The sequence below is a fragment of the Nymphaea colorata genome, chromosome 11, assembly GCF_008831285.2.
Source record: "Nymphaea colorata isolate Beijing-Zhang1983 chromosome 11, ASM883128v2, whole genome shotgun sequence".
Classification (NCBI taxonomy): domain Eukaryota; kingdom Viridiplantae; phylum Streptophyta; class Magnoliopsida; order Nymphaeales; family Nymphaeaceae; genus Nymphaea; species Nymphaea colorata.
The window spans coordinates 18,059,275-18,338,697 of record NC_045148.1 but is presented as its reverse complement, the minus strand read 5'-3'; the positions used below and the strand labels follow the sequence as shown (position 1 = coordinate 18,338,697).

The 279,423-nt window shown below is 38.4% G+C and overlaps 30 protein-coding genes across 43 annotated transcripts in view; 19 read left to right on the top strand and 11 right to left on the bottom strand.

The window, feature by feature from the left end:
* The window catches only part of LOC116263878 (transcription elongation factor 1 homolog), a 2,656-nt gene extending 1,083 nt beyond the window's left edge, over positions 1–1,573 (top strand). For both annotated transcript variants that reach the window (XM_031643690.2, XM_031643691.2), the window contains exons 2-4: positions 288–409; positions 783–853; positions 1,214–1,573. In XM_031643690.2, coding sequence (XP_031499550.1) covers positions 297–409; positions 783–853; positions 1,214–1,296 — 267 coding nt within the window. In that variant the 5' untranslated portion in view covers positions 288–296 and the 3' untranslated portion in view covers positions 1,297–1,573. The remainder of the gene's footprint in view (positions 1–287; positions 410–782; positions 854–1,213) is intronic.
* A 1,673-nt stretch (positions 1,574–3,246) lies between these two features.
* On the bottom strand, positions 3,247–6,696 carry LOC116265002 (GTPase activating protein 1-like). Its single transcript, XM_031645502.2, has 3 exons — positions 6,380–6,696; positions 4,388–4,483; positions 3,247–3,619 (listed from the first exon to the last, which is right to left on the bottom strand). The coding sequence occupies exons 1-3, from the start codon at positions 6,488–6,490 to the stop codon at positions 3,338–3,340; spliced, it is 489 nt and encodes a 162-aa protein (XP_031501362.1). The 5' UTR covers positions 6,491–6,696; the 3' UTR covers positions 3,247–3,337.
* A 33,606-nt stretch (positions 6,697–40,302) lies between these two features.
* LOC116263624 (transcription factor HHO2-like) lies at positions 40,303–53,222 on the top strand. The gene is made up of 10 exons (XM_031643359.2): positions 40,303–40,411; positions 40,589–40,842; positions 41,679–41,937; positions 42,033–42,106; positions 42,841–43,087; positions 49,565–49,678; positions 49,927–50,180; positions 51,131–51,371; positions 51,491–51,567; positions 52,627–53,222. The coding sequence occupies exons 1-10, from the start codon at positions 40,303–40,305 to the stop codon at positions 52,999–53,001; spliced, it is 2,004 nt and encodes a 667-aa protein (XP_031499219.2). The 3' UTR covers positions 53,002–53,222.
* Positions 53,223–57,405: 4,183 nt separating this feature from the next.
* Positions 57,406–62,717, top strand: LOC116264830 (senescence-associated protein AAF, chlorolplastic). 2 transcript variants are annotated; one of them, XM_031645243.2, is made up of 13 exons: positions 57,406–57,648; positions 58,150–58,433; positions 58,533–58,712; positions 59,162–59,235; positions 59,367–59,443; positions 59,566–59,637; positions 60,599–60,667; positions 61,023–61,069; positions 61,149–61,278; positions 61,378–61,446; positions 61,542–61,645; positions 61,784–61,859; positions 62,008–62,717. In XM_031645243.2, exons 1-13 carry the CDS (start codon positions 57,442–57,444, stop codon positions 62,185–62,187), a joined length of 1,569 nt encoding a protein of 522 aa, XP_031501103.1. In that variant the 5' UTR covers positions 57,406–57,441; the 3' UTR covers positions 62,188–62,717. The 2 variants fall into 2 exon arrangements, with proteins under 2 accessions (XP_031501103.1, XP_031501104.1); XM_031645244.2 differs by having other exon boundaries at positions 57,507–57,648; positions 58,147–58,433.
* Positions 62,718–65,360: 2,643 nt separating this feature from the next.
* Positions 65,361–71,930, top strand: LOC116263835 (uncharacterized). The gene is made up of 10 exons (XM_031643629.2): positions 65,361–65,897; positions 66,049–66,186; positions 67,767–67,958; positions 69,675–69,812; positions 69,917–70,035; positions 70,111–70,243; positions 70,325–70,454; positions 70,855–70,934; positions 71,029–71,163; positions 71,250–71,930. The coding sequence occupies exons 1-10, from the start codon at positions 65,451–65,453 to the stop codon at positions 71,484–71,486; spliced, it is 1,749 nt and encodes a 582-aa protein (XP_031499489.1). The 5' UTR covers positions 65,361–65,450; the 3' UTR covers positions 71,487–71,930.
* Positions 71,931–73,919: 1,989 nt separating this feature from the next.
* On the top strand, positions 73,920–74,054 carry LOC116264925 (small polypeptide DEVIL 4-like). Its single transcript, XM_031645386.1, has one exon. It carries the CDS (start codon positions 73,920–73,922, stop codon positions 74,052–74,054), a length of 135 nt encoding a protein of 44 aa, XP_031501246.1.
* A 3,012-nt stretch (positions 74,055–77,066) lies between these two features.
* On the top strand, positions 77,067–77,195 carry LOC116263623 (small polypeptide DEVIL 4-like). Its single transcript, XM_031643358.1, has one exon. It carries the CDS (start codon positions 77,067–77,069, stop codon positions 77,193–77,195), a length of 129 nt encoding a protein of 42 aa, XP_031499218.1.
* Positions 77,196–84,027: 6,832 nt separating this feature from the next.
* Positions 84,028–86,866, top strand: LOC116264895 (small polypeptide DEVIL 4-like). Of its 2 annotated transcripts, XM_031645348.1 has the most exons (2): positions 84,028–84,049; positions 86,748–86,866. In XM_031645348.1, the coding sequence occupies exons 1-2, from the start codon at positions 84,028–84,030 to the stop codon at positions 86,864–86,866; spliced, it is 141 nt and encodes a 46-aa protein (XP_031501208.1). The 2 variants fall into 2 exon arrangements, with proteins under 2 accessions (XP_031501208.1, XP_031501209.1); XM_031645349.1 differs by lacking the exon at positions 84,028–84,049 and having other exon boundaries at positions 86,732–86,866.
* A 4,490-nt stretch (positions 86,867–91,356) lies between these two features.
* LOC116264953 (small polypeptide DEVIL 4-like) lies at positions 91,357–91,491 on the top strand. The gene has a single exon (XM_031645426.1). The coding sequence runs from the start codon at positions 91,357–91,359 to the stop codon at positions 91,489–91,491; it is 135 nt and encodes a 44-aa protein (XP_031501286.1).
* A 2,853-nt stretch (positions 91,492–94,344) lies between these two features.
* LOC116264857 (small polypeptide DEVIL 4-like) lies at positions 94,345–95,005 on the top strand. The gene has a single exon (XM_031645287.2). The coding sequence runs from the start codon at positions 94,435–94,437 to the stop codon at positions 94,567–94,569; it is 135 nt and encodes a 44-aa protein (XP_031501147.1). The 5' UTR covers positions 94,345–94,434; the 3' UTR covers positions 94,570–95,005.
* Positions 95,006–96,967: 1,962 nt separating this feature from the next.
* Positions 96,968–102,170, top strand: LOC116265051 (putative pentatricopeptide repeat-containing protein At3g01580). Its single transcript, XM_050080693.1, has 2 exons — positions 96,968–100,821; positions 102,044–102,170. Exon 1 carries the CDS (start codon positions 97,917–97,919, stop codon positions 100,275–100,277), a length of 2,361 nt encoding a protein of 786 aa, XP_049936650.1. The 5' UTR covers positions 96,968–97,916; the 3' UTR covers positions 100,278–100,821; positions 102,044–102,170.
* Positions 102,171–103,816: 1,646 nt separating this feature from the next.
* On the top strand, positions 103,817–118,671 carry LOC116264043 (DExH-box ATP-dependent RNA helicase DExH3-like). The gene is made up of 19 exons (XM_031643953.2): positions 103,817–104,383; positions 105,042–105,199; positions 105,275–105,362; positions 105,457–105,705; positions 107,310–107,405; positions 108,576–108,764; positions 108,839–108,998; positions 109,079–109,209; positions 109,922–110,089; positions 110,193–110,465; positions 110,950–111,144; positions 112,412–112,615; positions 113,810–113,879; positions 113,998–114,146; positions 116,106–116,414; positions 116,793–116,852; positions 116,955–117,107; positions 117,194–117,304; positions 117,400–118,671. Exons 1-19 carry the CDS (start codon positions 104,012–104,014, stop codon positions 117,841–117,843), a joined length of 3,579 nt encoding a protein of 1,192 aa, XP_031499813.1. The 5' UTR covers positions 103,817–104,011; the 3' UTR covers positions 117,844–118,671.
* An 8,718-nt stretch (positions 118,672–127,389) lies between these two features.
* LOC116264166 (CDP-diacylglycerol--serine O-phosphatidyltransferase 1-like) lies at positions 127,390–137,070 on the top strand. Its single transcript, XM_031644231.2, has 13 exons — positions 127,390–127,596; positions 129,562–129,741; positions 130,412–130,477; positions 131,292–131,351; positions 132,545–132,635; positions 133,937–133,991; positions 134,127–134,206; positions 134,345–134,461; positions 134,564–134,648; positions 135,602–135,693; positions 136,201–136,454; positions 136,538–136,626; positions 136,734–137,070. Exons 2-13 carry the CDS (start codon positions 129,584–129,586, stop codon positions 136,859–136,861), a joined length of 1,275 nt encoding a protein of 424 aa, XP_031500091.1. The 5' UTR covers positions 127,390–127,596; positions 129,562–129,583; the 3' UTR covers positions 136,862–137,070.
* A 4,455-nt stretch (positions 137,071–141,525) lies between these two features.
* LOC116264423 (peptidyl-prolyl cis-trans isomerase CYP21-4) lies at positions 141,526–152,174 on the top strand. 2 transcript variants are annotated; one of them, XR_004174839.2, is made up of 9 exons: positions 141,526–141,834; positions 143,486–143,669; positions 143,796–143,835; positions 144,789–144,839; positions 147,343–147,428; positions 148,735–148,872; positions 148,992–149,142; positions 151,688–151,834; positions 152,054–152,174. XR_004174839.2 is itself a non-coding variant. In XM_031644626.2 (8 exons), exons 2-8 carry the CDS (start codon positions 143,518–143,520, stop codon positions 151,772–151,774), a joined length of 705 nt encoding a protein of 234 aa, XP_031500486.1. In that variant the 5' UTR covers positions 141,529–141,834; positions 143,486–143,517; the 3' UTR covers positions 151,775–152,174. The 2 variants fall into 2 exon arrangements, 1 of the variants encoding a protein (XP_031500486.1); XM_031644626.2 differs by having other exon boundaries at positions 141,529–141,834; positions 151,688–152,174.
* Positions 152,175–153,334: 1,160 nt separating this feature from the next.
* LOC116264748 (putative 4-hydroxy-4-methyl-2-oxoglutarate aldolase 2) lies at positions 153,335–155,385 on the top strand. 2 transcript variants are annotated; one of them, XM_031645124.2, is made up of 4 exons: positions 153,340–153,446; positions 153,544–153,594; positions 153,890–153,931; positions 154,738–155,385. In XM_031645124.2, the coding sequence occupies exon 4, from the start codon at positions 154,758–154,760 to the stop codon at positions 155,256–155,258; it is 501 nt and encodes a 166-aa protein (XP_031500984.1). In that variant the 5' UTR covers positions 153,340–153,446; positions 153,544–153,594; positions 153,890–153,931; positions 154,738–154,757; the 3' UTR covers positions 155,259–155,385. The 2 variants fall into 2 exon arrangements, with proteins under 2 accessions (XP_031500985.1, XP_031500984.1); XM_031645125.2 differs by lacking the exon at positions 153,544–153,594 and having other exon boundaries at positions 153,335–153,446.
* Positions 155,386–155,530: 145 nt separating this feature from the next.
* LOC116264747 (protein DETOXIFICATION 12-like) lies at positions 155,531–159,805 on the bottom strand. The gene is made up of 7 exons (XM_031645123.2): positions 158,864–159,805; positions 157,636–158,180; positions 157,424–157,510; positions 156,860–156,916; positions 156,547–156,785; positions 155,885–156,090; positions 155,531–155,711 (listed from the first exon to the last, which is right to left on the bottom strand). Exons 1-7 carry the CDS (start codon positions 159,101–159,103, stop codon positions 155,670–155,672), a joined length of 1,416 nt encoding a protein of 471 aa, XP_031500983.1. The 5' UTR covers positions 159,104–159,805; the 3' UTR covers positions 155,531–155,669.
* Positions 159,806–160,443: 638 nt separating this feature from the next.
* LOC116263758 (uncharacterized) lies at positions 160,444–163,154 on the bottom strand. Its single transcript, XM_031643532.2, has 4 exons — positions 162,998–163,154; positions 162,810–162,903; positions 161,759–161,968; positions 160,444–161,278 (listed from the first exon to the last, which is right to left on the bottom strand). Exons 1-4 carry the CDS (start codon positions 163,079–163,081, stop codon positions 160,548–160,550), a joined length of 1,119 nt encoding a protein of 372 aa, XP_031499392.1. The 5' UTR covers positions 163,082–163,154; the 3' UTR covers positions 160,444–160,547.
* Positions 163,155–165,187: 2,033 nt separating this feature from the next.
* Positions 165,188–169,247, bottom strand: LOC116263871 (protein DETOXIFICATION 10-like). The gene is made up of 7 exons (XM_031643677.1): positions 168,811–169,247; positions 167,266–167,810; positions 167,063–167,149; positions 166,291–166,347; positions 165,947–166,185; positions 165,600–165,805; positions 165,188–165,446 (listed from the first exon to the last, which is right to left on the bottom strand). The coding sequence occupies exons 1-7, from the start codon at positions 169,075–169,077 to the stop codon at positions 165,390–165,392; spliced, it is 1,458 nt and encodes a 485-aa protein (XP_031499537.1). The 5' UTR covers positions 169,078–169,247; the 3' UTR covers positions 165,188–165,389.
* A 15,271-nt stretch (positions 169,248–184,518) lies between these two features.
* On the bottom strand, positions 184,519–189,367 carry LOC116264209 (ATP synthase subunit beta, mitochondrial-like). Its single transcript, XM_031644297.2, has 9 exons — positions 188,705–189,367; positions 188,267–188,342; positions 188,063–188,151; positions 187,751–187,868; positions 187,553–187,656; positions 187,246–187,404; positions 186,918–187,142; positions 186,514–186,825; positions 184,519–184,842 (listed from the first exon to the last, which is right to left on the bottom strand). Exons 1-9 carry the CDS (start codon positions 189,191–189,193, stop codon positions 184,729–184,731), a joined length of 1,686 nt encoding a protein of 561 aa, XP_031500157.1. The 5' UTR covers positions 189,194–189,367; the 3' UTR covers positions 184,519–184,728.
* A 1,835-nt stretch (positions 189,368–191,202) lies between these two features.
* LOC116264210 (histone chaperone ASF1B-like) lies at positions 191,203–193,993 on the top strand. Its single transcript, XM_031644298.2, has 3 exons — positions 191,203–191,566; positions 192,937–193,052; positions 193,139–193,993. Exons 1-3 carry the CDS (start codon positions 191,458–191,460, stop codon positions 193,472–193,474), a joined length of 561 nt encoding a protein of 186 aa, XP_031500158.1. The 5' UTR covers positions 191,203–191,457; the 3' UTR covers positions 193,475–193,993.
* A 1,130-nt stretch (positions 193,994–195,123) lies between these two features.
* On the bottom strand, positions 195,124–197,500 carry LOC116263919 (uncharacterized). Of its 2 annotated transcripts, none has more exons than XM_031643743.2 (4): positions 197,289–197,499; positions 196,966–197,148; positions 196,798–196,857; positions 195,124–195,519 (listed from the first exon to the last, which is right to left on the bottom strand). In XM_031643743.2, exons 1-4 carry the CDS (start codon positions 197,448–197,450, stop codon positions 195,235–195,237), a joined length of 690 nt encoding a protein of 229 aa, XP_031499603.1. In that variant the 5' UTR covers positions 197,451–197,499; the 3' UTR covers positions 195,124–195,234. The 2 variants fall into 2 exon arrangements, with proteins under 2 accessions (XP_031499603.1, XP_031499604.1); XM_031643744.2 differs by having other exon boundaries at positions 195,398–195,538; positions 197,289–197,500.
* A 6,140-nt stretch (positions 197,501–203,640) lies between these two features.
* On the top strand, positions 203,641–206,786 carry LOC116264583 (SPX domain-containing protein 3-like). 3 transcript variants are annotated; one of them, XM_031644889.2, is made up of 4 exons: positions 203,641–204,089; positions 204,334–204,499; positions 205,132–205,440; positions 206,547–206,786. In XM_031644889.2, exons 1-4 carry the CDS (start codon positions 203,811–203,813, stop codon positions 206,549–206,551), a joined length of 759 nt encoding a protein of 252 aa, XP_031500749.1. In that variant the 5' UTR covers positions 203,641–203,810; the 3' UTR covers positions 206,552–206,786. The 3 variants fall into 3 exon arrangements, with proteins under 3 accessions (XP_031500749.1, XP_031500748.1, XP_031500747.1); XM_031644888.2 differs by lacking the exon at positions 206,547–206,786 and having other exon boundaries at positions 204,343–204,499; positions 205,132–205,689; XM_031644887.2 differs by lacking the exon at positions 206,547–206,786 and having other exon boundaries at positions 205,132–205,689.
* A 3,388-nt stretch (positions 206,787–210,174) lies between these two features.
* LOC116264558 (uncharacterized) lies at positions 210,175–216,097 on the top strand. Its single transcript, XM_050080415.1, has 2 exons — positions 210,175–210,509; positions 213,007–216,097. The coding sequence occupies exon 2, from the start codon at positions 213,161–213,163 to the stop codon at positions 215,411–215,413; it is 2,253 nt and encodes a 750-aa protein (XP_049936372.1). The 5' UTR covers positions 210,175–210,509; positions 213,007–213,160; the 3' UTR covers positions 215,414–216,097.
* A 5,657-nt stretch (positions 216,098–221,754) lies between these two features.
* LOC116264511 (uncharacterized) lies at positions 221,755–226,020 on the bottom strand. Of its 2 annotated transcripts, XR_004174860.2 has the most exons (4): positions 225,513–226,020; positions 223,676–223,763; positions 222,443–222,509; positions 221,755–222,318 (listed from the first exon to the last, which is right to left on the bottom strand). XR_004174860.2 is itself a non-coding variant. In XM_031644784.2 (3 exons), the coding sequence occupies exons 1-2, from the start codon at positions 225,952–225,954 to the stop codon at positions 223,699–223,701; spliced, it is 507 nt and encodes a 168-aa protein (XP_031500644.1). In that variant the 5' UTR covers positions 225,955–226,020; the 3' UTR covers positions 222,301–222,509; positions 223,676–223,698. The 2 variants fall into 2 exon arrangements, 1 of the variants encoding a protein (XP_031500644.1); XM_031644784.2 differs by having other exon boundaries at positions 222,301–222,509.
* A 1,989-nt stretch (positions 226,021–228,009) lies between these two features.
* On the bottom strand, positions 228,010–231,485 carry LOC116264528 (uncharacterized). The gene is made up of 7 exons (XM_031644811.2): positions 230,717–231,485; positions 230,548–230,624; positions 230,291–230,353; positions 230,088–230,189; positions 229,923–229,988; positions 228,759–228,831; positions 228,010–228,675 (listed from the first exon to the last, which is right to left on the bottom strand). The coding sequence occupies exons 1-7, from the start codon at positions 231,270–231,272 to the stop codon at positions 228,320–228,322; spliced, it is 1,293 nt and encodes a 430-aa protein (XP_031500671.1). The 5' UTR covers positions 231,273–231,485; the 3' UTR covers positions 228,010–228,319.
* A 4,458-nt stretch (positions 231,486–235,943) lies between these two features.
* LOC116263525 (uncharacterized protein At4g22758-like) lies at positions 235,944–238,425 on the bottom strand. The gene is made up of 3 exons (XM_031643263.2): positions 237,770–238,425; positions 236,551–236,749; positions 235,944–236,431 (listed from the first exon to the last, which is right to left on the bottom strand). Exons 1-3 carry the CDS (start codon positions 237,866–237,868, stop codon positions 236,268–236,270), a joined length of 462 nt encoding a protein of 153 aa, XP_031499123.1. The 5' UTR covers positions 237,869–238,425; the 3' UTR covers positions 235,944–236,267.
* Positions 238,426–249,605: 11,180 nt separating this feature from the next.
* LOC116264206 (phosphomethylethanolamine N-methyltransferase-like) lies at positions 249,606–255,817 on the bottom strand. Its single transcript, XM_031644295.2, has 12 exons — positions 255,432–255,817; positions 255,149–255,261; positions 253,599–253,736; positions 253,370–253,507; positions 252,635–252,778; positions 252,200–252,310; positions 251,972–252,113; positions 251,096–251,376; positions 250,401–250,562; positions 250,259–250,312; positions 250,067–250,141; positions 249,606–249,983 (listed from the first exon to the last, which is right to left on the bottom strand). Exons 1-12 carry the CDS (start codon positions 255,442–255,444, stop codon positions 249,888–249,890), a joined length of 1,467 nt encoding a protein of 488 aa, XP_031500155.1. The 5' UTR covers positions 255,445–255,817; the 3' UTR covers positions 249,606–249,887.
* Positions 255,818–256,256: 439 nt separating this feature from the next.
* LOC116264207 (fructose-bisphosphate aldolase 1, chloroplastic-like) lies at positions 256,257–259,855 on the bottom strand. Its single transcript, XM_031644296.2, has 6 exons — positions 259,580–259,855; positions 258,402–258,671; positions 258,163–258,272; positions 257,892–257,982; positions 256,773–257,042; positions 256,257–256,655 (listed from the first exon to the last, which is right to left on the bottom strand). Exons 1-6 carry the CDS (start codon positions 259,733–259,735, stop codon positions 256,377–256,379), a joined length of 1,176 nt encoding a protein of 391 aa, XP_031500156.1. The 5' UTR covers positions 259,736–259,855; the 3' UTR covers positions 256,257–256,376.
* A 1,267-nt stretch (positions 259,856–261,122) lies between these two features.
* On the top strand, positions 261,123–269,276 carry LOC116264404 (probable protein phosphatase 2C 8). 5 transcript variants are annotated; one of them, XR_007574721.1, is made up of 11 exons: positions 261,123–261,762; positions 262,775–262,883; positions 264,035–264,074; positions 264,217–264,261; positions 264,447–264,499; positions 265,833–265,994; positions 266,860–266,943; positions 268,078–268,167; positions 268,258–268,305; positions 268,569–268,696; positions 268,780–268,979. XR_007574721.1 is itself a non-coding variant. In XM_050080591.1 (10 exons), exons 1-10 carry the CDS (start codon positions 261,269–261,271, stop codon positions 268,575–268,577), a joined length of 1,134 nt encoding a protein of 377 aa, XP_049936548.1. In that variant the 5' UTR covers positions 261,123–261,268; the 3' UTR covers positions 268,578–268,979. The 5 variants fall into 5 exon arrangements, 4 of the variants coding, with proteins under 4 accessions (XP_049936548.1, XP_049936547.1, XP_049936546.1 ...); XM_050080591.1 differs by having other exon boundaries at positions 268,569–268,979; XM_050080589.1 differs by lacking the exons at positions 268,569–268,696; positions 268,780–268,979 and adding an exon at positions 268,986–269,276 and having other exon boundaries at positions 261,129–261,762; positions 264,038–264,074.
* Positions 269,277–274,499: 5,223 nt separating this feature from the next.
* On the top strand, positions 274,500–277,274 carry LOC116264604 (auxin-induced protein 5NG4-like). Its single transcript, XM_031644921.2, has 8 exons — positions 274,500–274,562; positions 274,802–275,019; positions 275,271–275,333; positions 275,429–275,545; positions 275,644–275,893; positions 275,989–276,147; positions 276,460–276,611; positions 276,784–277,274. The coding sequence occupies exons 2-8, from the start codon at positions 274,811–274,813 to the stop codon at positions 276,938–276,940; spliced, it is 1,107 nt and encodes a 368-aa protein (XP_031500781.1). The 5' UTR covers positions 274,500–274,562; positions 274,802–274,810; the 3' UTR covers positions 276,941–277,274.
* The last annotated feature ends 2,149 nt before the right edge of the window (positions 277,275–279,423 follow it).

Genomic DNA, 279,423 nt, shown 5'->3' with positions numbered 1-279,423 from the left:
GCCTGTATAGGTTGGAATGGTTATCTGTTATTTCTTCTCGTTTACAGGGAGGTCTGATAAATAGGTTTATCAGTGCTTCCTATATCTTCGTGCAATTAGTGCTGGTAAGAGTTACTCATGTGATTGATAATTCTTTTTTGAGTGCCATCAAGCTTGAGTAACATATACTTTCTTGGTTGATGATTCGCAACATGTTTTGTTACAATTCATTAATTAATGAGAGATTGAATCATGTTTTGTTACAATTCATTAATTAACTAGAGATTGATCTTTGATGCATTACACAGTTCGGAGACATGGGGAAGAGAAAATCCAGAGCTAAGCCACCTCCAAAGAAGAGAATGGATAAGCTTGACACAGTATTTAGCTGCCCTTTCTGCAACCATGGAACCAGCGTTGAGTGCCGCATGTAAGTACTGCATGATTTTATATTTATGTCTTTGCATATTCTTAAGCAAACCATTGTAGAACTATAAATTAGTGATATTTAAAAGCATACCTTTTTTAAGCATCGAATTCTGTTCAAGCGGGCTTGTTTGTTTTATATTGTTAAATGTTGAAAAAATTCTAGGAGTGGTTAAATTTCATGCTGATGCACTTCTTAAATGACTTGGTAGTAAAGATCTTTGTGAGATAACACTTAGACCTGTACTCTAAATGGGCCGTCAGTGTCCAGTTTGCCGATTAACTGAGAGATATAATATCCTCGTTGCTATGTGATTCTCTTACTTATTATCATTATTCTTCTTACATATTGTCTCAGGCCATTTTTTTTCTTCCAGTGACAGGAAAGATATGATTGGTGAAGCATCATGCAGGATTTGCCAGGAGAGTTACAGCACTTCTATCACTGGTGAAGTCTTCTTACATACTTAGTTTTGCTCTTTTATCTTTTCTTTAACTGTGAGATTAGCGTCTCGGCTTAGTGGTTATCATTGGTCTGGGATGTGGTGCTACTAGGTTTTTCTTGGTCATTCTTTGACCTGGATGGTGTGTGTTATACTTTAACATTTAACATGCCCTTGAAGACTTTTAATATATTCAATCGAATTTGGTTGAGCTTGCTCAGGAGCCAATTTTTTCTTAAACTTGTATTGCAAGAGCTTCTCGTCTGACATGTCATTTCATAGTAGTTAGGATCTTCTGTTATTCCTCTACTTCTTTTTTACATGTTTTCTCTCATTATTTTTTGACTTGGTTTGTTCTCTTGCAGCATTGTCGGAGCCAATAGACATTTATAGCGAGTGGATCGACGAGTGTGAGAGGGTTAACAATCTTGCAGAAGATGCTGCTTAAACTTGGCGTGTTACATTTGGATAGGGAAGGTCCATGGGGAATTTCTGTCTATGCGGATGTTGATGTTGTAATAGGCTTTGAGCTCCTTTAACTTCTATATATGTATAGTTTTTTTTTTTTTTTTTTCAATTTCTTAGTACTTAAAAGGTCGTCTACTGTAGATATTTGTTGCTGTATGCTGTTTGGTTGCAGTGAACTTAACGTGCTGCTACGGAAATAGCATGCGTAATAGCATCATCGTAGTGAAAAGAAAAGGCGGTCTTGCCTTCTGTTTTTAGCGTTGCTGAGTGCTTTATCTTAAATTTTTAAGTACTTGAATATCTTCATGTCACCCGAGAATACATCTCACGGTGCTGTTAACCGAAACCGCTGGATGTTTGTTTCTCGAATTCCTGCAAATGTGACAGTCTTTAGAAAACCGAGCTCTGAAGTCCCATGGGAATGGCAGTAGGCAGTTCTTTGAGTTCCAAACTTCTAAATCCTATTGGTGAAACTCTGGTGCGAGAGTTTTTCTGTCATACATTAATGTTTTTAGTTGTTTGAAATTATAGAGCGAAAGCGAGAGGTCATATATGTTCACGTGGCTGCGGAGGGGTTTTTTCTATTTTCCTACCGTTACGATTCTAGTTTTTTCGAAGTTTTGAGCACGAGAGAGCGATAGGTTATTTGTCATTTATGTTCACGTTTTCAGAACGTGCAGTAAAGGCTCTCATGCATTTTTTCTGTGATTTTTTTCTCTCCTCTACTTGAAGGGCCATTATGAGGTCTGGGACAATTCTGGTTGGACTAAACACTAGGTGGTACGCGCGACTATAGTAGATTGTGTCATCTTCCTCTCTGTTCATGCTATAGCGGGAGGTAGATCAAGTTCATTTTAAGCAGAAATACATAAATTATCACATAACGAACAAATAAAGGTAAACATTCTATCAAGTTATATCGGTATTTGACATGGATAAAGTGAAAATTTGACAAATAAACAAGCAAGGTAAACATTTGTCAGGTGACAAAACGTTCACGTTGTGTCTCTAATAAAGGGTAAAAAATTTACACCATTTTACTCTGTATTGGAGCCTAAAAATTTTACTCTATATTGGAGTTATCACATCGTCATCAAACTTTTCAGATTAATAAAAAATAAGAACGAAGTATCAATGAATTTTATTTTTCTTGCAATTTTTTTTTTCTACTGAAGCATGCCCAAACACAATTTTACTGCTCCTTTTCAGCAACTTTACTTTTAATCTCTCCACAAACGCCTCTTTATAATCGCTTCTCACATACTCGTTCATGCAGTTAAAAGCCAAGTAGCACTAGCATCACCACATACAAAATTTGTTTGCCTAATATATATGTGTGTGTATGTATCTACATATACTTAAGATGTGGATTTCTATGGTCAGGGTTTGGCCCTATAAAACTCCATCTCCAACTCCAAACACACACAAGAGTGTTGCAGGGGTTGGTGTGCATGAGTCAAGGCCGCCTGATGCTCGACTCTGGGTGAAACACATTGGGCGGCTCATATTGCAACAAAGAACTTGATGCTTAAAACTAAACTCTTGTTTCAATAATTCAATTATGATTTACGATGAAGAAATAGCAACTAATGCCTGTTTCTATTTGAATTAAGTTGGCAGAAAAAACTAGCATCAAACAACCAACAATGAATACAACTCAAACAACTCCATTTCTATTTCTATTTCTATCTCTTTCTTCATTAAGCGCTTAAGTGAACATTCAGCTAGAATTATTTGAGTTCTCCCAACAGTAGTCAGAATATGTATATATATCCTGCGTAGCCGGGCTATATGACTGTAATCAGAAGAGTGTATACATCCCCAGAAGTCTGTTCATCTGAGGGTGGCGCGCTTCACAAGTTTACACAATGTGAAATCCTCATTCGTAATGCGCACAGCTGACATTTTCCTAAAGAGAAGAGAAAAAGTATGCAAGAGAGAGCAGATTATTATATACATCTGTAATCAGCAGAAGTATCACAGGACTTCTTCTTACATACTCATATTTCAATGCTTAAAATCTACACACTTTTAATATTTATCCATTCCAGTTGTATTTCAACCTCGCCACACTCCACATTTCTTAGCCTGAGGCACAAGTCTTGAATAATCTTCCCTTCTACACATTTTATGCAGCTCTCCTCTGCGTAACAATTTTGACGATTCGGAACCAACTTCTTGTGTATTTCGTTACAAGGAACACCATTGGCTTTCATTTCTACAGCTTCTATAAATGGATGTATGTCGAATTCAGCATAGCCCATGGGGTCATCACGAGAAAATGTATCTTTGTCAAACACTTCCTGTACAAGGCATCTTGGTCAGGATGAAAACAGTATTGACATGACACCAACATTATCATAAAGCTAGGAGTATTCCTACTTCCACAGTCCATGGAGATGTTCGCAGCACATCAACATTATAAATCTAATTTGGTCTAAGAACAAGTTCAAGTGACTTCATTTTTTACAGGGAAAATTATTTTTTCAGGCCTACTTATAGCTTACAGATCTAAAATATAGGTCTAAGACTCAAAGACGAAATCTGTTAACCTAAAAAACAAAAATTAGCTGCAAAATTTTCAACATTACCCTCTATGACTAAGTCGCTAACATTTTCTATTTGTCAAGTTAAATGGAAGTTTACTGAAAGCCCTTATTTGGTGGTTCTTTATAAAAATGTGGTCAAAAGTGTGGCCTTTATTGGGAAAATTACAAAAGGCAGTCTTCTTTCAGCAAAAGGTAGGCCTACAAGAGGAGATTTTCAATTTCTTTTTCTTTTTCTCCATAATCCTACATAACTTAATGTTAGATGAACTATCCTCGTAGAGTGACTAAGGTGGAAGAAGAACCCAGGCAGATATCTAAGATCACATAGTTAAGATACAGCCATAAGATAATTCTGTTCCACTGTGTGTGTCTTGTGTTCTAGTCTGTTTAGATACAGCCATAAGATGATTCTGTTCCACTGTTCACAGGAATCAGCATAAATTATACATAAAGCAACAGACAAACATCTAGAAGCAAGGAACCAAAATTTGAATAAAAAAGTTCGGAAATAGGGGTGCATACAATCCTGATGGGCAGAATATGATCTGAAACAGAAAGAGTCAAGCTCTCTTTCCATTCTGGATTTAGGTTGCGCTTTACCACACGAGTCCTCAGTTTCTGAAACAAGAAATGTTCACATCAATACTGAGAATGATGAGCATCGAGTACCAACAGGAGCACAGAGAAGCATTCATGGTTTTCTTCACATCAATGTCTCCAAAAGTTCCTTCTGTGTGCCGTAAAGACACTTGCAAAACATTCCAACGGCCAATTGATAGATAGGAACCTTTGGACCAACAGCTTTGCCCTTTACCATATCTATTTGCTAAGCATGCCAAAATATATGTATCTAAGATTCTAAATGTCTGTTATCATCACTTTAATCCCATGAAAACAATGATATGGAGACTCGTCTCTGAAGTACGAATTGTGAAAATATGTTTTATTTTTTTCATAGTCACAAATAATGTTTCAAAATTTTAAACGGTGAGGTTTTTCTTGGTGAGCATGAAAAAAAAAAGTAAACTTTTTAAAATTTAAAGAAACTAAAAATGGAGGAAAATAAAATAAATGAGAAGCTAATAACACAAACATCAAAAGATAAGTGGATTCACAGCAAATAAAAAATAGAAAATGAAAAAAAAACTGTTTGGCATTAAAAAAGTGAAGAAAAATGAAAAAAGTGAAAAAAATGCATTATAATGTTTTTTTAATGCGTTTTTGTGACACTAATTTTTTTTTTTCCCAACTTGCACAGAAGGCAGATTTGCAGGCACAAAACAATGTAAGCTAATATCTCCGCTTGAACAGGGCTCCAATGGCTCCCCACATTCATGATCTTTCCTTCCTTCACAAGGAAAAAGTGGTTTCAACTGGGTAGGAGGTGTATTGCAGAAACATTAGTACGATTAGTATTTGGAATAATCAAGTATGTGAAATTGCATAGTGAATAATCAAGTATGTGAAATTGCATAGTGTGTATGAGAAGTTCAGAAAAGGAGGGTGTGATGCTTTACGGCTCCCCCACTTGAGAGGATCACAAAGCTTCATATGTTTTAATTTATTAAATGACTAGAAATGGGATCTCTACGTGAAACAGCGGCATTGTTGCTAAGCAAGCGGATGGTTTTCTGAAGGAAAAACGAAAATCACCATAGAACCTTCTAATGAACAAACTGTTTTGCATTTCATCTCTGCTTTATCAACTTATTGTCTCATGAATCTAGCGGGAATAACAAATGTATGTACCATGGTCCTGAAGAACGGGGCATCAGATTCTCGACCATGGTCCTGAAGAACAGGGCATCAGATTCTCGACCATGGTCCTGAAAAACTGGGCATCAGCTTCCCCCGACCATGATAGTGGATCTTTTCTTTCATCAGAAGGAATATATATAATTATATATATATATATATATATATATATATATATATATATATATATATATATATATATATATATATATATGGAGGGTGTTAAAATTAGCTGCCTTGAACGTGGAACCAAGAAGACCCATACCCACTATATTACATAACGTTCAAGACTTGCCAAATATTTTCCAACGTTCCTCTCCTATTTTCCTTCCTTGGTTAGCGCACTCACTCAGGACTATCCTCGTGTAATGAAAAGGGAAACAATTAACTCGCCATTCCTGTTCGTCTCTCTCTTTTCTTTTACGTTTTCCAGGAAGGAATTTCACAGAGAGAGAGAGAGAGAGAGCAGCAGCCTAGTTCAAGTGTGAAATGGTAATATCACGAAAATGACACAAAATTACAAGATGATGACAAATAAAAAAACCGCAGGAAAGCCGCAAGATGATAAAAATTGAGGAAAAATTAGGATGACCAACGAGTTTGAGCGCGAAGTCACGGACAGAAGGCAAAATAGTTCAAGAAGAAAGAAACTCAAAACAACCTCAAATCAAAGAAAGAAATTGAACAGGTACTCAAATCCATCACCATGAACACAAAATTAACAAAACAAAAGCGTGAGGAGAAAGGAAAAAGGTATACCTGCTTGCCCATCTTAACAATAACGTAAGGGTCGCTGGATCTCAGATCCCTGACAGCCAGACCCACACCTCTGATCACCCTCACCCTCAGAAGCCCATTCAGTTTCTCCATTTACCTTCCTCGGTGCTCCCCAAGCACAAGTCTCCCTCTGTCTCTCTGCCCACTTCAGAGATGCCAATGAGCTTTGGATGCTTTAAAGTAAAGCTTCCCTTGCTTTCTTTCTTCTCTGCCTTCTAGAACTCTCTCTCTCCCGCGGAGTCCCGCTCTCTCTTCTCTCTCTCTCTGCGCGTATAACGGTACACTTTAAATGGCCAATCGCCTCTTCCTTTCGGTCATTTTATGAATGGGGAAATAGGTTATAACTTTAAAGGCCCACGCGCTTTCTCCCTCTGCCACCCAACATCACCCCTTTAAACGGAAAACTAACGTATATATATATATATATATATATATATATATATATATATATATATATATAAAAGTTAGTACATATATATATTATATATATGAAAATAATAAAATTAGTTTAAAATGAGACTGATTTTCCAAGTTTTTTAAAGATCACAAAGAAAAAAAGAAAAATTGAGAAAATGAGGAGGAAAACAAGAGGTGGGGAAAAACCATTCCCATGTATTTATATTGACCATCCTTTTCCTGTTTACTCTCATTTATCTTTTTCTTTTTTTGTTGATTTTTTTTTTCTTTACACAAATATTATTTTGACTCTAAAATTATTAAACCTAAAAAATGTATTTCTCTCTTTCTCTCTTCATATTGAACGAAGCTCTCGAGAGTTCTAGGTGAATTTGATATTTTAGTACTAACAATGAAGTCGCACCTAATTAGATCTGACCTTTTGTCCCGAATGTTTAATTCTACACATACAATCCACCCGTTACGACTTTATCTTACAAGTTCATGACTTCGCCCTTTTCTCATCTGCCTCAGAAGTCATCTTCCCTTTCCATCATAACTGCAGACTCATTTGGTAGGAACAACACAAACTCTTTTCTCGCACTCTCAAGAGAGGGTTAGAAGTAATAAAAAAGAAGACAAAGATTTACGCGGTTCGAAGCAATAACTTCCTACATCTACGGTCGCATAGATCTTTTACTATTCACTCACAGATGAACACAGACACTGACAAAGAAAAAGACAAAGAAAACTGCGGTTCTTCTCTCAACATAAGGATTAGGGCAAAACCCGCATTTGTACAAAATAACATAAATGCACTTAAGTGTCCAGTATGAATAAAGTTCTATACACCAACATCCTCTTGATCTCTAACATATCTCAGTTAGGGCTCCAAGTTAGGGCTCCAAGTTATGCTTGGATTCAAAAGGTGGTCTTCTTATCTGATACCATGATTTTTCCTTCATATTATTACTTTCAATTTTTTTTATAATTTTACATTTTCCTTAAAAAGATGCAACTTTTTTATTATAATGTGTGCTCTTAACAAGATGTTGGATATAAAAAATAAAAAAACTATAGCGACCCATCTAACTGTCATTAATAAGCACATATTCTAGCAGTGTATCCTAATCGTCCTACTCACATGGATTTGTAGGACCAAGCTCTAGCCAGCCTGGTCGAAGGCATATTACAGCAACATTTGTGGCCTTATGCTGGCCCTCCATCTTTAAAATGCATGGCGGAGATAATATAGCTTTTATTTTTTAACAATTATTATCTTTTATACGAATATTTTGTGTATATTATAACGCATGACACTTCATTTATAGATCAGGCATTGAAAGTCTTCTTGACTTATTCTTCTACCAAGAATCACATAAATGCTAAGATGAGTTATATCATTCCATGTGACGCAGCTCCTATTGGTTACTTAAAAAAAATTCAAATTTTTATTTCGTAGGAAAAAGTCTATGGGATGTAATTGAGTATATAAAAATTGTTATTTTATCGCTTCACGAAAAAAAAAAAAAATTGTTTCAAGATCCAAAACCAAAGGAATATGTGGCAGTTTCTCATTTCTCATGTCAGATACTATGTCGGGGTTCTGTCATTTTAGTCACCAATTTTTTTTAACTGCTAATTGGTTCAGATCTTAAAACTGTGGATTTAAGGTCAGACTCTCTCTTCTCCAACAATCCAACTTTACATATATGGTTTTTTACATGTAACATAAATTTAAGATTGGAGATTTCACATGGCACATCTTCTAAAGCAGCTTACGATCAATTTATGAGAAACATGATGCTTTCTAGGGTTTATGAAATTGTGAAATTTTTAGTTGGTTTTCTTAAAGCAATGATATTATTTTCATATGATTTAGTTTTATTGTACATTCAAGCTTAATATTCTTATTTGTTTTTAGACGCTAGCATGCTTATCTGTTAATTCATGTTGCAAGTAGATAGAAGGTGACACCCATGAGCATTGGAAGCAGGCTCTGCACCCTTAAAAAAAAAATGGATGAAAGTTCCTGCTAAATAAATGCACTACATATTTTAAAAAATTTTGAAGGCTGACACTCATTTAATGAAAGTTCCTGCTAAATAAATGCACTACATATTTTAAAAAATTTTGAAGGCTGAGACTCATTTAGAAGAACATATATTGGTGGTTCCCATGTGGCTCATCAGTGCTAATACTTTTCCAAATGCTTTTTTATTTGAGTTCCCTTCCACTGCATCGTTAATCATTATATGATTTATATCCTTCTCTTTGTCCACCCACCGTCTCCTCGCTCGCTCTTCTTCCTTTCTTTTTACTTCTTCCGTTTCAGAACACGCGTTTGCGCGTTTGCTTTAAATTGTTTTAAAAAAAAAAGAGAAGATCGTAACTTTCGCCCCCACTATCAAGCCATTAGGCTGGCGTCAATTTGTCGTTGCAGATTCTTTCCTTTGTATTTTATGACCAAACTTCACCTAATTCATAATTCCTCTACCAAGACCTTCTTGCAAACAATGCGTAAAATATTTTATGTTTTTGACGTGGAAGAGTGAAGTCAGAAATTATTTTTTATGAGGGAAAACTGAATTAAAGTTTTTAAATTTTGACAAGAGTAAAGAATTGAAATATCATTTTTTAAATTTTTTATATATAACAAGTAAAGTTTTTATAAATTTACATGTAAATTTAAAAAAAAAAAATTGAACAGAGGAAGCAGGCTCTGCGAGCCCCTCCGCCCTAGATGACTGAGCTTTCATTTCGAGATGACATGACATTTCTAATTCTTTTCCTCCTAAACTTAAACAAACACCGAAAGTAAACAAACACCGAAAGAAAATATCTACAACTATGCACCTCTTCTTTAGAGAAAGAAAATGGACCTGCCTTTGTTTTTTGCCTTCTTGCCCAAAAGGATGAAAATACCTATAATTGTTGGAGTCAATTTAAGAAAAGATAGAGATCATATAGCTATGGCCCTCCACCGTCAACTGTTTGCTACATGGAGGTATGGGTTGGTGTGGACAGTTGATCACATAGTTCATGAAAATCACTTTACCTTTATTTTGAAAACCACTTAACTTTTATTATTTATATCCGAATGCTCTATTAAAGTTTAAAATTTAGAAATTTGCAGCTCTATCATTGCTGATATCAAATTGATGTAAAAACCAAAATTTACAACATATAAATAAACTTGCATCAAAGGGTATAAAGTAACTTTTGGTGTGAAAAGACATGTCCACGAGCAGTATGCTCTTGAGGGGTGAAATTCTTGCCTCCATATCCAGCCTTAAACCTCAAAGAAAGGATGAAGGATCCTTCAAGAGCTATACTTTTGGGTACTTGTATAGTGGAGCGTGCTATCTCCATACCATTACCAACCCAATTTTCAGGGGTGGGAGGAGTTTCAGCGCCCATCTCATTTGGTCTGCTTTCGCTCATCAACAATATAAGAATCAAACTTTTTTTTCTTTTATACACCAGACATCAACGTAGCCGCAGTTAAAGAAAGAGAAGAACAAAACCTGTCACAAATAAAAAGAAACTTCAGCTTTTAGCCGGTCAGTACTTGCTCACTCAGAACATGAAAATCAACTCTTTTTTATGGGGTTCAATTAATTCTTACCCCGAGACATTAATGAGTTTCTTTAAATTTTCTCCAAAAGTGGAGAAAGACATTAAAGCATCCCTTTCCTTTCCTTGTGTCAGAAAACAGCTTCCAGTTATAAACCATCCATGACAAGAAAAGTGCGAAATTTCTCAGCACTTCAATTTCCTGGAATTAAGCAGGGTTATCAATGAGAGAGCAAAAAATTTGAAGCTTGGGTGACGAAAATCGAGAAGACTAAATTGAAAATTCCTTAGATACTGCCAGCTAAACTTTTATTTCTAATTTATTTATTTGTTACCGCATTTAGGGGTCAAAATTGAGGGAGGAAAAATGTAAACCCATTCACACATGGTTGGTTTTTCACCTTCTTTGTTCTCTCAATGTTTTGGACGTATTTCATTCTCTTTTACATAATCATTCCCCTCTCGAAAAAGTCTATATATATATATATAAACCAGCCGCTACCTATGTGATGGTTTTTTTTTTTTTAATGTCATTAAAAACCATCGAAAAAAGTATAATTACGGCTACCTATGTGACAGAGTGGGGTTTTTTTTTTAATGTCACTAAAAACCATCGAAAAAAGTATAATTACGATGACCGGTTGCTTTTGACATGTTCCAGCGACAGAATGTACATTTTGGCATATTTGATAGTATGGCATATTTGATAGTCTCATATTTAAGATCCGAGGCCCATTAGTTTTAGGTGAACTCAACTGTTTGGAGCAAATAATGGATTTCACAACTGTTAATCTCAGATCTGCATTATGAAATCATAAATTTGTAATTCGACTTTTCGTTGTTTTTTTTTTTCCTTTTGGTGTGGTCGCAAGGTGTCAAACCATGTTAAGATCTTCGAAAATCTACGTAGCCTTAATCTTATATCCGAGGCTATCAAACATATCCTTTTTTTTTACCCAATAGCGCCATCCAGACACCAAGATCCCTTGTTTTCAACGTCATAAAAGCGTAAAGAAATATCTCTTAAATTGATGAGGCGTGAAGAAGTGTTGTAGGTTTAAAAAGAGAAGGAGTTTTAGTTTGGTAGAGTTTGGCAAGTTTGGCTGCTTGATGGATTTTGTCTACTTCTGGTGGAGGGAGATCAAAATGCACTGTGTATACTTGGGGTGGTTGGATTGGTATCTTCTAGACCACATGATATGTTCACATGAATATGGTCAAGTAATTGGACTCTTTTCACTGTTATTTTTTTTTTCTCCATGCCAACAAGCCTCAAGGGGCATAGCGTAGCTGGTCGAGCTAGGGGCCTGTATTAAGGTAGCTCTCTAGTTCGATTCCCGTGGGCGCTATGTTCCTGTGTCTTAAGGTGGTAGGACGCGGCATCCAAGCTGAAGGGTGTACCGTTGCTATCGCTGACACCGACACAGCTCATGACCTCGGAGGCAGGGGGAATGGGGAGGCCTTCAGGTCTTTTGATTAATACCTCTCGCTCACCCAGATTACATGCCAACAAGAAAGTACAAAAGAGAGGAAGCATCCTAGCTTGATCATGCAGGAAACGGTGCCCCTGATTCCAGGCGATAAATTGTCTCCGACATTTTTGACTTGGACAGCTCACGCGACAATGGGATGGCCCTTGACTGGAGGGTTCATCAGCAGTTTTTTGTGTTAAGAATAAAAAGTAGCTGCCAAGAAACCGAGTATAATTGTCCTGAACCATGCTGACTTGTGAAGCAACAATCAATTTAATGGGGATGTCAGATTGAGTCATATGTGGATGCAGTGCAAGAAAAATATGTATCTTCCGTCCAATTTGAAAATATGTATATAATACACTTATATAGATGGGTTCATACTTGGTTCAAACCTCATTGTGGACCCCCCTTTCAAATCGGCAGAGCTGTAAGTTTCCGCGTTTGCTCGCCAGGTGAAAATGGGTCTTCAATCTCAGAGTTTTATATCGTTTGCGAGTTGACCAATTAGTGTTTGCAAGTTAGCAAGGAAGAAAGTATTTAGCAAAATTTTAGGAGGTGCTTGAGTGGCCAAGGAGAACATCCACCAAATTATGTTAAAACTCTTTTTTTCTCGTTTTTTTTTTTTGTGGTGGTGCAACAAACAGTGGTGGGAAATAATATCTTAGACATTTTATCTGAGATATTTTTTTCCATGATATCAAATACACCCTAAATAGATGAAAGTAAAACCCTTGAGAACCTTCTTCGACAATGTTGCAAGTTGCTTATTCCCGAGGCAGTTGGCACAAATAGGGTGGGAGCTTATAGGCAGTTAGGTTCCGACGGCATCAACTTTATATGCTGCAAAATGGATAAGAGGAGCACCAATATGTAAGTTCAAGCATAGTAGATGCATCATCTTGATGCAGTTTGGAGGAAATGAAAGAAAGGGCGAAAGCTGATGCAGTTCGGAGGAAATGAAAGAAAGGGCGAAAGCTTCCACATTGACACTAGAACGGTCGGATTAACCTCCCAATGTCCCCAAAAAGCATCACAGATTAGTCCATCCTTTGTGTTTTTTTATTGTCAATGGGATGACATGCTAGACCTGCATGAGAGACTTGCGTGAGTCTAGATCAGGATGTGACAATGACCTACCGAGACAAAGTCCAAGACACAAGGTCCAAGACTAGGACCGAGACAAGGTCCAGAACTACCACGTGTTAAGTACCATTTAGACATTGTGGATCTTACCTAAATATTAGTTGGACCGCTTCGTTGGTCACCAAAGCTGGATCTTTACTGCCTTTGGGCCAAACCTGATCCGCAAACATCACCACGTGTCGTTAGGGTTCCAAATATTTGCCAATAATACACGTATTTGCTTAGGCTGAAGCGAGGACATGGGCGATCACAGTTGTGGGTTCCAACTTTATTATTTATTAGGTTGGGTTGGACCAGGTCACGAAAGATACTAAAATTTGATTTTGTATTGTTTTTCTTTCGTTGCTTGGGCATTGGACCAAGCCGGCCAACCCAGTCTTGGGTTATTACTTTGATTAATCAGGCCGGCCCCGACCCAGGCGCCCGAGCCTAGATATTGTCCTATCAATCTGTCTCAAAGATTAAGTCAAAAATTTTAAAATATCAATACTAATATTTATGAAAACCTGCCCTAGTCATGTCCCTACTGTTATACGACCTTTCTTGACTACATATGAATTCCCGCTTCTCCAAGCGAGTTGATCCTTGTCTTTTGCGTTGCGTTTGCACTAGTTCCTGACAAGAACGCGAACGTCAGGGCGAGCTATGACTATGACCTTGAACCACGCTTGCGACTTGACTCTCACAGCCATCGCTAGCAAAACGAGGTGTTCCTCGTCGATCCAAGGGTACTTGCGCGAGAAGGAACACCCGTCGCAAAAGCGTGGTTTGTGCAGTTCCACGCATTTCATCTAATTCGGTAGAACGTCCTGAACACGTTTAGCTAAAGAGCGGGTGACCCGGACGCAAACACGCAAACTACAGGTTAATAATCCGACATCCTTTGTTTGCATCATCATGTATACCCAACCACTTGTGGAAACAAGATGTACATAAATATTTAGATTTTTTTTTTTTAAATTTCTCTAAGACCAAATTTCAATACAAACCCGAGCCCGATTGAAAAATATCTGATTAATTAGTTGAGTATAATTGTAGTTATATCTAAATCTGATTACATATAAAAGACCACATTTGAGTACATCTTTGTACTGATTAATTAATTACTCTGATATGGTAACAATTATATCCAATCGTACTCAAAGGTTATTTTCTTTGCGGCATCGGAAAGTAGCCATCATAAAAGAGATGTTAGGAAAAAAGCCTGAATAAAAGGTAAAATGTTGGCAATTTCTATTGCACTAATGGATTTCTATCTGGAGGCCTATAAATCCAACAGAACTTCTGAATTAACACTTGAACCAGAAAATATAAAAGTCTACCAGGAAGCTGATGCCACATTGAAGGCTTGAGGTCCAAATTCAATATACTAACGTTATGCTTAATGAATGATGTTCGTGATGACGATCTAAGACATTGTAGTTTCAAGCCGAGCATAAGGTCTTGGTTGTAGAAAACCATCAAAGACTTTCTAGATCTGTAAAATATTGAAGAACTCACTCTCCATGAAACTCTGATTCCCTTGCACAGAATATAGAATTTTGGAAAAATAGCTTCAATTAGGATATGCTCTTCATGGTGCATGGTTCTACTTCTGTTCTCTTAAATATTGCAAAACTGCAAAGTCATGAAGAGAACGCTCTCAGATGTTGCTCCTTAGGATGAACCCATGTTATCAGTGGAACATATAACATGAAAATTTTAGGTCTTCCACTTTTTAGAGGATATTGCTTAGTGGTATTAATCCTCTGAAGATAATATAAATATAATTAAGCACCATGATTTCTATGACTTGCACTTGGAGGTGGTTTATGTTGATACAACATATTGGAAATAATTGCCATGTTTATGTACATCTTCACTCACATAAATATCATCCCACTGAAATGAAATTCCTTGTCAACATGGTGAAGCAGCTGATGATTAAATTTGACACCTCATCCTCTTCAAGTTGGTGGCTTACTAGCTCCGACATGAGTATCGTAGATGCCACCATTTGTAGAGGAGTAGTGTCTGACATGAACTAAACTAGCAACCGAGCTCTCACCAGTCTGCCGGCCCAACCAGCTATGCTACACCTCTCAGGACTAACAAATATAGTACTGAATGGGGTGTACATGCTATTTATGGGCCCACAACAGCCCTTGATCATGTTTACTACTAATATAGCTGACTATTGTTTCAAATGTTAATTCACACACACACACACCCGTGCACATGCACACGAGCACACACACACACATGCAGAGAGAAAGGGAGAGAGAGAGAGAGAGAGAGAGCACCCACTCATATAATTTCAAGTTCATCCTTGATTTAGACGCAATTAACGGCACATCCACTGTTCCTTCTTTATTGTAAATGATAAATCCAGTTCTATCAATTGCATCTTTAAGGGATATTCATAGTTTAGTTTGTTACTTGAACTAGTGCAAGGGACGGCTTGCTAGAGTTGAGTACCTATTAGAAAATGAGTTCCTAGATGTAGATTGATTTCTTCTAGTTGTCTTTATTGAAAGAAAGGTAATTCTAATCTATTGAAAATTTTAGCATCCCTCAACAATCTGTTTGAAAAAATTGAGTACATGGGCCGATGCATGTGTGAATATAAAACTTCAAGCCAGCGGTGGATTCATTGGTCGAGTTGTAAGTTAGGATTATACCTGAAAGAAGAAAAATGAATAAAATAAAACCATGTCTCTTTAATTTATTCCCAGAATCGCATGACAAATGATTCTTCAATCATATTTTTAGCAAACATAAAGTGGGGACCTTTCGATCGAGATGAACGAATTAAGAACAGCGAGTTAAGTTAAAATCTGGTTGCAAGAGTAATTCTTACTGGAGCTCTCAATTAAGGGCAAGGACAACTGTCAATCATAGCCAAAACAAGTTTAACAAATTGCAAGAGGAAGATGATGATCCCTTCATTTATTATTTTGCCGCCTTTTTATTGTATAATTTTTCTTCTTCCAGAGTAATTGTTGCTCATGTTAATTTGCAGCTTTCACTATTTTTCTTGGGTAGTATGAACTGTTATTGGTTGTTACTAGGAATGAAGCTAGGAATTTTTCATCGCATAGGCCGAACTATAACTGCAAAGTTTTAATAGGAGAAGAAATAAAAATTTTCAACTATTTTTGTACAGATTAAACTAAAAATTTTAAAATTTATATATAATTTAAAAACAAAAATCTGCTGGGGGGCCGGTGGCCCCCCATGCCTCCACCCTGGTTGTTCCGCTATTAGCTTACATTTAAACGTATCTTCAATAATTTGATTTTAAAACGACGAAAGACAATAGCAAAAGAGAAAAAAGGATCCACCTTAGTTATCAAACGAAATGAATTTCATCCTACAATTTCAATTTCATGTATTCGTTTTAGCTCTCTTGCGTTGTCAAGCTGGTCAATTCTTTCAACAATGTAATGACATCAATATCAAGAAACCTATCTATTGATATTTATAAGTAATACTGAAGTTAGACATGTGATTTTTATCTATACATGGTCAAATTGATGAACAGATTTTGCTGTAAATTAACGTCTATTCATTCTTCCATTTGATTATATATTCTAACAGCAGTCCCTGTTCAAATTGTTCAAATTAAGGAGCGATCGAAAAGAAATAATCAACTTGCATGCGTTTAATGGCTAGATATGGACACACTATTATTCGCATTAACCTTGTGCTTTTTTGTAAAAATTTAAAATCACATTGTCGGTTACGTAAATGAATGACTTTCCAAAACAATGCATCACGATCCAAGACAACGCCAAAAAGCAACAACCAAGAAGTCGATCCCAAAAATTCAGGAGGGGGAAAGCGAGGGAAGTTCGCACAGTGAGTATTCAGAATTTCAGAGTGACCATGCCACGATGGTCTATCCTCTTGCTCTCAAGGCACGACGTTCTTTCTTTTTTTCTTTCGAGCGAGTAGTTCCTGTAAGATCATTTGGTGGGCGACATATGTCAATTAGGAATTTCAGACATTATGGCTGTCTTAACGTAAATATCCGCTTAAGTGATTGCATTTTGGGATATTACGTCAGGTATGGGGTAATTTTGAAATGTATAGATACCAGTACGCAATTACGGACTCTTTGATGGGCGGAATTCGTAATTGTCCTCATTATAAAATGGTAGTGGTCCCTGGGGTCGTGCAATGGTTGCCTGAAACATTGGTTTCTAAGGTTTTCCTCTTCCCCATCTGAGAGAGACCTCAAGCGCGCCGCACGTACCCTGGAAGACCCTGCTGCGATCTTCCCGTGCACCAGATAAGATGGATTCAGGTACGCTTCCGCTTCAGTTTAAGGTTTTGTTTATTTCAATGATTTAGCATGAACATGATCCTGTTTAGGGTATATACGTTTGGTTTTGTATATGTGTTATGGGGAGAAATCCCAACATTTGGTATCAGAGCCTACGCTCATTGTTGACTCGTTGATCTTTTGGATGATTTTTGGGCGTTCTTCCCGTTCAGATGTTCCCCATTTAGTTTTTCGACTGCAAGTTTTTTTTTTTTTAAAAAAAAAAGGGTTGAGGGCGTGCGACGGAAGCCATCGGGCTTCCGTTGCAGCCATCAGGAGGATCGGAGAAGGGGACGAAAGGATCGGCGGGCGTCAGTCGCCGTTGGGCGATGGCAGGCCTCCGGCCGTTGGGGCGCGTCCTACCTGTGGCCACCCACGCCGTTGGGTGGCCTGTCGGCGCTCTCCGCGTCTCTGTTGCAGCGAAAACAGAAGAACAAGAAGGAAAGGGGGATAGCATGGAAGGCGACGAGAAGGAGGAACGACCGCAGGGAGGGGCAACGGCCGGGGACGGCAGTTATGGCCGAAAGGGCGGGGGGGCGACCGCCGGTTCGGTCGACGGCCGGCCGTCCACCTGCCGCGAGGCGTGTCCACTGGCGATCCTTGAAGGTAGAGGCAGAGGAGGGCAGAGGAGGGGGAGGAAGGGCTTCGCCCGATTCTGGATCCCACCTCCACAACTCCACAGCCTGAGAGTTCATCATCACCGGACGGCGCCGTACCACTTGCCGGCGCCCACCCAAGCCCCCCGCAGGCGCGCCGGAGGCGATGTCGCTGTTCGCCTTCCGTTCGGTGCTTGGCAGGGCGAGCGGCGGTCTCGCTGCCTGCGAGCCGTCGAGCGAGGCAGTGGGTCGGACCGGGTCGGGTCTTGACAGACCCGAACCGGATCCATCGTGATTTAAAAAAAACAAAAATCTTTTTGCCGCTGCCTGCCCACGCGCGTTTGTGTTAATTTTTCGGACCGGGTCGGGTCTCGTCGGACCCGACCCGTATCCATTTGGTTTAAGTTATGTAAATCGGTTCATTTTTTAAACCGGTTTTGGAAAAGACTCGAACCGGTTCATTCGGTTTCAGACCGGTTCAATACGATTCAGAACCGATTCAGACCCTTTTCAGAACGCTTCAGTTGTTTTCAGACCGGTTCAGTTGATTTTCGAACCGATTCGGGCATTTTCAGACCGGTTCACTTGATATTTAGACCGATACAGGGCTTTTCAGACCGGTTCATTGAGTTCTGGAACCTTTTTTAGCCAATTTTAACCGGTTCAGTGGGTTTTAGAACCGATACGGTCTATTTTTGACCGATACGTCTGATTTTTAGACTGGTTAAGCCCTATGTAGGGGCATGTGGGTGTTCTAATTGTGGTTTAAGAACGATACGGGCCATTTTAAGGCCGATTCAGTAGTTCTTGACCCTCTTAAACACGATTATGATACCGGTTTATAAATTTTAGACTCTTTTGGGCCCATTTCTTTGAAACATTTTGGTTTTGGATTCAATGTAGGGCAAATTTGTATGTAATTTTAATTCATGTATCATGTTTTAAATTTGTGGGTATACTTTAGATGAATGTTTGGAATGTGAATTTGAACTTTGGCCATGTCTGTTGTTTCAAATGAGTAAGTTTGTATTTTGTGTCGCCAAAGTGACCTCTGTTGTACGAATTTGCCTGTTTTGAACATTAGATGATAGTATACTTGATCCATGTGGGCAATGATCAACCCAAAGGAGGATTGTTGTTTGGTCAGGTTTAAGTATACAGGGCAATGAATATGTGATAATTTTTCAGGTTTCCATGTAAATAGCGAGTCAATCCAAAGATAGGCTCATTGTTTGACAGGGTTAATTATCTATATTCATTGTTGACCAAGAATACCACTTGCAGTTAGTATTTCAATCCAAAGATTGGATATTAACGTTGCACCGGTACCTTGTGATGAGATTTAGGTCATTGTATTTAAATTCATTTATATTTGTTATTTCATTTTTGTACATGTTTTGATTGTGAGCATGTTTGGTATTTTTTGTTCTTTGTACAGTGAGTTCTGCTTCCATGATATCTGCAAATTTGAGTACTGTTCCTGAGTTAAATGGTTCGAATTTTAAGGATTGGAAAGAAACTGTTATGATTGTTCTGGGTTGTATGGATCTAGACCTTGCATTTAGGGAGTTATGCCCACCTCATCCAACAGATCAAAGTTCCCATGAGGATAAGTGGTACTTTGAATGGTGGGAATGCTCAAACCGCATGTGTCTAATGATCATGAAGAGATCAATCCCAGAAAATTTTAGGGGCTCTATTACTGAAAAGGCTAGTGCCAAGGCGTTCCTTGAAGAGATTGAAAAAAGTTTTGCTAAAAATGAAAAGGCTGAAACAAGCACTCTTTTGAGTAAACTTGTGACGCTGAAATATAAAAGTAAGGGGAACATACGGGAGCACATTATAGAAATGTCTCATCTTGCTTCAAAATTACAGGCGCTAGGTCTGAGGTTACCCGAAGACTTTATAGTGCATATGGTTCTTCTTTCTCTTCCACCACAGTTTGGACAGTTTAAAGTTAGTTGTAACTATCAGAAGGAGAAATGAACTCTTAATGAGCTCATTTCGCACTGTGTGGAAGAAGAGGAGAGATTGAAGCATGATAGGATAGAAAGTGCTCACTTGGCTACTACGCCTAAAAGTAAGAAAAGAAAGACTGTTAAAGAAGTTGCAGTTGACCAATCATCCGTTAAAAGACAAAAGAAGCATAAGGAATGCCTATCAGGCTGCTTCTTTTGCAAGGTGAAGGTCATATGAAGGAGGATTGTACTGAGTATCACGCATGGCGTGAAATGAAGGGTACATTTCTCACTTTGGTTTGTTCTGAGGTTAATTTAACTTTAGTACCCAAAAACACTTGGTGGGTAGATTCAGGTGCTACTACTTACATAAGTGTCTCTATGCAAGGCTGCCTAGATTGTCGGATGCCAATTGATGCTAAAAGATTCATCTATGAGGGCGATGACATGAAGGCGAATGTTGAAGCCATAGCAGATTTTCGGTTATTGTTAAAGACTGGTTGCTATTTGAATTTGACAGAAACTTATGTGGTACCGTCTTTTAGATGGAATTTGGTTTCTTATTTCCTCATTGGACAAATTCGGTTATTATTGTTCATTTGAAGGAAGTAAATTTAAGTTGTTTTTGTACTCAAATTTGATTGTCACTGGTTTTTTGTCTAGTAGCGATAATCTTTATTTGCTTGGTACGGTTGCTTCATATAATGAAACCTTGCATGTTACGTTTAGTGGTACTAAAAGAAAAATTAGCCAAAGAGAATTCTATTATGTTATGGCATTGGCGCTTAGGACATATCTCTGAAAAGAGATTATAAAGGCTTATGTCAAAAGGAATTCATAAAGGGAAAATGAACAAACATTAAGGGGTCATAAGTTTTTTAATCCATTCAGTAAGTCTTTCTTTGAAAGGGAAACACCCATTTCTTTGAGGATATTGAGTTTGGGAGGTGATTAGGTTATGAACATTGCCTTTTGAAGAGGGACCTGAGTCCACTCTATTCTGAAGAAAGCAATGATGTTGATCTCTATACTGAAGAACAAACTCAACAACCTCAAGAAAATTAAGTAGATGTGTCACTAAGGAAATCCATATATGGACTAAAGCAAGTTTTTCAGTCATTACAAACTTCATCAAGTTATAGTTTCATTTGGTTTCGAAATTAATATGGTTGATGAATGTGTATACCAAAAGTTCAGTGGGGGCAAATTTATCTTTCTGGTTTTATATGTCGATGATATATTGTTGGCAATGTGGGCATATTGCATGAAACTAAGAAATTTTTGTCATCAAAGTTTGACATGAAGGATCTTGGTTGTGTATTTTTTGTATTAGGAATCCAAATATTTCGAGATCGTTCTCGGGGTATTCTTGGATTATCACAAAAGACCTACATTGATAAGGTGCTTCAGCGATATGGCATGAAGGATTGTAAACCAGGAGATACTTCAGTTGCTAAAGGAGACAAGTTTAGTCTCAAACAGTGCCCTAAAAATGAAATTGAATCTAAGGAAATGGAAAGGATTCTCTATTCTTTGTTGTGGGAATTCTTATGTATGCTCAGGTTTGTACTCATTCGGATATTGCTTTTATCATTGGAATGTTAGGCAGATACTTAAGTGATCCTGATATGGATCATTGGGAAGTAGCCAAAAGGGTATTGAGGTTCTTACAAAGAACAAAAGGTTTTATGCTCACATACAAGAAGTCAAACCAGTGGGAGATCATTGGGTATTCAGATTCTGACTTTGCTGGGTGCCAAGATAATGGCATTCAATCAGGTTTTGTGATTGCAGAATTTTGTCACGAGGCTGCGCATTATGTATGGTATAGAAAGACCACTAAGGTTGTTGTGTGACAATAATTCAGCAGTCATGTACTCTTATAACAGTCACAGTTTGTCAAAGTCGAAGCACATCAACATTAAGTTTTTGGGCTGTTAAAGAGGGGATACAGAATGGTCAGGTGTCTTTAGAGCATATTGGGACAAACTCTATGATTGCGGATCCGCTTACCAAGGGTTTAACACATAAGGTCTTTCACGAACATGTTGTTCATATGGGGGTGTTATTCTTGGATGATGTGCTGGTTTAGTGGGAGTTTGTATTTTGTTTGCTCTTATGTATGGACACATATTCAGTTTTCTGCAGAATAAAGTTTGAAGTTCTTTGGTTCCATTCAGTGTTTATGTGTTAGGTTTTTGATCTCCATAAAGTTTTAAAGTTGGACCAGTTGAGAATAGACATGTTGTCATCACATTATATGTAATTTTCATGTTATACATCCATATCATATCTATGTCATTGATTATGTTAACATTTGTGATCATTGAAGGTTTAGCTAATTTCGATATAGCGAAAGCTGCTTTGGTTCTGTGTTGATATGGTCATGGACGAGATTGGTGAAAATGACGTTTAATAAGATAGCAATTATAAGGTCATAAGGTTTTGTGTAATGTTTGAATGTATAAAGACATATTTGGCCCAAGTGGGAGATTGTAAGATCATTTGGTGGGCCGACATATGTCAATTAGGAATTTCAGACATTATGGCTGTCTTAACGTAAATATCTACTTAAGTGATTGCATTTTGGGATATTACGTCATTTTAGATGGTATGGGGTAATTTTGAAATGTATAGATACCAGTACACAATTACGGACTCTTTGATGGGCAGAATTCGTAATTGTCCTCATTATAAAATGGTAGTGGTCCCTGGGGTCGTGCAATGGTTGCCTGAAACATTGGTTTCTAGGGTTTTCCTCTTCCCCATCTGAGAGAGACCTCAAGCGCGCCGCACGTACCCTGGAAGACCCTGCTGCGATCTTCCCGTACACCAGATCAGATGGATTCAGGTACGCTTCCGCTTCAGTTTAAGGTTTCGTTTATTTCAATGATTTAGCATGAGCATGATCCTGTTTAGGGTATATACGTTTGGTTTTGTATATGCGTTATGGGGAGAAATCCTAACAGTTCCGTAATAAGGAGGGAAGAGGGAAGAAGTTTTGCAGGCTTCGTCTTCGCCTACAAATCATCGATGCCCTTTCTTCCATTGCGTTCGAGCTTCTCCACAGCAACAAGGATGTCGATCTGCTGGAGCAGTTCTGCAAGATAAGGTAACTTCTTCTTCTTCTAGTTCTATCACATACATTATCGTCGCCCCTTTTCCTAAGCAAATAATCGGTCTGCAAATTTTTCTTCGAGCAAATTAATTTGGGCTTGTAGCCTCTGTTTTCTGTCATTCTCTCATCCCATCACTGAACTTACCTACAGTGTGCCTCTTCTGTTTGATATTCTTCTTCTTATTGATCCTTTAGTTTCCTGTATCCTGTTTCTCTTACTGCTCATAAGGAACGAAAGAGCAAGAGCAGATTCTACCATGTAGAGAAAAATAGAAAGAGAAAGGAATGCTTCAAAATGGTTGATAAGGTTTCTCAGTTTATTTTGATTAAATTATGTTTGCATTAAGTGAAAAGAGAATGAAAACTGCTATCCTATTTTTACATATGACCGCAAATCTTCTCTTGAATCATCCCTGTGATTTCGAATATCCCCAAAATGTTAGGTGCTTTTTTATGACTATGGGTTTAATGGAAGAGTGTTATGGAGCTTATCGAGTGATCATGAAAATGTGTGACGTTGTAACAATATTTGAAACTTGAGTGATTCATTGTTGCTGAAATTTTTTGTTGTATGTTGAAAGGTTCCCTAAGACCCTTTCTCCAAGGGAAAAAGAGGTCTCATAATACCAATATGGGGACATTTAGCTTCTTCATCCTTTAGTGATCCATAGCCCAACTAGCTGTTATGAACTTTGACAGCCTTGTGAAGATTAGCAAACTAAGCCTTTTTTTTACACCAACAATTTTTCGTACTTGATCATGCATTCCTACATTAATTGCATGATGACACCATTCAAGTAACCTTGCAAAGGGCAAAGCATTCTGATCAATAGAACTTTGGGAAAGCACTTGCTTTAACATTTTCTATTTGCCAAGATTCAGTTGGTTTCAGATGGGAATTAATGAATAAATTCGTAATAGGATTTCTAATTGGTATGGTGCAACAAAGTTTGACAGAACTTGTTAGTGTTTACTGACTGTTCATATGCCTTTTGCTATAATATATATCATTCCTTATGGTTTCAGGGTTCATCCTATGGTACTAAGGGCCAAAGTGCTGCTTGCTTTTGAGATTGCTATCAACGCAATGTTTGAGGTACACTCAGTTGTCCCTTGAGTTGCTTATACACATATGCATACTTGTATGCCTGCACACATATTTGCATGTTTTTTTGCCATTTAAAATAGGTTTTTTTATTCTAGCTTGTCTCCAATGAGAGCAAAAATGGCCCTCTGATCTTGTTTCTGAAAGATGTCAAGAATCTATGGTTGTCAATTCAGATTACTTTCTTCAAGATAAATGTAATAGGCCTAGATTATGTGGAGATTGTTAGGTAGCCAGTATGACAGAATGATGTTCTTGTCTATATTTTTCTAATGAAGCATATTCAAATTGCGAACATTCCAATGTTTATGCTCAAACTCTTACTCAAGTATAATTATTGTTACTGGTACAATTTAGAAATGTTAGCCTAGAACAAGCATAATAGGTGAACAAAGGAGCTTTATGTGTGCCTTATACTTTTATTCTGATATAAAAACTTAATTTGGTTTACTTGTGTGTGTTTGTTTCTGATGTTCACTGCCTTGATGTCATCTAATCCAATGTGTTTCTAGTGGTGTGATTTATATATTACTTGTGTCTGAACCCTTACATTGTCAAATACATCCACAAATACATCCAGTAACTAACCAAGAAGAAAGAGGCACTATTGTCTCTCTTCTTTTTAACACACTCAGAATAGTGCTGACTTTAATGTTTCCCAAACCCAATTTGTTATATATTGGTTTAATGTGTTACTTTTTTCGTTGAACACTGGTCCAATCTTACAGCCATATCCAAATGCAACGATCTACAAATCAGGGATAACCACTAATCTAGACTAACAACATGATTTCAGTCCAACAATTTTCAAATCGGATACGACCATTAATTAAGACCCACAACCGAAATATACTATTCTCAATAAAATAAGGCAGATCATAAACCAAAATTATTGATAGTATGGAAAATACATTTACCAGGAAAACAGATTATTATGGTTCCAGGAAGATCTGAATAGGTGATTGCAAATGGATTTGACAAGCATAGATGTTGATATTCAAACTAAAGACATGATATACCAATGTGTCAGAGACTTAAATATTTTTATTCCTTTGTCTACTAATTATTAGCATTAAAATATGAAACTTGCAATAGGAGAATAGACTCCATGAAGGAGATATGATGGAGTGAACATGAATTTGTTGATCTAAGAGAATGGTTTTGAATCGAAGTTAATATCAAGGCAAATGCAGTTTTTAAGTGAAGAAGGCTTTGTTGGTGATGAAATTTCGATGAAGCGAAAAAATTAAAAAAAAATTGAAAGACATCCTTAAATATCTATCGGTAAAGTCAAACTTTTAAGATTGGTTGAAGAAGCTCTTCAAGTCTCATTTTTTGAAAACAAAGAGTACATGGTTCTCCATAGATCAAGGTAGAAGGTCGAGATTGAGAGAGAAGAGAAATAGAGGAAGTTACCATACAAAATTGAAGAAAACTAAAGATTTGATTGAGCAGTTTTCATATCATGCCAGTTCAATTTATTGCATCGGTCACCCATGAATGGATAGAGGGTTGTATTTTCAGTGGATTTCACAACCTTTCTCTTAGATAAGGCCACTAGCATAGACCTACAACCATATCTTATTCCAACTACTTTTAAATCAGACAAGACCACTGATCTCTATATATGAGATAAGACCTTCCATTCTATCCCTCAACCAGATTCAAATCCAATAAATTTTAGATCAGATAAGATGACTTTCTCAAATCAGATAAGGCCACTGATCTAGACCCACAACCAGTTCTAAATAAAAAAATTTCTAGATCAGATAATACCGTGCATCCTGATCTACAATCGAACGTAAATCAAACAATTCTCAGATTAGATGAGACCACTTGTCCAGTCTTACAGCCATATCAAATGCCATGATTTTTAGATCAGAGAAGACCACTGATCTAGACAAACATGATTTCAGTCCAACAATTTTCAAATCAATATGACCACTAATTTAGACCCACAACCGGTATATACTATTCTTAATAAAATAAGGCAAATCTCATAAAACCAAAATCACTGACAGTGTGGAGAACACATTTACTAGGAAAACAAATGGTTAAGGTTATAGGATGATCTGAATAGGTGATTGCAAATGGATTTGACAAGCATAGATGATGATATTCAAACTAAGGACATGATATACCAATGTGTCGTAGACTTCAATATTTTTATTCTTTTGTCGGCATATTATTAATATTAGAATATGAAACTTGCAATAGGAGAATAGGCTCCATGAGGGAGATATGATGGAGTGAACATGAATTTGTTGATATAAGAGAAGGGTGTCAAATCAAAGTCAATATCAAGGCAGATGGAGATATACCTGAAGTTCCTTCAACGATGGTGAATAGAGTTGAGGGCAAATTTTGAAGTGAAGAAGGTTTGTCGGTGATGAGATGTCGATGAAGCGAAAGGTAAAGCCAAACCTTTAAGATTGGTTGAAGAAGCTCTTTAAGTCTCATTTTTTGAAACAAACAATGCATGGTCCTCCATAGATTAAGGTAGAAGGTCGAGATTGAGAGAGAAGAGAAACAAATGAAGTTACCATACAAAATTGAAGAAAACTAGAGATTTGGTCGAGCAGATTTCATATCATGCCAATTCGATTTTTTGCATCGGCCACCCATGAATGGATAGTCACAACCTTTCTCTTAGATAAGGCCGCTAGCGTAGACCCACAACCATATCCTATTCCAACAACTTTTAGATCAGACAAGACCATTGATCTCTACCATTGATCTCTACGGATGAGATAAGACTATTGATCATATCCCTCTACCATATTCAAATCCAATACTTTCTAGATCAGATAAGACGATTGATCTAGACCCATGACATGATTTGAATTCAACATTTTCTCAAATCAGATAAGACCACTGATCCAGACCCACAACTAGTTTTAAATAAAAAATTTCTAGATCAGCTGATCTTGATCTACAATCGTACGCAAATCCAACAATTCTCAGATCAGATAAGACTGCTAGTCCAGTCTTACAGCCATATCCAGCTGGAATGATTTTCAGATCAGAGATGACTACTGATCTAGACCAACAACATGATTTTAGTCCAACAATTTTCAATCGGATACATCCATTAATTTAACCCACAAACGAAATATACTATTTTCAATAAAATGAGTTAGATCTCATAAACCAAAATCACTGACATCGTGAAAAACACATTTACTAGGAAAACAAATGGTTAAGGTTATAGGATGATCTGAATAGGTGATTGCAAATGGATTTGACAAGCATAGATGATGATATTCAAACTAAGGACATGATATACCAATGTGTCGTAGACTTCAATATTTTTATTCTTTTGTCGGCATATTATTAATATTAGAATATGAAACTTGCAATAGGAGAATAGGCTCCATGAGGGAGATATGATGGAGTGAACATGAATTTGTTGATATAAGAGAAGGGTGTCAAATCAAAGTCAATATCAAGGCAGATGGAGATATACCTGAAGTTCCTTCAACGATGGTGAATAGAGTTGAGGGCAAATTTTGAAGTGAAGAAGGTTTGTCGGTGATGAGATGTCGATGAAGCGAAAGGTAAAGCCAAACCTTTAAGATTGGTTGAAGAAGCTCTTTAAGTCTCATTTTTTGAAACAAACAATGCATGGTCCTCCATAGATTAAGGTAGAAGGTCGAGATTGAGAGAGAAGAGAAACAAATGAAGTTACCATACAAAATTGAAGAAAACTAGAGATTTGGTCGAGCAGATTTCATATCATGCCAATTCGATTTTTTGCATCGGCCACCCATGAATGGATAGTCACAACCTTTCTCTTAGATAAGGCCGCTAGCGTAGACCCACAACCATATCCTATTCCAACAACTTTTAGATCAGACAAGACCATTGATCTCTACGGATGAGATAAGACTATTGATCATATCCCTCTACCATATTCAAATCCAATACTTTCTAGATCAGATAAGACGATTGATCTAGACCCATGACATGATTTGAATTCAACATTTTCTCAAATCAGATAAGACCACTCATCCAGACCCACAACTAGTTTTAAATAAAAAATTTCTAGATCAGCTGATCTTGATCTACAATCGTACGCAAATCCGACAATTCTCAGATCAGATAAGACTGCTAGTCCAGTCTTACAGCCATATCCAGCTGGAATGATTTTCAGATCAGAGATGACTACTGATCTAGACCAACAACATGATTTTAGTCCAACAATTTTCAATCGGATACATCCATTAATTTAACCCACAAACGAAATATACTATTTTCAATAAAATGAGTTAGATCTCATAAACCAAAATCACTGACATCGTGAAAAACACATTTACTAGGAAAACAAATGGTTAAGGTTATAGGATGATCTGAATAGGTGATTGCAAATGGATTTGACAAGCATAGATGATGATATTCAAACTAAGGACATGATATACCAATGTGTCGTAGACTTCAATATTTTTATTCTTTTGTCGGCATATTATTAATATTAGAATATGAAACTTGCAATAGGAGAATAGGCTCCATGAGGGAGATATGATGGAGTGAACATGAATTTGTTGATCTAAGAGAAGGGTGTCAAATCAAAGTCAATATCAAGGCAGATGGAGATATAATTGTAGTTCCTTCAACGATAGTGATTAGAGTTGAGGTGAAATTGCAAATTTTGAAGTGAAGAAGTCTTTGTTGGTGATGACATGCCGATGAAGCAAAAAAATTAATGGTTAAAGAAAAAACAGAAGATGTTCTTAAATATCTATTGGTAAAGCCAAACCTTTAAGATTGGTTGAAGAAGCTCTTCAAATCTCATTTTTTGAAAACAAAGAGTGCATGTTCCTCCATAGATTAAGGTAGAAGGTCGAGATTGGGAGACAAGAGAAACAGAGGGAGATGCCATACAAAATTGGAGAAAAATAGAAATTTGATCAAGCAGTTTTCGTATCATGTCAGCTCGATTTATTGCATCAGTCAACAATGAATAGATAGAGGGCTGCATGTTAAGGGGACTTCACAACCTTTCTCTTAGATAAGGCCGCTAGCATAGACCCACAACCATATCCAATTCCGACAACTTTTAGATCAAATAAGACAACTGATCTCTGTGGATGAGATAAGACCATCGATCCTATCCGACAACCAGATTCAAATCCAATACTTTCTAGGTCAGATTAGATGACTGATCTGGACCCACAACATGATTTGAATTCAATATTTTCTCATAGCAGATAAGGCCACTGATCCAGACCCACAACTAGTTCTAAGTAAAAAAATTTTAGAACAGATAGGACCGCTGATCCTGATCTACAATCATATGCAAATCCAACAATTCTCGGATCATATAAGACTACTGGTCCAGTCTCACAGCCATATCCAGATGCAATGATTGTTAGATCAGAGATGACCACTGATCTAGACCAACAACTTTTTTTTACTGGTGATTTTCTCTTCAATTTTCTACTTGTAGATTTTTAATTATTGCACTCGTTCTTTAGTTTGAAACTTGCAATTGCAAATGATACCTCGGGTATAGACATCTTCTCCACTTGGTCTGTTACTGGCTGCTGCAAGGAATTATGCACACAAAAGCGTAGGAGATGCATTTATAAACATGCACAACTTTAACTTTTGTATTTGTTGAAATTCCTTGATGTTTATACACTAGTATAGATGTTGACTTGCATCCATAACATGAGCCCTCCTCGGCATCATGTTTACATTAAAATTTTCTTATAGTTCGAAGAGACAGGCCCACTGTCTCAGATTAGACACATGCAAAAGTTTGTTCTGGAGCCTGCATGCCAATACATGTATTAGTTGCATTCAAGCTTACACATGTGAAGCACCTTGGTCAGAATTTTCCATTTCCAGACCCAAGTTACAAGTCTGCTTAGGTATCCAGCACTTCACATTTTTTTCTGTTTTTAATGCCTTTTGTTTCTTGTGGCCACAATAAAATGGAGTAGAATTGCCATTGGTTATCTTATTTCTGCAGCTCATATGTTAGATATTGTAGACATCGTTTTCTTTCATTAGGCAATTGTAATGGCGAATTGATGCCTTTAGTGTGGTATGATTAGTTGGTTTAAATTTGGTCCAAATGAGGTTACATACCACAAAAATTAACAGATAAATATAAATTTATAACTGATCTTGTTGATGTTAAAAGTTAAAACCAACTTCTTCATTGTTCTGATATCATCCTAATGGGCCTTTAAGAACTTTATTTCACTCAGTGCTTTGTTACATTAATCTTCAAAAAAGTGGAATGAAGAATGAGAAGAAATAGTCAATTCTAAACTTTTTCTTTTAAATTCTAGTCTGCACTTTTTTTGGTTTTGGTGTTAGGTATAAAACCAACAGACAATGAAATCATAGCACGTAAGTGGAGATCCCAACAAAACGCAAAATTAGGTAGTCTAAACTATATTAGTTGTTGAAGAGGCTTCTTGATGCAAACAATTTGGATATTTGGTTTAGATATAATAAACCAAGTATACAGATTAAGATGCAAGCCATCACTTAATTTGAGTGTTTAAAAACTCGCTTTGACTTGGCCCTCTAACGAGTCAACCCAGTAAGAGGACTTGGTTTTTCTCGAAATTTGTTTTGACTCGCCATGACTCATTCGGAACTCGGTTTGACTTGTTCAAAAGTCATTTGATTCAATTTAGTGATAAATTTGTATTTTGTAACACGAGGACATTGGTTTAATAATTACTTAACTTTTGAAATGAATCTTCTAACTTATTGAAATATAGCAATTTGGAATTATTGTTCTTTTATTAAATTTCCATGTTACAAATTAAAACATAAAACTAATTCGGTTTAACTTCTTATACGGTGTATTTATTTCCAGTTTTAGGGCATTGGACTTTTACTTTTGGATTTTTAGTTTTATATGATATTTACATATATGTTGAATTTGCTACCCATTAGATAGTTGTAAATGTTGAATGTGTTCATATTAGTGTTTGATTTTTATTGACTTGTTTTTCTTTGATATACTGATTCATGCCGCCACACACTCACAGTTTTCTTTGAAAAATGCAATTATAGATCTTGTTATCAATTTCTTGTTATTCAAAGAAATGATATAACTTAATTATTACTTGATGGTATGAATTATACATGGATTCAATTAGTATGGCTCCTGGGGCTTCCATGGTAAACCTGCTGAGGATTAGGGCCCCTTCCCTTTTATTAAAAAACTCAAGGTAGGAGCTTGAGCTAGCTTATTAATTACCTTGGTTTTTCGTAGTGTAAGCTTATAATAGAATCCTCGACTCTTGGTTAGAACTTTAAGCAAAGTTTTTCTCTACAGCTTTATTTCTTGGAAAAATAAAATACAAAAGTTAAAATGTAGTAACGTAAATTATAAAAAAATGTGAAAAGGAGAAAAATATAAGAATATAAAATTACCTGAAACAAAACGGAAAAGTTGAAGAGATTGAAAAACACATTTTTTTGGGTTGTTTTTCATTTTGATGCTTTTTCTCCAAAAAAATGTCTTATTTTTTTCTCTTTTTCGGTTTTTTCGGCGGACTTATTTTTTGTGTTTTTTGTGGCTATGATAGAACTTTCCAGCCACTGCATCTAACATGTTGCTTGTCTATACCCATGATTGTAATGCTTGACTTGCTAGAAACAAAAGAAGCAGAAGGCATTTTCCATGATTATAGTGATTGAATTGCTTAAAGTTGTAATGCTTATAATGATCTTTGCTTCACTTCTTCCTCCTCCTTCCTCCTCCCTTCCTTTCTTCGTCCTTTTTTCTCCTCCCTCCTTTCTTCCTCCTTCCCTTCTTCCTCCTCCCTCCTCCCCTTCTTCCTCTACGTCCCTTCTTCCTCCTACCTAACGGTCAAAAAAAAATTTCTGAAAAAATTTTTTCACCTCTTTGACTGAAAATTTTTTTCGAAAATATATTTCCATTTCCAGCTTCAACGTTCTAAAAAAAAATTTCTGTGTTTCTTAAGAAGGAAAAATTTTGAAAATTTAAAAAATGTTCTTGTGGTACAGGAAATTTTCTACCCATCATACACTACCTAAAGGTTATCGCTCAAGGTCGGTAACCAGCAGTTAAATTAATAACGTATTTCCATACTTTATTATATGATGCTCATTGTTGGACGCACCCAAATTGTTATATAAAAATGATGAGGAAGGAAGGGGGGGCGTGCCCACCCCCTGCCCTAATACTTGGGATAAAAGATTTATATGTATATTTTTTAAAAAAAAGTAAGTTGGCTCATGTAAAATTTCTGATCGCTCGGCTCCTTTACAAATTTGAAAATTCTATTGGGTCCTAAGAAAAAAAAAAAAAAAACTCTAGCACCACCCCTGGATAGGAGCTCATTGTATTTGCAGCGGAATGCAAAATGCCAGTTTCCCTAGATGTAATCCATGACACTGAATATTTATCGATGAATGAAACTTCAAGATTTGTGTAAACTTGATCTTTTGGCGGCAAAAAATGCTGTTGAAGATCACATTCTTGCTGCTAATGATCTCTTCTGCTACAACTAGAGATCCTACGATGAGGGATGAATGTGAATCTCCTTGTCAATCGGGTTGTATTAGCCTATGCGACTTAGTCTCTTCCGGAGCCCTTCAATAATAACATTGGAGTAACTGGAGAAGTTTCCCTTCTTCTCTGCCCCTGAATGAAATGCATCTCGTTAACAATCATTGCTCAATATATAGTAGGAATATCTAGTTGTACAAATGTAGAGGCATTAATGTTCTTTTTTCAAATTAATGAAGGAAACAATGCAAACCCCAAATATATTTAGAAGCAGCAGTACGAGTGGCAGGGGTAGGCACTAGGTTAGGTATCCGGTAGCTGACTGACCCAACTCGGGCCCATGCCTTAAAATTAAACACAATGGCCAACTCGGCCCCATGCCTTAAAATTAAACACAATGGCCTTTTGAGTAGATTCGCTACCTCATTTATTATTATTATTATTATTATTATTATATAGTAACAATTAATTATAGTAATGTACAAAATTATGTTTAAAAATATATTTTTTATTCTACATAGTCTGCCCTAACCCTACTTCTTATGGAGCCAGGCCAAGCCGACCTGGGCCTTTGTAATACCCTAAAAATTTTTACGCTTGAGGACGGGATAAGTGACTGAAGTGTGCCTACATGTAACTGTTTATGGTGAGGATCTTTGGTGGTGTTATTTCCAAATGCATGCATATGAGGCAAGGATCTGTTTATATTGATTTCTTACAACTTAGCTGTGATTAAGAAGAATAAAGAAAATCGACGACAAGATAATAAAAATTTCGACCAGATAAGAACAGTAAAAGGAACTGATTTGCAGCTCTGATTAGAATGTATGCGACAGAGTGGTTTTTTTTTTTTTAAAAAAAAAAAAATTATGTCACTCGAAAAAAGTATAATTACGATGACCGGTTGCTTTGACATGTTCTAGCGACAGAATGTACAGTTTGGCATGGATTTTAGTGACATAAAAAAAAAACTATCCGATCATAACGGTAACCACTGATTTCAAATTTCTTATATATAAATATATATTTTGTACTTTTAGAATGTCAGTATCGCGAAACAAATTGGGTGTGGGCCGATACGGCCCATATTATTGATAAATCAAAACTAATGAATTAATCTTTATCCTCAATTCAGCATTTACCAATGATATTGCCCGATACTTGTTGATGCATATCAGCGGCATACATCAGTTTTCAAAGAATCGAGTATGATTTAGATTTTGATATCTAGGAATAATGCTTATTCACTTTAAGTGGGGAATAAGAAACCCATTTTAGCAGCATGGATTTGAGAGGGAGAGGCTCAGACTTCAAATACCAGAAATCACCTCTTCTCTGATCTGTACTTAAAATGCCCTACAAGGCTATATTTGATAGTCTCATATCTAAGATCCGAGGCTGTGATTAGTTTTAGGTGAACTCAACTGTTTGGTACAAACATCATTCTCTTTCTCGTGGTATTGAGATGATAAAATATTTTTTTTAGCTTATTTTGTATTGTTCATATTTTTTATGTATTTCACCACAATACGTCCATATGCCTGGGAAATTTGGGTTATTTCATACAAAAGTAAACTTTTTACATCCCCCATCCACTCACATCCTGTGATTACGAATAGTTCCTCAAAAAAGTAGAACACTTTCCTTCTTTTCATAATAAAATGTTTTTCCTGTTTGAAACATTATTTTTCAAGGGTTTGCAATGTGTAATTTAATCTCTCTCTTTCTCTCTCTCGTATAGGGGGATGTTCACTTTGTCATTCGGCTACGGCATCGTCTTTTGTCTGTGATTGGGTGATTGTGCCCATCCACCTCCCCACTCTCTCTCCATCCCTCTTATTTTGTTTTACTGTACATTGTATTGTATATTTTGTCTTTTACTTATGTTTTGCGGTTGTTATTATTTGGAGGACTTCTTATTCATTAAATTCTCATTTTACTGGCTCTCTCTTTCTCTCTTTAAAACTGTTTTTAGTGCTAAAAAGTTGTATACTACAATATGTCTTTATACCTTTAAGTGGTGGAGTATGGTATTAAGTTAAAAAGGTGCCGTCGTTGCCATGGTTGATGCCTAGAGAGAGAGAGAGATGAGGGACTGGATAACCTTTTCTTTACGAAGAAATCATCTTTACCCTACCAAGACAGTCAAGCACATGGTGGGGAAGCCGATGACATGCTTGAAATTCGGTGAAAAAGGTCAATAAGAGAATCTCTAACTTTCTTAGCCCTGCTTGGCTGGGTACACTGGAGGAACCCTAACAGATTGTGCTAAGGGATTCAGCATTTGAAGGGTCCATCACAAGAAAAAAAAAATGCAAAGAAAGAAAGATGATGATGACCAGAAGAAGATCGAACTCAATGTTCTGGGTCTGATAAAGGCATCAAAGTTTACCAGATTTTGTTGAGAACAGCTTGGATTGGGATCTGTTTTCATAGTAACCGGAAATGAGTTTGGTGAGATGGTAATAAAGGAAGGGTTCAAAGCATCGGCGAGGTGGCTCTCGCTCAAGGGTCTGAGGTTCGAATCTTATGGTCACTATCATGCTCAAGTGTGTTACTCATCTGAGCTGCAAATGGTGACAAGTCTGATACCATAGATCCACTTGATCTTCGAAATAAGCTAAAACTGAAGGTGATTTTTCCAAAATTCAAAAGAAAAGAAAAGAAAGAAAGAAAGAAAGAAAGAAAGAAAGATAAAAAGGGTTTGAAAGAACACTTTGTCCGATCCATTCTGCACGAACATTGTGGATTGCCAAAAAATCATTTGCATTTTGTCATGCGAGATCCCGTCTGAAAACCCTCGCAGCCGTTTTTTCCACATCCTCTGGAATTACGTATCAAACACCCTTAAGTGGTTCATACATGCAAGTATCTCAAAGTACATGCTAGTATCTTTCTCCACCCAATTTAGGACTCCATACAATTGCTCTCCCCATACCATGGATATTTTACGCTGTCACATTGGACGCCATTAATATAGGTCTGATTGTTCTGATAGTTGAGAACATATATATAATAGCATGCTAGAAACTAGCCCCTCTTCATATGAAAATTGGCACTACGATTCAGCAATGGGTTCAAAAAGCGCCAGAGATAAACGACTTTGACGCTAAGTTCATGGCGTCACAGCTCGAACCGCCATTTCGTTTTGAGTGACGAATCGTTCTAGCGTCAGTGATACTTTATTCTGACTGTAATATTGCACCTAGAGACCGGCAGGAACACTGCTCCCCTCTTAAGTAAAGCTCCACTTGGCTCGGGGGATATAGCTCAGTTAGTAAGCCTGGGCACCGGGCCGGGCCACCGCCGGGTACCCGGTACCCGGCCCGCCACGGGTCACCACCGGGTACCCGGTACCCGGCCCGCCACGGGCCTGGGACCGGGCTTTGAAAAATTGAGTTTCGGGCTTTTTTTATCGGGCTTGGCTCGGCCCGATACATAACAGGCCGGGCTCGGGCTTGCCGCTGTGATCGTCGGCGGCCCGAGAAGCTCGATATTATTATTACAGTATTTTTTTTTTTACAAAAATGAACTTAGGTAACTTAGGCTTTTGGACTTTTTGTTGTTAAAAGTTTCATCTCCGTCGTCAAGACTGCCTCCTCCCATCCTCCTCGTCGGCCCTCGGCTGCCTCCTCCGGTCCTCCCCATCAGCCTTCGGTCCTACCCGTCGCCGTCGCCATCACCGTAAAGGTCCGACTTTTTTTCGACGATTTTTTTTTCTGCCCGTTAGGGCTTCTTCCATAGCGCTCGTCTCCCTCGCTACCGCCTCTTCATCACACTCTCTCTCGCTTCTCGTTATCATTGCAACCAGTCGATCATTTTTTCATTTCATCACCAGATTTTACATTCCAATGGACTGTCCACCACAACCACTCGATCGAGTTCTCTTGCGAGAAGGAGGAGAAGAAAGAAGAAATGAGAAACAGGCCCGGCCCGGCCCATTTATAAACGGGCCGGGCCTTGGGCTGTCCCAATACGGTTTCCGGGCTTTGATTTTGACGTTCTTATTGGGCCGGGCCCGGCCGGCCCAGCCCGATGCCCAGCCCGACAGTTGGTAGAGCTTCGGTCTTGCAATTGGGTCACGGAAAGTATACAGAAAAGACAGTTCTTTTTTATTATCTTAGTATTAGTTAGTGATCCTAGCTCGGTGAGTCCTTTCTTCTGTGATGAACTGTTGGCACCAGTCTTATATTTTGTCTCTGTGAACCAAGGAGAAAGGGGGTTCAGCGGGAAGAGAATTGTAGTACTACATAAAAATTTTGAAAAATAATATTTTGGTCCCTATCAAAATTTTGAAACTTTAATTCAAAAAATTCCTGGCTGGACTCCTTATTATGTCAAAGATAAAACGGTAACTGACGCATTGTAAAAGCTCTCAAGAACATAAACTAGGGTGTGTTTCTTACGTACATTTGTGTTGTTCAAGTGCTAGAAACTTGGCTTTTCAACAAGGGCATGCAGCACATGGCTGGGTCCAAAAGGTATAGTTTGGTTTCCTACGTGCAAGCTTTACAAATATATTTGGATACTTGTAATCTTCTCAGATGAGACATCACCGAATCCAATCAAATCGGTCGTATCAGTACCCAACCAACCCATTCTTAATGGAAACAAATTTGAAAGTATATGCTGATTCACTTAACTCCAATAATTCGTTTCAAATGGTTATTCATGGATTCGCTGAAATATCAGCTTGATTAAATATAAGTTTTAGTTATATGCCCAAGTTATTGAATTCATTTAGAAGTTAGACCTAATTTAATAACTACCCAGCCGCCAACCGGAGTGCCAAACCATTCTAGAATGATCTTGATCTTGTATTAGATTGTTCCATTTGGCACATAGTAATTTTAGGACTTCCTTTTCTTTGTGTCTCAAGGAACATATGTAGTTGGTCTGGTTGGTGAGTCGGTGAAAGTTTGGTTGTCAGTTCGATTTTTGTTTCCTTTGTACTGCAAAGGACAGATATGCAACACTCGTAACGATATGCAATACACCACAAAAATGGAGGGGTTTGGGCTTCTTCACGTATCCTCCCCTTTCCTTTTGTGAGAGCATGTGGGAATTTAGATACTTAAATCGGTATTATTGAATTACATAGCCAATATATTGAAAATATCACAATTTTCTAGTCTAACGATTTGTTAGTCTATTACATTGTATTGCTCCATAACTGTTATGCAAGTGGGCAAATATGAGGGCTCTGAATTCTTGCCTGATCGTAATCACCTAGATATCATGAGCTTTTTTTTTTTTTTTGGGAAAGATAAATGGCAATCTGTACAGTTATTAAGAACGAGTTTACATATGACACCTTGTGAATCAGTCTACATTCATATTACTTAATCATAAACTTACATCCATTAATGAAGGCGCTCTTCATATCTTAAACATCCACTGCCAAGATAGTCCTTGATAAGATTATATATCCATGGGAGTGAAAAAAATCCATTCAAGTGGCACCTAATAGGTTTGGACCAAAGCAGCGCCTTTTTGCTTTGATTACTTAAAACTTATCTGAACACACCATTCTAGGCACTTATTAATTAATTACTCTCTGAATTCCACCACATAATCAGATTCTACAAGGCATCAATTGCTTGGAAAGAGCGTACACCTTGTAATGTGATCATCATCAGGACAAATAACCTCTTGTTTCTTTGAAATGGTCTACCAACTAGATGGCGTGCAGGTGTTGGTCATGTTGACCATCTTGGGAAGAACTAATTCTGCCATTCATATTCTGAACTTTTGGGTTTTTTTCCTCTTTTTTTTCTTTTCCAGAAAGCATAACCATGGATTCTTGTAGCAATACATCCGCATATTCCTCGACGACTCCTTAATTTTCAAGTCTTTGATCAAAACAAAAGCAAACCTAGGGGCTCTGTCACTTAAGTTATGCATGTCACTTCTTTGTTTGACCGTGCATGATTACGGCACTCTCCGTAACTGGATAAAGAGGAGATAACATGCTTGTAGCTGACTCCAAAAAGTTGTCCTTGACTGTTCTCTCTCTCTCTCTCTCTCTCTCTCTCTCTCTCTCGCTATATATATATATATATATATATATATATATATATATATATATATATATATATATATATATATATATATATAGAGAGAGAGAGAGAGAGAGAGAGAGAATTTTGCTCACACAATGGCTCGGGCGTGGTCATCCTAGAATCGATCACAGCCGGACAAACATCAGGTGGTAAAATTCTTGGTCATATGCCACCATTTTTCCACGGAAAAATTCTACTACAACCACTTTAACTTTCATTTGCTGGCCGGGGAACAGCTGCATGGGCAAGTAACCGCCCTCATCTTTAGTGTGTCCTGCCACTGCATGCCCTTTCTTTAAGCTTTAAAAGAGTCACTTTATCCCAAAGAACTAAAATACCTTCACGAGTCTTCCCTTCCTTTGAGCTCTAAAAGAGTCACCTTATCCCTAAGAACTAAAATTCCTCCACCGAGTCTTCTGGAAGAGAACAAGTAGAGAGTGAGATGTCATTCAGATCTCTTCTCTTTTAATTGGCTTCTAAAGTTCATCTCTTCGTTCCTTTCACAATTTTGCTTTGATCCTTTCCCATAGCTTTAATAACGTTTGTCATCACATGTCAATCTTAAAATCCTTTTTCTTTTCTTTGTCTAATGATATGAGCTTGCTAATCAATGATGACCTTATATATATATATATATATATATAAGAAAATTGAAAGGTGACAGTTACATGCAACATTTATAAAATGTTTTTTTTCATCATCTAACTGTAAATCACACATTTTTCTTTTTGTTTTTTGTCAACCATTAATTTATTTTGCATGAACGACCCTTGTTAGAGTGAATTTGAAAAACCAAAATTACCATTTACTTTTTCATATATACATATAAAATAAGGGTCAACATGATTACAATAATATATATATATATATATATATAACATAATATATAAATATAATGATATTTATGTTTAAATAAATTATAATAAATTCCGAGCTGAGACGAACCAGCCCAATCCAATAACTTCAGAGGTCAGAACAGCGTCCAATTTTAGAGCCTCGATCTGAGCCTGAGTAGAGCAGGTACTCCGCTCGAAAGTCGAAAACACTCCATTGTTGTATGATGTCATCGCTGACCTAGATGAGGTAGGTAATAGCGTCCACTACAAATCCATCATCGTCCTCCACGATTTCTTCTGTACGTGACGAACCGACTTCGAAGTCTATATCTCTGTCTCAATCTTTCATTCTTTTTCCCTCTACAAGCATATAAAGAAAGAAGAAAAAACACACAGAAGAAAGAGAAAAGGCGTTGATTATTCCCACATTTCTCTCTCCCTTTTCCTTCTCGAGTCTCTTTCTTTCTTTCTTCGTGTGAGTGGATTCTCTTACCATTACTAATATCCTGTCACGTCCTTAGGGACTGTTTAGGAACATATCAGCATCTACCTCATGCATTTACTTCAAGAAGTAGGGCAGATACTTTTTAAAGTGTTGAATGAATCCCATCCATTTTTAAGTTAGGTGCATTAGACAGACTTTAACTGTTCCCAAACGGCCCTTCGACCTCTCATTGGCTATCATCAACATCCTTCTTCCTTCTTATTCAACCTCCCTTTCTTTCCCTTGATCCTTATAAAATCAACGAACCTCCCTCTGTTATCTCTTTCTTCTCTGCGTTTACTTTCTGTTTAAGCAACAGTACTTCTTTGTGAATCATTTGACAGGAAATGGAGGTCTGTGGATCTCAAGAGTACATGCAAGCGTTAGAAGAAGAACTCAAAAAAATCATGCTCTTCCAGAAGGAGCTCCCTCTCTCTCTGCAACTTGTCACCGATGGTTCGCTCACTTTGATCTCATTTTGCCTTTAATTTTGTGGGATTTCAACTCTTCTCTACATTCTGATTTAGCAAAAGTCTTTGCTCGTTCATGTACATGCAGAGCAGAGCATGTTGGGCTCTTTTGTCTTCCAAAATTGTCCAGCTTTCTAATCTTTGCTTCCCCTTTGTTGGGTAGCCATTGATACATGCAGACGACGAATGGCAACAGAGAGGACGGGCAGCGGATCTGAATCTGTAGAAACATCTTCTGAAGGAGGGCCTTTTCTGGAAGAGTTCATCCCCATCAGGAGAGGTTCAGACTCCCCACAGGAGCAAGACGACAAGGAAGCTGATAAACCAGATGGGTCTCATCACAAGGACAAGAAGGCTGACTGGTTAAGATCTGTTCAACTGTGGAGTCTGCAAAAGGCTGAAGCTTCACCAGATGAGGTATTTCCTTTTATTATTTTGTATTTTTAGTCTAGCTTTTATTAGAAACTTACCATGACATAAAGGATTTCAAAGAAACATAGGCATCCGTTGCTCCAAAACCAGAATGAAGAGCTCTTCACTGGAAATAATGTGGAATTTGCAAGCAGCATCTTTCATAGGCATCCTCAACTGACAAAACTTGAGCTCTTTAAGATCTGATATGGTCCGAGAGAAGAAAAAAGAAAAAGAAATGGTCCCTTAATATTCTTCCTTTTCTTGCAATCATCATCTCTTCAACTCTGCAATTGTGTCGTTGTCGAGGAAACCATGGCGCCTCCATAGTGGGCAAATCATCTTTCAACTTAGTTGGCCTTTCTTTTAATTTTATCCTGGGTTGGAAAAACGTTTATTCTTCTAGATAAGAATTTAAAAGTCACTTTCACTTTTCCTCTGGTTTCTCTTCCTTCACAAGAATTGACATGAGCAGTGAAACATATAACCTTTTCGCATGCAATGAAGAACCTCCATCAAGTTTTCGGGGTCTTATTTTTATATATAGTCCTTCATCTCTAGAAACTCACTCACTAAAGCCGTAGCTTTTACTTTTGACAAGATAAAGCCACCTTTGGAACACGAACATAAACAGAAACTGACGCATCAAACAATATGAACCACATAAATAGTTCTTGTCGCCTTTGTCAAATGTGATTAGTTCAAGCGTACTGATAATTGTGCATTGAAAATTCAACGAATGCTAAAGTTGTAAATCTCAACCTCTCTCCACCTACAGTACCACAATGAACATACTATTATTCTGAAACAAAACGTTTGATAGTTTAAATTCATTTATGAAGGTTGTCGATTCGATTGAGAAACGATCGAATTCTTCCACCAAGAAGAGGGATGCTTCCGTTTCTTCTTGCAAAGAAAAGGGAGCTCCATCTGGTATTGCTGCTGCGATGGCTGATCATGGCGGAGCCTTCGATGCGGCGAGATCCGTGACGAAGAGTGTTGACAAAGAAGGGCAACTGCAGAAGAAGGCGAGGAGGAGTTGGTCACCGGAGTTACACCGCCGGTTCCTTCATGCTCTTCAACAACTCGGTGGCTCACATGGTTGCTTACCTTCACCAACTGATCCCTTTCACTTTGTTTTCTTCCTTTGCCTTCCTTTTAGATGTGAATTTAAACCTGAGTTTTTGTGACAGCAGCAACGCCGAAGCACATAAAGCAGTTAATGAAGGTCGATGGTCTCACCAACGATGAAATCAAGAGCCATTTACAGGTCTAGACCTTCTCTCTCTCTCTCTCTAGAATTAATACAGAAACAATCACATGCGAGATTTCCATGAATTTTTTGGGGTTCATGGTGGTCAGTTTGATATTAAACAATAAGAAATTTGATGTGGTGAACCGTCCGAGACATGTGATCTCGTCTATGAATTAATCCATCCAATCAGGAAACGAAAAGTCTTCTTAAATAGGGGATGGTTGAAACCATGGAATTTTTTAACATATAAAACTATTGGGAGACTCTGCAGGATAATGTTATTAATACATGTGCCTGGTTGTAGTGGTTGGTCAAGGAGGTCCTTGGATCTGAGATTGTCAACCTTTTTTTTTTTAGTTTGATTCATTCAACGTGTAGCTCGGATTGATGACACTTCAGGGACAAACAACGGCTTTCCAGCCAATTGACAAAGCGACATTAATTAGGCCAGGAATGCCGACGGGTCGGGTTTGAAATAAACCATAATTGGGGAGTATCTGCTCTAGTAGACATGAAAAATCCATACACTGAATCTGAAACTGCCATCTAAATTACAGAATCACAGTGGTGTTAGCAATATCGTGAGCTTGGTTTCAATAATCAGATGGGCAGTGAGTAACCACATTAAAGAGAACAGTTGTTGGGGAGTATGTAAAAGACTGCCATGGCTAAGCAACCTTATAGAGGGAGAAAGCGAGAATTCTTTCTCTGAAGATTTAAAACTGTATTGACTACTGTTCCATTAACAGAAATACCGTTTGCACACGAGACGGGTGGCGAGCCCATCTTCTCCGATCAGCAACTCTCAGCCAACACAGATTGTTGTGGTGGGCGGGATTTGGTCTGTACCGGAGCTCGCAGCAGCAGCAGCAGCAGCAGCAGCATCTTGTGTCCAAACACCAGAAGCTGCAGTGGCTACGATCTACACACCTATGGCGGCATCATCAACAACAGCACCAGCAACTCCGGCGCGGCCATGGTTTCCCAAGACGAAGAAATGATCATTATCAGCAGTGTTCCTCAAATCTTACGTACAAGGAAATTGACAGAAAGGTTGGTGAAGGAAATATTGGGAATGGAAGAAGAGATATTTTGAGCCTTGGGAGAGTCCCCTTTCCGAACTGTCAGCTCCCATGTTTTGATCGCAAATATCAGATATACAGAGTTTGATGCTGCTTACAAACAAATATGTGGAGTAACAGTGGCGCTGTGTTTTATTTTAATTTTCTGTAACTAACATCAGCACATGCCACATTTTACCTCTAGAGATAGTGCAATAAAGCAAAGTCCTTATAAGATAACTTAACCAAGTCCACATTTGGCTTTTTTCACGTGAATGTGACCCACTTTCCCCTTTCTCTTCTTAAGGGGAGCTACTATGTTAAGATTTGTGAAAAATGTTGACTTTAACTATATATATACACCCTGAGGGATGGTAGCATACTGAGGGATAAGGTGGTCCGGCTCTCTTAAGGACTCAGGTTCAAGTATTAGAGTGGTCATTGTCACGTTCCAGTATACTTTATTTTTGGACCATAAAAAGTCCTGAAACATATTATATAAAAACCCAGGGAAAGGGGCCGGTGGCCTCTTTTAGGGCTGATGGAACGAACCACTCTCGGCTGAAAACCACAAGTAGGTTAAGAGGAAAACTATGTGCTTCTTTAATTAAATAATTTCACCATTTAATGCTTTAGAAGTTGGAACAAGCTAGGAGCTAGTGGGTCATCATCATCTAAAATCTTGTTAATTAATAAAAGTTAATCTGTCAGATGTTCTATAGATGTAGAGCCCCCGCTGATGAGGCAATGTACTTGCCAAACAAATTAAAAGTATAGGTGTAAGGATGCTATACATTCGTCATAATATCCCAAAACAAACAGCGAAGATAAATTCCATGGCTGCCATGTGATTGAACAGTAACGAAATACAAAATTAGTTGAAATGCTATTCATCCATGGGTCTGCTATACGAAGTAGTACTTGCCAAATTAATGCTTAATTTAGACAATTACTTAAAAACATGTCTTTGAACCTAGCTAGCTGCTTCGACTCACTGGGTTTATTCTTTCCTTGTCTAAGAGTCGATATTGAACCTAGCTAGCTGCTTCGACTCACTGGGTTTATTCTTTCCTTGTCTAAGAGTCGATATTTCCCAATCTAATTCTGGCTCGGTTCCAGCTTCACACTGCTTCCTCGAATCCCAAGGTCTATATATGCTAATGTATTAATATTTATTAAAAGGTTTAGCCCCCTTCCCCAAGGCATTGGTGCAACAGTTTGGATTGAGGGTAGGCGGCCAATCTCCATTTAGAGTGTTAGGAACATCAACAACATGTATAAAAATGAGGTCACTAATGCAGAAATTGAAATGCAGCAGATGCAGCACCGCGAGGCAGGTAAAATAAGTTCTATGGGTGGAAAAGCCTCAACTCTCTGCCGGGTGGTCAGTCTTCCCTTCCCCTATTTGGCATTGATTAGAGTATTGTTTTGCTCCCTAGGCTGCTTAGTGATGACAACAGCAGGGTTTAAGGGTGACAAGTTCATAGGTAGATTTAAAAAAAAAAAAAATTGAGAATTGCATAATCTTTTGTGTGTGGGATTGGCTGGAGATGTGTTTAAAGGGAGAGATTGAATATTAGAGATGCTAAGGGCCTTGGCCTTTGGCCACCATGCAGACCACCACTGACCTTTTTCTAAGAATGCAAGGTGCATGATCCCTGCGTTGGATGATTTTGTTTACCTTGATTCTGGTTCTGCACTGCACATTTTATTTTCTCCACTTTTATTTTATTTCATTTACGCGAACGGGTGAAAATGTCGTAAGATCTTATTCCCAGTGGCCAAAAAAATCTAAAACTGAGGTAGGCAGATCCCTACGGCTACTAACATGTTGCCGAATCAAAAACCTACAAGTACACATTCATCCATTAATTTATTAAGGTCAATGAGGCTCGCTTTCTTTTGTGATTCAAAGAAACTGCATCCGGATTTGAGAGACTTTATTCTTGTTCCTAACATAAAACCCCAACCCGGATTGAGAGACTTTATTCTTGTTCCTAACATAAAACCCCAAAGCTAATACCGCCATCCTTGAGGATTATACTTCTTTCTCAAGCGCAGATGCTCATAGTACTGGCGGCCTCTTGTCAGCCGCCAGCAGAACTAGCTATGCCAATTAGCTCATTGTTGTCAATGGAGCTAAGCCTGAGCATTGGGGTTGGGCCGTTAACGGTTACTTGGTAGTCGGCCCAACTAAGGCTCGGGCCCGAAAAAAAGGGCACCAACCGGGCTGATAATATTGGGCCGGTTTAGGTGGGCTCAATAAATTTTTTTTTAATATTTATATTATTAATTTTTATATATAATTATAATATTTTATTACTATTAATTATATTTATATATTATTTTATATTCAAAAATATATTTTTTAATTTAATCACGTCGGGCCAAACCAAGCTTGGGTTTTAATTCTCCGGCGGAGCCTGGGTTTTGGGTGTCCCGGCTTAAATGGAGCCTTGGGGTCAAGTACAGCCTTTTGGAAAACAAGCTGCAGGAAACTAATATTTTGCCTGATCTCAACAATATATAGCTCATGGTATTTCGTAGCATGGTTTTAGCTTTCATGATCCCAATGTATGATTATCTATAAAGATCTTGGCCTTTTCTGACGGGTAAAACCATCGCAAAAAAGGTAGTATTGGTCGAGAAAAGCTTTTGGGATGGGAGATCAAAGCCGACGCAAGAAGGTTCACTGACCTTTTCTAGAAGAGTTGGACCCGGTTCGTTCTGGATCATGATGAAGCAATTGGACCATACTTTTGGATTGTTTAATTTGGACCAAAGCATCGCATTTGTTTTATTACAATATTAACCGACTTGTAAGAACATTCTAGCTACACTCTTAAATTACTCGACGATTTTTTCTAGCACGCAATCCTGCTAGCATCAATGCTATGGAAGAATAATCGCTTTGTAACGTGCTCATTATGAGGTGATTAGCCACTTTATGTCTTTAAAATGGTTTTTAAATTGCTAGGTTGCATTGACCGCAACCTCGGAAAGAATCTCAAGTTGAAATTCAAGTTGGATTTTGAATTTCAATTTTTGTTTTGCTTTTAAAAAGTGAAAGCATAGGTTCTTGTAAGAATATGTTGGCATATTCCGCGATCCCTTCTTAGTTTAAGTCCAACAACAAAAGGCAAAGCCATTGGTTCCAGTAGTTAATTATTCAATTTCTTAGTTTTGTGCATATATTACAGCGTCCTGAATAAACGGCTAAAATTGGTATCATGTATGTTGATGCCTCCTGCAAGTTGTGCATGACCGGTCATGGTCAAGAACTCTTTTTCTTCCTTTCTTCTTAAAATTATTAATATTTATGAAGCAAGTGATTAACTAATTAAGGCAGGTTTTATTAAATAACCAAAATTCTGGATCTCGTAATCGGCAATTAACAAAAATTTTTAGATACCACTTGTGGAGTTAAACTTATATGAGGCAGACATTTTTCTGCTCACAGCACCTTCCGGCAACGGTTGTAGTAGACCATTTGCCTCTTGACCTTTCCTTCGACTGAGTTGTTTTTTAGTAGGCTGTTCAACAGAAAAGATAACTCTTTCTAAGACCCTTGTTGATATGTCTGAGTTTCTTAACATTGTCATAACTTCCTGTCCTAGTTTGGAAATCTTAACTCCATTCTCTTTTGAGTTACACAATATGCGCAATTCGATAGGCTTAATATGCTTTTTAAGATCGACTAATCAAGGGTGGAGCCAGAAAATTTTTATGGGAAGGTCGAATTATAGTTTCAAAATTTTGACAGAACTAAAATATCATTTTTCAAAATTTTTATATAGAAAAATTTAAAAAAAAATTTACGGAGGACTAGGCCCCGGCGGACCTCCCTTGGATCCCTGTGACTAACCCATGTACAAGTGTTACTCACATGGAACCTTTCCCCTCTTTAACCTTTAAAACTAAACCATATTTAATCAATTCATCCTGAAATATTATTATAAAGTTACATAATTAATAATAGATTCTTAATAGGTTTCTCATTGTACCAGCGACAATTTGTGCCAAAATGCAAATGTAAAGTCGCTTTCTCAAATTTAAATAACTGGAGAGATGCTAGTTAGTTCTAGAATGTGACATTCTTTTCTGCCTTTCTCCCTTTAGAAAGCGCGGGAAGATTAAAATATCTACCTTATTTATTTTATTGGTTCCTACATATCTGTGGTCCAAAAAAAAGAACGGTTCTGAATAGGTTCGGCAGATATATATTTTGCTTTTCGTTTGAATGAATAATAAAATGGGAGTTGCAAATAATATAAAATAAATCAAATTCAAGCATAGACATATAATATTAAATGGTAATAGCTATTGTTTGGACAACTTAAACAATTTATTGGTTTCTTGTTCTCTTAGTTGCTCATTGTTGAGCTCTTATTAATTAAATAGAAAGATATAAATAGTTGTTTCAATATTTATCAAGATTTATTTACCATATATATATAGTGACCCTAGCTATCCAAGGTCACCCAACTCAATCATGAGGGTTATCTGATTCATCCGTTAGATGGTTAAAAGAAAAATAAAAAGAAATATGTGTGAATCAATACTAGATGACAAAAATGTTCGTCATCTTTTTTTTTTCTTGATTTTTTGTCAACTATCTATCATGATGAATCAGACGACCTTTGTAAGTAAGTTAAATAAGTCTGGATTTAATTTAGTCAATACAGACACTCAGACGACCTTTGTAAGTAAGTTAAATAAGTCTGGATTTAATTTAGTCAATACAGACACAAATATATATATATATATAGTGGAAAGAATCATATTGGATTTAGATATTTTCACATGTTGAAGGGCCCATTATATTTCGTAGTCCTTGAGGGCCAATTTTTTTTTTCTTTTTCTTTATTTTGTTAACCTAATTTGATGAGTAGATCCGTAGATGTTGAAACAAACGTATGCATACTTGCTTATTACTATTTAATAAGTTCCACTTTAATGCTACCTTTTGACTGATATTTCCAAAAAGATAATCAGGTTCGATGTATAAGAAAAGAAACATTACAGGCCACGGAGAATATTTCATCTCCAAAACATACTTCAGTTGTTAAAACTAGCTGAAGTTAAATCTAAATTAACAACAGTGAAAAATTGCTAAGCTACCATTGTTTCAATGGTGGAAAGGCAGAACATGCATGCGTTTTCAGGTGCAGCGTTGGTGCATCGTGCATAATTTCGCACTCTCAAAGGGTAAGTGTCATGTATATGTGCTTGTGTACAGTGCACAAGTTTATTCATATAATTAACTTCGCTTAACTAGCTGGATCAAGGAACTAAATAGGCAAATCTTAACAGTGGGATTCCTTTAGTTTACTGGGTGAGCAGGGTTTCCCATCACCCAGTAGAAGGCTGAAGTGTCCATCCAACCTTTTATTCCTGTAAGGTATATAACTTGCTTTTGGTGCTTCGGAGTGCCATCTTGACGATGCTTCAGCTTGCACGTCGATGGCCTCCTTTAAATACATATAAGGCTCACATACTGTAAAATAAATCAGCAACCTAAACCAACTACATAATTAAGATGTGGTTGCTCATGCTTGGTCAATGTAATGCTACTCTCAAGCCATTTTTAACAGTAGGTGATCAATCAGTGGTACGCTCCAATTAGCCAATCAAACAAAAAGAAATTAGAAGCTATAAACCCTTTTTTTTTTAATGCAAGATAAACTTACATATTTGTCCATATAAGTTACATAACTAGAGTTAGGTGGCTCAATGCCACTAAGCCTAGCCAAAAAAATTAGGTTGTGGTCTTGCCAATTCCATTCAGCTTCTAAATTTTACAACACCGAAGGGAAGTTTTCTGGCCAATTCCAAGAGCAACAGCAATACCGCACTCACTACGACCACAAAGCCACCAGCAGCAGCGTCGCCGCCGCGGCCACCACCCTTATCTCCTGGCCAATGAAGCATGCATGCGTGTGACGTGAGGTGCAGCAGCGAGTTGGCGTGGGAGGGGAATGGCGTGGACTGCAATATCGGGAAATATTTTTCTTCCGGATTCCTTCGGTACGCGACGGCTCGACCTCGAGCTCTCCCTAGTCCCTCCCCTGTACATGGGCCCATCGCCATGACTGACGACCAATCTTGCGTCATTATCTCTCTCTCTCTCTCTCTTTCTCTCTCTCTCTCTCTCTCTCTCTCTCTCTTTTAATAGAGGTACAGGGGAGAATAAAGAGAGACAGGAAGAAGAAGGTTTATTCCTATATTCCCATATTGCCAACGACGACTTACTGTTCATATCTTCACGTCCTTGCCTGCCTCTCTTTGCATCTCTCTATCTCTTCCTTTGAGTGGTGGCAGCGCTAGAACGGTGATTATTCGTCTTTAATTCATTTATGCTATATCTGTGCATTTTTCTTTGGGCAATTGATTTCTTGGTGGATGATTTGAGAGAAAATGAAGGTCCACAGACGCCATCAGTACATGCAGGCTCTAGAAGAAGAACTCAACAAAATCAAGGTCTTCCAAAGCGAGCTTCCTCTATCTATGCACCTTGTCAACCAAGGTTCTTTCTCTCCCCCTCCCACACGCTGCATGTGTATCTGTGCTTTCCCTTTCTCTTTTATCATTCTTCTGTCTCGATACGGGAGGGGCAGATCGAAAATCTACTTTAGTTCAGTGTGTAATTGCTTTGAAGGATTGTGAGTTTTGACAGGTTCGTGTTCATTCATATTAACGACCATGCTAAAATTTTCTTCTCTATCATGGTGGAAGTTTTACAGCTTTTGATCTGCTTTTCTCTCTGTTGGACAGCCATTGATGCTTGCCGGAGACAAATAGCGATAGAGACTACGGGCTATCAGTCTGAATCGGAGGAAACAACTTGCGAAGGAGCTCCTCTACTCGAAGAATTCATACCCATCAGGAGGAATTCAGATGACAATCAGGAGCAGGATCATCGTAAGGAAGAAGATAAATCGGAAGCGAGTCATGACAGAGGCAATAAGCCGGACTGGTTAAGATCTGCTCAACTATGGAATCAGGACCCGGAAACTTCACCAACAGAGGTACTTAATATTCGTTCGATTTCTATGTTTATGTAGTTCCTTTATTTGCGGTTATAATAAACATATACTAGCCTTTCTGCAATAGTAAAGTTCACGGCCATGACTCCATGAGAAATTTTTTTAGGTTCACAGTTGAAGGCCACAATATGAACAGGATTTCTCTCTTTCCCTCTCTCCCTTTTTCTCAATCTACGTATGAGTTTCAGAAGGCCTTCAAGAGTTTTGGTCCAACAAGTAAATAGTAACCGAAAAATCCAGTGGCTTAGTTCTTGGAGAACACTTTCCGTTTGATTTCTCCACTGAAATAACAACAAGGACAGAAAGATCTTCATCTCAGTTATAGATAGTCCGTTTACAGTTCATCATTCTAAGCTGGCGCCCGTGCTCCTTAATTTTCCAAACTGAGAAAAAAGAAATGCAGGAAAGATACAGGCTACATCTGCTCTGTGCTACGCTTGTTGAAGTCCTACAATGTTTATTTCCATCATAATCCCAAAAATTCAAAAGCCCCAAAAGGGAATCTGTTTCGTCGTTCCAAGATCTCAACTGTGGAAGAAAACACATTTGAAATCTAGTCTTTGAAAATTGCTGAAATGTGAAAGGTACTGAAGCCAATCGCGTACAGTTCACCAAGCAAAGATGTCCTTTTCCTTTTCCGTTCCTCTCATCGTAATTTTATCTTCACCACATGAAAAGGTTAATGACGTCAAAGAGACTTTGATTTCTTTGTTACTCTCAAGTTTAACTGAAACCTGTATTCCTTTCCTCTTTATCCAAAAGAAAAAAAAAAGGATCATGAACCTGCAATGGCATTCGCACGTGAATCCTAAAGACTAATACGTGTAGGAGTTTGTCCCAAGCACATAATGATTTAAAATTGCCGAATGATCGAGATGATTGGGACCAAGCAAGATACTGACTGTCTTCCTCTCTTTTTCTTTCGTATGAAGGCTGTGGATTCGAGCAGAAAATCGTCAAGTTCAGAGACGAAGAGGGATGCTTCTTCTAGTCCTTGCCGCAGAGGAAAGAGAGCTTTGCCTGCTACTGCTGCTCTTTCTGATCCCTCGGCCTCTGCGGCGGCAGAAGGCCATGACAAAGAAGGGAACCTGCAGAAAAAGGCAAGGAGGTGCTGGTCACCGGAGTTGCACCGCCGGTTCCTTCATGCTCTCCAACAACTCGGTGGCTCCCATGGTTCGTTTACCAATTACCATCACCTGCTCTTTCATTTTCCTCGTTTTTTCTTACTTTCTTCCCTTTTTCTATGTCGATATGTTAAATGTGTTAACACCAAGCTTGAATTTTTACAACAGCTGCTACACCAAAGCACATAAAAGAGTTAATGAAGGTCGATGGTCTCACCAACGACGAAATCAAGAGCCATTTACAGGTCTCTCTCTCTCTCTCCCCCCATATATATATATATAATAAAAGAAGAAGCAACGTGCACGATTCTCGTGGAGCTTCCTTTATGGCGCCCATGGATCGAACTCATTTTTATAATACTAAAGAAAAAAGTGATGCGGTGAACCGTTCGAGAGATGTGATCCCGTCTACGTGTCTACCAGAAGCAGAATGTATACAAAAATGTTTCAAAAGATTGATGGTTGAAGCTCTTGAATATTTTACATATAAACATCGCAGTGAGTAACAGCAGGATAATGTTATTAATTCATGTGGTCTGTTCCATGATGCGGTCAAGATGGTCCTTGCAGCTAACAATGTCAACCAAATTCTTTATTGGGAAATCCCATTTTTTTACAGCAGTACTCCTTTCTTGAATTTTGAGAAGATAAGGACACAGCATAAAAGTAACCAGGGTTAATGAATGAGTTAGTTAGGGATAAAAGCAAGTGATAATTTTGCCATTTTGACTCTTGGAAGTTTAAATAATTGGTTTTTCATAATTGGTTTTTCATGCTGATACAATGTTTCTTATAGTTCCTTTTCAAGAGAGCCCTTATTTTCTCATTTATATCCAAGCATTTTGACATGTGAATTTTTTTCCTAATGTAAAGTTGACCATTTTCATTTAATATGCTTAAGCCTTACTGGTTGAGAATGACAGTAACTTGCTCCCTACCTAACACAGTTTGAAAATTGAAACCGACGGGTTTACTTTGCTACGGAGTTGAAGCCTGGTGTACTTTTCAATGGGCAGAAAATTTTCAAAGGCATTTACCATGGGATGCCTGCTAATGTACTGTCAATAATGGAGAAGTTTCTCCTTAGCCTAGTTAAAAAAAAAAAAAAATCAAAGAACAGTAGTAAGTTAGAAGTTATGACCATAAATGGAACAGGACATGGAATTACTGCCTTCTTTCTTAATTTGCGACTGTATATATTGTAACATCTTCGTTGTGGTAGAGAAAGAAGAGTTTTTGAACTGCCATTCAGTATAATTGGTGTTTAATTTTATTAAATTATTGACCACTTACTGTATTAACAGAAATATCGTCTGCACACAAGGCAATCAAGTCTATCTACACCAGTGAGCACCTCTCAGCCATCTCAGTTTGTTCTGGTGGGAGGAATCTGGGTTGCACCACAATACACAGCAGCAACATCTTGTGGCAGAGCACCTGAAGTTTCAGCTGCCACAATCTACACACAAGTGGAAGCAACAGTAACATCACCATCAGTTGCATCAACAACACGTTCAGCGGCTCAAACGAAGAAGGCAAATGCGAGCTCACAGCAGAAGTCTCCTCTTGGAGCGTTGCCATCAGGTAGAAATGGCAGCAAGAAATTGCAGAGACCTATTGAACACCAAAGTTCCCCATCCACTTCCTCTTCCCATACTACAAGCTTCCTTGCTTTATGAAGTACAGGGATAGAAGCAGTGCACATTTGATATGTACTTGTAAGCTCTTGTAATGAACACGTAATCAGATTCTACTGATCCGGAATTCGAGATTTTGGTTTGTTAGACTGACGAAATTAGACCAGGATTCGTCTTCCCAATTTATGTAGTTGGATCTCAACAATTTATATCCTAATAGAGATGGTGAAACAAAGCAAAATTTTGGATACCAATGGGCTTGATCCCGTATGGCCTAACTCAAAACCTGTAACTGAAGCAGTGTTTCTGTGCTTGTACATGAATGCCAAAGTCCCTTTCTGTTCATCTTCAAGTTCTGACTTTGGTTCTTTTGTACTGTCTTTAATACTGATCATCACTTATATATCGTTCAACTTCAGTTCGGTCTCTGTAGTTGGTGGTCCGGTGCACTATTATTATTGACTACAGTTTGGATAATTAATGAGAGTTACGACATAACTCAAGGTAGATGATGAAATGCTCAACAGTTAGGTGCATTAGATCATGTCTTACACACAACAGTAAAAAGCAACTTTCATGCCATTCATGCGCTATGGGTACAGAGCAAACACGTTTCCAACCAACAACACGGTGAAAATCTGGTGATAATTTGGAACTTTAAGTTTTTCATAGAACGCTGCAGAATATCTTAAAGGTAATTGACTTAGTTCTGGTCTTTGTTTTTGTCTAAACTTATGCTTCAAGTCTTTCTTTTTCTTGAATAAAATCATAGTTTCTCAAACCATCAAACTAGTGTTAATTCGCTTTTGATTCTTCTTTTAACGAACTGAACCTATTTCACTCAAAATATTTTTTTTTTGTTAAAAAAAACTATGTATATCAGATATTCATCAAATTGCTTTGATCATCTTGCTAATTATTAAAAATATCCCTCTCACGTGCACATGTTGGGCTGCAAACCCCAGGAAGCAAACAGGTTAGAGGTCAGTTCAGAGTTGGATTCGGTACAATAGAAAATGATTAAATCTTAAAAACAAATCCCAACTATTTTCAACACCCATATTGGCTTGAACACAGAGAGAGAGAGAGAGAGGGTCATTTAAGAGACAGAGAGTTACTGGGATCCACTTGCTGTTGTGGGGAGGGTGGTGATGGGATCATGGAGCTGATGTGGGCAGAGGTATATCCATTGGTAGGCAAAGGAGATGCCAGTCCCTCCTGGGCACGCCCAATCAGAGAGAGAGCAGGTCTTTCATGCTCTGTTCTTAATGTATAGAAATTATTTGGCCTTTTCAACTTGTAATAATAGACGAGAAGAAAGAGCAAGCAACTGTACATTTCTTTTTTCCTGCCTACCACTTTCTGTAGGACAGCTGGTCCTTTTCTCCACGTTCAACTGTATAAAATTTGTTCTTTTTCTGCTACAGCAAAAAAGAATTTCATACTATTAACTTTAGCTTCATTTCAGTAGGTAAAGCCCTCAGAGTCTTCGTTTTCATTAGAAGGTATGCCCCTGATTTAACTTCTACAAACTCAAAGTCTCGGTGTCTTTTCCACTTAGTGACGCATAGACATTACTCCTGCTAGAAAGGTGAAACCAGTGTGGGCACAATTTTCACTTTGGTAGCAAGAGCCCTACTTCTATGTTTCCTTCTTCATGATAACCTTGCTGCGCCACGGATCTCTTGCCTTCTGCAGTTGACCCTGCAAGTGACGCGTTCCTATTTGCCGATAAGAAAGGCCAGAGGGACCTTAAGATGTGAAGAAGGCCTTTGTAGCGCAGAAAAGGAGCTGGAAAGAACAAATTGATCAAGCCAATTCTGCAGATAAGCGAACGCATGCTGAAAACACAGATGAAAAATTAATTTTCTGGAGAGTATGACAAGCTTGGAGAAAGAGATACACTACCAGATATCATAAAGGTTTGCTTCTCTCAGCTTTGGATACTTCCGAGAACAAGGAAAATGACAGAGAAGATTGAAGCTTCTTTTATCAAGTTATTGATCTTCAAACATCGTATGGTGGTCTTGCCAGCCATCAAAATAGATCATCGATTAGAAGGCAGTAGAAGCCGTAGCTCTAGGTTACATAGGTACAGGTTGCGGGTGTAGATACGGTTATTGTTTAAAAAAAAAAAGAATTAAGTGCTGGTGCAGTGAAGATATATATAAATATAATATATATAAAATTTATTATATAGTTAATTAACTGTTTAATAGCTTTATTTATATATATTTACATTTTAGTCATTATGAACATTAAGGCTAGTTTAGCCAAATGTACATCTAAAATGGTCAGTTTGGGCCTCGTTTCACTGACCACAGTGGATTGGAGCGGCACCAACATGCTATCAAAGTGTGAACTATGCACCAGCATGCAACTCGTGTCAATGCGCGTGCGGCAGCTGTTTAGGAGCAACCCATGTGACATAGCCCTAAATATTCTAGACTTAATCTACTGCAGTGGTTAAGCAACTTCAGAAATTCAAGGTCTTTGTACACACCAATAAGATCCTGCGACTCTGTTGCCAATAAACTTGATAATATTGCTTATAACCTGTCTATCCGAACAGTGGTTTCTTCATACAATAGGCAGAGAAAAGGAACAGAAAACAAAGAATTGTATAGCTAATTCTCCAAAACCCTGTTATTTGATCCATCCTTTGCGATCTATATGTCTGAATGAATCGACATCAGGTAACTTTCTAGTTTATACATCCAGTAATAAGGACTACAGATACAGATCTAACAGCCTTGTCAGTTGTACTCATTGACGGTACACAAACAAGGAAAGTACTAGTGGCCTTCCTAAGTTTTTGAATAAAGGCATCCGTCAGTTTGATCTCTGCACAATAAACATTTATAGATGCTGATGCTGATCTCTAAAATAGAATTTGAAGCCTGCCGTTGAAGAATTTCAGATTCAGAGATGATAGTGGTAAGCTTCTAAGGCCCCTTGTTCTTCACTGAGATGGTTCTATTTCAGCCAAAATGGCTAATTACAAATGACCAAACACTATGATCTATATATGTACATAGACAAATAGATTGAGAATCAGAGAGAATCTGTAGGTATTTTCAACAAGTTCCAATTTGGCACAAGAAGCCCAGGCTCACCTTTTTTCTTGTCTCCAGGGTAGGGTGTGAGATTGCATCGGGGCTGAGACAATGCACTTTTTGTAACAACTCGACCCACTTGTCGGCTCAGGCCCTTGGTTCGGCGAATTTCAACCCGCCTCCTAATAGTTTCGGCTCCAACCCCAAAAAGATTAGGAACTAGAACAACAATCTATTTAATAACCTCATTTAAAAATCCTTGAAGATCCCTTAGAATCTTTAATGTAAGACTAAATTTTGAAGGTGTTGTATACCTTCAACTTGTTGTTGTGTCCTACCCTGAGCACTTTCACGGTGCTAGTCCGACCAGCTATGTCATGCCCCCAATCAGTGGTTGTTTTGAAGTTTGCTGGACTTTTTTTTTTCCAATACTTATTTTTGAACTGATTGCAATATGGACAACTGGTACTAGTTATTATAGTTTTATTTCTTTTACAAACATTTGAACTGCTTTCAGATTATAGATGTGGGATGAACTAAAGTAAAATTCGCAATTGATGACGGGTTGTCCGTCACTTGTTCCAGATTCCGGTAATTGATTATTTCGTTTTATGAAATTTTACTAGTCTCAAATCAAGAATATGTCAACCAAACTGGATTCGGATTTTTCTCTAAAATCATAGAAAACGTTTTCGCCATTTTGAGAAATGCATGCGCATTGGGCAAATAAATAAATAAACAAATTGACAAGAAAAGGGTCCCACTACCTTATCCAGGAAAGGCAGAGAAGAATAAGGCTGTTGGCTCCTTGTGGAGACAAAATTTGCTGTGTTTGTTGGGTTCAAGAAATTTGAGTGATGCCCATCTTTTCTCCAACTAAATTCCTAATACCCTTTTCCTTTCTTCTTTTATAATAATGAGAAGTATTGAAGGAGAAGCCAAGCCATTAGCCATTCGTTTTCAATTAATCATTCAATATAAGACATAACGGGTGCTTTTCCTACTAGGAAACAAGTCCATCGAACCCATTACATCGTATAATTGAAAAACAAGCTTCCCTATCATTGGGCATGTCCACCATATCAACAAACACAAAGTATCAGGTTCATTATATAATTTCAATAAACATGTTTTTATAACTTGAACCATTTGTTGGTTCAGATTAGTTAAAAGGTAAATTTTCATTTTCTGTTTTAATCTATAATTTAAGAAATGTTTTTATGACATGGAAGCTCGAAAATGAAGGAATTTCCTAATTAAATTAAAGACGGCCAGTAGGAATGATAATTTGAGGCCTCTCCCTTCTCTCCCTTACACGCATAGACAGAACAGGTGGTAAAATTATTTACCGAAAGGTACGGTGTTAGTTGGCAGAAGGTGAGCCATGGACTTGATATGTGGCCCTCGTCTCCTCTCCCCGCTTCTGATGGCCGACGTTCTCTTTCCTTTCACTTTTTTCCTCGGCGCACACACTCTCTCTCTCCCTCTGGCCTCTCTGATTCTCCCACATTATCCATCCGAGGTCATACTTTTATTTAGGGCTAGCTCCCATTCTTTACCTTCCTCTTCCGCCCACAATCACTTGGATTGTTCGACAGCCTCCCCTGGGCAAGCATATCTCGATATTTTGCAGGTACCCACTTCATAGCTCCCGTTGTTCTGGCAGGCCCTGTTGGTTGTTGGGCTCTTCTCTGTGTTTGTGATTGTTGGCTGCCCTTTTTTTTCATATTATAGAGAAATTGAAAACGATAAAGGTTAATTGATGCTCTTGCCGGTGAATGAAATTGTCGTTCTTGCTCGCCCAGTATAAATTTGGTGGGAGAAATATAAAATCGAGCGGTCATGGAACTTTCTTAAATTAACGGTCTAGATGGTTGCTGAATGTCTGGTTATGATGTTGGGTATATCTTTTGGTTATTTATGATCGTTTGGAGATTTTGAGTGATGTTTACGGTGCATGGTCTCTCCACTGATTTCGTCAATAGATACGTATTGGTTAAAAAAAAAAAATCTAACATGTTGGTGTTTGTGTATGTTGAGTTACAATCGCTTCTAAATTCTTGCAATCTCATTGGTGCGTCCGATGAGGCTTCTCAGTTTATGTAATCTTTTTCACTGATTGATGTTACAGTAGTCGTCACCAATACCTCAGTTGCTGATGGCCACTGACATCTTGCATCTTGCTGATCCTTGTGGCATATTTTGCTCTGTGACCAATTCACCGCACAAAAATGGAGCCTACCATTCAAACCAGAAACTTGAGTTCAGAAGGCTTAGCACATGCCACTCCTTTGGTGCAAGACTGAGAATCTCCCATGAAAAAGTAATTCAAAGTTCTTCCTTCGGTCAAAATATCAAAGTATCTTGTGGACCCTCAAGGGTTCATGAGACGGAAGCCTGTGAACGTCGAGGTTGCAGGTTTGGAATATTGTCTTTGTCAAATCTATCTGATAATCAACTTTGATGGATAATATTTCAAGTGCTATTTAACATATGAAAATTCTATGTTTACAACAGTTCCCAAAATAGAGATGGGGAAGGAGAGCTCATAGAGTCTTTATTTGTTGATGATTCTGGACGGCGTCATGACAGTTCAAGTAATGTAAGCAAAGGCCTAGCAGAAGCTTGTAAATTTGCCTGCAATGATGCTAAATATGTAAATGAAAGAGCTCGTAATGACATAGTCTTACTCTCACGGTATGTTGCATGCTAATTCATTCTACTGTTTATTACTAAATGCTTTTCTTTTTTTTTCAAGCAAATTCAGTGTCTGTATCTTAAACAGTTCTTAAGATGGCATTGCAGTTGTGACGCATGGTAGTTGTAGTAGTATAAAGGGAAAGCATGTTTAACGATGCTATGCAGTTTAGATTCTTAGAATTATGGCTAAGAATGCGTTTTGCTTTAGTAATTGCAGTACGTCGATCAAGCTGAAACCTAATGCTAAAATAGCATCATTTTAAAAGTTTTCAGAATCATAAAATGCACATACTTTTTGTCTGTATGTGTGTTCATATCTTCATGCATGTGTTTGTGCTGTATATGTCTGCATGTGTTATTACATATATGTTCACTGTCAGTCATCTTTACCATTGGTTTATATGAAATGGGGAGACCATTTATGAGTTAACTGAGATGATCTTCAGGGGAATAACAAGGCTGAACAACCGTGCACGTCAAGATGTTGCAATTCTTGGTTTGGGCTTCCTGAAACTTGATGGTAAGTCCTGATAACTAGTATGTTCAATTAATTGCATGTTAGTTTTTGTCCGTGACTAGAATGAATACCGTGATTTCGACCATGCTCTTTTTGGGGTGTTCTTTTTGAAGTTTGATCATAACATCATGCAGCTCGAGCACGGGAGGATACTGAGAAGATTGATCACGGTATGAAAATAAAAGCTGCTCGCCTGCAGCATATGGCTAAAGTAAGATAGATACAAACGTAAAGTTAAATTCTTGGTTAAGTCTGTTTTGGGTGTTCATATTTTGGTATGTTTGGTTAACCTTCAAAAAATTAACATTGTATTATTTGACTTTACTAAATTAGACTTTTAAAGATGAAGCCCAAACTAAATTGAAAAAGGCTGCAGATCGGCATTGGAGTGATGGTGCACTGGAGGTTATATTTCTGTCCCTGTGTTATTTTTTATTAGGCTTAGCAGTTTACTTGAGCTGAAACTCTGTTATTGAAACATTTGGAAATCTTAGGCTCCACTTTATGTTGGTTAACATCTTATGATTTGGTTTACTATGACAAATTTTTTGCAAGATGCATGCATTGTGCTATATTGTAGATTTAAACTTGGTTAACTTTGTGCGTTATGAAATAACTTGTGTAAGGTGAAACTGTTGTCTTTACCGTTCTGCTCAATGGCATGTTAAGGAACTCAAATTCTTGTTTGTAGTTGGAAGAAATTTGGTTTTCTGTTGTTTTGCCAATTTTAATGCAGTATGCCAGTAAATTATTTTTTTACTTTTAAAAGCAAAGGTTGAATTATGAGCAGAATGAAGGAACAATCTTTCCTTCATCCTGTCTCTGTTGCAAAGAGGTCTAAATTTCTGGTAGTCTCAACTCAAGAACATATTATGGTCTAACTGATAATTTGGTTAGGTCCATGCACTGAAGATCTAAACCTTGAAGAAAGACATGGATGGTCAAAAATTATCTAAGATAAGCATTGCTGCACGAGTGCAAAAAAGTTCTGTAGTCTGTGCAGTGTACAAAAGGACAAGAGAAATCTTGAGTTGCGTAGGTCCAGTAAAGAAGGATGCCAGCAACTACTGCTAAGCCATAGATGAAGACAACGGGTGAAGCAAGCTTGGAACTTGTAAGACTTCGGGTATTATTGATAAAACAAGAGCAGAAAGGTATTTGGATGTGAGTGGGTATTTGAGGTCAAACACAAGACTAATGTGGCTATCCAAAGATTAAAAGAATGGACTGTACAAAAACTACATGTTCCAGTCTATGGGTTTGATTTTATGATATAACTTTCAGATCAATCATTACAATGAATATCATGATGTTTGGCCGTTTTTTGAACGTATTATTAACATTTTTTCTTTTTACAACTTGCAAGGCTGATTTGCGGCGAGCTGATTTTGTTGTTAAGAGACGTGCAATGGAAGATGCTTTTATGGCACTGCAGGTAACATATTTATTTTTTTGGTGGAAGAAAAAATGCTCTATCCCTCATTATCATCCAGAAGCCATTTTCTGGACGTAATACTCCTGCAGTTAAATTATTCTTCCTGTCTGGCGCATGATAAGGATATTTTAATAGTTTTCGTCTCTAAGCAAGACATCTGCAAGGCCTTGCGTGTGCCATATCATGTTCTTAAATTTCATAAAACAAGCACATTTATCCAGCATTCCATATCCACAAAGGAATTCAAAAAAATAATGTAAGTTTTTGGTTCAAGAAGTTTAATGATGGTGGTTGAAGTTTTTGTATTCTTGAATTTTTTTTCTTGTTTCTCAAGTAATTTTTGTTATATTTGCAGTTTGTCAAGAACATTCATGACATGATGGTGAACAAAATGTACCAGTTGTAAGCATCTACTTTTTCCCAGTTTAATCATTTAAGTTGGAGCCACTGTATCTAAAAACATGAGATATATCTTTTCTAGTCCAAGAAAAGATGGAGTCTTTGAACAGGACAAGGATGATCTTAGGGGACATATCATGCTTGAGAAGAACGGCAAGACTATGGACTTCCTCTCTGGAGAAATATCTTCTGATCGTATAGCTGCTATACAGGTTTCAAGTTTACCAATTACCACTTTAACTTTTCCACCTACATGGCCTGGATGGCATTGGAAAAAACATATTCATTTTCTTCCAAATGGGTCTTCACAGGAAGCTTATTTGAGCATGGCAACTGCACTATCTGAAGCCGATGGAATTGACTACACTGATCCAGAGGAGGTCTGCGACCAGTATCACATAATAAAGAAGCTTTTAAGATGAGTTCTTGATATTTTTAAAATAATAATTTTTTCTTTTCCGTTTATTGACTGCAGCTAGAATTGCTAGTGGCAACTCTAATAGATCTTGATGCAATGGATGGGAAAAGTAGTGTTTCTTTATTGGCCGAATGCTCTAGTTCTCCTGATGTTGGTACCAGGTTTGTAACTTGTATTGCCTTTCACGTGATTTTCCTTTTCATCTTTTTATGTTAAATTTGTTCACACTGATTCAGAATATCAAACGGTTATATTAGTATTGGCTTGTTGCTCATGCTTAACTTGGCTCTGTGTTGCAGGCAGGCTCTGGCGAATGCCTTGGCAGCAGCACCGTCTATGTGGACTCTTGGCAATGCAGGCATGGGGGCCTTGCAGGTACTGTTTTTTAATATTTCTAGTAGACTGCATCAATATTTCAGTCTCTGACTCAAGTCTTGTACATGATTAATTCCCTACTGATTGAACCATGTTCTTAAAGTAAGATTAATTTATTTTGTGGATGTGTTCACGTCTATCTAAGCAGAGGCTGGCACAAGATAGCAACCCTGCTGTCGCAGCAGCTGCAACCAACGCCATCAATGAGCTTAAAAGACAGTGGGAAATAAAAGAGGGCGACAGTTGGGTATTTACCATGAGTAAGGATCTCACAGACATGGAAAGCGTGGAAGATGTTGAGTCTGGTGAGCAGCGAGAAGGTCAATAAGAAACATCTGAACATGTCTTGGAATTGAGAAGTATACTGATTGAGAAAATAATGGGTGTCTCCTTGAAGGCAAAATTGATTTCCTTCCCCGAAATCTTTGGAGGGTAGCAGACCTGGGGCCATCTTTTGCGCTACCATATGAAGGGATCCGAGAAGGTGTATTATATGGACGCTGAGTTCCTGGTAGGTCACTATAGTACCCTGAAGCTAACTAGAAGAGGAAAAGACAAGCTAATGTTGTACTCTGATGAAGTTGAGCTGGAAAATTGGTGTAGGAACCCATCAAATACTAGGGAAGTCTGAAAGAATAAGATTGGTGTCCTCCCTGAAATATATTATCCTAAAAGCTGGGGGAGAGCCTGGTAAATTTAACACAGGATCTTATCATGTACTTCGTTACTGCAATTCTTGAATACAAGGTTGATTTGGAAGGTATACAAAGATCCTGTGGAATGTTTATTATGTTTTGTCAGCACAAATATTGTTCTCTTTCCGAGTTACAGTAAGCACATCGATGGTTCTTTTTTGTCTAGTCAGACTAACTTATTGAAGTGATGTCAATTTCTTGAGAAGGCGAGTGCAGAAACAAAATTCCTGAAATCTATCCACGCCCTGCGCTTTCCAATTCTTAATACTGTAAGAGCTGAAAGAATACAAATGATGTCGCGGCATCAGAGAGCCATGAAAGAAATGGATCGAGAGGAAAATACTACTTGTATTGGCGCGTAACTGCACCTAAGATTGGTGAACATTCTATGGATGCTCATGATTTGATTCTGTTGCAAAATCCACCAGAACAAGTCTACACCGAGGTGTTTGGTGTAGCTAGTTGAGCCAGTCGCTGGTTTGATTTCCTTGGGGGCATTTGGTAACAGAAACATTGGCGCAGTGTTTTATAAATGTGCCTCATTGAGGTTGAGGCATTCATGAAACACAATCTTTGAAACGGATTCATAAGAAATAGGAAACTGTGATGAGTGTTCTGGATGTCAAATGCCCCCTTAGGCATCCTCTGCATAAGCCTAAGAAGGCATAGACTTGGGAGCAAACTATTGTTTTTGGGTTTTATGCCACAAGCTCGGGCGCAGTTTCTTCGGGACTTGATAGAACCTGCGTGACAATTTGGCACAGAAAAAAAAAATGGTGAACATTTTTAGAACCTTCCAAGTATTGAATCGTTAAAACTTTGCACCATTGGTGAGGAGACCGCAGATGCCAAAGGATAAACTTATTGCAGAAACATGTCGAAGCAATTCAAGAAACTAATCTTTTGGAATAAAATTAATTAAAACTGTAAGAGCAATTTTTTTGAAGAAAAACTTATCATTTTATGAAGGAATTTCGTGTTAACCATAACACGATTTCTTCTTGTGAAAAAAGTGTAAAATATTTGACATTAAGGAGTATGCAGTTGGTGAAAAATTATTATTTAACTGCATATGCATGAAACAAATGCAGCGTAAATGTGGTGCCATTATCATAGTTGGAAATCAATTCGTTGAATTAATATATAAAAGTTGTCCTTTACCTCATATATAACACTGCCCTTTTGTTTTTTGCACGCCAAATTTGGATAATGGAGCAACTACCATGCATCATCATGTGACGATGGGGGACAGATTCTTTGCTATTATTAGTTGACAGACTGGTTCTTATTGGAACAAAGGACAGAACTGAAGTTTAAAGAAGAATTTCTTTTGAAAAGGTAGATGGCTAAATTTTTATTTAGCTGTTTACCAAAATTTTGAATGTGTAACGTTTCTATTTTGAGTGAGATCCTCATGTCGACGACAAATTGTCAAATAGCGACCTCAAGTCCATGACATCACCATTGAATGTGTGAAAACCTTGGAGGATATAAACATGCTAACATGTTTATGAACACTAAAAAAATTGATTGACTTAATATTCGAATTGTTCCAGAGCCACTCCTAAGTTTATATTTAAGAAGTTAAATTAAACAAAAAAATGATTTGATATTTTAATTTAAAAGAAGTGTTATTTTTTTGTCTCTTACCTCCTAAGTAGTCAGAATTACACTCATGTTTGCATGTACATGATTAAAAACAAAAAAACGCCAGAAATCAGTATGGATGCTGACAGCAACGGTGCACCAAGTGAGATTAGTTTGGTCTATGCATCTGTCTATTTCAACATTTTTTCACGTGAAAATAAAACAATTTTTGTCCGCTTTGAATTTAACGAGTTTCTCGTGACTTGATAACGACATTTGGCGATAACGATGGTTGATGCTTTGGGAGTGGACCACCCTAACGACTCGATTTGCAAAAGTAGGCCTACTAATCCGATATTTACAAGAAACCGCACGATATTGGGATTGTTCTGGTAAACGGTCTTTTTTGCCCCAACAAAAATTAATTCATTCCTCCTTCCTTTTATAAGGAGCTCTCCTTGGTTGGGCTGAATGCTTGTTATGCTCTTTTGCTAGAAAAAGAAAAGCAAAAGTTAAAACCCTTTAATTTGTTTGTGAGCATGAGATCTTACGGCATTAAGGCAATACTTTTTAAAAAAGATTCTCCTGTTGTGATATAAATCTGGATTCCAGCTTATAAGAGTAGAAAATATTTTGTAATATTGAACAAGTTAATAAATTGATGGCACAAACCCATAGCCATATGCTACTTATAGTTAAAAAAGTATAGAAAAGATAAATTTGTGTACAAGTTGAGAACAAATTTTGTGGCTTATAGGGTAGAAGTAAATGTCTCTATTGTATATGAGTGAATATAAAAAACTTAAATAAAAATTGTGGGGACTGAAAAAGTAATTTTCAATTCATACTTTATCATAAAAGGATCTGCAACACCATGTCTGTTTTGTATTAAAAAATGCATCTACCTCTTTGCTCAAGGGCTTCAAAATAATTCCCAAGGTTATTCATTAATAAAAATGTTTTTTATAAATAAGGTCGGGTCGAGAACGTGACATAAAAGTACTTTCCGAAAGTGCCACTGCCATGTTAATCAAAATATGGGAGGAATGAAAGTGTCAATTTCTTTTAAGTTGTGGTCGCATTTGGAAAAATTCCTAGACGATGCCAATCTGGTAATTATACGCAAAATCAAGGATGTTTCGGAAATAAATGCACGCCATGCACGGAGCCGCAATATAAAAGGGCCTTGTCTTTCCTTTCCTTCCTTTTTTGCCTCGCTTTCCGGGGTCAAACTCCGTCTCTCATTCTCTTTCTCCCTCTTTCTCTCTTTTTTCTTTTGATTGTTACTATCACCTCCAATTCTTTTGCAATGGAGGAATTCTCCACGAATTCCATGGAAAATCTCGAGAATTCCCCGGTAGACCACGGTTGGCAGGAAGTCGTTTACCCCAAACGCCAGCGCAAACCCAAACACGAGAATTCTCACCCCCCTGGCGGCGAGCCTCTCCACCAAAACGGCGCCAGCGATAACGTCTTCCGATCGGTGGAGCAGCACGCCGAGGAGCGGCGAAGACGCGCTGTAGAGGCTCAGAAGGCGGCGACCGCCGCAGCGGCAGCAGCCGCGGCTGAGATTGTCGTGAAGCGACCCGGAGGAAGCGCGAGCTCCGACGACGGTGATGACAGCGAGGTGGACAATTCTCTCCCCAACGGGATCGTTGATGAGAAGCCCAAGCAGAAGAAGCCGAGGGTCACCATCCCCGAGGCTGCCTCCAAGATCGATTCCGGTGATCTCTCGGCGTTCCTTGCGGAAGTCTCGGTGCGCTCTGATCTTGCACTTTTTTGCCGTTCCCTTGATTGATTGTTAGTGTTGCACGGCTCTTTGCGGGGTCTAGTTAGTGGACGCTCATACCTGGAGAAGACTCGGAATCCTGACGTCGTTTTCTGTTTGTTGTTTTTTTATTATTTAGGGTTTATATGAAAATGCACCGGATATTCAGCTCGTAAGATTCGCGGATTACTATGCGAGGGCGTTCTCCGGCATTAGCGCATCTCAATTCCCGTGGACAAAGATGTTCAAGGAATCCCTCGTCTCGAAGATCGTGGATGTAAGTTAATCTCTGGTTGGCGTATGAAGGAACCAAATGTATGTGGATTGTGTTTTTGGATTTAATTATAATTTCGAGTCAGTTTTGGGGTAGGTCTGTTCTTGCATACGATGGCCTTAATAATCTGAAATCCTCATGTTGTTGTTCTCTGGAGATTTTTTTATCTTTATTTGCTCCTGTTGCGAGGCGCTCTTGATCTGTTGCTCCTATCTAGAAAAAGTTAAGTCGGGAGATAGCCATTGTAACCTGGCCACACAATATCTCCACTTACTGAATTAGTCGTAGCTGGTTTCTTCGAAGCAACAACGTAGATCAAACTTAATCAGAAAATCTTTGTCCCTTCGCTTTCATGCCCATCGTTAAGTTGAAAATTGTTTAGGTGGATCAGAGGACAAACTCTTTCCTTAGGCATGCGCATCTACTATTTCTTACTCCAGAGTTATACTAGGCCCCTACTTGAACACTGTATGCCCTTTTCGTCACAAAGAAGTTGCTAGGTCCTCGCGGTATCTAATGGGCATGTTGACCGGCTTCTTTGTTTATTATGATGCATCTTTCTGATGAAGCAAAAGAGTGTTTACGTGTTTTTTTGTTTTTTTTTGGCACACTGGTATTGTCTGCTAGCTTACGTTTGAGCGTTTTTACTATGAGAAAAAATTAGATATACCGACCAATATCATGTGTGAGAGTCACCCATGCAGCCAACCAGGGCATTCTGTTTCCATTTCCAACATAGTTTGTGTACATTGCGCATTGGGGAGGGCCCTGTGCAGATCTCCAACTCATGGTCCCTCTTCACGCGGTTACTTTTGATTTGGTAGTTATCTCTCTCAAAGGGAGAATATGCACACATGCACCTGTATTCTGCAGCAGTCATTGGTTAGCGCTGAGCTCATTAAGCATGAAGTGCTTGTAAATGGCTCATACGTGACTTGGAACGGCTATTTTCTGAACTATGAGTGACTTGGTCTATTTTTCTGCCTAGTTGAGTATATGCTATGTTCTCCTTTTCTTCTTTCCTCTTCCATCTTTGTTCTGTTATTGTAGCTGTCGGGCATGAGATCAAATATAAAAAGGTAATTCATGATTGCTATATTTGATGTACACCTCCCCTTTTTTTAACTTTGGGCTTTGTCGATGGGGAACTCTATTATCACTTCATAAACAAATTTATACCACTGATTTATCCAGTTATGTTTCAGAGTAACAACATTTTTGAGCTTTAACAATAGCATGAGGGTCCAATAAGTTATTGTGGTGCAGAAAGATGTAGTTGATGTTCAAGGTGATGGATTATCATTTTCTATGAATATCTATTTTAGGTGAATGATCAGCAGTATAGAAACTTGATTTCACTGACATATGTGTACATGGATCATACGTTTGCTTTTGTTATCTAAGTGTTTATGCTCTAATTGTTGAAATTTTAATTGTCTATGCCACCATTACACATGATGATGTAATATTATTTTTTCTATAATCCTTTTCCTTGTTGCCTAAAATTGTATAGGATTTAAGGTAGTAAATAGCTTGCAAGGTTAAATGTCTCAACTATTTTTCCTTTTTCTTTTTTCCTCCAGGTACCTGTTAGTTACATTTCTGAGGATGTATATGTGACATCTGTTGACTGGATAGGCCAAAGACCTGTAGAGGCTCTTGGTGAATTTATGTTATGGGCATTGGACAGTATCTTTGTGGATCTTGCCGCCCATCAAGGCAGTGCAAAGAGTTCAAAAAAGTCCATTCCGCAGAAGCCATCATCTAAAGGACAGGTGACTATCTTTCTGCTGTGGATGTTTCATCATAAAAATTTTTTTAGGTAAATGTTTCTGATAGTAGAATTACTCATTAATCATAAAAATGCTTCCTTGCTTAATCTTCGATGTGAACACAACTTATCTTTGAGTCTAATTCCTGAAAGTGGGATGGAAATTTTTGTTTTTTGTGCATTCAACTCCTATTATGATGGCTTGCATGTTATAGCTCCTAACTTTTGTCATTGTGCATTTCCCTATGGAAGATTAAATCACATGGTTGTTCCAGCTAATTATGTGTTGGGCCCCTTTATCATGTGCTTTTGTGACTGGGTGATGGTCAAATAAAGTAAGGTTCTTTCATTCTGTCATGGTGCCTCGGATGAAAATTTTAGTAAGTTTTGTGGTCGGCAAGAAGAAGAAGCACTTAGAAACAAGAAGAGATTGTTGCAATTCAGTTGCCTGTTAAGTTGCAATCTAATTGTGGATGCATTCTTTTGTTGTTGCAAAGTCATATAGGGAAATTTTTGGTGAAATTTCTCTATGCCACGTCTTGCTTATGGCCACCTTGTCTGATCTAAGTGACTAACTATGTCACACAGACATTGGAGTGACATATTGACACTGGTACCAGTGGCAGTACTGCTTCAAACACTGCTTGGGTGTGGGGTTGACCGAGTCGGATGCGGTCAATGCACCCGAGGCAGAGTCTGTCCAATTTTGAACTTGGTCAAAGTTGATTGAGTCCAAAATCATCCAAATTTTGGGGTTTTGTTTTTGGAAAAACTATGCATCTATACTGGTATTTGGCCGCTTTTTCCAACATCTTCTACTCATTGAACTGTTGCTTCCTCTTGCTGCTGTGCTTGTACATTTCTTAATCTATTTGTTTTCAGTTTTGTTAACATCTTTATACACACACACACACGTGCGCGCGTCAGCGGACCCAAGTTTTTTGAAAGTACTCTGCACTTACACCAATACCAGCCCCCCCACTATCACCCATACCTATGCGACATAGGTGCCCAAGGACTGGTTTGCTGGGAGAGGACCACTTGCTTTGGAAAACTGTTTTATTAGTCTCTAGGCTGGTCCATAATTTGGAAAACTGGTAGGTCTGGGCTGTTTCTGGATGCATAGAAGGTTTTGTATTTAGAGAAATGGAAAATCAATACATGAAAACTACATTTTGGTCGATTCGGATATATATATATATATATATATATATATATATATATATATATATATATAACCGTCAACAATATGTGAACCATGTACATCAAAAGGTAGATCAATGAAGCCCAATATGTTTGAATTAGTGGAAGTGTTTGTTGAGCATCTCGATTTGATAACATGACGGAAAAGGCAAAATAGAAATATGAACATGTCTGGATGTTTCTGTTCAAAGGATCCCATGGTTAGAAAACCACAATTATGTAGTCATTTTTTAGTATTTTGTCAGTCAAAAGGAAGTTTCACATACACTTTTTTTGTCGCATTCATTTTTCTCCTATTTTTTCATTGGGGTAGTGTACTTTAAGATATTTCAAGTCCTGCTATTTCTCGTGATCATTAGAATTTCTTGATCCTGGTCCTGTTATTTGATTTTATGTGATGATCTTGATATTGTTTCTTCATATGAGAGCTTCTTATCTTGTATAACTGATGCCAGACACAACAAAATTTTTAGCAGTTCATTTCTATGTCTTCTGAAAGCTCACTGCTATAATCCAGGTGGCCATTTTTCTCGTCCTGGCCATGGTGGTAAGGCGAAGACCAGAAGCATTGTTGGGTCTTGTGCAGACGCTGAAAACTAACCCAAAATATCAAGGGCAAGAGAAAATTCCTGTTTTGGTATGGGTTATTGCACAGGTGTGAACAATGTGTCCTGACCTTGTGACTTGTTATTTGTTAGTAGCTGAAGCACAATGTAAATCTATTTGGCATTGATACTGAACTGAATTTCATTCTTCTAGGCATCTCAAGGTGACCTGGCCTTGGGGATGTCTTTGTTGGTTCAAATTTTAATGCCTATGGCTTCAAGCAAATCAAGCAATCCCCAATCGAGAGACCTGATCTTGCAGTTGTTGGAGAGGTTTGTGTGGGGACTTCATGCTGTTTATACAAATCTTTATCCTGGTGATTATTTCTAAAGGACGTGTATTTACAGAATCTTGTCAAGCCCTAAAGCAAGGCCTGTTTTACTGAATGGTGCCGTGAGAAAAGGAGAGCGCCTGGTACCACCCTCTGCATTTGATTTATTGATCCATGCTACATTCCCTATCCCTTCAGCTAGAATTAAGGTTAGCCTTTTCTGCATGTTTTTCATTTTATGTTGTTCTTATTCTTTCAAGGAACTACTTTTAATTGCCCATGCTCTACAGGCAAGTGAAAGGTTTCAAGCTGTATATCCTTTCCTGAAGGAGCTGGCGCTTGCAGGTTCCCCTGGAAGCAGAGCTGTGAAACAAGTGGCACAGCAACTACTTCCAATCACATTCTCAGCAATTAGTAAAAGTAAGGTCCTTGGTGGACCCCTCCTTTTTCATCAATAAAGGGCTCAGGTTCCAATCTGAAAAATCATATATAGGTCTTGGATGTTGGCAAATAATGCACCACTTTTCTCACCAAACATGATGAATTGATGGCTATTTTAGTCAATTGTAGAAATTTTCAGTACTACAAGCTCTCTGGTTGTTTCAAGTGACCGCCACAGTTCCATTTCTATAATGGACCAGCCTGGCTCCAAATGTCTGTCACTGGTGCACTGATAGGTTTAGTAATTTCATAGAGTTAAATAACACGTCTACATGGGTTCTAGGCTTCTAGTTTTTACTCATTTCCGTCAGTATCAGTTTGAGTTTAGCATCCACTATTTGTCTTAAGCTTATTCCTGGAGCTTTCTATTTTTGGACAGACAACCCAGAGCTGTCAGGGGAAGCTGCAGAAATATTTATTTGGTGTCTCACTCAGAGTTCTGAATGCTATAAGCAATGGGTTTGTGTTTTCAGCATTTACTTTCTCTTTGTCTTTTGCATCCACCATATATGCATCTAACATGACAGGGTTTTGGTTTGAAATTTGCCAACAGGAAAATGCACACGTTAAAAATATTGATGCCAGTGTTGTTGTTCTAACAAAAATTTCTGAAGAATGGAAGCAATACTCAACAAAACTCAGGCCCTTTGATAATCTTAGGCGGACCCTCAAGACTCTGAGACTGAAGGCAAGTACATCAACACCCTTTCTTGTACCCTTCTCGAAGCTCCTTTGCTCCCTTCATAAACTAAACTATTCGTTATTGCACAATAGAATGAGCAAACCGTGAATGGTGGGGAAACAGATGCAGATTGCCTAGCATCCATTAGACTCACGGACAAGCTTTGCAAGGCACTACTTGCAAAGGTGGCCAGCCGTGGAAGTTGTGCGAAGGCTAGTATACTAATCATTACTGTTGGAGTTACGATCTATGCTGTTGCTTCCACAAATTTAGATTCATGGGACTGGAAGAAGCTTCCGCTTTTGTTTGGTACCCCTCAAGGTTTGTGAATTTTATTAAAGCAGCTGGCAGTGGAACATCTTAAAGATGTGTCTGGTAGCATGCTTCATGCAGGCGCAGGCGATCAACTAATCCCTTCCTCAAGTTTGTCCTGCTATCCTTGTGAAAGTCTTGGAGAAGTCCAAAGTTTAAGAGAGCCATCCTTCCTTCGCGTAAACTAGGATCAACTGTGACCAAAATCATAGTTGCCAATGGAATTGTCTTTCCTTTTTCTTTTTAGCTTTTGTTTGGCTGCATTATGTGAGGTCGAGCCGGGGGGTGAAAATTTTGGTTCCCTTAAGACTGATGTGCAGTTTCTTTTTTCTTTCTGTAATTTAAGAGTTTCTGGAAAGAAATCGGATGTTTGCATGTTGTGTAGTTGAGAAATGTTTTCGCACAAGAAAACTAATGCATCATGATAGTTACTGAAAAAAATTCCCTGTACATTTGTTTCACACAGTTTAATGGTTCATGGTGATCTTCACTTTTTGGATTCCGATACCCTAGCTCTGGGGGTTTTCTGAACAGCGTTACAGCAGCGGAACCTCGTTTCTGTTTGATCTATATAATTTTTTAAATATTTTATTTTATGTTTATATAACTTTTTAAATGCATTGGTAGGCTTTGAAGTTCAGTGTTGCTTTCCAATTTCTCTCAAACAGGTTCTCTGCACTTCCACTTGTGTCAGAATTTGTTGAGTCACGTGTCTCTTCATATGGGGACACTCTTTTTTTTATCTTTGTCTAAGCTTTCATGGTGGCAACATGTTGGGCTGACCCTGGGCCAGAGGGAAGCGTGTCGCCCTCGCCCCTGCCATGAAATAAACGTGTCTAACGTCCCTACCCAAGCCCTGACATTTCCCCTCTTCAGTTTGGCCTTTGGAATCTACAAGTGTTCTCTAGTTGACACCAAATCTGTCTACAATTACCTCAAAAACCTTTCCGATTTTTTGTGAATATCTTTTTTTTGCATAAACATGAAATGCAAGTAAGTTTGGGAGCTTCCATAAACAGAAAGAACAGAAATGACAAAACAGTTGCATTGCTTACGATATTTCGAAGGTATTGAAACAATCTGCTGATGTTCCCATAAGGAGCTTCTGGTAGAGTCTCCCCACCTTTGTTATCGATTGGGTTCAGAATGCCGACAATATCGGGAGATTTTAAAAATATCAAACGAGTTTGTGACTAGCTCTTATTTATTAAACGAATTGGACACAGACTGTTTCGTGCCATTGATTCGTGTGCAAAACAAGCAGGGAGTGTTCGTCTCATCCCCGTTTTTATGCACTCGTTAGCGTGTACGGTAGCTAAAATTATTGAAGATGAATCTTTTATTATGCACGGATGCATGTGAGACAAAAAAACATTTGGCACATTTCTTACACTAGAATTCGTCAATGAAATGTTTTTACTCTGAATTCTCTCTCTCTCTAGTATATATATATATATATATATATACTGAGTGCGGGGGGCGGGAGGGGCCTTGGTTTTTCTGAAAAAAAATTAAATTTACATGTAAATTTGAAAAAAAATCACTTGTTTTATATAAAAATTTTAAAAAATGATATTTCACTCATATCAAAATTTTGAAATTATAATTCAGTTCTCATGAAAAAAAAATTCCGCCCTAGTGAATACTCCACACTCTTCACAATGTTTAGGGAGTTTAGTTTCTTGCAGCAAAGTAAAAAGGAATATATCAAAAAAAACAACGAGGCCGGCACCGTGAGACAACCGGAGAATAAAACGGGCAGCCGTTTTCCACGCTTGTTGCAGCAAAACAAAAAGATGGTTGAACTTGGGACCATGCTTATGAACTAGCACGAACTTCCACGAGTTTTGGTCCCTTCCCCTCCTGGGACAATATTGAAAGCAAAACCCTAGTGTTTAATCAAGTCATTTTCTTACTATAGGGCATGGGTTTCAACACAAGCAAAGAAATTCTTTCAAGTAACACTCCCCACAGTCGAACTTCTCTTGAGGAGAAACAAAAACTGAACTATATTCCCTAATCCTGTTCAGTGCCTTAGGTCCAACCTCGTGACATTTGCATGGGGAAGAGAAATAAGGGATGAATGTTTCAAAACATTGTTTTCAACCCCCAAAGTATATATTAATCTAAGAAAACTTAGCATTCAAGTAGATAGAAATGAATTTAAAAATGTGAATTATAATACGTTTTTTCTTAATTAAGCAAGATGGCAGCCATATATAGAGTCCTGTCTCAACAAGTTGGGGTTAATAGCCTTACCCTTGGTCCCCTCCCCACTGCACGCCCCTTGCCCCCTCCCTATATATAGAGGTACCTTCTTCATCTTCTCAAGCAGTACTCAACCCCAATCGTTTGTGTCATCATCTGAATCACAGGAACTTTCATAGATCTTCAAGACCAAGTTGGTCATCTTTGGTTCAAGTCAAGGCTCTACAAGGGAGTCATAAGCCATGAAGATGGGAGCAGCTGGCTCATCAAAGAGAAGGTTGTCAAGCAGAGGGCTTGGCGGAGCTCTGAGGGAACAGAAAGCCAGGCTCTACATTTTCCGGCAATGTGTCGTCATGCTTCTTTGCTGGCATGACTGATTCGAGTCGAACAGAACCCAAAATGATTTGAGTATTGACCTTTTTGGAGGTTCTTGAGCTTGGCCTTTGCTGAATGAGCTCCGGTGAAGAAGAATTCAGCAAGTGGTTGATTTTTCTCAATCAAAGGAGCAATTGCTACCGTTTGTAGTTGCCGGTTGCCGTGTTCCCGTCACAAAATCCTGATGAGATTAATTTTTGTATTAGCCTGTTGTAGGCTACTGACTTATTTCTTGACTGTAAATAGTTATGCTTTTGTTCTAATTCTAATGGTAGATGAGTTTGTCATCCATGGCTTTGAGATTTTGTTTTATACGTTTCTTCCAAAATATGCACTTTAATTTAAGGTCTACTTGTTTCGGCTGGGCAGAGTGTCACTGACACTTGGTCTCCAGTATTTTTTGAGCAAAGCATCTTAAACAAGGTGTCCCTGACACCTTATCTTACAACTTCCGAACTAACGAAACTCAAAATCAAATCCAGAAGTGAGTGCACGAAACTGTGTTGGAATTTCTAGATGTAATAGGATCTTGATACCCATCGAATCCAGTAAGGAAAGTCGACACAAAAATTGAATTCAATTGCAAACTGATTGCGTGCAATCTTACTAATGGGATTAAGATTCAAATCCTCACCATTAACATTCCCGGTGAGGTCTCATGACTGCTGAAGATTTCAATTTTAGACTTGTCAGATTCCTTACTAATTTGTTCCCTTAAAAAAGAAAGAAATAAACCATCAATGCGACACCAAAGGAGGTGTTCGGCAACAGGAACCCAAAACTGCAGAGTGTTTCATGAATGTACCCACGCAGTAGACCATGAATGTGTCTGAACACCAGCAAATGGATGTGTCCGAACACCCTCAAATGGATGCTTTTTATTCCACAAGTTCGTTTTATATGTCAACGTTTTCCCTTATTTTGATGAGGAAGCACAGCCTTTGAGACTTGGGAGAGTGCTCACTTAGCGTTTAAGACAAAACATATATATGAAGTATATAAAGAGAGAGTACTCACGTAGCGTTTAAGACAAAGTGTGTGTGTGTGTATATATATATATATATATATATACACACACACACACTTTGTCTTAAACACTACGTGAGTACTCTCTCTTTATATATATATATATAACGACTCTCTAGATGAGTGAACTGATGGGTACTAGTATTCATGGTTGTACCTAAAGACCCAATACCTAATATTGGAGTTGGAACACTTGACCTGCAACCTCGGTTCGAAATAAAACCATCAATCTTCTTTCTTTTCCTTTTGATAGATAAGATTCAGAGTTAAGTAGATCACTTACCAGTTTATACTTTATACAGTTGAGCCGGTTCAGATATTAAACTCTTGACCTTCTTCAACTTAAGTTCAACCTCCAAGCCTGGCAAATCTAGCTGCAGACTTGGTTGTTCTACTGAGCTTTATGGGTTGATGGCTTCATAAGCCTATATAGATCCAAAAACATGAAATGAATGATTTGGAGACAAAAGAAATTAAAGCATATCATGGAATCTGCGGGAAGGCTTGGATTTCTTCTTTTGGTTTATTTCAAGTCTTATCATTATCACACACATGACACATCATTTAATCAATGATAGATGGCAATTGATGATCATACATCAAGCTTTCTTGCATGCATGAAAAAAAGTCTCCAAAAGTCGCCAACTTCGCAGGAAATCATATTCAACCTCATTTATTCAAGTGGGTGTGCCCTGATTACCAAAAGTTCCTGAATTTGCTCAATAATCTTATGGAAATAACAGGAAAATAAAATGATCGTATTAACAAAACAACAAACAGGGAAAACAAAACAAAACATCTGTTTTTGTCAGTCAACCTGTGGGCAATTGCCCACACAGAGCTACAAAAAATACTTATGTTTATGTTGATACTTTATGTCAATTTTTCTCATTTACATGTTTATGACCACTAGCGGAGCTAGAAATTTTTTTTGGCGGAGACATTCATTCAGTACTTTTAATTGTTTTGAGGCACTTACATGTGTAATAATCAAATATATCAAAACATTAATATATATATTAAATTAATTTTGTGAGGCAGGGCAACTGCCCACTCCAGCCACCATATGGCTACGCCACTGTTTATGATCCTTCAAAATTTAAAATTTATTACTAGTATCCTTTAGCTAAAAATTTCTAGCTCCGCCTTGCTTGTGGGATGGTTTTAATTCTAGCGGTAAGGTTCGAAGGAATATATCGGAAGAGAAATGATGAGGCCAACAACCATGAGACAACCGGAGAATAAAACCGGCAACAGTTTTCCATGCTTGCTGCAGAAAAACAAAAAGATAGTTGAAAAGATGAAGTTTTATTTCAATTCACTTGTCATTCAGGGGACCATGCATACGAACCAGCACGAGCTTTAACGAGGTTTGGTCCCATCCCCTCTTGGGACAATATTGAAAGCAAAACCCTACTGTTTAATCAAGTTATATTGTTACCATAGGACATGGGCTTCTACACAAGGAAAGCACACTCCCACCAGTCGAACTTCTCTTGAGGAGAAATAAAAACTAACTCGATTCTAAGTTCTGTTCCGTGCGTTAGGTCCAACCTAGTGACATTTGCATGGGGAATAGAAATAAGGGATGGATGTTTCAAAGCATTGCTTTTCACACCCAAATTATATATAAATCTAAGAGCACCACTTGGCATTCAAGTAGATGGAAATGAATTAAAGAAGTTGAATTGCAGTACTTTTTTTTTTCTTAATTAAGCAAGTTGGCAGCCATATATAGGGTTTTGTCTCAATTAGTGGGTGGCGATAGGCACTCTTGCTTGCCGTAGTCAGTCTTGGTCCACTCCCCACTGCACCCACCTAGCCCTGTTTCCTATATATAGAGGTACCTTCTTCCTCTTCTCAAGCAGTACTCCACCCCAATCAGTTTGTGTCATCATCTGAATCACAGGCACTCTGATAGATCTTACACAGGACCAACTTGGTCTTGTTTGGTTCAAGTTAAGGTTCAACAAGGGAGTGATCAGCCAATGGGAGCAGTTGGCTCATCAAAGAGAAGGTTGTCCAGCAGAGGACTTGGAGGAGCTCTCAGGGAACAGAGAGCCAGGCTCTACATTATCCGGCAATGCGTCGTCATGCTCCTTTGCTGGCACGACTAATTCGGGCCGAATCGAACCTGAAGCGATTTTTGTAAAGGCAAGCTCTCTAGCCAGGAAGCCCAGGAAGCCATGCCATGGGCCAGCCTTTGAGAGTTTTGTTAGAAAGATTGGGTTTTGATTCTTTTGGGGCTGCTTTCAATGGTTCTTTGAGTCTGGCCTTTGCTGAATGAGCTATGGAGTAGAAGAATTAGATCGGAAAGTGGTTGAATTTTTTGCAGCCAAAGGTGTACATACTACTCTTTGTAGTTTCCGGTCGTCGGAAAATCCTGATGAGATGACTGATCCTTTTTGTATTAGCCTGTTCTAGGCTACTGACTTATTTCTTGAGTGTAAATAGTTGTGTTTTTGTTCTAATTCTAATGGTAGATGAGTTTGACATCCATGGCGTTGAGATTTTGTTTTATACGTTTCTTCCAAAATATGCACTTTAGTTTACGATCTATTGTTTCGGCTGGACAGAGTCTCGCAAACGTACAATTGATACACTTGGGCTCCAGCATTTTTTGAGCAAAGCATCTTAAACAAGGTGTCCCTGACACCTTATCTAAGCTAAGTTGTAAGTGGATCTAATTGGGTTGGATATAACTTTTACAACTTCCAAACTAATGGAACTCAGAACCAAATCCAGAAGTGAGTGTACGAAACTGTGTTGGAATTTCTACATGCAATAGGATCTTGATACCCATTGAATCCAGTAAGAAAAATCGGCGCAAATATTGAACTCAATTGCAAACTGGATTGCATGCAATATGACTAAGGGGATTAAGATTCAAATCCTCACCATTAACATTCCCGGTGAGATCTCATGACTGCTGAAAATTTCAATTTTAGACTTGTCAGATTCCTTTCTAATTTGTTCCCTTAAAAAAAAAATAAATAAATAAACCATCGCGACACCAAATGGAGGTGTTCGGTAACAGGAACCCAAACTAGGTTCTTCGGAATAGAGTGTTTCATGAATGTACCCATGCAATAGACCATGAATGTGTCCAGGTGTTTGGCAACAGGAACCCAAACTGAGTTCTTGAGAACAAAGTGTTTCATTTATGTACCCATGCATTAGACCATGAATGTGTGAGAACACCCGCAAATGGATGCTTTTTATTCCACAAGTTCGTTTTATTTGTCAACATTTTCTCTTATTTTGATAAGGAAGCACAGACTTTGAGACTTGGGAGAGTGCTCACTTAGCGTTTAAGACAAAACATACATATAAAGAGAGTTCTCACTTAGCGTTTGAGACAAAGCATATATATAAAGAATGCTTTTCAAGAAAATGGAGAAACGACTCTCTAGATGAGTGAACAAATCGTACTTAGTTTTAACCTGCTGTACCTAAAGTCCGATTCAAGAGTGCCATATGTCAAGTATTAACTAACTTTTAATATATTTTTATTTCTTTTACTTTTGAGCAAATTCTTATAGGTTTTTTCATTTACTGTGGTCAGTGTCTCCCATTAGGGGCTGGCAAGTGGCAAGGGCCATTGTTTCCCTAAGATTTTGAAAATTGAAATTTTGGGTGGAGACTTTGAATGTAATTTTTTATTTAAAAGGAATTTATACTCTTTTCCCTTTAAAAAAATATTTTTTTTTGTTTATTCATAACCAATGCACCTATAAATCAGTAAATCAGCCGCTTCACTCAATCCAATTTCAGTAGAAATGGTTGCACCTAAAGACCCTTTACCAAATTATAGAACTCTAAAACAACCCTTTCCAGAGAACTACTGATGCTGGGGGTTTGCCCCGGAATTTATTAATAAAAAAATTGGGAGAATATTTACATAAAATAACCCTTTAGAATAGACAAACATAACTGAATTTTACTTAAAAAGAAGCCCCAATATTGGAGTTGGAACACTTGACCTTCAACCTCGGTTCGATACAAGACCATCAATCTTCTTCTTTTTCCTCTTTGATAGATAAGATTCAGAGTTAAGTAGATCACTTACCTGTTCCTACTTAATACAGTTGAGCCGGTTCAGATGTTAAACTCTTGATCTTCTTCAACTTAAGTCCAACCTCCTAGCCCTTGCAAATCTAGCTGTAGACTTGGTTGTTTTACTGTGCACCTTTATGCGTTGATGGCTTCATAAGCCTATATAGATCTAAATGCATGAAATAAATGATTTGGAGACAAAAGAAATTGAAGCATGTCATCGAATCTGCAGGAAGGCTTTGATTTCTTCTTTTGGTTTATTTCAAGTCTTATCATTATCACACACATGACGCATCATTTAATCAATGATAGATGGCAATTAATAATCATACACCAAGCTTTCTTGCATGCATGAACAAAGGTCTCCAAAAGTCGCCAAGTTCGCAAGAAATCGTATTCAACCTCATTTATTCAAGTGGCCAAGTTCGCAAGAAATCATATTTAACCTCATTTATTCCTGGAATTTGCTCCATAATCTTGTGGAAATAACAGAAAAATAAAAGGTTGGTATCAACAAAACAACAAAAAGGGGAACCAAACATCTGTTTTCAGGATTAAATTTTCATAAAGATTTGGAAGCTTACCCCAAGAGAGAAAAATCATATATGGCTTTCAAATTCTTTCATGTACCCGATGCATGACGTTTAACACAATGCCCTCATACTTGCAGGCAGGAGCGAGGCAACGTGTGGACAAATGCCCACACAGAGCCATGAAAAATACTTATTTTTATGTTGACACTTTATGTCAATTTTTCTTATTTACATGTTTACGACCTTTTAAAATTTTAAAATTTATTACCAGTGCCCCTTAGCTACAAAACTCTAGCTCTGCCCTGCTTACAGGATGGTTTTAATTAAGGCTGGGCATCGGGCCGGGTCGGGCTGGCCCGACCCGTTAAAAATGAAAAAATCAAAGCCCGACATTCGAAACAGGCCGGCCCGAAGCCCGGCCCGTTTCTAAACAGGCCGGGCCCATGTAATATCGGGCTTCGGTTTATGCCCGAGGCCCGGCCCAATTATTAATGGGTCGGGCGGGCTGGGCCAGGCTTTGGGCCGGGCTTTGAGGTGGGCTGGGTCGGGCTTTGAGGCGGGTTGCTAGCCTCTAGCTCACTCAAAAAATGAGTACGAACGTAAACTGTTAAAATATAAATCATTCACCAGCACGTTAAAGAGGAGTCTCTTAGGATTCCACCTCCATGTAGAATGTGTTTAGATATTTAATGTCCTTGTAACATGTGAAGAGTCTCCTATGATTCTATGTTGTAGTTAATATCCTTGTTATATGTGAAGTCTCCTAAGATTCTATGTTGTAGTTAATATCCTTGTAATATGTTAAGTCTCTTAGGTTTCTATGATGTAATTAATGTCCTTGGAGCTTGTGAAATCTCCTAAGATTATAGGATTAGAGACTCTTAGAATTCTAGAAATTGGATTATAAATAGAGGCCGTGCAAACCATTTTGGCAACGGCTTCTTCTCCTCAGTTTCTTGTTTTCATTCTCTCTCTCTCTCTCTCTCTCTCTCTCTCTCTCTCTCTCTCTCTCTTCCTGCGTAAGTACTGTTTTCTGGTTATAGATATTGGTGCTAGATTTTTATCATGGTATCAGAGCCAGGTTACGTTATCTCTACCAAACGAAATGCTCAAACAGGTCTGATCTGTTTAAAACTTTTTTCTCATCTTGTCTCTATCCTGAATTTACTTTTCTCTTGCGCAATTCTTGTTCCTTTTTCTTCTTGCTTACCTAAGGACACATCTTGTTATATCGTGTCTTCTTTCCCTCTCATCTTCTACTTATATACCATTCCTTTCTGTTGTTATGGAAAACCTTTTGCATTCTGGCATGTCCTCAAGTTTTCTTCCTCACCTTATTAAAGAAAAACTCAACCATGAGAATTATCTAATCTGGAAAAGGCAAATCATGCCTTTCATAAAAAGTCAAGGCCTCTTTGGACATCTCGATGGTTCAACAAAGACTCCACCAATATCTGTTTTGCAGGAAATAAAAAATGAGGTAGGAGAAGTTATTGTTGTTCATGAAGGCAGCAATCCTGAACATGCTATGTGGATGAGACGTGACCAAAGTCTGGTTGCGTATATTTTGTCCACTTTATCTCAACAAGTGTTACTTTCAGTTTTTGATGATTGTACTGCAGAAGAATTATGGAAAACCCTTTCTGATACATTTTCCCAAATATCAGAAGCTCGAATTATGTACTTAAAGAAAGAATTTCAGAATTTGAGCAAAGGTTCAACATCTATCATGAATTATTTGGGGCGTATTAAGGCCGTCGCAGACCAATTTGCTGCATCATAGAATAACATTTCTGATAAGGAAAAGGTGCAGCAAACCTTGAATGGACTTGGGCATGATTATCATGCTTTTATTACAGCTCTTGAGGTCTTTTCTGTCCTGCCTTCCTTCAACGAACTACAAGGTAAACTTATCCAACACGAAATGAATATGAAAAGAGTCATTAAAAGGACTGATCAAGGGAATTCCCAAAATGTGTTGGCTATGAATGTAAAGTTTGGTAAGAGCCATGGGAACTCCAACCATGGTGGTCGTGGCATTCTACCAACACCACATAAACAAGGTATGTCTCCTTTGGATACTTCAAGAAAAATACCAATTTGTTTTCAGTGCAACAAGAAAGGGCACATGAAGGCACAGTGTTGGTTTAATCCTCAAAATAAAAACAAAGGGGTAAGACATGATTATAAACAAGGAGGACAAAGTTCTAAATCCATTGCTGAAGATATGCAACAATTATTGATGACTGTATTATTAAAGATGACTATAAAGCAAAATGAGCAGGTAGAATGGTTCTTGGATTCAGGTGCAGCTACTCATGTGACAGGAAGTGCAGGTAAATTGACTAACTTATCCCCTCATTACGGTAGAAATTGCATTATAACAGGTGATAAAAAATCTCATCCCATTACACATATTGGAAATGCACATATTCCATTGTCATCTTCGTCTCTATCACTGTCTAATGTTGTTCTTGCTCCCAATATAAAAAAGAACATCATATCCATTTCTAAACTCATTGATGATACAAGTTCTTCTGTTGAATTCACACCTTCTTCTGTCTATGTCAAGGACCTCCAAACGAAGAAAATGTTCACTAGAGGGGAGCGCCAAGGGAATATGTAGGTCCTCAAGGAATGTCTACCCAAGGATTCATCCACTTTTGATATTTTGATATAGGATTGAAGACATTTTCTCTTTCTCATAATACGTCATCAGTGCCAAGTTCTTGCCATTTTCAATCAAAAGTAAGGGGCCATAACCAATTTTTGGAGTCTGATCTGTAGCATAGTAGGCTAAGACACTGTGGTCGACATTTCATTGAAAAACTTGTCACAGATAGTCTCATTCCAAGATCAAGCTTACATCTTACTTTAAGTGTCAAAAAATGTTCAAGTTGTGGACTTTGTAAGAGTCATGTTTTACCTTTCCATAATATAAATCAAAGGGCTTCCAAACCTTTTGAAACTATTTTTTCTGATGTATGGGGGTCAGTCCCTATTGATTTCATGTCTGGGTCAAGATATTATGTCTTATTCATTGACTCTTACTCACGTTTCACCTGAATTTACTTCATGAAACACAAATCAGAAGTACCCCACATATTTCGAAACTTCTATGTCATGATTCAAACCAAATTTTCATCCAATGTAGTGCATTTTCAATGTGATGGAGGGGGAGAATATTCTTCGCTTGATTTTATTGAATTTCTACGTGAAAAAGGGATAACTAGACAAATTTCCTGCCCTTACACACCACAACAAAATGGTGTAGTTGAGCGGAAACATCGACATATAGTTGAAAGCGCCATGAGCATGATGCATGATACTAATGTGCCCATTTTCTTGTGGACTGAAGCCTTCCATACTACTGTATACATAATAAATTGTTTGCCTATGACACTCTTGATGTCTAAATCGCCATATTTTACACTCTTAGGCAAACAACCTGATTACAAGAACTTGAAGGTTTTTTGTTGTGTATGCTATGTTCACGTTGATGCTGCCTTGAAGAACAAGTTTCAAGACAAAGCTATTCAATGTAGATTCGTTGAATATGCTGATGAATATAAAGGTTTTCGATGTTATGATCCAACAACTAAACGTATTAAAACTTCAAGAAATGTCATTTTTGATGAACATAGTTTTGATAATACAAATGAAATGCCTATGACCATTCAATCTTATGATCCTTGGACCAGTACACAGTTATTCAATGCAGATCCTGTTATAGAAAATGATGTGCCTCAAAATGAACATCCAGAGAGAGCAATACAACCGTCGGATATGGCTCAAAGTGAAAATCAAGAAGATCCAACACAGTCATCAAGTCATCACGAAAACAATAATGAAGAACAGAGCAACGATGCACATCGGAATTCGGGTCTTATCTACAGTCAATGACTAAGGGACAGAGATGCTCACAGTGAAGAAGACAACATGCTTCACCTTAGAAGATCCCAACGCATTCGTCATTCCATTCACAGGTGGGTTAGCTATGATTCTTTATCACTTGATTTTCAGTTATTCATAGCAAAAGTTGGCAAGGAGGAAGAACCTACTTCATTTGATCAAGCATCAAAATGACATCATTGGAGAAAAGCTATGAAAGAAGAAATGGAAGCCTTGCATGAATGTGGAACATGGGAGATCGTTTCGAGGCCACACGAAAAGAATGTAGTGTGCTCCAAATGGGCATACAAAATTAAATATAAACCTGACGGCAACATAAAAAGACACAAAACAAGGTTAGTAGCAAAAGGGTTTACACAACAATATGGAGAAGATTATGATGAGACATTCAGCCCTGTAATCAAAATGGAAACAATTCGCGTGTTATATCATTGGCAGTTGAATATGGATGGAAACTACATCAAATGGACGTAAAGAATGCTTTTCTTCATGGTGATTTAATGAAGGAAGTGTATATGGAACAACCTCTAGGATACACGAAAGGAGACTCTCATGCATGGGTTTGCAAACTAAGAAAATCCATTTATGGACTTAAATAGGCCTCACGTTCGTGGTTTGACAGTTTCTCCTACAAGATTCAAGAATGTGGTTTTCGGAGATGTCCTTTAGATCACTCTCTTTTCATTTATCGAAAGAAAAACATATTTACTTTACTTCTTATATATGTTGATGATATTGTTATCACAGGCAATTCAGAAAAACACATAGAAGAAGCTAAAGTTTTGATGATGCAAAACTTCAAATGAAAGAGCTTGGTGATTTACGATTCTTTCTTGGAGTGGAGATTGATAGGCACAATAATTGTCTCACATTGACACAACAGAAATACACGTTGGATCTGCTGAAAAAGTCAGGTATGTATTATTGTAAGCCTGTTGGAACTCCTAGTGTTCTAAATCAAAGACTAAGTGCTCAGGATGGGGAGTTATATGAAGATCCTATGCAATATCGAAGTATTGTTGGGGCACTTCAATATTTTACATTTACTAGACTAGTTATGCTGTGAATCAAGTATCTCAATTTATGCATGCACCTAGAGATACTCACATGGATGTTGTCAAAAGAATATTAAGATATCTTAAAGGGATAGCAGGAGATGGCTTAGTAAAAATATAACTACTGGACATCAACTTATGACATTCACAGATGCAGATTGGGCTGGAGATCCCGATCAAAGAAAGTCCATTTCTGGTTTTCGTATTTTCATTAGACGTAACCTTGTGTCTTGGAGTTGTCGAAAGCAAAAGGCAGTAGCAAGATTCAGCACTGAAGCTGAATACAGATGCATGGCTGCAGGTACTATTGAAGTTACATGGGTTAGACATTTGCTAGAAAACATTGGAGAAAAGATTAAAAGTCAATGTTAATGTGCGATAATCAAAGCGCTATTAACATTGTCTTTAATCCCATACAACATGGTCGAACAAAGCACATTGAGATTGATCAACACTTTGTTAGACAAAAGGTGGAAGACAAGGAGATTCAACCTATTTATGTTCGTACAAATGAACAAGTTGAAGACTTATATACAAAAGGATTAACAAATGAATGATTCTGGTTTCTAAAAAGCAAGTTGTACATGGTGCAAAACCATGCACAACTTGAAGGAGGGTGTTAAAATATAAACCCTTCACCAGCACCTTGAAGAGGAGTCTCTTAGGATTCCACATTCTTGTAGAATGTGTTAAGATATTTAATGTCCTTGTAACATGTGAAGCATGTGCACTTAAGAGAATAACAAAAGCAAGAAATTATACTAGTAAAAAAAACCAAGGCCCAGCCATACCTGTTTTCTTGACTGATACAATGTCAACAAATTACCAACATTTGGCCAATGAATACATGTTTTTGTATTTAAATGTTTCCTTGTCTATTTACCAAATCTACATTTATGTTTGTGCATTGGCTTGCAAATGCAGCAGCAAACCTAACCCTCCATCAATCCATGACCAAGCATGTTGTTTCTGCATAAGCATAAGTCCACGCAAGCAAACAAACACCCGTCGCACAAGAAAGAAAAAGAGGGTGTGATATATGCTCTTAAATTTCGTAATGAAACAAAAAGAGGAAAAAAAAACCTAAGTTCTTAAATCTCTAAGTTCATTTTATTGAAAAAAAAACAAACAAACCATGTCCGCCCGACCCGTTAATTACCGGGCCGGGCCGAGCCCGATAAATTAAGCCCGAAAACTATTTTGTCAAGGCCCGGGCCCATGGCGGGCTGGGTACCGGGTACCTAGCGGCGGCCCGGCCCGGTGCCCAGGCTTAGTTTTAATTCTAACAGAAAGGTACAAAGGAATATATGGGAGGAGAAACGACGAGGCCAACAACCATGAGACAACCAGAGAATAAAACCAGCAACAGTTTTCCATGCTTGCTGCAGAAAAACAAAAAGATAGTTGGAAAGATGAAGTTTTAGTTCAATTCACTTGTCATTCAAGGGACCATGCATGCGAACCAGCACCAGCTTTAACGAGGTTTGGTCCCATCCCCTCTTGGGACAATATTGAAAGCAAAACCCTAGTGTTTAATCAAGTTATATTGTTACCATAGGACATGGGCTTCAACACAAGGAAACCACACCCAGCAGTCGAACTTCCCTTGAGGAGAAATAAAAACTAAACTCGATTCTCTAGTTCTGTTCCGTGCCTTAGGTTCAACCTAGTGACATTTACATGGGGAATAGAAATAAGGGATGGATGTTTCAAAACATTGCTTTTCACACCCAAAGTATATATAAATCTAAGAGCACCACTTGGCATTCAAGTAGATTGAAATGAATTAAAGAAGCTGAATTGCAGTACTTTTTTTTCTTAATTAAGCAAGTTGGCAGCCATATATAGGGTTTTGTCTCAAGTAGTGGATGGCGATAGGCACTCTTGCTTGCCGTAGTCAGCCTTGGTCCACTCCCCACTGCACCCACCTAGTCCTGTTTCCTATATATAGAGGTACCTTCTTCCTCTTCTCAAGCAGTACTCCACCCCAATCAGTTTGTGTCATCATCTGAATCACAGGCACTCTGATAGATCTTACACAGAACCAACTTGGTCTTATTTGGTTCAAGTTAAGGTTCACCAAGAGAAAGATCAGCCATGAAGATGGGAGCAGTTGGCTCATCAAAGAGAAGGTTGTCCAGCAGAGGACTTGGAGGAGCTCTCAGGGAACAGAGAGCCCGACTCTACATTATCCGGCAATGCGTCGTCATGCTCCTTTGCTGGCATGACTAATTCGAGCCGAACCAACCCGAAACGATTTTTGTAAAGGCAAGCTCTCTAGCCAGGGAGCCGTGCCATGGGCCAGCCTTTGAGAGTTTTGTTAGAAAGATTGAGTATTGACTCTTTTTGGGCTGCTTTCAATGCTTCTTGAGTCTGGCCTTTGCTGAATGAGCTATGGAGTAGAAGAATTAGATCGGAAAGTGGTTGATTTTTTTGCAACCAAAGGTGTACATACTACTCTTTGTAGTTTCCGGTTGTCGGAAAATCCTGATGAGATGACTGATCCTTTTTGTATTAGCCTGTTCTAGGCTACTGACTTATTTCTTGAGTGTAAATAGTTGTGTTTTTGTTCTAATTCTAATGGAAGATGAGTTGAGATCCATGGTGTTGATGAGATGTTTTACATGTTTCTTCAAAAATTTGCTTTTTAATGGACAGTCTCGCAAACCTACAATTGAGACACTTCTTCTCCAGCAGTTGTTGAGAAAAGCATCTTAAACAAGGTGTCCCAGACTCCTTATCTAAGCATCTCAAACACGCCCTTATTACCACGGTTGGTCGGAGATCAGAGATATTTGTGGATCTACGAGTGGATCTAAATTTCCAAACTAATGCAACTCAGAATCAAATCCAGAAGTGAATGTACGAAACTGTGTTTGAATTGTTACAAGTAATAGAATCTTGATGCCCATTAGATCCAGTAAGAAAATTCGGCACAAAAAATGAATTCGATCACAAACTGGATACAATGCAATCTGACTAATGCGATTCAGATTCAAATCCTCACCATTAACATTCATGTTGAGATCTGACAATTTCAATTTTAGACTTGCTAGATTCTTTTGTCATTTATTCACTTTCTGATTTCTTCTAAAAAAAATATTCAATGCAACACCAAAAGGGCGGTTGGGTAATAGGAACGATGTGTTCTTTAGAATGTAGCAGTGGCATAGCCACATTGTCACTTGCTCACACCAGTCTCTTAAAAGTTCTTTATTTTTAAATGAGAATCTTAAATATTTATCATTATGTATATAAGAGCCCCATTAGATTTAAGTATTTTTTAAACAAATGCTTCTCCAACGAATTTTTCTGACTCCGCTACTGGAATATAATGTTCCACAAACGTGTCCATGCAGCGTCCTGTGAACGTGTTCGAGATGCTTTCTTTTCGACCGGATTGTTTCTATATGTCAAAGTTTTCCCTTATTTTGATGAGGTAGTACAGGCTTTGAGACTTGGGAGAGTGCTTACTTAGCATTTAAGACAAAGCAAAGCATGCTTTTCTAGAAAACGGAGAAAATACTTAGGCATTTTCTATACGTTTTTTCTTTATTTTTTAGAAATGATTCTTTTAATACTTTTGACTGGTTCACAACCAATTCACTAAATCGGTGAATCGGCCGATTCACCAAATCACCAGCCTTGTGATTCGGTTCACAAACCAATGTCAATATATATCAAAAAAATATAAAACAACCTTTCGCCTAGACAAGCATAAGTGGCAAATCTAGCCGTAGACTTGGTTGTCCTACTCTAAAGCTTCATGGCTATGATGGCTCGATAAGCCTACAGATCCAAACACGTGAAATGAATGATTTTGGAGACAAAAGAAATTGGAGCATGACATGAAATCTGCAGAGAGGCTTTCATTTCTAGTTTTGGCTTATTTCAAGTCTTATCATTCTCACACATCTTTATTTAATCAATGGTAGCTGGCAATTAGTGATCATACTTCAAGCTTTCTTCTGTGTATGAAAAGGACTCCCAAGTTTATTAAGTTGGCAATAATTCATATTCAACCACATTTATCCAAGTGGGTGCACCCTAATTACCATAAGTTCCAAGAATGTGCTCCATAATTTTATTGGAAACATTAGGAACACAAAAGGTTTACATTAACCAAAAAAAAAAAAGGAAACTATCTTCAGTTTCTATCAGGTCATAAGCTTTCATACAGTTTTCTGAAACTTACCAAAGAACAAAAAATAATAATATACGACTTGCAATGTTTTTCTATTCTCACTTATAAGTCCAAACCTACCATTTTTAGGGTTTGAACAGAAACTGTTTGGAGTCAGGTTAGAATCAGTCAAACCAAGAGCCCGAGCCCGGCATGGGAGTGGGCTGGGGTGTTGCATATATACTATTTATGTCAGCGATTGATATCTCACAATAGGGTTTGGGTCTAGTCCGTAACACTTAGTGAATTGAATTATATGAGTAGATGCCCATAGATTGCATCCTAGGGCACATCCTGACAAGGGTGTCCTTAATTTGTAGGACAGGACCATGTCTCCCACTCTAGCGCCTATGTAAAGTGAGCCCCCCACAATTATAAACAGGTCATATGTCACCACCACCACCCTAATCATCATCATCTTCTTCTTCAACAATGTCATTCATCATCAACAGAGCCATGAGGAGCAGGCATGGGAAATTGAGTTGAGGCATTGGCCTGTCTCCTCATTGGGGAGCTCAAAGAGACAGTCCTCTAATATAACACCAAAGGACAGTGCAAAAATGACTGTTGTTTCTTGCCTCAATTGTTTTAGGGAGAGAAAGCAGTAGTGAAACCCTAAATTTGTTCTTGGGTGGTGCTGGTCTGTCTAGAGATAGACAAAAATGAGCCACGGGTTTAAGCAATTGGGCAGGTTGGCACTTGACCAACTGTAGGCCCATGCAATTAGGGCTTGGGAACATAGTCACATGATTTTTGCGCAATCGAGAACGGATCGGATACATATATCACTCGAGTCCGGATTACGACTAGGGTTGGAAATGGGTTGGATCTAGAAAATGGGGTTAATTTGTCATTTCTTTGGCTGTTTCGGATCTGATTGTGAGTAGACCCGGCCCCAAATGTATTACATGTTCTAGATCCAACCCCCTCACAAATCCGAATTTTCAGATTCTGATCTGGATCTTTTTTCGTATAATTTCTTTAAAATGCACTATTTTCAGAATTTTTTTCAACATGGATATGGACATGTATGGTTTTCACACCAACAGTACTTTCATCAAATTTTTAAACAAAAAAAGGAGAACCATATTTTTAGTTTGAACTTGGACCTGTATTTGGATATGAATTTGGCAGACATCTTCTTTTTAAAAAACAAAAACAACGATGAAAAAAAAAAAAAAGGAAGTGTGTGCTAAGCAATATTTAATGAAGTTGTGAGGTCAATGGCCGTGAGACATTAAAAGAATAAATTGTGGAGTTGTTTTCCTCGCTTGCATAAAAAAGAAGAGGTTGAGCAGTTCTAACTTCTCGTCTTACAGGCGTGGAGTTCGATGAGCTTCCGCCCCATTTCTTCTCGGGAAAAATAAAGCATGGTAGCGTTCACATACAGCCTGAAGCATGGGGCTCAACAAGCAATTCTTTTGAGGAGAGCCTCTTCAGACCCATATATATATATATATATATATATTCGAGAGAGAGAGAGTACTGTTTTAGTAGGGGACGAAAACTATACCTCTTAAATCTATACTAAAAGGTATTTTAAACAAACTGTGAACCTTCTAATACATTTATAAACAATAATTTAGTGTAAATCATGTTTTAAAATTCAAGTTATTTTTGTAAAATAAAAAATTGATTTTTCTACTATCAAATTTTGATGTAATAAGAGTTGCTATTTATAAAACATTATTAGTTTAATGTATGTTTCTTAACAAATCACTCTTAAAATCAGATCCATAAAATTTATATATATATATATATATATATATATATATATTTGTGGATTTTTCCTTCAAGTTTGAACGGAAAAATCTTCCATCCTCTCTCAACATACTGTCAAATATATTGTATCGAACAACGTATTTAATCACACCCACTCAATGCAAGATTGGGCAGAGGGTGAACTGGGCAACGGATTTCAGCTCCTATATATATATCTGTCCTTCCAGTTTGAATGGAGAAATCCTCCGACCTCTCACATCATATTATGTATCCATATGTATTGCATCTGGTGATTGAGAGTAGGACAAAAGCTAGAAAGCCTTAACTAAATAAACGTATATATTTGTGTGTGTTGAGATAGCTACAACTTCCAAGCCATGTCCACGACAGCAAAGTCCTTCGTAAATCCAACCCGGTGACATTCACATTGGGACTGAGAACCTATGGTGGAAGCGTAAGAACATCATTTACACTAAATCAATAACCCACCCACTAATATATTACATTAACATATACATCATTTGCTTCTCTTGACATTCTAGGGAGAACAAAGTTTTTTTAACAAAATAGATGTTTGTTCATCGGGACGTATGAGAGTTGACTATCATATAAGTGGGTCGTGTCTCAATTAGTGGAGGGGCAACAAAGACCAGCATGTTCATACCTTGCAGCTGGCACTTTAGGCGACTAAGCCCTAGTCCTGGTCCACTCCCCACCGCACCCACCTAGCCCCCCTCCTATATATAGGGAACACCTTCTTGCTTTTTGTTGGTTTCTTTTGATTGAAGTCAAGGTCTGAACAATGGAGGGATCAGGCATGAAGATGGGAGCGGTTGGCTCGCCAAGGAGAAGGTTTTCCGGCAGAGGATTAGGGTTATCTCTCCGGGAGCGGAGAACCAGGCTTTATATAATCCGGCGATGCATCATCATTCTCCTGTGTTGGCACGACTAATTTGACCGCCGAACAGTTGAGATTGGCCGGTTTCGCAATTCAAGATCCAGTAGAGATATTGCATGCCTGCTGGTGAAGATGGGTTCCTAGAAGCACTTGATCAAAGCATGGTCAAAATTGTAGTGTTGTTTAATTAGTTGCTGGTCTCTGCAGCCTTGCCAAGAAATCTTGGCTGATCTTGTATTAAGCTTATGCTATATAGCCCTCTAACTTGTATCTTCAATGTAGATATTGACATTTTTATTCTAACTTAGAAGATGAATTTGGAGACAATATTGGCTTCAATTCTTGTTTGATTTTGAATCTTTGATATCAGTGTGGATGTCACCGGGCTTGTCTTATCTTGACATTGCTAGTCTTCTTCCCGAATGGGGCGAAGGCTGCAGGCCGCTAGTCTCCATTTCAAACTCTTGTAACGAAAACTCTCTTTGGTACAAAAGAAGGAGCATCAATATGCAAGTTGAAGTATCGCCAGAGCGTCACCTTAAGGTACTGAAAGTAGTCAAGTAGGGGTGAACACGAGCCGAGTCGAGCCCGCCAGCTCGAGCTCGAGAATCGCCCAACTCGGAAATTGCGTGTTGAGCTCGAGCTCGACTCGATTAAGGATCGAAAAACTTGTTTGAATATATCGACTATTACTTTGCCATAAATCGAGCTCGACTCGATTAAGGATCGAAAAACTTGTTTGAATATATCGACTATTACTTTGCCATAAATCGAGCTCGACTCGATTAAGGCTCAACAAACTTGAATGAGTTTTTGTAAAAACTTAAAAATGAGTCTAATATTTCGCTACACATCATTTTTGAGTCAAGTCGAGCTTTAACAGTTCGAGTTCAATGAACTTGAACTCGACACGATTATTTGAACGAGTCAACTCATGAACTCGAGCTTGACTCATTAAGCAAATGACTCAGCTCGAACTCGTACACGAGCCGAGTTTTAACAAGTCGAGCTCGAGCTCGAGCTCGTTGTTCACCCCTAATTGCAAGGGGATGGAGAAAGAGGGAGACTTCAGCCTTCACTCGAGCAGTGAAATTTCATCCCGCTCACCCGAAAGTTCCTGCTAGTCTTTTTATGGAACAATTAAGTTGTTCAGAACCTGACCAAGTTTGTAAAATTCAGAACATGTGGGCCATAGCTTCACGAACCAGGCCACTCTTTTTGTGTTTCGTGACGCTTTTAACTAGTTTAGAAAGAGGTACATATAAATGCAACTCAACCAAAAATTGACCCGAGTGCTTGGTTTAGCTTATCCCAACTCACCCCGTATTAAGCTCTGGCTCGACAAAATGAAGAAAGAGGACACCAAGATAGTTAGGCTAGGCACACATTTATTTCTCTCTATTAATTTCGATTTGGACTATTCTAAGAGTATTTTCGCTCATGAGATATTAAACATTAACCAAAACCAAGTAATTTTTATTTGCAAGAAGGCATTAATTTGATATATATTTGCTAATTTCCTCCTTTCTTTTTATGATAAAAAATTATGTAAAGCAAGGAAATTTTAGTATATAGCATGTGAGGCCAGCAGCCATGAGACAGTAGTAATACAATAAACTGGGTGTAGTTTTACACGCCTGCTTAGGAAAACAAGGAGATTGGTGGTTTGATTAAGATGATAGTTTAAGTTCTCCCGCTTTGTCATCAAGGGACCATGGATAATAGTGGGCGACCATGAACTTGAATGAGTTTCTTCTTGGAAAAATGAGACTTGTTTAAGTTATTTGGTCATCACATGAGGGCAAGAGGGCGTTGCTTCTGAACATTTTATAAGCAACTTCATTGAATAATGCTCTAAGCTTCAAATTCAATTTCAAACCTACATATGTAAAAAGAATAAGTTGACATGCTCAAACCATCTTCAAATGTGTTAAAAGTTCAAGTTAATTGGTGAAGAAAAAAAACCCAAGCTTGATAATAGCCAGGCTTTGGTTAGATTGATTAGTCACTAAACAGTAAGATTGTGACAAAAGTTAAACTATTAAAAATCACCACAAAATGCAGATAAACATAGATGTGTGAGGCATTGAATTCAAACAAAATAAAGACAACAAAAAAACTGAACATGCTAGACTGTTTTCATTATTTATAATTAACATTGCTAAGTATTTTCCCAAGGTAAACACCTATTTAATTTCCCACAAGATTTTTCATTCCAATTTGTTGAACATTTAAAATATTTGTGGCTACCCAACTTCTGCAAGGAAGGGAGGACTAAGACTGAAGGATCCTTATTTAGAAAAGGAAGAAACCAAATAATATTGAAGATAACCTCTTTATCCAACTGATTTCCCTAGTTGGATCTGTGATCTAAATCTGGATCTCTATCCGGTCAAGCCATATATATATATATATATATATATATATATATATATATAGAGAGAGAGAGAGAGAGAGAGAGAGAGAGAGAGAGAGGTCAATAAGAACAGGTCCTTTCTATTTTCCAGGTCCAACGACATTTACATGGGAATGAGAGTCATTGGTGGAAGCGTAAGAAGGACATTTGCACTAATTAACTGAAACAACAAACTTATTTTAATAAACTAAACATACCCATATGTTTTACCTTGGCATTCAAGTATGTAGACAAAGAAAAGTAAATAACTAAACAAATTTTTGGATTGGTTTTCTGGACTTTTTAAATCAGGATGGTGCAAGTTGGCAGCCACATAGAGGGTCTTGTCTCAATGGGCAGGGGGCAACACACACACGCTTGTTGTACATTGCAGCTGTCACTTTAAGCAACCAAGCCCTAGCTCTGGTCCACTCCCCACTGCACCCACCTAGCCCTGACTCCTATATATAGACACACCTTCTTCTTCCTCCTCTGCAACCACTGCACTTCACTCAGTTTCTGTCTGCAGATCTTACAGACACCCAAGTGGGTCTTCTCTGATTCAAGTCAGTGCCTTAGTTTCGAGAGAGATATCATCAGCCATGAAGATGGGAGCGGTTGGCTCTTCCAAGAGAAGGCTGTCCAGCAGAGGTCTAGGAGGAGCTATCAGGGAGCAGAGAGCCAGGCTCTATATCATCCGGCGATGCGTCGTCATGCTCCTCTGCTGGCATGACTAGTTTCCGGCGGCCGAGTGGCCGAGTCCGGCGGATTTTGTAGATGAACCCCCGGCCTGGAAACCGATGCATGGGTTTGGAGAGTTTTTTTTGCCTGAAGGGGTGAACTTTTTGGCCTCTTTTTGCTGCTTCTGGGGACCTTGAGCCTGGTTTTTTAAGTCCTTGGCTATGGTGAAGATGGGTCTAAGAAGCAGTTGATCACTTCATCCCGTTTTGGAACCAACAAGAAAGAAGAAGAACAGTATGCTCCAGTAGCCGGCCGGTTGCTGTGTTTTCTGATCTGAGATTAGTACAAATTGTTCATGTATTGGCCTGTGCTAGCCCACTGTAAATAGTTACAATCTTGTGCTAATTGAAGATGAGTTGAGATCTAATTATTTGAGTTCTTGATTTACCTTGTTAAGCGCTACTGCAAATTAATTTTCGAAGTTCCATGATTTATAGCGTTGTCGTGCTATTCTTCTTTGTGTGGAACTTGCTTGTCCACATCTTGTGGAGATACAGTCTCGATAACTCGTTTGTGCTTCATGAAATTTTAAGTAGTCCGAAAAGCACAGTTTGCAAACTTTTTCGCGTTTTGCATGACCACCAAGTAGGAGAAGCGCCAATGTCATGAACTTGTTCGCGTTTCTATTAGGTACCAAAGGCAGATTCTTGGTAAACTATTAATCTATGAGGTTCAAGTCAAGCCCGGACAAACTGGCTCAAGTCCTTATAATGGGGTTCGTCCGATTTGGTTAAAAAGTCGGTAACACTTTCAGGCCTTATAGGACATGGCCCGGATCCAAAGTCAGTACGGACCCAAGAAATGAATTGAGAGAATGCCAATAATAACCTCAAAACCAATGTTATATATGAAAATATGAATTTTTTCATGTCACACAAATATGAAAATATGAATTTTAATAACAATAATAGTTATTTTAGAAGTGGGAGAGTTGACCATGCGGGTTTATTTTCATAGTTGCATTGGAGTCATCACTGAGAAATTATTGTGTGGGTTTTGAGTTCTCTCAAAAGCATGAAAGTTGTTGCTGATATCAGTATCCATCTTGCACATGGCTGGCTGCTTAGTGGATGAGGCCACAACTTTTTCACCACAAAAGCAACAAAGCCAAGCGACGCCTAATTAGTTAACCCTTCAACATGAAGCCATGGCATATCTTAACCGTCCATCAATAAGTTAAGTTCTCATATTTCATCGAAGAAATTAAGTGAGACGTAGTAGCTCAGGACCTCGAAGGCATAGGGAATGTGGGGAGGGGCCGCCTTCAGACCACTTTTTGGGTAGTGGGTTGTTAACCTTTCGTCCACTGATAACAAATTCTGAGCTTTGATCTCTCGACAACCGCATTGCTTGAGAAACGAAGAGTCAAGATGCACTCAACAAATATTACCCACAAGGGCTTTGCACACCTGAGGTTAGACTCTACTCAACTAGAACCCAAGACCCTAACTTTTGTCAATTAAGTTTGATTAACCTTGACTTAGCTGATAAACTTTATCAAATTTAAGAAATATCATACTAATAATGTTAATATTTAGATTACATGTTGAATAAAGTGTAAGATCGGTGGCTAACTTCAAACTCAACCAGGTGCATTAACAGCTGTGTTTGGACTTGGGTTCAATGTTTATGGGGTTGTTTGGCCGCAGGAACACCACTTGAGTGTTTCATGAATCTACTTCGAAGATTGAGGCAGATTTGATCATAGAACAATACACTAATGTTCCATGAACTTGCTCCATTTTTAGAGTAGATTTATGGAACATTAACATTATGTTATTGTTACCAAACAACCCCTATAAGACTAGCTTGAGCTCATCTAAGCTCTGTGATCAGGCCGAGTTTTAATATGGTAAGCTCTGTCTGAACTCAGCCTACGTGCATTTCTATGCACACCTAGCTGAGTGGATTGACCTAAGTGTGAATCCCTTTGCCACAAGAGAGAAGGAATGGCGTCATTAGTAGCAACTTTTTAAATATTAATCATCTAATATTTTTACCATCTATGTGATCCACGTGTAGATCAATCAAGCTTGTATCATGTTTGGTTCAAACAAACTCTTTGTGCCCAATAACTATACCACTTCTGAAGTGGTATACTTATTTCTAAAGCAGAAAATTACGTCTTCCATTTTCTCAGGGATAAGCTCTTTAACCTTGAAACTATTTTAACCATGCAAAGTAAATCCAGTTGGCTCGACGTAAGGTTGGACCGAGCTTAGTTGTTGTTCAAAGCTCCATTCGAGCTCACCCACTCAATACACGAGTCATGCATGAGTCGAGCTCCAAACTTGATCTGAACGAGCCAAGTTTAACCCATATGGTTTATCTGGGAGGAACCAAGGTTGAAGACCCAGGCTCCGTCTCAACCTTACGAGTGGCCGCTGTCTCACTCTCTCGCTACTGTGAGCAACTCCTCTCACCTTTGGTCGGGGTTTTGTATGGAGGCGAGCCGCCACTTTCCTCACCATTACCAGTAGACCACCACACGGTACCCTCTCTCTCTTCCTCGGCGTGTCGGCTTGGCCGGTTGGTACTTGGTCCATGCCTCACTCCTTCAGCCTTACCTGAGCATGCCCTTCTCCAGCCTCTTCCTCTGGAGGGCCGTCGGAGGCCGCCATATAGGCTTCTCGCCATGTCCCTCTCCAGTCCCAACCTCCATTTCTTGCCGTTGAAGAACTGCCCACTTCGCCAGCGCTCGCTTTCCTTCTACTATTTGTGTTCCGCCTTCGCTGCCTCGACGTCTCCGCCTCCTGGTCGTCCTCCTCTTCCACAGTCTCCACTCGCTCGCGAGTTCTTGATCCCAGATATAGCGATGAGCTGTTCTTTCCCGCCAATTTTGTTATTCCTGCGTTTGAACCCAGTTTGAAGTACCGCCATCTGATGGCTTTGGACGAGTACTCGGAGTCGGAGGATCATTCTGATGGCGCAGTTGAGTCACATAAGGTCAGCAGCCTAATTGGGCTTCGTTGCCTGTTCCGTATCCGAACTCGACCGGCATTGTCTACACTCAATGTTTCTAGAATTGTTTTCTCAGTTAGGTATTGGTTGAATTGCTTCATTTCCTTTGGGATTCTTGTTTTCTATGGGGAAATTGGTTTATGCTTTTGCGACCGTTGTGCTTTAGAAGAATCAGTTGTCACTTGTCTCAATCGGGTACTCCATTGGCATTGGGTTGCACCAGGGGAAAGTGGCTGAAACTATGGTTCGTTAAATGTTATTGCCTTTATGAGCTTTTAGTGTCAGACGGCATTTCTTGACACGCACATGAAATGCAGGCACACGACCAGCAACTATTCTATTTTAGCTATTTAAAGACATTTCACAAATTTACATGTAAGGGATGATTTGGTTCGTCACCTTGATCAGAAGACTGGAATCTCATCCATTCCGAGCCAAGCAAAAACTAACCAGTTTTCACAAATTTACTACCAGTGCTCCTACTCTTCCACACCAGCTCTGCAAGACGGAGAACCACCTTAACCTGCTTGCTCACAGATTCAGACGCACAGGCCCACCTCAAAGGCCACCATGCAGACTCCCCAATTTGGATGCTGTGTTCATGGTCTTGAAATCTGCTCAGAATGCCTATTCTTTGAGGGAAGCTGCTCTAGTACATGGATTTCTAGTGGTCAGTGGCTATCTCCCCAACGATGTAATCTTGGGAGCACAGTTGGTGAACATGTACGTCAATGGCGATGGACTCCGTGAAGCTATCGGTGTCTTCCATCTTCTGCCCACGAAATCTGTGTTTGCTTGGAACTCGGTTCTGAAGGGGCTTCTAAATCATGGGCTGTTCGAAGAAACGCTTGAATGGTATGGAGCGTTGTTGTGGGAAGGCCTTTCTCCTGATAATTTTACCTTCCCGTGCGTCTTCAAGGCCTGTTCTGGCTTGTCGGATCTTCAACAAGGTAGAGAAATACACCACTTTGTTTGCAGTTTGAGGGCTCAGCAGAGGCTTGATCCGAATCCTTTTGTGGAATGCGCCATTATCGATATGTACGCGAGGTGTGGTAGCATTGGGGAAGCGCGTTCAGTGTTTGAGAAAATGATGCAGAGGGATTTGGTTTGTTGGGGTGTTATGATTTGTGGAACTGTGCAATCTGGGAGGTGGACTGATGCATTGGTTTTGTTTGTGAGGATGATGTCGGAGGGCTTGAACCCTGACCCTGTGGTACTGGCGATGGTCATTCCTGGATGTGGCAGGAATGGTGCAGTTGAGCTGGGGAAATCAGTTCATGGTCTCGTTGTGAAGAGTGGGTTTGTGAACGATTTGTGTGCGATGAATTCTTTGATTGACATGTATTGCAAGTGTGGCAGCACCAATGATGCAAAATGCTTGTTTGAGAGTATGGGCATGAAGGATCTGGTGTCATGGAGTACCTTAATTGGTGGGCATTCACAGAATCATGAACATGAGGAATGTTTATCACTGTATGCTAGAATGAATGAATCAGGTATAACACCAAATTCTGTTACTATAGCTGGCCTTTTGCCTACTTTTTCTAGCCTGAAAATGCTTCGTAAGGGAAGGGAAATCCATAATTTCGTCATAAGGAATGGGTTTGAATGTGACCGCTTCATTGGAAGTGCACTGGTAGACATGTATGCCAGGTGTGGAAGGATAAAAGAAGCAGAAATGTTATTTGATGTCTTGCCAGAAAGAGATATTGCAGTCTGGAATTCGATGATTACAGGCTATTCTCTGAATGAAAATGCTGAATTGACCTTCAAACTCTTGCGACATCTGCAAGAAGTGGAGGTGAATCCAAACTCGATCACTCTTTTGAGTATAATAAGGTTATGCACAAGCTTGGCAATGGTGAAACAAGGAAAGGAGATTCATGGTTATGCAATGAGGGGAGGTTTCGATTCAACTGTTTCTGTAGGGAATTCCCTAATAGACATGTACTCTAAATCTGGGCACCTGGAACTTGGGATGAAGGTTTTCAAACTGATGAAGGAGAAGAACGCTGTTACATATAACACAGTTATTGGGGCCTTTGGAATGCATGGAAATGGAAATCATGCTTGTCTAGTCTTCCATGAGATGCTGAATACAAATATGAAGCCTGACAAGGTAACGTTTGTTGCATTGTTATCAGCTTGTAGCCATGGAGGTATGCTTGACCAAGGCTGGTTAATCTATAATTCAATGACCAATCTTTATGGAGTTGTGCCGGATATGGAACACTATGCATGCATGGTGGACCTGCTTGGGAGATCTGGGCATCTTAGTGATGCATGGGAGTTTGTCAAGAAAATGCCAGTTGATCCAGACATTGATGTTCTGGGAAGCTTGCTTAGTGCTTGCAAGCTCCATAAAGATGTTAAATTAGCAGAACACGTAGCAAGAAAAATCTTTGACATGTTTCCAGAAGAAACAGGGTATTATGTGCTTTTAAGCAATACATATGCAACTGTTGGCAGATGGGATGATGTAACAAGGGTAAGAGGAAAAATCAAAGAAAAAGGCCTCATAAAGGAGCCTGGACGTAGTTGGATTCAGATTAGAGGAACTGTTCACTCATTTCTAGCCAAGGACAGTTCAAACCCCAGATTCAGTTTAATGAGCAAGGCACTAGAAAGCTTGTTGTTGATGATGAAGGATGAAGGATACATTCCTGATTTAAGTTTTTCCCTGCTCGAGCCAGCATATTATGATTCAAAAGCTGCAACTTCAGATAAATTCCACCATCGTTAGATCTTTAGCAAACTCTGGTTTCTAAAGAAGCTATCCAGAAATATGTTTTTCACTGATAATGGCAAGAGCATCAATTTGTGACTCTATCTACGAAAAATGCAGATCAGAGACTTGGGAATTGGGATTTACATTGTACATGCTAATTAGTAAAAGAAGCCATCTCCTAGGGCTGTGGTTGCTGCGAGCAACTATGAGTGACAGAAGTTGGATTGTTCTGGAAAAATGCTACATTTGACATTCAAACCACAATTTCTAAGCAAGTGAAATGAATTCCAGAAGTGGGAAAGCAAACTTCTAGGAAAATATTACATGGACATGGTTGATGGAATTTGTGGAAGCGACATGACAAAGAGGAAGGAAGGAAAGTACTTCGGAACACAAATTGTTGTTATAACCTGCTTCATGGTTAATGGTTCTCTGATGAGATTAAGTTGTCAAGGATTGTGATCTGTGTCATCAATTGCTACACTACGGAAGATGTGAAAGTCCAGAAGCCTCCTAGAAGTGGATGTCTTAGTAGCCTTTTTGGAAGGGAAATTTTCATGTAGGTGCCAATTGTTCTCAAAAATGGGTCTCACGTGTCTAATTTTGTTGGCATAGGCTCGATTTCGTCAACTGTCATATATAAATTTTTTGGTCAAATAATTCATTTTTGAATATGCTTATGCATCATTAGAAAATAACTTCCTCGCCCACTGCTGCTACTAGATCACGAATTGTAAGTTTTTTCAAGGAAGTTCAGGCAAGCTTTTCTTCTTCATGTGACGAATGTGTAATGCTTGTAATCAATATCACAGACTTTCAGTTCTTGAGTTTGACTGATCATGTATGCACTGAGCGCTTTTCTGATCCTCTTGGAACATAGTCATCATGCTTGTTGGTTGTCATGAAACCATAATGCTGTCTTTTTTCACAAGCTGCACCTGGCTACATTTATCTGCAATTTTTTTCCCCTGCTTTTAAACTTGAACTCCAGTAGGTAGATGCATTTGCTTCCTGTGAAGGAGTATATGACAACCCTTTGTTGTGTTAAAAAGGGTAAGTTCATCAAAGATGCATTTGGGACTTAGACTACATGCTATCATGCTATATCACACAAGTGCGGGATATGGGTGGAGATGTGGCATTTTTCTTTCCCCCTGCTCTTAAATTTCAACTCCAGTAGGTAGATGCATCTGATCCCTGTGAAAGTGTATGACAACACAAGGGTAAGTTCATCAAAGATGCCTTTGGGATTTAGTCTAAACTCTAAACTCTATCACACAGGTGTGAGATATGGGTGGAGATGTGGCATTTTTCAGAAAAAAACATGGGTGCACAAAACAAAATTCTCTCAAAAAAAAAAAAAAAAGGCAACCTATGCTATCAATCATTCATCTAAGAAATTAGCAAATTTTCCTTTGCTGGATCCAAGCTGCACTGGCACCTTCACCTTAGTCATGTCAACTTGGGTTCACCCAAGTGGTCTTGACCTGGGTATGACAACTTTTCTGAAGAGTCCTACTTAGCTATCGCACCATACCAGAGACATCCTTGACAGATTCCTCATTAAAATTCTGTTGTTTAATCTCTTATTTTATGATCATTCGGTGTTGAGATTTTGTGTTTTATATATGTAATTCAGTGCAAACTCCACCGCTCAGACTTTATGGATTTTAATCTTTTACACACCCATCTTCTTGAAGTTTCCCTTCTGTAAATCTGTACTGTCTGCTACTTTGTGTAATATATGGTGAAAAGCTTGGAACTTTTCTTTGATTTGGCAGTAATATTGTGAACTTTGTGGAACTGAAGGAGTTTGTGAAGTCTTTGCTGGCCACTAGTTTCCGATCCTCCGGTCCTTTTATTACAGTGAGTTCTCCCTCCTGTGTCACCCATATGTCTCGGTGACATTTCCTCCCGTTCTTTTCCTATTCTATTAGCATAGTATCTTTTAATCCCCTACCAGTCAGTACAAAGGGGCATCTGTGAATAGGACTGCGCGATTTTTATGTGAAGCTCATGCAATTCGTGTAGCTTGTTAAGAGTACATCAATTAAAACATGTAACATATTAATTGTAATTCTTTTCATAAAAATTGTCTTGTTGACTCTCTCTCTCTCTCTCTCTCTCTCTTTTATATATATATGTATATATTACATGTGTGGCTTTGCTGCTACTGCTGCTGCAGCAACAAACTGCTATGCTGCCACAGCAATATCTAGCTGCTGTAGCAATTACTTCGTATTCGTTGTCAAGAAACCTTACCCGGCATTCACGCAGCCGTCCCGTCCAAATTGAGGTACTTTATTCCCACGCCATTAATGATCTTATCAATGGCTTCGTCGAATATCACCATCTTGGTGGTTGAAGAACTTGATTGACTTTATCCATGAACTCCATAAATCGGATTTTTCGCCAATCAGGTGGGAACCAGGAGCCGACAACTCATATCTGCTTCTCATCAACAAAGCCCATTCGTAATTAGAGTTGAAAATGGAGTACCATTTTATGAGTGTTACATTCTTTAAACGAATACAAATTATTCCCAGCGCTCCATGCGACATGGGCTTGGTTACTACGAGCTCATTAACTAAATGCCGCTGTGATGTTCTTCCCGTCGAGCAACGAATTTTTTTTTTTTTTTATCATGGATTCAACTTGCTTTCCACGGTTTTCATTATGGGTTCAATTTGTTTTACATGCACACCCACACGGACACATAAGAGAGAGAATTACGTAGACTAATTTGACTAATAATTAATAGTGTTATATGTAAAGTTATCTTTTCAATAAAGTGAATGCTTATGAACAAACAAGTTTGATTGGATAGCTCGTGCATTAATTTGCTTAATCTCATATCTAGCACATTCATGAAGGTCATTTGATATGTTTTGAACTAATACTAAATGGCAGAAATCAATCATTTTTTTCTCGTTGTTTTTTTCTCAATCAGCTATATGAATGTCCAATCCATTTAAAGCCTTGCTGCTCAGGCTACTTTAAATGAAATTTTAAGGAAAAACAAACCCAAAGTTCAAGGATGTCAACTCCAATTATGAACGGGAACAGTTCCACGATTTTCTTGATTGTTCAATTGAATACTTCTAATCTTAAATCCATATATCTCATGCAATTATGTTATTGTTGACATTTACTTTCATGGATCTCAAATTCACAAAAACGTACTCTCCTTATTCCTCCAAAGGCCAATCATTTTTTTTTATAGAATATTCACAACCCAATTGATGTTGAACTGATAGCTGAGTTCTCTCAAAGCAAAAAATTCTCTTTTATTTTCTCATAGATAAATTCTTTATGAACTATTTTAACCATGCAAGGTAAACCCAGTTGGCTCGACGTAAGATCGGGTCGACCTTAGTTTATTCAAAGCTCGATTCGAGTTCACCTACTCAATATGGGAGACATGGTTGAGCCAAGTTCCAAACCTGTTGATCTGAACGAGCCAAGATGAACCCATAGGCTTCTTTGGCACGAGCCGAGCTTGAAGACCGCAGACTCATTCGAACTCTTCTTCGGCTTAACCTTACGAGTGGCCACTGTCTGTTTCTCTTTCTACTGTTGAGCTTCCCCTCTAGGGTTTTGTATGGACGTGAACCGCCAGTTTCCCCGCCACACACAGTAGAGAGAGAGAGAGAGAGAGAGAGACGGTGGTTCTTCCTCTCTCTCTCATTCTCTTTCTCGGTGTGTCTGTCAGCTTGGCCCATGCCGACCTCTTTCCGCCTCCGCTGAACATGCCCTTCTCCAGCCTTTTCCTCTGCAGGGCCGTTGGAGGAGGCCGACCCAGGCTTCTCGCCATGTCTCTTACCACTCCTACCCTCCATTTCTTGCCGTTGAAGGACTGCCCACTTCATCAGCGCTGGCGTTCCTTCTACTGTTTGTGTCCGGCCTCTCGCCTTCGCGGCGTCGTCGCCGCCTCCTCGTCCTCCTCCTCCCCTTCCACAGTCTCCACTCGCTCGCGAGTTCTCGATCCTAGACAGAGCGATGGGCTATTCTGTCCCGCCAATTCTTCTTTCTCTTCGATTCAGCCTAGTTCGAAGTACGGCCGCTTTGCTTTCGACGAGTACTCGGAGGATGATTCTGATGTTGAAGTCGAGTCCAGTAAGGTAAGCAAGCTACTTGGGCTTCGTTGCCTGTTTTATCTATGCACTGGACCGCCATTGTCGACGCTCAATGTTTCTTCGATCGTTGTCTCAGTCAGGTATTGCTTGAATTGTTTCATTTCCTTCCGGGTTCCTGCTTTCTATGCAGGAATTGGTTTATGCATCGCGGGAAATTTCGGGAGAAGAATCAGTTGCCTCAATTCACAATTAAATTGGCATTGGGTTTCACCAGGGGAACGTTTCTGAAACTGTGGTTTGTCAAATTTTATTGCCTTCATGAGCTCTTGGTTGAGAAGGCATTTCTTGATGTGCACACCCCGTGCAGGCACATGGACATATGATCGCGTGGTGGACACAGTCACACGCACATTCTTACTTATACAAATAGTTACAAGTCTACGTACATATCTTAGTATTTTCTCAAAATTTCGTGAAATTGTTTTCTATAATAAGCTTGTGGTCATTTCTCGTAAGTAATGTTTGTCTGTATTTGGGTGATGATTTTCGAACAGATATGTTAAATTGTTAGATTTGTCTATTGCGAAAGGACAAATGAATCTGCTTTCTATGTTCATATTACATGCCTTGATGTAAAATCTTGTTCCAAAAAGTTGGTGCATCCACATTTACGTTTTCCTACTCTCTTGTGAAATTCAAATAGGGGCAATCATCAACTCTTGATAATGTTGATGACTGGAAGTGGAAACTGTCCATGCTGCTAAGAAATAAGGATGATCAGGAGATAGCGTCCAGAGAGAGAAAAGATAGAAGGGACTATGAGCAGATTGCCGTTCTGGCCGCTAGAATGGGTTTGTATAGGTATGTTTTGCTATTGACTCGTTTTCTGTTCATTTTGATGTACAACTGAATTCTCAAGGACTGAAAACATGGCAGCCGTCAGTATTCAAGAGTGGTTGTGGTGAGTAAAGTTCCATTGCCAAACTACAGGGCTGATCTTGATGATAAACGACCACAAAGAGAGGTAAATGCTTACCAGTGAATAAAAATGAAATTTTCTGCTTGTTGTCATAGGCAAAACTCTTTTACATGGCGACTAATCAGTGTTAGCTTAACAGGTTAACATCTCCCCTATTTTGCAAAGAAAAGTGGATAGTTTACTCCAACGATTTCTTGCTCAAAAGCCTAGAAGCGTAGTGGATTTGTCCAATCTTTCTATCTCAAATGGACACTCCATCACTAGTCCAGAAGGGAGTGGGGATGGGTTCTTTGATCAACAAGAGACCCAGAAACCTGTAAATGCGATCATGGAAAATATCTTGAGGCGGAAAAGTTTGCAACTTCGGAACCAGCAGCAAGAATGGCAGGTATGTTTCACCAAACAAATAGTACCATCTCAAGAAGCATGAAACCAACGTGTGAACCTGTAAGAACGTGTTTTCTTGTATTTCATGCCATTTTATGCTCTTACTGTCTATTTTTCGTTTCATTGTGTCCATCTGTTCACACAAATGCAAATGAAAGTGGCACCACCATGCAACTGTTTGCAGGTTCCAGTTTCTAACATAGCAACTCGAAGCAATCTAATGCATGTTTTAGTACAGCACCTGGTCAGTTTTGGCCTTCTGATGTGCATGGATCATGAAACCACCATACATGAGGATGAATGGCTTATGACATGACATAACCTGCTGTAGCCATGTTAACTGGCAACAGTACGGGTAGCTTCAATGATAATTTTTCAGGAACAAAGTCAGGAATGAGTAGGTTCTTATGTTTCAGCTTCCTTAACCTCTTTGCTCGTTCATGCATGACTAAGATTTTTTTGATGAGTGATTAGAACTGATTTCTTTTGATTCCATTTCCCTCTTCTATAGGTGATGATCAAGATGTTTTTAAATGATCTAAGAAAACGTATCTTCTCCTGAGTTTGTGCATAAAAAATTATTTGCATCTAAACTTGATTTTTGGACTAGATCATGAAAATTTCATAAATTGAGAAGCTTCAGGATAAACGAGTAGGCTTCTGAATATATTGTATAAATTGTCGAAGAAAAATGACATAATGTACCAATCCTCCTTGAATGGAAACAGGCGTAGAGTCCTGCATGTCTCAGTATGCTAATTCAAATTGCTTAACAACTCCTTAGACTTTACGAAAGGAAGGTAATGCTTTCATCTTTAAAGATTTGCATATTTCCCATTAAAATCATATCTGTTAGGTTCCTTTAGAGTTTAGACAATGAAAAGGTTAACTTTGAATAGAAATTGACATAGATGGGTTTGATGGCAGGAAATTTTGACTCCATAGATATGATGTATGTAGCTTTTTCCATGGGGAAGAGATGGACAGCAAAATCCATTGTTCAACTCGCGAAGGAGCTTAGATCAGGCCTAAGGCCCATCTTAGCTACCTTTACATTGTGAAAATGGTCTGACCTGAGATCCAGGGAGGAGTCTGATTTTGAATACATGGATTTCAAAATAAGAGAATCTTGAGCTTGGATCAAATCTAACAGAGTCGAGGTTTATGAAGCATTTTTTGGGATGTAAAATAAGTAGGCTAATGTAAAATAAGTAGGCTATTCTATAAGGTTGTTTATCCCAATTTTTTGTTATTAGGATTTCTGTGTATTTTGCACACGTTAGTATTAAAAATCTTAAAGAATTCTGACCTAATTCTTAATCTCTTTGCCATGGCTATTATGCATTATGATGGTCTTAAATCTAGGGAATCCTGACTATTCATGCATTATTGATGGTCCTAACTTGTAAATCTAGTGAAGCCTTCTTTACCATCTTGGCAGTTCGATGCATCTTGGTGGCATGCTTTTATGTCAAGCAATGGATTTTTTTTTTCTTTCAAATTTAACAATTACAATAAACTGATACCTTTCTTTGTTTACATGTGAGACATGGTAATCCTAGAATTTTGCATTCATGTGCTTAATGAGTTATGGCTGTTCTGAAGGAATCGCCTGAAGGCCAAAAAATTCAAGAGTTTCGGAGAAGCCTTCCTGTTTACAAGGAAAGAGATACATTACTAAGTGCCATTTCTCAGAATCAGGTCTGATTTGTATTTTAACTTGCTTCTGTTCCTTCATTAATTTTGCTGCTTTCATGTAGATGTAAGGATACACATTACTCTATAAATTGCATGTTATGTCTCCTGAAGTACAAGTTTTTAGTCTCTATTAATGGTTTGGAAGAGGCTTCTAACATGAAATATGAATAGTTAAACGTATGTATGTTTCTATTCCATATGGTTGCAATAAGGGGTAGACACCTGATTAGGTACATAGACGTGCTGCCTAGTAATGGAGCCCTAGTTTTCACATATGTTTACTTGCTATTTTACTAAAACTAGACTTGGTACCACTTGTTTCTATGAGAATTATTTTTATGACAGTTCGCATGCGGTTTCTCTTTTATAGCATTGAAGCACACCTTGTTTTGAGACGTTCGACATAAAGTAAAAAAAAAAATTTTGCTGATCATGGTTGCTTTAATGTTGAGGTGTATGTAAATGCTGATCAGCCAGGTTCTCTAGAAGATTGAAGGTCTGCTTTGGTTATGTTAGGAGGATACGTCCTGGGATAAGAAGAAGCAAGCAACTTGATCAGACCCATAAAAAGGATATGGTTTTATAGCTAAATTATCAAGTTAAAATTCGATATAGATTTAAAAAGAGTTCCTTCTCTCTGCATTATTACAAGCACTGAACTCGATTAGAATCTAGCCTATTTTATCATTAGAAAGCTAAGCACCTACATAAGGGATGAAAATGAAGCCTATATATTAAAAATGTTACTCATATTTTGCACAAAAGCTCCCTGTTTATGGGGCTTAACTCTGTACCTTCCCAGCAAGCTTTGCAGTACCTAAGGCTGTGCTTCTTGTCACAGTGCATGATGATTATACGAGGAAGCAAGAGGAAAACAATATGTCATAAATAGGGAGATCAGCAGAATTAGACTCTTGTAGTCATGCATCTTGTTGCTCTAATTTGCAGCTTCCATTGTGATACCATAATCATCATAATATGATTTTATGGTTGTTTTTTATGATGATTCTTACTATTTTTGAGATTTAACGCTGTTAAATAGCTCTGAAGCAGTTGGGAGCATACTGACTTCTTTGGGTCTCCTTTTTCTTTATTTTATGGTTGGTCCTGTAATTATTACATTCTTCATGCCTTAAGCTGCACAAGTTTGTAACGACTTTGCTCATTTGACAGGTTATTGTGGTTTCTGGTGAAACTGGGTGCGGTAAGACTACACAGCTTCCACAGTACATTTTGGAATCAGAAATAGATGCTGCCCGTGGAGCAACATGCAACATTATCTGTACCCAGCCTAGACGTATTTCTGCAATGGCTGTTTCTGAAAGGGTTGCCGCTGAGAGAGGAGAGAAGTTGGGTGAATCTGTGAGTTACTCACACCTGTTATTTAAGGATTCTACATCAATTAGTCAGTTCATTATATCTGTTTTTGCCCCCAGGTTGGTTATAAGGTTCGTTTGGAGGGTGCAAGAGGAAGGGACACTCGCCTACTTTTCTGCACTACTGGTGTTCTTCTGAGGAGACTGCTTGTTGATCGAAATCTCAAAGGTGTAAGTCATGTTATTGTTGATGAGATCCATGAACGTGGGATGAATGAAGGTAGAGTTATCTATTCATTTGAGTTAGAGTTTTAAAGTAGTGAAAACTTGCAAACTTACAGTAATTTGTTCTGCCATCAGACTTCCTGCTCATTGTCTTGAAAGAATTGCTGCCTCGCAGACCTGAACTAAGGTTGATTTTGATGAGCGCAACTCTCAATGCAGAACTCTTTTCGGCCTACTTTGGCAAGGCTCCAATGCTGCATATTCCTGTAAGTTGATGTGATGAACCTTAGTGCTTTTTGTTCTGCAGAAGCTGTCAGCAGTATGTTTGAGTTATATTGATTCTATTGGATGCAACACTGTAAGAGTTAGTGGTCTTCTTTCATGTGTTATAAGTGCCATAAAAAACAAATGGATGGCATGTGTATGAGAAAGATCTGGCCTCTATTTATAGAAAACAAAGTTGAGGCATCAGCATTACCATTCTTCAAACATGTCCTTGTGGAGTTGTGTAATGGAGAACTGACTGTTTTGAAGTGCAAAAGTCTAAAAGGAGTGAACTGATCCTTCAAGAAGTTTGACTTCCTGGAGTAGTCGGATGATTAATGATGTAGCACTTTTATGCTAAAGGGTTTGATGTCTACCAACCCTAGCTGCCTCTTCTGTTTTGGTTGATACATTCTATGTTGTAATGATTATGTAAACTCAGCTTGGATCTGAAGAAGCAGGTGAACAATATGTTGGTAGCATGCACAGTCTATGCTTGGAACTGAATCAGTTCAGGTTACAAATTGATCTTTAACGACTAGGGATTTATAGTTGTTATAACTTGTCTTTAGAATGACATGAAAAAACACGTAAAAGGTGGTGTCATGTGCTTCAGTTTCTTTTTATTTTTAAGAGCATTTATTTGAGGCATTTTAGCTTGAGGTACTTTTTTCTTCAATTCTTGAGCTGCAAAGATTTGTTGCGCAATGTCAGGGATTCACTCATCCTGTTCGTGCCCATTTCTTGGAGAATATTCTTGAGACTACTGGCTACTATTTGACTCCATATAATCAGATAGATGATTACGGACAAGAAAGGAAGTGGAAAATGCAACAACAAGCTCTTAGGAAGAGAAAGAGTCAAATCACTGCTCTTGTTGAGGTATATATTATACGATGCTATTGATCTTTGCTGACTTCATCTCATTGGATGATTATTTGGGATCTTTTTTATTTGTTATCTTTACTGTATTTTAACTTGACAGGATGCGTTAGAGACAGCTGACTTCAAGAAATACAGCTTTAGAGTGCGAGAGGCCTTGTCATGTTGGAATCCTGATTCTATAGGTTTTAACCTCATTGAAAGTGTGCTATGTCATATCTGCAAAAATGAAAGACCCGGTGCAATTTTGGTATTCATGACGGGTTGGGATGACATTAATACTCTCAAGGAACAGCTTCAGGCTCATCCTCTCCTTGGAGATCGTAGCAAAGTACTTCTACTTGCATGCCATGGATCTATGGCTAGTACAGAGCAGGTGACTCTTTCTTCTTTTCTCTTCCATTCTGTGTACTAAGCCCTTTAGCCGAAATGGAGACAGAAATCTTGGAAGAATGAAGATGACAGTAGAGATGGCAGATGGACTTGAGAGAACAATAGTAACCTTTCAATTTTTCATATAGTAGCTGAAAGGGCCTGTTTCCACTCCAGTTAACTTCCAAGTCCATGCTCTGACTGGGTGGAAGATGTGAAGTACTCATAAAAGACCTCAAATCATCTCTCCTCTCTCATTTACGTCTCCCAAATAAAGCATGAGATGACCTGATCGTGCAGCTATAGTTTTCTTGGTGCTTGTTGCTTGCTTTTGCTACTATTGCACAATATCAAATGTAATTTTATCAATTGATACACAATTAAACTTTAGAGAGAGCGGGTTAATTACTAATTGAATTTCCTAGATTTTTTTTTTTGAGTGTCTTCACCAATATTAATTTTTTCCTTGTTTTTTTCTCTTTGTGCAGAGGTTGATTTTTGATAGGCCAGAAGATGGTGTGAGAAAAATAGTTCTGGCCACTAACATGGCTGAGACCAGTATTACAATCAACGATGTAGTTTTTGTTGTTGACTGTGGAAAAGCGAAGGAGACTTCTTATGATGCATTGAATAATACTCCATGCTTGCTTCCATCTTGGATCTCAAAAGCTTCTGCCCGTCAGGTAAGGCAACAGGGTTCAGTTTACTTATTTTTAGTGTGCTCCTCAGATCAGCCTCGGCAGCATTGCAAATATGCAGTTTTTTATAATCAATTTGCATATTTTTGTTAGCAACGTCATAGCTAAAGGAGTTTGTGGTGTTTGCCCAAGCTGGTCATTTTTCATTCATTATATGCACACTTTGAACAGATAACAAATTTACATTCCCTATAAATATTTCAGATGATAATACAGAGAACTATGCCAGCATTTATGTTCTTCCTGAGATTCTTCGGTCATATTTGCTTTTGTCACATTTGGTTTCCCTTACTCCCTGCACTTGCTTTCTGTGATTGAATTTTGTGTTGTGAATTGTAATCCATTTAATTTACATTCCCCTCTAGGGTTTTATATACCATGTTGGTTGAGAAATTTTTTAACCCGAGTTCACCACAATTTGAGCTTTATTTTTATCTGTTTGGGGTTTTTTTTTTTGGGGCTGTATTGGAAGGTCTAGTCTGCCTATATTGTTAAAAGAACTAGGTGCAGCAGAAGCGATTAGCTGACCTTTGAGCCTTGATTCACTAGACGCATTAAGTACTACAAAGTACAAAAGAATATATATATATATATATATATATACAGACACACACACATATAAGAGAATAATTTATATATGAAGAATAACATATTTACACTAAAGTCCACACCATATATATGCATTAAACATGTTAGTTGAAGTGTAGTACATTGACTAATATTTGCTATTTAATACGTATGGTATGTATTAAATAATATGTAGTATGCTACATATTTCAGACTAAGAAGACTATTAGTAGATGGGAATCATGTTCATATATAACTAGCTAAGTATGTATTACATGATGTGTAAAAATAAAAGAAACGTAGGAACAATAAGAACAGCGAAAAGAGGAAAAAAGGAAAAGGCACAGATTATATTTCTGTTTGTGTTTGTGACTTTAAAATATGTCTGTGTATATCTATATATCTGTAGTCTGCATAAGCGGTCGCCTAGGAGTTGTGAAATACCAAGTAGCTTAGATCTGGGCTAGGCTGATCAGGTGCACCTTGGCTAGGCATAGTAACAAGACTGCTCTCTGATATCTTTTCTCTAATCTCTTAGATTATTATAAACATAAACAGAATTGAAGAGCACCATATTCACTTTCAACTTGTAAAGTAAATATACGTTCAAGTTTTTGACCTTCTCCTATGATGCTACTTTGTTATTGTTACATTAACCCCACTATACTGCTATCTTTTTTACCAGAGAAGAGGAAGAGCTGGTCGTGTTCAGCCTGGTGAATGTTACCATCTGTATCCACGATGTGTTTATGATGCTTTTGCAGAGTACCAATTACCAGAGCTTTTGAGAACACCATTACAATCTTTATGCCTTCAAATAAAAAGTCTCCAGCTGGGTGGCATTACAGAATTCCTGTCAAAGGCTTTACAACCACCAGAACCACTCTCTGTAAGTAGTTTATGTAATTAACCTAATCAGTTACAGAGCCTATTGTTATTGAAGATTTTCAAAGACTTCCAATTGCTTGCCATTTTTTTCAGCTATATTGCTAAAAGCTTGCCTACACCATGGGCAGCCACCTTTTCGACTAAATTGTTGTATTCATACCTGGCGCTCAATTTTAAACAGGGTCTTAAAAAGTTCTTCTCCATTTCTCTTCTCTTTTCCTTCCCTTTTTTCTCTTCTTTATTTTCTTATTTTCTTTCTTCCCTTCACCACTTTTGGCTTGCCTAGGTCGCAGCCTAGGCACTGCCTACTCCATTTTGTAGGTCCACTGCCTAACACTTGTGACTACATAATTTCTCTGTCATGGGGGTTCTTCAAAAGGGTGCAACGAGTGGTGCATTCAGTGTGTGTCGGTGCACTGAACTACACCTGTTTAATGTTATCTTTTTCTCAGAGCGTATCCGACTGAGGTCAATATCAGGTCAACAATGAGTGTGTGTGGTCATCATGCATCGAGGACAATTTTGTCTTCGTTTTGTTTATTTATTATTTTTTTTAAAAGCACAATGCTAAAGTTTTAGGGCTTACCGGAAACCCTTATTTCATGTCTTCACCTGCATGAGGGGCTCTGCTCCTCTTCTCGCCCCAATGCTGATGCCCAACAGAGATTTCTCGAGCGGTAGATTCAATGACCACCTTTGACAGGAGGCAGAAAGTTCAACCGCATGAATGTTGAGTCTGGACATGAGGAAAAAGGAAGAGGAGGGAGGAGGAGGAAGAAAGAGGAGGAGGGAGGAGGAAGAGGGAAGAAGAGGATGACGGCGGGGTTGTAGATAAAATGAAAATCGATTAGGGTTTTTGTAAACCCTTTTCCATTTTCTTGCATGTTTTATTTCCAAAAGGAGTCTCATTCTTTTTAAATTTTTCATAATCTTATTTTATTACAATAAAAAAACCTCTTATTTAAATTTTTCTTTACTTTCAACTTTTTCTCAAACACATTACGTGTATATATATATATATATATATATATATATATATAGCCGCACCCGCTTTGTACCAGCATCCTGCACCATTCTTAGCATAATTTTTAGTTTCTCCCTAAATGATTTTATTCCTCACGTTTTTTTACACCTTCATGTCTTCGAAAAAATCAAAATCCTTTCTTCTAGCTCACATTTTTTTGTCATTCTTAAGGTTCAAAATGCTGTTGATTACTTGAAGATTATTGGAGCTTTGGATCAGAAGGAAAACTTGACTATTCTTGGTATGCATGCAAACTTTGATATTGTTTTTTTTTTAGTTGAACTTTTGTTTTTTGAAATTCTTGAATGCTATTATAGTTTTATGGTTTTTTTATGTATCTTCTGATGCAAAATGAACAGGACGTTACTTGTCAATGCTTCCCGTGGAACCAAAACTCGGAAAGATGATTATTTTGGGGTCTATGTTCAAATGCCTTGATCCTATTTTGACTGTTGTAGCTGGCTTAAGTGTTCGGGATCCTTTTCTAACACCATTTGATAAGAAGGATGTAAGTATAGTTTTTTAAACACATACATATATATGTTTATAATTTTGGGTGCCCTCTTGTTTTCTCTTCACCTGTGGACATGTATCTCTGTTTTTCCTTTTTTTTCTTTTTTGTTTTTCCTTTTCGTTTGAGGGGCGCGGGGAAAAAGAGGGGGGGGGGGTGCTGTTCTGTTGACAGGGGCTGTATCCATTGGGTGAATATGGGTTTGATCATTGTCTGGGAAGAGCCAGTGCAAGACATGCGTTGATGGGACTAACCATTGTGTTATATATATGTATATCTGGACGCAGGCTCATGAACTTTGTCTATGCCTGAATCCATCAGTTCAAATTTGATTTTTAAATTGATCAGGGGTTCTTTTGAGAAGAAATTTTGCTGGTACTTGGTAAAGATAGAAAAAGTAATAAAAAGGCTACTCCAGTTCAAAGCTATGAAAAGGCTGAAACCTGCCACCGACTCTGACTGACATGTGTTCTCCATTTGCCGTGAAAATATATGTTAGATTCACAAGACTCAGGTCAGACCCCACTTATGTTCTTGAGGCGTTTTTGTATCATTTCCACTCAAACATCTACCAACCTTGAGAAAGTTGTTTCCCAAAAAAGGGTATCTTTTACTACTTGTTCTTTCACCAATTTTCTCAGTCAAACAATCTGATAGAGTTAAGATTGCTGACATTAGGACTTATTGAATAGCTTGGTTTGTGACCCTTCCAATGCACTATACTTTTATTTTCAAGGATAAAAGAAGTCAGTTCATTGCAGGTGCTTAAATGTCTTTTGGGGGAGAGTGTTGATGGCTGCTCCTGAATCCACCAATATCTTGGACATATTATGTTGGTGTTGCAGTAATGTCTGTTGAGAGGTACAGGGGCAGCATAAACTTCAAAAATCTGAAGCTCTGCTATCTGCCCTTCATAGGGCTCAGGTTTTTGAAGGGCAGACCCATCAAATTGCTGAATGCTGATGGTGGGAACTGGCAAGTTTAGATCATGCCATTCTATGTAGGATCTTTACGTCCTCTTTTGCAAATTAATAATTTTTAATTCTCTTTACCAAAATGTCCTTGTCCATCTCAACTCTCAAGGGACAATAGGCTGATAGCAATTGCTTTAGATGTGAAAAAGGTTGGGTACTTCTAATAAAATTGAATAAGGATTGTTTTAGATGGATTGATCTGTCCATGCATAGCTGCTTGTGATGCTGTTTAAGAATTCAATTAGATTCTTTTGCTATATAGAATCCTTTAGAACTTGGATTCGTAAGTGTTACACAATTTTCTTAATTAGTGCATCTGAAGCTTTCCTCTCGTCCAAGAGAAGTTAAGAAATAGTTGATCTTCCTCAAGTTTTTTACCATGTATTGCTATTCACATCATTTTAGATTGGGTCATATTTTTGTCTAGATCTTCCTTGAGTTTGCCTTTTCTTACATGTATTACTATCTACGTTATTTTTCATTGGGTCATATTTTTTTCTGCCTTTTAAAGTAACTTTTACTCAAAATCAAACTTCATTGATTTAGTAAATTTTCTGCATCCCCGTTTTAGTGACCTAGTATGAGAACATGATTAAAGGTTTCTTAAGCTTTGTGTATTTGTGAGTTGATAGTGTTTCTCCATGAAGTTATTATTTTTCACTGTCTCACTACATGGGAATCCAAGAGCTTTGACTATCATCTGTGAGCACATAGGTTGAGGATTTACAATTTAAGATCTATCAAGGCATGTGTGAAGCATCTTTGCAATCTACCTTTGAAATATAAAAATCTTTAGAACTATTACTAGATGTGTCTAGTGCTTCTTGTTAATATGGAATTCTCTGTATTTTTATGCATGCCTTAGTTAATTTTGGCTTTTCTGTTGTTTCTTTATTATAATATTGGTGTTAATGTTTACGCCTTGGCCCTTTATTTTTTGTTTCTTATGGAAAGTGTTGGTTGCAATTCTCTTTTCTTTCAGCTTGCTGAGTCTGCAAAATCCCAGTTCTCTGCTAAGGATTACAGTGATCATCTTGCACTGGTTCGAGCATACGATGGGTGGAGAAATGCTGAGAGAGAAGGTGCAGGTTATGAGTACTGTTGGAGGAACTTTCTTTCAGCTCAAACTATGAAAGCTATTGATTCTCTTCGGAGGCAATTCTTTTGCCTACTGAAGGATACAGGCTTAGTTGATGATAATGCTGATGAATGCAATATGTGGAGCTGCGATGAGTATCTCGTTCGATCGGTTATATGTGCTGGTTTATATCCTGGAGTTTGTTCGGTTGTGGTAAGCATGCCTCCCAAGTACAGTATAGGATATAAAGGAATGGAATGTCATCTTTTCAAGCCAACATTAAACCCTTCCTGGAGTCTTTCTTTTTGTTTTGAAAGTTTATCTGCTGGCCTAAGCATGACACCTCTTTCACAGTTCTGGCAATATACTAGCCGAGGAATGTTGATGTAGCTATGGTGGTTAATCATTATTCTGTAGATTGTAGTATTTATTTATTTTTGAAATCTTGGTATTCGAATTTTGTTCATTCTTTTACATGTTGGTATTCTTGTTTTTTTTTTTTCCTTCTGTTGGTTGATGAATGTCAAGTTTCAACTAGAGGGCATCTTTATCTAATCTGTGGAGTGTGGCCCACCATCAATGTGTTTACAGAATAAGGAAAAATCAATTGCTATGAAGACAATGGAGGATGGTCAAGTCCTGCTGTACTCTGTGAGTTAATTGTGTTTCTGTCTCATATGCATGATTTGACTACTTGTGCAAGATCAAGTTTCACCAGAATATGTTGTTTTTTAAACCTTTCATTTGTTGCAGAATTCAGTCAATGGCCGAGAACTAAGAATTCCATATCCATGGCTAGTTTTCAATGAGAAAGTGAAAGTAAACACAGTGTTCCTTCGTGATTCAACAGCAATCTCTGATTCTACACTGCTGCTGTTTGGGGGTCATGTTTCTCGTGGTGAAGTTGTGAGTTTATATCTGTGCCATTTTTTACCACAGGAAATAAAAGCTTTTCATTTTCCTTTACCTTTTTTCTCACCCTTTCTTTGCAGGATGGGCACTTGAAAATGTTGGATGGTTACTTGGAATTCTTCATGAAGCCTGTCCTTGCAGATACATATGTTTCTCTAAAGAACGAGCTGGAAGAACTGATCCATAAAAAGGTGCATTTTTCTGAACCGTTAAGCAGTTGCTATTTCCGCTCCAGCATTGTATCTGATGACCATGTTATTGACTACTTTTAATGCCTATGGTACAGCTTCTGAACCCAAAAATGGATTTTCATGTCTACGAGAGTCTTATATCTGCAGTTAGGTTGCTGCTATCAGAAGACCTGTGTGAAGGGAAATTTGTTTTTGGACGTCAAGTTTTAAAACCTCAAAAATCGGTGAAATCGTTGCTTCCAAAGCCTGGTTCAGGAGGCGATAATTCTAAGAATCAGTTGCAAACATTGGTTGTAAGAGCAGGACATGGCCCACCAACTTATCGAACGAAGCAATTAAAGAACTACCAGTACAGAGCTGTGGTTGAGATTGGCGGTATGCAGTTCATGGGAAGTCCATGTCAGAACAAAAGACTTGCAGAGAAAGATGCAGCTAATGAAGCGTTGCGTTGGCTGACTGATGGTGGAATGGCTAATTCTCATCAAAATATTAGGAGTGCATCCACGCTGCTGAAAAAAGATAAAAGGAGAAGAGCATGAACTTCCGGGACTCCTTATAGTAATCTCAAAATCTTGCTTCATAGCCTGTACTTGGTCCTCTGAATTTATATGGAAGCTTCAAGAGGGCCTTCATCTCTGATCCGCTTGCAAGAGCAAGGCAGAGGTGGCAGCAGAAGCAGACTGAGGTTGAGATCCTTTCTACTGAAGTAAATATTTGACCCACCATTTACCTGGCTGGTATTTATGGGCTTCAACATTGGTGAAAGCACATCAAGGAGCAAGCAGAAGCCGGATGAGTTGATGCAGTCAGGTTGTGCTGTCACCTACATGGCCCTCCGAAAGCAAATTTCAGGCTTGCATCACTCTCTGGTTATGAGATCAAATACGATTCAGAAACGTTATTCTTCCAGGAACATGTATATTGCCGTCGCCAGCAGAGGCAGTGTGGTCACCATAGTGTCAACTTTCTGACATTGGTGGAGCGTGATTCTATATTCACACGCGTCATATAAATCTGCTACTCTTTTGCTATCTATATTTAGGTGAAAGTACACAGCCCTAAGATTTTAGGTGTCTCCTGGATTTTGAACTTTTTACCTCCAACTTGAGGGTCGTCAGCCAACCTCTCAGGATGGACCCACTGTTGTCAAGTCAAGTTGTAATTTTGACAAAAGCTTATTCCTTGGGTGCTGAACATGATGCCTTGAGTGATAAAAGCCCCTTTCTTCTGTTTCTGTAAATATGTCAAACTTATAAAACAAAAAGTTTAGTTGGAGATGGAATTAGAAAGTCTTGTACTTGCATGAAATGGACAAAGAAAGGCTAGTTTTGGTGCCTCTTTAAAGGTCTTATTCTTTTTCTTTTTACTATATATTTTGTCCGATATACAGTTCATAAAATTTTATATGCAACATCAATGTACACTTCAAGAGATGTGGTTGACATCCTTTTCTGGAGTTGCACCGAGTATCAGATTGACCTGCAAACAGGCCGCCTGTTCATTCCAGATACGTTTGTCGACTAATGAATTTCGAAGTTACTGAAAGCCTCATCTTCACCTCTTATCAGATTGACCTGCAAACAGGAAGGCAGAGAACCAATTATCAGCTGTCCTTATCCCTGGTTCAGTTTTAACTTACAAATTTCTGCACATTTTGTTATAAAGTGATCTATTCAGTTGCAGCATTTATGGAGATGTCAACGAATAATTGAAATCTGGATGATGACCAACTTGAGATTTTATGATCAAAAATAGGAAGAAATTTCATTTTCAGCACATAGCTATCACAGAGTGCAGCACCTTATGGTCATCAGGGACTTCAAAGACGAGCGGCATGAAAGATGCATGTGCACTTGTTGAATCCAGTTGTGGAAAATGGACTGCTCATTTGCAATAATGGAGAATTCGATGACAATGAGAGCGGAAGTTAATGGTAATTTCATTAATATCAAGAACTTTATATGACAGAGGTACAAAATTCAACATCACAGATAAATGAAAGTGCATTATTGCTTGTTGTAGCTGAGAAAATGCATATGACTTTACATTAATATGCAAAGTAGGCACATTATTTCTCACTCATTTGATGAATTAGAAGAAAAATCTTTCCTGCCCAGCAAGTGTCCTATTTCAGATTCTTTCAAACCCTATTCAAATGGCAGGTGCACTTGGATCTTTTAAATCACCTGCCAGTGTAACTGTACTGCAACTGTTAATGACTAGGCAAACGTACGTACTGGAGAGTAACTTCTCAGATGCAAAAGAAAGTAACTATTGTCTCAAGAATGGCCCTCACTATAGAGAAATGAATGCTCAGAGGAGTCCGGAAGACAAAAGCTTTAAAAAGAACAATGAACAGAGTTCAGCCTGATTAAATGCTGTAGAAAAATGTACCTGAAAAAGATAAAGCTATTTCACCTTCAAAGTGAAGACAAGTTATCCAGATAAAACTTTGTCTGCCATGCGTTTTACATGTAGCCTTCTGAAAAATCATTCAGAAATAAACCTTCCTTTGGGGGTGAATCTTGACCACCAACCCCTACATGGCAGGAGCGGAGGCAGGTGTAGGCAATGTGTGGGCGGACATACACCACAGTCCCAAAAAACGCTTTTTTTTTTAAAATGTGATAAATTAAATTGCCGTTTAAAACTAAAAAAAATGCTTTGAAAAAAACTTTAAAAGCGAAAAAACATGTTGTTTTGAAAAAAAAACTTTAAAAGCGGAAAAACATGTTTTTTTGAAAAAAAAACTTTAATAACTAAAAATGGGTTTTTAAAGCTTTTTTTTTTACTTTTTATTAATTTTTATTTTTTAATGTCAAACAGTTTTTTTTATTTTTTATTTGTTGTAAATCTACTTTTCTTTTGATGCTTGTGTTATTCGTTTCTCACTTATTTTATTTTTTCCTTATTTTTTATTTTTTCTTTTAATTTTTAAAAAATTACCATATTTTTCCATATTTTTCTTTGTTTCAAGCTCACTGAATTATACCCTAGGAAAACCGCACCTTTAAAAACTCTGAAACGTGGCATACACAAAGTATTTATTTTATATTGGTATTTCAAGGCTTTTTTTTTCATTTACATGTTGATGTCTTTTAAAAATTTTAAATTGATTACTAGCGCCTCTTACTCAGAAACTCTTGAATCTGCCCTTGTTACGAGGACAACATGAAAAACGTTTATGACATCGGCTTTAGCCATAGGGTCAAAAGTAATGAGAAGACATCTTTAGTGGACACAATGCGCAAAAGCGCCACTAAAAAGGTGCATTAGTGCTGGTTCAACCATATGTTGTTTTTTATTGAAAAGCCAACAAAATCTTAGCCAGTGTGTGCGAAAAGATTACATGCATGCTAAAATGATTGAACTAGGGTTTACAAGATCTAGCTCAACGGCTAACTTTTTAAAAGTGGCCATTTTAGGAAAAGAAGAGGGCATATCATGCAGGATCCAACTTTCTTCCTTTCCTTTTGGTTGTTGTGGAGAGACAATAGTTTAGGTCCGCCATTTTCTGCAAATTAGGGTTTGGGTTCAGTAGATCCAAGGGGGTTGGCATAGTCGTAGCCGGCAGGGGCGGAGGGAGGGGGGCCTGCCTAGGCCATGGCCCCACCCCAACCAATTTTTTTTAAAAAAATCTAATGTAAAAATTGATTTTTTTTTTGTCTCAATGTATTTTTTGAATATAAGTTCAGTAATGTATCTTTTGAATATAAGTTCAGTTTGGCCCTACCCAAATCCAATCCACAAAACCCACTCCCCATTTGGCCCGCCCTTGCGAAAAATCTTGGCTCCGGCCATACGATCCATTCTGCAAGCCGGCACGGTTCGACTCCTACTGTCGACAGATCTATGCCCAAGCTAGAGCTTGATATATGAAGGCAGACCTTACCAAATTATGTCAAGAGATTCACAGTATGTTTTCTGAATTCTTTAACTTCCTTCAACTTTACCATGTTAACTGTTTTTGAAAGCTGGCCAACACAGAAAGTAGTTCAATAGTGATGCTGACTAGCAGTGGACTTGATAACTAAGGAGAGATCCGATATATTCTTCCTCACCCAATTGCCGCACACGTTCGCTTCTAAGCCACACAAACAGCATATTCCTTGATCAATAATTGTAGACACTAATATCCAAGAAATATTTCAACTGAACACATGTGTATTTGCACCGTCACCAATCGCGAATGTCATGTTGCTTTAAAAAATAACAAAAATGTTTCATTTTGTAGTCTTTTGCCTTCTAATCTGGGTTACTTAACCTTCAACTTGAAGATATATATATATATATATATATATATCTGTTATGCTACTTCCACAGCCAGGTCAGTCCAGCAAAACTTGTGGGCCTTCATGATTAATTCTTGTAAAAAATGGTCTTTATGTTTTCTTCTCATCACACACACACACATATATATATATATAATATATGTTATGCAACTTGTGAGTCCAGCACAAATGACAGCAAAGAAAGTGGGCGCAGCATTATTTCATTCTTTCACTTCAATACTTCTGAAGAACATTGTGGCAATAAATTAATAGAAGTTATACTAAGTTTGAAACACACTGGCATTGACTATGACATTTTTTACTCAGAAGGCTTTTACACCTTGCCTCTGTCTGTCTGTCCTCTAATAAATAAGCCAACGGTACATGGAATCTCAAAACGCTTTTTTTTTCCTTTTTTTTTTTTCTTTTTAGTTTGATGAACAAGAGATGTAAGAGTTGCAGCCGAAGTAATAATCGTAGAATCTGGAAGGCACAACAAATCGAATTGGTTCCAGAAATTTTTAAAATTTGGTTCAGAAAAGTATGGGAAAAACTTACCTGGTGGAACACTTTGTTCTCAAAAATGGGAACTTACTAGTGGACCACGTACTAGTGTTTTTGATCCAAAGCAGGAATGACCATGTGCCATAGCACATGAGTTAGTACGACCACCAATGGTCCATGACCCCTCCTCTACCAACAAACCAAAGTTGTCACCTTTTCTCTATCCAAAATAAGCCCTAACCCTAATCTCAAAAACATATTTGGTTAGAAGAATGCGCTTGGGTATAATACAACAAAGTTATATATCTAAGAGAAAATCTCGGTGAATTTTTTTTAAAATAAAATATTTAATAAATTCTGAAAATTATAAAAAATAAAAATTAATAAACACGAAAAAACTCAAAAAATGCATATTATACACGTTTTTAAATTTTTGGTGTTTTTTTAAAACATGGTTTTTTCACGTCTTATAAGACGTGACTTGCTTTTTACGTTTTATGTGTGTTTTTATCGAATAAAACATGTTTTCTGTGACAATGGGTTTGACCAACCAAATTTGCAGGCACCTCTTCACCATGAACACTTTCATTTGTTTTATTCTACACGAATCAAACACCTTTCAATTGGACAAAGCTTCAAGGGGTGTAGCTTAGCAGGTTGAGTTGGTAGGATGGTGAGAGTCCAATCATTTGTGTGATTCCTATATGTATTATTTCTATTGATTGAAAATAGTGAAAGTGTGACGTTCTAGTTGATAGGTATACTATAAATCATCCAAGTCTTGAAGTAGCTTTAGACTTGAAGACGCTACAACTTCTTCTCACTCAAAATCATAGTTTATAAAAGTTAATTCTTTGAGAAATTAAAAATTCTACTAAATTTAAAAATTTAAAAATTATAAATAAATGAAAAATCGCGAGCCATGTCATCACACAAGCAGCGGTGAATCCATTCACATAAAAACTGAGAGTGAGAAAATCTTAAACAGAGAATTTTACCAGATTTTGTCGTGTACGTGGTAAGATAAAGTTTTTCCTTTTCCCATTTTGGTCTCTTCCTTCTTTTTCGGTTCTTTTTTTTTTCTTTTTTACACAGGTTTTGTCTTGTCTTCCTGATACTGCGACTGGCGTCACCTGTCAGGGCATCTCTTTGACTGCCGCCTTTGGACACGTGATCGGACCCGGCGAGGGGCCGCATCATCCGATCGGATCGGATCGTACCTTCATTATCCGATTCACTAAATGTTCGGATCTCGGGTTTTTAACTGATAGTCCCACTTAGAACCTTTTAAATGATAGATCCGGGTTCAAGACCAGAATCAATCTCTTATGAATCAGTTCTTTTGCAACATCCAGATTTAAATCCAAATCCAAATCCAAAACCAGTTTCAGTAATTACGCATCCCCAAAGATACGGCCGGACGGGAGCAGAACCGTTTGCCCGGCCAAACACCACTTGTCGCGACCTCAGAGGGGCATTTCCGTCAACAACAGAACATGCACGGACTTGATGAGGTCACCCTGCGCACGAGCACTGCATTCTATGCAGGCGTACTTTTAATTGCATCAGCTCAAGCGTGCGCCTAAGGTACCGGCCTCTTCGAGGATCGTTTTACCAAAATGCCCTCAGAGCGTACCCCGTTCCGTCCCTCGCTTCTCGTAGGGACAATGATTGACCACGTAAAAGTAGAACACGGAGCCACGGCCGCCGTATGTTTGTATTATACAATATGTACTTAAATTATAAATGCAGTTTATGAAAACAAGGTGTATCTGTTTTGAAGAGTTGTATTTTAACGGGGCGTTTGGTATCAGGAAAACTACATTTTTGGAACATCAAAATGCCTTCTAAAGATAAGTATGTTATTTTTCATAAAAAAGAACATGAAATCCTTGATTAAACAAACTTTGGATTTCAGCAACTACTTTTTTGCAACCAAGGAGTTGAAGTTTGATGGGAACGTTGGACCTCAAATCCCTGGATTTAAGATTCGCGTTGTTTTTCCGCGGCAAGCAAACATGTTCTAAGAGAATTCAGAAGTGGCTTTTCCGTGTAGCAGTAAAAGTGAAAATGATAATAATGCCAAAGTCATATAGCCATAGTGGTGGTCCTCCTTCTTGGATCATAAGAAAAAAAGTGGTACCTATGTTTTTCCAAAAGCCGACTCATAGGGAAAGAAAAGTAAAAATATTTACCATGCATGAAGATCTTCAGTGAAAATTAGACTTATTTCAATTTATCATGTTGTCTAAATATAAATTACAACGTTTACTTTACAAACAAATGCTATTAGTACTCACTGTATAAAAAAATGTCATTTTCCATCAAAAATTAGTGCTGACTCTGATATTAAACTGAAAAAGGTGAAGACTGTTTTGAAAGGTCAAAACTTATTTAGTTGTTAATTAAAGTTATAACTAAAAATAATTGCTTAATAAAATTATCCCAGGCACATGGTTTTCTCTTCAAGTGAGACATATTAATTTCGTTTGAAGCTTCAAATGCATGAACAGCGATCTTCTTTTAACTAAGCTGCCCCATAATGAATGTACCATAAATTGTCTGTTGTTTCCATAGGAGGTAGTGAAGGTACTGCTTTGAAGGAAGATGGCTCACACAAACACGTACATGCTGCCAACCAAAAGGCTTCATTTAAATGTGAATATGATTAATTAGCCAACTGTATATGTTCCCTGTAAGCAACATGTGTTGGGAAAACCCTAATTTGAATTTGAACTTAAGAGGTTAGCACAGGGACTACTTGCTAGCGGACAAGTGGTCGTAGGTCCTAACGCCATCGTGGCGCCTTAGAGGCCCTCGCTAGTGGACAATTGGCAGTACGTCCTAATGCAACCGCGGACCCTCCATGCACTTGTGTAGGTGAATGCTCTTAAGCTTCTAGGGTTTTGTTTTCACCTTAATTAATTTTTCAAAGGAATTGTTTGGAGGTACAGTAAGATAAATTAGCCAGTAGTGGCGGCAGGCGCGGAGCCAGAAACTTTTAATGAGATGGGTTGAATTAAAGTTTTTAAATTTTGACTAAGGCCGAAATATCATTTTTCAAAATTTTTATATAAAACAAGTGAATTTTTTTAAAAATTTACATGTAAGTTTTTTGAAAAAATAAATTTTAAGGTAGGGTCAAGGTTTATGCGGGCCCTACCTTGGCTCCACCCTAAGTGGCGGAACTAGAAATCTAAGCCATAGACACAAATATGTGAAATTATAGTTGGGCGAAAGCTAGCTCTTGGATATTTGCACAAGTTGCATGGGCCCATGTCCCCTGGGGTGGAGCAAAGGTGGGGCTTGCAAGAGCTATGGCCGAGTATTTGAAAAACAAAATTATATCTGCTGACAAATTTCAAAAAATTTAACTTGAACAATGTAAAAAATTTGAAAAATATAATAGCTCCCCAAAAAAAAAAAAAAAAACCGCCTCATCACCCCTGCATGCCTCTCTTAACTCATATCTGGTTCCACCACTGAGAGCTGATCCATCCTTTCACTTCAAAATAGCATCTCCAAGCTCCAAAACAAGATACCAAGCATAATTTAGAATATGGAGTACATTAATGGCAAAAGGAGTCAATAAAAAAAAACTATATATGTCAAATATATTGAACTGGCACTTCCATGCAACATGCAAATGAACAATCATTTGTGAGCATGGCAAACATATGGCAGTATAATGCGAATGTGGATGTCAGAAAGAAGGAACCATTCTTTCTTTCATTCAACTCCTTCTTACTAACCTTATGAGTGAAAGATCCTCTAGTAAAAAAATAAAAAACTATGTTTTCTCTTTTCTGAACCTAGAGAGAGAGAGAGAGAGAGAGAGAGAGAGCATATTTAGATTGAACTTACATGATCTAAACTTGCAAGATTTCTATTTGCTTGTTTTACTGAGGATAATGATACCAGGGAACAAGCTGCATATGGTACTTATACATAGCAAGAGGTGGATCATTCAAGTTGGATCACTCCCATCATGGTATATTCGAGAACCTCAATCATGGCGCCGAATGCCGGATCTAGAATGGCCCACTCTCGATCTTATGTTCATCCAAACAGGAGATCTGAGATCTTGAATTTGAATTCCTGCATTTCTCATACAGAATCATGGTCTTTTGTTTCGATGTAGGGTGATGGTCATAGATCTATGAATGTGGATTTGGAGGTAGGGATGTTAACAAATTGGATCTGATTTTATTGGATGTTCACATATTCTGATTTGAATGTACATAAAGAGAGGTATATAATGTATCCAAATTCAACTTTTGTTTTCTCATCCGAATCCAAACACCACTTTTAAATACACAAGTGCATCCGAACTGCATTATGATGTGTTAATAATTTACATTCAAAATGTACGAATACTCCATGTGAGCAAGAGGAGTATTTCATCTTATATATTCGGCTTAGAGCCGGAGCCTGTGAGCTATACATCAAGGTGATGTCTCTGCTATGCTTCAACTTACATATTGATGCCCTCATTCCTTTTACACAACAAGGAGTTGATGCTATGAGAGCTAAAAACAAAGATTAACTACTAACCTACCCTTGCCCCGTATCTTGCACCAATCCCTCTCGAGGATCAAAATATATGAATATTGAATGCAAGAAATTTGTTTAAAACACTGAAACTTGTATTTATATCTGAGTATGATCGGATATTTATTCAACAACGAACCTGAATTCGATTGAACATCATTTCCTAGATCTGAATTTGATTTGATTTCTTCATTGATGTTAATTTTTTTCATATCTCACGTTTTTTTTTAAAAAAAAAGTCAGTTGGATCTTCAAATCTGAATATGATCAATTGACATCCCTGTTTGGAGGCTTAATTACAAGTATTAAAGCATTCATTAGTTTTAGAAAACCAACCAAAATCAAAGTTATTAGATCCGACTTTTTTTTAATTTTGATTTGGGTACAGGGCTTGATGTACATGCGTGCCATGTTTGTTTTATTTTGAAAGAATGAATGAAAAGTTAGTGAGAGACAATAAGCATAAGAAAAGTGCATGTAAATTTTGCTTAAAAAGTGGTCATATGAAGCGGGTGAGACATCCTTCGCCATCAAAGCAAACGCGGTGAAAAAAATAAATTAAGAAATGTAGGTTGAAGAGACGGGCGGAGAACGGGTTGGTGCGCCACCGGCGGAGTCGGAAGTCGCCGTCAGTGGCATAGCAGTGATTAAAGTGGAAAAAGGAGGGCATTTGACTAATAAGGAAGCTCCGGGGGATAGGAGGCGGTGAATAGAACCAGGGGGTTAAAAAGGCCTGTACGTTGGTCAAAACTCTTTAAACTGCTAACGCTCCTCTCTCTCTCCTTCTGTTTCTCTCTCTCTCTCTCTCTTTTTCTGTTGCTGCGGAACAGAGTTAGAGGCAGACTCGCTCTCTCTTCCTCTTCATTCGAGGACCTTGGAAAGCTCCAAGGCGGAGGTCCTGTGGCGGTGGTCATCCGACGGCTGGGGGATCCAACCTGATCGGACTTCTGGACGTGTGTAGAGAAGGCAAGGGGTTTCCTCTGAATTATACCAATGGATTCTTATCATGTTCTTCTCTCTCTCTCTCTCTCTCTCTCTCTCCCCTACCCAAATTGCATCTCATGTTCTTTTTGTTCGACAATATGTTGAGTGGTACCGCTGATGTTTGTTCGTATAATCTGTAACTACAATTCTTCGTGTTATTGTTATTGCCTCTTTGTTTCTTTTTTGTTATCCCATCGGCCCTTCTTGTTTGAGTGGTCATTCTATGATTGTCAGTAATAAACTTCATTGCGGATGTGATTTTTGCTAATTTTAATTAAACAACAACTCGTATGTCATTTAATTTGTTCATTTTCTATTGAGATTTTTAAGTGCGATGGTGGCGTTTCTGGCTTATGAAGATGGATGGATTTCAGAATTTTTAATTCATCGAAACACAGTTTTAGTGATGTTTCCGTTTCAGATTAAGGAGGTGATTTGATTTCGTAACCATTTTCTGTTGAAGAGTTCGTCTTTTCTTGCTTGTCCTTAGCCTGTTGCATGGAGACTGTACAAACGCGGACACGGTAGTGTTCGAGACATTTTTCCTTCTTATGTTCTTAAAACCTTTGTTAGGTGGTTTTGTATCGGTTCTTAATATAAATAATATAAACTGAAAAATACGAATAATCTTACGTACGTTTCATAGCAGATGACATGGTATGTCACAATCCATAGTGTCCTAAGGCGGGTTATCAAATAACATCTTCTTCTTTCTTGAATTTCTGCTAAGCAGTGTATTTTATGCATGAGTAACTCGTTTAGCTGGTTGATGTCATGTACCAGTGTCATAAGCAGTTTGACTATGAATCTTTGTGTTCGACCTCTTGGTTATAACAATTAACAAGGGCAATTTAAGGTATTTACCGTCTAAAGGCCAAATTTACCTTTTTCTATCTTTCTTAATATTTTTTTGAATTTAAATTCAGAAACCCTTTTTTACATGTGAATTTGCTCGGCATTTAAGCAATTGAGAAAAGAAAAATTTGAAGGCGCATGAGGAACATTAACCTGATGCTAAAATGTGAATGCTTCTTTGATCTTTTCTGTCGATATGTTAAATAATCTATGTTTTAGATGTGTCGTTATCCTTGAGCAGGATGGATTTGTTGTAATGTTTTTAAGTTATTCTGGATGCCCTTCTGTTTCCCCTTCAGTGTAAGCGGGACAAATTCACATTATAGCAGAGACAAACAAAAAAAATGGACATGCATCTGTCTTTGTCTCTTTGCAAATGGGGTTCTCATGCTATTCTGTTCTTGTTACTCAATTTCTTATAAGGCGCCAATCTGTTCAAACTTGCTGAGCAGGAAAAAGGCTCCAGTTTCATAGCATGTTGCATCTTCTGCTGGTTTCACAATGATGTAACTTATTCCGAAATTCATCCACTTAAGCAAGCGTTCATATGGTAATTGTCTGAAACGGAAATTCAAATTACAAGGTGGAGTTTAAACATGTCTGAAGTGATGGTAATATCAAAAGGAATTGCAAAAGGAAAAGGTAGGTCAGTGAAGAAGAATAAAATTTGACAAACTCTTGATTTGAGCAGCAGGAAAAAATGTAGTATTTCTTCCACTTGACTGCATCACTGAAATTGCAAATATTTTTCCAAGGGATTATTTCTTTTTTTTTCTATTCTTTTCCTCTACATCTACACTTCACTGCCTATCAGCCTATGGCTCACCTATGGGGTTGCTCTGTTTATGGTTGCTTCAAGATTCTAAATAATGGTTAATCAATGTATACCCACAACTCTGGTGTCACTTGATGCTCTAATTTAAAGGTAGTTTATTCAAGATGTTGTACTAAGTCAGCTATCACTGATGTCTTTTCCATCTAATATCACTTTTGGTGTCTCATTGGAGAGCTTGTAGTTGCTAGACAAAATTCTCTTTGAAGCTTTGTGTAACCTGCTGCATCCTGACATTATGCTTTCTATTGACTCCGTAGGGTGTACTGCTGAGAGCTGCCAATGGAAGCCAATGGTTCCTACTCAGTGAGAAGAGATAAAGTTAAAGGAAATGGTGACCTAAAATATTCAACTGATGTGAATGATATTGATCCCTGGACTGCATGGGCGTATAGGCCTCACACCGTTACTTTGTTGTTCCTCGGTGCTTGTCTTCTTATGTAGGTTTCTTGACTTGTCAGATACTGTGGTATGCATTGGTATTTTATTTGTGATGGCTGAAGTGTTCACGCTGAAATTCTATGTCTTGATCGTTTCTGCTAAGTATATGATGTTTTACATTGTCATTAACATTGTTTTATTATTAACATATTTTTGTACTTCTTTTGCTCAGTATTTATGTGAAATGGCATGTGAAAATAGGAGGCCAAAGAAGCATAAGGATATTGCTTGTATGGAGTCATGTCAAATAATACAGAGAAATGAAGATGAGTGTTCATTATGGAATGTTTTGGCAGACAATACAGAAAGATGATAATCCGTTTGGGTTGGACTTATGGAATCATAAGTCTGTAATGTCACCAATAAATTTTGATTGAAAAGACGAACTGATCTACTACAAGTGTGCAGAAATAAAAATGTATTTTCTTCTGACTGATACAATTATCAAATATCATGAATCTCACCAATTTTTTTAAAGTTAATACCTAGTTCCATGCTGCTTGACCAAAGCCACCTAATAACAATTTTAATAAACTGTTCTTTTTGTGAGCCTTTACTTTTCTGCTTTATTAAAATGATTCTTTAATGTATTATTTAGTTCAACCTTCATTGATTACATGGAAAATATTTAGTGATGTCTGTTTATGTTGGTTGGTCACTTCCTCACAGCTGGTCCAGTGGGGTTCTTGATCCAGAGAAGGATTCAGTCCACGATGTCATCACATCTGTGAAAAGGTGTCAACTCTTTTTTCTTTTGTATTTGGAATAGATTTTCAATGCAATTCATTCGCTTTATGTTAGGAAGTTTTATTTAAATATTGAATAGAAGTTGTCAGCTGCCACTAGAGACCATGTTTCCAATGTTTATTGGTTTGGCATTGACACAAAGTACTAACTGCAGTGACAAATACATATTCCGATATTGTCACCATCTAGCAACAAGCCAATAATATTGGTCAAATCTCCTAAGATTTTCAAGATATCACCAGAATAGGAGTATTGTATTATTATCCCGTGACGTTCTCTATGTTTTTGAGTTTTCATAGAATCCTCTGAAGTTTTTTTGCTTTTTATCATATTTTTTAAGCATGTGATGTTTTTCAATTTGTTTCTTTTATGTTTAAAAAAAAAACTTTTTACTTATTTCTTTGTATTTTTTGCAAGAATGATATTAGGAAACTTGTCTCGATTTTTTTTTTAATTTTTATGTTTTAGAACTTCCAAGAATTTCCTGGTATTTTCACAAAAAGGTCCACATTTTTAAAAAAATCCTAAAAAACTTTTTTCCAGAAATGTCTGAGAATAATATTAGTAACTGTGGTACTAACTTAATCTAACCAAATAAAAAAAGTAATGCACTTTTCCAAAAAGAGTGCCAGATGTAATGTGTCTTTTAATGTGGTTTCTACTTAGAAAACCATTTTGTTTTGTGATTATTATTTTAATGACTATGTCCGTCAGTCAGACTGCAGTGGATTTTCTGATACCTTTCTTTCAAAAGCACTCTTGATATGTGGTTTAACGTGAGTTTGTTTACCATATTCCACAGGGGGGTCTGGGCAATGATTGCTGTGTTCCTTACCTACTGCTTGCTTCAAGCACCTTCAACGTATGTCTGTTCTCTTACTTTAGACATCTTGTGCATGTACCTGAAGATCATTATCTTGAATTTTTTTACATTGGTTTGAAGGTGAAAAATGACACTGGTGTGTTTAACTTTATGATAACTTTCATGAAGGTCTGTCTGTTATTTTCTGTGCTTTTTTTATCTGTTCATGCTTATTTCATTGATTCCTTTGATGTTCAAGATTTAGCATGACTGATTCCGTTTGTATTTCAAGATTCTGGTGCTAATTCCAAGGAGGGATTTTTCTTTAGAATTTCCTGAGACTTGTGAGGCAGCATTTTTCTTTGGGCCACAGTTTGAAGAATTGTAAGTGGAATCAAAATTCACAGCCATGATTTCCAGATTCTTGAGTTGTGGCTGTTGGTGACATGGTCACCCTGATCACAAATTTAAAGGATCTTCACTTTCATAGGGTGCATGCAGGAATTACAGGAATTTTTTTTTGAGAATCGCAGAAATCTTGAAGGTAGAATTAGAGGGTCAAAGCAAGCATATGCTTACTTGTATAAATCTCGAGTCTGCTGTCTTGGTCTTTGCATGTGTTTTATGTCTATCATTCTGAAAATCATTGAAGATGATGGGCTGAGAATGGTCTAAAAATAGTGTTACATGAATTTCAATTTTGTTTATTCTATTGGCTAAAATAGTAGTATACCTGTTGAATGAAGAGTTTAGGTGAAAAAAAATGTCTCAGTTATGCTTATGTTAGGTTAATCAATAAAATCAAGTGTATCTTAGCAAGATTCTTGGGCATGCATGATTGTGAAATGCTGGTGTTACCTTCAAATAGTTCCCTTAATTTCAATATGAGAGTAGAAAATGCTGGTGATATTTCTTGATGGTGCCTTGTATCACATGAACATGTATTTCAATCATCTTCATTTGTAGATACGATATTGCGGTTATTAAAATAGCTCCAGAAGCAAGACTAAAGATGCATAAACATTTTTGCAGACTATTATTCTCATCATTCAACTATAATTACCTTAAGTAGTCTCACTATTGTTTGAGCTCATTTCTATTCTTGCGGACTATTATTCTCATCTGGCAGCTTGATGTTAAGTTGTTTTGCTATTATTTCAGCTTTTAATTTCTTGGATTGAAAGACTGCAGTAGCCAAAGATGGGGTGTTAAGTTTGCTTGCTGACACCGGGTTTGTTTCATCGTTTTGACAGAATACTAATTCGACCACACCCAGCTATCTGGCGGCTGGTACATGGAATGGCTATTATTTATCTCGTAGTTCTCACTTTTTTACTCTTCCAGGTTTCTTCTCTTTCTGTTGCATCAATTGATAAATTATGGTACATAACCTATTGTAATCATATCTCTGCAGTCATGGTTACATGAATACTTGATGCTCGTGTACGTAGTGATGCAAGTTGAATAAAGCATATGTTGGTCCGATGTGAAAGCATGCTCTTCTTTGCCTTATTTCTCTTATTTTCTAGTTTCATTTTCATTTTTGTCCACCCTGACAATCCTTTCGGAGGTTTTATGTTGGAGAAGTTGGTTAAGTAGGTGGGATCTTCTCCTCATTGGGTACTTCTCTCCCTTGTTTTTTATTCTGGTTTGGCTTCCTTTGGTATTTATTAGCATTCAATAATAGCATAAATTCTCCTTTTTCTTCTATGCTAGTGTATGCCTCTGAATTCTACCTTTCATCATAGTATCTGCTGAACAAGCGACTGGTAGGCTTGGCCTAAGCTTCAAGGCCTATGAGCCTTGTGTCTGACACCGTTTGATTCCATCCATTAAAATTTTCAATGAGGATAGCAGATATGATTTGAATGTTTGTTAATCCCCTTTATCATTTTCAAATCTGAACTGTAACAGGACTTGTGCTGGTAGAGAATTTGGGTCAAACCTGACCTACTGACACCCTTGGTACCACCCAAAAGCTAGTCGCTTCAAATTTGTGCCTTCTCCTGAAAGCAACTAGTATGACATTATAAGATTGAAACTTACAATCGTTTTGGCATTCCCATAGAAGATGCTTACAAGATATTTTTTGTCATTTCATGTATTAGTGAATTGCACATGAGTCCTTGACTGTCTCTGTATTGTGTCTGTGACTCTGTTAATGTGCCATGCTGTATGTGTGTGCACGTGGATGCATGCATGTAAAATGTGTTCAGAACATGCTTTAATATGGCTTTGGCTTCCAAAGTGAGAAATATGCATGTCTCTGTGTCAACTTCTTTTATTTCAACAGTGCAATTGTGCTTGTTATCCTTTTAAGTTCATACGCTTAAGAGGGTATGTTCACTATAGACTATAATCTGCAGCATTTATTAGTTATATTTCCTTGATTTTTTTTATTCTCATTATGTGTTCCTCTCAACCAAATATATTTTGAGAGGGTAGTTCACATCCATATGGTGACTAGCACTGGAGGATTGGCTTCTATGTGCAAGGAAAACTTGAAGGGGCTTTTTGGTCCCATTGTATATCTTTGATGAAAGAAAGAGAGCATCAAGTTTACTGTCTTTTAAAAATTGTTTATTTAATCACTATTTCATATTATAAATCCTTTCTCCTCAAAAAACAAAAAATTGTGTCTGCAGCAACGTGATGATGCTCGACAGTTCATGAAGTTTCTCCATCCAGACCTTGGTGTTGGTAAACTACTTTTTGTAATATTGCATTATCTTTGGAAATTTTTTTCTCTATTTAAGGAGTTTAGGAAGTTTCTGGACTTGTTCTTGTGGGAACTGAAAAGAGTATGAACTAAAAGCCTTCCCATTATTTTTGCAGAACTTCCAGAGCGTTCGTATGGTACTGATTGTCGCATTTATATATCAGATAACCCAACAAGCAGGTTTAAAAATGTTTATGTATGGTGTCTCCGTTTACCATCTTATCCTTCTTCTTTTGGGATTTAGTTGTTTCTTTCCTTGTAATGATTCAATGAAACTGCACAATTCAGCCTTTCTTTTTGCAGTCCACTGAGTTCAGGTAGTTCTTCATTACAGGAAACATTGTTTGATGAGTTTGTTCTTGCTCACATCTTTGGATGGTGGGGCAAGGCAATAATGATCCGCAATCAACCCCTTCTGTGGGTTCTATCAATTGGCTTTGAAATGATGGAGGTATTTCAATTAAGCATCTTGGGTGAACATCTTTTGTAGCTTATGGGTTTTGATCTTCATTTTGCTTGAAACATATTTCATCACTTTTTGTTTCCATTGCAGCTTACATTCCGACACATGTTGCCCAACTTCAATGAATGTTGGTGGGATAGTATTGTATTGGACATACTAATCTGCAACTGGTTTGGTTAGTGATTTGGGAGTGTGTTTTTTTTTCGATGGGATGAGTGGATATTCCACGGTCAAATTTTTTCTGTTTAACAGTTCCTTTGTATGGAATTGTATAGCATCTAGCTTCGGATATGTCATGTTCCTATTTTGCCCTTCCAAGTGGAAATTGTTTTATATATATTTATCGACATAAGTATGTATGGACCTAAGTTTTATTGTGCTTCATTTTTTGATGATCTATTCTGAGTCTTCCTTGGGAAGTGGAAGAATTGAATCTGCAGCTTTGAGGGCATTAGTGGAGTTCAATTGGTGACATGTCATAGCCTCATTGGTTTTTGCTACTTGTCTATAGACTTTGAGTAATCGTCCTGCTTTTCTTTGGTTGTTTGCAATTACTTGCTCGTTTCTACACTAGTATTCTTGAACGAGCCTCTATATGTGCTCATGCTTTTGATTGAACCAATTTGATGTGACATAATGCCAGTCGTGGTCTACAGCAAGCAAACCCTTTGGAGGCCAGGTCGGCTGGGGTATATTGACTTAAGATAGACTTGTTGCTACTATTTTTTTGGAAATTTCTTATTGACTCTGTGGATGTTTAGCATGCCTCCAATTTGATTAGTATAGTTGCCAAATGGCTGAAAGCCTGAAACTTTTTGACACCCTTTCCCAGCCTTTTATCTGCTCTTGTTCTTTTTCATTACAGCAATGTCTTTGAAAGTCGGTGCTATCAGGTTTTATTTCTTGTTGTTCGTGTATAATGTTTGATATCTTTACATCAGTACAGACTGGGGCATTCGTGTTTACTTCTGATCTTATTTCTGCCTTCCAGGCACATACATTTCCAGGCCTTGGTGGATATCTTCATTTTTCCTTTATTGTCTCCTATACTTGGAAAATCCAGGATAAAATCTGTAATCTAATAAATTAAGTTGTTCTGTAGCTAATTTTAGGTGGCATCTTTTGTAGGTATTTGGGCTGGAATGCGCACTGTGCGGTACTTTGATGGAAAAACTTATGAGTGGGTGGGGCTAAGTCGACAGCCCAACATTATGGGGAAAGTATGATGATGTTGCTTTCATTTTTTTTTTTTTTGGCTTATTTTATTTAACCTACATTGTCCAATGTTGTCTGCATCTGTTCATCCGAGTTCTTTTGGATGTCACTATGTCTATAAGCCTATGAGATGGCCCTTCAATGTTGCTTGCTGTAATGAGAACCAAAGAATATTGTGCCCACAGAAATGCTTTAACTGGTGCAGAGTTCTTTAAGAGGAATATGTCTAACTGGTGTGCTTGCCAGTGCATGAAAATTATTGAGCCTCAGTTCCATCTCTCTCTCTGTCCCCCAACTCCCCCCCCCCCACCCATGTTGCCTTCTACAGTCCTGCAATATGAACGTGTGCATTTTGCTAGGATAGAGATCATGTAAAACACTAGGTATGAAATTTTATCTTTTCTGGCATACAATATCTAATTACATGTCATTTCATAATTTTGAACACCGAAGATGGCACTTTTCTTTTGGCAGTCCTTTGTCAATTGATTGTTCTTCTACATGATTGTAAGGTGAAAAGAACATTGGGCCAATTCACACCTGCACAGTGGGACAAGGATGAGTGGCACCCTTTGCTTGGTCCTTGGAGGTTCATTCAAGTGCTCACATTATGCGTCGTTTTTTTGACCGTGGAACTTAATACCTTCTTCCTTAAATTCTGCCTGTGGATCCCTCCTCGAAACCCAGTTATAACTTACAGATTGATCCTCTGGTGGCTAATTGCATTGCCCACTATTCGGGAATATAACTCCTACTTGCAAGACAGGTCTATCTCTCTCCCTCTCTCTTGTGCCTGTGTGAGGATTTGTAACTGCAATCAGCCTCTTATATTTTCTTCTTGCTTTTCAGGAAGCCTGTTAAAAAACTGGGGACATTTTGTTGGCTTGCACTTGCCCTCTGCATTGTGGAGCTTCTCATCTGTGTCAAGTTTGGCCGTGGTACATAATTGTCAAGCACCCTTCTTGTGATCTTTCCAGATACTGTTTTACTTGTTTGTCTTATTTGACGTAACTATGTTTTTATTTCATGTGAATATGAATGACAGGCCTATATCCCGAACCAATGCCTTCTTGGTTAATAATTTTCTGGAGCGCGGTTGGCTTTGCACTTGTCCTCTTCGTTGCTGTATGGTCATGGCAACTCCACCGTAGTTTGAGGAAAAAAATTCAGTGACAGACAGAGTATGCCCATTCTTTCATCCTTTTTTCTCTTTTCCGAAGGGAAAGCTTGTAAATATTCATGTTCATGTTTGTATATCTCTTCAAATCTCTTGAAGTTGTTTGTAGTTCCAAAATCATTTGTTCGCGCTTGCCTTACTGTGCGGTTCACTGCTGTTTGTTGAAAAGATGAAAATAAAAGCAATTTTTCATTTAGGAACTGAATTTTGACCATAATCCCGAAAAGTGCCTTCATTTTTCAGTCCCTTGATATTGCCTTCACTTTTGCTGACAATTATTAAATAAAAATTCAGTTTTATCGTCGCTCCAAAATAAGCCACCTGAAACGATGGTGGTGGTGTTTTCTGATAAATGTGTTTTTTTTCAGTTTAATAAGACAATATCATATTTTTCCATCATAATATTTTTCAGAATATAAATTTTTATGTGCGTCGGCTCAGGATGATTTAACTTGAAGCTGCTATTTACCAGTTGTCAGCAGTGCGCCAAAATACAAGTCTTGCTTGCCTTATGCTAAGATTTCATTTGCCTACCGAGTCAAAAGTTATCAATAAACCTCTTTCTTGTCAATTTGTGTCCAATTTCTTAGTGGGTAGGCTTGGAAAATTTGTTTCTAATGACGTGAGTAAGCGCGTAAGTTGATAAGGATTGCTTTCCAGGCAAGCTCTGAAATGCAATCAACCATGTTCGCAATTTCCCGGAAGAAGTGGAGTTACTCCTTCCTAATACAGCGATCATTTTATTACGTAGTTCATAAAATTGTACCTTTTTCATAGCCTCGAAAGCACACAAAACAGCCACCCACTACATCAACTTCTTTTGTGTCAAAAAATTCCCTCCCTCTCTCTCTCTCTCTCTCTCTCTGAGCCTCATCCGCCGTCTTGGACCATCCCAATGGATTACGTAGGCAAGCCTATATAGTATTTATGCTAAAAGTTCCATCCCAATGGACAAGCCTATACAGTATTTATGCTAAAAGTTCCGTCTGCCATAAGCCAATAACCCAAGCATGTGGGAATGCTTGGTATTTAAGACCAACCATCTGCTCACCCTGCTGCTCAACGGCTTAATGTCCTTCCTCCTCTTCATCTGCTGCGTACAGTTTTTTCATAATTAAAGTCACATTTATTTAAATGTGAGGTTGCTACCACTATCAATCCAAACCCCTGGTGATTGTAGTTTCATGTTTGATAGCATGTGACATTTTTAGTGTACGATGGTAGTAAAATTCCACTTCTATAATGGAATTCCATGTATTCAAACACCCGTTTATTGTCTTTATTAAGAAAAAAGTGCGGTAGGTTGCTGATGAAGGAAGGAGGTGGCTGGCTGCCTACTCCCCTCCATCGATCATGTGCAGACTTCCACACTGCCTTCCCCTTTCCCTTACTAGAACACCTTTCAATCTTAATCAAACTTAAACAATCTTACCTATCTCCGATGTTTTTGCTTGCTTAAGATAAAACAAACAGAAGCCTTTTCCAACCCAAAGAAACTCATTAACATAGTAAATTGCCAAAATGATAAGATATTTGCTGTATATGTAAGATTCTTCCTCTGATTGGGTGTTTGTCTATGTTCCCATCAATTTTTCTGCACCAATTTTTCTTCTTTTTTGGCTCCTCCCCCTTAAAAAAAAAAAAGAAAGACAATTATTCACTCGATTGAAGTTGCTTTTTCTCCCCATCTTTTGACTTTGTTCAGCCATGTGACTCTGCAAAAGGCATTACTTAGGCAATTAAATTAGAATGCACTGAATAATAAACTACAGCAAGCTTTTGTCAGCCAGATCATAACAGATTGTTTCAGCTTGATTTATTTATTTAATCATGCTCATGGCGGTCTTAATTAAGGAACAGAAATATTACTTGTTTAATTTAGTTCATGCATCGCACTTTATCCAATCATATAATTGGATCCCATCCTTCCCATTTGAGAGTTACAACCCTTGACTAGCCTTTAGGAGAAGTTCATCGTCATCTTTATCTTATCCATCTTACACAGTAAAGACCAACACAGATTGGTTTTTTCTTCCTGTGCTTCTTTCAACCATTCATCACAATGGATTAGACGACCCTCATGAGTGAGCTGGGTGAATATATATATATATATATATATATATATATATATATAGCTTGAATAAGGTCTTTTGGTTGTGCAGGTGAGATTTGGAGATTTACAAGTTTCCAAAATACTTGGATTTTTAAATATCCAATCGTTATAACATTTATGGTTGGACATCAAATCAATTGGCTTAAGAATATAAGGCTTTTGATATGTAAATCATATTTGTGTGGCCGTTTATATTTTAGCCGACGGCGTGTTTGATTGCCAGGAAAAATGAGCATAGATCGAGGTGCAGATGTTTTGTTTTTTAGCTGACGCCCTAACTCCCACTAAAAGTCCCGAAAGGAACACATTCTGTGTGTTGAACCAGATGAAAAAGTTCTAATTTGTCTAAATCAGATTTGAATAGGTATTTTATGTAGACACTTTCTCTTTTTGGACAAGTGATTAGAGCAATCAAATATGCCCTTAGGGGTGTTTGGTAACAGAAATGTTGCATTTTTTGAGACATAATGTTTTAGCGATACATGAATCTACCCAAATATTTAAAACAGATTCATGAAACACCCTATTAGGTGTCCTGTTAAATTCCATTTACAATTGCAAGCAGGTTAGACAGATAGGTCTATAAGAGGGTGTTTGAAACGGTGGAATTCACTGTAGCAGTGAAACTTTACTCTCATCGTAAAACAAAAACCCCATGCTTAATCAAACATGGGATTTGGAACCCCGGGGTTTTTAGGAGGTTCTGGTATTATTGTACCAGCTTTTGACCTATATAGGTGCGACTTTTCTTATAGATTTGCAAGGAGGCACTTCTTCTTCTTCTCACCTCTCATGAGCGTTGGAAACCTCATCAACCCAACACTCAGCACAGGTAGGAACTTCACTCTTCTCTCTTTCTCTCTTTCTCCTTCCCTCTCTCTCTCTTTCTTTCACTCTCCTTTTTGCTATTTGGCTACGGCGCCATCCTCCATCTGCGGGTGATTGTGCCGCTCCATCTATCCACTCTCTCTCCACCTCTCTTATTTTTAGTTTTATTGTGTAGTTGTCTTGTATATTTCATTTTTTATTTCTGATTTTGCGGTTTGTTCTTGTACTTAGAGAACTTCTTGTCGTCAAATTTTGCTCTGAATTCTCATTTTATTGGCCCCTCTCTCTCTCTCTCTCTCTTGCTCACATAATAGTGCTGGGTTTGGCAAGACGAGAAGCCAATCGGCCGTTGTCTTCTTCTTCTTGGCCGTTGTCTTCTTCTTCTTACCCCTTGTGAGCATCTAAGAACAAGCAGAATGTGCTTCACTCTTGTGAAGCTTTCCATGTTGCTCCAAAGTGAGATCTCTCTTACAATGATGGGCTTCCCATCCTTAAGGAGCGTTTTGGCAATATGAACAGTTTCTTATTGTTCCCTAAAAATTGGGGATGTTAACAAAACTTTTTGTTATGATATTTCATGAACAATGACTCAATCTTCAGGGCAGATTCATTGGACAGTGCCGCCAAACAACCCTTAAAAGGGCGTTTGATAGCCACAATAGTCGATTTTTTTTATCAAACACTGCTTGTAATACATGATAAACACGACAATAATTGAATAGGAGGTATAAATTATCCTCTGTTCCATACTGTTCCGATCACACCTCCCTCTCGCCCTCGAGGTGCTGCCACCTCTTTCTCTTTTTCTCCTTTTTTCGTCTGTCTCTGCCCCCGAGCTGCCCTCGCCCTTTCTCTTTCTGAGTCTTCCCCTTGCCCACTGCTCTACCCCTTTCTCCTTGCTCTCTTTGTTGCTCTCTACGCTCATTTCATTGCTGCAAGGTAGAGAACACGATTGAGCAGGTGGCTCGACAGAAATGAGCTGGCTGAAATGGAGAAGTTGAGAGACAAGATGAAGGAGCATGAGATCGTATGGAGACGCATCACTTAGTGAACTGTCGTAAAGAACTAGAGATAGTAATACGGCATGTTTTGAATGGAAGCCCCATTCTCTTGGTAGTGATTTAACTTATTAATGCTGATATGTTCTAGATTTGGTTGTGTTCATGGTTAATTAAATTGGCTGCAAACTGGAAAAAATTTTGTTCGGAAAGTTCTGCCTTATGCTTGTCGATTATGTTCTCTTGTACCCAATTGCGATTTCTCCCTTTTCCGTTTCCTTTTTCATGTGATGATATTTGTGCATAACTATAGGAAAAGGAGTGCATTTTCATTTTTGTTGCAAAGTTCTGTTCTCCTATACCTAATTGTGATTTCTCTACCTTCCCATTTTACAAGGAAACATTCTAGAACATAGGCCTTAGCTGGTTAATTTAAACAAAAAGGGTCGTAAATTGATCCGATTCACCGGCCCACATACTATTATTTTTTTGTTGTTTTATTATTTGCAAATCGAAGTTACTTTCCTATATATATATATATATATATATATATATATATATATATATATATATGAGAAGGAGAGTGGGAGAGAGATCCGAACCGCATTATTTGAAAGATCTGAACCGTAAAGAGAAGCTGGACACTGTGCAATAGGCGATTAGCGCATGACCCTCTCTCTCCTTCTTCCCCACTGTGGGTCCCACGGCTTTTTGCCCTACGGTTTTAATTTTTTTTTTTTTCCCGTTTTGCATTACGGATGAGAGGGGAGGAGAGACTGGACTTCCTCTCTTCTTTCCATTTCTTCAAAAGTTTGCAGCCGCTTTCTCTTCTCACGTCTTTAGTTTTCCTTCCAGTCTTCCAATCAAATATTACAAGGTCACGGTTAGGATTTTCTCCGACTTCAATCCTCCCTCCTTCTCCGTTCCTCATTAGGGTTTCTGGAACCAGAAAGATCAAAGGTGAAGTTGCGTGTTCCCGGGCTTTCTCATAGCGGAGGATCCCATTCCTGTGCCGAAGGGTTTCCACAAGGTAAGATGGACGTATGTCGGGATTTTTCCATGCGTCATTACTTTTTTTCCTTCCAGGCTAGTGATCCAATTCAAGGACTTTTTTTCCCCATTTTGTGACGCAGTTTTGAATTGAGATGCTTTTCGATCTGGCAGAGCTTGTTAACTCTGATGTCCGTCTAATGTTCGAACTTGTGAAATGATAGGGGAAATACTCGTTCTAGACGATAAGCAAGTAGGACCTTGGATTTGTGAAATGAAAGGGGAATTACTTGGTTTAGTTGGTAAGTTGGTTGGAGCTTGAATTTGTGAAATGGAAGGGGGAATTACTTCGATTAGTTGCAAGTTAGTTGAGGACTTGATGCATCTACCATGAGCCGTTAGAAGATTAATTTAGGAAATTAACAATATGCGGATCATTTAGTCGGTGAATTTATATTTGGATCGAAACGGCACAAAGTCTGATGGTCTTGAGTTGGTTTCGTGCTGAAGTCTTTGTGTGACGTCATCACAAAGCTCTGGATATGCAGGTGGTAGATTTTCTAGTATCCTGAAGGCTGGGACGAGATATTTTTGATTTGGAGATTGGATTTCAAGTTGGTAATTAATACTGAATAGCCGACTTGAAGAAACACTTCATCTTCACAAGACGTGTATTGTGCAATTTCTCATGCCAGGGCGCTGGATATAAACAAGCCTGTAAATGGAAGATAATCAGTGGCATGGAATCATAGTGAGTGTTATGACTGTGCTTTGGAGGAAGCAACATATCAGATGTTCTTTTAAACAAGTAGCATTATTGGCAATGAATTAGTTCTGGTTGTCGACTGTTATAAAGTCCACAATCAGTGGTCCTGCCCATATGAATACGTTGAGGCTTTAATTCATTCGAGATAGGTTGATTAGTAATTTCTGATTTTGGATAGTTCACCTGCTATACATGCTTTAATAGTAATCTAGTTTCACCATGATTGGATCTGTATACCATAAAGAATGTTCGTGGTTTTGCCTGTGCGGGTTGATTGTATATATGAATTGCTTGGTTAGTTTATTGCAGTCAGAAAAGAATCTTGAACTTCTTAGTTAGTAACATGTTCTTCATCTCCCCAACATAACATGAAGATCACTTTACTCGCCAAAAGTAGCAATATACTTTTTCTTGCTTCTGAAGTGATCTACAGGTTCAAGTCAATTGAAAAGCTGCTAATTTTTCTGTGAAAGATTTGGTGGTATAGTATATGGATGTACTGCATGATTTCTCTTGTGCAGAATCTTCCCCTGGTGCAGGCTGTGTTTGAAATCGACAAAATATTGATTGAATGGTGAACGTTAATCATGTCCATCCTATCTCAATGAAGCTAATTGCTTATTGCTTGGGTTTTCCATATATGTACTTCTATTACCTTTTTCCTCCTTTATGTAGAGGCATATCTTTGTCAATTCTGCCTTGCTAATGTTTATTTGTTTGTGGCAAAGAAAGCAAGGAACTGACATACTTATGCTAAAGGTGTTTGTAAATTTTTTACATCAAAAGCTAATCTGTAAATCCCTGGTTCAAATGTATGTCGTTATGGTTGTCGATTTCTTCTTATAATTATTTTTTCAGTACAATTACCTTCAGTTTCCTTAATGACTGAATTTCTTTTACAATCTTCCTCTCATGAGCTGATCAGAGGCACAGAGAGGGCGATTCTAGGAAGTATTCATGGCAAGAATCAAGCCTCAAGCGCTCCTGCTACAGAGCAAGAAAAAGAAAGCACCTGCCCGTGTGAGCATCACCACAATTATTACATGCAACCTAATTTTTATCCTGGTCGTGTTTTCTCTTGTTGCGGCTTACAAACATTGGTTCCATTGGTAAGCTTGGTTTGCACTTTGCAAACTTCATATTAATGATATTGATGGCAGTTTGCACAAGAAAAGTTGTTGCTTTTTTGCTGTTAATCCTAGATTCCTTTGAGACCTTACAATGATGTTTGATAGGTCACGAACTGAGCCTCTGAATGGTCGACGGAACTTCGAGGTAAATATGTATTTCTTTGGCTTCCACAAAACTTTTCTTGCTTATTCCTGTAATTGTATACCTAGGTTCCTAAGCTGCTTCCAATATGGTAGGAATTTGTTTTTTCTTTCTCAACTGGAAACCTGCTCAGTGCTCATCTTTCAAAAGCATTATCTTTGGCTTTGTAATAATTATCCTCCAAAGCATGTAGTTGCATACACAAACATGTAAATGCCAGTATCCTTGTTGAAGAGTTGCGATTTGAATATTAACAGGACCTGATAAACCCATATTCCTATTGGAAAACGAATTTAGCAGTGATAACGAAATGTACAAGTGCATTCTTGGTGTTTGAAGTTTGAACTATAGGCAACAATTTTCTTTGCATATACCAGCTAACCTATGTACAAACGGACTGTAACTTTTAGCCTTTTTGGTTGATGCATATGTATATTTTATAGATATACTGATCATCCTTTCCTATGCCATATTGATTTGGGCCACTAGTGCCATGTTGAGTGTTGACAACAACTTGTTCCTAGAAATGTGAATCTACAAAAGTGCAAGCACAAATTGGTTAAATCTGCATGTTAAAGCAGTTTGGAATTTGGATGCATTTATATGCAATATGGTTGGTTTTGGATGATTTGCAACTTAATTTGGCTTACGATGGGGTTCAAAACTTATTTGACTGGTTATGTTTGAAGTCCAGATGGTATGTCATGTGTTGTGGTTAACATGTCAACGGAGTGGTTGATAATCTGTGGCTCGCTTTCAAGTTACTTTACACATATTATTGAGATCCTAGGTAGTGGTCCATGTAAGAAGTTTCCAGAGGATAATTAGGTTTTCTGGCATTGCAATTCACGAAATGGTTTGACATTGTGGTCATTCTTGTATGTAGCATTTAGTGTCCTTGAAGAGCCTTTAGCTTCTGTTGTGGAGCCATAATGTTGTTTGTTGTTTTGCAATAGGAAATTGGAGCATTTGGTGAAGTGCAGAGGTTTGATCTTCCTAGTTATGCTGTAAGTACCTGTTTTGAGTGAATTCTGCAGGTTATTTGGGGGCATGCGTTTTCTATTTCTTCCATGTTGTCCTGATGACATGATTCTTTCACTGCATCCTCCTTTCTGCTTGTGATGCAGCAAAAGGCTATACATCTTACTTCAAAGAGAAAAACATGCATAGCAGCATACGCCAGTCAGCTTGTAAAATATCTTGGAATTCCTTAGGAAATTAATATCATTGAGACTGTTTATTTAGTGTCTGTTGAAAAATTTGAAGGACAGCATCTTTATTCTGAAGAAACAGTAAATGACTAAATTAAACACTGGACTTTATGTAAATTATAAGTTATAACCAAGACACTGATACAGAAGATTAACTTTTAGGTTTAAATAAGTTGTGCTACATTTTAATGAATTTTGACGAATGCATATTGGTTTCATCATGAGGCGACCACCATGAACATAATCTCTCTCTCTCACTCTATCTCACTCCGTGTGTTTGTGTGCATGCACATGCATGGATGTGTGTCTATCAGAATCTCAAAAACGGGATACATACCTGTGTGTGTGCGTAAAGCATAAATATCATGACATCTAAAAATTGTGTCACAGGTTTAAGCATTTTTGAAAGTTGAAAATGTTATCTCAATATCTTAAGTTCATGATGTCCATATTTTTGTTGTCCATAATGGAACAAGAAATCTGAACCATGGTCTCCACAAACTTGCAGTGAAACAGAAATATAGAATAAGGTTGTACTGTTAGAGGCATGTTGAAATTTGGATTAAAAATATGAGCAAAAAAATTGTAATTTTAATATTTTACGGAGGAAGTAGAAATTGTTATGTTATAATATTGAATAGTGAAAAAAATTTCAACTATTATACCTCTTAAATGTAATGTAATCTTAATGATTTATATTTTCTTTATATTTGTAATGATGTATACATCTTTTGGTTTCTAAAAGGTTATGATTTTTCCTTAAGCCAATGGTAATTTACTTGGGCCAACCTAAGGAGTAAATGAAAAACATTTTAGGATTTCAATAAAAGAAAAGTCTAAGAAAAGAAAACCTGTGCATCTAATGCTGCCTTTTCTTATGCTAAATGAACTAATGTAATTTATTTCTCTTCTTTGACCACTGCGATTGAATGTCTGATCTTCAAATGAAATGAAAACATAGAAAAGTAGCAATCGAGAAAGTTTGATGACAAACAGGGTTCAAGATTAGCACTCCATTTGTTTATCATCTCATTGGTGGGCGCTGTCTGCTCTTACTCCATTGAGTGATCAAATTCAGGGTAGGACTTGGTTCTGTCACTGTTATTTGTAGCCTAAGTCACATGGGTATAGGTACGGTTCGCGTACGGAGATACTGGTACGGACACAAAAACTTTACAAAATGTGTGTATGGGGGTACGGCATTATATATATAAAACACAAAAAAATTAAAATGAAAGTAACGTTTAAATACCAAGTGAATTTAAATAAAAACATTACATGTTGATGAACAACAACTCTAAAAGCAAAATGAAAACTGAGTTAGAAAAAATTAAATCACGTAAAGTTAAGCAACTTGGATCGTTTTCGATCTGAAAAGTACCCGAGTGTGTCCAAATACCGACTTTGGGTATGAGTATGGCAACAAAGTACGTGGACCTTATTTAAGTATCCATTTGACATAGTTTGTAGCTGAATCAGGTTTTACCTTTTCCCTTCTTTTTCATTATCTTGTTTTGTTTTGATAACATGTGATCACTAGTTCCATTTGTGTTCTGCTTATTCTTTAGTTGAGCTGTTGAATAGCAGACTGGCAACCAAATTCTATTACAAACGTATCAAATGATTTTTTTTCTAATGGGTAAAGGCTATTCATTTTGTGATTGACTAGGCATTGAGAAAACCTACATGATTAGTGGTTCTCACTTCTCATAATTTTGATTGGACTTAGAAACATACACGATTAGTGGTTCTCATAATTCTGATTGGACTTGGAATTCTGCTGGGACAGAGAACATCAGAATCAAATATAAGAAGGGTGCAAGAGCTAAAGGGCATCTTGCAAGTGCTGGTTCATGTGTTGAAAGTCAGAACCTCTACCAGGTCCACTGGGACATCACAAGGAAAAGAGTAGAGAGCCTTCATTGTCTAATACGTGGCCTTAGCGGAATGGTGTCAATGTTGTCTAAACCTTAGAAACTACCCAATTCAGGAGCAGGAATAGGACGAGCAGAATTTGTTCCCCTTCAACAGCTACAAGACTTTAAGAAAAAAAATAAAACTTGCCAATCATTTGAATTTATTTCTTTATGGTGTTTGTAGGTTGCAATTTTTTTATTATACTTAGACTTGTCTGTGCAAGTTACTATTTTATTTTTAAAAAAAATTGTAATTGTGCTTGTTCTAGATTTCTATTTCCTGTTTTCTAATTTATTTTTATGAGTTGAAAGTTCTTCATCCATTTGCTGGGTGCATAGCTCACTCATGCTTGTTTCATCCTATTCCTATATGTTGATTTTAGGTTCTGAACACTTCCAAGGGTTTGGTGACTGTGGAGCTCTATAAAGATGCATCTCCAGAAACTGTAGATAAATTCCTGGTGCTATGGTATATTTGCATTTAATTTAATATAAATGCTTTCTTAGTTTTATAGTTTTTGAGCCTTCTAAAGATTTGTGCTTCATATCAGTACACTCATATTCTTGGATGGTGAAAAATCAGTGATGATATTGTTATTCTTTTTGTGTGCAAAATAATCAAAATTAAATTGTCCACTTTGTTTTCAAATTCTTACTGATGATGTGGCAATTTTTTCTGGTTGCCTCCTTAAAAGCGGATGGAAGTAAGGGTTATAACTTATAACCATAAGAGATTGGTCAGATCATTTTTTTTTTCAATACAAGAAATGGTTTCTGCATGGGCTTTTAAGCTGTTGCTGTTTTCTTCATTGAGGTTCCCTCTAGAACACCTATTTACAACTACATTTTGTTTTTAATGTTATTAACGTGCATTCTGTCTTTGAGATCACACAGCATTTCCTTCACAGTAATCATTGGAGCAAACACAAAATGATACTTTGAAATCTTTGCAAAGTGTTTGGGTATTCAGCAATGCTCAGTGTTGTGAATTTGGTCCTGCGACAATTAACTAGAATATGCATGCTTTACATTTTCCATTGACAATCTTGTATTCATAGCACAGGGCAACGAAGTCGTGAGGGGAATTGAGTTCCACTGTCAAGAGAAACAGGATGCCCATGTTAGAAGAATTGGGCCGAATCTAGGAACTGGAATATGCTGACTCACCGAGCAAGTAGTTGGAATTTCTATGACATGAAAATCATGATTCCCATGTATAAGAATTAGACGAGTTGTGATCCTCATCTATCTTCTTTTATCATATTTCCTATTGTTTTTACCATCTAATGATTAACAATTGCAAATATAGATCTATTCTTGTAGTCAAAGTAGGAATTCTTTACCTAGATGGTTGTTCATGAAGAAAAAGCAATTTCTACCTAAGTACAAACTCATAAATCAAACCATGCAATAGATATAGGAGGAGGAATTTGTAAACCCTTTACTGAGCACAACTTCAAAAGACCCCAAACTTGTAAACTGAAACTATGCAAATATAGAAGCATGAATACTAGAGCTGCTATTAATCCCTATGGGCTAGATATTCTAGTGTCATTTTCAATAATCATTATATGGACTATGCAATCAGTTTATTATCAAACTATATGGCAAGACCCTATTTTCTCTGTTTTTTTTTGGCATAACAGAACTTGACTATGCTATTGAAATTGTCAAACTTGTTACATATCCATAACAGTGTTGCATATTTGCCTTTTCTTGACTGAATCCATTTTTTTCGTTTGGTTTGGAAGAAGCTGATGGTTATTTTGTTGCAGTGAGAAGGGATACTTCAGAGGAATGCTTTTCCACCGTGTGATAAAAAATTATGTCATTCAAGGAGGACATGGGAATCAAGTTGGAACCATTGAAGATTGGACTCTTCGAGGGAAGCTTAGGGGCCAGCTTGACACAAGGTATGTGAGATCTGGCCATCTTTCTGCTTCTACTTTTTGAAAATTTTAGAAAGCGTGCATCTTGTACTTTATGATTGGATTTTTTCGGGTACAATTAACAACTTCATGAAATACCGCAGCCCAAAGCATGAGGCCTTTATGCTTGGTACTTCAAAGGTTACAAGAGATGATAAAGGATTTGAACTGTATATCACAACTGCACCTATTCCAGATCTAACTGGCAAACTTATTGTGTTTGGGAGAGTTGTAAAGGGAGAAGACATTGTTCAGGTACTTATGACTTTCATTTTCATAAGCAATTTGGCATGGTTTCCTTTTTTTGTTTGCCCTTCTTAGTTCATAGTTCATTTAAGTCACAAGCAATGTTGTTAACTGTGTTGATGGGAAGTGGTGCTAAACCTGTGAAGCGACACGTAATACAACAATGCATAATGATGCATAAGTATTAGGACTAAAATATCAAGTTTATAATATCCACAAAAATAATGTCAAAAGTGAAAAGCAACAAACAAAATAACAAGGAACAAATATCGAGTAATCCCCCAAATTGACCTGTCCTAAACAATATATTCTATGCATAAAATAGAATTCTTGTGGGGAAATCCCCAAATCAGTCTGTCCTAAACAAATACCTTCTAAGTGTGGTTCAATTACATAATCATCCACATCCACATTCACAAAACTAGATCGAAAAGAACTTGAAGACTTTGATACACTTGATGCCTGCCTGTTGTTGGCTGGAAGACTTGAGGCTCTGCCCCCTGTTCTCACCGTGTGCATCCAGAGGGAGAAAAAAAAGAAACAGACTGGCAGCTATGAAGATTCAAGAACTCAACCACCTTCCAACCCTGTGCGTTCATAAGAGGGAGCAAAAAAGAAACGATTTTTTGAAGAACTCAGCCATTGGTGGTGGTGGTGGCTGAGGCAAATCACAGCAACAACAACTCACGGTGACGGTGGCTGCTCACCTCTCTCACAAGGAGCAAGAACAAGGAACAAAGGAGGAGAAAGGGGTTACCTGTGGCATGCGATGGCAGTGGTGGCTGAGTGAAGTCACGCAAATGGTGGGTCACTTCTCAAAAGGCCGGCCGGCAGTGAGAATCAATGCTATGGAAGGGGAATATGAGAGAAAATGAGAAATGGTGGAAGTGAAACCGATAGGCGACAGAGAAATGGTGAAACCTAATACGAGTAAATATGAAGAACTGAAAATAAACATGAAATATTAAAAGAACATTAAAATTAAAAAAAAAAAACATCGGTGCCTAATGTGCATGCATAAAGCACATAAACCATGCATCAGCCTGATGTCTGGGCATCAAGGGGGTGGTGTGCATGCATCAGGTCAACAGTGCATCACCCCATGTTTTGGTGCGTTCATGGGGATGATGCGCGTGACACACGCGCATGACACGGTGATGCACATCTAATAACATTGGTTACAAGGAGCAGGTTCCTAATATTTTTCCTGTTCAGAAATTTCTTTCAATCTTAGTTTCTGTTACCAAGTGGTTAGGCGTGTTGCTCTTTTCCCTGTTATGATTGGGTGTTTAACTTTGTTGTTAACCCTGAAACTGGGCATGAAAGCCTTATCTGTATTTCCTGTGATCTAAGTGGAATTGTTTTCAAAGATATGAAGCTACTGAGTGAGCTTAACTTGCACGAGAACGTAAACATCTGTTTTCACCTTACTGCTGCATCTAGAAAACTCAGTTATGTCATTCAATGATACTCCCAAAATTCTTACTTATGACAGTGGCTTTTCATTGTCTTTCATGAACACATGCAAATATTGCCCGATCTGGATTTACTTGGAGATGATTTATTAGAGTTGACAGGGATGTTGGAGTTTTGTTAGAGATGATTTATTTTATCTGCCACATGGATAAGAATTCAGGCATGCATGCAACCACAGGAAAAGAATACGTAATATGGGTATGACACTATTTTGTGAGGATAAAATATGGGAACCTTTTTATGTATTAAAGCTAATCACAAATTAATAATGATGTCAATATGTTTATGAGCCCTATTTTGTGAAACTACCAACTTAAGATCCAATATCATTAAAAAATTACAAATGGCCAAAATCAATTACATAAATGGCTGGAGCCAGGAAGTTTTAAAATTAAGAATCAGTGTTGTAGATGAAGATCTCAATGCAAAATCTTTGTTGACATTATTCAAGGTACTTAATGATTTTGTCAGTCAAGGTACTAAACCTTGCCTGTGCTGAGGTCATTTGCTGACACAGGAAGCACTTGATTGAATCTTTGGTGGAATGGTGTGGAGTAAAACTACGGTCATGGGATTCATTACTTACACGTCTCCTACTGGAAGATCAATGGCTCAATATATTTATTCCTTGGCAAATTTTGAGGCTGATACTGGCATGCGCTTCAGTTAGAATCATGTTAAGGAGTCTTAATTGATTGTATTTCCTCCTTTTTTATCTTCTGGACATGTGTTGGAAGATGTGAAGGAGTTGGCATTGCATCAATGAGAGCTTACGGGGATTCCGTTCTCATCAAAAACTGGAACCCATATGTCTTCCCGACACACCAAGAAATGCTAATCTTGCTTCCCCCTAACTAGAATATGAATCAGAGAGTATCAATGATTTCATCTTCTATGCCATAAAGACTGTTTGATCTAATTAAGTTCTATCATATGAACAAGTCCTTTTCTCAAAATAGTCTTCTTCGATATCTCATAGTCAAGAATCTAGTTTTGGTACATCAGAAGGGATACTTGTAAATAGATTTCTGAGCAAGCTTCAAGTGCTAACTTCTACATCTTTCTCATGCTGTTTCAGGAAATAGAAGAGGTTGACACTGACGAACACTATCAGCCTAAGTCCCCAATAGGGATCATCGACATCATCCTGAAACGAGAGATCTGAGGCTTTGATCACTTCACGATGCTTCTGCATATTTGTGTGTGCCATGCAGCTTGTTTGGAGGTGCCATTCCTTTGCATCCTGTTTGGATTTGATGATATGGTTGCACGTGTGCAAGCAGAATGGAATGGCACGAGAAACTTGTGCACACATGACCCAATGGCACGAACAGCTCATGCATGCATGCAATGTGTTTTCATGCTAAATGTTTTTTTTTTTTTTTTTTGTTTCTGACGGTTGCTTTCTGCTGTAATTTCTCATCACGAGATCTAAACCTTGTAGCCTGTAGTTGCGGATAGAGGGGAAGGAAGCATACAAAGTGAGAAAAGAGGAGAGACCATGGCCTTCAACTGGTGGAGTTGTTTTCCTCTTTTTGTAGTAAAAGAAATGATTCCATTTGGCATGAGATATTGTCCAAATCAGATTTATTTACCAAATATTCGAATTTGAAAGGTCACTTGGTTTGCTTGAAATGGTAAATCTTGGTATTGATCAGGCAAGAAGAACATTAAAAAATTGTGAGGTTAATATAAAATTATAATGTGTTGAAGGAAAACTAAGGCGAAGACGTTTCTGTCCTATGCTAACATAAAGAGAGAGAGAGAGAGAGAGAGATCTTCCCAAACACTGCCTCGAAGGCAGCTGACTTTGCTGTACTGCCCACAGAATGAAACCAAGTCTAAAGTAACTTAGCTTTTCTATTAAACTAAACGTGTTTCAGTGCGTCAGCCACACATGATCTATAAGTAAAACGATTTAGATTTACATAGGGATGCCAATAATTGGGTTGCAGACACGTTAAATACATGAGAAATCTTGTTACCAATAAAAGAAAATCTCAATGCCATACTCTGCATTATTTATGTTTCTAAGCGCATGCTATTTCTGGTACATGTGAAATCTCTTTTCGCTCGCCGAAGGAAAGCTCATCAACTTTTGCTCTTTAGGATGGATCTCCAATCTAGTAGTTGAGATTAAAAGCTTAAGCTGCTTTAATGTGAGTTACATGGTTTATCAGAAAGCGCGTACTTTTGAAATATATGCGCTCCTTATTTTTCAAACCACTAGATTTTATGATTTATATCGACATCAGTTCCTGAAATGTTACAAAATCTCATACACAGTTAAAATTGGTTGAGATGAATAAAAAATTGAGATTTAATTATACCCCGTAATTGATATTGGCGGTGTAACACTCTCTGTTTGGATTTAGTGCAGACACTTCCAATTAAAAATTTGGAAAAAATGTTGAAAGTTTGTGTGTGAATATAACGAGACCTATACAAAAAGTTTTCAAAAGTTTCCACCCACTTGAAAGAATTTTGTTGAAAATGGATCCGACGAGAAATTGCACAATATCTTTTTTGTTATTTAATTATTCTTCGGCGACTTTGACTCCCTCCAGTGTGGTCTGCAGCTCTTGCAACTCACATGCTGGATACTCTCAGCCCTCCATCTGGAAGATCGAACGATCATTCCATCTGGTTCAGGTTGCTCCATGGGCCCTTGCGTTGCCAACTTGGGTGGCCGCCTTGAAGCTTTTTCCCTTTTTTATCCCTCCAACACTCCCACGAGAACCATTATGATGCTTGACCGCAGCCACGCTCATCGCCTCTCTCTCTCTCTCTCGCTCTCTCTCTCTTCTCTGAGGTTTCGAGTTCCCCCATACGAGGAGGTAAATTTTCTTCGGCACTATTGTTTATTTTGTTGTTTGGTTTCATGGTTCTCCAAATGGGTGAGTCCCCATCGTTTCGAATTTGTTTTGAGTACAGACCGCACTCTCTCTCTCTTCTCCGAAGTTTCGGGTTCCACCATACGAGGGGGTAAATCTTCTTCAATACTATTATTTATTTTCTTGTTTGGTTTCATGGTTCCCGTAATTGGTGTGATCCCATCGTTTCGAAGAAAGATGTGTGTTGTTTTGAGTACAGCCTGCATCTCAAATTTTTTTTTTCAGTTTTTGGTTCCTGTTGGACTTTTATTCGGATAATTTGCTGATTTGTTTCTTATTCTCTTGTTGGTGGATCTGATATGTGATAATCTCTTGGTTAATTTTGTTCTTGTTTTTCTTCGTTGCGAGATCGAGCGGCTCTGACCTTTTCTTTCTCCGTGGTACAGACCGATAGTCGGAGAGATCGATTTGGAGTTTAGGAATTAGAGGTAAGCAGAGATTGTTTAGCTTCCTTCGCTTTTCCCAGGAATGTTTGATTTTCTTTTTTCTGCATCTGAACCAGTCTACACACCTTCGTTCGTGGAGAGTTTGGTACAAGTAGCTTGTGAGATGCTACGTCCCAGTTTGAGGACCTGTTTGTTTCACAGAGAGAGAGAGAGAGAGAGAGATTTTGGATGTTGATCTCCCTATGAGAAAACGTCTCAACTCTGTCCTATTTTGAGATGATCAACATCTCTGTCTCTTTGCATAAGCTAACGTGGCATGTTGGGTCGTGAGATTCCCAGATCACTGTCACCCTTCTTGCTCTCTTGAGTGACCTTTTTTCTTTGTTTGTCATTGAAATGGAATAAACGTATAGATTGGAACCATAGCAATTTCATGGGTCAGTTTATCATTGCGAAAAGTAATAATGTCTTCCATTTTGTTTTCATCTTAATCTACTCTATACATATATTGAGCTTAGATTGATCGCATCGGTTGCTTGAGCCTGTGCACAGATCTGGGCTATCATTAGATTGATCTAATCACATCAGACAGTTACATGTATTTGCTTAGCACAACTGTTGCGTAATTCCGTGAGAGAAACGCTTCAATTGATTATTAATTCATTAGGCATTCTTAAATTCTTTCATGTCCTTGTTTAGCATGAAAAGAAACCTAATGGAGTTCAACCGTCTTTGTGCATTCTTCTTGAAATTTCTTCAGAAGAACAAACCTTTAGTTACTATAACTCTGCTGCTCTTCTCTTGATATTTAATAAGCTTTGTTGGACATCTACTGTTAACTGAGTTAGGTGCTTGGGCATCCTAGCTGATGGCTGCATTAACAACTGCTGAACTTTGTGATACAAACTTACAATTGATTGCCACTGGTGAGCTGCGTGCACTCCAACCAGTCTTCCAAATTTATGGCAGGCGCCAAGTTTTCTCTGGCCCGGTGGTGACCCTCAAAGTCTTCGAGGACAATGTGCTAGTCCGAGATTTCCTTGAAGAGAAAGGTAATGGTCGTGTTTTGGTTGTTGATGGTGGTGGGAGCATGAGATGTGCAATACTGGGAGGCAACCCGGTTGTTCAGGCACAAAACAATGGCTGGGCCGGCATTGTTGTTAATGGATGCATTCGGGATGTGGATGAAATCAATGGGTGTGATATTGGTGTGAGAGCTCTTGCTTCTCACCCAATGAAAGCGAACAAGAAAGGAAATGGGGAGAAACACGTTCCTGTGAATATGGCAGGTACCAGGATTACTGATGGCGAATGGCTCTATGCAGACACAGATGGGATTCTGATTTCACGAATCGAATTATCAATCTGATAACTTCGACTTTTTCGTGTTATATTCTACTATCATTCTACTAAATTATATGTACGTAGAACGAGCTTGAGAATGAATAACAGCGTGATGTTTAATAATTTAATGAGATGATTGATCATTATCGCAATTCCTTGTCTTCTAATGGTTAGTTTTGTTTTGGGGGAAAAGATGAAACGGTTTGATGGTTCTGAACACTTTCTTGAGACGGAGAAGTTTGGTCCACAAGTGCAAGACAGAATGGTTTTTGTGTTCAAGCTGCAGACATCAAACAGGAACAAGAATGGGAGTTGTGTTGGCCTGTGGAGATCGCTATACCGATCTGGCACCCTTTATAACTTCAGAAATTTTTTTACAAAGTCTACAAAGAACAATTTGATGTTCTCATCATCTTTTGAAGTTGATAATCGTTGGTTATGTAGGCTTCTCTAATATTCTCTCTCTTGCCCTGTTCACCTGCAGAAAAAGTTGGATCATAATCACAGACCTATAAACCAACAATATGAACACTCGAAACTACTAGGCTTATCTGTAAAAGTTGCCAGAGATTTCTTATCCTTGAAATTTAAGCATAATTGCACTGTCAGAAAAAGAGAAAAATGACTAGCACAACGAAGTTATGTACTCACTTCAACTTGCCAGTCTGTGAAGCAAGTGATAAGGCATAGCAGAATCGTCTGCAGTACAGACCCACAAACTATACCAATCCAAAGTCCCCTAGCACCCAAATGAAATGAAAAGGCCAACAAAGCTGCAAGCGGAATGCCGAACAAATAAAATGCACCAAGATTGATGTATGCCCCAAGCTGCTGCCATCCACAACCTCTGGCAACACCTGAAGACAAAACCCAGAAGCAAATAACTTCAGCTATTGTAGATGGGGTACATCAACCTGGAAGATCTGCAGCGAGAATCTGCACAACGATGTTATCTTTGCATGTATTCTGGGATATATCCATCAGGGTCTCGCAATGCATTCGCACATAAACTGTCCAAGACATTGAAGACATGGAAAATAAAAACCTTTCGTGGTTATGATTTAGTAATGTGGCATAAACTGATTTGTTCAGTTTCAATGAATATCAACCGACAACCAGAGTTAAAATCTGCTTGTATTGTGATATTATATCATAATTTGTATAAGATACTTTTCGGGTGTCAAATTCTTCTTTGAATCTCATACATGCGACTAGTGGATGGTGACAGAATGAGCAATGGGTTCTATACATCTTGAAAGCCAAAGTTGCCAAACACATAGATATGCATATAGAAATATGTGAAAGCCCCTCACCTGAAAGCACACCCTGCAAGGCATCCATGCAAGAAGATAGAGAAAGTAAAGGGATCATTTTTGCAACATATAGGATGACTTCCTTTTCACTGCTGTAAGCACGACCTAGCAGGTAGCTGGTGCAGGAAAGGGTTGTTACTACGATTCCAGCATCTAATGCAGCAAGGAAGATTGCCACAAGTACTGCTAGCTGTGCTTCTCTTGGACGCCCAGCTCCTAGTTCATTGGAGACGCGCGTGCTGAAAAGGGTATTCAGCATATAGCAGATAAAATTTACGACAGGTGTATGAAAGAGAAGAGAGAATGAGTTTACCTTCCAGCAGCACTCAGGCCATACGGTATACAGTAAAGCAGACACAGAGTAGTAAGGCTGTTCAGAGAAACAAAATGAAGGATTATAAAGATTATGGGAGATCCATTATAATAAGCAGTGGGGAGAACATTCTTCACGTGCCGTTTTAGCAAAATAAAGTATTAAAGACTTGTGGATTTACTGGTCAAATGATGTGGATATTTTGAAAGTAAACGAAGTCTAAAACCTCAGAGATCCAACTTTTATCAGCCAATGAGTCTCCCCTTCATGCATCTTTTAGATCAGTTTTAAGCCTCAATCTCTCCTATCGAAAAACTGATTTTACTATCCTTCTGGTTTCATGCAAGTCAGGACTCATACCCTGTTAAAGACATCCAGATCATTATTCCATCATAAGGAAACTGAAGGATCATGGATGGGTTCTCTATGCAACATACCCACAGATCAACCGTATGAATTGAATCTCGTTAAAAATGACAAAAAAAAAAAAACCTACATAGTCTACGTGAAACATTTCATGTAGCACCAAAGAATGATAACAAGAACTGAAAGTGAAATCTGTACCAGATTGAAAGAACTGAAGTTTCAAGCTCTGGATTAGGCAGTAGCCCAGAGAGTAGTATCAGCAGTTCAAACGACCAATATTCTAGACTGTGTCAATCAAAAGATAACAGTACATTAATCCATGAATGGCTAGAGAAAAAAAAATCCAAAGAACAAACTAAAACTCAGCAAAGAGCAAACAAGCATGAAAGGAAATAATGGAGCAAGCTTACCAGATCATCGCTGCAGAAGGAAAAGAAAGCTTGAGGAAATCACAAAATCCACCAAACGAATCCTTTGATAATGAGGCCAATGTACGCTTACAGGAAGGTGAAAGTTTCACATAAAATGCCAAAATAGCTACACTAAACCAGTACGAAAGACGAACACAGAGGGAACCTCCAATATGTCCCAAGCCAAATTTGAAGATGAGGAGCCAGCAGACAGGAGCATGGAAGCACAGACCAGCGAAACTGCTATAGAGCATTGGAAGCGTCAAGCTCTGTGACTGAAGAAACTTCAAAAGTGGCTGAAGAAGCGCACTAGCAAACAGACCCGGGATCAAGTAAATAGCAAAACTTCCCGCCTCATGTGCTACCAATGGGTCTTGCCCAACAAAACAGAGAATCTTTTCGATGTAAACCAAGATAAGCGACAGTGGGATGCACACAATCAGCAAGGTGACTACTGCTCTCTGAGTGTAAATCCCAAGTCTTTCATATTGCTCTGCCCCATAAGCCTGACCGCATAATGTTTCTAAAGCACTAGCCATCCCAAGCTGCTTCAGAAAAGTAATTTATCCTTAAAACTAATGCAATCACTTATATGCAAATCTAGCTGAAGATGGAGAAGACGGTGTCCAAATTCTATAGAAATCCTATACGGTACAGGGAACACCTGCTACAATGGCAGATTATCTCTGGTTTAAAATTAAGCCTCTTGGCTACTTTCGCCAAATTGTCCTAGTAGTTTATAATCCAACCATTGGAATCAATCTTGCTTTATGGCTTTTTCTGATGTATAAGTAGGAATTATAAGTGTTAAAACTGTTTACCTTTAGGCCTTTACAGAGTCCCTAACTGCACATGAGAAACATGATCCAATCTGTTCCCAGGTTCTTGAAAACGGGAGGATATTATTTCCATAGTAAATTTTATTACAGAAACAAAAGGAGAAAATATAATGAAATTGCCCGTAGAAATTATGATAACCTCATGTTTCTCTCTTTGTGGAGACCATAGTTGCGCATGTCTCTTAATTGACTACAAGCATGAACATGAATGTATCATTGGTTGTTTACCAAATACTTTCGAATCGAGTTAAGTTAATGTAAAACATGAACCTTCATCTCAAGTCATATGAGCTGTCGATTTTTTTTTTTTTACTTCCGTATACAACAACTATCACAAGTGTCTAATGTAATAAACGTTATCTAAGTAGAGGGAGGGAGGGGCAGAGTACAAGAACGCTGAAGCCCATGACTCCAGCTACGGAGGAAGCAATGGCAGCACTTGAAAGAGGAAGCTTGCCCAGGTGTCCCACCATCATCAGGGAGAGCACTTGCAGCAGGTACTGAGAGAAGCTCACTACGACCATTGGCAAAGCTACCATTCCCTGCTTCTTCATTTCCCGCAGAATCAGACTCCCATTCAGAAACCCATATCCCCCTTCTTGTTCCCTCCCCAAGAGGCTTTCTTCCATCCCGCTACCAAAGCAGCTCTCTTTCTTTCTCTCTCTTTTTCTGTGACCCTTTATGCTTGCACCAAAGACCAGACGGAAGGGAAAGCAAGAACCTCCAGTTGGCCTCTTCTGCGTATACTTGGTGGGAAAGGGAAGGAAGGCTGCAGCTTTACGCTCACCATGCTTTGTTTGCTTCCGCCTCGTCAGAATACAAGTTAATGGCCGATGTGATGGACGTCTGTGACCCTTTATGCTTGCACCAAAGACCAGACGGAAGGGAAAGCAAGAACCTCCAGTTGGCCTCTTCTCCGTATACTTGGTGGGAAAGGGAAGGAAGGCTGCAGCTTTACGCTCACCATGCTTTGTTTGCTTCCGCCTCGTCAGAATACAAGTTAATGGCCGATGTGATGGACGTCATGTATATTGTCGACAGAGAGAGGCGGCCGTTTTACGGCGTGCTATCGCTACATTAGACCAAAGAGTCTATGGAATAATAATATGCTGTCCACTGGAAACTTACGAAAATTGTTCCAGCACATGAGCTCGGTGCTTTGGCTGCACTTTGTGACTTCGTATAATATACGAGAGCTAATTTCAATTAAGAAAAAACTATTTTTTACAGTTTCTAATAAGTACTACGCTTTTAATATAGGTTAACAAATAAAAAACTTGAATTACACTTCCGTTAAGCAACAAATAATTTAATGACAAGTTAAAAAATTGCAGCTCACGGTTTTCATTCTCAAGTTAACAGCAGAGTTTTATTAAAAATTTTCATGAACAAGTAAGGTTTTACTAAAAATAACAAAAACTGATGCTTTTTATTACAAGGAAAAAGGTTTGGCATGAAAATGAAAATTTCGTTATAATATAATATACAATAGTAGACGCTTAAAACAAATCGGATCACGATGAGCGCGTCGCTTTACCAAACTGGAGTTCGAGGCCTAGATACGTGTTGTCAGCTTCGCTTTAAGATTTACTGTTCACTGCCTAGTCAGTTGTTCGTTGATGACATTCTATATTGGTGGTTTGAAACAGGATCACTTTGCGACTGTTTCGTGAATTGAAGCAAATTCTATCATCTCATAAACTTATTCTAATTTGTGGAACAGATTTATAAAACACCCACTCACAAAGTGTTCCTGCTACGAAGAGTCAGTTGCTCAGTTGATAAGGGCTCCTGGGAGCCATCAGCCTCTTATTTTTCGGTTGTCTTTCTTCCCTAACAAAGGCTCTCTTTCTTTCCTAACAAAAAACAGGGACTCGAGATTGGGCAATATCCGAACCATGGACACTTGTACTTGGTCGAGGTCCGAGTTGGCCATGGATGGTAGAGCTCGGTAGGATGACACTCAAAGTTCACATTTAACAATCCATTAGCAAGTGAAAAAGGGCAACACAACGTATCCAGACATGGTATTCAAGAGATTGACCATCAGTACAATAAATGGATCAAGAGGTTCTAGGTGTTCAAATGAAGTTTATGAATCTCAGGAACTCTTTCCTGATCTAAGCATCCTAAATCACTTTCCAACTTGTTCAATGAATTCTCGAGAGCTTGACAAACCTGAGATAGACCTTCAGGCATGGTGTCAAAACTTTGAACTTCTGCCCGAGTTCTTTCGATGCACTCAACAAGCTTTCTAACAGCAGTGTTCATTAAAGAAGTCTCTTGTGGAGGGTATACACTGGCTCCAAGCTCATCAATTTGAACTCCAATCTTCTCACATATCTGCAGCAGATTCTCCAACGAAACAACCACGCTGGTGCTGTTTGCAACATCTGGTTTCTTCGAAAGTGCAGTAACAAACCTAAGAAGTTCTTTGATGTACTGTAGTGTGTCGGATGCAACAAGAATCACTGATGCAGCAATGACCATCTCCTGTGGAGACAAGTTGCTGCCTATGTCACTGGCTGTGCTAGACTCTCCCTCGTCATCGTCCACCGTGGCCTCAGCTTCCGCATCAGGACGAGTGTCATGATCCTCGCCTGTTTGGTTTGCTCTGGTTTCATCAGCAGGCTTGAGCTCCTTCATTTCCCGCAGCACATCTTTAACTGATGCAGCAACCTGGATGATTTTTCTACCAATTGCAGTGGGATTATTAGTGGGAGTCGTCTTGAGTGCCTGGCATGACTCCCAAACCAAGCCAACAAGTGTTGGTATTGTTTGTCTTTGGCCTGAACTTGGATTTTCTGCATGTAAGTAGGGACACATAAATGCATTTCAAAAGAAAGAATAAGCCACTCTCAGATGACACCATAGAAAGTTCCTCAGAAGCACTAATGGGTAGAAATGAATTACTCCTTGAACTCGGCGAAAAACTGCTTCAAGCCTTCAACTTTCTTTAACCGTGCCACTGCATTTTATTAGCGTTGCTTTCGGTCCGTGAAATTGCAATTGCAAATTACGTTTAAGAGGACAGGGAAGCTATAAGATACTGAACGGGAAGCTATAAGATACTGAATTGGAGAATTTCCATGGAAACGGTGGGAAGAGAGCAAAAGGAATTTCTCTATAAGATTTTGTAATTAACAATTTTTTTTTCCAGAGATAAGTCAAATGACGCAAATAAATTAAATTTGGGCTTGGTCCGCTTGGAGTTCTCATCCCCACGGAACACACACACACACACACACACACACACACAGAGAGAGAGAGAGAGAGAGAGAGACCATAGGACAAGACTGCTGCCCGCAAGAATGAAAGGCTGGACTCTATCATTTGTTTTGTAGATGCACAAATGCTTGCGTGCAGAGTAGGCCCAGCACCAACCGTACTTCCATGACAAAGTAGAAGCAACCCATTAAGCATGTTGAAATAAACGCCCATGCTCTCCTCAAGCTCTGTGACTTTTGGTGCTTCTCCAGTCCAAAGTATGCCAGCTACACAATACAACAGAGTAACACATCAGAAAAAAAAAATATTAACCAAGAGGTCGTTAGCCATTTCGCTTGCAACCGCATCATCTAATCCCTTTTCATAAGACAGTTGCAGAATTTTCATGCCTCATGGAAAAGACTCAAAGGATCTTCAGAAAAATATTGTTACGTTAAGAAAGATTCTGCAATCACCATTATATCAGGCCATCAACACACACAAGATTCTGGAATCAGAAGGTTTCCCTTTCACCTCTGAAGACAAATAGGCGGACATTCCAATATACTAATTTCATAATTAAGTATGATGTAGCTTTGACTAAGCACTTCCTCAAATATGAAGCTAGACCACTAGGCAAAAAGAGCCCAGTTTATGATGGTGGCACAACATTCATCGTAGCTTATCCTTTCTGGATTAGAGATATCTGCTGTTGTCACCATACTTTCTATTCGTTTCCATCCCAGCTCGCCGGCTAAGAACTAAACGATAACCCCAACGCGGAAATGCAAAAAAACTGCAAGCGCGGACACCTAATCGTCGAAGAAACAGTCAAAACCCGCAAAAAAAAAAAATCTAAAAACGGGCCAATATCAAGTAACGGATATCCAGCAGAAGAAGATATTTAAGGCTTTAAGCAAACCAGCACAACCCAAGCAGTTCAATATCACCCGACGCACAGCAGAAGAAGACATGTTTAAGGCTTTAAGCACACCAGCCAACCCAAAAACGCAGAAAACTACGTTCTCGACCATCTAATAATCAAAATATCATCGACAACCAGAAGAAAATTATATCTTCAAATAGACCGATCTCACAAACTAAATTGTCAGGGCAAAGCCAAATTACCCACAGTTGCTTGCTTGGCGATCTCTTCCCCTAGTTTTATCACTTCCTTCCAGTCTGTCCTCTCTAGTGAAGCCGCCGCCGTCTCATCAAACATCTGATTCAAAGAAGAAAAGGCCAAACTCAGAAGAATAACACAAAAGTCGAGTGAAATTCGTTAGTTTCCGAGGAAATCAAGAAGCAGCTATCACCTTCAACGTCTCGTAGATGTTCCTGGTGTGTGAATCCAAGGCACCCATCAAGCCACTCTTACCAGATTTCCCCATCTTCCTCATCTTCGCGGTAGTCACCCTCTGCTGGACCCTGTGGCCTTTCAAGGGTTTTAGCAGTCTGTGGGGGCTGCTCCCTTTGTGATTGATACTGGGTCAGACTTGAGAGGTTTAAGATCCGACCCAGTCACTGCAGCAAGCAAGCAAAACCCGACGTTCAGAATGGATCTGATATATATATCAAACCCTTGCTGAACAGCCGGAATATGTAAACACCAACTATCTACGGGTTTCATCGTTTTGATAGAAGTCTACTATCTTCTGGACTGATGACATTCAACAACTGCATAGAACAAAGAACGGTTTACTAACTTTCACGTGACTTGGATCCAATAAAAGTGGCAAATAAGATTCACAAGGACGTAATACAAAGGCATAAACAATTATTTGTCAGCTGTTATGAGATTTCGTTTCATGTTTACCATGCAAGATTCGGTTGTGGTTCAGATCTGGTTAAAGTAAAAGCTAGGTGCACCTAGGATAGGTCTTAGATCCAGGTCCGTTTCAAAACGCTACCTTAGATTTGAGGTTTCTCTAGGCAAAGTTATAACCTTGATTATGAAACCAACGGGCAAATAGCCAGTTTGGATGATCCTAAATCATGTTGGGAACCCGGTTTGGCATTAAAAAAAAAAAAATTCGGGAACTAGTTTTGATGCTAAAAGCTGTTCAAGTCTGTCGACCAAAGCTGTTCATACCGTTCAATTATTTCAAGCCACTTCATATATCTAAATATGCTGAAGAGTGTCAATGAAGCTCCATCCACCTGACTAGGAGTTAAGCTTGAGACCTTCTAGTTGGATGAGGCCAAAGATTCAATACTTCGTAACACCGAGTTCTTTGATGGTACGGATTCATGGAACACAATGTTCTTGTTACGAAACACCCTCTTAAGTTGCATCAGTTAGCATCAAAATTGTGATCCCAGCATGCCTGTTAAAATAAGAAAGGAAGAGAAAAAATACTTTTTTTGCTGAAACTGCACTAATGGCATGCTGGAATTCTGCATTCCAGTCATTTGAAGATCTGAGCAGTGCATAGCAAGGTCGTTTCAACTTTCACTAATGGCGATCGGTGGAATATTTTATAGTATCAAAATTGGCAATGGTAGAACCAAGTCCGATGTGGGCTTTCTTATGACTTTGATATGGAAACAATGTAAGAAATCTATATGATGGGCCTATATATGTGTCGATAGTCATATACATCACAGGCTATCTGACCCAATTTAAGGTGATCTAATAAGTCTGTGTTTGTATCATCTCATTTAGTATGGATTATTTGCGTAGAAACCAGAGAGGATTGTGTGATCTCCTCTATCCCATTTTAGAGGATTTTGTGCTACGCCTACACCCTTGCAGCCTCTGAAAGATCCACTGGACCCTCTTCTACTTGTGCATTGGACATCGGTACGCTTCCACAAACTTCTCAATATCTAGTATGATCGATTCTTATGTATTTGGCATGTATAGCATATTTGCTTGTTCATGCCTCCAAGCAAATGCCATCTCGACTATCAGCTGCTTTCAAGCAAATCAACAATGCAGCAGCTAGGTGATCAATGTGAATGCAAAGATGAAAGTTTTTTCCACCACCTAAGTGCGTGCTGAATTGCAAGCTTCAATTGCCGGCTGCGGAAGGGAATTACTTGTTTCAGAACGCTAAATGGACGCAAAAGCTTCTGATTGTACACTAGTAGTGTTTGTAATCGTGTTTTGGTACCAGCTACGCACCACCGGAACGTCTAATTTCCCAACCCTTTAGTAACATGTGCAGTAGAACCTCAGCTGGTTCATATGGAAATCCAATAAAAATGTAAAAAGTGAATTGAATCCGTAACTGTACTCAAGGCATTGCTCTCTCTCTCTCTCTCTCTCTCACACACACACACACAACAGTGAGATGGCACAGTTTTCTTTATTTTCCGTGCAGACCCAAAGAACCAATGCTTGAGATTACAACTAAGGGAAATTTAACTTAACTAGCTTTTATTTCAAACTTCTGTATTACTCTTCTACAAAAATGAACAAAGGGAAGCAGATGAGACTCTCTCTCTCTCTCTCTCTCAAAGAACCAACGCTTGAGACTGAAACTAAGTGAAACTTAACTAGATTATATTACAAAACTTTTGTATTTACTCTTATGCAAAACTGAACAAAGTGAAGCAGATGAGATTATAGTCTCTCTCTCTGGCACGTGCACATGGAGGCATGCACAGGCACACACCAACGTTAGTCAACCATCTTCAGATCAAACTTGAATTGCACCTTCCATCAGATCATGTCAAGAGTGAAAACTATAATCCCAGTTATCCTCATACACCATTATGAACTTTAGGATCGTCAAATACTCTGTCCCTTGCTTTGTCAGCCTGCAAAACTCAGCATTAATATGCAGCATACACACAACAAACAGAAAGAATATATATCCCAACTACAGACCGAATTCAGTGTCTTATAAATCAATCAAACTCAATAAATCATAAACTAAACTATTGAAGAGAGAATAGCAGCAAGCAACTAACCTGGTGCTGCCAATCTGTAAACCCTGCTATGAGAGACAATAGAATTGTTTGCACAGTAGCCCCACAATATACACCAATCCATAGTCCTCTTCCACCCAACTGAAAGAAGAAGCCTAAGATGATAGCAATGGGAATCCCCACTAGATAAAATGCACTGAGGTTCACATATGCGCCAAGATGCTGCCATCCACATCCTCTTGCAACACCTAAAAAAGATGAAACTATTAAGTGTTGCCTCATTTTACGTTCAAAACTGGGTTTTGTTAATGACTCATTAGGAGAAAACGTGTAACATGCCAAGTAGACTCACAATATCAGTGACTTGCTTTTCATTTGCTTAAATTTACCTGAGAGCACTCCTTGCAGACCATCCATGCATGTTGACAGAGAAAGCAAAGGTGCCATTTTCACAACATATTCGATCACTTCCTTCTCACTGCTGTACGCATGTCCCAACTGATACCTTATGGAAAAGAGAGAGATACTCACAACTAAAATATCTATTAGTGCAAGAAGAACCACTACAAACACTGCCAACTTTGCGGCCCTTGGACATCCAGCTCCCAATTCATTGGACACACGCGTGCTGCACATTTTGCAATAGACAAATAATATCGAAGATTAGCTGGAAAATGTGTTTAGTATCAAATAATATCTTCAACATAAAGAAATAAAAGAATAGAGAATGCACCTTGCAGCAGCACCAAGACCATAAGGTATAGAATAAAGCAAATATAAGGTGTTGAGGCTGTTCAATAAGAGCAGGAGAGACTGTGTTAGAACTTGTGACAGGCTTCATGAAATTTGGAACACCAATAAACATATTTTCCTCTTTATGATATACATTGGTGGCTTTCTTGCTTTCTAAACATGCCCCTTGGAAAGTCAAGTACAACTGTTCCTTTCATATCTTTTAGCAAAAACGGAAAGCAAGTAAAATACAGAACATATTCATGGCTCTTTTAACCTAAAAGCTCATAATTAATCATCCTGGTAGCAATTACTTGAAAGTTTTTTTTTTTTTTTGGTGATAAAACTACTGAATGGTAATACTGTAACATACTAAGAGTGGTTATATATGTATAATTATCTGACAGTCAACAATGATTCATATCAGAAGTAAATTCTATACTATATAGCAAGCAAGGACATGAACTAGAACAATAACATTATTGGAGATAGGCTACATTGCTACTTCAGTTTTCCATAGTAAAAGAAAGCTTAAAATATTTTGATCGAAAGTGGATTCAAAATTAGTTCCTTCAGCATGAATCACATCAAGTAACAGAAACCTAGAGCTACGTGTGCCATATGACCCAAAACAATGTTATTGGTGGGTGTGTTCTACATTGCAATAGTGCATAAAAAAATAATCAAATACTAGATCATAAACTAAAGAATATGATATTGGCAGTAAACGACATGTCACAACAACAAAAAAAGGCTGAAGAATGAAGCAATACCAGATTGCAAGCACTGAAGTTTCCAGCTCAGGATTGGGCAGAAGTCCAGAAAGCAATATGAGAAGTTCAAACGACCAGTACTCCAGACTGCTCCAATCAAACAGCAAAAAATAATGAACCAAATCCAATGGAAACAAAATATAGCTAAAGAAAATTTTGAAAGGCAATCAATACGAGAAAGAAAGAACTAAACAAATAATTACCATATCATTACGGCAGAAGGAAATGCAAGTCCAAGAAAATCACGTATCCCGACAAATGCCTCCACGGAAAGTGGCACAAATGTTCGTTCACAGGAAGGTGAAAATTTTACATATAAGGCCAAAATAATTACATTCAACCAATATGAGAGACTAACAGAAATAGCAGCTCCGATGTGTCCCAGTCCAGTTTTGAAAACAAGAAGCCAACACACAGGAATATGGAAGCAAAGAGTCACAATAGCACCAAAGAGCAAGGGAAGGACTAAGGTCTGTGACTGCAGAAATTTCACCAGTGGCTGAAGAAGTGCGGCAGCAAACAATCCAGGGATCAACCAAACAGCAAATCTTCCTGCTTCATGAGCAATAGCAGGGTCTTGTGCTATCCAGAGGAGAAGCTTCCCAAGAAAACTCCAGAAAAGAGACAGAGGTATACACACGAACAGAAGGGAGACTATGGCTCTTTGTGTATACACTCCTACCTTATGGTACTGTTCTGCTCCATATGCCTGACCACATAATGTCTCCAATGCGCTTGCCATTCCGAGCTGTTAAACCAATGAGTAATACTAAAGTAAGAGCTAATGGTATATGCAATGGAATTGGAGCGTTGGACACACGAATTTGGAAATTATATACTACATGATCCGTTCCTCGACGATTTAGATCTAAAGAAGATGCTTTTTTTCACCAAGCGTCCAGTTTTTTGTCTTTGTAAATTGTAACTCCAAGAGTAGTCAATTACAGCACGACATAAGCAGATGTAAAACTCCAAAAGCTAACACCCGCATAATTTTTGCACATTTCAGTAAATACGAAGCTTATCATGCCTATGTATGTACCATATGTTGAATTGCTGAAACATGTGAATCACAAATATGGGGAAGTCTTTTATCAAATCTCAGTCACGGTCTCAGCACAATCCATTTGCTAAGACGCGTCTCTTCTTCTTACTGCTACTAAGAAATGGCTCTCTGAAACAGATCTTTCTATGGGGTCTTGAGTTTTAAAATTTGTATAAATAATGAACTATCGAGCTTCAGCGTTCTAAAAGATTCCCATACCAAGAAGTTGATTGTTACAGTCCTAACTGAAGATTACGTTTTCCAGCTCCATTTAAGAAATGAGGAACTAGCATATATATATATATTCCTATATTTTTCCATCCAGTTTTGGATGGAGAAATCCTCCGGCTTTCTCATTTTCACAGCACACCGTCCGATGAATTATATCGGATGATCACGCCCAATGTATGGGGTCATGATTGGCTAGAGATTCGGATAGGAGGATTTCAGCAAACACATATATATATATATATATATATATATATATATATATATATATATATATAACTTCGGTTAGACCTCTATTCGGGATTCGTCTACTCAACCGCGCATAAGCATGATGGCCAGACAATCGCTTTTTACTCCACCGATTAAGTTCAATTATGTTTTAAACATTAAAAAGACAACTATAGTGTTTCAATATAAAGAGCATCCTTATATATATATATATATATATATAGAAGGGGGAGGTTGAGAGAGTTACAAGGATGGTGAAGCCGGTGACGCTGCAGAGGGATGCAGCGATGGAAGCGCTGGAGAGGGAGAGGCGGCCGAGGTGGCCGACCATCATGAGAGAGATGACTTGCAGCAGGAACTGGAACATGTTGACGAGCACCATGGGCAGCGCTATGACGCCTTGCCGCTTCACCTCTTGCGCGACCGCCACCAGCGAGATCCCACCGCCGTCGCTTGACGACAGGGTCTCCTTCCCCAACAACCTCTCCCTCGTTGTCATCTGATCGTCCTCCATCGTCACCACCGCCACCACCTCTCTTTCGGAAAGAAGAAGAGGAAGAGGGAGAGGGAGAGGGATATGAGGCTAAGGATCCACGGGATTCTCGGCTACTTTCTCCCCTTTTATCGGCTAGAGAGAGTGAGGGGAAGCGATGTCACGATTGTCGTCCTCAGGTCCGGTGCCCATTCTCCACGCTTCGCTGTCTTACGTTCTTTTTCGTTAGATCGGCATGTTGATATATATATATATAAGGTGCTTCCATCGTTTATTAAATTTATGTGGACTCGTTTATATTGGCGAATGAAACAAAGACCTGTCAATTAGGACCGTTTGATGGCCACGAGATAAAATTTTCAGATAAAAAATCATGAAATAAAATTTCAGAAACTTTTTCGACAAATACAATCCAAACGTTGCTTTCTTCACAAATTTTGATGGGCATGAATTAATTTTCCTGGGAAAAGTTACCACATTTGATAAATGAGAAAAAAAAAGAAGAGACATGGATCAAACGAATTTATCCGTTGCCTTCAATTCAGGGATGATGCTTATCATATTTGCAGAGAAGAAATCAGAAGAACATTCAAGACTAACCAAATATGACAGCCTAACTCGTATATAAAGACAAATGGTTTGGATCCTAACAATCTAAATACATTACAACTCAGATTTTGTGGGTCTCCGGAAAGTCTGAAAATCCTGAAGCCAAGGTCGTTCCAATGAATTGCTATTATTAGTATCGGCACATCTCGGACAAGGGAATATTTTGAGATGGGAAAAGGGCTTGTCTTTTTCGCTTTCAAGGTGGCAGGAAAGTATGCAAATATATATATATCTAGGCCCTTAACTTTATAGGTACGACAAAGACATAGGTAAGTAGTTAAGTTCATAAAATTTTGCTTGACTTGACCACCCTTTTCTGTTTTATTCATAATTTCATACTCCTAAAGACAAGCCGGATAGCGATTTAACATCTTACAGCCTTCTATTCCAGCGCATCAAACATCTCCTCTCACAAGGGCTTAGCTTGTTTTATATATATATATATATATATATATATATATATATATATATATATATATATATATATATATATAATATAATATAATATGATGCTTCTCTCACATCTGGTAGAGACAATTGACCAATGTCAACTAAGCTTGTAACAACTTGCTCCCTAACTTTTATTTTAGTTTGAAAATAAGTAAAAACCAAAACTACTAACCACCCAAGTCATTGAAGATTTCTTATAATCTTTAATATGAGAATAATTTTTTTTGGTGTTACAATCTAACTCCCTTAAACCACACACATCCTCACATGTACTTTGATGCTGACCTAATCCACTATCGAGCTTGGGCTCCTGGTTCGACGGATTCCAACGTGGCCCAAACAATTTTCATTCGAGTCTGAAAAAGGCTAGAAAGCAAGATAGTTAACCATTTTAACATCTCTCCTTATAAGTTCTTAAACATCTCTTTACATGACTAAATTTTTTTAGTATTACAAAAGTTGAAAGTAATTAATGCAACTTCCTAATAGTTATAAGGAATTAACTCCAGCTTTTTGTAATTTTCAAAAGATAGAATTTATTCATATAATAGCCCAATTGAGGGAAAAACTTAGGATATATAATAGCAATCTAAGCCCTTATTTTTGGGGTTGAGCAAAACTAAGATCCAGATTGAAAACTACAAAGAAATGAAATGCCTAAAAGAGAGGTAAGTAACACTTGAAAATTAAACTTTCTAAATAATGAAGAGAAAAAGAGAAAAAAACTTATCAAATATGATGCTGCTGTAGTAAGTAGGAATGCAAACAGACACGATTCAGGACAGACCTCAATACAGATGAATCTGAATTCGAAATGCTATCACTTAGATTTGAATCCAAATGTTAAATCCAACAACCTGCAGCATTATTTGCAAAATGCGAGCTCAAACATATGATCTTGAACCGCGGATTCAGTTTCAAATGGACGCCGTCCATCACATCCGGATCCAGCAGAAACTAAAACCCATTCAGACCTTAATATTTCATCATAAAAACGGTTCAATTTCGATTCAAGATCCAATTAAAACCGATTCTTAGGAAACTCCTGCATGGACGATGGGCAACACTAATCTAGTGATTCGTGGATTATATATAGTACAAAAATTTTGTTTAATTAATATAATTTCTTATTTTGGCGTTCATCTTTATTTGGCCGAACTTTATTGACGCCAAAAAGGAGTCTCGCCTGTTAATGTTGACCAGTGAGATTGACAAAAATTCACCATTAATTAATGAGGCACAAATCGACAGGAAGCTCTTTGTCTATCAAAAAAGTTTTTCCTAAGGAATATTTAAGTAATCAGTTATAATAATAACAACAAAAGTGGAAGTTGGTAACGATAGATAAATATAAATATAACGTAGAGGACAAACTTTTTGACTGTTCTTTCATCTTGAGCTTATAAACAAATCTTTTCTTTTTAAAATTAAGAAATGTTTAAAAGAGAGATAAGAAAGTAATCCGCCTACTTAAACAAATCTTTTCTTTGTTGGAAGCGTGTGTCAATGTCATGAGGTGCTAGCTAAACAAGGAACAAAGAATTGTCCTATTTCTTGGAAGCATTGTCCTAATGCGCTAGCTAAACATTTAAGTGGTGATGTGTTTGAAGTAAGGGTGGGCAGTAGTCCGGTGGTGGGCGGTTTGTGATGGGTCGGGCTTAGACTACCTATTTGATATTCGGATTAACCCGATAAAAAAATTTATCGGGATGGACTGAACTGGCCTGAGCTCGGCACTGGGGTCCGACCTCGACTCGACCCGATGCCGACATACAAACGTTTGGTGCATCCCCAATGGCTCCTTTAGAACTTCTTCATGTGCCACTTATGGCTTTCTTAAAAACACTTGATACATCTGTTTGTGTTTCTGAGATATTAAAAAATGAAGTTAAAAGTTTCATATAAGGTCTGACATCGAACTGACGGGTATGCATTTGATGGTCTGGTCTGACCCGACAACTAAGTGGGCAAGGCTTGGGCTGCTACCAAAGGTTTTGAGCCAGCCTAAGCCCGACTTTGTCGAGCCTTGGGCCGGCCCGGCCCTACCCAATGCCCTGCCTTAGTTTGAAGCAAGGTAACCCCTTTTTCTCATCCTTGGGTTTAGGGTTGTTTTCGGACCTAAATGGTATGTCATTCAACTACCATTTACAGTTCAAATGAGTTTCACTTACAGAAATTAAATTGAAAATGCATGTATGATACTCGAGCCGACCGACTATGCTATATCTCTTAGAATAATTAAACTGCTTTAGCAATTTAATTGGGATTCTTACTTTCTTTCAAAATCTTTGCTGAAGAAAGGGAAAACCAAAAAAAGAAACTTGTCTCGTGAGTAAGAGGAGGAATATATAAAATCACTGGATTCTTGATCTAAAAAGTTTTTTATCCCGCCAATTACATTGGATCAGACAGTACAATATGCATTAGATGTTGAATGAGAACCGATAATTCGTTAGTACAATAGAAAATGACAAAAATCTTTCACACCAGATTTGGTACAAGTTTGTCCTGATCGATCGCTATAAATCGGTCGTGGAACATTCTCAAGCTGGGTCCATACGTGTTATAATCTGTATTCAATCTTTGCCTTCTACAGGAATATTGAACTCCCCTACCCATGAATACCCATGGAGATTGTTGTGTTGCATAAGAGGTAGTGGAGAGTTTCTGCATGAGGTGAGGAAACGGCTACTGTAATTATTGCCAGTGGCGGAGCTAGAAGTACTAGGTTAATAAGGGGCGAAGCCAGAAATTTTTCATAAGAAGAGCCGAATTAAAGTTTTTAAATTTTGACAGGGACCAAAATTTTATTTTTCAAAATTTTTATATAGGACGAGTAAAATTTTCTAAAATATAAATGTAACTTTTTTGAATTTTTTTTTAAAGTGTGGTCAGGGCCCTACGAGCCCCCCTTGGTTCCACCCATTGAGGAGCACAAACTAAAACAATTTTAGCTAGATTAATCTTAAGGGCACTGATATATTAAAAAGGTCCCAATTATTGAGAGCAACAATATGTAAAATCATGAATTTTTTTGGGTTAATGTGGGCAAATGCTAATACCAGCCCACATGTAGCTAGGGTTGTGCGTCAGGCCGGGCAGTAAGCTGTGCATGCAGCCCGGGTGCAGCCCGACTGCCTGCAAAATATATATATATATATCATATAATATATAAATATAATTATAAATAAATAATCAGATATTCAATTTTACGACATGAGCCCAAGCCCCATACCCGGCCCAGCTCCCACCTCTACATGTAGTTTTATTACTTGCTGCTGTCAAATATCCATATAAAAATGCATTTTAAATGTCACGTTGATAAATTTTCAGCCTTTCAGATAATATAAGTCGTGTGGTTGCTAGTTTCACAAAAGGACTGAAGATTTCAGTATACTGTTCGAACAGCCTTTAGTTTAACCTTGAACACCCATTTGCAGCTGACAACATGTTTAACTAATTGATTGCTAGGGACAAAGTTCTTGAATATGGACTTCACATTCTAATTAATAGATTCCTTCCGTTGATCATGTTGAAGGGTCTGCCGATAGCATGTGGGTTCCGAAACTTGAAGAAGGGTAGAGGCAAAGACCTCGGGACTTGCATGAGATCCAATTCGTGTTTTGTATAGGTCTGCAAATAAGGATAGTAGATACATCAAAAACCTCTAAAAATTTGTGACCAGACGCCTCTTCTTAAAGATTTTTCTATTAGATAATCAAAACCAAGGTGGTTCTATTAAAAGATTTAACTTCTTTCCATGTCCAAGAGGCTCAACGTTCAGAGAGGTATTTGCTGTTCATCATTATCAACCATGATAGAACTTGTGAAATTATTCAGTGTTAAAGAAAAGAACTTATTTTAAAATTTCACAGTAGAAATTGAACAAAATGCTCATTATTGATCAATCATATAAACGCATGCATCTCATGTAGCTGGCTCGTACTTATGATACTTTTTCTTATAAATGGATGAGCATCATTGTTAGACAGTGTTGATCTCGTTGGTCAAACTATCGTGGAATTTAATATCATGTTATATTTCTCATATATAAGTTTACTTATCTGATTCATTCATTTCCAAATTTTCAATTTCGTTGATGAAGATTGACCAACCTGTTTTTGCAAAGGATCACTCTCAATATTATTCTTCACCTGTAAAATATTTAATAAAATAGTTGCTAAATCCCAAAATTTGAGCTTCAAATTCTTATTGGCTTCTTTATTTCTCAAGCTGTTATCAACCAGGCATATCTATAACCACTGTTCTCTTTCTGCATTAATACTACTGTTCTTGTTCTACATTAATAGGTAAAGTCCAGAACTTTAAGTGCCCAAGATCAGTATTCTCAATAATCGCATTTTTCTTTATCTGCTTATTCATTTGCTTGAGATATTCAAAATCAATCCTTCCTAACATTTAGCCGTGTCTGTTGGATGAGATGGGTACTGCCTCTGCATTGGACACGCTGTGTGGACACGCTTATGGAACAAAACAGTATCATATGCTCCGAGTTTACATGCAGAGATTCATATTTATCCTTTTCTTTGTCAGCATTTCCCTTGCCTTCCTGTCGGCGTACACTGAAGAGATTCTGTTTGCTTTTGGTCACGCCCAGATATATCTAAGGAAACAGGGACCTACGCTAGGTGGATGACTCCAGACCTCTTCTTTTTCGGTATGCTGCATGGTGTGAAGTCAGGTTTCTGCAGGCCCAGAACATTGTCTTGCCAATGATGCTAAGTTCCAGGAGTCTCTCCGCATTTCCTCATATGTTGGTATCCGGTCTTCAAGTAGGCTCAGTTACAGGGGTGCTGCCCTTGCAAATTCAACTTCTTATTTTATCAATGTGCTATTCTTGTCCCTGTACATAAGTTTTCTCCTTCCTGCAACAATACATGGACCCGGTTCTCAAGGCGTGTGGTGCAGGACATCTTGAGCTTTCTCAAGTTGGCAATACCTTCAGCTGTCATGATCTGGTTGTTAAGATTCATGCATTAACAATGATAGAAAACATGAGAAAGAAGCGACAAAGAAGGGAGCAACGCAAATTTACGTGGTTCGGCACTTTGGCCTACGTCCACGGAGGAAGAAGAGGCTGCTGTTTTATTAATCCTCACACTATTACAATCAAAGAGAAAATGGGGGTTTTATACATTCCAAAGGGACGATAACCAGGAAGACCGTTATTTGATCTTTCCATAAAAAAGAAGATTTTCTTCCTTCTCATCATGACTTTCCTTCCTTCTCATTGTAATTGCAAAATATTGTTGATCTTGATTTTTTTGGCAGCAACAATCTTCTTCCACAAATCTCACAACAATTTCCCCCTCAAGTTGGAGGACAGATATCAATCTGTCCCAACTTGTTTATAATGCTTTGATGCTTCTCGCGTGCAAGGCTCTTGGTGAAGATATCAGCCAACTAATTTTCACTTTTAACATGACAAGTTTCGATAGTCCCATCTTGAATTTTTTCTCTAATGAAGTGATAGTCAACTTCAATGTGTTTGGTCCTTTCATGAAAGACCGGATTTGCCCCGATATATATTGCAGCCATATTATCGCATATAAGCTTCATAGGATTTCGCACATCAATATTCATATCCTTCAGAAGGGCTTTAATCTACACAAGCTCACATGTACATCTAGCCATAGCTCTGTATTCTGCTTCAGCACTTGATCGAGCAACTACAGACTGTTTTTTGCTTCTCCAAGTTACAAGATTTCCTCCAACGAAGGTGCAGAAACCAGATGTGGATCTTCGATCGTTTGGATCCCCTGCCCAGTCTACATCAGTATAACCCACGACATCTAAGGGCAGATCACGTTTCATTAAAATTCCTTTTCCAGGGCATCTTTTCAAATACCTCAAGATTCTATGGGCAGCTTCAATATGAGTCGATCTAGGAGAATGCATAAACTGGCTAATGAGGCTTACAGCATATGATATGTCTGATCTTGTAACAGTTAGATATATGAGCTTACCAACGAGTTTCTGAAAGCTTTGAATATTCTCGACTAGTTCTCCTTCATCTTTCTTTAATTTACAGTTGGCTTCAAGTGGAGTTTCTAATGGTTTGGCACCCAAGCATCATGTTTCTTTCAATAGATCTAACGTATATTTCCTTTGACAAAGAAAGACTCCTTTGTTTGAGTGTGCAACTTCAATCCCTAAGAAGAATCTTAGTAATCCCAAATCTTTGATTTCAAATAGCTGATTTAAATAGTCTTTGACGCGTGACATAAAATCAACATCATCACTTGTCATTATTATGTCGTCCACATAGACTAGGAGAATGCAAATTTTAGAATTCCTCAAAGACATAAACATAGTATGATCAGCACTTCTTCTTTTGAAGCCCATTTTTGAAAGTGTATCACTGAGACGAGAGAACCAAGCTCGCGGTGACTGTTTCAAACCGTAAAGAGCCTTTTTCAACTTACATACGTACTTGTGCTCATTATTTATGCTTTTTGGAGCCTCCATATAGACTTCCTCGTTGAGATCACCATGAAGAAAAACATTTTTCACATCAAGTTGAGTCAGAGGCCATTTCTTGTTTGCTGCTACTGAGATTAAAGTACAGACAGAGCTCATCTTTGCAACGGGAGCAAAGGCTTCAGTATAGTCAATACCTTCAGTTTGAGTGAATCTTTTGGCGACCAAGCGAACTTTATAGCGCTCCACACTTCCATCGTTGTTATATTTTACTCGATAGACCCACTTGCATCCAACCAGCTTCTTGCCATCAAGTAGAGGAACTAGGACCCATGTCTGATTTTTTTCAATGCTGCAAGCTCCTCTTCCATTCCATTACACCACTTTGGATCAGATTTTGCCTCCTCATAGGTTTTTGGTTCGTGTTGGGAGTATGTGTTTAGGATATAGGATTTATAGTGAATGCGTAGATTTTCGAAAGATAGGTATTGGTCTATGGAATGCTTTTTGTTTGCTGTAAGATAGGTGTAATAGTCACTAAATTTTGTTTGTGCTCTAGTAGGTCGGGTGGATCGTCTAGTGGAATTTTCTGGTTGGCTTGAGTTACTGAAGTTAGAATTTAGCTCGGTGGAAAGAGTGCTGGGATTGATGTTGGTATCAGGTTGTTCAGTTCTTATAGGCGGAAGTAAGGACACATCATTTGGGACGATTTCAAAGTGGGGTTCAACCATAGGCAATATGAGCTGCTTACTATCATTAGGAGTTTCATAGCTGGTTTCAACCGTTGTCAAAGTGGACTGCTTGATGGGATTAGCAACATTCATCTCCCCCTGTCTTTGATGCTCAAAGAAAGTTTCCTATTCAAAAAACTTCACATCACGAGATATAAGTGATCTTCTAGTACTGGAGCATAACATTTGTACCTCTTCTTTCTGCTAGAATAGCCAAGGAAGATGCTTTTGACGGCACGTTTTTCAAATTTGTTCCTAAATTTTTCTTGTATATGAACATAGCACTTGCATCCAAAAACTTTAAGATGTTTTATAGAAACTTTTCTATTGAAAAGTAGTTCTATAGGAACTTGATTTTCAATGCTGGAACGAGGTGCCCTGTTGACAATATAACATGTCGTAGCAATAGCGTCATTCCAGAAACGAAAGGGAATATGCATGTGAGTCATAAGAGATCGAGCAATATTCAACAGTTGTCTATTTTTTCGTTCAGCCACTCCGTTCTGCTGTGGGGTACCTGCACAAGAATACTGAGGTTGTCTTCCTTCCCCTTTTAGAAAGGTTTCAAGAGCATCATTCACATATTCTCCTCCATTGTCAAAGCGAAATTTTTTAATTTTGACTCCATATTGAGTATGCACCATATTGAAAAAATCTTTAAATGCACTGAAAACTTCACTCTTATATTTAAGAAAAAACAACCAAGTCATGCGAGTCTTATCATCAATAAAGGAGACATAATATCTGAAGCCAGAGTATGACGCTTCTGGGGCTGGTCCCCAAACATCTGAATGAACTAAATCAAAAATATCCTTTGATTTTTCCGTAGAAGATTGAAAAGGTAATCTCGTGGACTTAGAAAATTCACAAGCATCACATGATTTATTTTCAATCGTAAGATTTGGAATAAGACGAGTTAAGCTTTGATCAGAGATGTGACCAAGTCTGGCGTGCCAGGTCTAGTAGTGAGAATGTCGGTCTTGCTGATCATTCACCATGAGGTTGCAACAATTTTCGTCCATCACGTACAGCCCATTCTGCTCATGCCCTCTACCAATCTCCTGTTTCGTCACACAATCTTGAAATATCACATCTTTTGAAGAAAAAACAACCAAACAGTTGTGAGACTTGGTTAATTTGCTAACAGACATGAGATTTGCTGACAATTTTGGAATATATAAAACTTGAGATTTCTGCCCTTTCTTAAAAAATATTGTTTCACTGTATCCCTCAGCAGTAATGGGTGATCCATCAGCTGTATCAATTGTGTTAAATCACTAGACATATGATCAGTGGCCCCTGTATCAACGACCCAAGTAGGATGATTTAAAGTAGTAGTCAAAGCAAAGTTATTACCTTCGGAATTGCTGAGAGGCTGAGAAGATATTAAATTGGTCTTTGCGAATTTTTGAAAAAATTTCTCAAGATCGTCCTTGGTGACAAAGTTGGCTGAATCAAGGTTGGTGGAAGACACAAAATTGGTGGAGGACGTCGCTTTGTCTCTTGTTGGTCTTCCAACTAGCTCCCAACATTTTTCACGAGTGTGACCAGACCTCTTGCAGTGGGTGCATCTAAATTTATTTCTTCCTTTCTGATAGCTGAAGTTGGCGTTGGGAGGTTTGTTGGTGTTCAGAATTTTTTGATCCCCCTTGACAAAGTCGGTTTGAGCGACGCACGCCATTTCTTCACGGCTTTCTTCAGAAATTTCAGTTTTGGAGTTCATAACTTGTCTTCGTGCAGCCTCTCTTTGTAACATTTGACAGACATTGTTGAAGTTAGGCAGTGGAGTGGTATTGAGGATTTGACTCCTAATACCTTCATAATCGGCTCCTAAACCTGCCAACAACTTAAAGATTTTGTCTTCTTCAAATCGAATCTTGTATGTATCAGGATCAGTCGTAGCAGGCCTATATTGCAGAAGTTTATTAAATCAACTTTTAAGTTCTCCTATGTAGAGATTCAATGGCTTGTCACCTTTCATAAGATTTGCAATTTCAACCTGAATTTGATAAACCCGTGCGAGGTTATTTTGTTTGGAAAAGAGTTGTTTTAACTCATCCCAAATCTCCTTGGCAGTTTCTTGATACATAAACAGGTTTGAAATAGAGGGTTCCATAGAATTGATGAGTCATGACATCACCATATCATTTTCAGATTGCCAGTCGTCGAATCTAGGATCTGACCTGTCAGGAGGACTAATCTTCCCGTTTACATATCCAACCTTGGATCGACCGCTTAGAAACAGTCGAGCCGCCTTAGCCCAACTTAAGTAGTTGGTGCCATTCAAGAGGGTATTGGTGATTTTCAGAGGTTGGCTGCTTTGCTCGTTGCTATTGAGACGTCTTAAATTTTTTGTAGTCTCTTGCTGAGTATTTGCCATGGAATAATAGAAAAAACAAAGAACCAAATACAGCTCACAAGGTTGCAAACAAGTTACAGATAATACACCAATTAGCAAACTGGGAAGGCATAGATAAAGAAGCAGCCAATCAATCCCTCGTTCAGAATTCAAAGGAGCATATATGCACAATCAATCATGCTCACAGTAATCTCAAGTCAAGGAAGATGAGAAAAAATCACCCGAATGAAGAAATTGTAGTTCCCCTTTAGAAAACCCAAGACGGTGATGAAAAACCCTTTTGTCCTTCTCCTCGGATCCCAACAGCAACAGCGGATAATGAAGAAGTTCTGCCAAAGAGAACAGGTGGTGGTTGCAGCGGATAATGAAGAAGTCCCTTTTAGAAAACTTTCCAACAACAGCAGCGGATAATGAAGAAGTCTTGGCTAAGAGAACAGGCGGTGGTCGACAACATTTATGTGCAGCAATTAGAAAACAGGGGAGGCGCGAACAGGGGAGGTGTTGTTCGCTGCCTTCTTCCACCTCCTGCTTGTTGCCGCCGACACCCAGATCCTCAGCATCTACACCGGTGAGCAGTGGGAGAGCGCACATCAACACTGCCTTCTATAGTGGCAGCGTTAGAAAACAGGTGGCACTAGAAAAAACAGGAAAGGCGTGGTCTGATACCTCCCTGTTACACTCATGACCTGCCTCCCTGTTACACTCACGACCTGCCTCCAAGTTGTAGAAGAAAGAAACAGTAGCGGCTTCACGTATCCCGCTCTGATACCATGATAGAAAACATGAGAAAGAAGCGACAAAGAAGGGAGCAATGCAAATTTACGTGGTTCGGCACTTTGGCCTACGTCCACGGAGGAAGAAGAGACTGCTGTTTTATTAACCCTCACACTATTACAATCAAAGAGAAAATGGGGGTTTTATACATTCCAAAGGGACGATAACCAGGAAGACCGTTATTTGATCTTTCCATAAAAAAGAAGATTTTCTTCCTTCTCATCATGTCTTTCCTTCTTTCTCATTGTAATTGCAAAATATTGTTGATCTTGATTTTTTTGGCAGCAACAATCTTCTTCCACAAATCTCGCAACAAACAACATACTATAGAGATCAGTTAAAGGCAAAGGATCAGACCTAGTGGCTATAGATGTCTTGAATGCATTGTATTCCTGTGGAAGTGATCTTAAGATATGCAAGACTAAATCATCTTCAGCCACCAGTTTTCCAGCCATGGATAGTTGATGCCCAATCATCGTGGCCTTATGTATTAGTTCATCAATACTACTTGTCCCTTTCTTTAAGACAACAAGTTGTTCTCTCAATTGCATCACCTTAGATCTAGATTGTGCTGCATATGTGTTTTTCAATCTTTTCCATACTTTATAAGATGATCTTAATCCCACAACTTGAGAATGAACAAGTTCCGAAAGAGAGGAAATGATCCATCCAAGTAACAACTGATTCAGCCGTAACCATTCAATATAAACAGGGTTAAGGACTTCCTTACATTCACTGAAGATGGTCTCAGGTGGTTGGGTTTTGGTTCCATCGACAAAACCTTTCAGATTGTATGAGACAAGAAGAGGCAGTAGTTGATTTCCCCATAGCATATAGTTACCAGAGGTGAGCTTTACAGCCAATAGATGTTGAAGACTGGTTGGCGCAGGTGCAATAGGTAGTAGGTTATTCAAAAGAGCAGCATCTTGAGGTGAATCGCTAGTTGCAGATGAGTTAGGCGATGCCATGATCCCCATGATGGAGCAGCTGACAACCAAGAATAAAGAAGGCACACGACTAAGACAGCAAGGGAGACAGAGCAGGACGTCTTCCAAAAATAGGCGGACGATCAAAAATTCATAGCGTTTCAACGCCAATACCAAAAATTCTGAAAATTGGTTGAGAGGATCCTCAAAACCAGACGATTCCAACAAGCCCTTGCTCGTCACTTTTCGTCGTTGGAGCTGACAGCGCCAGCCAAAACCGCGACTGGTTTTCCGGCGCTTTGTTCTGTCTTGTTTGGAAATGCTCTGTTCTGTCTTGTTTGGCAATGTGCTATGTTTTGTCTTATTCAGAAATAATTCAATTGCCCGACCGATCGCAGAAATTGTTTCCAATCTCATGCAGAATGTTCCTTTACGGAAATAAAGCTCTGATACCATATCAGAACATTAAGGAGCAGAGAATTTTGGGAAAGATGTTTATAGAGGTTCGGTATAAACCTACGTCCTCTTCTCTCAATCACAACTACCTGCTGAGTTGAGGTTCCACTATGTTTTTATAGATGATCAAGACCCAATGGATCTTTTATTACAATTTTGGAATACACCATTTCTTCCTTTTATAGATTTATGGACGTTAATTTCTTCCTCTTTGAATTGGGCGTGTCTTCCTTTGCTGGTGTAGACGTTCAGGCTATTTCCTTTACTGGTATAGCCGTTGAGCTCTTCCCTTTCTTGCTTTGGCCGTTCTTTACTTCCTGCCCTTTGTCATTTGGTATCTCACCATGTGACAAATGATCTGAACGCCTTATCCGAGCATGTCCCTTATGAAGGAAAGGAAAGGGTTCGAGTAGGAAACGACACAAGTCTCCACATTCTTAACCATGGTTCCTCTTCCTTTACAAAGAATGATTCCAGATTCTTGCTTAAAGAAATTTTACATGTTCCTCATATTACTAAAAATTTCATTTCAGTTCATAAATTTACTAATGACAATAATGTTGTTATGGAATTTTACCCTCATGTTTGTATTGTGAAAGACCTGGAGACAAGGAGTGAACTCTTTCGAGGACCAAGTAAAAATGGCCTTTATTGTTTTAAACTTGATGATGTAGGATGCAATAAGCTGAACATGGTCTTCCTCGGAGAAAGAGCATCGGTTGATCAATGGCATAGTCGTCTAGGACATGCCACCTATCGTGTGGTTTAGCAAGTCATTAGTCGTTTTGGATTACCTTCATATGGACAAATTAAAAATCATGTGTGTATTGATTGCCAACGGGGAAAGTCTCATGTTTTACCTTTCACTGATTTGACTCATATTTTCTCTAAGCCTCTTGATTTAATTTATTCAGATGTGTGAGGTCCTGCACCAGTTTTAAGTTTTGATAGATTTAAATACTATGTTCACTTTATTGATGCACACACAAAGTTCAAGTGGATATACTTCTTGACTCACAAATCTGATGTGGTGGCTGCATTCTCTGATTTCAAAAACAAGGTAGAAAACTTCTTTGAAAGAAAAATTAAATGTTTCCAATCTGATGGGGGAGGAGAGTTCACAGCTCTCAAATCGATTCTTGATGCTGCAGGGATATCTCATCGCGTTTCATGCCCACACACGCATGAGCAAAATGGAACCGCTCAACGCAAACACAATCATATAATAGAAACTGGCTTATGTCTTTTAAGTCATGCTCATATGCCTCAAAAATTTTGGTCTTTTGCTTTTGCCACTGTTGTATATTTGATTAATAGGTTACCATCTCATATTACTGGACAGAAGAGCCCATTTGAAAAACTCTATGGTCTTGAACCGGATTTCAAATTCCTTAAAATCTTTGGTTGCGCATGTTTTCCCAACCTACAAGCTTATCACCAAAATAAACTAGGTCTCAAGACGAGGAACATGTTTTTATAGGATATAGCAACAAACACAAGGGATACCTATGTTTGAACAAAAAGACAAACAATATTCCTGTCTCTCAAAATGTGATTTTTGACGAAAGTAAATTTTTGTTTCAAAATGATTCCAATGGACCAGATTTAAAAACGTCCCTTACTTCCTCCAGTCATAATCCTATACTCATTCGCATAACTACATCCTATATTCCTCCTTCACCAGCCATAGATCCTCAAAACTTCAATCATAACCATGATGAATGGCGTGACCAGCCCACTAATCATTCACCTTCGCATGTGATCCCAGCCAACTCAAACCACTCTCAAGATGCACCTATACCGTCACCCATTCTTGAACCTTTGCCTCCACCGATCTCTTCCAATATTCCTCCACCGATCTCTCCCAATATTGACCCTCCTGCCCGCACTCACTCTATGACCACTCGTTCTATGAACGGGATCAAAGTACCCAAGGCCCTCACATCTACTGTCCATTCTATCTTTTATGTTTTCCTCACTCAATCTTTAGATTTTCTTGAGCCAAATCCAACCCCCACTGGGTTCAAGCAATGACCAGTGAGTATAAAGCTCTTATTGAAAACCATACTTGGACTCTTGTTCCTCGACCAACCAATCAAAACATTGTAAGTGTAAATGGATATTCAAAGTTAAACGAAAAGCGGATGGATCACTGAAACGCTACAAGGCATGTCTTGTATCCAAGGGCTACACACAAGAAGAGGGAGTCGACACCTTTAGTCCTGTAGTTTAGTTTGTCTTTTGATGCCCTCAACTTTCTCTTTTGCGCATTAAGTAACGCACTAAAAAAAAAATTTATTTGATAGCAATCTATGCCAATTACACTCATCAATTATTATGATTAATAGATCAACTATTGAATGGTATTAAGGCAGAGAAACCCAAGAGAACAAGAAGACTTCAGCGTGCAATAGCCATAAATATGTACATATATATTCAAGGTTATAATACTAGGTGAATTTTTTTCAACCTTAAATAATCAATCAGTGCCATTACTTTAAATGCACTTTCATGTTCAGTATATCAAATACTATCAAGATTGAAATGCATAGATAATCTACCAGGCGTTAAGGGGTACGGCATCTTGCTTCGTAGTCCTCCTGAAAATTTCCTCAAGTTGGAGCTCATCAGCCGTAAGCATCCAGGGTGGAGCTCTGGATAAGAAGAGGCAATATTCTTGTAGATTGCAGGAATTGGCCAAAAATAAAAAGGCAACTAGGAAGACAATTGAATCTGTACTCATGATTTAAGGAATAAAAGAGTGCTCATTCCATAAGCACTTGTTTGATCTTTATCTGCCACAAGCCTGTCCAAAACCAAGTGCAACACCCATGACGGCCGAGATTAAAAATGAAAATTTGCACAGGTATTGCGGTGTCAAATTATTAACATTACAAGCCTACAAGGTAAAACAAGAAGGATAAGGTTAAGCAGCCGCTTCCTTGGCAATTTTCTCAGCTTTTGCAATGACCTCATCTATCCCACCTACCATATAAAATGACTGTTCCGGTAGATCGTCATATTTCCCGTCCAAGACACCCTACAATATCCACAGCTCATTAGCCATAAATAATGCTACAAAAAAATGTCAAAAAAATGTTTAAACAAATGAAAGGAAGAGAAGAGATATGCTGAGTTGCTCAAGTAAACTTGACCATGAAGAAAATAATTGGCAGTTCTTTCATCACTAGTTTCTGATGCACTGTAGCATCAAAAATTGAACCAAATGCTCATTATTGATCAATCATATAAACGCATGTAGCAATAGCATCACTAGTAGGACTCAACTCACTTTAAGCAATAAAAACCACCCCTTGAACTGCATGAGCCAATATGACTTGGACAATTCCATATGTTATGATTTGTTCATTGCTTAAGTTTTAACACTGAAACAAGAAAAGATTTACAGCACAAAAGACTCAAAATCAACCTTCATGCTTCAGTCTCTATCTCTCTCATATCTGTCAGTGGCCCAACAGCTACCACTGTCTGCTCTTCTTCTCCTTAATCTTACTTCATCTGTTTTTTCTTTCCTTCTCTTTTTCATTAGTCCCTACGTCTCTCTGATTGTTAGATTGATTTAGGGCCTCAACCTTCAATCTTTCAGTCGTCTCTGGTGTTCCAACATATATCTGTGATATTAAAAACTGAAGTAGGACCCAACCATGTTTTTTCAACAACGTTTTTAATTATTTGACAGAGCCTGAGCTGGCTCAACTTAAGCTTGGATAAAGCTCCCTTGTCCTATAAATGAAGAAAGCTTGACCAAAACTATAACACCATTCACCTAAGCAAACCAAGCTTGATTCCGTTAGCTTGTGGCACTAGCAATTATCCACCAAGATCGAACATTGCTGTCACACAGGACAAACTGAATAAACACATTAATATCACCACTGAAAACTACAAGCCATACCATACATCATGCAGAATAATACTCATTTCTAGCAAGCATGCAGCATAATCCTAAACAAGTCCAAGGATATTGTAGAAGTAAAGGACCTGTAACGAACACTACAATCTAAAGTTCAATGCTCATTCATCCAAAAAATTGTGAATGGATTAATGCATCTATATACCATTATGCAATGTCGGAGTGCACCAAGTTTTCTGGACAAAATGCCCTGAAACAGTCTCAAAGACAAAAGTACCATGGAGTACGGACTGCTTAACAATTTAACAGCTCATTGCAATCAAAGAGCACAAAGGAGTGCCTGCCAAACGCCAATATTAACCAAAACTGGACAAGACATATAGAGGAGCACACAACTGGCTCTCAAGTACATCAAATTCTCACTATATTTAATGCATCTCAGTGACTAAAAGACCATGGGTATGTGAAATGGCAAAAGCATAGGTATGAGACATGAACCAAGGAAAGTTTATTACTACTATCACATGCTGTGTGCACATGTTCGTACATGTAGAAATTATCATACTGCAATTATGTTATATTGCTATTGACAAGCTGCTAAAAGACAAAGGAAAAGCTACAACAAGAAAATATCAAATGTCAAATAAACTAAATTTACACAATACTGTGTGGGAAATAGCTGAAAGTAAATGATGAATTTATACTAGAAGATATAGCAGGGGAAAATCAGAGTAAAGCATAAAGATCAGAAATATGCAGAAACAGCATGGCACTGCAGATTTCAAGAACGAGAAGAAAAAAATTCTAGCCTGAGTATATATGCAGTGTATAACTAACCTGAAAACTGTTTATACTCTCCTTTAATTCCACATACTTCCCAGCAGCACCAGTGAAAACCTCAGCAACATGGAATGGTTGGCTGAGGAACCGCTGAATTTTTCTTGCACGCGCAACAGTCAATTTGTCATCTTCACTTAGTTCATCCATTCCTAAAATGGCAATAATATCCTGAAGATTCTTGTAATTCTGAAGAACCTTTTGTACACCTCTAGCGGTATTATAGTGCTCCTCTCCCAAAATGTGAGGAGAGAGCATGCGAGATGTTGAATCAAGTGGATCAACAGCAGGATAAATACCCAGCTCAGATATCTGTTCAAAGTACAATTTTTTTTTTAGAACATGTTTCCAAGTAAACAGAAAAAAAAAAACACTCTGCAACCCTGGAGTCAAGCAAGACAAACCTGTCTTGACAAAACTGTGGTGGCATCAAGATGTGCAAAGGTTGTAGCAGGGGCAGGATCAGTCAAATCGTCAGCGGGCACATAAATAGCTTGCACTGATGTGATGGAGCCTTTCTTTGTCGTAGTAATACGCTCTTGCAAACCTCCCAAGTCAGTAGCCAAAGTAGGTTGATAACCAACAGCAGAGGGGATACGACCAAGCAAAGCAGACACTTCAGAGTTTGCCTGAAAAGCAGCATTGTTCAAGCAATTTAAATGTCATCCAAAAGCAAGACCTCACCTTCCCAATTATCGACAGATTCACATAAAGGATAAGAGGTAATTTTACTTGAGTAAAACGGAAAATGTTGTCAATGAAAAGAAGCACATCTTGCCCTTCAGCATCACGGAAGTGCTCAGCAACAGTAAGACCAGTGAGCCCAACACGAGCACGAGCACCAGGTGGCTCATTCATTTGCCCATAAACAAGAGCACATTTGCTCTCGCCCTGCAATATCAATTTCATGAAGTTCTGTTAGAAAACGGACTTCGCTATCCTTGATTCCTCCAAAGGGAGATGTTTGAACAATTAACATCCATGACATGCCAGTCAATAATCAAGCATGACTCTGACAAAGAACGATAATGAGAATGACCTGCTTATCTCCAAGCTTGATGACACCACTTTCAATCATTTCCCTGTAAAGGTCATTTCCCTCGCGAGTACGCTCACCAACACCAGCAAACACAGAGAAACCACCTAATCCAATGAAATGTAGAGTCAAAATTATAAGATATTAAAGGAACAATATCAGGTGTAATTTTCTCGTTTCACATTAATAGCCAAGTCAAACCATGAGCTTTGGCAACATTGTTGATAAGTTCCATAATCAGCACGGTTTTCCCGACACCAGCTCCACCAAAAAGACCAATCTTCCCACCACGCTGATAGGGAGCAAGCAAGTCCACAACCTAGACAAAAGAATACCAACCTTTCTGTATAAACCAAATTTGCATCAGGCATCAGGAACCATAAAGCAATAACAACCAGTATTATCAGACAACCAAATGAAGTTGTATGAAAATGAAAACTTAATTATCTGATCATCAAATGGTCAAAAAAACGTTATTTAGTTCAAAATTATAGCACTATCGAGACCTCGAACCTTGATGCCAGTAACAAGTATCTGTTGTTCAGTGGCCTGTTCTACAAAAGCAGGAGCTTCACGGTGGATCGGCAAGTAATGATCAGTCTCTATCAAGACAATACAATGAAAAGTTAGTTCATCGGGTTCTCTGATGAGAAAATAATGTCCGCAAGAATATACATGCTGACCACAACGAAACAAAGAAAGATAAAAGGTTCTTACTTATATCACCCTTCTCATCAATGGGCTCCCCAATCACATTTATAATCCGGCCAAGAGTTGCCCTACCCACGGGAACCTGAATAATAGGAACGGCTATGGTAAACAACAATATGACGAAGAATGAAAAAAAATGGTGGCGTGTACTGATTGTAATAGACAAAATGACAATAATGACAAGCACGGCGCAATTACCACCATCACATCCACCTACATTCTCTAAAAATACCCATAATCCAATCACAATCGGTCCGAAACAAATATCCACGCTCAATATCCCAAACTAGACTGGCAACCGGAAAGTATTTCACAGTACCCCGGTTATGGATCCAAAAGGCAGCAAAAAGACACACCGAAAGAACCATACATCATAAAACATGTCCACGATAGATGATATAAACCAAAGTGGCAAAGCCAAACTCCCCGATGGCAGTCGCTTACCGTGATTGGCGAACCGGTATTGAGAACGCGCTGCCCGCGGACAAGCCCCTCAGTTCCGTCCATAGCGATCGTCCTCACCATATTCCCGCCAAGGTGCTGGGCAACCTCGAGAACGAGACGGATGGAGTTATCCATCACCTCGAGAGCAGTCAGAATCGGCGGCAATCCGCCCTCATCGAAACGGACGTCCACGACAGCACCGATCACCTGGCACACTTTGCCGATTGCGCCCGCGCCAGTGAACTCATCAGTGATCCTGCCAGAAGGGCCGTCCTTGGCGGGAGATGAAGGGGAAGGGGGCGCCGCAGATGCCGCGGCTGAGGTAGCGTAGTTGACGACGCGGTTGAGGAGGAATCCTGCAGGGGAGGGACGTCGGAGGGGGGCCGGCTCCGCGCCGCGGGAGACGGAAGAGATGAAAGAGTGGCCGGAAGAGGGTTTACGGCGGACGCCGGAGCGGAGGAGCGAGGCGAGAACCCTGCGCGACGCCATCGCTTCTCTCCAGAGAGAGAAAAAAAACGGAGAAGGTGAAAACCAGAGACTTCTATGATATTTGATGGATCGTATCTTGCAATGCGACCGTCGACGGAAAACCGATCGTTCCCGGCCGGCCGGCGATCGGTCTCACTCTCTCTCTCACACACACTAGGCCTGAGAGTGAGGAAGACCTATTTATCGAGCGGATCCCAAGGGAAAAGTGAAATCCGGCTTTGGGAATAGTAAATTCCGGGGAAGTGGGAATATTTCGTGACATACTGGCTCCTCTCTTCGTCGCACGGTTTAGCTGACCTAGTGGATCACGGGCCGGGTCTGGATTTGGATTGCACGTGCCTGAAACCAGCTAAGATTTGGAAGAAAACTATGAACCGGGTCTGGATCAAACCAAGTGATTTATACATAGACAAAACCGGCCAGGGATCCAGACATCAGTAAATTTTCATAGCCTAGATGCAGAAAGAGAGCATCTCATCCGGTAACCAGATCCAAAAAAATGTCAAGATCCAATTCAATTTTATGGATCGAGAAAGATTGCAGAGAATCTTGCGTTGCTTAATCCAATAATGGAAACTAGAAGATCGGCTACTGTTAGCCAATTATGCTTGACATTATTTTTATTTGATTTATGCTATGTTTGACAACCTTGGATCTCAATTTCATGACAATGAATCCAAGAGAAAGTTTCCCATACAACCCTGCTGTCCCAAACACGCCTTCGAGTGGTATCCCACGACACCCTAGATATCATATGTGAGGGCGACTTTCAATTTCATGACAAAGAATCTAAGAGAAAATTTCTCATACAACCCTGCTGTGCCAAACACGCCCTCGAGTGGTATCCCACGACACCCTAGATCTCATATGTGAGTTCATGACAAAGAATCTAAGAGAAAATTTCTCATACAACCCTGTTGTCCCAAACACGCCCTCAAATGGCATTCGAACCCTAGATCTCATATGTGAGGCTGACTTTCAATTTGATGACAATGAATCCAATAAAAAGTTTCTCATACAACCCTGCTGTCCCAAACACGGCCTCGAGTGGTATCCCACGACACCCTAGAACTCATATGTGAGGGTGACTTTCAATTTCATGACAAAGAATCCAATAGAAAGTTTCTCATGCAACCCTGCTGTGCCAAACACGCCCTCTAGTGCTATCCGACGACACCCTAGATCTCATATGTGAGGGTGACTTTCAATTTCATGACAAAGAATCTGAGAGAAAATTTCTCATACAACACTGCTGTCCCAATCACGCCCTCAAGTGGTATCCCACCCTATCTCTATGAGCTTGTAGATTTCATATTCATTAATTCTACATTGGTACCTCATGATAATTTCATTATTTATATATCGACTACCCTTATCAAATTTTTAGCTCTGCAGTTGAACATTGAAAAATGGTCCATGGGGTCCCATTGCGTTTGCTCATACAAATAGATTTTTAGTAACATTGGTCAATTTTATGACATTCACATGTCACATGAATGGAGTTTAGGGGGCGCATGAATGAGAAAACGAAAGGAAAGCGAGAGTTTGAAGAAAAAGGAAAAAAAAAAAAGAACTTTCTTGTCTTTAACTCCAAGTGGATGGAAAAATTTTCCCTACAAAAATAGCCTTGTTCCCTTGTGCTCTTCTTAGCCGTCTCAAAGTGTACTTTTCCTTGACAGTTATTCTCATGCAACACGGGCAAAAGGAAAAATAATCTCACGAAAAACTTTCTACTAACAAGTTTTTCTAGTCCTACGAAAAGGCTTTCCATCCAAACGCGTCCCACATCTCTCTCTACATTAGCGATTCCCGTCGCTAATATAATCCGAGACGAACCGCCTTCGAAATGAACCGGGCCGCGACACGTTTCAAAAAAGTAAAGAGGAAAAAAAGTTCCCGCCAACCTGATAAAGGCGGGCTTCCACCGGCTACAGCCGGTCACGGACGCACAAGCGAGCCCCGACTCACTCGTCGGCCCGTACCTATATAAGGCGGGGCCGCAATACCCCGCATCTTCTCTTCTCCGCCTCTTCGCCCTCCGGGATCCTCCCCTTCCTGTGTCCTATTCCGTCGTCGACGCCCACTCTCCGTCTCTATTTCTCTCCGTTGTCCTCTCTTTCCTAGGGTTTGCATCTCCGGGTAGCCTTCTTCCTCTCGGTCATTGTTGCTTGTCTGTATCGTTCTTTTGTCAACTATTTCTGTGATCGGTTTCGCCCTCAATGGCCGTGCCATTCTCTTGACGGGTGCCTCGGCGGAGATCGACCATGAGCGCTGTGAACATCACCAACGTCACCGTCCTCGACAATCCGGCGGCCTTCCTCAACCCTTTTCAATTTGAGATCTCTTACGAGTGCTTGGTTCCTCTCAAGGACGGTAAAGGGTCTTGCCTCTCTCTTTGTTTTCTTGCTGGATTTGGGAAGTTAGGGTTTGTGTTTTGGTGCGCGCCTTTGGGTTCTTTAGTCGGTCGATGGCGTGTATTTTGCTGCAACTTTGTGCATATTATTTTTCGAAGGTGGACTATCTTTTTTACTAGGTTTTCTATGATTGCTTGTTCCCTCCGTCTTCTCTTTGCCTCCATTGTTTCCTGGTTTGGAATATGTACGTGGATTAGGAGTTTTTCTTTCGGTGTTTTTTTCTTTTTTGATTTGTCGGTAGCGTCCAAGATGCTAAAGAATTTGGTACATTGTCCTTACCTTCTCATGCGAAGGCGGTTGTTTCATGGGTCAGGCAAGATAAATTTGTGTGTCTATGTTAAATACTCGTCTCATCATATGTCAGAAAGTTAACGTTCTTTTGGGTTGGAAGAAATTTGGTTGAATGTTGTGGAATACGACTTCTTGGGGCTCTGCAGTCGTTTGGGGGGGGGGGGGGGGGGGGATGCGCGTTATATCGTTATTCTGAAGTTGGAACATGTATGATCTTGGGTCGATGTTGATTGGAGTGAAAATATTTGCGCTATTGTACTGCCATCTGATTGTGCAAACCCGATTTTCAGCTTTTATTTGTAAGGAGTATAATTGTTGTGTCCCTGATAGCAGAGCTTTGTTGAGTTATGCTCATTCATCTGGCATTCTTGTACCGGGTCCGCGTTCACGAAAAGAAATACAAGAATAGTAACTTTTTTTTTTTTTAGATTTTGTGGAATTCTTTGATGCTAGTGTCATCTGCCGTTATTTTCTTCCCATTTTGAGCTGCGATTTTTTACCTAAGAAACATTGCACACTAGATGCACTCTAAATTCCTCTGTATGCTTTTTAGTCTTCCATGGTCACACTAGCTTGCATTTTTTGAGATCGAAAAGATTGTTTTCTAAAAGCATGTAATTTTTGTGGCCATCTATGCCTATTCAGCTCCTTTAAATTATTGAATGTTGTCGAGTGCAAGTTGGAGCGTGGTCACTTTCTTTTTCTAGTACGTGACAGTTTGTAATGAAGCAAACATTTGTACAAACTTTTTTAATACGACTGGGTTTGTTGGCGTGTGTTTTGTGTTTTAAATGCGTCGTTCCAGCTACCAAAAAAAAAAAATGTAATTGTCTCATAATGATGCGAAGGAACGAAACCTTTTCTTCTGACTTGATGAGACAAGGAGAGTTGGCGTCAATTGATGTTCGTCCTAAAGTTTAGGCTATGCAAATGTAAACTAGTGCATTAGTTGAAAGGTGTCTACAAACTCTAATCAGATTATACTATGGATGATAATTGCCATTAGCTTGATATGGACGTTCAAGTATATATTTGCAGACCTGGAATGGAAGCTCATTTACGTAGGATCAGCGGAAGATGAAACATATGACCAACTTCTGGAAAGTGTGCTTGTCGGTCCTGTCAATGTTGGAAACTACCGCTTTGTGTTCCAGGTAAGTTGTCTTATCCAACCATGCCCGCAGATTGGGCTATATATTAGTGTTCATGTGCTAATAAATCTTATCTTCATTCTTATCAGGCTGATCCACCAGACCCTCTAAAGATTCGTGAGGAAGACATCATTGGAGTGACAGTATTATTGCTAACATGTTCCTATTTGGGGCAGGAGTTCGTTCGTGTAGGCTACTATGTGAACAATGATTACGATGATGAGCAGCTCAGAGAAGAACCACCCCCAAGGGTTTTAATTGATAGGGTGCAGAGAAACATATTAGCTGATAAACCAAGAGTCACCAAGTTCCCTATAAATTTTCATCCTGATGCAAATGCAAATCAGAGTGCTGAACCAGGTCCACCCCCAGATCCTCCTGCAGAGGAAGATGATGATCATGAACCTGCGCCTGATGAATTTTAGTTCACCAGAAAAAAAGCCTAGTGCTTAAGAAAATGATGTTAAGAACTCTAAAGATCTGAAGTAAAATTCTGAAAGTCTTCACTATTTTGGAGCATTTTCTGGTGTAAAGCCTTAGCGGATAAGGATCTGTTCTCGTTTGAAAGAAAGACCGTTGCCGATCACTTGCAACTGCAGAGCCTGTTATTCCTGTAATGATTAAAGCTGACGTTGTACCATCAACCGTCCCTCTTCCCCCACCCCTCTTCTTCTGTCACTTAAATTTGCAGTGTGGGCAATAGATATCAAGAGGCAACCTAATCTGCTTCAAGGTGGTGGAAGACCAAACTGATGTTTTTTATTTGCTTGGCCACAATGAATTTGTTTCCCAGTCTTAAATTTTAGCAGTCTAACCTTCCAACTTAATGTCCTACGAAGTGTATTCTTCTATTCGCTGATTATTTTTTCACCTTTTTGTGTTTAAATTTCGTAACTGTTGTATTTGTACTATTTGGTGATAGTACAGTAACAGTTCCTGGTTGCTGATGGTTTCTTTACTGGTTGGTGCATTTCAGGGCATATCTGCTTCATACTCCATCATCGCATGGTTTGGAACCTGAAACATAATATATAGCGAGAGAACCAGCTACCTGTTTGGTCTTTTCGTGGTGATTGCTTAAGCTGATTAGGCTATGCTTCTCTAATCAGCTCTCTATGGAGTCCCATTTTGTATATATATATATACGTTCCACTGTATATAAAGAATCTAACGATGGCAGTCTACCGCACAGTTTTGCGTCTCGTTAGGTTTAACCCATAATTGCCAGGGAACCTTCTTTCCTTTCCTAAAGCTTGTCTCCCTCATTCGACTGGTTCTGTTACATGCCACTTTTCTGATCCTGCCGGTTATGTTGATGGTAATATTTTTTTCACGACACTCTTCACTTTTGCTTCATTTATCACTTTGTGCGCTTTTAAACTAGTAACCAGTTCAGCCATATCCGAATACGTCCAAAAACAACAGTTGAGTTAACCCAAAAAAAATCTCAACTTCAGTTGGAACAGACAGTTTATGCAAAAAATGCATATAAAGTATTTGGTCCGTGTAATCGAGCCAGATTTTCAGAAAATCATCTCAGATCTGGTTCTTGTTGACCTTTTTCGACTCACATCTTGACGTGTACTTGGCTGGTTATGAGTTAGATATGGTATCCGACATAAATCCGGACCATGGAAAGCCTTTACAACTCTCTTCACGAGCACCGTTCTAAGCTAGTTGTTTGGTACATCCTTTCAGCAAAAAGATAAGAGACTAGTTCTCTTAATTTCATTAAAATTTGTTTTACCTTGATGCTTAGAAAACCGTTTCAGTTATTGTGCCATGTGAACCAGTTTCTGAAACTAGTCAACAAACTTTGTGCATATTTTGCAAATGAACCCATATATTTATGATTTGCTGCTGGAAAGGCCAAAGGGACAAGGAAAACTAAGTTAGCAATCGCTAGTATAGCAAATCCTTCTTATTGCTATCCTGGATCATACAAAAGATTGTAAGGCCATGGTGGTGGCAGTTCCTGCAGCAACTGAAACCTATGCATTAGTCACCATTTCACTTTCTGTGAGCCATATTTCCTTTTTCAGTGAATATACATGGAGGTATCAGTACAAAGAAATGAGAAAGTAATCATATTATTTCTGTGAGATGAAACACATCTCCCAATTCATTTATGGCCTTCGTTGTAGAACACGGGAAGAAGAAATAATGTTGCAAATTCAAAGACAATCTAAGAAACACGACGACATCGACACCAGAAGGCAGTTCCACCACCTCTCCCTCGAGCAACAGCAATTTCTTGATCGATGTAGAACCATATAAAGAAAGGATCCTTCGTTCCTGGCTCTCTGTCCTTATCATTTCCTAGACCGATCTGAAGGGGACCAAGAGGTCCAATTTTGATGCGAATGTTTTCAAAAATGAAGGCCAAGATCCTCTTTTTCCACGAGAACCTTCCCTCAAAAGTGAGGCATCCCAGCGGGCCTAGGTATACCCCATTTTCGATCCTCATTGCCTGTAATTCAAACAGAAAGCTGAAAAAGTATGAGATGTATCAGAAGAGTAAAAAAGTGCTCGAAATACATAAAAAAATACAAATATCCATAAAGGGCCTTTTGTATCAGAAAACAGTAGGCCCTTAGGCAAATGCAAATCCACATATACAAAAGAACAGGCACATGCAAGATCAAGCTGAGCCAGCGCTTCAGTTTGCTATACATTCATGCAAGCTCCAATTCATTAGCTCGATAAATGGCAGCAAACCAGTTCTCAAGGAGTACGAGTTCAGCATAAGCAGATGTATGACTGTTCCCTTCCTACAAGAAAGCCCATTTAAATTCGAGAAAACAACACTCAGCAAACAATGATCAGATGGACCAAAGATTTTGCCAGCTTCTTCAGTGGCAAAGGCATAACGTTGATGCCTGTCTCCCTTGTTCCTTGTCTTCGAATCTAGTCCTTTTGTCAGAGTATGAGTATGTACTTGCAAAAGGGCACAACGCAAACAGAACAAGGTTTGGCTAGGAAAGGGGGTGTCTTCACTTCACCGATTTCTTAAATATTCGATACTTTCCTCTGCCTTTTTGCCCCTTTCAAACTTAGTGGTGCATGATTAGACAGTGCCACTCAATCAACAACCAACAACCAACAACCAACAACCAACAACCAACTTATACACAATTAGATTAAGATGATAACTCGTCATGAAAAAGTTTCTTACATATAATCTTTTCTAAGACAACTAGAAGGAGAACTCTCGCCTAGAGAAAATGAGAACATCATTGCCACTTTTGGATCTAAATAACCTATAAAACTTAGAAATTGACGCGTTTTTAGTGGTATATTATCTAGATGAAGCATCCATCATGGTGCAAAGAATCATAAATTGGAACTGTAGTTTATCCTGATCAGCATATAACTCAAAGTGGACAAGTGAGACATTTCCAGCCAGCGAGGCCAAAAGATCTGTAACTCCTTACTGCTTCAGGGAACGATGTACTCGAAATTTATTCACAGCACTTTCACGAATCAGTTTGATGAAAAGAACACTTGTCAGCAATCAAGCAACCAACGCATCGCATAATTTCATGTTCAGCAAAAGGACAAGAAAATTTCAATTACGAAATTTTAAAATAAAAAAGTTACTACGAATTCTAGAATGGGCTCAACGAGACTTGGAGAAAATAGTGTCGAAGGAGCAAAGTCCCCAAGATAAGATGCCAAAGCAATAAATTTAGTTTGACTTAAGACCAACATAAAATGGCAAAAGAGATAGCGAAATAAAGTTACTCACATCTGCATCGAACCGTTGAACTGCTGTCACAGGGAAGTACCCACCACTCTTTAAACCGGCCTTTCAAACAGGAAAGAATCACAGTTATAAAAAAAAAACTAAAGAAGCCCAAATGACCCCAAATGCTTAAAGGGCCAAAAGAATGCATTTCGAATTATCTCAACCAACATTGGCAGTGAAGACAAGCATCCATGTCCTTCCAGGAGACTCCGTCCCACCAAGTGTTTGAAGAAACTCAGAAGGATCGAGTTTGGCTTTCTCTATCACAGACAGCGCCGCGAGAACTTCTTCGGACCCAACCTTTCTTGTCTTGGCCGCGTCCTTGAGCACCTTCACACTCTTCTTGATACCCTTCACACAATAACACAAAAAATAGAAAACCAACATGAAAAAGTGGAGAAAAGAAGGGAAAATTGGGAGTTTTTTGGTGGTCAAGGTTCCGAGGAAGACCTATAGGCCATATAAAAATGGTGGTATGATGGGGTGCACACCTCATTTTGTTCCGGCAATACAGCTTCTAGAGGGGATTCCTGCTGCGGAGAAGCACGAAGAGGCAGGAGACGTTGGTTGTGTGTTGCTGCAGAAGAGGAGCTGAGTCGATGATTGTGGGATAGTTTGAATGGTGAGTTGGGGAGCATCAACGCAGCAGCCATCGGGCTGTCTTCCGCCACAAGACTTCGTCGCAAGGGGAGAGAGATAATTATTCGTTCGAGAAATTTTCAGATTCATGCCACCTTATATATGAATTTGAACTTCAAGTCTCAGGTTTTCAGTACTCCTAGTTTCCGACCCAAGAATTCATAAAATTATCACGCAAAGTAACATGGTAGAGAGGTTCGAAAGCCAGAGTTAGAAAACAATTTGCTCATCTCATTTGATCATTTCACATGCAGTCTTAATTTATTTTAGATTTTGTAGATACCGAATGTGCAGATTAAATAAAGTGATTCCAAAAGCGAATGTCTGAGCTTCAAATCACAGATGTACTTCGATATGTTTAAAACTTTAGCAAGATACTTCAGAATTTGTTTCTTAAATGCAATTTTTTCATTACATTACAGGAAGATAAAAACCCAGCCGTAACTTGATCTAGACTCTTGTTGTTGTTTGTATTAATGTGTTCATATGCATATGTATAAATGCACAATATGTAGACGGTATTCTTGCAAATGTTCCTATTAGGGCATCCCCCTTTTTATTAATAAAAGACAGACCATGTCAGATCTATATATTGGGACCTATGGTTTCAATCTCCTTTCTCTTCTCAACTCTCATAGTTGATGGAATTTATAAGTCTTTTTCTTATGCCATTCTTGAATTTACAAATCTTTACCTTACGCCATTTCTTGTTTTGTTTGTTTCTTTCATTATTTGCTTCAAGCTTTCATTTGCTTTATTAAGCTCCCATGCGCTTGGTAGTAACTCACAAAGTCTGTAATATGCTAAACTGTGTAAATTTAGTTGTATATCATGTTGTGATGTTTGATTCCTCCTTTCTTTTTGAAGGCAGAAATAGTTTTCTATGGATTATGAATAATGAATGTCATCAGCATTCTTGTTTTACCATGATCCCAAAATTCTTCCAATCTGGCGGAATGACACATGTTAATGCCCTTCTTGGCGAACCACGTTATGTGCACATCCATGTGCATGGAAAAAATTGTGCACACAGTGTGCAATGTTCAATATGACCTCACTAAAATAACAAAAAGAAACTTTTTGAGAGGGTAAGAACGGGTTATGAAAAGTTAAAAAGTTTAAAAAGCCCATTGTTTTATTGAAATTTTCAAAAAATAGCCTCCACCCCTTTGGTGCATACTTGTTGCGTGCTCTGCTTTTTTTTTTGTGGCAAAAGTTAGCCATCTTACGGTTGATATTGACTGCTAGGCTACTCAAGGAATTTCCGTGTGGTAAATGCCATTTTGATGTAGACTCTGTGCATGGTTTATGTTAATTTTGTTGGGGACCAACAAAAGTTTTTCATCCCACAAATTCAACGGCAAAAGCTAAACATTTGTTTTAACTTTTCAGACCGGCTTTGTTACTGTTCAAGTAAACTTGGATTCGTGTAACATGATTAACTTAATAGATTAGATTGCTGCTTTTTTTTTTTTAGTGCTTGAATCTCGAACTTTGATCTTTCAATTGCAGGAATGGTGATCTAATAGTTTAACTCGCAAGCCCACCTCCTAAAGAAAGTAAACTTAACAAAATTGGTGAAATCCAACATTTGTAAACGATAAGCATAGCGTAACTGGTTGGGCAGAAAATAAGGTGAAAGTTCAGGTTTTAGTTTCGGTCCTGTAGGTGCTATGTCCTTGGGCCATGTTAGAGCAGGGCTCAACACCTATTTATTATCCGCACATCATGTCAGGACCTTGAGGCAAAGGAAATAGTCTTGGGGGTTCGCTTGGCGCTCAGATGCCATTTTCATGGTGAAGATCTAACTACCTGTCAAGAACTTTTTTTTTTTTTGTCCAGATTGAAAGAAATGGAGCCCGAGGGCCATTCTTTCCTAACTTAATTAAAATCACGTAAAAATGTTGAGTAGGAAGGAGATTCTTATGTTTTCCCATCACTGAGTAAAACAAGCATTGCAACAAATATGTGATCAGAAAAGCATGAGTTGAAGGGTATAGCGCTCAACATGATGAAATAATAACAGGTGCAGCACACCGGCAGAGAAATTTTTTTTTTTTTGAAGGAAGTACCATTCACATATTTTCATATAGAAAGGGGTACTCTCATATATAACAGACCAAATATTTAAGGATATGAATTGAAAATAAAGACACATTTTTTTTTTGAAGGAAGTACCCTTCACATATTTTCATATCTAAAGGGGTACTCTCATATATAACAGACCAAATATTTAAGGATATGAATTGAAAATAAAGACACCTTTAATGGGCTGGTGTGGACAACAGCTTACACCAGCCATATGTGGCTCTGCGTGCCACCAGTGGCGGAGCCACATGGTAGCTGGAGTTGCCAGTTGTCCACACTAGCTTCACAAAATTAGTTTAATATATATGTTAATGTTTTGATATATTTCATTATTATACATATAAGTGGCCCAAACAAATTAAATGTATTAAATGAGTGCTTCTACTAAAGAAAATTTCTGGCTCCACTAATAGATGCAGCACATAAATATACATATTTGTGCATCATTGTAGCCAATATTAATGTCCTTCCATTGCATATGGGCCTGGTATGGTCATTTTCAATTGTATTCTATCCATATGAGCTCCAATGCAGAAAAGAAGTCTATCAATCAAATGGACAATGTCCTTGCATGATTTATACGAGACCAGTTAAGAAGTCGGCTTCGGTGTTCGGACTGAAACATGCACTCCTGTGTTCGACCCCTCATTCCAGACTGTGTGAGGGGCGTTTTAGCCATTTGAGACCTCGAACACCCACTCCGTTGTTTGGATTCTACCAATTGACGAAGTCTTCTCTCCCCACTTCCCTAGGGATCGCTTATAGAGTTTGATCAATTTTTCTTACTACAAGATTCTTACCTAGCGAGTAGGTCCGGCTCTATCGAGTAGGTCCGGCTCTATCCAAACTTTTCTAGTTGACCACAAAATTGTTTGCCTCTCCTGACCAGCTTTTGGATATAAGATGAGTCTATTCATATTCCAACCTTAATATATATAATATCACTGAGTTATAATCCTACCCAAGGGTGGAGCCAGGATTTTTTTCAGGGGCAGGCCAAACCATCCACAAGTCAGGCCAAAAGGAGCAACGGTAGGGCCAAGAAGAGCGACGGATCGGACCAAACTAAAAAAATTTAATTTTTTACATATAATTTTTTTTTCTAGGCTCACCCGGGCTATGGCCCGGGCGGCCCCCCCTCCCTCCGCCCCTGATCCTACCAGTAAAGACTATATATGCATATACGTGTTGTGTGTGTGTGTGAGAGAGAGAGAGAGAGAGAGAGAGAGAGAGAGAGAGAGAGGTGTCTATATATAGAGTTGTATCAGTTATAAACAAAATATATATAGTGCTGCATGGATAACATTACCTTATCATTATGACATAAAGTAGCTAAGCACCAATGCATTGTGGGGAGCAGTGGTACGAGCACTCTCGTATCACTATTGAGAGGAAGACAAGGAAAAAAAGAAAAGTTGGTGGAAATACATAATTGGTATTTGATCACAATGTTGCGTTTAGAATCATAAATTTCAATAAGCTAAAGGTAACTAATCAAGCAAGAACGGTCCAATAGCTATTTAAAATTGGGCTTAAGAGAATTCATCAATGGCCGGAATGACTTGATTGGAATAAACCAATGGAGTCTTCTTAGGACCTAGCTAGCTTTCCTATCACAAAAGAGAAGGACATAACCAAGTGATGAGGCATGTCTTGTAGATAACCTTTTCCTTATTCCAACTCTCCTTCTGTCTTACATCAACTAAAAAGGCAAAACAGGAAGTGTGATGATGAGGCAAGCCATTTTCCCCCTTGGAGTCCTGCGCCAAATATGCTGAGAACACTTTCAGTTTAGGGTTCTCTTTCTGGTCTTAATTCCATGAGTGAGCCAATATTTGAGGGCCACTTTTGGCAGTATATAGGAAGTTTACTGTTACATCTCACTAATCTCTTTGTTAAAATGTTTCTCCACAGATTGAACTAATGAGATTACTAATCACAATGGGTTGGGTGAGAGCATCGGCAATGGGTAACACCTTAAAATTTTAGTTCGATATTGAAGATTGTGAGAGATCTTCAAAGGTTTATAAAAAGGGTTATTATATAGATAGTTGTCCTAGTTTTTAGTTTTTTTTGAAGTTTATGCAGAAACTCCTAAGAGACGGGTTGAGATCCATCAAACCAGGGACCCGACTCCAAAAATGGATTTGATTGTTACCCCGAGTCTCTAGAACTAATGAGAGAACTATACTTCTCTTTTCACGTGAGTGACTGAGCCTTTCTAATCAATCTAAAAGAACAATTAACACGAAAATACTCATGAACTAACTGCTCCTCTTCTGAGATGGAAAAATCAAAGTCACATGCTTGCATTTCTCAGCCAAAAAAAAGTGGCATGAATAGCAATTTTAAAAATGCAAGGTCCGGTCATGTGGGAATTAAGAAGAAAAATTTGGCCACCTGGGTAGAATTTCTTAACGCATACCCAATATTATTGGAAGGCATTAGAAACAATATCATAAAGCTGCAGCGTATAGGTAGCTAGTTGTATTCACTTTTCAACTCTTTACAGTCTTTTTTTTTTCTCTCTCTTTCTTCTTCCAATAGGCCTCTTTTCTAGAGTAACAGTTGGTGCTACTGTGAACGTCTCGAAGCTAAATTCGATGATGAAATCTGATCTGAAGGGTCAAATTCATCATTTCACCATGTAAAGGAAGATTCCAGGGAATCATGCTTTCCTTCTTCAATGCATTGTAAGTCACGGTTTTCCTGCAAACGCCAACCTCTAACCAATAGAAATCGAAATGAATGAACACCCAAAAAGTAATTGAAAAAGGAGAATATCCGTTGGAAGTTTTTGGCTTCCAACCTTCTGCTTTTTGCACCGAATACTGGGAGGCTTAGGCATATGCTCCCACATATTCCCTCCTCTTTTTGCACTGCACTCATTGCAGTACCACCAACATGGTGCCCTCTGCATCGGTGGGACTCGACTTGCTTAAGCTTAACTAAAATTTGTTTAGTGTGCTTAAATAAGCCGATCTTAAGCAACAGAAGACAGCTGCCTGAGTTAATCTGTTTTAGCAAACCAGCTGAGCTTGATCAACCAGTTTTACAACGATAGCTTGATAAAATTCATTTTAAAGTCAACTAGGTTATATGTTTTACACATGCATGGTGGATTTAATGAGAACTGATAAGTGCAGCAGTTGCAGCTTAAAACTTTGGGGGCCGTTGAAAATAAGTTCTCTCTGAGGTCTTTTATTGCAGAATAAACAGAAAGTTCTTCTAGAGGTTGCAGATGAATTGCAAGAAAAGAACATAATAAACAGAAAGTCTTTTATTACAGTAGCATTCCTGTAACGATTTCACATGAAAAATTAAGGTGCAAATGGTACCTCGATCGTGGATGCTCATGATGGTCGTCATTCATTATTAGAGATGTAAAGGTTCAGAATAACGTAGTTCAAATGTCTAAAAATCAATTGTTTTGAAATCTGTACAGCCAGGGATAAGACTAAACCTGAAAATCGACAGATAGTTACTTTTAGAGTTGTTTGGCAATGAAAAAGGTTTGATACTACTGTTGTGTATGTATCTGTTTTAAAAGATAGGATAAATTCATTGGACACTATATTATAGTATTTTAAATCTACTCAATTTTTAGGGTAGGTTCATAAAAAAAAAACAAATTGTTACTGTTGCTAAACTGCCTCATACTGTACATTCCAATTCATCACTAGAACGTAGTAGTAAACATTTTAAAACACTTCAAAAACGTGATCCAGATAACCATATATTATTAATTTGCTCATAGCTGAAATCCTGCCACCATCTAAACATTTTCAAGCTGAGTCGATCTTGGGCAGTAAGGCTTTTTGTTAAGGTAGCTGAGCACAGTTTTAGCTCGGTTCATTTGGACGTAACCTGAACCCTTCAGTAGCCTTTCAGATCACATAATCTATCAAATCACCGTGTGATCAACCTCGATCATGGTGGAAAACGTTCACTGACTAAAGTATTGATCATTGCATCATGTGCAAAGATATGCACTTTGCGCGGTCGGCCCCACAGATTGCACATCTAATGGTTGATGATCATGATCCCTGACCTTCAAATTCCTTCAAGGCACGTCATTCGCCGATATATGCTCTACCATCTTCGGTTATGGTTGAAATAGCACGGAGAAAGAAGAAATTAAGCACTCTCGTTTCTTAAGCAGTAAGATGTATATCTTAGTTTTGCAGTTGTACACGTTGTAGCACAAGCACCCTTTCATCTGGAGAGAGAGCTTTTGTCTTAGGAGTACAAAAAGATCGCGCGCTCCCCACAGTCTGCAGTGAAAAATGAAGTTTGGTAAGAGATTAAAGTGGCAGATAGAAGAAACGCTGCCCGATTGGAGGGACAAGTTTCTTTCTTACAAGGATTTGAAGAAGAGGGTGAGGTTGATGTCTTCCTCCATGGAGGAGGAAGCTGCGGGGTCGTCTTCTTTGACGGCATCCGACATGGTGTCGAATAAACTCTCGACAGAGGAGGAAGAGTTTATCTTGCTGTTGAATGCAGAGATCGATAAGTTCAACGCCTTCTTCATGGAGCGGGAGGAAGAGTTTGTAATAAGGCAGAAGGTACTAGTTTAGCGCCTCCTCATTCTGCGAGGTCTTGATCGTTTTTTTTTTTCTTCTTAAATTTCTTTTTGGTGATCTTCGCTTTGAACTTGTTTAAGAAAGATGGCGGATAATAGCATGTGTAACTCTCTTTTGCGGCGTTTTCTCTGCCTAATTGGTTGTGTTTAATTTGCTTTGAGCGCAAGGGTCATAAATGTTTGTTAGGTTTCGAGTCATTCATTTATTGATTGATTTTTGTGAGTAGGAGTTGCAGGAAAGAATTCAGAGTGTGATTGCTACGTTGGGACCAAATGGGAGCAGGCCTTCAGAGGCCGACTTCAAAGAGGAGATGGGAAAGTTGAGAAAGGAGATGGTTAATTTTCATGGGGAGATGGTGCTTTTGGAAAACTACAGCAATCTCAATTATACAGGCCCTCTCTCTCTCTCTCTCTCTAATCTAAATATAGATCTCGCTTTTCTGCTGGTGATGCTGCTGCTCCTGTTTCTGCTTTTACGGGTTTATATATCCAATATTTTTGGTTCTCTTTATCTCTCTTTCTCAATACAAAGCCACATCTAAATCTTGCCTTTGCTATAGATGGTGGGGCTCCTAGCCCCTAGGTCTCTCTCTCTCTCTCTCTCTTTCTCTCTCTCGGAAGAGGAGTTTGTTGATTACTTAATTTAATCATCACCGGCAATAAACTTCAAATCAGGCAGCCGCGTTACAGCATATTGGTGTTGCTCTTTTCCTTTGAGACATATAGGATTCTTGTTTTTTCTTTGAGACAGTGGACAATGCAAACAAAGGAATATATATATTTCCAAAGCATTCTGTAGGGTTTTCCGATCTTTGAGTGAAACATGGAAAAGAAACACAAAGACCAAATAAGATTTCAAAAATTTTCATCAATGCAAACAAATACTTTTCTTTAAGAGAAGAAAAGTACAAACGATGGAATACTATTGGATGTTTCTTTTTTACTCCTGTTATTTTCGTTTTGTCTTCTCTTACAATATCATGAAATAGAAAGCTGACACGTGAACACGAAATTGGATGTTGCAGGCATCGCCAAGATCTTAAAGAAGTACGACAAAAGAACAGGTGCTTTGTTGCGGTTACCCTTCATCCAAAAGGTTCTACAGCAGCCATTCTTCACCACCGACCTGCTCTCCAAACTGATCAAGGAGTGTGAGAACACAATGCACTTCGTGTTCCCAGGCGAGGGACAACAGAAAGGAGGGAAAATTGCAGAAATGGCAGCAGCAGAAGACAACATATTCAGAAACACAGTCGCTGCTTTAGTGACGATGAGAGAAATTAGAAGTGGTAGCTCTACTTACAGTCAGTTTTCACTTCCCCCGTTGCACCTTGGTGAGTTTCCAGAACAAAGTGAAAAGCTACTATCACTTGTTCCAATCATGTGATGACATATTATTATATGTTATGTGAACTGAAAAGCCATTAATGGCTATCGTGATCTAACTGTTGATGGCTGAGAGCTATATATCTATAGTTTAGTTGGTGACGTTAAAGTAGGGCCATACTTTTCTTCCTTTCTTTTCGAGTGATTCACAAAGAGATGCTCAATCTATGGGTTACACTGCAGAAATCTAATATATTTACTAAAAGTTGCTAATGGCACTAAATTGCATGCTTTACTTATTGTCTTTTGAAAGATACAAAGCGCACGTATTTATAAATAAACTAGTGCAAAGTTGGTAGCATATTTCCAAGTTCCAAGTATGTTAAAAAGAATCGAAATATTTCTTTGCTTTAAGTAATGCATACTGCCACTATCTCTCTCTCCCAACGTAACATGATCCAATTGTCGCTATCAATATGGCATTGATATTTGATAGTACTTCCAAACGTTTCTGCGGTAATTTCTATACCCCTTTGCCTACTCGTCTGTCGCTCTAACGGCTTCTTTGAGGTCGAGTTTTTTCAATATTTCAGTCCCAATGGCTGCAGCTTCCTGTGTCTGTAACTGATGATCGGGTCGACTACTGCATGCATGGCTTCCAAGCATCTTATTAGAATGGCGAGCAAATGATCTATTAATATAGAGCGGCATACTTGGGTGGGGAATATATATATATATATATATATATATATATTAAAATTTGAAGTCAGCCAGCCAACGTCCGTTGCTGCATGGCTTTTTAGAATTTACGATTCTAAAAACTGTTGCAGACGGTGCATTCTGTGACTACAGACCGTGGCCAACTAACTGTCATCACTAAGTATACCATTTGTGACAGTTTAAAAATCCCATCAATGGATATTAGTCGGCTCATTTTAAATTTTCTATATATGTGTGTGTGTTTGCTTACTTACATTCTTGAGTGAACAATGCTTTTTATTTAGTAACAAATCTCACTTGAGTCTTGATCATACAATTGTTTCTACATGCTTGGACCTGTGCAGAGAACTGAGATCGAGAGAGCTAACACGATGACTGTTTGTATGTCTTACAGAATGATAAGCGCTCTATGACAATATATACAAAAGCCATACGTGGAAAGTTCTCGTCAGGCAACAAGTAGAAGTTATTTACCCATTTGGGGAGTCGGCAAGACAGTCAGATTCATCGATCTGATTTATTATCATATTAATGAAGTTAGTCTCTAGGCTTGTATAAGCAGAGGTATTTACTTGTTTAAGCTGGCAACTTAAGTTTTCTTTTCTTATCAGTAATTCGCGTTTACGGCAATTACATAGCCGAATATTGTTTGGATTATTAATCTTTCAGCTGATTGTTTGGATGAATATGGCAAATTAAAGCTATGTCAGAAACCTTATTTTAGCATCAACACTAGTGGTGGAGGCCGTTGGCTGAGAGGCACTAATTTAGAAAATCTCGTTCCTTAAAGGCAACAAGAACATTGTGTGACATGAATCTGCCTTAAATATTGGGCTAGGTTCATGGAACACTTGTTCAAGTGGTTCATGGATATAACTCAATATTTGAGATAAATAAAATACTCACACAATGTTCTTCAAGCTAAACGGCCCCTAAGAGATGCAATATATATAAACAGCAAATCATTGTAAGACATCTAGGTAAAAATAAAGAACAATTTTGGAGCCGGTGTGGAGATCCCTACACTATCAAATACTCAGTAGTAATTTAGAAAAATCTAGAAGAGATTTGGTTAATTTTCAGTGTTTTTTTTTTCTCGATAAAGAATTGTGAATTTATGATGCTGTAGGGATATCTTTGAGTTCCGGCAGAACGAATACTTACGACGCACAAAGTCTTGATTATCATTACAATACCAAGCTCGAAGACGCATGATTTGATTTATTAATTCGCACCCAACAAAATCTGAAGTTTTACGGAATAGTTTCATTTTCATAGTTGTGGAAACAACTGTGTTTGCTTTCTTCTGTTAAAATCCCTGAGAATATGCTTTTCTGAACCAGAAATTTTCGGCCATGGAAAGTTGATGAATTCGATCGGATAAAAGACAATAATAAGGAGAAGAGAGATCAAAGATAGAGAAACACACTGCGTACGTATGCTTGGTTCATTTCAAAGGGCATACGTAATTAGGACTTAATCTGGTTTACAACATAGTGGAAATTTCTAGTGCTTATCCATCAAGCCGGAATTTTTTCTTGGGAGACCTAATGGTTGAGGATTACCAGACCGGAAGAGGGGCCTATATAGTTTTCGAAATTTCTTACTGAGTCCGAAAGAAAATTTTCGAAATTTTGAACATGTAAACTTTTTAAATTCCAAGCCGAGCAAGATACGAGTGGAGTCGAGCTCCAGCTCTGTTTGGGCTCATGTACAGCCCACACTTAAGTGTATTAAAGAGAAAACCAGAATGATTCGATAACAAAAGTTAATTAAATGAGATCTCTTATGAGTCTCAAATATTTATTATTACTGATCTATAAGTTGATGATGCATGTCACAATAAAAGAAACATCGTACTGATTCTTTTACTTCTCCACTTATCAAAATTGATAATCTATACTCAGAAGTCTAGAATGGAAATATATAATTCATATTCCAGTAGTCAGAGTTTCTGTAAATGTTATTAGTCCTGCTGGTAGAAATAATTAGGACTGTTCCAAATTGATGTGTCATTATTACGTCACAAATTTAATGTGCTAACTTTGAGTAAGCAAATACCATGGTTTCAAATGTTGTTGGTCCTTCAGGCTAAATTGGGTAATTTTGTAGCCCTGTGGATCAAGTCATTTTTTTTATTAGCTTTCATTATATTTTTGACAAAAAATTCGTCCCACCAACTACATCTAGTGTGAAGACAATATTTTTAGGCAATTCATTTCACGTAAATTTGTTCCCATTAATTAGTTATCGAATCCACGAAAATGTCACCAAGTTTGAATTACATATTTGATACCTTGAGGGCATATGAGATATTGCATTTTGGGGTGACGGGAGGTTATTCCTACCATCCGAGCGAAGACTGAAGCCTCCTCATTATCCTCTATCTCCCAAGGTCTACAGCTACTTTTGGTGCGCTCCAGTTGCATATCAGCACCTCCTTCCCTCTTTTGCAGCATGCCCTGTTGACACCACCGAAGTTGAAAATGAATACTGACCGCCTACCAGACCTTGCCGCAACAGTTGCTCCAACCACCTCGAAAATTTGAAAAGGATCACTTTGAAGAAGAAAGAGTTGCTTAAAATGTCTTTTTTTTTTCTTCTAATACAAGCTCAATGATGCCATGAATGTCTCCTATTACTTGGGAAAGAAGGATGAATCGTCCAAATGTTGGATAAAACTCATACCAGATGCTAGATAAACTCAAAGGTAGATAACTTGAACTATGAGAAAGTGTGAGAATCACTCTGTAAGCATCCGGTTGATATAAACTGCTGCATCAGAAGTAAAATTAAATTGCTAGCTACTATAGTTCAGAAATAAATTACAACATTTGCTTGGTAACAATAATGAAAAAGTTGCGTATGAATTCATCACAAATACTACATCGAAAAAAGGCAGATGCTTGAATAGCTTCGAAAGTTACCACATGCACAGAGCCGGGAACAGAACTAGAAAATTTTAGTTAGGGGGTATTAATTATAGAATTATAAAATTTTAAGAGTTGCCAATATGTAAATAAGAAAATTTTCCATGAATTTTTGTGGGTCTGTGTGGGAAATTGCCCACACCTGCCTCTGCCCCAGTGCAAACCAATTCCAAAGTCAAAGTATTAGTTGTTAGTCACCTTTTCAGAAAGTACTACTCATTCTACACTATTCACTTGATCAGTGATGTGCTGCTTATATTCCTCACACTTGTTAACGTGCATTCTCCACCAAGTCCAAATTTGTAAGTAGAGACCAAAACTTGGAAAAGAGCAATCATCCAATCCAAAATAGCAAAAAATATCTAAATTCTGTTAAGCTGATATCCTCAAACTCCTTTTAGGCACTATGATTTGCACTGAAAATTTATGGGCTTCTTTTCCAAAAATGGTATGTCTCCATTACCATCACTAACAATCTTTCACAAATGATTAATTTGTCTAGGCACTGTGATTTGTATTGAAAATTTGTGGGCTTCTTTTCCAAAAATGGTATGCCTCCATTAATCATCAACAATCTTTCACAAGGATTCACTTGTTCAGGTTCATCTCCACTTGGGTGGCTGATCTTTTTAAGTCTGCTTTTCCTTTAGTGGGGGCCTTGTCTTTGAAGGCCTATGTTGAGAACAAGATTTCTAGAGGCCAAATTTTTCACATTAGTACCAGAAGCGACCTCATAGTTGTGGCAACTACCAAACAAGAACCCAACTTTAAACTGTGATTAAAATCTCAGTGAAATTGAAGTAAACAGTATTGATGTCTTTCCTTTGTATTAGATTGGTCCTTAGCGGCATCCTTCTCTCAAGAGAAAAGTACCATAAAAGAGAAAGCAGTCAAATGCACACACTTTTTCAAAGATGCAAACAGAATGTAGATGGCATTTATTTGGAAACTTCAAAAAAATTATGAGTGCTTTACTGGAATTTGCAGCAATAGGTTGGCCTGTAAGCAGACAGTTAATTTTTTACCATGAAGTTAAGGGCTTGGCATTAGAGTTCAGAGTTCTGTCTGCACTAAGAGTGACTGAGAGACCAACCTGCACCTGCACCTGCACCTGCATGGGTGGGGATGTACTTGACTAAAGGATTTAGGGTAAAAACAACAAATGAAGAAGCATCACTGCAGAGAAGCAGAGTCCTGAAGCTTGAGAGCTGATCAGAAGAAAACATTATTGCTCATGTTTGATGTAGTCCATTCTTTGGGTGGCCCCACATTATTTTTTACTCATCATCACTGCTTCAGAGAAACAGTCCTAAATCTTGGGAGGCTCACAAGAAAGCATTATTACTCATATTTGACAGAGTTGATTCCCTGGTGGCCCCATTCTATTATTCTTATCATCTTTTGAAGATGGTTTCCCACAAAACTTGGTAAGTTCTTTTTCCTTTTTCTCCTGAAAAAAAAAATTGTCTTATTTGTTCTTATACTCTTTTGATTGGTTGGATTCATTTTATTGGTTTGATGCAATCAAAGTGTATGTTGAAATTCCAAGAACTACATATATAAACTAAGCTTCCTATGTTTCCATTTGATCTCCTATTTCCAGTTTGACCCTCGACCAGTATTCGATTGTGTTCTCCTTCATTCACTTCTGTACTTGAGGTCCAATCGCATGTCTGTTGCTTTCAGAAAAAGTTCAACTTTTTCAAGAGATTCATATTCAAAAGAATGAAGGCAAACTGTTTAGGGCCTTAGGCTGTGGCAGTTCATACACTTGTGTTGATTCCTTTTTGTTTTTTTTTTGGTTTTCTTATGCTCTGTTGCATTGTTTGAATAATGAATTATAATGGTAGGGATAGTAAAATAACATTTGACAGATTTGGGGTCTTTACATTTCGTGCACACAAAGTGTTTGTTAAAATTTCTAAAGGATTCGTACATTTGAGAATTTTTACATATTTGCTTTGAACTAGGCCAAGGAAACGGCAGGAAGAGAAACCATACGTGCCATTCCACGGAGTGTCGATCAGCAATCACATGTTTAAAGGGCCTAAACTTTCATCAGAGATAATAAAAACTCATTTGTTTGTATAGCATGCAATGCCAGTTCACGAAGGCGCCCTAAGTTTTAGAGCCTTTGCAAATAATCATGAAGTTTTGAAGTACTTACAAATGCTTGTTATCTGTTAGATACCTGTAAAAGGCAACCAAACAAGGTTCTTCACCGGAAAAACTACCGGAATCATTTTAGTGCATAGAACCACAGTTCATGAGGGAAAAATGATGTTCCTGCCATCCAAATGATTCTTCCATCATTTTCCATGTAATTATACTGCCAAATCAGTGAATTTTTCTTGACTGAACGAAGCAAACATCAAAAGCCTTATATGACTTTTTTGGCAAGTTTCATCTCAAAGCTTCCATTTATTTTGTTAGTATTTGTCTTCTCCTGTCAACAATCGAATACTCTGAATGACATAGGAATTTAAGTGAAATACTCTAATATAAAATATTAGAAAGCAAATTATATTTCTATTTAAATCATTTCCAACCTGAACAGCAAGTTGGAAACGCAAAATTAATCCCATTCCTAAATAATCCTCTATGGTATTCTAAATAGGTTCATAGTTCCAACTTAAAGAATTACCAATTTAACATAAGTGAGGAAGAGTTTGATCAATCAGCCTCATTTTGTGACTGACCTTTCCACCTCCTCTCATGTGGTTCTTTTGTCTCCTTTTTCTTTTCTTCTTTTCATTCACCTACCTTCTTCTTTCTTCAATTTTTTTTTATTTAGCCATTCTTTCCTCTTAGAATTAGTAGACCTGAAGGAAGGATGAGAACTTGAAAAACCACTATCAAAGTACAATTAATTTACTCATTTATTGTCAAGTGAGTCATTCAACAAACAAATTTATAAGCAAGGCACCTAAAAAATTACAGTTTGAGTAACTAAATTATGAGCAAAAGGACTATGAGACCGCATTGTTGAAAGAGATGCCCCTAGTACAACGTTAACATCGACAAACCAAACCGGTTTTTGTGATACGAATCTTACAACATTGAACATTTTTATTTACTAAATATTTTAAAGTGTTTGCTTATCCATTTTGAAGTAAAACAAATCCAATACGGCCAATAGGGTCAGTAATAACTTAGTATAAAATCTAAAATTCAACTCGGTACTTAAGAACTAATTAAGATTTTGTTAGCCCAAACGCCTATGCATTACTTTGAGTTAGCCCCAACTTGTAGTTTGCATTCGGCTGACTAAGAAAAGTTTTTCCTGTAAAGTCTCTCAAAGGCACGGAATTTTTTGGACACAACTTTTGATTCTCTATAACTTATTAAGAGGGATCCTTAGGCAGCAGAAACACTGTATATTTAGTATAAAATCCAAAATTTTGATCATGTACTAGTTATGATTTTGTTAGTCCGAACACCCATATATTACTTTGAGTTTAGCCTCTTTGAAATTTGATTTTGGCAGATTAAGAAAAGTGTTTTCTGTAAATTATCTCTTGAAACTTTTTAGATATATTCCTTTTGACTTATTATGTGGGTTGTTTGGCAACAGAAACACTCACTCATAAATATGTTATAACAAATATAACAATTCATGAAATATTAAATGTGTAAGAATGTGTCTTTATTTTTGAGACAGATGGTAAAGTATCCTTGTTATCAAATGATTACTCAATTATTAAATCCAACATCGACAACTACATCATCTTAAAACTAGTTAAGATTTTGTTAGTCCAAACACCTATATATTACTTTTGAGTTAGCTCCAACTCCAAGTTTGAATCCGGTGGATTCCAAGAATTTTTTTTTTTCTACATTCTCTCAAAGGCATGGAACTTTCTAGATACAACTTTTGATTCTCTATAACTACTCAAAAGGGAAATCATTTTTTCCTTCTTACAGAAAAAGAGGGGAAAAAGCTACCCTCCTCCGAATTGCCGCCACTCACTTCACAGTCCCACAAATATTGGGCGGGAAGCGTGGGCTTCTGTGGAGGAAGCCGGAAGGCTGTTTTTTCCCCGGCGTTGGTGGGTGGCGCCGCTCCACCGCCACCACCATGGAGTGCAACAAGGAGGAGGCGGCCCGAGCTCTGGACATTGCGGAGGCAAAGCTACAGAAGCGTGATCTCGAGGGGGCTCGACGTCTGCTGCAGAAGGCCCAGCACCTCTTTCCTTCTCTCTCCCGCATTCCCCAAATGAGTGCGCTTCTCGACGTCCTTCTCGCTGCCGCCCCCAACCCTGGTGCCGGCAGCGTCGAGCCAGATTGGTATGCTGTTCTCGGCATCCTCGATCCGTCTCTACCCATCGCTCTCATTAAGAAGCAGTACCACGCAATGGCCCTCCTTCTGCACCCTGACAAGAACGCCTCGAGGTCAGCGGACGAAGGCTTCAAGCTCGTCGCACAGGCGTGGGCGGTTCTCTCGAACCCTGCCATGCGGACCGCCTACGACTCCAGGAGGGCTGCTGCTCGCGGCAACACGACTTGCCGTCCTTCTCAGGACGGTCGCTCGGAGACGCCTGGACCACCTGCTGAGGCGAATGGTGATGGTGCTATTGTATTCGCTACGACTTTTTGTCCGCACTGTAAGAAGATACTGGAGGTGCTGGAGCAGTTGATGGGTAACTTGATCCAATGCAAGTACTGCGAGAAGCTTTTCCTTGCAATCGAGCATAATCCAAACGAGACGTCTTCCAGGCGTGGGAAATCTAATGGACCATTGCCGCAGGATAGGAAGGATCGCTGCTTGAACATGAACCAGAATGTTAGCAGTGAAGGTGGAGTATCTAAACAGAACGTGAGACAGCTGAATCACAGCGATGAAGATGAAGAGCTGAAAGAAACTGCGAAGCCGAAAGGCAACGGCGGTCGAGGGACAGAAGTCAAAGAAAACGTGGAGCTGAGATGTCGAAGAAATGGATGCAGAGTATCAAGAAAGAGCGTTAAGAAGGGAGGCGGCAGTAACAGCAGCGAAGAACTTAAAGAGAACGAGAAGAAAAAAAATGGCAGCAAGGGAGAAAGGGAACCGAAGGAAAACGCGGCACAAGCGGGAAGAGAAAAGGAGGATAGCGACGGTCAGCAGGAAGTGCTCAAAGAATATAGAACTTCCAAAAGGAAGAGGCCACATTGCGATAGTCAGAACGAAAAAGCAGCAGAACATGCGGTTCCCACGAAGAGAGTGAAGACCACAAGGGCAACGAAGGTGAATGGAGATGACCGATCCGAAAAGTCAACAGGAAATGCAACACCAGTAAAGGAAACAGAAGCGAATTTCGATAATCAATCCACAGGAAAGACAGTTTCCATGGGGGAGAAGAAAGTAGACTTTGAGAGACAATGTAAGAAATCTCTAAAAAATGCAACGTCTGCAAAGGGACAGAGGGTGCATTTTGATATTGAGGATGAAACAAAAGAGGGAAATGCAGCGCAGTCGAAGTCGTTTGGTGATGGCCAGCATGGGAAATCTGCAGAAGATGCGACACCTGAAAGAGGAACAGGACCAAGTGATCAAGGCTGCAGTAGAAGTCCTGCAAACACCATCCCAACCAGGAAACGAACGAGGGAGAAAGAAAGGGTTGATTATTCTGAGTCCAGGCCAAAAAAGAGGTCTCGTGTCAGAAGTAAGACTGAAAAAGTCTGTGTTCCTGATGCTGATTTTTGTAGTTTCAGCGAAGAGTTCTCTGTAGATAAATTTGAGGTAGGACAAGTGTGGGCCTTATATGATGATGATGACCAAATGCCGCGGTTCTATGCATATATAAAGCATATATTCTCCAAGGATCCCTTCAAGGTGAAAATTCAGTGGCTTGAGGCAAAAACTGACGAGTCTCGAGCTATTGCAAATTGGATTGATGCTGGATTCTACTTAGGTTGTGGGGAATTTAAGGTTGGAGACTGTAAGATTATGCATGGTCTTGAATCATTCTCTCATCAAATCTTCTATTGGGAGAATACAATGGATGGGAATTTCAGGGTGATGCCCGGTAAAGGGGAAGTTTGGACCCTTTACAAGGAATGGAGTGCGTCCTGGAATGGATCGGAATCCCTGGAAACGTTACATGCCTATGAGATTGTCGAAATAGTAACAGAATTTGATGAAGATGCTGGTTTTGAAGTCATACCACTTGCCAAGCTCAAAAACTATGTTTCTGTTTTCCGAAGAGAAAAGAGGAAAAGGGTAATTGCTGTCCGTGAAATGCTTAGGTTTTCCCACTCCGTGCCTTTCAGGGAGCTTTCTGGTAATGAGGATCGTAAACTTCCTAGAAACTGTTTGCAGCTTGACACTGCTGCTTTGAAGAATGAAAATACCTGAGAAGCTGAGATGCCTCACCTACTATCCCATCCCATACCATGTGTTATGGGATGGATATGGTTATGTTCAACATCTTCAGCTCTCATGTTTGTTTGTTTTCTTATCTTCCGTGTGAAATGGAAATTAATCCCAAGTCTTGGGCCTCGGAGAGTGGCAGAAAGTTGAGGTTTTCTCATGGAACTGTATATGCGACAGCAAAGTTTCTATCAATACATGATTTAGAGGACAATGTCTGTTCATAAATTATTGGTCCACGCATAGGAATTTTTCAATGACCTTTTTTTTCTTTGGCAGCTTGAACTTCGGGTCTGGCTTAGAGAGTGGCAGAAAGTTGAGGTTTTCTCATGGAACTGTATATGCGACAGCAAAGTTTCTATCAATACATGATTTAGAGGACAATGTCTGTTCATAAATTATTGGTCCACGCATAGGAATTTTTCAATGACCTTTTTTTTTCTTTGGCAGCTTGAACTTCGGGTCTGGCTTATTGGTGGCCATTGATCTGCTTTATTGCCAATCATGTTTCCACTAGACTTGTATGCCATCCCATGTGTGGTCGTTGGCTATTCCTATATTTGAGGGTTTGAGATATACTGATGGGAGGATACATCTTTTATCTCCTACCATCGAGTGTCTTGGTTTGTACTTTTCTTTTTGTCTACAAATTAAAGCAGCCTTTGGACACGATGGGATCCAGTGGACCGGACTTCCAGATCAATTTTTTGCAGATAATTGCGAGCTATTTGTTCATAAGAACCAAGCGAACGTGCTGTGGTCGATTCTGCTCTATTTCATTGTTTGCCATATACTCTCTTACTTATATAGGAAGAATGATGAAAGATGAATTTCCATTGGTCAAAATGGTTAGAGTTCAGAAAAGCAGGTTTGCAGCTTGGAAGTTGACAAGGATGAAATTGGTAACAATGTTGAAGACTTGAAGTCTTTAGACAACAGACTTTGGGTAAGAAGTCCCGTTTTCTCATTCAGAGTCTCAGGCTATGTTTTTTCTTGTTGTTAAGTCACGCGCAAATTAAATTGGCTACATGTTTAAGCTCAGATGTGTGATACTTCGCTAGGGCCTAAACAACTTAGACTGTGGTATGACTGTAAATGATTTGTATTGTGCATAGCATATGGTACCCATCACATACATATTCAACTAGTGTTTCCCTGATATTTCCACGTGTCAATACAATGTGAATTTCTGTATGTCTGATACTCAGTTTTCAAACTGACATCTACTGCTTGAGAAACCCACAACTGTGTCTCTTCACTTTACCTGCTGCTTTGATATAGTGATAGATAGAGTGAATGACTACTGCAGAATTGCACATGAATGACAAATATTACTGGTTGAAAGGGTCAACTTCTTGCTTAAGTTTTCTTCTGAAATAGGTTATTTACCCAAGATTTATAATTGACATCACCCTTTGTTGAGTAACCATAAGTAGACAGATCGGAAACCTCAATAAGGAAAACGCTTGACAATTTGGGAGCAGCTGAAGCTTGCTAAGGTAATGCATACTATTCAACTATTCACCAAGGATGGAGTGCTTTAAGACTTTAGTCCTTTTAGTTGTATCTTGATGATGGACTGATGCTGATCCATCATAAAGTGTTGCATGAATCATTAAGGTTTCAGGTGGACGTTTACAGTTTAGACATGAACTGGCTGTGGAAATACATCAAACAAAATAAGGGGGGCAATGCAGAATTGGTAACTTCGAGTTTGTTTACTGTGCTATGGGGATTGAGACCTTCTTGGAATTAGAAAGGTCTTTGGGAGATGCTTAACTGAGGCAATTCAATGAACTGGTTCGATAGTTTTTTTATGTTTAGAAGTAATCAAGCTCCTGATGGAGGAAATTGTCAAGTCCAAAAGTGCTTATATTCATTCCAGGACTAAAAGAGTAGGAGACGGTTACCTGGATGATTTTGCTAATTGCTTCTTGAACCATATCCACCTGCTCAAGGAAGCTAATGTCCTCTAGACATTTGAGTAAGAATACTGTGGGTAAAAACTATGTATACACTACACAATAACCTTTCTCGGTCAAGCCCCATTTGAGTAAGAATACTGTGGGTAAAAACTATGTACATAGTACATATTATCCTTTCTCGGTCAAGCTTCTTCAGCTTGTGGACTATCTTCCTGCCTATTTACTATGCTTCTTGCTACCATATCAGAGGTTTCTTGCAAGGTATAACTGTCAGGCTAGAGGAAATACCTGGTTCACGTTTATTTTGCTTACAGGTGATTGAGCTGTCACACTTGAGAACGTTCAAGTTTGGGAAATTCTTCATGAGTTGGCCACGTAACTTTCCAGAAAGGAGCATTCTCAGGTGAACAAGGGAAATATCATTTCACACTTAAGTTTGTAACAAGTAGAGAAACTGCTGATCCTGGAAGTATTTTCTTAACTACTTGAGAAAATTATACTTTTTCAAGTGTTCGCAAGCATGCTCAATATGCTTCTTCCTTGAGTGACTGGTTGTCCGAGTTGTTGCTTGTTGAGTTGAGAGGTTACCATGCAAGAGCAAAGGTGGTTTTGAGAGGTAAATGCTAATGTGTCAAAGAAGAAATGGAAGTTGCGTAAGTTCCACTGTGGTGATAGCTAGAGCTTGATATTCTGCCTCACATAATGAGCGTGTAATTCTGCTTTTTGTCCATGAGATGGAATTAGGTCCCAGGAGTGTGCAACAAGCACTAGTTGATCGTTGAGTATCAGGGCAGCTTGCCCAATCAGCATCGAGAAAGGCACAAAGACTAATTGAGTTTGTCTTGTAAAAATGGCATGTGGCTGTACCTTGAATATAGTGAACAATTTGCTTAACTATTTCAAAATGCTTCATGGAGAATGCATAAACTGACATACATGGTTGGCTGCGTATGATAAATCAGGTATGGGAGTGGGTAACTATTGGATTGCAATTCTGCATGTGAGGTCGGCCAATGTGTCGATAGCATATCATTGTTGGCTCAAAAATAATCCACCTGGCGTCCTTCGAACTTGTAGTACAAGAAGATAATGGAGTTCTCCAAGGCCTTATTGCAAACTCTGTGTGAACTTGCTGCAAGCGTAGAAGTAAATATTAACAACTTCTAGTTAAGATTATATCATTGACATAAAGAAGTGTTGTGGATCCAATGAGCCATCATATCTTTTAACGAATAGTGAGGAGTATAGAGTTTTTGCTTGAATAGCAAGTATGGAAATTGATATGTCTAACAACAAGGGCATATTTTATTGTGCACCTGATTTCTTGCTAAGCATAAGAGACCTTGAACATATTATCATAGGAATTCAAACTAAAGGATATGAAACATTTAGGAGAAAAACTAATTTACTTGTAAATGTCGGATTCTTAGGCAAAGTGACAAATAGTAGTACTACAAAGTACAAAATAGATACTAAGGCTATAATCGAATCTATGACTAGTAAAGGTATTAGGATGATCAAGCCTATGGCTATTGACCCTGAAGAATTAGAAGGCTTGGATTGGAATATTAGTAAAAATCTAGAAATAAAGACTAATGTCAAAGTTCCTGAAGAAAGTTTAATGTTTAAAAACCCCAATGGTAGCTATATTGTAAGATTTTTAGACTATAAAGAAAAACAACATAAAGAAGAAAACAAAGCTGAAGAATTTCGTAGCAAAATAGAAGATTAATGGAAGCCTTAGAACATAATTGTATTCTACTTCCTAAGGGATTTGACTTATCAAAAGAATGTGGACAACATAAGAAATGTACAATTGGGCAAAAAAATTTTTAGGAGAAACCGCTAGAGCATCTTGGGAAGCATACAAAAGAGAAAACCCACAAGACTTACAAAGAGTGTTAAGGACCATGACACGACATTCAAAGAAGAAAAAGTCTGGTTTAGAATTTGCTTTGCTGAAACATAGACATGACCTACATGAAGAAAGTTCTTTCTGTGAATGTGATCAAGGATTTTCTATTATACAAGCCACTCTGAACCTTAGAAAGTGGTAGGACCAAGAGATTCAAGGGATAAAACTTTCCCCCAAAACTCTTTTGGAGCAAGGATTTTTGAAACGAGTACTAGTTACAAAAGAAGAGCAGGTAAAATATCTTGATTTTCATTGGCGGCTAGCATACACATTAAGAATGTTGTTTAAACTTGGAAATATAAAGCCTTATGGATATGTTAATTTAGACATTGAAACTATTCCTCCTTTGTATGAATACCCTTGTGATGCGAAACATGAGATCACAATCAACACCTATACTTCACAATTTCCCCTGCAGACCCGTATCCCTGAAGAAACTCTTCGAACTCTTCTCATTACTGAAGATATATATTCACAACTAAAGCATTGGAGAACTTATACCATAGCTGCAGACCAACATGCCCGGTGGACAAGATCTACTTGTATGGTTGCTGAAGATAAACATACACGCATCTTCCTAACAGATACTTGGTTACTGACTTTCCAAAGTATCTTACAGATAAACTCTGTCCTCTGTGAACACTTCTACCAAATATATGACAGTAGTCCTGCAAAATGGACTGGTGATGACCAAAATGTCGGAGCAGTCATTCACAGAGACGACAATGAAGATGAGTGGAATGTTGATGGTGAAGGAGAATGAGATGATAATGAACAATACGAAGAAGAAATTATCGAAATGATGCTTTTGATCACGCATATTTAATTGAATGTTCTTAACTTGTTGTTACATACATACTGAATGATTTAGGAGATTGAAAACACAAGTTTTAAAAAAAATGAGTGAGATTCAAGTGATTGATTTGCTCACTTATATTAAATCTAATGTGTCTCGCTTGTTATTACATCTACAATGAGTGATGTAAATGGGATCTATGTATTAGTTAGATCCCTTGTAGTTATTCGAATCAGTTGAACTTGTTGTTACATCTATAATGAATGATCTGAGGGAAATAAATATTAATTCTATATCAATAATAGTGAGAGAGTAAAAAAAAAAAAAAAAAAAAAGTCAGTGATACCAAACTATCGGGGCCCGGTTGACTCCATATAAGGCCTTATTTAGTTTGCTTACATGATCTGAATATTTTGGACCGTTGAACTTGGGAGGCAGCTCTAGTAAACTGATTTGTTCAAGTAGCTATTGAGAAAAACATTTTGACATTCAGCGACTTTAACAGCCATAGGTAAGTGAAATGGAGAGGATAGATGAATTATAGCTGGTCCGATGACAGGTGAAACTGTTTGAAGAAAATCAAAGCCTTTAATTTGATTGTACCCTTGAACGATGGATAAAGCTTTGAGGCATTCTACTTCTGACATTGTTTTTAAATTTTGTTTTGTGGACTCGATCACTGACTATAATGTGCATGGGTAGCTAGCAAGGCACGAGCCTCCAAGTATTGTTGTCATGTAAGGTGTCCATTTCAGTCCTCATTGCTTGCCTTGGGTGTTTTACGGCAATGATGTGATTTTTAGGTTCAGTGGTTACTTGAGTGGTGAGCAAATATTTGGGATTAGGTCGGCGATGCCCGATTGGGAATTGAGTGTCTGTTGGGGGAGTAGACATGGTTTCTGGTGGAGAAGATGCAGGTAGAGATTGTGATTCCATAGGTAAGAATTCATGAATTTCTTGATCTGATTGATGGTTAAAAATTCTATCTAGATCCCATGAAGGCTGATCTTATGAAAACACACTGTCTAGGGGCCGCAGATGCAGTTGGGCTAGACGTTGTGTGTTGGTAGGTGAAGTTGTGGAATTTGTAATTGGTGATGAAGAGAATGAAACAAAATCTGCATCACTAGGTGTAGACATAGTAAAAGACCCATTGTTTAAAAGTGGAATTTTTTTTCCATCAAATACAGCAATCCTTGAAATATAAATTTGTCCATTGATGAGATTCATGCAGCAATAGCCTTTGTGATTACCATTGTATTGAAAAAAAAACATGCATGGTAGTGATTCTAACTTAAATTTGTGTTGGCCAAGTTTTTGCATGTCGCCTGGTTTTGACCATCCATAGATCTAGGTTCTGTTCTTGTTCCTTCCCTCTCAGGATGTAATTAGCCTAGAGGAATCTCTTGTTTTGATTGACTTGTTCTTTTTTCTGCTGTACAGCTGATTCTTTCTCACAAATGGATGCAAGCCTAGACTCCAGCAGGGTTCTTTTTTCTGCTGTACAGCTGATTCTTTCTCATAAATGGATGGAAGCCTAGCCTCCAGCAGGGTCGTTTCGGGGGAAGTATTGGCAACCAAATGAATCAAGACATGAATAATCGGAGATTTTGTTTAAACAAAAGCTGGTATGGGATGTGGATGACAAGTAAAGGTAGAACCACATCGATTTCTGTTCTAGCATTTCATGGTATCAGAAGCACTCTTATACATGCTTGCAATCAGCTTTTTTCACAACACATGGCAGTATGGCACCTCCTTGAGTTTTAAAACTTATGGTTGAAATTTGAGGCGTTTGGACAGTTTCTACACGTTTCCACAGTTATCTGTTTCTCTCTCTAGGAAAACGTGACCATCATGCACATGTTCATTTAGCTTGCCATATGTAAGGCATACCTTGTGTTCCGCCGGAATGTCGTGCTGATTCATGGAGAGGCCTTCGTCTCTTTTGCTGAGGTGGACCACCACGATCTTTGTCATCGTTCTCAGACTAGAGATTCTCTCCCTAAGCCCATACAATACTTCAAAGGAAGCGTACACAATAGTTGGAAAGAGTTAAACCTGAAGTACACCGAACTTCAGCTTTTCAATGGAAGCTTGACCGTCCGTATGACAGCCAAGGCCCGTCCCACCAGAACTTCCCATGCAAAGCTTTTCCATTTTAACACTTTGAAATCATTGCTGGGATAACTTACTCGACAAAAGGAAGCATTTTCGCCAACAGGAGCGTCCCCAGTAATAACTTCAACTATCCCTACAAATATAATTTAATTACAAGTAAAACTGATTATTTTTCTTTCAAGTGTTTCTATAACTGATTTTCTGTACATGTGAAAGTTACAGAGCTCAAACCAAACAGGAAAGGTGGAGATATTCACAACGACGACAAGGACTTCATCATTCAGACGAACTAGAATGTGCCCGTCCATGCAGCCCACTCCTGCACTGTAAGAGAAATAATGTTAAGTTTAGCGTTTTTCTCCCGTTTAAGTCACTACATGTGCAGGTTTATCCGGCCTTTAGGAGAAGGATAACTGGAAAAGAAGATTAGCATGTCAAAAACGTTACATAAAAGCCAAAAGAACTCAACATCTGAAACCTAATATTGGCAAAACTGGTTTCAAACGAGTGCAAATTTCAGCCAGGCTCGCATTATTCTGAAGAGAAAATAGTAGTATTACAGCTATTGCATGGAAACTATTTTCGGGCTTCTAGGAAACATGCCATCCGGACCACTTTGTTTAATGGTGAACAGTCGATGCGAAGAGATATAGACTCCACAGTCACCACTTTAAGTCAGAGATCCAGTTCACCAGTTTTGTAAGTTATTATACATCATGGTTGTATCCTGACAGCCGTGATGGTTGCAAGGATTGTTGAAGCCCGGATCCGATTCCCCAGTTGTGCAAGGTAATTATTATACGTCAGGATCTTACATCCGTCATGGCTGTCAGGATTATGGCAGTCACGAGCAGATGTTCCGTGTTCGTTAGGTACCAGGGTTCTTCAATAACGAGTTGCGAAGAAGAGCCTTTCATGACCTCCTTAGCCTCAAAAAAATACAAGAGGCGACAATACAAGGCAATAACATCTCTAGTAGACTTTCCACTTCATTTTTCCATCGGTTATTGCAAAAATTAGTGATAATTGTTATCTTCCAAAGGTAATAAGTTATATCTCGCTCCCTCTTCACAAACATACATGCATGCATGCACACGGCACACACACACAGAGGCACCGGCACAGACAGGCACATGAATGCATGCATGTGCAGCACACATATGCACAAAAGGCAGACATTATGCCCCCAAAGAACAACTAACAGAAACAACACAATTTCCGAACAGAAAAATGGTACATTCATGGTGCTTTTTGCAATACCAAGTGAGAATAAGAAATCAACAAGCAGAACACTGGTCACAGGACACTGAAGACTAGAATAAACAAAAGCACAACCTTTTCAACAACACAAGAATGCAATACCATGCAAAGAAACTCACAGGAGAACACAAAAATGAAAATCAATTTTTCCTTCCTAAGTACAATGAAGGACAACCCAAATACTATGCTTAAATGCTCTTAAAACTAAAAGCGAAGAAAATCACTCTTACTTCAGTAGTTATGCAAAGACATTTTATCCCTCATCTTCATCAGACTCTGCGGATTTAGAGGTGACTTCCCCCGAATGAGTAGATGCACCTATAAATACATTGGCATAGTATTAACGAATAAGGAAGATGGATAACCTCAAGAGAAAAGCAGGTTTCAAAGTTCAACAGCTACAATGGACTGCATAACATGCAACTGAAAAGCACCATAAAATTGCAACTCCTGAGGACACGTTCTTTTATTGGGTAAAGGAAAATACAAAACAAGGATATCAAGCATGGATAACTCATACACTTTCGAGAGAAGCCAGTGCAACTTAGTAGTAATTAGAGAAAAATAGCAGAAATGCAGTCTTTACGTATCGCCAGAATGGAAAGGGATCGAGCGGACACCAAACGCATCGCCACAATAACTAAAATATTAATGTGCTTTGAAAGGTCACCGGAAAGAGATGAAACAATGCAGGCAGGCCTCTCAGTTAGATGCTCAATTAATTTAAGGGAATGAGCCTAGACAAACGCCATACTTGGACTGTGAACCAAATAGTAATGAACGCATAAGTTGGACTGTCAGACTTGGACCATCAAAAACATACACTCGAAAGTCCAATGGCACCCCAACTACTACTACCTCCAAGCTTCAATTTGTTTTGTACTCCAAAATTCTCATCATACAAGCGGCACTATACCCAAGAAAATGAGCAACGACCTTAGATCTGGAATTACACAAGATATATAATTCAACAAGCAACTAATCTTCAAGCTAGCAGATAATTTCTATTGGGGAAGCATCCTTGCTTCCTTGCACTTAATGATGATATCATGGTAGGTGCTCCCAATTCCTTTTTCACCAGCTCCAGCTTGAACGCTGGTAAGAATCAGGCATCCCAGTGTCAACGAAAGCAGAGGCACTTCATTCTACCAAAGTCCGCAGAAAAAGTGAAAGTCCAGTTATATTGGATAAGTAACAAATGGTTGGACAACGGGAAGCAGGGCTATCAGCGATGTGGAAGTTTAATGAAAAGAAAGAAAGAAAGAAAACAGCAAAAAAAAAAACTATTTATCTCATCATATCACCTACGACCAATTATTGTCAAGGAAAGATAAATAAACAGATTATATGGTGTTCTCCTTGAACGTTCGCCGTTCGCAAGTTTTTATCAAACTTCTGTTCATTTATTACTTTATAACTCCACATCACTAGCTGAACTTGAAGACATAGTCAAGAGCATACTAGGTACAAGCATTAAACCAACCTCATCCATAGCTGAAAAAGAAGCACGACAAATATTAAAGAGTTGCGTATAGTCTCAATTGAATGAATAATCGTTGTAGACTTGTCATAATTACAATTGTTCTCTCCACGTAAACCTTTCAGGCAAGAAAGGTTAGTGTTCCATTTTGTTGCCAAACTCAAACCACTAGTAGCCACTACTTCAGGGTAAGTTTGATTCCTCACAGATCAAAGGTCGCAAATCGAGATTGTTACGGAGCTCTCGGAAACATGGTCCACTATCTAGAACTTCATATTACGTCCCAATATCCAATTTACAGCGAAAGGACGCTACCCCATTATTTTCAGTCATAGAACTTGATATTCCTAGTGTCTTATTGCACAATTATATATGAAAGGTCTAAAATTTCGTACTTCTAAAAATTCGTTAACTCCTATAAGAATCAGAACATTGTCTAACCAAGTTCTCATAAACAAGGTTTCCGATTATCAGGCCTCCCCTCGATATAAGTCCATCGGCATGCATCAATCAGAAGCAAAGTTCTTGGGGGAGAGAAAAGAAAAATGACAAGCAAAGAGGGAATAGAAAGAGTCCAAAAGGGAAACCTTCGACGTAATAGACATAAGAAGGCCACCCCCTTGCAGTGGTCAAGGACAGCGACTCCTCCACCGTCATCAGATGAACCATCCCTCCGATCAGATTCGTGATGTTCATCGAGGCGGCGGCGGCTGACGTGCTCTCGCGAGGCGGGACCCAGTACGAAAACCCCGGCCGGAACGGGAGCCACGCCGGCGCAGCCTGCCGGACCATGAAAGCGTAGATTGCGTCCTCGAGCCGCTTCACCTCTTCGTCGAGGACGGATCCCTCGGAGACCTTGATCTCGATAAACTCCGCGAGGCCACTGCCATTTTTGTCCCCCTCCTTCTTCTTCCGCGACGACCCGGACGACATGTTCCGGCGGTTTAGAAGGCTAGAGCTCGAGAAGATGTCTCGGGACGCCCTTCCCCTCAAGCCTCTGAGTACCGTTTCGTGGAGTCTCACCGCCATCTCCTGTTCTCCTTGTTCTTCCCTCTCCCGCGCTCTCCGGATGGAACGGGAAGTGTGGTATTTATAGGAAAATTTCTCTTCCATGATCCCAGTAGGCAGCAGATCCATAAGAAGATCCGAGATTTGAAAAAAAGGAGTGGGTTTGGATTTAGGTCTGAGTACCTGCAAGGCAAGCCATGTCTTAAACATATGAATAATATCATGTTGTCTGAAACCCATATATTCCCAAATAAAATGCTATATCTTGCATTTTTTACATTGAAATTGTAGACATCACTACCGAAGATGGATTTGGTTCAACCAAGCTTGAGTAAGAGACCTCGTTTCTTCTGTCTGTTCTTTCGTGCTTCGTTCATGAGGAAACAGTCGGTGTTTTCCTGTGACAAGTAGCGTTGTGGCGTGCCGGTTTGCATGGAAACACTGTAGGTGTCTTCCTTGTGCGACTTTTACAACTTTCTTAGACAGTAGAAGGATCTTTCATTATGGGCGCCACTGATTATCTTGGGCAACATTTTTTTTATATTAGCATCGTACTAAAGGCAATCAAACACGTAAATGAAAAAGTCCACGACTTCCTTCCCTACTGCATATCTCTTTATACTTGACACAGGACGAAGAAGTGGGAAGGAAGTGTACTTTGTAGTGCACTTGATGAAAGTACACCCAGAGTTCAGTATCTCTTCTATGAACAAGCCACTTATGCGAGCTCCTTTGCAAAAAGATTGTTCTTTATTTGGTTTTCATTTGGTCGAACTCTTTTTTAGGGAAAAGAAAAAGCAGTCTTTTGTTCTGGCTCATTTGCGTCGGTTCACCTTCAGTTTATGGTCGTTTAAATGGACTCTGCACTCGTTTTCCTGATATTATCTGCATTCATCAATGCTGCTGTATGGATTTTTTCAAAATTATTAAACTTCATAAAGTTTTCTCAGAGCATTATGATCTGTTATGAAGCAAGTGAAATCAGTTGAAGCGATTGGCAATTCATATTTTATGCGGAAAGGCTAGCTGCCATGAAATGGAGATTGTTTAAATTGTTATCTTTCAAGTGAGCATACTACATCCTCTGCCAAGCTATATGCGCGAGGGCCAGACTATTTAAACTGCGGCAAACACCGGATTTGAGAAGCTCAACTTAGTGGTTACTCAAGCTTGCAAATTTGATTTGAATGGTGGACATACTGGTTTTGTCCTTTTGGCTGGTAGCGCGCTACTAAACAGCAGAAACAACTGCACCAGCCTGAGCAGCAATATCTAGGACCATCTTTGGGACAACTTTTTCGAATGAACTCTCCACCAGCTAGACCGTGCACTGCAGTTCTTGACGTGTCGACTTTATCTACAACTGCGAGCACAGATGGAGCTACACAGAAGCTTTCTATCGGTAAATCAGCTTGGCCAATTGGACGTAGCTATTTGGGATAGAAATGCGGTCACACAGTACTGTAATATCCTAACAAGCGGCCTACGGGAACACAGCTTGAGGATGCCTGTTTGACCATGTAAGGATGCAGTTGTACGACAAAGCAGTTTGTAAGTAGTCATCCAGCAACAGAGTCTTCTTTCCATGAACCAGAAGGAACTTTCAGATACAGTGTAATTTGATGCCTTCCGAAAGCAGTCCATGGGTCAATCATGATGTTAAGACAATGGAACCTTTAACAGTATCATAACATGGGCAAACAAGTGCGAGAAGATGGACAACTGTGCATAAAGGTGCAGAACACACCACTCAATATCAGACAAATTGGGCAACTCGGAACTGCAGGATGGAAGTTAATCGTCAGTTTGTAGCGTTACGTACATACTACATGCATAATACACACATTTAAACCAAAAACAAGGTAAACTAGGGAAAGCATGGCATGCTAACAAGATTGACCATTGCACACACGTAATATGCACATTATTGTAAAACCAAGAAAAGGCAAACTAGCAAACGTATGCTACCAAACAACAATGCCAGCAGCAACAAATCATAATAATAAAAGTAAAAATAACTACAATGTTGGTAGCAATAGTATCATCCATAATGTAGCATGATTTCCACAATGAGAAGGTTCAGAAAATATAGATGTACCCATTGAACTGGCTTCACTCTGTATATGAAGCGAAGTCTTAATTGTACCTAGCAGAAATACAACCGTGTTATTTTGCAGGAGCAAGTCCTGCAAGATTTAGCTGACATAACCTAAAATTCCATGGTCACAAGTCGGTGCTTTCTCAAAGTATTTTCACCATTAACCTTTTTTCTTTTGCCACTTAGTTGACACGCCCAAAAAGAAGGGATTTTACAAGTATCCCTGAAATATTTACATCTTGGATAACAGGATCATTCCTTCGTACATGGATAACTAACTATCAAAAACTAAAAAATATCTTGATAATCATTGAAAAGCTCATTAATCTGTTCATCTGTCCACTCGGCAAGTGAAGTTCCAATCAATTTCTTTACTCCAGCAGTTTTGTCCTTTGAGCTGTTCAAGTGAAGACCTGAATTTTCTGCAACAGCTGCCCTACATGTTTGCATTTCATGTGCCCCTTCCAACTGGCAGTTGAACATGTTGACGTTGTGCTTCAACTTTTCAATAGGAATTTCCTTCCTGACAACATGGGCAATTTGAGCTTCAACATGACTCACCTGTTGTCCACGATTTCCTTGATTTAATTGTGCATTCTTCATTGTTATTGCATTCTGAGATTCTGTTACTCCAGCCAGTGCTTCTGCTTTTCAAAAAAACTCCAAATAAAAACAATTTGCAGTGACAGAATAATACAACTCACCAGATACAAGAAACATAGGTCACCTCTGTTGCCAAGCAGACATGTTCTTGCAGGTGAACTTATTTCTCTGGCCGAGCAGCATTCTTTGCTGATGACCTGCTCAGAATAAGCCCATAAAAATCACTAGATGAAAAAGATGCAGAACATGAGACACATTTTCAAAGCACAATGTTATAATTGAAAAAAAAAAAATCTTTCATGAAGTAAATCAAAATTCCATAACTGCAAGCATGAAAGAATGAAATCAAAATCTTCAAACAGATAACAAGCAAAAGGTTGCGACTGATTTAAATCAACTGATTTTTCTTCTTTTTCTACTTTCATGAACAGATCCTGAATAGCCAGAGACCAGTTTAAAAGGTAGCTTCTTTTGTCAGGAGCAACAAGGATCATATTTTATCCATGCAGATAATTTCACAAATATATCTGTGGAAGCCATGCCAAGTACCAATGGGAATAGTTCACATGTGCATCACACTTATTTCCTGCTCTTTGTTGTCCAGAAGGATTCACCTCACCGCAAGTAGCTCAAACATAGAAAAGAAACCAGGATGAAATGAAACCAATAACAAATTTCTGAACAACATTCTATTCTCTTCAATACATCGGTATGCAAACTTGACTTAAATTGCAAAAAATATATGATTTTCTTTGAAATATTTTTCTTTGTATCCACCATAACATGTAATAGAAGCCAGCTGGCCAAGCAACTTCCAACTTGCTATAGCTGATATCACAAGGTTAACTTTTCTAGCTACATCTGAAGTGATCAAGAATCCACAACAGGAATACCTATATGATAAAAACGAGGAAGGATCTTTAGAGCAATTAGTGGAAGCAGCATTGAGAACGATTTCTGATAAAGTCATGTGGTATGGGAAACAATAACGTAGGCAAATTATCTGCTCATTGAAAGAGAAAATGGTTTTGCATCAATTTTAGCATTTTGGCACCTTAAAACCTCTCTCATCCATTAAGTCACTGTTCAACAACCCTTGTTGTATTGGCTAGAAATCTGTTCAGAAAGAAAGGAAATAGCAGGATAAAAGGAAAGAGATGCCATGCACAAATGCAACCAGAATAAGCACAAACTCCACGGGAAATGTGAGAAAAACTATAATGGTAAACTAAAGTAGGTACAAGGTCATTGAAATAACCGGAGGAAATATGTTGCCAAATCTGTATACCTTGATCACGTTATTCAATGTTATATTTAGATAGCGAGATGAACGACCGGGACAAAACACAACAACCTGTCAATATCACTTAGTATCAGTCTAAAATTGTATTGAGATTTCGAGAATGACAAAAGTGAAAAGGATTACTGATTTGGGGACTGGAAATACAAAAACCTGGTGAAGTATGATAACAGATCCAACTGAAATATATTTTCCAAATTTATCTTCTTCAATAACCTTCCGGTGAATGCTTGCATCAACGGTGCCTGTAGGATCCTAAATCAATGAACATTAAACGATTTACAGCATGACAATGGATTGCACAAAGATCAGAACCATCACCCTGCTTCAATTGACTTTCACACTTAGTAGAGTACCTTTAGAGTCACAAACATATTTCCTCGCCCATCAGGCATACAGGATTTCAGGATTCCCACAACCTAAAGGATAATAATAGATAAATGAATGAACTCCAATCAGACTGTTTATGCGAATTCATGTGATTTCTAATCCCTACCGACCCCTAAGAAGGCTTACAGAATAAACTTTTTGGAAAACGACTGAAGGCAGCCCCTAAATATTTTAAGCTACGACCACCAATTATCAAAAATTTTGGGAAGAAACAGTGAAAAACCTGAGGCAAGCGATCAACACTCTGGGCAATTGATTTGATCAATTTTATTGGCGTTGTACGTGAAGCGCCTTCCGCATCTACAGGACACACAAAATCTTCCACATATTCATACCTGCCTACAAGACCATGAAAAATGCAGAGGAAGACGAAAGGCCGAAAACTGAAATACCCAATTGAGATTGCTGCTTCTCGACAAAATCCACAGCAAGTAACCATGGACTCTTCTTGAAGTCTTCGTCTTCATGGCATCCCATTAAGTCAAACGAGACACCATCTTGCGGATGGCAAGATCTTTCGCCACCTACTTCACTATCTTTCTGCATAGCCAACTGAACAGCACCAGCTGGTCCAGGAATCCGATGGCGAAACCTCAGGTTATTCCCCAAATCGTGAGCCGCATGAACCCTAATTTCTTCGGACTCCGCACGTTCTGCAGAATTTTCCTGATTAGCGTCGACATTTTGGATGCTGCAAAATAGGCTTTCTTCTTGAATCTTCTCAGATTGAAAGGGGGCTCGAATGCGTTGCGAACAGGGTTCGAGAGAAGGGAGTTGGGTGGAAGGCGCGGAATGAAGGGAAACAGCCACGTGCTTCCCGGTTTTCTCTAGATGGGCATCTGGAATTTCCAAGGGCCGCTTCGAAGGAAGGAGAGTGGAGGGTCGGACGAAAGGTTGGAGATCGGAATCGTCAACGTCCAAGCATTCCCATGGATCATCCTTCTCCATTCTCTCTCGCTCTCTCACGCCTCGACTTTCGGTGGAAGGCGGGAAGCGGCCTTTGAATTTACTTCCAACCAGACGAAATGTGGAGGGAACTTAGAAGGTGTCAAGCTAGCGACCCTGTAACTTGAGTTCCGTCTCTCGACGTTGTCGTGGGGTTACTCGCAAGTTCGTAGGGTTATCCCTGCAAGTCCTGGTGGCAGAGCTTTGTTGAGTCGACTGTCTAACATAAACTCGATGCTGTGTTTAAATCAACGCTTATAGTGAGAGCCGTTATTTCTAAGATCTCGTTATGTACGCCACTTTGGTGCATGTGATTTTATGAGTCATTTAAGTACGATAAAAAGATTATTCTATGAAGATACAAATAAAAATCTTAAAAAAAAGTGTAAAATTTACTGATTTTATAAAACTATAAAATTTTCAGTTTATATATACATATCATTATAAAAAAAAACCAATATACACTTTTAAATAGTAAAAAAACATTGTCGTTTTCTTGTCTCACTTATAGCTTATTTTATTATCTTATAAATAATCTTGTATATATGTTTAGCATTATCTCATCCATTCCTCTGTTATCTCATTATCTCATAATTTTTTTTGTTAATTCATAAATATTATCTCATATTTATGTTTGACGTCATCTCATTATCTCATAAATATTATCTCATACTTATTTGTTATTTCATACATATTTATTATCTCACGCATGTGTATATGCACCTGTTAACATGAAAATAAATGTACATGTTGGTAGTATCCTGAGTTGCTCATTTTGTTTTAATGTGGGTAGGGGAAGATGAAGAAATTTTTTGAGTCATTCAAAAAATCCTAAGCATAATAAAATGATTAAGGGATACAAGGCAAATAACTAAGGCATGCAAAATAACTAAAACTCGCCGGACTGTGTAGGCAAATGCCCACTCATGCCCACATGTTGTTCTGCGCTTGAGCCAGCGCAGTGATGTTGCTGTCCTGCCAGTTTTCCTGTAGATCGGTTGTGAAGTTCTTGGATGTTTAGATAGGAAAACTTTTTTGCTATATATATATATATATATATATATATATATATATATATATATATATATATATATATAATAAAGATAGGGGAGCTTATCTCCCAAGGGATCCTTTATTGGCATTTAAAAAAAAAACATGTATAATTAAATGTTTCTGAAAGCAAGAACATAATATTTTTAAAACATGTTTGTTTTGTACTTATAAATATTATTATCAAACACCTTCAGATCATCTTATAAACTGATAGAAAATTTAACCTGAGCAAGACTGGGGTACTGTTTTCCCTACAACAGTAAAAAATATGGATGTTCGGCCGCCCAATTAGAGACATTATGCCATTTTAGAAGCTTGTGAAGAAGTTTTTTTAAGCGTCGCCAACTATGAAGATCAGTGCTGTGGACTTTTGGAAGAAAAGAGGTTGGTTCGCTGATGATCCGGGAAGATGATTAGTCAAATTGCCTGAAAGCTGCCTAGCGAGGACTGTGTCCTGGTTGTGGTTACAAGAGAAGAACATGACAACCATCTCCTCGAAGAAAAGTAAGAGTTGGTTGATCTTGACCCGGCCTGCCGTCAGGATGTTACAGTTGAGCAGAGCTTAATGAAACTCTTCAATGCAGATCAAAATTGTTACAGTATTAAGATCGTCTCCACCACACAGTAGCTGGCTTTGGTCATGGAACAACTACACCAACAAGAGTCTCCTCCAATTTCACATTTTATATATATATATATATATATATATATATATATATATATATATATATATATATATATATATATATAGATAGAGAGAGAGAGAGAGAGCCGATAAAATGAGAATATATAACAAAATTTGGAGACAAGAGGTCCCCTAGATACATCCGTAAAAAACAAACCGCAAAAACAGAATCAGGAAGAGAAAATATACAATACAATGCACAGAAAAATAAGAAAGAGAGGAAAGACGACGCGGTACAGTCACCAGTCGCAAACGGACAGCGGCGCTTCAACCGAATGGCAAACTGAGAGAGAGAGAGAGAGAAAACTGCAAAGAATTTCATTAAATGAGACACGTCCAAAGAGTAATGGACACAAAAACAAAACAACGTAGGACAAGAATTGGTGCTGAATGATTAAAACATGAAAATTCATCCCAAGAACCATAAACTGTCACTAAAGCTGCTATAAACCGTGGCTGCACCATAAACTGTTACCATTTCCCAAACGCTAACATAGTGACTGGTTTTCATCACAACAATTTTTAAAATTTCAACCATTTAATAAATAAATAAATATATATATATATATACATACATATATATATATATATATATAACAGCCATTTAATCAAGCTATCCATCTAAAGCATGTGAATGGTTGATAGAAAAACAAAAAGAAAAAGATGTAAACTAATATGCGATAACAAAAATACTTACCACCCTTTCCTCTTAGCCTTCGATCATATTAGATCGGACGGTATTGATTACATGGTTAGGTGACTCTACAAAACCAGAGTCACCATTTAATTTTCCAATGTTGCATAAACTTTTGACCATCAAGTCAACCAGAGCTCCCCAGTAAAAGCTTAAACTAACGCAACTTGAAGAATGTCCACTCACTGATGGAGAAGTTAGAAATTAAATATAATCAGACAAATTACTGATTCAGTGATTCAGCAAATCCAGCGATTTAACTGAATCTGATTTGAGTCAACAAAAAAAAATGTTGCTACATTCATATTTAAAGTATAATAAATAAGCATATAAAAAATTGAAACTAAGAAGATAGCTAAGAATATTTTAGAAATAAAAAACAAGAATAGTGAATGTGTGACCTTGTCCCAACCTTATTTCTAACCATAATTTGGTAGGAATCTAACAACTCCCAGCTCCCCACAAGCTTTGACCATAAAAAGTCGTAGCCAAAACCTTAAGCAAGTTGACTCAGGTTAGAAAGGGACCCAGTTGAGATAGACCGGGAAATAATGTGAAAACTAAGTTTTGTCAATGTCCTACTCATTGTTGAAGTTTCTTGGAAAAAAGAAGATATGTACAATCGGACTTTTCTTCCTATATGCAGGTTTGGTTTTCAGTTTGGCAAGTTGGAATTGCTTTATGGATCATATCACAGGCCTTTTTCACCAAGAAGCATGCTTTTACTGACTATTTTGCAGACCTTCAAAATGTTGACCATGGTTAGATGGCAGATGATGCCAATTGAATATGAACCACGGGTTGGTCATCATGTGGTCAGCTTATTTGGGTTCAAATATTTTTATATAGACATACATGCACATATAAGCACATAAAATAGACACATAGATACACGGATGTATGTTCGTGTGAGTGAGTAAATGGATTCACATGTATGTAAAGCGTTTATATAGTGACTGCCAGAATTATCTGCTGACCTCTTCACGGAAAAAAAAGATGCTCCTCAAAAATGACAGAAAAATCACAAAAAAAAAATCGATTTACATGTTTTTTTTTTCCTGTGAGTAAGAGAGACCTATTGCAGGACAGAGAACCGAGAACCGTAGCTGCCACCCAACCTCTTGTCTTTTTATAAGATCTACCACCCTCACTGCTCTTCTACTTGGGCATGCTCTTCAACTTGTGCATCACAAATTAATGTGCATGCTCTTCAACTTGTGCATCACAAATTAAGTTTTCCTGACAGTTTTTGACAGTTGAAAATTTTGACTCGTGAGTTTTGTGGACCAAGCTGAACTTTTCTTACGTGTGGATCCAATTTTATGGGATGATTGAATTTGACAAGATACCAACCAAAACATTTTTATAGTGTCACGGAAAATATTGATTGAAGTGGACAGGATAGGAGATATCCTTCGTCCCCAGATAAAGATCCAACCTGAAGATTATAACCAGCTTGTGGGAAAATGACTGATGCCAACATGCATATTGAAAAGATAAAGCTGTGGTGCTTAGCCATGGGAAGATGTCTGAAGATCCCAATTCCCATCCTCCGCATTTCAAAAGGATCTCATTATTGACAGACATTTACGTATTGTAAGGATGATAAACACGAAGTTGCTTCATTTCCTTGTTCTCCAAGTTGTTTTAGTTGGCAACTATTGCAAAGAAGAAATCCAACTCTTCCAATTACGATTGAAGGAGCAAGGAGCAATTCGCCAAAGTCGACCGATCAGTCTAGTTTTATTTGCCGACATTTAAGAAGTTACACAGAAGCCCACTAGAACATGTTATACACAAGCCAACCAGAATATGCCAAAAGAGATGCCTAGAGTACCAAACTAATGAGATAACCTAGAGTACCAAACTCTTGGACCTCCTTCAAGTTAAGAGTCTTCAACCAACCCCCAATACACAAAAGCAGATATTTCATAACCATTGAAGAAAACATAAAAAACATTTGTATTGGCAAGCAATTACTCCGCCTGTGAAGACAGCCATCGGAGACTCTGATTAGTCTGATGTGCTGCATGGTCTTGCCATTGCCATCATTTCCGTCGTCCAAACAACAAAGGGAACGAGTAAACAAGTACGCCAATTCGAGTACTGTTCTATATCCTCTTACGCGCAAAGAGCTCCATGACTCTGGCACCGAAGAAGTAACCGTTTCCATGTAACACACAAGATAAAACAATCAACCAACAACAAAAATCGCCATATAGTTCTGCCACCACACCAAGCATGACCGAAACAACCGACTACAAATCCAGAATTCTATTGTTCAACAACCAAGCTATGAAATTGGGTTATTACAAGCTGGATTCATTCAACACCTACCAACCGAACTAACAGAAGCACACAAGAAATCAAATTCCAATGAGTAGATAATAAAACATGAGTCGGATGACAAAACGTCGACCACAAAGAATAGACCACCCTTTTGGATCTTCAACAGAATGCCACCTCTTGCAGGCTTGCAGCAAATGAAAAAAAAAAAAGTAAAACAAGGACGACGATGACTGAACATAGAACTCAGACACACTTATGTTCGTGGCTGTGGACGAGATTAGTGAGAGGAAATCTTGAGATGAAAGGATTTGTTCAGCCATGATTTCCACCCGCTCGTGCTCTTAGCAGCAGCCTCAGCAGCGGCAAGATCTATTCCCCGTTTCTTGCAGAGTACGAAATTCCTCCCACCAAATGATCCGATCGTCTCATTCGGGCTGAGTGCTGATTAAAGAACAGAACGGATTATACATTAGTTCGAACTGGGGACTGGGGAGACCATAATCAATTCAACAGAGCAAGATGAAATCCAAGGACGGCAAAAGCCGGAAGTCGCTTCTTACCGTCTGAACCACCATGTGCGCAGTAGAGGAGGAATTTATTGAAGTCTGAACCTAGCACTGGAAGCCGACCCTCATGTGCATAAGATTTCAGTGTTTGCTCGATGACAGCCATAACCAACTCATCGGCATTTACCAGGAACCGGAGAGGCCCAGCACTTCCCACGACTGTAACACTAATCAGCAGACGATTGCTCTTGTTCTACAACACATAAAAAAGTAGAGGAGAAATGAGTACTGATTCGCTTCCCATGATCAACAGACGACACGAGATCCGACAAATTCAAAATCTGAAAATATTAAAAGCTTGAGCTTCCAGAGGACTAATTTCAAAAATTATCAGACCCGATTCCTGCACAGGTATACTGAACTATTCCTCAGACTGCAAGGGAGAAATGCTAAAAAACTATTCAACCTTATTGATTCTGCCAACAGAACATCCACTTCTGAAACTATAACTCATGTTACCCAAAAAAGTCAAAACTGAGAAGCAACACAGGAAATGGAAGCTAAAAAGAGTACTTTACTATAACCACGATAACCCATACGAATAATGGAAGTATACTAACTGTTAAAACTTCAAAATTGTGAACTAGGAAGCTGTTGGGGATTTAAAGCACAGTAAAAGAGGTCAAGCTTTGCAGATTGCAATTAATGCCCTTAATTCGACCAAAAAAAAACATTGCTTAATGATCTTACTCTTACAGTCAAATATCAATATTTTTTTTTTGAGTACCACAAATATTTGACTTACACAAAGAGGAGCACATTATGTGCACCATAAGCTGACATTCATGACGGATGAGAAGTTAATGTTATAAAATCACGCAACGAGTGTCTACTATGAAAAAGGGAGCAAGCTCCAAAACCTGATTTCTAGTTCATTAAGAAGTTTGCTGGGGATGCGCGGTACTTCTAACAACAACGCTATCGATCAACCATACCGCATTGCCGTTATGGAACAAAAGTAGAAGTACATTGGAGGAAAACGGTGAATACCACAACCTAAACGCAACAATACTACGTTATCGCCTCGAAATTCATTCATGAATGATAGCTCTGATCCATCCAGTTCCATTTTTGCAACCAAATAAGAAGTAATCAACGCAAAGCACCGAGCAACAACCTCTTCCAGAATAAAAGCGTGAAAAACCCACAAAAAGTTTCAGCCAAGAACCGGCAATAACAAACGAGAAAGCAAATAGAGATCCGACTCCCTCACCTGATTCTTCTTCGGCAACGTCGACGAACCAGGCATGAACGGAAGCGACCTTGAAACCCTAACCCTTTTCTCCAAAGAGCGATCCAAGCCGCGCTCCATCACGAAGGATCGATCAAATCGGCGCTTGGGTTAGGGAGTTCAAAGCAAAAGTGCGGAAAATTTTTCCAACGCTCTCGACAACCGACGGGCGATCGATTTCAGGGATCAAGGCCGAGGCAGCGGTAGTACCAGCCCTTAGTGCAGGATCCAAAGATTCCAAACGAATGCACAGCCGGCTTCCTCTCGGTCGTCCTCGAGGAGAAGCGAGGGGCAGCCAGCGTCGACGGACGAGCTTCCACCATTCACAATGGCAGGAATCGGTCGACGGCACGTCGGATTCTCCCCGATTGTGCTCCGGCGACGGCGGCTGTAGACTCAATCGGACCGGGCGTTAGTCGGATCGGTCGTGGTCGTCAGCTCAGCCGTAGCTGTCCGCTACTGCTGGCCGAATGGTGGAGGATCCCCAAAATCAGGATCTTGGGCACTGCGCCTTTCGAGTCGTTGCTCCTTGATTGTCGCAAAGAACGACTCCCTCTGAGAGCAATAAGAAGGAGAAGGCGTGGTGCCCTAACCCCGAGGGCAGATGAGCACCTTTTATAGAAGGGGAGAGGAAGGAGAGATCTCCGGTGACGAAGGTTTCTCGATTCGGCAGGTTTCTTGTTTATCTTTTTAAATCAACTAACTTCTTATTAAAAAAAATACTCAATAATAATCCTTTAATACCTTCCAAATGACTAAATTAGACAAGTTATTTCAACCAAAAAAAGCCTTTCTTTAAATTTTTGAATATATTCGACTGCCGACTATCATATTTTATTTCGATTCTTCTCTAGAAAAATGTCCGATGCGTAAAAAATGCTATGGCCATAAGGGCTCGTTTGCTTTTGTATCAAGGCTAAACGTCGTTATTATTGGCCTCTTCGATTAAATTGATGGAAAATTGAGTAGATTCATCGACCAACATAATAATACTGTCATATGTCAAATATAAAGAGGGTTTTGAAAATCTATTGTGATCCATATCTGATCGAGAGGATAAAGGGTTTTAAAAATCTATTATGATCCATATCTGATCGAGAGGATAAAGGGTTTTAAAAATCTATTATGATCCATATCTAATGCAGAGGATTAGAGATCTCCACAACTCTGAGATATTATAGATATAATTGTCACCCAAGTGCTCATCTCTTAAGATCTGCGACTTGTGTCAGTGTTTCAAGATCCTGCTTTCAGCATGCTTCGATTTGCATGTCAGTGATCCTCATTTACAGCACAGAGCTCGAAGTGAAAAGCCCTTATTCAATCTCATCGGACTAACCCCGATAAGATAGGTGGGTGGACCTCTTGTTGTTTGTGGCCTTAAAGCGTGTTTTTGCATGATTTTTATACTAAAAGGACAATCGAACTTAACTTTAAATTCTTAGGAAAAATAATGAGGAAGAAAACAAAAAACATTGAAGTTTCTTGTGCCTGCCTCCAGTAGGGGCGGAGGGAGGGGGGGCTGCCTAGGCCATGACCCCACTCCGACCAATGAAAAAAAAAATTACATTGAAAGAAATAAAAATTTTTAATTACGCCATGTATTTCTTATATTTGAATTCGGAGGTTGGACTGTCAGCCCACCCCTAAAAAAAATCTTGGCTCTACCCCTGGCCTCCAGGAAAAAGCTACTCGCCATATCCAATCTTCTTGAGAAGAATGAGACAAACTAGAAGAATGAGACAAACTAGATTTTTCCAAACTCTAAAATAGAAGAAGAAAATTGGAACTTGTTCTTGATAATCTGCCCATTTCTGCTAACTGGTACGCCCGCTCGCTGGTTGGCGCCGCAACCTTTCTACCTGAGGAGGTGGAAACATTTTTCTGTCTTTTTTTAGGGAATGCAAACGATTCAGTATAAATCCGGCAACGCCACTCGTTGTATAAGTTTTAAATTTTGAAAAGGAAGTGAATAAAATCGTTTTCGATGGGATTGTGAAACAAACCGATTGGTAGACAGCTAGTATCTGTTTTGAATGGGATTGTGAAACAAACCGATTGGTAGACAGTTAGTATCTGTTTTGAATTCTAAAAGCATTAACTTTTCATGTTGCAAACCAATTCCTCTATCCTGCAGCTGCCCCATTATTGATCACACATTTCTAAAAACACATTATTTTGTAAAACATTAGGTTTTTTTTTTTTGTTTTGGCAAAATCTGGGTTTTTCAAGAACAAACCGAATTTTGACTGTCATCCAAACATGTCTTAAACGGTGTTTTGAGGGTAAAAATGTAATTTGTTCATAGTCACAAAAACAACGTTTTCGAGTTTTAAACACTGATGTGTTTTTGGGGTAAAATGCCTGAGTTTGAAAAAAAGAAAAAAATACAGTAATTTTTAAAAATTTTACAAAATTAAAAATAAATATAATATAATAAGTGAGAAACTAATAACATAAACATCAAAGGATAAGTATATTTGCAACAAATAAAAAAAAACTGTTTGACATTAAAAACTGAAAAAAATGGGAAAAACTAAAAAGGCACAAAAAAACGCATTAAAAATGTGTTTTTTGTTTATGATTAAAAAAAACTCATTTTTTTTAAGTTTAAATGGCCAGTTAATTTATAGTGTTTCTTTCACTTTTTTTTTTTCAAAACATGTTTTCTATGACTATGTTTGTCACCTAACTCTGTTTCAAAGTGTCATTCAAACATGCCCTTTGTCGGACTAAGTTAGTCAACCAAAGTATCCTAGCCAATAATCGGATAGCGCTCACGGCTCATTGATTAGAAAAAGGTGGTTGACCAAATCTTAACCAGCATTGGCATTAACGCACGCCCTTGACCCTAAAAACTGCACCTACTTGCGGGTTTTAGGGTCCCAAGGCAAACCTAAACCTGCCTGGTGCGCTTCTGCATCCATGAACATATTAGTTTTTCTATTTGCTATTTTATATTGCCTGCAAGGAACGTCACTTACCAACCAAAACTTTAGGTGATCATTTTGGAGACTTACATATGCAACGAACGTATTCTAAAACTTATAAAGTTCTACTAAATGGCACCATATAAGAACAAAGGAATGCATTGCCTGTGAAGAATATAAGAACAAAGGAATGCATTGCCTGTGAAGAATATAAGAACAAAGGAATGCATTGCCTATGAAGAATATTCAGTGAACTTCACTATTTGTCTGCTTAGTTTGGTGGTGATGCCACAATTAGGTTGGTGCCGCTCCCTTTTGATTTTCAGCATTCCAAAGTTGAAACTACTGTCACAAAAAACACGTTCTATTGAAAAAAAAACACGTATAATATACCAAAACAGAGTCAGTCGTATTAAACGTGAAAAAAAAACACGTCTTTTTAAAAAAATGTCAGAAAATAAAAAAATGTGAAAAGAACGCGTATTATACATGTTTTTTTACGTTTTTTTCAAAATTTTTATGGTTTTTTATTTTTTTATAACTTTTAAGGTTTATTAAATGTTTTAAGTTTTTAAAAAATTTATCTAGATTTTCTCGTTTTATTCTCAAGATATATAACTTTGTCGTATTATACCCAAAAAATTTCTCACCGTATAATACTCGTACACAATTTTTGTGACAATGGACTTATGGAATGGCATCGAAGTCTGAAGTTCATAGCCAGCAACATCATCTCAACCTAATCTTTTTCTAAAGAAAAACCTTAGATCAAGTCCAATACGTTTTGTTATCTAGTGTTTTTCCACGATACCATCCTTCGTAGACCAAAATGAAGAAACGTCAAAGACGGCATATCATCTTTGAGATATAAACTTAACGAAAGCAGTTGGCATATATAAATAATGTATGTATATGTACAATAAAGTGGTAAAAACCGGACCACTTTTAATTACTAAAAATATTTGTTTTGAAAGCTGAGCTTATAGATATGATGTTGAGAGTGATTTGATTAGACATACATTAGGTGAGTTATTTTTTTACTTAAATAATGTGTTTTTAATAGTAAAAAAGAACGAACGGCTCTTATAACATCAAAATTTTGATAGTATGAAAATCAATTCCATTACAAAAACGACTTGAACTAGAATTTGACTTAGTACATTAGAAGGTTCATATTTAACATGAATTTAAGACTTTTCGTTTTCATCCATTACCCAAAGTGGACTGATATATATATATATATATATATATATATAATTTGTCTATTTCTCCGTTCAAGTTTGTATTGAGAAATCTTCTGACTTCTCACATCACTACCAGATGCATTGCTTAGGCGGTGTGCTTAATCACACTAACCAACCCCAGCAATGAATTGGGTGGCCATGATTGAATGAAGCTCAAGATAGTAAGAGGATTTGAGCTCACCTCTCTCTCTCTCTCTTTCTCTCTCTCTCTCTCTCTCTCACCTCTCTCTCTCTCTCTTTCTCTCTCTCTCTCTCTCTCTCTCTCTCTATATATATATATATATATATATATATATATATATATATATATATATATATATATATATATATATATATATATATCAATTGTCTAGATGTCAAATCTGATACAACTAAAAAAGACAAAGTTTTGGTACCAGATCTGTTTGATTTGCAACTCTATTCCAAGGAACGGTATGTATTGAGCATGGGGAGCTTGTGATTGCTGCTTAATAATTGTTATAAACTTCAAAAAGCCTGCACTGGCTACCGTTGATTCATGGAATACAAAGAATTCATCAACAAGAGAATCACGGAGAGAAGACAATTTGATCGGGAATATTTGTCTCCATACAGACATGACGGTGCAGCCAATGGACCGATTCCACCAACAAGTTGGTAGCATGCGGACCGAGACAATAATAACTTCATAAAAACGTTGGTAAAACTTTTCACATGCGGAAAAATTTACCCGATAAATTGTCCCTTTCTTACCAAATTCTTTGATCATGAATTTGTTTTCTTATACTTCATTAATTTGTAGTTAGGACGGACAAAGAAAAGAGCCGATAAAATGAGAATATATAACAAAATTTGGGAACAAAAGGTCTCCTAGATACAAAAACAAACCGCAAAAACAAAAGCAAGAATACGAAACACACAATACAATACATAGTAAAAGAAGAGAGGCAGAGAGAGGGAGGAAAGACGGAGCAACACAATCACCCAGCCGCAACGGACAGCGGCGCTTTAACCGAATGACAAACTGAACATCCCTCTGCACAAGACGAGCTACAGAATCTGGTGAAAAGAATGTGTCCCTGAAGACCCTGTTGTTGCGCTCATCCCAAATGCGCCACCAAGGTGAAATGAGCCACGACGTCCAAACAAGACCTCAAGAAACAGGCAGGTGGAGAGAAGGACAAAAGAAAAAAAAGGTGAAAAACAAAACTTAGGTGGCCGTGAGATACAACTTTTCTTTTAATAAAATTGAAGTCGACCTATTGTTGTTAGTTGCAGCATGTCAAGTTTTTTTAAAAAAATTGTTAAATGAAAACTTTAAGCAACAGGTCCAACTCTTGATGTATAAAAACATTTAATTTTTACTCTTTTTTTTTTATTTCTCACCATGATGGAATCGGTCCATTGGCTGCACCGTCATGTCTGTATGGAGACAAATATTCCTGATCAATTTGTCTTCTCTCCGTCATTCTTTTGTTGATGAATTCTTTATATTCCATTAATCAACGGTAGCCAGTGTAGGCCTTTTTAAGTTTACAACAATTATTAAGTAGCAGTCACATGCTCCCCATGCTCAATACATACCGTTTCTTGGAATAGAGTTGCGAATCAAACAGATCTGATGCCAAAATTTTGTCATTTTTAGTTGCATCAGAATCGACATCTTGACAATTGACATGGCATTTAATGAATTTAGCTGTATGGAATCCCACCGACTCACATTTACAGCTGAGAAAATCACTTTTTTCTTTAATTTCAAGTGTCCCAATTTTTTGCATCTAATTTTTCTCTTTTCAATCTTCAAGAATATGTATTTGCACATATATCATTAGTTATACAAATAATAAGGTGCATTAATTTTTGTAGAAGTGACTAAGGTATATTATTTAACCATCTTAATTTCAAACATAGGAAAGAGTTAATTTTTTTTAAAAGAAATATCTAATCCCCATCTGATTTGTTTTTAATCTTGTAACTCTAGTTAACTTTAACCCATTTAAGAAATCTGATTATTTCATGATGAGCAAGTAGGAAAATTTATATCCTAGGGCCCTGCCGCCAACATCAAAGTAGTTGTAAAAATAACAGAAATTAAAGGGTTCCATGAATCTGCATCAATTATGAGGTAAAATGGCTTAGAAAAGTCACCAGAATATAAACAAGTGTAGTTGGCACGGGCAGGCTCAAATGGGCCTTACATTGAACACGTGTCACATCTTTTGTTCACTCTTTGTTTGCGTGTATTGTACACTAAATTGTGCTTCATACAATTCTCATTCAATATGATATATAAGTGTCTCGTAGCTTTGATATATATATATATATATATATAACGGGTCACCCATGTAAGGGAATTGTAATCTTTAAATGAAACCTTCATATTTTAAGTACAAGTTCATTGTCTTGTGGAGTATATATATATATATATATATAATATATTTATTTATATATATATAACGGGTCACCATCTAAGGGAAGCCTAATCTTTAAATGAAGCTTTCATATTTTAAGTACAAGTTCCTTGTCTTGGGGAGGGATTTCTTGACATGGATGTGATATATATATTTATTTATTAATGTATTTATTTATTAATGTATTTATTTATTTATTTATATATATATAACGGGTCACCATCTAAAGGAAGCCTAATCTTTAAATGAAGCTTTCATATTTGAAGTACAAGTTCATTGTCTTGGGGAGGGATTCGATGACATGGACGTTAAACCAAAAACAGACGATTAAATGAATAACCACCAAAGAGAGTCCCCTTACAAGTACCAAGTGGGGAGAGCAAGACAAAAATCTCAACCTCATTGATGTGCATGTTGAGAGGCACTGCCTTAGTGCTTGTCTCCAGCAACTGTTTTAGGGAAAAGAATAAATCTTTTTGCATTCTCTTCCTTTCGCCTTTTTCATGAAAAAAGAACCAAATAGGAGCTTTTGGCTGGAAGTTACAGAGTGATTCTCCCTTACACAATCCTCTCTTTCCATCTCCATCCGAACTTACCACCATAGCTTTTCTACCCATTTTCGAGAAGTATCAATACTTCTGTAACTTGACGTGCGGTTGTAGTTTTTGCTGCACATTCGATAAATACCAGACCTTGAGCAAAAGCTTGTTTTATGTCATACCGTGGGCATAATGCGAGCAACTTTTTGCACAAATCTCTAAAGATGACTAGATTATGGTAGTTGATTTGGACAATTTAAGAAATATTTGGAAGCTTTTGGACATAACGTATCATATGGAAACGGCTGATATTAGGCTACCTTAACTGCTAAGAGTGTGACCTAGTCTGAGCCAAATCCTAATACTTATGATCCACATGAGGTTCCAAAACTGTTTTATATGGGTGGAGAGCGGAACACCCGTCAATTAGAGTGTCGTATTTTCACTGTTTGCAGTTTAAAGGAGTAGTACCCACAAAAAATAAATTGACAACCATATTTTCACCGGCCACTAGCAACCACTAGCGATGTGGTTGCGTGTTTGGGCCGGACACGGCAGGGGGGAGGCTTAACATGTGTTCAACTAAACACATGACCTCCCTCCGTGGTCTTCATCTTTCATAAAAACTTCAATGCATTGACAAGTTATTTCTAATATCATCTTAAGTTTTTTCTTTCTAAAAGTTGGAAACGAGCCTGAGCTCCATAGATCTGCCGGTACTGTAAATAGAGAAGGGGTTAAATTCATTAAGAGCCATGCGATTTTATGCGGTTGGAGTTGCGACTAAGCCTCACAGGCCAGAGTGTGGTTTGCTTGTGTTAGAAACAAAAGGTACAGGATGCTATTGTCCTTAACAAGCCATTGGACCTGCATTCCCTACCAACTAAAGAACCTAAGGAATCCCCCACCTTGTTTGCTAAAGAGCTGTTTGGCAAGAAGAAGAGATATAATTTGCTACTTTTCCTTGAATTTATCTCAAAGTTAAAGAGCATGTTCATGTTTCATGAATCTTGGGGCAGATCCATAAATCAATCAGTAACAAATTGTTACTGTCGCCAAATGCTTCTTAAGAACATCTATGAAGTGTTCCACGCCTTCCTGATTTACATATTGAACACATGAGAGTGAAGCACAAAATTTGAATATGACACAGATTTGATTCTTCAACCACAGATTTTTGAACCCATTATGAAAGGCTTTGGAGAACTTCGATGGTTGACAAGTGGAGGATCTGATCAGGTGCTGCATAGGCTTTAGGGGGGCAACCTTGAGCAGTGATTCACTTACTAAAACATATCACTCTCTTGAATGAACAAGAAACTTACATTTCTTTTAATTGCTTAAATTCTTAAAATAAGCAATATTTGTACATTTGGTGGCACACATTCACAAACCTACAAGGGGAGAAGGAGAAAGAAAGAAAGAAAGAAACCTTTCGTGGGACGATCAATAACAGCAAACAAACATGTGGTGGATCATTAGACTTTAAGATATGTAGCGGGACGAAGGTAGCGAATATAGTCGGCTCCATTATTGTACCTTCCGTCGGTGAGATGGTAGAGCTGCAATCTCTTCAATAATGGCGTATGATGAAGAGGCTCCAGCTTTACAAGTACCAAGTGGAGAGAACACGACAAGTGGTTCTGAATTCTGTTTTGAAGAAGGCGTATTTTTTCTTGTCCTTAGCGGCGAGAAGGTCCAATAGCACATGGAGACCGTCCACGGTCCATCTCAACCCAGTGGGCAGTGAGGTTAGCAGATCCCCATGATATGTTCGCGTTTGACAGCAGGGTCCATGTTTGGTACTTCTTTTTTTTTTTTTAACGCGAAAGCTATCCGTGTCTTCATCTGTCTCTATCCGAAGCTGCTCAGGACGACGAGTGTTTTATTTTTATTTTTTTGGGTTAAAAAGTTTTTTCATCTTGTAAAGGCTGCATTAGATGACCACTTTTATTCCTTTAAGTTGTTACTCTTACTTCCAAGTTTTTTTTTGTCGTGCAACCTGAAATGTTGCAATGGATGCTTTCTCAAGTGGAAAGGATGGCAACCCGATCTTCCGCTCTCTTGTCAGTGCCTTGACGTCAAAATCAGTCATATTGGCAGCAACGTAAATGACAAATTAGCTGATAGGGGTTCCTGTAAGAGTCGATCTGCTCTGGTGTCAAATTACATATTATTAAAATAATATCTAATTTTGATGTAAATTTTTAATTCTTACTGTTGATAGAAAGCAGGTCAGGGGGATTGCAACGAATAAAACAACAAAAATGCTTAACACCATAGTCACAAACAAAGTCTCAGAGTTTTAAATTGTGAAGTTTTTCTCATTCATTGAGCTTGAAAAAAATGAAAAAAGAAGAGTAGAATTTTAAAAAAATTTAAAAACTAAAATAGAAAAAAATAAAATAAGTGAAAAACTAATAATACAAACATCAAATAAAAAATGAAAAGAAAACTGTTTGGCATTAAAAAAAAGTGAAAAAAGGTGAAAAAAAAGAAAATTGTTTGGCATTAAAAAAAAACATGCTGTTTTAAGTTTTAAATGGTCATTTAATTTTTCATGTTTTTTTTTCCAAAAAAGAGTTTTTTTGAAACTATGATTAAACTCAGGTTTGCAGCGAAAAGCGAAGTTAACGTTAGTTTTAGGTTAAAACGAACGTTAACTTCGCTTTTCACTGCAAACCTGAGTTAAATGATGAATCACGATTATCTTTTCTGTACAAAGGTCACTACATATCCATTGAAAACCCAACCCAAAAAAAAAACATTTGAATAACCCTCCCTTCCCCCTATCCCTACACCCTGTTTGGTTGGAGGGAAAGGGAAGGAAAGGGAGGGATTGAGCAATCTCTCCTTTGTTTGGTTGACTAATTAAAAAGGAGAGAAATGAAGAAGGTCTTTGGTTGTGTTGAGACGTGGGCGGGTACTATGCACATACCAACTAAAGTGTGTGATAAATGTGGCAATCCCACTGTTTATAATCCATATGAATCGCACTCACAAAAATCAAACCAACAATGCACCTTCTACACAACTGTCTGCTCAGCTAGCTATATTACACTTAGTTGTTAAGGTGTCAACTAGGCGATGCTTAGTCGTACTAAGCATGAGTCCACAGCCCTCACCTAAGTCCATGACCTGACTTAGGTGAGGGGTTTGGTGTTAGTGCCTGGGCTAGACTAGGCACGAGTAGGCCTAGTCTATGGAATGACTTTTCACCTTCCTTTCTTAAGAAAACCGATTTTGTAGCTGAATTTGTTTTTCAAAAGTGTTTGTTGTGTGTTTTCAAAGTGTTTACTGTGTGCATTATGTGTTTCAAAGTGTTTTTTTGTGTGTTCTACCAGTACTTATCTATGAATTACATATTTGTTTGTGTATATATTGTAACTTGTTACAGCAGTGAAAGCTTTTATGGTAACTGGTTTCTTCTTCTAACTCTCCATACTTTGAATGCAATTCTATCAATTTTGGTAACTGATTTCTTCTTCTATCTCTCAATACATTGAATGCAATCCTGTCTGTATCGTTAATTGTTTTGATAAACTAATGTCCATAAACAAAAAACTGTTGAAAGCCTAGCTTTTGCCTTTTGATCAGAACCAACTAGAGCCTGGCATTTCACTGTTTGTCAATTACAACTTGAAAAACCTAAACCTATTTGTCAATGCATTTGACCAGAACCAATTATAGCCAAGCATTTCACTATTTGTCAGTGCATTAACCATTTTATGTTGTTATTTTATATGTTGATTTTGACTAATCCTAACTTGCTAGCATGCAAACTTAACACATAAATCATAAACTAATCCTAACTTGCTAGCATGCAAACTTAATACATAAATCATAAAACAAATATTTTAGAATTAAAATAACTAAGAAACATTGCAACGGGACTTTTAGACACCTTTTAGGCCAAGTGCTGCCTAGGCACCAGGCTCTAAGATGCTCCACCGTTTTAGGCTAAAGATTTCTATTAGCTACACCCCTTTAGGCTAAAGATTGCTTCTGTACTTTGTTAGTGCTATTAATTGTCTTTAATGCACAGAGAAATTGACTGCTCTAAACTCGGGTGGAACTTAAGGGTGGAGGCAGGTGTCTGCTCTAAACTCAGGGGTGGAGGCAGGTGTGGACAATTTACCCACGTGGACCCTAAAAAGTTTATTATTTTTATAGTGATATTTCCAAGTAATTTTTCCCATTTACATATTAATACCCTTAGAATTTAAAATTTTATATCTAGTGCCTCTTAACCAGACTTCTCTGACTTCGCCCGTCGAAACATCGAGTCATCTCTTCAATCGACAACATCCAAAGTTGCCGCAAGAATTTTATCCTAGCATGACTTGTGAATATTAAACATTTCATGACGCATTACAAACTAGAAGCCAATAAGTGTGAATCTCTTACTACTGCTGCGCCGCAACATAGCGGAAAGGTCCAAGAGCCCAGAGCAGAAGGGGTGATACAAGCGTTTTACACATTAGACGACGAGTGTTTTAATTACTCGTTCGAAATAATGAAAATTGAGGTTATATTTGTAATTGCAAGATAAAACATCGGCATCTATAGGACCATACCTGCTACCACAGAGCGCAAGCGTCTTTCTCGGCCTGGCTGTCAAAAGGTGGATATTTAAACAAAAGAAAAAAAACCGTTTAGTTCACGGTTGAGTGATGACGGAAGCAATTGCGTTTACGGGGTCACAAGTGACAATCTTTAAGAAAACGGATTACTTAAACTAGAAAGTAACAATAATGAGATATAGTTAAAACCAAGTACCTATAGAGAACAGAGAATAGCCAAAAGGCCCAAAATCACAGTACATTTCCCGTCACACAGACTAACTAGAGGTGGCTGGAAGTTTAAAATTTGCATCAGAAATTTAATTCTACGATAACACAAGACTAAGAAGGATGCATCTCGAAGCTCAAAGGATCCTTAAGAGAGCAAAACTCCTATCAACTAACTACTAGAAGCCTGAATAACCTGGCTTGGATTCATTTCCTCGCAATGAAAAGGCCCCACCTCTGCTCACCAGAGGAGCTCCTCTTCAGCTTCTTCTCCCACCCATCAACTATCTCATGGTAATCTTCCTGCACATATGATACTATCGCGTGAAGAGGAAAGTACAGAAACAATTTGATTCAGAACGAGCAGGACTGAATGTGCAACCCACCTCTGAGAAGTCGCGGATGAAGTTATCCCTCTCTTTCTTAACGGCATCTAACTCTTTCTGCAACACTTTAATAAACTGCACCATGCAGAATAAAAAAAAAAAAAAAACCCGCACGCAGGTGTCCCTCGATATATCACAATCAGGAAGAAATGGGTTTAAAATAAACTAATGAAACAAATTCATCATACAAACCTGATCTGTCCTATCTTCTGCTAAAACGTCAGCAAAACCGGCATCTCTTAGCATCTGTGTATTTGAAAAATGAGTTCCAAAGTAATTATACACAAAAGCAACAAGAAAATTGCAAACAAAAGATGAATTTTAACTCGAATACCTGACCATAACCCTCTACATGGTGTAAATCATATCCTCGTTGCTTGATATACTCTTTAAATTCCAGTGATGGTTCTTTGGGGCTCTTACAGTAATCGCTGATTAGAACCACACCACCTGGTTTCAACCACTTGAAGAAATTTTGAAACAACGTGGGCTTATCCTGAACAAAGACACCCTTCTTTCAGCATGAGTGGAAGTAATAGTAGAAAAACCATAGTATTCTGAACTGAAATACGACACAAAAGCAAATATAGGTGACATGCAAAAAACAATGCAAAACTTCAAGTACTTAACATTTTTCATCCTGTTAAACAAAAAATAGATGCGGATAGAGTGTCAGTACAATCCAAGATAATAGCTGCTGCAGACAGTCCTGATCAAGCACAAGCAAGTAACATTTACTAACTACCACGTCACCTTCACTCTAAAACCAAAATGGACGAAAATAGAGGATAGTAAAGCATGCAAAAGAACCTTTCTAACATCGACATGCATAGAATTTTAACAAAGAATCATGCAATAAAAATGCATATGCAGATGAGCTTCTAAGAACCTCATAGCCAAACAAATAAAACAGCATATAAGGATAGCAACGAAGGAAAATGAAATTTGACCTAAAGAAAAAATATTTAAGTCAAGCAGTTAACCCAGAAAAGGACAATGAAGTACAAAATCTTAGGCTGATAGATATACATGTATATGGAGAATTGTATCACGGCTGTATATCACATCAAACATTCCATCAGGATATGTCTTCTTTGTGCAGTCAACCACCTCAAATTCCACACCGCACTTCCGGCCAATTGCACGCTCAAGGGCAAAGGATACCATATTTATGGAAAGATCGATACCCACAACATCAACATCATAGTTTTCTGCCATATAAAAGTCACCTCCACCAATCCCACAACCCACATCAAGAACTTTCTGCCCAGGCTTCAGGTCTAGTTTGGAGACAAACTCCTTTGTGGTATCTGCAAAAATTTTCAGAAAGAACTCATAAAAAGGCTACACAAGCGAGAAGAATTGTACAAGGAAGACCACATCATTAAGCAAGTGAAAACCCAATTTATTTTCTTGCCAGGATATGTGAAAATTAAAGCAATGGCATCTGTGTCCAGATAGTATTCAGATCAAGTAAGCATGAAAATCAGCCACCTGCAGCATAGGCAACAATTCTGAAATGTGGTGGGTACCTGATTGGAGATGCCTAACACCACATTACAGTAAACCACTTCAGGGACTTAAAACGAAAAGTTTTATAACTGAAACTGCATGTTAACAAACACAAGTCTTTAGTTCAAACATGGAAGAAGTTATGTGGCATTCATGACCAGCAGCATAAGAGTACAGTTAGGTTCAGAAGAAAAACAACATGAGAAGCATAAATATAATCTTTGGATTGAAGCATGCAACACCACAAGAACTAGCCACCGCCCTGAATTCTGAAAGTACCAGTCATAAGCAGGGAAGGATACACAAGCTACAAATAGTTCAGGAACTCATTCCAAAAGCATAATTATATGTGTAATCTCTTCCAAATAAAATAGCATTGGCAAATGTACTCACCCAGTCCTCCTGTGCTCACAAACCCTTCTCCAAATACACGTTCATATCGCAATATACCACTAGGTTTATATTGCACATTGTCTAAGAATCTTTGAAAACCTTTATCTTCAGTTGATCTAACCTTCTGCCAGACCCAGCAAATCTGAATTGTTTAAATAACCATTTATTAATTTTCAATTTAAGGACCAGATAATTCATCAGAAAACAAATCACAAAATAGAATATGACCTGGTTCTGGTTCCTCTTGTTTCTCACATATGCACTGACACATTTGAAGCTGAGGAGGAAAAGCTCAAAGGAACTATGATTACCATCATGCCAATGACATTCTTTAAAGGCCTGCATAACATTTTCAATGTCAGGTTTGATGCATACTACCAGAAGAAGAACCCAATAAGCCCTTGGTTGACCATCTAGATTTATGACAACCTCAATCCAATAATAGCAAACAGGCTAAGAAGACCATGTATATGTCCAGCTGCATTTACATCTAGAAACCGATGAAGAATCTCCATCCTATGAGTGAAAGAAGACAAGCAGAAACCTAAACTATGAAAGGAGAAAAAGAATAGCTGCAACTAAAAACAATGCAAGCACCCCATAATTCCCTATATCGTAGAAAACTACCCTATACATATACCTTAATGTGCATAAACAACAAACCTTTGTGTAAAATCGTGGCTCTCTATAATGTGTTGGATTGGTTTTCCGTTTAGAATCCCCTGATTGATGAAAACATGACTCTCGGAAGAAAATATAGCCACCAACTCTAAGCCATTTGGTCATCCTTTGCGCCAAGCCTTCCACCTGCGCCCAATAAGAGTACAATCAGTTCACCTGATTATCTACACACTAAATACAAGGTATACATGCAGCTAGGGCGAGTAAAGCTGAGCTGACGATTTGCAGACAAAAGGCAAATTATACATGCACAAACACATGGAATACACACAAACATGTGATGGTGTAAATGTAAAGAAAGTTCCTTCAAGTGCCTTATTTGTCTATATTCCACTTAACAATTATGAGTTGGATAACTTTAACCAGTACAATTCCTGTAAAATAAAGTAAGACACCGTTGCAGTTAATCTGCATGCAGATAACTGAAATGAAGTGGGCCTAAAAAGACATTTTCAGGTTAAGACAATGATGCTAAACGACTTGCAACTGGAAGACTTTATGGCGATACATGAAAAAAGATGCAATCATACAAGTCCTTCCTACTGGCTTATTCAGCAGCTAACTTCAACAGTTATTGCCAAAACTGTTCTCAAAGTAGTCTATCCGGATAATCTGAAACTACTTCAAGTTTTCAACAAAGCTTGCCTATTTAAAAAATATCCAAAGTTCATATTCAAGCTCGCTTAATTACAAACAAGAAAAGAGCCTTATCAGTACCTCTTCATCAGATAGATACATAAGGAGCCAGTTTGAAAAGATTATGTCAAATGATTCAGGAGCAAACTGGAGGTCCAGGGATGCAGCATCAGCACACATAAATTGGACATTTTTGAAATGCCCATTAACACTTTCATTCTGCCAAATTGAGCAAGTTCCAGAACATTAATCCCATTCAATAAATCCTAACAGACTAAATAATTAGGGATATATATTTGAAAGGATTTACCTTCTTAATTACACTCTCGATAAAATCTATTGCTGTAACAGATCTAGCTGCTTTTGCTAATTCCCCTGTAAAGCGACCAATTCCTGCTCCTAGCTCAAGAACATCCTTTTGTTCAAATTTTGGAAGGAGGGATAGCACCTGCAGAAGAATTTAAGCCTATTGCAATAAGCGGAAAGAAAAAAGAAATTGAAGCATATAAAGCATGACTTAGATAAGGAAAGGAATATCATTTTGAAAGTCGGTTAGGAATGCTTCTCACTCATCAATGAATGCATCCCAGATATTACAAATGAATTGCATGATAAAGCTTAACTATTTGTGGCCTTAAAGGCTTAAACCAAGAGATGCATGCATATGCCATCCAGTTTACATCCATTAGCATCCTAAATGGTTGAGAATGGAGAACAGTGAGCACTGAGCACATTAACCACTTAAGAGGGCTTTGCAAAGTTGAGCTAGACTATGAAGGAAACTGAATTATAAGTTAGGGTGACCCGCAGAAGCATTAAAGGTCAAATCAGAGAAAGAGATGCATGCATATGCCATCCAGTTCACATCCATTAGCATCCTAAATGGTTGAGAATGGAGAACAGTGAGCACTGAGCACATTAACAGCTTAAGAGGGCTTTGCCAAGTTGAGCTAGACTATGAAGGAAACTGAATTATAAGTTAGGGTGACCCGCAGAAGCATTAAAGGTCAAACCAGAGAAAGAGATGCATGCATATTCCATCCAGTTCACATCCATTAGCATCCTAAATGGTTGAGAATGGAGAACAGCGATCACATTAACAGCTTAAGAGGGCTTTACAAAGTTGAGCTAGACTATGAAGCGACTAAACTGAACTATAAGTTAGGGTAACCTGCAGAAGCATTAAAGGTCAAAATGAGAAGAACCACCCGAGAGAAAGGCTAAACCCACGTAAGTAAAAAAAATGTACTAGTTAAGACTTAAGAGTCCAAAGATTTTAGCAGTAAAAATAGGCCTATGATTGATTCTGCGGAACTGAGTGCTATGACAAGATCAAAGGCAGCGTGAAAGAACGACATAGTTCTCCAAGATCAGATTCTTATTGACCACAGAAACTTAAAGGGATTTTCAATCAAAAAGCCTCTGTTTCTCCAATGAGCAAATCCGAAACACAGAGAAGATGACAAACATAGTAGCGACTAAACACGGAATCACTCAACTTTTTGCGTTAACACAGAAACAGACGATACATTTTGTGCGAAATGTCAGCTAGAAGATTTATTCACACACAAGAAGCGAAGAGTAGGATTTTTAACAGAAGATTAACTTTTCCAGAGACTGACTATTCTAAATCCTTGGTTCCGCTTTACCAAGTTTGCCATCTCATGTTAGAAAATTTTTAAGTCCCCCTTTTCTGCGCGCATGCAAGTGCGTGTGTGCGTAGGTGTCTGGCTGAAAAAGACAGCCAGAATTAAACGCTCGACGTTTGCAAATGGCCAATAGATCCATCGAAGCGGAACGTAAAAACAATAAGCATAAGAAAAAAAAAATCCAGAAAAAGAAGGAAGATAAAATGAAGACCTCAGGTCGCTCTTCTTTGTCGAGATCCGCGGCCTTGGAGTCAAGCATCATAGCCTCCACCGTCAGATCCGATGAATGCTCCATCCAGTAGCTTTTCTGAACCTCTCTTTCTCCTGATCACGAGACGAAAAAAGAAGGAAAACCGATCAAGCAAGTACACAAATGAACGAGTACAAATACGTCGCACTTCGAACAGAAAACCGAAACGATCAACGAAAATGCGCGGTTTCCCTAAAAAATACAGATCTAGAAGCATAAGGCAAAACGATCAGATGAAAGCTACCTGTGGCGGCCATGCTGAAGCGGAGGACGTCGACCAAAAGGCGTGAAGGATCGGGGACTTTTCTCAAGAACCCCTGCTACTTGTCGGTGAGCAGAAAGTAAGGAAAGAGAAGGAAATTATCCACTTCCCTCTTCTTCGTCTTCGTCTTCTTCTTCTTCTTCTTCTTCCTCGGATCGATGCTCTGGTGCTAGCACCCTTCGATGGCGAGGCGAGACCGGGAGAAGGTTCTGGATCTACTGTTGTTCGTCCTCCCCTTCTGCTGCATTTCCCTCACAACTACAGCAAGAGAAGAGAAGGAAAGCCGACGGCCTAGCCGAGATTCTCTCTCGCGCACTCTTCCTCTCTCTCCTGCTCGGTCTGCGCTTGCGCTAAAAATGGAGAGTCGGAGCCACTTTGGCTGCTTATGAGGAAGGCGCGGACCGGGAGGAGAAACGGGACCCGCAACAGAGCTCCCAATTGAATCTTCCCGCGTCGAAGGCCCACCACGTGGCAGACGCATCAGTAGACAGATCACCACATAACGGATCAGATCTCACGAGTCTGAACCCGAATACTATATAAGCCACTAAATATTTCTCCAAATAAGGCCGTTCAATCTGAATTGGTTGGTTTATTATCAGATCTTAGATGAGGGGAAATTGCTTTTATTTCATATCGCCACCCCATATCTTATTATCAAGAGAATCACACAATATAGAGCAATTTTGTGCAATGCTTTCCTCCAACAATGCTTTCATTCCTCCAATTCTAGAAATGATTTATTTATTACAAGAAAAACAAAGTATGCTCTGCTAATATATATAAAAAAAAAAAAAAAGAGAGAGGGAAGACAAACTTGGTGGTTTTATAAAAAAAAAAAAATTCAGGCGGCCATAGAAGTTTTATTTTTACACAAATTTTCATGTTTTGAATGTTCAAAATGTCAGAAAAGAGAAGATGGGGTTGTCAGTAAGTGTAGCCCTTCACGAACATTGCCTTCTTGGCTTCCTCGCTCTCCCCCTCGCTGGTGTAGAGGCCACGCTGCGCCAAAGAGTTGGCCCTGGCCCGCACCAGGAGAGCCTTCTGCGCTGCCTCCACGTTTTCCGGCCGGCCCTGCCATGTCTTCAACACCGAATTTTGCAGAGCGCGTGCATAGGAGAACGAAACATGCCATGCATTGTGCGACCGATTCATGGCGTTCAAATTACGCGTTGCCTCCACCTCTGATTGACCTCCAGACAAGAACTGTGCGCCGAGATCGAGTCGTCCATAAGAAAGAACGTAACTTAAAGTACAGAGGTGAAGAAGCCATGGGGAAGATCTACCAAGTAGAAGCTCGAAAATTGAGCGATGGAAACGTACCATGATTCCAGGAACAGCCGGTGGTATTCTCCTGTTCAACATCATCAGTGTGTATTTGGCGATCGTTTCTGGAGATGCCTTCTCCTTGTGTTCGGCACCGGGAGTTACCATGCTGGGCTTCAACAGTATTCCTTCGAACAAGACGTTGTTATCTGCCAGGTAATAGACAACATCACTCCAGACCCGCTCTGCCACTTCAAGAGTTCTGTCAATAGAATGATCTCCATCAAGAAGAATCTCAGGTTCCACAATTGGCACAAGACCATTGTCCTGCAATTGCATTTACATCAATGCAAACAAGTAGTTATCGCCAAATTGAAGGAAGAAAAGGAGTGCAAGAGGAAGCCCATTGAATCCTGACGTGAAAAAGTTATTTATGGAGCTCAAATATTTATTCTTGAAATGCACAATACAAGTCTGTATGTATGGCCGTCAAGGCCTCAAGGGTCTTATCCCATGAACAGAATCAACAGCCCTGATACCAAAAAAAAAAGACGCAAGTTGGACAGGAATTCAAATTAAAAAAGAAAAACTGAACAAGTAGCCATTTTAGCTTCTGCCTCGTGATTTCAGTTATATAGAACCTGATGTACTTAGATACTGCCTGTGAAATACCTGCTGATCTTAGGCAGGGATAGCCTCCTGTATGAAGTCTACTACAACCATGTTTAAGACACAAAAATAGAGCACATTCTTCGTTCCATCTAGAAAACTTTTGAACTTAGTACAGTTTTAACCCAGCTTGGACAAATAGAAGGTCTAAGAGCAGCACTCCTGACAACCGTGCTCCTCATGATAAAGCTTCTTTTCCTAAACAGGAAAAGAGAAAAAAGGCATAAAAATATTACAAGCGCGTAGTTACATGGTACAACCATGTTTTTCTTTCAAATGTCCTACTTCGTTTTTCGTTTCAACACGTACGCATAGACATTCCTCACTTTTTGGATGGGATGAAGGAACCCACTGGGTTTCATCGCCCCATGGAAATCCAAGTCTTCATCAGTGAAAGTAATCTTCAAACTACATAATAGATGAATGCAACCTTCTCACCATATTGCTCATGATTATGGTGGTCAGATATATATCAACGTGCATAACGCTACAAATATTAAGAAGTACCTGAGAAATAGCAGCATAGCGTGCAAGTCCCCATGCAGCTTCCTTAACAGCCAAGGCGGATGGGCCGCATGGAATGCTGACTACAGTTCGCCTGCATATGTTTATTTGATTACAAATCCCAACAGACCAAAAGGTAGAAACGACCAAACATCGATGGGTGAAGCCAACATAAAGAGCTCTCCTCATCAAATTAAGTGAAATACTGATAATCAATTGAATTGAATGTCATCTAACTGAATGAATAGATTCATATATGTGCAATTGGTATCACCATTTTGCAAAACGAGCTCCCTGTTTGTAATACTCAGCAGATCTTGAAGCCAAACCATCTAAGCCTTGGCACCAAGATTCATTGTTGGACCCTGGCAGAGGAACCAAACCCTTGAAATTGGGTTGAAAACTTAAAATTAGAGAAGCGTTGCAGACAAACTACATGCTCGTATCGACATAAAATGCAACAATTGCTACAGAAGAAGAGAAATTATTTGTCACTGGACTAACGAAACAAACCTTGTCGACTTTAATTCCTGGCACAATTTTCTGGTCACGCAAGCAATCCACAAACTTTTTGCCATCCGTGGTAGACTGGTGCAGAGTCTCCTCAAAAAGAATGACGCCAGAAATATATTCACCAAGTCCGGGAGTGGTAAGCAGAAGCTGCCTATAAGCCCGTCTGTTGGCTTCAGTATTCTCCAGACCGATTGAAGCAAGTCGTTTTCCACAAGTTGCGTTAGACTCATCTATGGCAAGAATACCACGTCCAGATGACGCAATGGTACTCTGTACAATTTCGCAGGGGCACAGACCATTAAGAGGAATGCTAAAGACCAAGGAAAACCATGCTTGTATATGCACGTACAAGTGAAATTCATGGCAACCGTGATCGTTACCATGGCGAAATAGATTATATTTACTTCTGAGAAGACGTATCACAAATCACATAATGTAATTCGAAAATGATTCTAACAGGAACCTTGGTGTACTTACCAAGAAAACAGAGACATATCTCTATTCAGAAAGACTGACTTGTTTCTCTTAAATATTCAAAAGACACAACAGGATTTCTCATTTTAATGCAACCTCAAAATGAATTCAAACCGAAATGATAATTTGCAGAAGAATAGAAAATGCATACACAAAGCACAGAGAGCTACTCATACAAAATAAACCCACGAGACAGATTTTTTTCCGAATTACAATTAAACTAACATGTCAGAATCTGGTCGCTCACCAACGCATGAAAAATTAAAAACAAGCTCCTCAAAAACGTGCCGTTTCACGTAACCAACCAGAGATTCGAAACCCATGATAACGTGGAAAACAAGAACCGACAGGGACATTGAAATAATAGAAAATCCCTTAAAGAAGGTGTTCTTGCAAAAATATGATCACGCTTTGCTCTGTAGCGATCCTAAACAGTGAAGGTTCATCGCCAAAGTGACGAACAAACACAAAATCAAACAAATAAGGCAGAGAGAGAGAGAGAGAGAGAGAGATGAACTCTTCAGGGCGGGAAAAAAATCTAGATCTCCAACGAAGGAATCATCCAAATTTCACGAAGCAGTATCGGATCATCACTCTCCACTAGAAATCAGCGTAGCGACTGGAGTTCTGCTCGAACAGGAGAAGAAGTCACAGGGGGAGAGCAAGAGCGCGCGCGAGAGAGAGAGAGTGATAGGACGGCTCACCGCGGTATTGACGAGCTCGTCGGTGTAGGAGCCGGCGGCCCTGATACAGGCGCAGACCCGTCGGGGGGATCGGAATGACTGACGATGGATGGGCCTCACGCCCAACCATTGCGACGACGACGCGTCGAGCTTCACCAAAGAAGATGCCGCTGCCATTTACGCTGAACCAACCGTTAAGCCAAACCTTCCTCTCTTCCCCCCCGTCTCTCTCTCTCTCCTGCTGCGGTGGGAGTCGGAGAGTTCTGCACCTTATTTATATTCTTTCCCGGGAAGACGATGCATCAAATGCAACAGTTTCTCAAACTGCTCCTCACCTTTATGTACTTTTACCAACAAGCCAGAGATTAATAGGCGGCCACCTGGTCAATCTATTTCCAAGCTTACCTTATTCCCGTCTCGACTTTTGCCAAAATTAAGATTTATTGTAGATATTCCTTTAAAAAACATTATTAATTTTAATGGAATTACATACATTCTTACTATTTCAGGTATAGATAAGAAGGATAATGGCAAACAAAAGACAGGAAAATTGCATGACAGTCACAGCCAAGTTGCATGTTCACATATATTCATAATAGAATTCGGATTAGGAGTGAAGAAAAATTTATACCATATTCGGACTTGAATCTGAATCCTCAATATGAATCTAATCTAAATATGTTTTTTTTTTATCTTCACAACCGAATTCTGTAAGAATTTTGCTCATATTATTTATTATTTTTAAACTACTTTAAAATTACTCGTGTTTTTTCAAACAAAAATATAAAAAAAAAAAAGTCTGACCCACCTCGAGATCCAATGCAGCCAACTAACCCCATATACGAGACTTCTCAAAAGAGAGCAGCCACCAGGAATGTTAGCTAAGGCAGGAAACCCATTTGTTCAAACAAGCTTTCGAACAAGAAGGTTCTTGAAAGGACGACATCACCATCAGCATTGAATAGATCGAATGTAGATCTTAATTTTTAAAATTTCTTTGATTCAAAGTTCTAACTATACGGTTCAAAACTTATAGATCCACTCTCGAATTGGTTTGTGACTGTCAGATGAGGTTGCCGAGGTTGTAGATTGAGTGAAAATTCGGCGAACTTCTTAGTTAGATGGATTTTCAATCCCCATAAATAATGTTTATGCATCATAAAGAATTTATCTGTAACAGAAATCCGGGACTCCAAAAAAATTTGATTGGCAAATTGTAATCTGCTAGAAACAGAAGGAAAATAACAGAAAATGGTGGATATTACATATTATAATAGTAATTAATTGTTGATTAAACAAATTTCTCTCTATTTCTTCATGAAGAGATAAACAGCGATCGAGCAGTTGCAAAGTAATAGAAAGAGTTGTTTAGATTGTTTGAAACAATAATTGCTATTTTTCTAGAGAGCCAGCTTGAACAGTTGAATGATAGCTACTAGCTAGTGTGTTTGAAGATAAGGTGTATCTAACTCTCTTCTTTTTAATTTGGTCAGGTCCTCCTCCTCTTAAATTGATAGCACCAATGGTCGGCACAAGGGTTGAAGGTGCACTGGGTGAAAATTTTACAGAAAACAATGAGCAAATTTCATTAAAAAAAGATGAATAAAAGAAGAATACCAATCTTACCAAATATTTTTAATCTTGATATTGAGAGACGTTTCATCAAACTCCTAAAAAAAAAAAGAAAACATGTTTGGCTGAATAAATAAGATGAAAAGAAGTTCGGTCGATCTTTTGTTGGAAGGCGGCACCGTCGATCGCGATCCATCGGCGAGCCCTGTTGAACTTGGAGGGTGTCTCGGAGGGGAAAAGACGAGGGAAAGCATTCCTTTTCAAACATTGTCCATCCATTCCGTTCTCCTCTCTTGCCTGCTTCTCTTCACCATCGCCATGAGCTCTGACCCCTCTGCAGGAGACCAGAATGCGAGCAGCGGTACCGAGCCCGGTGCCAAGAAAGCCAGGATCGACACCGAGATGGTTGTTCCTCAAGGTGGTCGAAACCCCAGCGACTCGGTAGACGGGTCGGCGGGGAATACGATCTTGAGCGGCTCTGACGAGCCTGTCAGCGACCGTTTGAAGGACGCATATCCGGGGATTGTTATTGAAGCGGATGCTGCTGAGGACAAGGGCTCACGGCACACCATGGAAGACGCCTGGGTGATCCTTCTAGACGAGGGGGAGTCTTCGCTTCCTGATCAAATGAGGTCATTCGTCCCTTCTGGGCCTTCAGTTTCTTGTGCTTGAACTTGTTTCTTTGGTGTGTTGGAGAACACTGATTCGGTAGATGGCTGCCTATGAGTGTATTCTTAAGGTCTCTTTAATACCCAAATTTGTTTTTTTATAGGAATAGGTGAACCAGAAAAATGATTTTCTGAACACTCAAATTTATGTTTCTTCAAAAAATGGTTGGATGTTTCTTCAAAAAATGGTTGGACTCTTTGAATTTTCTTAGACGAAGGGGTGGATTATTGAATTGTCAACTCCTGGTTTCGATTGTTTGCTTTTACCCCTTTTCTTAGGCACCGACTGATACAGAATCGAAGTCGTTGAACCTTGTTAGAGGCGGTTGCGAGGAACCAAATATATATATTTCAATGGAGGAACGGCTTGCTGGGTTTCTTTAAGTGAACAACTCTTTCTGTTTCGTATTTCTTTAACTCTATTTTTGTGGTTCCATATGTGACGTGATCTACAGCCAAGCAGTTGTATGTTGTAGAAGAAACTTGTACAACTAGGAAATAGGTTTCTGTTGATTGAAAAAGAAGAACATACTCTACGTGCACTCTTAGGCAATGTCGTGCATGATATAAGAATAACACTTGAAAGAAGTGAACTAATAGCTGGAGCGTGAGGCTACAGTTTTATAGCAAAGTATAAGAAGAATTTAAACTGGCGAACGTCAAACTGAGTCTTTTGTATTGGTGTTTTGAGTTCTTAAGCGGTCTCCAGCGGATGATGCAAGTGTGCAGATAATGGCACAAACAATCTGATGCTAACAGCCTGATGGCATATAATGTTATTAGTTTTCTTGTTTCCCTGCTCTGGCCTATCACCAAGGGCACTAATGGTTGATAGGTTCATATTTTGTAACCGAAGGCTACAATCGTGTAATGGTACTTGGTTTCACTTTTTCCCTTTTGCCGAGAGCCAACCTTTTTCCCAATATAAGTAAATGCAACCATATTCATGTGCACGTTGTACTTTCACTTGATCCAGGTGTTCTCATTTTGCAATTTATGATGGTCATGGAGGTCGTTTGGCTGCTGATTTTGCAAAGAATCATTTGCATCAAAATGTTCTCTCTGCTGGGCTACCACGTGAGTTGGTCTGTGCGCTTGGTCTAATAACCTGCTTTATGTCTGAGAAAGCATTTGCAATTTAGCAACTCACTTTCTTCTTACATAAACACTTGTTTTATGGGTGATACAAATATGAATTGCGAACATCAACATGAATCAGTTTGCATCCAGCTAATTGCTTGTGTTCCTCCTTGAATTCTTGCATGCCACATAGGTTGAAAGTAGCATCTAGATTGTTCAAAATGAATACAACTACAGTACTGCTACTCCAGCATGCAGCTTTGTAGGAAGTTCTTTTATTTTCGAAGAGGGATGTGATGAGGAGCTATGTTATAAAAGAAAAAATAAAAAATGTGATGAATGGGTTGAGAAAATCATATTTATTATTGTTCTTTATGATTACATTTGAAATCTTTTGATTCCTCCAAAACATTAAAATGCAAGGCATTGTCCAAAATTTATCCAGGAAGGAGATTAGTAGGATTCGATATAATTTTCTAGTCAATGCGGAAAAGGAAAGGTACATTTTGGTATTTTCTTAGAAAGCAGCATAGGACAGACTTAGGGTCATGCAGGGCAGATATTCCTGAATGGCTCAGGCCCCACTTACTTAAGCTAGAGATTATTATTGTTAGGCTTAAGCTATCTGACTTGGTGGCTCAGACTGTTGTTAAGGACTTCTTTTACATCCGCATAGCTGATCAGCAGGATCCATCTTATTCTGGTACAATCTACATTTCTTTTTCAGTTCTCAAATCTGCTGTCTCCGGGGCTCGGTACCTAACAGGCTGATGAGTACATGACCCGACGTCCATCCCTATAAAATTACTGTTTCAGTGTTTTGTGTCATGGCTGCTCTCACTCTATAGATTGCTGCTCAATCTGATGACATAAAGATGCTACTTTACCTATTTTTTCTCATCCATTTATTGCGCCTATGGTATAACTTGAATGGGCATCCACACACTTTTTAGCTGTCACAGTATCAGATGTCGGTAGAAGCATATTCACCTTGAATTGATTGGCATCAACATTTCCAGAACTCGTAATAGTATAGGCTTGCCTGTATTTAATTGTATTAGATGGTTTTTTGCCTTTTCTGTTTTACATCATTTATCGATGCTACTATCTGTTTTTAATAGTCTTTTCATGGTTCTTTGGTTTTTTTCTTTTTCAGCAGTTGGATTTGAAGGCAGCAAAAAGGGCCATTCTTGAAGGTTTGTATTCATCAGTCTCCCTTGGAGCTGGCCTTGGAAGTCCAGCTTAAGACCTGGGCAGCTAGGTTTTTAGCAAAGTTGAAACCTTCTTACTTTCTCTAAATGTCTCATCGAAATCCCTGATTGCTGTTGGAGATTGTAGGTTTCCGGAAGACTGATGAACTATTACTCCGAGAAAGTACTGCAGGTATTTGCATTAGGCGTTAACTGGTTATGTTTCTAGTCCAGTGGTTATTCTGAGAAGGACATTGAATATATATATATATATATATATTTATAAAAGTGACTTTAGGAGAATGGTATCATGATTTTGAATTTAGCTTTGTATCCTAAAAAATGCCTAATTTTGATAGTTAAGTGAAAAATATGCAGGTGGATGGCAAGATGGTGCAACAGCTGTTTGTGTTTGGGTTCTCGCAAGAACAGTATGTTAATAATTTAATAGACTTGATACCTTACATTCATTTACATTTTTCTTTTCGTGTTTTTTTGTCTGTCCCTTTTGAAGTTGTTGCCTTTCTTTTTTTGCTGAAAAGTTTGTTCTTTTTTCATAATCCATGTTGGCTCATGACTATAACAAGCTATATGGTTCTAAGATTTTGTTAAATCTCATATTCATAATAGAATACTTCTCTGGTGGAATAAAATGGTTATTTTCTTGGATTGCAGCTGCTAGATGTTCAGTGCTTTATGTTGCAGGATGTTTTCTGATATGCTTTTAACCTTGGCCTTACTGTACTTTCCATCATGTGTTCAACTCTTTGTCATGCTTCATATATCTGTGCTAACAGCCAAAATGATCCAAGTCATAAAACGTGAGCACCAACCTGAAAAATTTTTTACATCTTGTTCAGATCTCAAACTCCATGTGAGTTTATACCTAGGCTTGATCCCTAGGCTCGTCAGATTGGCTCATGATTTGCAGGTTGTTCAAGTATCCTTCGGCTGCAGTTGACATTGCTTTAAGTCATGTAGAAAAGGCATTGTAAGTTACACATTATTCATCATGGAATTATGTGTGTTGTTGACCTTTATGCAATAAGAATCCTGTATCCAGTCATTTATAGATCTTGCTCTTTGGAGCTTTTCTATATTTCCAGATCATTTCGTGCTCCTCCTGGCAGTCTAATGTTGCTTATATTAGATACATGCATAATTATGAAGAAATGAGGTCTGAGAAAGTGATACTTGAATATAAAGCTAGAAATGAGTGTTTGAAAGCTTTAATGTTGGATGTGTGAAGCATTTGGGAAGTTAGAAAAAGGTAACTGAAACAAGTGCAAGGTGCTATATGTACATAGCCTGGTTTTTGTTCAACTGTATCTTTAACCCTTAATGTGGTGAGTTTGTGATTAACTTAGTCATTTGTGGTCCAGAGGGAAATCCTTTGCATGATTGTAGATGATTTTACTGCATTGCATTTGAAGATACTTCTACAGTTCTACTCCTATGAGGAACATTGATAATTTTTATGTGTTCATTAGTTGGCCGGCATTCTAACAAGCTTTTTGGTCTTTGTCCTAATCTGTGTTTCCTTTTACACCTTCGCTGCCTGAGAGGTTTTTGCTAGGTAATGTTTGTCTTGCTTTTAGCTTTCTGAAACTCTATAGCACTGAATGAGAATTTGTCTTCTCTATGATAAACGTGTGTTTTTTCATGAATGTTCTGATTTGTGGATGCCATCTTGTCCAGTAAATTACAGGCTCAATTTTTCTTGTTGTTCATGAAAATATCTATTTAACTTGTTCCTAGTAATAGGTTATGGTTGCTAACATTGGAGACGCAAAAGCGGTCTTAGCTCGATCCCTAGGGGATGGATCACAAGATGGACATGATGCATCAAGCTGGCTTTTGAAAGCGATTGTTGTCACAAGAGAGCACAAAGCCATTTATCCACAAGAACGTGCCCGCATTCAAAAAGTAAGATTTGAATCCTTCCATTTCTCTTTTGTGGTTTGGCTGTTATAGGTCGATTTGATTCAAATTGTACATCACAGAACATTCTGTAGATACAACTGGGAACTGCAGGTAGATGAAGAGGTGGTGCAATTGAGTGGCTTTCTGAAAGGGAACTTTTAAGTAGCTAATTGATACTTGCATGGAAATGCATTATTGAATAACATTGTACATCTTCATCTTGTCCACATACGTTTTTGGGGGCTATAATCTATGAGATAGAAGGCTTAGCTGCTAATGAATCAGAACAGTAGTTGCTCCCTGCATGACTAAGCAATTGAAAGCCTAGTCACTGTATAAGCATGAGTGGTTGGTTGGCTCTGAGTCGTGACTCAAAATATTTATACAAAGGTAAATCCGAAAATTTCAACTATTTCCATAAGAATGAAAGCACATGTGAAGGAAAACCTGCAGGAGGGTAAGACTTTGGGAAAGGAAAAGCTTTAGGAGTCAAAAAGTTTTAAACCCTCCTAAAATTTTGTTCTTGGGAGATAAAAAGCTTTTCTGTTTTTGCAAATCATGGAAGCAAAGTAGGCAACACAAAAGGTATGTGCATGTGCATATGTGAGCTGCAGTGAAAGGAGGACCAAGTTTCCTGTTCAATGGGATTAACAGCAGTGTAGTTGCAAATAATGGAAGAAAAGTAGGCCATACAAAGTGTATCTAGGCTCATGTGCAAGTTACAGTGTAAGGTGAACCAAGTTGCCTCTTATTGGAACGACAGCACAGTGGGAACAGCCACATATCTGAAAACGTTAATTTTTATTGTACTTTTGGCTTATTTTCTTAAAGTTTCTTTATTGATTGTGTTATGATTTCTTTCATTGAGGCTGGTGGTTCTGTGGCTTCAAATGGCCGACTGCAAGGGCGTCTTGAGGTCTCTAGAGCATTTGGAGATCGCCAGTTCAAAAAGGTTTTCTCTGGCTTTTATAATGATAGAAAATGATAAAGTAACTTGATAGGAAGACTTTAGGATCAAGTATTAAACCCCTTTTGTTAGATATTGCATAACTTGGAACATCTAGCAGAACTTGATAGATATTGCATAACTTGGAACATCTAGCAAAACATTGCATACATAACTTGGAACATTTAGCAGTAACTTGATAGTAAGACTTTAGTATCAAGTATTAAACCCCTTTTGTTAGATATTGCATGTCTCTGACGGTTCCAGGAAGGACCTGATTTGATCTCATCAAGATAGAAAGTTGTGTTATTTCTGGAGTCCGAACTTTTTTATTTTTAAGTTTTCCAAGGTGAAAATTTGGTGAACTGTGGACACCTGAAAGATGAGTGCTCAGATCAACATGGAGAAGTTATTTCTTGTCCTAATGTAGCTGCAAGTTTTTTTAATGTCCCCCATGTGGTTTGACTTGGGTGTTGGATACATTAGGTTGAATTGCTTGCTTCTAGGTTCCAGTCTTCATATCTTCATAGCGATTCTGCCATGAATATTTACTTTCCCTTCATCCATGTCTTACGACTAAACGTGAAGCATGGTCTGAAAAAACAGTTACCAGCATAACTGGGCGGGCATGATATATAAGTTACTGGACATTTTCATGTTACAGCATGTTTCAATTTTGAATTTCTGAAAAATGGGGGGCAAAAAAGTCTATAACCTATATACATTTTTATTATAGCATAAATATATTTAATCTAATGACATTCTTTGCATTAATAGATGGGTTGTTAGTGACAGATATCCTTGGCAATGAACCCAAGTAGGGAACTGATTGCTTCTACTAGTACTACCTGTGGTCTTCTTTCTTGACCAATATGTCTTGGAACATCTAGCAGAAATTTTCCTTCTTTGGGAAGTTCAGGCAACTAAAAAGAACACATTTTGAGAAAATGAAGGAAATATTGAAACCAAAATTCGTACTAATACTGGAATTATAAAATCTTTCCTTCTTGAAACTATATTCATATTTGAGTTTGCTTTATGACACTTTTATCAAATTATCTTTTTAAACTAGTATGTCTTGACTCTGGCTTTGGTTGGCTTATCATGGATGTGGTTCATACATCTTCCTTTGTTCCTCAGGTTGGAGTTTCTGCAGTTCCGGATGTTCACTCATTTGATATTACAGAGAAGGAGCAATTCATAATTCTTGGTTGTGATGGACTATGGGGGGTATGTCATCTAATTTCTTTTTGAAGTCTCTGAATGTTTTCCTATTTTTGATGTTATTGTCAATTTATCACATTAACAATTGCATCCCAGGTTTTTGGACCAAGTGATGCTGTTGAATTTGTTGGGAAACTGTTGAAGGTAATCATGTTTTTTTATAAATTATAATTGCTGCAACTGTCTTTTGTTATTGCATACTTGTTGCCTTTTTGCTGTTGACATCCAGTATTATTTCCTAGGGTGGCAGAGATGTTAAAAATCCAAATCTTTTTCTGTCTCATGCTTGTTCGTTGTGCCTTGTTCTGCCTCCCCTCTTATAGTATCATCTTGTGACTAAAGCGGGCAATAGTGTAGACGAAAGAATTACTTTATCATGCTCTTATCCTGGAAGTGGCTTCTTTCAGCTCTCTTGAGTGTTGGTCACACCCCATGGTTTCCATTGGCGACTTGCATTTCCAGATAAAAACATATGCTCTCGCTGTCAGTATTCTGAAGGATATTTGTCTGTACTTTGTATCCTGGACCGGAGCTAGTAAGAATCTGGTAAACCTAGTGATGGATTTCAGTCACTCATATCTGACTCACATCATGGACTGACATCCCTTAATTATCCAGCCAATGACAGAAGTGGAAGTGTTCAACTGGACTTTGATCACTGATCATGGATCCAAGTTACAAGTATGCCTGACTGGGATATTCATCGGTCAAGATGGCATTGATTGAGCAACATTTTTATTCATGACCTATTTCCTTTCATGAAGATGAACTTTCAATTTAATCAGTGCACTTATGGAAGTATATTTGTTTCATTTCATCTGCAGGAAGGCTTGTCTGCAACTGCTGTGAGTAAACGCCTTGTGCGGGAAGCTGTTCGAGAACGGCGTTGTAAGGATAACTGTACTGCAATTGTAATAGTCTTCAGGAGAAAATGACAGACATTGTTGTATACCTATGAATTTCATGTGATTACCCATTAATGACTACCAGCTAATCTTGGATATTGCACGTAAGAGGTGCTCATGTATGTGTTTGTGTACTCTGTTCCTGTAGAATGGATAGCAAGAATTTTGTTCGACTTTATGATATAATGATAATATAGAATCATTTATTTATTTTTTCTTTTCTGTTTTATCTTAGTTTCTCTCTCTTCCTGCAAATTTCCCTTAATTTCCTTGGGATGATTTTAGTTAGCTTAGTGTAGCTGCACGTCTTGTCACAGTGTCGATATTCTTTAGTTACTTCATTAGATCTGATATCACTATCTCTGTTCTTGAATCGTTCCTTTGTTTGATGCACAACCATGTCCTTGATTCATCAACTTTATGCTTAACCTGTGAAGATCATTGACTAGATTTTGGCTTCTAAATTTGTATTATGAGAAGCCCAGGCATCGCTTTCTTGTTTTTTTTGCGAGTTACAGCAGGGAACAGAATGAAGGTCGTTCATGGACTCGTTGAGAGTTGTAATAAGATCATTTACCATCTTGAGAGTTGATGACATTATAGAGCAATTTACGTTATATAGTGTCTCTGTGTAGCTGATTTATGTTTTCCAATGTTGAAAGGAAGTTACTTGAACTGACCATTGTATCAGTTTAGCTCTAACCTTCTAAAATAACGAAGGCGACACCCTTTTTCTAGTAGTTTACTGCTGACTATCACAAAGCATGAGACTTCGGATGGCAAGAGTAACTCGCATTTGACTTGAGCAATTTCCTCAAAAGTTAGGCGTGTGTATGTTGAATAATATTAACGTCCAAGCGAGGCCATTAAATCACGAGTGTCCCAATGTCTTTTCTTAATTTGTTTTCGTCGTTCAAGACCAATTCTTAGATGAAAAAGGCTCTTGAAATATAATCTAGCTTGAGGTTTGCTTGGCTATCTTCCTTCTCCCAACTTCGTGGTCCTTTTAATGGTATGACATGTTTCTTTCCGTGTCAACGTGTGTGTGCCTTTTCCGTTAGGCTTATTATACTAGACATCAATATGTAAACATGTTTTGAACTTAAAAGACAAGTTTAGGCAGAAAATGGGTATCGCATGCATCGAAGAGCAATATGAAGTCTACATTTTCTATTGCAAGAGAGAGAGAGAGAGAGAGAGAGAGAGAGAGAGTCAGTTTTATATGCAAATCAATATGTAAGCATGTTTGAAACTCAAGAACAAGCTTGGGCAGACAATCTGTGCCGCATGTATCGGACGGGCCACATGAAGTTTATTCCCTCAATGACTTCTTTTGTTAAGTACAAAAGTGTACAGATTCTTGTTTATAAGCCCAATTTGTCCATGTGAATAAGCACAATCCAGTGGACAGTGCCAGTGGTTGCAGGGAAAACCAAGCATCTGTTGGCCATTCCCTTGATTGAATATGAGCAGTCGTTAATGCCATGGTTCTTTCTTCTGCAACATGCCTTCTCACAAGCTACCTTTTAAGCCCACTTTTGGCGACAAATGAACTGACAAGTACATTTGCATCATTAGCAAGTGGGCTAACTGCTTATGAACTGCCCTTTAATTCTGTCCCCACCAAGTGGAAAATTGTCCCAGTATTAAACATTGAATATTTCATTCCCATCAACTAAACCCCAATATCAACATATTCATATACCAATTGGCAGAATTAATTAAGATCCTACCTTTTGATCCTCCAATACACTAGACACCACAACTTGCAATAAAAATTTTTGTCCTGGTAGGCAAGGAACAACAAGAACCAATCAGCTACCCAAGTGGTATGCTTTGTCTGATTATTGAAGACAGTAAATGGGCAGAAACCCAAGTTTTTTCCCCTTCCCTGCAGATGTAAGAATAAAGAACGAAGATGGTGATTCATGAAATCACGCATGTGGTGGACAATCAAGGAACATAATTAAGAATATTTGCTTCCTTCTATTAAGCAAAGCATGTGTTTTCAATCTCAACTCCCTTAGTTGGAGGGACACCAGATCTTGCCACTTGACGCCCACCTTGGGACAACCAAGTGGGCCGGACACGTCCTTGTGGAATCTCAGTCCAAACCGAGATTGTAGTCATATTAAATTTTTATTGTCTGCCCTAAGCATATGCTTGGTTCTGCTTATTATATTACCATTATTATTTCTTGACTTTTTTTAGAAAGCAGTAGTTTTCATTCTATGAGGGAAAAGATTAAGAAACACAGTCGCCAGAGTGTAAAGCGAACAAGGAAAGCAGTAGCGGAGAGCATTTTAAACTTTAGTGATTCAGGAAGAAGACAACAAGTGGAAGCGATACAGTATATTGATCGTTGTAAAATATTAAATAAAATTGATAAATAAGTGAAACTTCTGAAAATAATTAAGAGGTCAGTTTAAGAAATTAGATCCACAAACTTAAAGGACAAGGAAACATCGGTGTCTGAATGAGCAGGAATCGAGCTTGTGTTCGGGAATTGAGAATTCATCCGCTTCTAGCTTCCTAAGAATTTGGGTTCTTCTCAAGAACCCATCTTATCAATCGGGCTCGTGTTACTTTCCATGTTCTTCTAAATTGTTTTCCAAGTTTGTAAAATAGAAAAAAGTTGGGCTACAGGACGGATATCATTTTCCACAACATTGGGAATAGACCTTCTTTCAGTAGGCTCCTCTTCATCTAAAGAACAGAGAGTAATCTATTGGCTGCAATATTTCTTAAAACTGTCAATGGAAGCATCAGCAATGGTTTTTTTGTATAACTGCGATTTATGATGTTTATAGCAACAGTTTATGGTACTATATATCAATCACATGTCACTGTCATGTTTTATAAATCTCTTAAAAATTAGAAGGGTTTAGGTTTGGCTGACCACAGTCACTGTTACGTTAATGTAATGCTTTTGTTATGCTTCAACATCTATATGGCTGACCCATTCTTTTGGAGTATAGAAAGTTGGAAGTTGACACACTGAAAATTTGAAACTAAGATTGGCTGCCTGGTAGCTTCTGCCCTGTCCGTTGCACCAACTGCCTTGAACTTAAAAAATCCCAACAGCCTTGAACTTAAAAAATCCCAACATGCAAGGATTCATTCTCAAATCAGTGTTCCTTTTTCTAAACTTATTTTATTAAGTCAACTTCAAATACATATATATCATATTTGATAATGTAATTTGTCGCTTTTCCTGATCAACAACTCTTCTTTAGGCTTTAATTTTTTTTTCCCTTTGAATCTGCCCACTGTTTGAATTTCAATCATAGGTACCCTTTGGATAGATGCACTAGCGGAGCCAAAAAGTTTTTTTGAGGGGCACTAATTCACAAGTTTTCATACCTGAATGAGTACTTGCATGCATAACAAAGTAAATGTTAGAAAACCTTAATGTAAAAATGAAAGAAAATTGAGGGGCTGGTGTGGGCAAACTGCCCACACACCAGCCTATATGTGGCTCCGCTACTGGTCAATGGTAGGTTTAAGACCTTTGAATTGAAGGAGGTCGAGGATTCAATATTATGGTAGTTTGGTAGGAGCTAACTCACACGTTTTCTTGCTTATTTTAAGAACAAAAACACCTCGTTATGCTGCCTAAATTCATTAACAGTTTTCAAACACTGGTTTAACCTGTTACGCTTGAAAGGCACATTGAATCATAAAATGCGAAAGATATTATTAGTTATCCATATACTGTTTTCTGCATCAAAGTTTGATCAGTCTTGGTTAGTTAAAAAACATGACCCATGATATTTACATGCATTTTTTGGGTGTTGACATATTTTAGTTGCGGTTTAAAGTAGTGGCGGAGCTAGAAAGTTTTAGCTAGAGGACATTAATAATTCATCTTCTTATTGTAATGGATTGAGTACATGTAGAGCTACAAGGCATTGACCTGGGTCACTTTATATGACTAGACCTGAGTCCAACAGATGATAAAATAAAAATTTTACAAACATTTACAGACGTTGTGGTGGGCAGTTGCCCACACAAGCCCCATGGTAGCTCTTGAATAAGCGCCTTTTCAATTTGATGAAAGGTTAGACTTAAGATCATCAAGTGCATACTGTGGCTGATGGGTGCCCAAATTCAAGTGATTGTTTTTAGGGTTGGGCACCTGGCCGGCTCGCCCAACAAGAAGTGTATTTCGGGCTGCACCACAGCCCCATGGCCACGACCTAGGTCGCCAGCAACTTGGGCTCATCTCGATTAAAATAAAAAATATACTTTTAATATAATTTAATATATAAATATAATTAATAATATATATATATATTACTGCCTCATAACTTTTAATATAATTTCATCTAGCATCTTCAACTTGACATTCTTCATGTTTCTTACAATGATTGGGTTTTGAACTCTCATATAAGTTTCATTTTTACTGCAAACTTTGTTCTCTCTTAAACCTGATAGATTTGAATAGTGTGACTGCAGCTGTATGACAGGACGTAAAACGAATGGAATCCGACAAAAATGTGCGGCGGAGAGCCAAATAATTCGGACGGCGGTCAAACGGTGTACTGAAAAATTGAATGCATGCTCCATGCTAAAGTACAGTTATTCTAATAATCCCATGAATTCAACAAAGTTATATTGTCAAAATTCATTATCTTGTCCATATTTTTAGGGAATAAAATTGTGATTTTTCCGCATCAAGATTTTATCTATTGTGAACGATGATATTTTCCTTCCGAATTACATCCATTAAGTTGTACTTGTATTTGATCATAAACAGGTAGCTGAGTACATAAGAGTTTAAAAGTTGGGTCATATCTCATCATATATAAACGATTTAATCATGCCTGATGCTGGATGTTGTTAAATGTTTAAAATTTAAAAAACTTGTTTAAAAAACCAAGTATTATTTTGACATTAGTGATTGTTTATGATACAATGATAGTTTATAGTGCTTTTAGCAATGATTTATGATCTTTTTAACAACAAATTTGAAAATTTTAACCATCCAAAATTATTCTGCATCTGGCAGTATTTACTTTTCTCTCTCTCTCTCTCTCTCTCTCTCTCTCTCTTATATATATATATATATATATATATATACACTTCTCTCTCACACACACATATGGATTCAAATCTGCTGGATGGTAAGTACTGCTAACTGATTAAAAAATTAAAAATTCGATGACATTGCACCATAAATTCTTCTTAATGCTCAAATGACAATTCCTCTTTTTTGAAAGATTTTAATTTTTTAACCATCTAACAACAAATCCAGTTAAATGCCCCAAGGTGTTAAATTGGTTAGTCGCTCATTGGATCAATTTTGGATTAAGTTTTGACCCATAATTTGCACTCTTCAAATTTTTGCCGTCTATCGGTTCTTTTCCGTCTCTCTGGTACTGAAACAAATTAGTAACCAGAGGAAAATAAAGCAGAAACACTAGCAGTGGAGATTATTCGTTACGGAGAACACAGTTGGAGGCTTAGGATTAAATTTAAGAAGCATCTTTCTGGGTGAGAAATTGGATTCTTCAATGCGCTCTCCCCTCCTCTATCATTATGAGAAAAAAAAAATTAAAGAACTGATTTGAAAATCCTGAACCCATATTAAAATCATTTGTCTAATCACTTGCCACCCTCTGCATGTGCTCATGATAGAATCTGCATTATTGTTTCTTTCACATAAAGGCTTCCTTTCCTTTCTATTTAAAGCCATAATCATCTCCTCCTCCGCATATCCGTTTCTTTCACAGAAGAGAAAGATGGCAAAGGCTGTAGCTGACAGGAGCAACTTGTTGCCTGAGAGGACGAAGCTTCATGCAGCAATGCTTGTTCTTCAGTTCGTCTATGCTGCGTTTCATATAGTATCAAGGGAAGCACTCAATATGGGTGTAAGCAAGGTGGTCTTCCCAGTCTATAGGAACACGATTGCGCTCTCTCTGTTGGCCCCTTTTGCGTATTTTCTGGAGAAGTAAGTGAAATATTATCCAGGCTCCTCCTCTATGTTCTTTATTTGTTGTGCAAGAGCCAAGAGACTATTACCTGGAATGGGAGATCAACTCTGCTCATGCATGCGAACTTGAGATAAGGGAAGAAATCCCGCACAAAGCTTGAGGTCACATGCATGGACAGCCTTCTGGATCTCCTTGTTGATTTCACTTGCTGATTCTGCAGTTTCATTCTTTATGTTCAATTTTTTCTGATCAGATTTAGTTTTTGCAGGGAGAAAAGACCGCCAATTACGTTTTCATTATTAATTGAGCTTTTCCTTCTTGCTTTGTGTGGGTAAGCGCAAAAAGTGTTTGATAATTGGGCTTTGTATGCACTAGTGTGTACTGGCCTGACTGAATCAACTCACTTTCTGCTTTTTTCTTATGCAGGATCACTGCTAACCAAGGGTGTTACTTGTTGGGATTGTATTACGCCTCTCCTACTTTTGCATCTGCGATGCAAAATTCAGTACCTGCAATCACTTTTGCATTGGCTGCTTCTCTCAAGTAATTTCAGACTCTTTTTTGAGATTTACTAAGTTCCTGCCGAAGGGTTTCAAAAGATTTTCTAATTAGCTGGCTTGCTTTTTGGGGTTATGAAACAGGCTAGAAAAAGTAAACATTTTGCGGAGAGATGGAGTAGCCAAGGTGGTGGGAACCATTGCATGTGTTGGAGGTGCAACCATAATAACTCTATACAAAGGTCCTCCTCTGTTGCACATGGCTTCCTCAGGCCTCGCAAGCAACTCTGTAGATGCGGGATCTTTTGCTTCAGAAAGCAAAGGGAACTGGACTATGGGATGCATTTATCTCTTTGGCAATTGCCTTGCTTGGTCTGGTTGGATTGTGCTTCAGGTGAGTTCATTGTTACATATCAATTATCACCATTGCCGCTGCAGTGCTGCCGGAATTATCGTCTTCATGATCCAAAATTGTATCTTGATATGCAGGCACCTGTTCTTAGGAAGTATCCTGCAAGGCTGACAGTCACCTCCTTCACCTGCTTCTTTGGGGTCATCCAATTTTTGATCATAGCAAGCTTTATAGAGAGAGATGTGGAGCACTGGAAGATACAATCTGGAGAAGAACTCTTTACCATCCTCTATGCTGTAACTAAACACAAACTTATGACCTGCATTTTGTTTATGTTTTTTAGCCAGCGCTTGTTCCATCCTAATCATAGCAAACAGCTCCTCTTTCAGATGAAAGTGGATATCTTTCTCATAGTCTGAGGCAGCACCATGTGAGAAACATGGGCACAAGAATATTAAATGCACAATTGTCTAGTCTCGTATCAGAGATTTAGTGGTAGTACCCCCTCGGAAAGTGATTAAATACCATGAAAGGCCTCCATATCAAGCATGTCCTTGATTGATTGCCATTAAACTTGTGTTCTAATAGAGAGCTCCATGATATTACAGGGCTTTGTGGCTTCTGGCATTGGATTTTCTATTCAAACATGGTGCATTGATAAGGGAGGGCCAGTTTTCGTTGCCGTCTATCAACCTGTACAGACAGTTGCTGTGGCCTTCATGGCAACCATCATCCTTGGCGACCAACTCTACTCTGGCGGGTATGTATCGAAACTTGAGGCCCCGAGATGCTGATGTTTGGAAAATAGCTTGAAAAAAATTTGACATTCAAACTGCTGAAAATTCACAATTTTTCCAAATGAGGTTATCTGTTAGATGAAGAGGTCACGATTTTGCAGAAGAAGAGTGATGTTTCCGTTTACCTTTATGCAGAATCGTTGGGGCAATATTGATTGTGGCGGGACTATACTCTGTTCTCTGGGGAAAGAACAAAGAAAGAAAAATTGAAGTAAACCAAGAGGAGAATGCTTGCAGGAAGCCTCTGCTAGCAGAAGATAGAGCACCCTTGGACCCATGTGAACTGCCATAGGAAGGCGTCCACCAATTCCCTCTCTCTCCCTCTCATTGTATTATATTATTATCAGCTTAAGCTTTTTGGAATTTTATGTGGGTTGACACAAGTAGAGGTCAGTGGACTTTTGCTGATTAATGAGATTGGCGGAAGGCTTCATGAAGAAGAAGACAAATTTGGTTAAAATAATGAATGCAGTTGGATGACCTCCTGTCCTGTGTTGTCTCCATAACTTAAGAATTTGTAACTGTTCCAATATTATGCAGCACCTGCAATGAAGATGCACATGCCATGTTCACAACAGTACTATATAAAGCACTTTGTTTTTTAAGAAATAATTAATTCAGATTCATGCCAAGGTTATTTCATGTCTGCCCTTTCTCTATTTTATGGTTAACCAAAAGCATACTTCTCAAGTGGCATTTCTCTTGTTTAATGAAATTCATTATTCACTTCAGAGGAAAGGTCAATGAGGGAGGGAGGGAGAGGGACAGGGAGAGCTAAAAGTAACTAAAGGCAAGTCTGTTTCGATTGCGGATTCTTTCACGTATGAACTTTATTATCAAAGGAACCATGAGTTCTTCCATCACCTCTCCTCTATCAACTTATGAGATTGTTAATGTTACAGTAAAATGCTGTGGTATGTTGATTAACCATATTAAATGGACACAGATGCAAGTAGCGATCCATTTAATGGGAGGTCCAAATGCGGCATCAAGTTGATACGGCACATTAGGTTTATACGTTGTTGCCAAAGCAGGTCCAATATATATAATAATCATGAATATGGTAGGACGATATATTTTGCACCTAGCATTTGGGTTCAGCTACAAATTTTTATTAGAAGGCTGGAAGTAGCTTAAGATTTTGTTTATGCAAAAAACATGTAATTTCTTGAGCTTTTGCCATGAAGAAAACAAAAAATACATTATGTGAGAGATCCGCTCATGGTGAATTGTCTAGACAAATGCAAAATTAGGTTTGGGCATCGGATCGAGCCGAACAGGCTTGAAACTCCACAAATTTGGGCTCGGTCCAGGCCAACACCTTTGTTGGCAGCCTGGGCCCAGCCTGACTATAACTAACCGAGCCAGGCCACACCAACAAATTTGCAGCCCAAGCCCAAGGCCTACTGGCTATGTTAACTTAGACATTGAATCTATTCCTCCTTCGTATGAATATCCTTGTGAAGCAAAACAGGAGATCATGATCGATATACACACTTCACTCTTTTCCCTGCAAACCCGTATTCCTGAAGAAACTCTTAGAAATCTTTTGATTGAAGAAGATGTATATTCACAACTGAAGCGTTGGAGAGCTTATACAATGGCTATAGACCAACATGCTCGGTGGACAAGGACTACTTGTATGGTAGCCGAAGATTTACACGAATCTTCCTAGCATATAGTTGGCTTACTGAGAAATTTTACATTCCCTTTCAAAAGTGTCTTACTCTGTGAACATTTTTGCCAAATCCACGACAGTAATCCTGCAGAATGGACATGTGACGATCAAAATGTCAGAGCAATCATTCACAGAGAAAACAATGAAGATGAGTGGAATGTTGGTGATGAAGGAGGATGAGATAATGAACAATACGAAGAAGAGATTGTAGAAGAAATAGGAAACAACTGAAAGAAGTAGGGACGAAGCTGCTGAGTCCTTAACCCTGCAGCCTAATGTTTGTCAAGTTCGGCAAAACTTGACCCTTGTACGTTATGATTAAACTTTCCATGGATACAATGATGGCTTTTGTATCGATTTTATACTTTGTGGTACTGCTATTTGTTACCTTTCCTAGAAATCCGACATTTATAAGTAAATTAGCTTTTCCTGTAAACGTTTCATATCCTTTAGTTTGAATTCCTATGATAATATGTTCTAGATCTCTTATGCTTAGCAAGAAATCATGTGCACAATAAAATATTCCCTTATTGTTGGACATGTCAATTTTCATACTTGCTATAATGGCTTTCCTAGCATCGTTTGCCCATCTCTTATCTAGTAAAGTGATTAAAACTTTTGTTCCTAGATTTCTTCTGGTTAAACCCTTAATTCTTATGATTATTAGACCAAGATGAATAAATCTATTATGGTTTCGTAATAATTGTTTAATACTGTCTTGACTAACGATGCCAATGTTTTGGTGTTCAATAGTTACACAGACTTCTTCTTCTCTACTTATTCTGACTAATTGTAGGTTTACACTTCAAAACCGTGTCCTATATAAAGTTCTAGGGTTTAACAAAGAGAGTTGATGGTTATTGTAAATTTCTAAATCCCTGTTTACATCTATTATTTCTTCCAATGTTCTAGGGCTATGACCCTGGGTTCGGATCATTCTAGTTAATAGATTTTCGTCTATTCGCCTAATTTCATTAGTGTCACTGAGGTTTCTACTGAAACTAGAGACTAGAAAAACAACGTCTAACAACCATTATCTTATGGAAAAAGATATATTTTTAGGAATAGGGGTAGGGGTAAGTTTGAACCCACCATTT

What these genes read in the sequence shown, in the direction of transcription:
- LOC116265002 (XM_031645502.2), bottom strand. Translation starts at nt 6,490, where the DNA reads ATGGAGAAACTGAATGGGCTTCTGAGGGTGAGGGTGATCAGAGGTGTG. An exon ending in TTGTTAAGATGGGCAAGCAG is followed by an intron (nt 4,484 to 6,379) that starts GTATACCTTTTT and finishes TTCTTGTTTCAG; the next exon opens with AAACTGAGGACTCGTGTGGT. An exon ending in ATATTCTGCCCATCAGGATT is followed by an intron (nt 3,620 to 4,387) that starts GTATGCACCCCT and finishes TGCCTTGTACAG; the next exon opens with GAAGTGTTTGACAAAGATAC.
- LOC116263624 (XM_031643359.2), top strand. Translation starts at nt 40,303, where the DNA reads ATGGAGGTCTGTGGATCTCAAGAGTACATGCAAGCGTTAGAAGAAGAA. An exon ending in AAATCAAGAGCCATTTACAG is followed by an intron (nt 42,107 to 42,840) that starts GTCTAGACCTTC and finishes TTCCATTAACAG; the next exon opens with AAATACCGTTTGCACACGAG. An exon ending in ATGGTTTCCCAAGACGAAGA is followed by an intron (nt 43,088 to 49,564) that starts AATGATCATTAT and finishes GGATGATTTGAG; the next exon opens with AGAAAATGAAGGTCCACAGA.
- LOC116264830 (XM_031645243.2), top strand. Translation starts at nt 57,442, where the DNA reads ATGGCCGACGTTCTCTTTCCTTTCACTTTTTTCCTCGGCGCACACACT. An exon ending in GTGAACAAAATGTACCAGTT is followed by an intron (nt 61,070 to 61,148) that starts GTAAGCATCTAC and finishes TATCTTTTCTAG; the next exon opens with TCCAAGAAAAGATGGAGTCT. An exon ending in ACTACACTGATCCAGAGGAG is followed by an intron (nt 61,447 to 61,541) that starts GTCTGCGACCAG and finishes TATTGACTGCAG; the next exon opens with CTAGAATTGCTAGTGGCAAC.
- LOC116263835 (XM_031643629.2), top strand. Translation starts at nt 65,451, where the DNA reads ATGGAGGAATTCTCCACGAATTCCATGGAAAATCTCGAGAATTCCCCG. An exon ending in CGTTCCTTGCGGAAGTCTCG is followed by an intron (nt 65,898 to 66,048) that starts GTGCGCTCTGAT and finishes TTTATTATTTAG; the next exon opens with GGTTTATATGAAAATGCACC. An exon ending in TCCCTTCAGCTAGAATTAAG is followed by an intron (nt 70,244 to 70,324) that starts GTTAGCCTTTTC and finishes CATGCTCTACAG; the next exon opens with GCAAGTGAAAGGTTTCAAGC.
- LOC116264925 (XM_031645386.1), top strand. Translation starts at nt 73,920, where the DNA reads ATGAAGATGGGAGCAGCTGGCTCATCAAAGAGAAGGTTGTCAAGCAGA.
- LOC116263623 (XM_031643358.1), top strand. Translation starts at nt 77,067, where the DNA reads ATGGGAGCAGTTGGCTCATCAAAGAGAAGGTTGTCCAGCAGAGGACTT.
- LOC116264895 (XM_031645348.1), top strand. Translation starts at nt 84,028, where the DNA reads ATGGAAACTACATCAAATGGAC. An exon ending in GGAAACTACATCAAATGGAC is followed by an intron (nt 84,050 to 86,747) that starts GTAAAGAATGCT and finishes AGATGGGAGCAG; the next exon opens with TTGGCTCATCAAAGAGAAGG.
- LOC116264953 (XM_031645426.1), top strand. Translation starts at nt 91,357, where the DNA reads ATGAAGATGGGAGCGGTTGGCTCGCCAAGGAGAAGGTTTTCCGGCAGA.
- LOC116264857 (XM_031645287.2), top strand. Translation starts at nt 94,435, where the DNA reads ATGAAGATGGGAGCGGTTGGCTCTTCCAAGAGAAGGCTGTCCAGCAGA.
- LOC116265051 (XM_050080693.1), top strand. Translation starts at nt 97,917, where the DNA reads ATGATTTGGTTCGTCACCTTGATCAGAAGACTGGAATCTCATCCATTC.
- LOC116264043 (XM_031643953.2), top strand. Translation starts at nt 104,012, where the DNA reads ATGCCCTTCTCCAGCCTTTTCCTCTGCAGGGCCGTTGGAGGAGGCCGA. An exon ending in GCTAGAATGGGTTTGTATAG is followed by an intron (nt 105,200 to 105,274) that starts GTATGTTTTGCT and finishes AAAACATGGCAG; the next exon opens with CCGTCAGTATTCAAGAGTGG. An exon ending in CTGGAGTTTGTTCGGTTGTG is followed by an intron (nt 116,415 to 116,792) that starts GTAAGCATGCCT and finishes ATGTGTTTACAG; the next exon opens with AATAAGGAAAAATCAATTGC.
- LOC116264166 (XM_031644231.2), top strand. Translation starts at nt 129,584, where the DNA reads ATGGAAGCCAATGGTTCCTACTCAGTGAGAAGAGATAAAGTTAAAGGA. An exon ending in GTCATCACATCTGTGAAAAG is followed by an intron (nt 130,478 to 131,291) that starts GTGTCAACTCTT and finishes CATATTCCACAG; the next exon opens with GGGGGTCTGGGCAATGATTG. An exon ending in CCATCCAGACCTTGGTGTTG is followed by an intron (nt 133,992 to 134,126) that starts GTAAACTACTTT and finishes TTATTTTTGCAG; the next exon opens with AACTTCCAGAGCGTTCGTAT.
- LOC116264423 (XM_031644626.2), top strand. Translation starts at nt 143,518, where the DNA reads ATGGCAAGAATCAAGCCTCAAGCGCTCCTGCTACAGAGCAAGAAAAAG. An exon ending in TTGATCTTCCTAGTTATGCT is followed by an intron (nt 144,840 to 147,342) that starts GTAAGTACCTGT and finishes TGTTGATTTTAG; the next exon opens with GTTCTGAACACTTCCAAGGG. An exon ending in AGGGAGAAGACATTGTTCAG is followed by an intron (nt 149,143 to 151,687) that starts GTACTTATGACT and finishes ATGCTGTTTCAG; the next exon opens with GAAATAGAAGAGGTTGACAC.
- LOC116264748 (XM_031645125.2), top strand. Translation starts at nt 154,758, where the DNA reads ATGGCTGCATTAACAACTGCTGAACTTTGTGATACAAACTTACAATTG.
- LOC116264747 (XM_031645123.2), bottom strand. Translation starts at nt 159,103, where the DNA reads ATGGAAGAAAGCCTCTTGGGGAGGGAACAAGAAGGGGGATATGGGTTT. An exon ending in TCATGGGCTTCAGCGTTCTT is followed by an intron (nt 158,181 to 158,863) that starts GTACTCTGCCCC and finishes TTTCTGAAGCAG; the next exon opens with CTTGGGATGGCTAGTGCTTT. An exon ending in GGCCTGAGTGCTGCTGGAAG is followed by an intron (nt 156,786 to 156,859) that starts GTAAACTCATTC and finishes TACCCTTTTCAG; the next exon opens with CACGCGCGTCTCCAATGAAC.
- LOC116263758 (XM_031643532.2), bottom strand. Translation starts at nt 163,081, where the DNA reads ATGAGGAAGATGGGGAAATCTGGTAAGAGTGGCTTGATGGGTGCCTTG. An exon ending in ACATCTACGAGACGTTGAAG is followed by an intron (nt 162,904 to 162,997) that starts GTGATAGCTGCT and finishes TCTTTGAATCAG; the next exon opens with ATGTTTGATGAGACGGCGGC. An exon ending in GGCAGCAGTCTTGTCCTATG is followed by an intron (nt 161,279 to 161,758) that starts GTCTCTCTCTCT and finishes ACTTACATGCAG; the next exon opens with AAAATCCAAGTTCAGGCCAA.
- LOC116263871 (XM_031643677.1), bottom strand. Translation starts at nt 169,077, where the DNA reads ATGGAGGACGATCAGATGACAACGAGGGAGAGGTTGTTGGGGAAGGAG. An exon ending in TCACCGGCTTCACCATCCTT is followed by an intron (nt 167,811 to 168,810) that starts GTAACTCTCTCA and finishes TTGGTTTAACAG; the next exon opens with CTCGGAATGGCAAGCGCATT. An exon ending in ACTTCAGTGCTTGCAATCTG is followed by an intron (nt 166,348 to 167,062) that starts GTATTGCTTCAT and finishes CTTATTGAACAG; the next exon opens with CCTCAACACCTTATATTTGC.
- LOC116264209 (XM_031644297.2), bottom strand. Translation starts at nt 189,193, where the DNA reads ATGGCGTCGCGCAGGGTTCTCGCCTCGCTCCTCCGCTCCGGCGTCCGC. An exon ending in TACTTGTTACTGGCATCAAG is followed by an intron (nt 187,869 to 188,062) that starts GTTCGAGGTCTC and finishes TCTTTTGTCTAG; the next exon opens with GTTGTGGACTTGCTTGCTCC. An exon ending in AGAGTATAAACAGTTTTCAG is followed by an intron (nt 184,843 to 186,513) that starts GTTAGTTATACA and finishes TGGATATTGTAG; the next exon opens with GGTGTCTTGGACGGGAAATA.
- LOC116264210 (XM_031644298.2), top strand. Translation starts at nt 191,458, where the DNA reads ATGAGCGCTGTGAACATCACCAACGTCACCGTCCTCGACAATCCGGCG. An exon ending in CTTGGTTCCTCTCAAGGACG is followed by an intron (nt 191,567 to 192,936) that starts GTAAAGGGTCTT and finishes ATATATTTGCAG; the next exon opens with ACCTGGAATGGAAGCTCATT. An exon ending in ACTACCGCTTTGTGTTCCAG is followed by an intron (nt 193,053 to 193,138) that starts GTAAGTTGTCTT and finishes CATTCTTATCAG; the next exon opens with GCTGATCCACCAGACCCTCT.
- LOC116263919 (XM_031643743.2), bottom strand. Translation starts at nt 197,450, where the DNA reads ATGGCTGCTGCGTTGATGCTCCCCAACTCACCATTCAAACTATCCCAC. An exon ending in TGCTTGTCTTCACTGCCAAT is followed by an intron (nt 196,858 to 196,965) that starts GTTGGTTGAGAT and finishes CCTGTTTGAAAG; the next exon opens with GCCGGTTTAAAGAGTGGTGG. An exon ending in TTCAACGGTTCGATGCAGAT is followed by an intron (nt 195,520 to 196,797) that starts GTGAGTAACTTT and finishes TTTGAATTACAG; the next exon opens with GCAATGAGGATCGAAAATGG.
- LOC116264583 (XM_031644887.2), top strand. Translation starts at nt 203,811, where the DNA reads ATGAAGTTTGGTAAGAGATTAAAGTGGCAGATAGAAGAAACGCTGCCC. An exon ending in AGTTTGTAATAAGGCAGAAG is followed by an intron (nt 204,090 to 204,333) that starts GTACTAGTTTAG and finishes TTTTGTGAGTAG; the next exon opens with GAGTTGCAGGAAAGAATTCA. An exon ending in CAGCAATCTCAATTATACAG is followed by an intron (nt 204,500 to 205,131) that starts GCCCTCTCTCTC and finishes TGGATGTTGCAG; the next exon opens with GCATCGCCAAGATCTTAAAG.
- LOC116264558 (XM_050080415.1), top strand. Translation starts at nt 213,161, where the DNA reads ATGGAGTGCAACAAGGAGGAGGCGGCCCGAGCTCTGGACATTGCGGAG.
- LOC116264511 (XM_031644784.2), bottom strand. Translation starts at nt 225,954, where the DNA reads ATGGCGGTGAGACTCCACGAAACGGTACTCAGAGGCTTGAGGGGAAGG. An exon ending in TTATGTCTATTACGTCGAAG is followed by an intron (nt 223,764 to 225,512) that starts GTTTCCCTTTTG and finishes ATGTATTTATAG; the next exon opens with GTGCATCTACTCATTCGGGG.
- LOC116264528 (XM_031644811.2), bottom strand. Translation starts at nt 231,272, where the DNA reads ATGGAGAAGGATGATCCATGGGAATGCTTGGACGTTGACGATTCCGAT. An exon ending in GAAGCAGCAATCTCAATTGG is followed by an intron (nt 230,625 to 230,716) that starts GTATTTCAGTTT and finishes TGTGTCCTGTAG; the next exon opens with ATGCGGAAGGCGCTTCACGT. An exon ending in GTGTTGATCGCTTGCCTCAG is followed by an intron (nt 230,354 to 230,547) that starts GTTTTTCACTGT and finishes ATTATCCTTTAG; the next exon opens with GTTGTGGGAATCCTGAAATC.
- LOC116263525 (XM_031643263.2), bottom strand. Translation starts at nt 237,868, where the DNA reads ATGGAGCGCGGCTTGGATCGCTCTTTGGAGAAAAGGGTTAGGGTTTCA. An exon ending in CGTTGCCGAAGAAGAATCAG is followed by an intron (nt 236,750 to 237,769) that starts GTGAGGGAGTCG and finishes TATGTGTTGTAG; the next exon opens with AACAAGAGCAATCGTCTGCT. An exon ending in CGCACATGGTGGTTCAGACG is followed by an intron (nt 236,432 to 236,550) that starts GTAAGAAGCGAC and finishes TTCTTTAATCAG; the next exon opens with CACTCAGCCCGAATGAGACG.
- LOC116264206 (XM_031644295.2), bottom strand. An exon ending in TCGAGAGTGTAATTAAGAAG is followed by an intron (nt 253,508 to 253,598) that starts GTAAATCCTTTC and finishes TCAATTTGGCAG; the next exon opens with AATGAAAGTGTTAATGGGCA. An exon ending in CAGAAGATAGGACAGATCAG is followed by an intron (nt 250,142 to 250,258) that starts GTTTGTATGATG and finishes TGCATGGTGCAG; the next exon opens with TTTATTAAAGTGTTGCAGAA.
- LOC116264207 (XM_031644296.2), bottom strand. Translation starts at nt 259,735, where the DNA reads ATGGCAGCGGCATCTTCTTTGGTGAAGCTCGACGCGTCGTCGTCGCAA. An exon ending in GCTATGCTGCTATTTCTCAG is followed by an intron (nt 257,043 to 257,891) that starts GTACTTCTTAAT and finishes ATGCAATTGCAG; the next exon opens with GACAATGGTCTTGTGCCAAT. An exon ending in CGGCTGTTCCTGGAATCATG is followed by an intron (nt 256,656 to 256,772) that starts GTACGTTTCCAT and finishes CTCGGCGCACAG; the next exon opens with TTCTTGTCTGGAGGTCAATC.
- LOC116264404 (XM_031644598.2), top strand. Translation starts at nt 261,269, where the DNA reads ATGAAAAGAAGTTCGGTCGATCTTTTGTTGGAAGGCGGCACCGTCGAT. An exon ending in ACTCCGAGAAAGTACTGCAG is followed by an intron (nt 264,262 to 264,446) that starts GTATTTGCATTA and finishes AAAAATATGCAG; the next exon opens with GTGGATGGCAAGATGGTGCA. An exon ending in TTTGGGTTCTCGCAAGAACA is followed by an intron (nt 264,500 to 265,832) that starts GTATGTTAATAA and finishes TCCTAGTAATAG; the next exon opens with GTTATGGTTGCTAACATTGG.
- LOC116264604 (XM_031644921.2), top strand. Translation starts at nt 274,811, where the DNA reads ATGGCAAAGGCTGTAGCTGACAGGAGCAACTTGTTGCCTGAGAGGACG. An exon ending in TTTGCGTATTTTCTGGAGAA is followed by an intron (nt 275,020 to 275,270) that starts GTAAGTGAAATA and finishes TAGTTTTTGCAG; the next exon opens with GGAGAAAAGACCGCCAATTA. An exon ending in GACCAACTCTACTCTGGCGG is followed by an intron (nt 276,612 to 276,783) that starts GTATGTATCGAA and finishes ACCTTTATGCAG; the next exon opens with AATCGTTGGGGCAATATTGA.